Source organism: Camelus bactrianus, chromosome 6 (assembly GCF_048773025.1).
Source record: "Camelus bactrianus isolate YW-2024 breed Bactrian camel chromosome 6, ASM4877302v1, whole genome shotgun sequence".
NCBI classification, from domain to species: domain Eukaryota; kingdom Metazoa; phylum Chordata; class Mammalia; order Artiodactyla; family Camelidae; genus Camelus; species Camelus bactrianus.
The window spans coordinates 76,039,967-76,328,324 of record NC_133544.1 but is presented as its reverse complement, the minus strand read 5'-3'; the positions used below and the strand labels follow the sequence as shown (position 1 = coordinate 76,328,324).

General features: G+C 39.3%; 1 long non-coding RNA gene across 1 annotated transcript; it reads right to left on the bottom strand.

The window, feature by feature from the left end:
* Nucleotides 1–72,504: 72,504 nt before the first annotated feature.
* LOC123619688 (uncharacterized) lies at nucleotides 72,505–201,639 on the bottom strand. Its single transcript, XR_006728351.2, has 3 exons — nucleotides 201,507–201,639; nucleotides 74,195–74,231; nucleotides 72,505–72,641 (listed from the first exon to the last, which is right to left on the bottom strand). It is a non-coding gene; the product is annotated as an uncharacterized LOC123619688 (long non-coding RNA).
* Between the last annotated feature and the right edge of the window lie 86,719 nt (nucleotides 201,640–288,358).

The following is a 288,358-nucleotide window of genomic DNA, read 5'->3' as shown; positions in this document are numbered from 1 at the left end:
AAAGAGTATATATAACAACAAATAATACAAACATTAAGGTCAAGAAAGATCTTACAGTTAATTCAGAAAAAAATAAGAAAACCTACCCAAGTTAGTTCAAGGATTTTCTTCTATAAGACAAATCAGAAATGAGAAAGGAGCAAGGACAATCAGAAGCAGAACTTTTGTGACAGTGGTGACAAGGAGGAGTAGGTGAGGTTTTTATGAATTGGCTGAGGATCCTTAATCCTTAAGACCTGTGAGTCAAGCACAAGGTTGGAAAATACACTGAAAGAATTCGTATCCTCCCTCCAATTACTTGGTAGCAGCCGACATACAGTAGGTGCCCAATAAATGTTTGTTAAATGTCAAAAATGCTTAATGTGCCCACATAAGGCTAAAATGTTCAGTGCCTGGCAGCAAAATGAGCAGTCCAATGGCAGTCCCTCCAGCTGAGTGTTAGTTCTAGGAAAGAATGTGCTATATATTATGCAGATAAAGATGGACCACAGGACCTGGTGAGTTTCTCAGTGTACCAAGAACCTGGCATGTTAGTTCTGCATATTAAGGCCTTGTACTTCCCTCATTTACCTATCACTTCCACCTTCTGTCATGCTGTAAAACTAGAAAAAAAATACACATCTTCCTCCGGTATCTCAGTTCCCACTAGGCTGAGATCAGAGAGTAAAGAGAATAACAGTGTGAGAATGAAGCTTAAGACAGAAGTTGGGTTGGACAGGGAGGAAGAGAAACTAGTTCATCCAGGTTCAAAGATTTCTTTAACATATAATTTCCTTCTTAGCGGCAGGCAGTTTTCTGAAGGAGCACATTGAACTTCTAGGATAAATATGAAACTTAAAACTGCAGCTCTGTACTGAAGCTACTGGCCCTGTGGCATAAATTAAGTAAAGGGAACATGGAGAGTGATTTGTTTTTCTCCTGAAATAAGACCCTAGTACCCCTCCAAGGTTGTGTGAAAGGCTGAGGAATCTGTGGTACAAATACTTTAATTAGCTGACAGCATGTGGGATGAATTACATTTGATCCCTGTTCAAGATGCTTGTATCATAAAGGATTTAACTGTTTCATTTTTGTGCAGTGTAATAGATGGATGGAGGAGGGTGATATCTTGAGAATTTGTTCGTTTAAAGCAGAGCTTGCAATATTGTTCTGGAAAGCAGAATATAACATGGAGAAGGTTGTAGAGTGTAAGTGTAGGCGGCATCAGCCTCTGGGGATTCTTTACACCTGTCTCCTTCTGGCTGGCTGTGACGCTGACATCTCACCATCAACAGCCCTATAACTCTTGGCCCTCATTGTCTTGTGCCAGCAAGCATGTAATAGCCTCTGCACTGGTCTCTCTGCCTTCGGTTTTATCTTCTTCCACTCTTATAGCTGCAGTGTTCCACCCATAATGATGATATGGCTGTTGCAACATACTGCAACAAAAAAGGAACAAGTTCTCCGTAGGCCAGAGTGGATGGTAGGAGACACCATCATTGAACTGGGTTCCCTCGTTTCAGTGGGGATGCTAGAATTGCATAATAGCAGAGTCCAGATGGTGACACACAATAATCAGAGGAACGGTGGAGATAATTACCTAATGGTCAGCATGAATGGAATTGCAACCAGTGGTCCTGATTCGCTGGGATCTTCATTGTGGCTAAGAGACTGTGGTATATTTGCTGGAGGGAAATACATAGGAAAGCAATGAAATTATTTCTAAGGGAATTTGAAAAAAGATTCAGAGATAGAAAGCAGAAGGCTACTGTCAGTTGTTCAATGTAAAAATCACAAACCCTCACCCCACTTCCAGACTTGAGCCAGTTCTCAGACTCAGAGTCCATCAACTGAAGGAGACGTCAGACACTTCTAAGAGAGAAACCTACATTCCTACTACAAAATATCTCTGCCAATCCTTCCTCAAAAAGACCTACATTCATTAACTCAGATGACTATACACTGGGGAAAGGGTATGCTCAGAGCTTTTGTGGGCTATTGAATACAGGGTCTGAGGTGACAGAAATACCAAGGGTCCAAAAATGCCAACCTTCCCCCTATTAAAGTGGGGCAGAATGGAGACCATGTGATAGATGGAGCTCTAGATCAAGTATATCTTAGTTATCTCCCAGAGGGTCCATCGGGTCTATCAGACCACTCTGTGTTCACTTCTCTAGTCCCTGAATGGAACACATATAATTAGCAGCTTAAAAAAAAAAACCCTCATTTTCATTTTCCAACCTGTGGAATAAGAACCTTTCTAATAGAAAAGGCCAAATTGAAGCAATTGAAACTGTATTCCCCTCGCCAAGATAGTAAATTGTAAGTGATATCATAACCCAGCTGGAACTTCAGAGAATTGAAGATTTAACGGCTGAGAGATGATAGTCTCCAACCTATCTCTGTTTAATTCACTAGTATGGCCCTGCAAAAAAACAGATGGATATGGCAGATGGTGATAGACTGCAGTAAACTTAACAAATGGTAGCCCCAATCATAGATGCTGTGCTGAAGATAGTATCTTTGCTAGAGCAGATGAACACAGCCTCTGATTTGTAGCAGCTATTGATTTTTTTAATGTGTTCTTTTCAATACTCATCAGGAAGGAGAATCAAAAAACAATTTGCACTCACCTGGGATAGATGGCAGTATATTTTCACCATCTTGCCAAATACTTGTTAGCCCTCCTCCTATCTGCCGTAATATAATACAAAGACACCTAGATCATCTCAGTACCCCATAGGTCATTACAGTGGTCCATTATATTGATGACATCATGTTAGAATTAGAGCTAGTGATCATGAAAGTGGAAAGTAGATGGTCTAGTAAGACATGTGTATGCCAAAAGGTGGGAAGTAATTCCCAAGAGTTTCAGGGAGATTGTTGAAGACTTTAGGGATGCAGTAGTCATGAACGTACCATTCAGATCTCCTTTAAGAGAACTGGCTGCAAGGAGCAAAACTGCCTAAGAATCTCGGTTGCCCCTGCTGGGAACCACCACTACATCTGTGCCAGTATCATGTTTCCCTCAGGTTTTTCTTAGTCAATAATTGAGCACCATGGAGGTATAAATGCTGGCCCATTCCTATGGGTTGTGGACTGACTGCTCTAATGGGTAGCTTTGATTTGTGACTTCTATAAGCCTGACCAAAATTTTCTTAGAACTGTGCTTCAGTCTAATAGTTTTCCTCCCCAATCCTCCTTCATTTCCCTTCTCTTACCACAGATGTCAGACTTGCATCATAATTTAAAAGCCTGCCCTGCCTAATCCATCTTATTCCCCTTTATCTTCCCCTAGTATTACCCCCCGATAAATCTCTTGCACACCAAACTTAGTGTCTGCTTCTAGAAGGACCTGAGATAATGCAGGGTCCAAAGATCTGGAACATACCAGGGCATTCTCTTCAATATAAAGGACATTTATTGCAACTTGCACCTCTTCCCATAAAAAAGAACCACACATTTTGTAGGATTCTTTGGATTCTAAGAAAGTATTTCCATTTCCACACTTAGGAATGATCTTCCAAGTCATGTCAAATGAAGTGGAAGGCCATCAGTTTTGAGTGGAGCCCCAAGCAAGCATTGAGTGACCATCCACCAGAGTTATTTATTATAAGCTGAGTATTATCAGGTCCACTTAGGATTGAATTGGAGCAAAAGCAATCTACTAGATGATGACAACAGGACATATGGAATCCTAAGGGAACAAATAAGTTACATAAAGATGTAACCCAAACCCCAATGTTACTTAACCACTGTTGCACAGGTGCCTTCCTTCAGCTTATGCTTATGGTATCATTGGAGTTTCCTGTGGCCAGCTCATATACAAAGAAATTAGCCAGACAAGGTTCACAAATGCTGGAGGTGAACTTAAAGTGGAGCACAAGGAGCTCTGAAAGATACACATGATGAAAGGTAAATGTTGTTGGGGGCCTGCTCATAGAGTTTTTCCTACCCCAGAGGTCATATGTAGCTTTGTTGAACAATTTCTAAGCACACCAACAATGGCCTGCCTCAAACACCTGCATCTCTATTCCTGAGATTTTTCTCTGCTATGGGAACATAGACACAGGCAGGACAGAAATTCCAAAGAGGTAGTATCTGTTATAGTTCTAAAGATGGCCACAAATTCTTTGACACTCCTCCCATCGGGAGTTAGGGTCTCATCCTCCTCACTTGTATGTGGGCTGGCTTTGGTGACATGCTTGAAGTGGAAAGGATGCTGCGTGCCTTCTGAGGCTAGGTTAGAATTCACCGTGCAGATTCCACCCTTTTGCTCATTCTTGGGGCCTGAGCCACAATATAAGAAATCCAGCTACGTTTAGACTTCCAGGATATGAGGAAGTTCAAGTCATATAAAGAGACCACAAGAAGGCGTTCTAATTGCTAGCCTCGGCTGATCCCAGCCTTTCATTCATCTCAGAGCAAGTGCCAGATAGGATGGAAGAAACCTGCAAATGATTCTGGTTCCTTCTCTTTGGGTCACTTTCTGTCACTTGAATTGTCATAGGTAAGTCTTCAGGCATTGTGGAGCAGAGACAAGCCATCTCCAAATTTGTCCTGTCCAAATTCTGCCCAAAGAACCCATGAGCATAATAAAGTTTTGGTTTTTTTCTTCCAATGCCCCTAATTCTTACGGTGTTTTTTTTCCCAAGCAACCAACAGCCATAACCTGGCTGTAGGATCAACATTCAACAAATGAGAGATACGAGGTGGTTAGTAAATACCCAGCTTCTTCCTCCTTTAAGTTCCAGGGTGTTCTACAGAGTGTCTCGGGGGTTCCCAGCAGGGTTGAGTCCTCCTTGTTCATAGAGGCAATCGGTTTATAAACATACTCTTTATTTGCTTTCGTCTGTTCCCTGCTTTATTGCCCCAATCTCTGACTCTGCTTCCCGAGATTCATCTCTCAGATAACTTCTTGCACCCAAATCCTTATCTCAGGGTCTTCTCTTGCAAAAATTCAAACCAAGAGTGGTAATTTTGCTGTTTTCTGGGTTTTTTTTTTTCTTTGTTTTTTCAGACCATAACTGTCCCACATGCCATTTACTGAAAACCCATTCTCTCCCCTTTGACCATTGGTTGGTACCACTTCTGTCACACATCAAGCATCTACTTATAATTAAGCATTCTTCTGGGATGACTATACTATTCCATTGATCGATTTATCTATTCCTGCACTAATATTAAACATTCCTATCTGTTAGGGCATTCCTCTCAACTCTCTTCTTATTCAGGAGAATAAGTGAATATTCATATTTATATACAAATTTTATAACAAGTTTGTGGGGTTATACAAAATACATATTGGAGTTTTAATTGGGAAGATATTTAGAGATCAATTTGTTAATAATTGATACCTTTATGATGTTGGATGTATTAGTTATCAATATATTGCTATGTAACAAATTACCCAAAGTATAGTAGCTTAAAACAACAATTAGAATTACATATTATCTCACATCATTTTTATTTGGGAGTAGCTTAGCTGAGTGGTTCTGGCTCAGGGTCTCTCATGAGTTTTTAGTCTAAGATGTCATCTACAACTTCAGTCATCTGAAGACTTGACTGAGGCTGAAGGAAAAGCTTCCAAAGATGGCTCACTCACAGAGATGTTGGCCAGAGGCCTCAATTTCTCACCATCTAGGCTCTTACATTGGGTAGCCTCACTGCCTTCATGATGTGACAGCTGGTTTCCTGCAGAGTGTCAAGACAGAGAGTAAGGAGGAAGCTGTGATGCCTTTTATGACCTAGTCACACACTTTCACTTCTACCATATTCTGTTTCTAAAAAGCAAGTCACTAAGTCCAGCCTATACTCAGGAATTAGAATTAGTTTCTGTCTTTTCAAAGAGAAGTATCTAAAAAATTGTGGATATATTTAAAAACTTTCCCATTGTGGTCTTGCCAATCCATGAACATAATATATCTCCACATATTTAGATTTTTTAAAATTTCAATAAAGATTTATCACTTCTCCATTAAAGTCTTAGAAAAATTTTATTAGGTTTACTCTGAACTATATTAAATGAGTTGATGTTCCTTGCAAATTATTCCTTTTTAAAGATTGTCGTTTTCTATTTCTGACTTTGGTACTGAAATGAACTTATTTTTGCATACCAAACATATGACAACATTCTTTCATTGGTGGATCTTCTAAGTACATAATCATGTCATTTGTGCATTAATCAAGATCCCAGTAGGAAGTAGATGGCACCCTAGAAATGGGTGATTGAGGGGAACTTAACAAAATGGTGACTGTTTACAAAGTGGGAAGGATTTAGGGAAAGCAATATTCATGATGCAGAAACCAGAGCTAGTAATTTAGGGATTGATTACCATCCCCAGGCCTGCAGAAGTAGGGGAGGGGTTACTTGAACCTCGAGAAATAACTATACGCAGAGGCAACCAGGCAAGATTTGTGGCCTTTGTTAGAGGGACAAAGAGAAGGAGCCAGGGAGACACATTCCCCAACCTTTCTTTCCCTTATCCTCCAATATTCTCCCATTGGCTGAACTGAAATAAAGGCCAGAAAATGAATACATAGGTGTAGTTCATTCAGGCCAGTCTTCTGGAGTACAGAACAGGATGAAGTAGGTGGAATAAAGAACCAAACGGGAAAATGGAAGGTTATCTAGCATAATCTGGGAGAAAAAAAATTTATTTCTTCTTTCCTAATCCTTATTCCTTTTAGACTTGAATTGTTGGTTAATATGCCTAAGTTTTGATGGGAGAAAAAGTGCCATACAAAATGAAAAATATACATACATATTTAGTGAAAACTTTCTAAACAATGTATGTAAATCAACAGGATCTGACACCACATACCCTTAGGTTCTTAGAGAACTAGCAAGTAAAGCTACAGATGCCCTAGAAGTAATAGTAGGATTTCTATGGAGGTTAACCTAGGAAGTTAAGAACTGGTTAACTTAATATTAAAACTTGGAAAGAGACTAATACAATTTATCATACAATGCCCAACCCCCTAGGAGACCAAAAGATCATAGATGGCAGTCATTGGGCTCTGTGATAATTAAATCATGCCATTAACAACTGAGTTTCCTTTTTTAGAGATTTGCAGATGACATTAAAAACATAGACATTATAGATGTTTTCTGTTAAATTTCAGCCTCGTGATATCATACGAGAGTTTGAAATTTATAGTCTTCACTGAGTACTATTAGGTGTGGTAAAATAGTCTCTCTCTGGGCTACCTAAACTTAAGATTAAATAAGGGTAGTATCACAAGGTGGTCTACCAGGATCAGGATGGATCAACATCTTTGTCAATGACTTGAAAAGGTCTTTCAAGAATATGTCCATCAGATTTGTGAATATTCTTAAATTAAGAGACACTCAGATTCTGAAAGACTTAAATACACTTGATACTAACTTGGGAAAAAGTATTTTTGAAAAACCTGTAATCCAGTAGTTGCAAATGGCAAACTGTCCACTTGGACCTAAAAATGTATATACAGACACAACACATGTGGAAATGATGAAGTGCAAGAACAGAAGGAAAGTTCCAAGGCTTCAACCTCTGGCTCTCCTTTGCATAATGAGGGTACAGTGTGTTACAGATGTATTCATGTGTTGATTGGCATTCTTTATAAAGCATATGGAGAATCAGGATTTAAAAGAACAGAATATCGTGGATTAGAGAAAGACATATGGAAACATTACCAAAAAAGTTTGTAGAAAACTTTCAAGAGAAGATAAGCAGGATTTCCAGGAAATACTACAGGCAATCAGTACAGAGAATTGGATATACTTGAGGACTCTGGATTCATTGTCTTAATTAATTAATTAATTATTTAACATTTTTTATTGAGTTACAGTCATTTTACAATGTTGTGTCAAATTCCCGTGTAGAGCACAATTTTTCAGTTGTACATGAACATACATATATTCATTGTCACATTTTTTTTCGCTCTGAGCCACCACAAGATCTTGTATATACTTCCCTGTGCTACACAGTATAAGCTTGTTTATCTATTCTGCATTTGCCTGTCAGTATCTACAAATTTTGAAATCCCAGTCTGTCCCTTCCCATCCCCCCATCTGCCTTAATTTAAATCACATTTCCACCACCCACTGCTATTTCACCTCAGAGGGGTTACTTAATTTCTCGAAGCTTCCTTTTCCTTAATTATAAAATGGTGCTAACAATTTCATGCACATCATAGCGCTGTTATAAGAGAATTAAAGGGATAATAACTATAAAGAACTTAGGACCTTACCTGGCATCTGGAAAGTGCTACGCTGGAGGGGCTCCTCCATAAGAGGTCGGCTGAGAGCAGAGGCTGAGGAACAGGCAGGTTGAGGAATCTTAACTCCACGGACATTAAAGACAGAGGTATAAATCCGTGGCTGCAGGGAGCCTTCTAAGTGTGCCCCTTTGATACATGTGATACCTAGCAAGAAGTGGATTAAGAGAGTTCAGCCGGGAAGATATGGCTAATTCATAGGGGACACTAATAATGTCACTAATCTCTACTCATCCTTAGAAGGAATAATTTGAGAAGCTTCTTAGGCTGGTGGGCAGGGGTAAAGACTTCACCCCCCACCCCCACCCACACACACACACAGGAAGGGCATGCCCAAGAAACCACAGATGGTGGATAGCCATTCACCTACCACCAAAAGGACAGGACTAGCAAGTCCACTAACCTATTAAGCCACTATCTCACTGGATGGGCTGTGCCTCTTTAGGGCAAAATTGCTCAAGACGATAGAGAAGAGAAGGACTGAGGTCCACCAGGAGCACCATCCTTTCCTCCTGTTTCCCCACAAGAGCTTGGCCTCTTCCCTCAGTTAATACTGTTCAAAGTTGCAAAGAATATTTGTTTGGAATTTTATAAAATGACATTTTCCAGAATGCTCCTATGTTTTGGTCTGGCCTTGACCATATAGTAAATATTCCTGAGGCTGGCTGTCACCCTGTCATATTACCTAGATCTCCTGCTACTCCTGGCTTGTTTACCCTTCATGAATTAGAGGACATTCTGTAGGGAGAGAATGTAGGAATGAAACCACACAGAAAACAAATAAGAATACTTAAAAATGTACCTACTTGAAAGGAAATTTAGTGAGTGAGGAGAAGGAAATAAATAAGCCAAGTCTTTGGAAATCCTCTGTCTATACCTAGCGCATCCAGGCTTTTATTTTCCTCGAAATGGAATCTCATTATACACTTCCTCCCTGAAGGGTCAAGATTCAGAGGCTGAGTGTCTTGATGGTCAAATTTTTATTTTTCGGCACTCACTCTCAGTCACAGAACAGTAGCTGACTAGAGAAGTAGTGGTCTTCCAGCCACTGTCCAAAATCTAAGACTAAGATGAAATCCTTTGGGAGTATATAGCTGCTTCACCAAGGGGACATGGCAGGAGGGAGGGAAGGCCTCTTGGGTCTGCTTAGAGAACAGAGGTTCAAGAAACTTTCTTTGTATTTAAGTTTTATTTATATTCCCTGATATTAGGCACTCCTCTTATTTGGTACTTTTTGGTTAGTGGGAATAAAATCTATGTGTTTATCATCAATTACTTAATAAAGCAAAGACTCAGTTTATTAAAAATCAAATCTGAAAACAGTGGCTACATTAAGCATCTTTTACACCACATTAGTAAACATTCTAATAGTGTTACCCAAAACTAGTATGTCTATTATTATTAGAAAATTGAAAATTCACATAAAGCTCCTGAACTTCAGCTTCCTTATCCATAACATTGAAATGCTGAAGCACAGACAAGATTTTCAAACTCCATTTTGCAAAGTACTGGAGTTTTTTTTTTTTTTTTTTTAATGTGCCTCAGTTACCACTGCATGGAGAATCTCCCAGAACACTTCACCTGAAGCAGCTCTGCTTGTGTCAATTTTCAGGTTACGATTAAGATTGCATTTCATAATATAATCCCACTGCTTAAAAATAAAGTGTGAAAATATTAGACCAGAAGATCCCTAAGGTTCTTTCCAGTTTTGATACTCTTTAATTCTATCAACTGGGGATTATTTAGCCAGAGAACAGACGGCCAAAGGGTGACTTGATTCATGTCTTCAATACCATGAGCAGTTCTAGGAAAGGAAAGCTTATTGGCCTTTTTTATGTCCACAAGGGGACAACATGAAAGAAACAGGCTTAGATTAAAAGAGAGGTGTTTTATTTAAATTTAAGGCAAAGACTTGTGACCATCACAATGATGACAAAGGAAAATGGAGGAGGTAATCATCAGCCTGGGAGAACTGGAAACCTTTACTTCAGCTGTGGAGTCAATTACCTTGAGAAGTACAACCCGGCCACATGATGAGAAAAGTCAATAACTTTTAAGAAACTGGTAGGGGAGAGAGAGGCATCTCATATTTGATGCAAGGATCAATCTAAAACCTAACTGCTCACTGCAGTGAGCTTTCTGTGCAGTTCATTAAGTTTGTCTGGATGCAGTGAACTTGAGCACAATTATTCCATGTGTAACACAGGGATGGGGAGAGGTTTTCAAGCTTGGCTTCAAATCAGAATCACCTGGGGAGCTTTAGCAGCTATCTATGCCTGGCCCCAACCCAGGTAACTTGTTTGTGGGAGGAAGGTCACGTGGTTGCAAGCCGACGATGAATAGGTTTACATCCAGGGAGGGAGGTTGCAGTTGGGCTGGGTTTAAGTGGGGATTTTTTGTTTGTTTGTTTCTCTGTTTGTTTTTATAAAAAAAGCAAGCACCCGGCTGGGAGACTGGCTGCAGAGAGGACTGCTGAAAGCTTTGTGGGACAGGGCTATCTGTGTGTGAGGAGAAAGGAATATGCAGAAAGTGCAGATTTAGTTGATGATTGGGGAAAGTTAAGGGGGAAACAGGAAGTTATAGGAAAGAACATAAAAAAACAGAGGAGTGCTTTATAAAGGTCTGTCGTGAAGAAGCAACTTTGTTAGGGGGTGGCAAAGAGAGACAGCAAGAGTTTCCAGAGAGGGGAAAATGTGAGGGAAGCGAAGGGCAGCTTCAGCATGGAAGGAGTCAGGCAGGAATGTTAACTAAGAGCACAGGTGAGGGGAAGTGAAATTGAAGTCTAGCCTCACCTGGGCCGGAACCAGTGCAGGGAGTCAACGCTGCTGTAAAACAGGGTGCTGCCCGGACTGTGAGCCGGCCGCAGTGAGGGAGAGTCGTCTGCCTGAGGAGCAAGCCCGAGAGTAGCGGAATTTGCTAAAGAGGAGGAGACAGCGGAAAATGTCTCCTCGGGAATCGAGAACCTGCTGCCGAGGAATAGCACCTGTTGAATCCCCTGTGTCGGGAGATCTTAAGACAAATGGTCTAGAGGTGCCGGCTGGGCTGCTCGGGACTCAGAGAGGAAGGAGGTAGGTGATTTAAAGACTCTTTGGGCCTGCGAGTGACCATCGGGACCGGGCTGTCCTGGGGCTGCCGGTAGCCGGCATTGAGCCAGCGTTCAAGCGGCCGTAGGCCCCGGGCGTGGCTGGACAGCGGGGTCTGGGGAAGCGGCCTGGGGCCTCCTGTGCGCGCGTGCTGGGGGGCAGGCGCGGGGCCGAGCCTCCGGTGTGGTGGGGCCTGGCTTCCTGTGTCGGTGCCCGCGCGCAGGGGCTTTGCGGTGATGGAGGAGCGGGGCCTCCTCTGTGGGAGGCATACGACCGGGCGACTTCTAAAGTTTGTAATTCTGTGGTGGGTAATTTGGGGTCGGGGGGGAGACTCTTTAAAGTAAACGGCTTTATGAGACTTGTCCAAGCCCAAGGAAGGAATAGCATTCTCAAGCTTCTAATCTTTTAGAGATAAAGGTTTTCGCTAGCAGTTCCTCCAGGAGTTCAAGATTTTCCTATAAAGCCTGCGTTTGTGAGTATAGAACACTCCGGAGGGAGCTAATGATTCACTGGCTGCTATTTTCTAGGAAAGACGCTGAAACTCCTTATCAGGAAAGGGCTCTCATTATTCCTCCTGAACGTCTCTTACAAAACTGGAAGTTAGTAGGTAGCTTAATGTGCTACAAAGTTATGCTGAAGTGGGAAGAAATGGCTATTTTAAAGCCATTGTTATCCTTGAAAAAAGAGGGAAAGAGGTGGGGGTGGGGGGCTGGTTCCCCAGTCCTTTCCTTCGAACACTCTGAAGTGGAATCACGAGGTGAGCTGGGACTCAGCTGTTTCCTCTTAGCCTGGGCACGTTTTCATTTGCCATAATACATCCCTCCTGTTACCAATGTGTTAGATACCAATGGTTCCTCATACTAATTATATCTGCCTCTTACCACACTGCTAGGGACTGAGGGCTCCAGGAAGCAGATTCTTATCCTGATCTCAAATAGACAAGCTTCAGAGTATCTTATAAATCACAGAAAATGTACATATGTTAACACAAGCCCATGCACATGCACTTTCTCCTGGGAGGAAGGCGCACAGCTTTCAAGGCTCCCAAATAGCTTTAAAGCCACTATTTCAAAGACTAAGATTGTCTGCATTTGGCCCGAGCACCATTCTAGACACTATATTATGGGAATTAATGAAGTTGAGCTGCGTAAAACAAAGGAAATACAGACTGAAAGAAGTTAAGAAAGGAACAACTTGACTCCTCATATAACCAAGAGAAAAGGACCCTAGTCTCTGATTAACCTGGTACAGCCTCCTTCACGATTTTTACATTTTGCCCCTCCTGTGATTTTTCTTTCAAAGAGAAAATTCCTTGCTGACTGAACACAAGACTTTATCAGTAACGTTGCATTTCTCCCTGAAGCTTGAGCATGAAACTCAGTGTGTCTGTCTTTGTCGAGGAGTTCCCATGCTATAGATAGAGACTGACCGACAAAACCCTTGAGCTATGTCTGGAGCACAGTGTGTGGAGGAGAATAAGTGGAATGACTAACCAAAACCTTGAAAAGCACGGTTTATCACTGTTCAGGTTGCTATTAAATGCCACCGCAGACTGGATGGCTTCAACAACGGTTACCAGATTCAGTGTGTGGTGAGAGCTCGCTTCCTGGTTAGTAGATGGATGTCTTACTGTGTCCTCACATGGTAGAAGGAGCCAGAGAGCTCTGTATGGTCTTTTATATAAGGATGCATATCTCATTCATGAGGGCACCACCATCATGACCTAATCACCTCCCAAAGGCCCCAACTCCAAGTATCATCACCCTGGGGACTAGGTTTCAACATATGAATGCGGGGAAACACAAACATTCAGTCTATAACATACTTTTTTTTTTAAACCAGGACTCAAATTTGGATCAAATTCTCACTCCACAAACTCCTCAGTGGGTAGTGGTTTAATACGTCTCTAGGCCTCAGTCACACAACGGAATTATATTCATAGCTTACTGATCCAAGAAATATATCCACTTTTGCTCTTAGCATAGACCACTAGAAGAGATGATAATAGATAAGGAACTCAACTTTAAGTTTCTGTGGAGTCTGTAGATTATCCCCTCTCTCCACCTGTTGCCTAGCCTAAAACAGCAGTCAATAAGCAACCAGGGTTCTCACACCAGAATCTGAGTCGCACAGAGAGGAGAAAAGGACTACCTTGTCTTCCCTGCCCTTTTAGTCCAAGTGCAACATCCTTAGCATGTTTAACAAAGTTCTGTCACTTTGTTTTCCAGTTGTGGATCCTTTTTTTGAGTAATTAAATAGCAGTGGTACTAGAATTTTATTTTTACCAATAAGGCATATCGTAAAGAAACTGTCCCTTTACCTGAATGAGTTCAGTCTAGAAATTCATGCACCAATCTTTCCTCCCCACCCCAACAAAAAAAAAACCTGAGGCAGTTTGTGAGGTGTGTTGGTCACCGAATGAATTTCCTAAGCCTAGTCAATGAAATGTTCTTTTACCATGGAAATTATCTGAATTCTTAACTGTCTTCTAAGCTGGACAAAGGGGCTGCAGCTTTTGGATAGAGGTGTCAATTTGAATTTGTCACCATCTGCCAGTGTTGTCCAATGACTGCATTCCTTTGTTCTGACATCTGTTCTTGCCCCAGACACCTAAAAGCAGGCGCTAATCTCATGCCTTTAGAATGCTGTGTTTGGTAGAGAATCAACTGCTCTCCCCAGCTTGTGCAGAGCACTGCGGTCCCCAGTACAGAACACTGCTTGTATGTTAATTGTTGGTCTCAGAAGGGCCCTACATCCTCTGGAAAAAAGAGCAGACCCTCCCTCCCTGGATGGTGAATCTCTTCCCTCTGATGGCTTTCTGCAGCTGGGAGTCTCAGTCCTGTCTCCATCTGGATCAGCAGTGACTAACGCAAGCAAGCCTTCATCAATACCTAAGGCTTATCTTTTGCTGTGGAGCTGTGCTCTACCATGGGGTAGCAGAACTCTCATTCATCAGATGGATTAAAAAACATGCTATAGATAAAGAGCTCTGCTCCTCCAGAATCTTGCAAAGAAATATGGGCCAGGTAAATTACACTTCACAAATAATGTGATTCTGCAGAGTCTTATTCCATTAGTCAAGAGAAGGTTCTCTTGATATGCACTGTTCTTGTTGAAGAAAATCTTCTGAACAGATGAGTGCTGTTTTGTCCTTGCCAGTCATCGAGATGATATAACCATTCCTTAATCTTAATATAGAGCCACTGAGTCCTCCCTGAGCACTGTCAGCACCCATTTAGACACTACTGATGGACATGTCACTCTTAACCTGGAAGTTTTGCTGTTTCAACAAGACAGATAGTGGTGATAGAGTTTTGAATCACTCTTTGTCTCATGAAGTTCTGGATTCCCTAATAGTACTTGAATATTCCTTTGAAATATACCAACTGTCAGTTACTTTTCTAAATAAAGTATGAAAATCTTGGTGACAGAGCAACTTTTAACCATAATTCAGTCACTTAAGAAATTCTGATTTTATGAAATTAATATCATGACTTTGACCTTGCAGTAGTAAGCGTGGGCTTTTGCAGACGATGCTGATCACTGAGAAGTCACTTGAGACAAGTGACTTTTTCTAATATTCAATATCATGAATTAATGTTTATCACATCTCTAAAAAAAAAAAAACCACTTTGAGTAGCTTTTTCCTTGAACAGCCTGCAAATTCAGTTCAGACAATCTGGTTCTTACCGTCTTACTTATTGTATGTTGTATTTCAAGGCATACTCCAACTTTGAATTTCATTCAATACCGGATGAAGATCAGGAGGCATTACTGGCTAACAGCTGTCCTCTGTAAACAAAGTAAGGGGGGTTGGCATACGATGCAGACCCCTTGCTCATCAAACAACACTGGCACGCTGAGACCTGGCCAAAGCTTGTTAGGATCCCGACACACCCTGTAAACCCTGTCCCTATTCAAGTCTATATTGTGGCTCACATGGCTCAAACTGTGAAAGAAATAAGTTACAACTCTTTTTACATGTGACTGGCCTTCAGTAGTAAATGGAAGCTGCTAATGATCTCTCCCCCATGAAGCTTGCTGACAGCTAGTTTGTACTCTGACTCTCAATGGTTTCTGTCCCACTAGAATGACATATCTGAAAGTACAAATGTTACTTATTCACCTAATTTACCATGATAATGGACTTTTGCCAGTAACTCATTTTGATTTCTCTCTGAGCATGAATGCTTGCCATTAACTCTCTACTGATCTTACAAGGTTCTCAGCAGCAGGGATCTACATCTGTATTTCCTGTTCAGAGTGTAAGGGCCTGTGGTTTCAGATTTTTATACTTAGGGAATTTGGTGATTTCATGCTAGAAACTGTTACTCTTTTTGCCTGAAAAGAGTTAAGTGGCCTGCCAAAATCTCGTGCCTTAATTGAAATTGGCACAAAATCTTCTAAGACTTTATGCAAACTTCTTGACAAATAAGGAACTGTGGGCAAACTGCCAATCCAGCGGAACTCAATTCATATTTTTATTTCTTGCCCTTTTTTTTGGCTGCTTGAACAAAATAATTACTCATTCTCTCGCCTCAGCACCTAAACTGACATGCCATACTTGCATTAAAGGCCTGTTAAAAAATTTCTTAATGATGCTCTAACTTGCGGGATTTCATTTTCATTCTTATGACAGTGTCATCAAATATCCATTTATTTAATTGGCAATAATAATAACAAGGCTTACTTTAACTGCAGCTGCGTGCCTGCACGTATGTATGGTGACTGTCTCCAAAATGTCTTTACCACCATCCTTTGAGTGGGAGGTCAGCCTCCTGTGTGGATTCCAGGGACCAGTCAGACATTTGGTGAAAGAGGAAACACATCATTTGAGGAAGTCATGGTCTGCCTTCCTCTTCCTTGACACCACCTGAGCCACCGTCAGGTAGCTCAGGGATCTAAGGATGATTTACACACACACTGCTCAGTAGTTGTATTGCCACAGTCCTGCAGGTGGTAGAGGATGAAGTAAGACCAGAACCCGCTTCTGTCATGTTCCTGAATCAAACCTGTGAATTTTATAGAGGCATTTTGAAATTCAAAGGAGCCATTTTAGTCATACCCAACTTCATTCGACCTAGAACATTTCTTTGTAAAATTAAGGCACTCAGGGGAAAGAATCTTACCACTCACCCCTTCCTAAGTGTGGATATTCCTTCTGCATTTTCGGCCGAGCAGGTCTGAGGCCCTGCTAGGAGTTTTAGATTAGTTTTGAACATGGCGGGAAGAGCACCACAAAGGCTAAAGCAAGACGTTTACTGATTTCTCAGCAGTTATACTCTTAACACAGCCAAGAGTTTCTAGAGTTCCTGATGTGTGAGGTCCCTGCCTTCCCTGTGCCCTCAAACTGGAAAAGTGGTAAAATTAGGACATTTATTAGTTGATCACAGGTGTGACAAAGTCATGGCAATGTCTTTCCCAGTCAGGACTGGGAAGCAGTTGCTCACAATCAGCCTTTATGCGAGCCCCCATGTATTCTTGATTTCCTGCCCAGAGAGGTAACAAATATCACCTTCCAGAACCAGACCTCTTGGGATGAGGCCTTTTGTCAAAGGCCTCTGTACTCAACAGTTTTCAGTGGGTTAAAGAAAGATTTATGTCTTATCTATAGTTTGCCCAAATGCCACATTCTTGAAGTATAAATATTCTGTATAGTTAAGTAGGTATCCATTTCCAAAAAACCCAAGCAAATATGGAGGTAAAAATCTATCCTTTTATGACTGGGTTGAATTTCACTTGAGTATTTTATACATATCCAATTATACATATACACATGTATGTGCTCTATTTATATACACACATACACATGCAAAATGATTATGCATACAATCAAATCTTGTATATATATAAAAATCAAATCTTATATCTAAACATAATCAAATCTTTTGCATACTCAGTATATATAAGATCAAATTATATATATATGAAATTATATGTGTATTAAATTATGCATATGAAATCAAATTGTATATGTAACCAAATTATATATAATCAAATTTATGTATTAATACTATATATCTGTATATAATGTTAACATTTCATGTATTTGTAACACTAGTTTAACCATTTCATTTTACATTGTTCTTAACTTGCTTTAATAAGAGAACATCACACATATTCTAGAAAAGCAGTGGGATTGGAGGATGGAGACGGGAGCTTTTAAATGTTACTTTATAAATCGTCTTTCAAACACAGTGCAGAAGGTGGTGTAACAAGCAGCCAGATACTTACCGCTGAGGTTTAACAACTGTTAATGTTTTGTGCTCTTTGTTTTAGATTCTCCATTCTCCACCCCATGCTTTTTTTTTTAAAAAAGAAACAAAACTTTATAGATAAAAAAAATTTTTGATTAAAAAATAAAATTTAAAAAAATGGGAACATCATTTCATAAAACAAATTAGGCTTTGAGACTTTTCCTGCTGTTAACAGCCCTCACCCTACAAGTCAGTAAACCAAAGTGTAGATTCTGTTGAGGCTAAGTACAACAGTTCCTGTAATATACAAAATACTGGGGAGAAAAACAAAATATAGGTCCACTGAATCCACTGCAACATGGACTTGCATCAAAACTCTATTAATCAAATGATAAGTATCAGCCTCCTCTTAGAACAGTGGATCATAGTGACTTTTTTGTGTGTTTCAAGAATTCAATGTTATATCAAAGCCAATAACTAATAACCCCAGATAAGTTTTTTCTTTCTCTAATGCTCTATCAGCCAACCTTATAGTAAATACTTGCTCTTTTTCATAGATGTATCCTCAAAGGAACGCAGACTCTTCTTCAGTCAAGGAACTCTGGATCTCTGAGCAGACTTAGGTAAGAATTTGAATTTTTACCATGATGGCTCAATTCATACTTGTCTACTAGACCTACACCACTTATGCGTAAATGGTTACAAAGTATTTCATCCCTAGGGAGTCTATGATTCCTTAGCTATTGCCGCAGATCCATTCAAGTCAAAGATCTAATTATTATTCCATTCTGCTGACTCAGAGAAACTATATCCATCTTTACTTTGGGCGAGACCCCAAAGTAAAGTATGCCTAACTATGCTAAGCTTTCGTTGTTATTATAAAACCACAGAGTTTTATAATAAAACTTTTTGGTGGTGTCGTTTCTGGCTTACACACAGAATGTTCACACAGATCTCAAGATTGATGAATCCTCCCAGGAAATACGGTAAAGGTATGGCTGAATGCATTGTACATAATAGGTGAACATCATTTCCATCTTCCTCTCTGTGAACAGGCATGGAGTCCATTCTATATTTTAGGGAAATCAGAGCATTAGACCTCTAAATACATGCAAGAGTTAACTGCAGACTATAATTAAGCAGAGAAATGGATAGAGATCTCAGGTGTCTGAGTCAACATATTAAATAACAAAACGTAGGTGAATGTGACCACATTGATGAAATTGGCATGACCAAAGCTTATTTTCTTCTCTGATCAAAATTCTGTATCATCCTTTCTTATACATATACTCAAGGTTTCTTCCATACAGCTTAAAACGATTCCGTAACTCTTCTGATGGATAAGTTATCTCTTCCTGAGCAGATCCTCAAATTTTCCCCAGGACCATATTGGGATGTAGTTCTTGTTCTGTGTCTAGAGAATGAGGGTGTGCTCTTAGAGGCAGCCATCCTAGGTGAAATCCTTTAAAGTGCTTTAAGCAGAGGAAGGCTTAATTCTTTAGATGGGGGAGGGGTTGTTTTCCTAAGCAAATAAGAGTTGAGAGATTTCAGAGAAGCATGGTTCTCAGTCTCTTCTGTCTAATCAAAAGTTCTCATGCCAAGTCTAAAGGTCTCAACCTATTCTAGCCACTGCCCTAATGTTAGCATAAGGTTTGACAAAGTAATTCATCTCCATATCCAGTACAGTCAGGTGTTGGATCTGATGCTTAATCACGTTTTCCCAGTGGCTACAAAAATAAGAAATCCCTTTATGGTTTCTGGAAAAGCTTTCTGAGATTCTCCACCAGTACCTTCAGTTGACTGTTCAGGCCTCTAGGCTATCACTCTTTAATAAGTTCTTCCACACATTTAAAGGCAGCTAGTCTACAGTCTTCATACTCACTGTTGCTCCATTGCCATAAAGTGACTATGATAATTTCCCAGCTAATTTTCCTTTGGTGACATTACATCACAGACACCCATCAATAATGTTTTGAGGAACTGTGGTGTCACTGAGTGCTGAAGATTACCAGTGTCCCGTTGGCCTTATGGAAAAGGATGTCTATGCCTAATCAAACCCCAAATCTCATCTGAAGGCTTATTCTCCGGGGGCTATTTCTGATAATAAATACCTGATAAGTAAGAATTTAGGCTGTAAATATAAGGTACACTCTGAAATATTCTGAATGAGAATTTAGTGAAGGGGCTACCTATAGATGATCCTTAACTGAATCAAAACAGGATATTGAGCTAATCAAGTGAGCAAGGTCAGGGGAAAAAGTTATTCCTAGGACTTCAGGGGTCACAGGAGAGTAACTTGGTGAGAGCTGGGGCGTGAATAAAGGGCTTTTCCCGACACAGACTGTGTTAGAACCTGAACCTGGTTAATGGACTAGAAGCAATGAGGAGAAGCAAGCTATGTTTTGAAGATAAATATTATCTTGGAAAGCATCTGTCTATGAGATACTTGCGTGGACTAGACATTTGTGGCTCCTTTGTCAAGGTTCTCGGGTTTCTCTCTGCTCAAAAGCTCCATCCCACATGCCATGGTCTTGTTTCTATCTTTGGGCCCTGCCTCTAACACAGGAGAGCTGTCTGTCGTGCACTGTCTCTCTTGCAGCTTCCTAGTGAATCATAACCCCGCTTTTGGCAGAGTTGCCGATCACAGATAAAGATAAGGAATTAAGGCTCACCACAGCCTATGTTCACTGTTGGCTGACAAGAATCTGTATCATTTTCAAGGACTTCTAAGTCAGTTAATAAAAACAGCAGTCTTCACAATCTTTGTTAACATTGCCCCTATGCCATTCAAGTGATAAATGCGCTATTGTTTCCCCTTCTCCCTGTACATCGTCCTAATCCACCAAAGGGCTGAGTTTAAGTATTGGAATGCTTGGAAGATTGCCAAGATTTTTTAAATGAAATTATTACCCCAGTCAGCAGGGCTCCTTTTACTCTCTGACCTTCAAGTGATCTAGCGTCTGTATCCATTTTTATGTTTCTGCTTTCTAGTACCACTTTTGTACCAATTGTTTTTAAAAGAGTAACCCTTTAAAGTGTGCACTGAGACGAGTACTTGAGTGCAAGGATTTTATTTGAATGCCACAGTAGAAGTTTGGGGAAGGAGAAAGAAAGTGATGAGGAAAAGCCAGTGTACGATGATGAATATGGCTAATGCGGTGCCCTGTCCCATCAGAACATTCTGAGACTCATACAGGATACATCTCAGTATAGTTTGACTGTGGGAGTCTAGAAACTGGCTCCTATCTCCAACTGGTTAAAAGTTTCCTCTGAGGGTGTTAGCCATATTCTTTTGGGCTGTGCTTGCTTGGGTACACAGCAAGATTACTTGGCATCAGAAGGCCAAGGGAGGGAAGATGCATGCCATATAATTGAGGTAATGGGTAAAAGTGCTTGACAGTAAGTCTGAGTTTCCACAACTGTCTACCACAATTGAAATTAAGTGGCCAGAAAGGATATGACACGATTATCTATATAGATGGATAACTGAGCAGACAGAAATTTCATGGATGTAAATATGATGAAGAAGGGCCTTATGTCTATTAAGGGTCTAAAAGTTTCACACACATTTCCATACCGGGGATTTTTCTGAGGATTTTTCTGCAGCCTCTTAAGTGTAACGGTGTCCTTAAATCTATGGCTAAATCCTTTAAGGGCAATTTAGTCTAAATCTGAGATAAGTCCAATTGTATGCATGATACAGAGGCTCTAACCTTTCAAGATGAACAAGTCAAGGAGATTAATGCCAGTTTTTAATTTGTTAAACATAAACATTGAATTTAAATATTTATTTGGTTCATAAGGTAGTTGCAAGTTTCATAAAAATCAATTCATAATGGTCTATTGACTGAACCAGACATAATAGTCAAGTTTAAAATTGCCTCGTAATTTTGTCTTTCAATATGTCAGTTTCTCTGACTTTGTAACCACAGCTGGCAATAATACCTCAAGGCAACATTTGATGCCCATCATGATTGAGGCACAGGCCAAAAGGTCCCAGGATGATGGTACCTAGTTGAAGTGGAGATGGATTGCTTCAGAAATAAGGTTGCCTTTGATTAGTCAACAGGAAGCTGTTTGCCAATAGCTATGGTTAAGTTCATGTATAAACAAAAACTTTCTCCCATTTTTGTTCCTGGTTTATCTTTCTTTCTCTCCTATATGCAAACCCACAAGCCATGTAGAGGTAATCTTTCAGTATTTTGTCTACTAATATTTCAACTGAAAACACTTAACCTTTTCAATCTGCTTGCCTAAAGAATCTGATAAAAAAAAAAAAGTTAAAAACAAAGTTCCAACAAAGTAGGCTAATCTTGGCTCTCTTACTGATCCAGATTTGGGGCACCTTTGTTAAAATCCTTTAGCCACCTTTATTACAACCCATCTGTCTACACTCTTACCGATCTATGAAGTCATGAAATTTAAAAGTAGTAATATGGGCATATAGTATTTACAACTTCTGAGTTAATAGAAGGCGTAAGTTTGATGTCATTTAGTATTTTGCCAGGCATTTTCAGCTGAACAAGATGTGAGACAATACTTACATCAAGTTGGAGGAGGATAATACTCATTCTGATTCAAGTAGACTTACCACTCTGATTCAAGTAAGAAGCTCTTGACTCTCATGGGCAAAGAGAACAGATCAGCCCCAAAGTTTCTCACCCAAATGTGATATGCCCAGAATTATTCTAGATCCTATACTTGAGAAGATTCTTCTCATGATTGACAGGGAAGCAAGGAAGATCATCCCACCTTATTAATTGTCAGTGAATTTTGAATAACAGGATGTAGTACAAGACACACTGTTTAATCAGTTAAACTCCTTAAAAAGTGAGATTGTCAAAAATCATCAGCAAGGATTTACTATAAATAATCTGGAATAGGAATAAATATTTGTAAACTAAAGGAAAACTTCAAGTGACTTAAAATAGTATTTCACAACAAAAGAACTTTTTAAATTAAATTTTAAAGTAAATTAGAAAATTCTAAGTGAAATAAAAATAAACATTAAATAGTATACCTAAATTTAAAAAAAAACTAAGTGAAATTAAAGACATGAGTCAACTTGATTTAATTCAATGTAACTAACTTTAACACAACTAAATATATAAGTGATATTAAACTCAACTAAATGAAATAAAAGAGAAGGACTTATTATTCCCAGTAGGTACAAGGAGAGGGAGTCTGCCACCTGAAGTTCCCCAAGCTAGGTCCTCGTTCCTGGAGAAGCACGTGTGACGTGCTTTAAGGACCACCTGTGAAAAGCACCCCCACCTCCTTCCACTGCTCCCAGCCGTCCCGTCACCACCACCCAAAACAACCTCAAATATGCAGCCAGCCCTTTAGTCTGGCCTTCCCAAGAGCCTCTGGGGCAGCCTCCCAGGGCCACCAAGGAAGCGGCTGCTCCTGGTTTCCAACAGCACAACAGCGTCTGTGCGGCAGTCCGGAAGCTTTCCCATTCTGCACTGTCTGCAAGGCTTGAGTCAGAAGTTCTTCAATAGTGTTGTTAAAGTTGCTCCTCAGTGAGACAGAGGCTGAGGCAGGGAGGTCACGCACCTAGGCACCGGGCACATGAGAAACACAAGCACGGCAGTGGGAACAGCGGTGGCAAAAGGCCAGAGAAGAAGTGGGCCCAGGCTGGTGCCCCTGTATGGGAGCACAGCCATGCAGGGCCCTTCCTGCATGTGTGCTAATCAAGAAAAGTGTGATAGCGGTTTTATGAGACCGCTGCTGCCGGTTCCAAAGCCAGCCCAGGAGATGCACCGTCGCTTAGCATGGTGGAGACCAATGAACTTGGGGCAAGGTTGGGGTGAAAGTTTCGGAGATGAATGCCTTCAACCAGGCTCCAAGAAAGGGCCTCTCGCAGTCCATGTCTTCAGTCTCATGACCCTAGGCAGCTAGAGTAACTGGTGTCTATAAAAAGTGCCTGTTGAACCAGAAGCTGAGGAAGAAAAAGACACTGGAGGAGGTGAGTCATCACCCCGCCTCTCTAACACATACACACATTGCTGGATGGCACTACCACCTGGACAGAGCAGAGATGGACACTTCAGATGGAGATTTACTCAGTAGAGAAGAGGGCCAGCCTACAGGAGGAGATGGACCAAGAATTCAGTGTCAGCACTCTGATGGAGGACCAGGTTAGGCAGAAGCATCATGACCTGTACAGTGCCTGGGGAAAGGGAAACTGTGATACTCCTTGCTGTTTTTCTTGCTCATAATTGCTTTGACTATTAGGGGTCTTTTATGGTTACATATGAATTTAGGATTTCTTTTCTATTTCTGTGAAAAAAAATGTCATTAGAATTTTAACAGAGATTACACTGAATCCGTAGATCACTTTGGGTAGTATGGACATTTTAATCATTATTCCAATCCATGGACACAAGATATCTATCCATTTATTAGGGATGTCTTCAATTTCCTTCATCAGTGTTTTGTAGTTTGCAATGTACAGATCTTTCACCTCCTTGCTTAAATATAGCACTAAGTATTTTATTCTATTTGATGCTATTGTAAATAGGATTGTTTTCCTAATTGCTTTTCAAATACCTCACTGTTAGTATATAGAAATGCAACATATTTTTGCATGTTGATTTTGTATCCTGCAACTTACTGAATTCACTTATTAGCTCTAACAGGAATTTTGTGGAGTCTTTAGGTTTTCTACGTAGATTATGTCATCTGCAAGCAGAGATAACTTTACTTCTTTCTCTCCAATTTGGATGACTTTTCTTTCTTTTTCTTGCCTAATTTTTCTGGCTAGGACTGCCAGCCCTGTGTTGAGTAGAAGTGGAGACAGTGGTCATCCTCACCTGTGCCAGATCTCAGATGAAGCACAGCTTTTCACCATCGAGTTTGGCGTCAACTGTGGGTTCATCATGCATGGACTTTATTGTGTTGAGGTAAGTCCTTTTTATACCTACCTTGTTGAGACTTGTTATCACGAAAGGATGTTGAATTTTTAAAATGCGCTTTCTACGTCTAGTGAGATGATCATATGATTTTGATCCTTCATTTTGTTAACGTGTTTTATCACATTGGTTGCTTTGCATATGTTAAACCATTCATGCAACCCAGGAACAATCCCACTTGGTCATTATGTACAATCCTTTTCATTTGCTGTTGAATCCAGACTGCTAATATTCGGTTGAGGATTTTTACATCCATGTTTACCAAGGATACTGACCTATAGTTTTCTCTTCCATTGTCTTTGTCTGGTTAGGATATCAAGGTGATGCTGGCCACATAAAATGAGTTTGGAAGTGTTCTTCTATGTTTGGAAGAGTTTAAGTAGGATTGGTATCAATTATCTTTAAATGCTTGGTAGAATTCACGAGTGAAGCCATCTGGTCCTGGGCTTCTCTTTTTGGGAGTTTTTTGATTACCAATCCAATATCCTTATTTGTTGTGGATCTCTTCAGACTTTCTATTATTTTTATCCATTCTTAGTAGGTTATATATTTCCAGGGAGTTAGCCATTTTTATAGGTTGTCAATTTGTTAGTGTATAATTGTTCATAATAGTTTCTTATGAGTTTTTTTATTTCCATGGCATCAGTTGTAATGTCGTCTCCTCCATTTCTAATTTTTGACCCTTTCCTCTTTTTTTCTTAGTCTAGCTAATGTTTGTTTCATTTTATTTTTTCAAAAAAACCAACTTTTAATTAGATCAATGTTTCTATTACTTTTCTACTCTTTATTTGATTTCCTCCTGCTCTAATTTTTTATTATTTCCTTCCTTCTGCTAACACTGGACTTAGTTTGTTCTTCTTTCACTAATTCATTGAGGTATAAATTTAGGTTGTTTATTTGAGATCTTTCTTCTGTTTCAGCACTGGCATTTATGTGTATAAATTTCCATTTGAGTACTGCTTTTACTGCATCCCCTAAGTTTTGGTTTGTTGTGTTTTTGATTTCCCTTTTGATATCTCCTTGGGCCCAATGGTTCCTCAGTATTGTTTCATTTTTGTATATTAATTTTTTTCTATTTTCCTTTTGTTATTGATCTATAGTTTCAATTTGTTTGAATGAGATACTTGGAATGATTTTAGTCTTCTTAAATTTGTTAAGACTTGTTTTGTGACCTAGCATTTAACCTATTCTAAAAATGTTCCATGTTTGAGAAGAATAAATGTATTCTGCTGCCGTTGGGTGGAATGTACTAAGTATGCCTGTTAGGTCTATGTGGTCTATAGTGTGGTCCAAGTCTGATGCTTCCTTGTTGGTATTCTGTCTGGATTGTTGAAAATAAGATATTCACATCTCATACTATCATTTTTTTACTATTTATTTCTTCCTTCAGATCTGCAATGTTTGTTTTCTATGTTTAGGTGCTCCCAAGTTGGGTATATATTTATTTATAGTTGTTAAATGTTCCTGGTAAATTGACACTTTAACCTTTATGTAATTACCTTCTTTGTCTCTTATGATAGTTTCTTATTTAAAATCAATTTTGTCTGATATAAGTATAACAACTACTGCTCTCCTATGCTTAATAACATTTGCATGGAATGTCTTTTTCTATCCCTTCACTTTTCAGCCTAAATGTGTCCTGATATCTTAAGTGATTTTTTTGTGTATGTATATTCCACGTATAGTTAAATCTTTTTTAATGCATTCACCTACTCTATATCTTTTGACTGGTGAATTAAATCTGTTTACATATAAATTATTGATAGGTAAGGATTTGCTATTGCCATTGTATTAGTTGCTTTCTGTGCTTTGGAGTTCTTTTGTTCCTCTCTTCCCCTCATGGTATATTCCTGTATAATTTGATGATGTTTTATAGTGATATACTTTGATTCTTTTGTCTTAATCTTCATATTATCTACTATATTTTTTCTTTGTGCTTATCATGAGACTTGCTTAAAATTTCTTATAGTTATAACAGTCTGTTTTAAGCTGATAATAACTTAACTTCAATTACAAACAAAAACTCTACACTTTTATTCCCCTCATTCCATGCACACTGTTATTAATGTCAAATTTTACTTCATTTCATATTGTATATCTAGTAACAAATTTTGTGGTTATAGTTATTCTTAATACTTTTCTATCTTTTATCCTAGGGTTGAAAGTGATTTATATACCATCATTACAGTATTACATTATTCTGTGTTTACCTATATTTTTATCTTTACTGGTGAGAATTTTCATATGCTTTTGTGTTGTTGTTTAGTATCCTTTTGTTTCAACTTAAACTCCCTTTGGCACATTTGTAAGACAGTCTAGTGATTATAAATTCCTAGTTTTTGTCTGGGAAAGTTTTATTTCTCCTTCATTTCTGAAGGACAGCTTATACAGGTATAGTATTATTTTTATTTTTCTTTCAACACTTGGAATATATAATCCCAATCTTTCAAGGCCTGTAAGGTTTCTGCTGAGAAATCTGCTTAATAGTCTTATGGAGGTTCCCTTGCATGTGATGGGTTATGTTTCCCTTGGTGTTTTAAAATTCTCTCCTTCTCTTTGACTTCTGACAAATTAATTATAATACATCTTGATGAAGATGTCTTTAGGTTCTACCTGGTTGGATTCTTTATGCTTCATGAATCTGTATGCCCATTTACCTCCCCAGATTTGGGAAGCTTTCAGCCATTATTCTTTTAAATAAGATTTGTGTCTCTGCCTCTGTCTCTCTCTGTTCCTTTTAGACACCCATGTGTACACTGTTTCATTTAATTATATCATAAATTCTATAGGCTTTCTTCACTTTTAAAATTCTTTTTTCACATTGGTCCTCTGACGGCACAATCTCAAATGACCTGTCTTCAAGTTTGCTGATTATTCCTTCTGCTTTCTTGAGTCTGTTGTTGAAGCTCTTTTTTTGTGTGTTTTATTTGCTTGATGTTATTTTTTTAAATATATTTTTATTTATGTGTAGTCAGTTTACAATGTTGTGTCAAATTTCTGGTGTACAGCACATTACTTCAATGATATAGGAACATAGATATATTCATTTTCATATTCTTTTTCACCATACAAGATATTGAATATAGTTCCCTGTGCTATACAGTATAAACTTGTTGTGTATTTTATGTATGTTAGTATCTGCAAATCTTGAACTCTCAATTTATCCTTCCCACCCCTTTCTCCACCCCGGTAACCATAAGTTTGTTTTCTATGCCTGTGAGTCTGTTTCTGTTTTGTAAATAAGTTCATTTGTCTTTTTTTTTTTTCTTTTAGATTCCACATATAAGTGATGTCATATGGTATTTTTCTTTCTCTTTCTGGCTTACTTCATTTAGAATGACATTCTCCAGGTCCATCCATGTTGCTGAAAATGGCATTATTTTATTATTTTTTTATGCCTGAGTAGTATCCCATTGTATAAATATACCACAACTTCTTTATTCAGTCATCTGTTGATGGACATTTAGGTTTCCATGTCTTGGCTATTGTAAATAGTGCTGGTATGAATATTGGGGTGCATGTATCTTTTTGAATTAAGGTTCCCTCTGGATATATGCCCAGGATTGGGACTGCTGGATCATATGGTAAATCTGTTTTTAGTTTTTTGAGGAATCTCCATGTTTTCCATAATGGCTGTAACCAAACTACACTCCCACCAACAGAGTAGGAGGGTTCCCTTTTCTCCACACCTTCTCCAGCATTTATCGTTTGTGGATTTTTGAATGATGGCCATTCTGACTGGTGTGAGGTGATACCTCATTGTACTTTTGATTTGCATTTCTCTGATAATTAGTGATACTGAGCATTTTTTCATATTTTTCATTGGCCATTTGTATGTCTTCACTGGAGAATTGCTTGTTTAGGTCTCCTGTCCAGTTTTGGATTGGGTTGTTTTATTAAGCTGAATGAGCTGTTTATATATTCTGGAGATTAAGCCCTTGTCAAGCTCATCTTTTGCAAATATTTTCTCCCATTCCGTAGGTTGTCTTTTTGTTTTGCTTATGGTTTCCTTTGCTGTGCAAAATCTTGTAAGTTTAATTAGGTCCCATTTGTTTATTTTTGCTTTTATTTCTACTGCTTGAGTAGATTGCCCTAGGAGAATGTTGCTGAGATTTATGTCAGATAATGTTTTGCCTATGTTTTTCTTCTAAGAGGTTTATAGTGTCTTGTCTTATGTTTAAGTCTTTAAGCCATTTTGAGTTTATTTGTGTGTCTGGTGTGAGGGGGTATTCTAACTTCATTGATTTACATGCAGCTGTCCAGTTTTCTCAACACCACTTGCTGAAGAGACTGTCTTTACTCCATTGTATGTTCTTGCCTCCTTTGTCAAAGATTAATTAGCCAAAAGTTTGTGGGTTTATTTCTGGCCTCTCTGTTCTGTTCCATTGATCCATATGTCTGTTTTTGTACCAGTAACATGCTGTTTTGATTACTGTAGCTCTGCAGTATTGTCTGAAGTCTGGGAGGGTATTTGCTTGATTTTAGTTTAGTTATTGTATTCTTCAACTCTAGAATCTCTAGGTTTTTTTTTTTTTATAGTTTCTATCTCTTTGTTGAACTTCCTATTTTGTTAATGAGCTGTTTTTTAAATTTAATTTAGTTGTCTACTTGTATTCTTGTAACTAACTAAACTTTTAAAAATAATTGTTTTTAATTCTTTGTCAGACATTTCACAAACCTCTGTAGGATCTCTTATTGGAGATTTATTTTGTTCTTTTGAGATTCATGTTTTCCTGATTCTTCATGATCCTTGTAGCCTTGTGTTGTTATCTGCACATTTGCATAAGCAGTCACTGCTTCTAGTCTCTATAGACTGGCTTTAGCAGGGGAAAGTCCTTCATCAGTCAGCCTGGCCAGAAATTCTGTACAGGCTGGTTGGTAGAGTCCTTATGTGGGCCAACTGGCAGAGTTCACAGGGGACCCAATGCCAGAATCTCTGGTGTGAAGAACAAGTGGTAGGATCCATAAATGGACAGTCCTGGTGCCAAGGTCTGTGGGCAGCTGGGGCTAGTGCCAAGATCCATGGGCAGGCAGATCTTCTAGTCACCAGTCAGCTGTTGAGATCCATGTAATAATTGTGGAAAGCCTTCACATGACTCAAGGGCTTGAGTTGGAAGATAGCAGAGGGGTGGTGTCTCTGCCACCCTCTCTTATTCCCCTACTAGCCTGAAAATAAGTACACGTGCAGCTTATGACTAGGAAAGATAGTCTAGAAGTGTACAAGTGTTAAACTTTCAGTGAGGGCTTCTCAGTGCAGTAATACCTCAGAAGCACTGCAGCTGGTTTTTTGGTGAAGGGTGTTGGACAGCTTAATGAAAGAATATGGGAGGAGTGAGATCATTCTTCCTTAACTTTATTAACAGAGTCTGCTACAAACTTCTGAATTGCTTTAGGACTGTTTTAGTATAACTTCCTAGTATTTGGAGGGCCTTTGGCTCCACAAGATGTGTAAGAGAGGCATCTTCTGCAGAACTAACCTATATAACACAATGCCAAAGAAATAAATGAGAGACTGGAACAAATTGGAGGATGGCCTCCCAATTAGGATCCTCTCTGGGGCTATTCAGAAAACAAAGCAAATAGGCCATTCCACCTGCTGAGAGTAATTCCAGCAAGATCCCATTGTCTCTCTGTTCCAAAGCTAAAATTGCCAGTTTTCATCAAGAGACCTTTATAGAGAAATATATTGTTGACTTCTATGCCTCTGTAAATGATAGTCTTTGCATTTAAATAGTCTACTTCCTGAACCATATGACAAGTGATGTTGATTAACTGGCACATATGAAACTTGGAATCTTTTATATACAGATGTGTGTTGAGGCTTCTGCCCCTTACATCGCTGTAACAAACTGATCAGACTATCCAAAGAGCAAAATGTCCATGGTTGGATTCTACTCAGGACAGCTGGAATGCTTCTGGCTTTGGGTCTCAGCCTTTACGATCTTTACTGCAGTGTGTGCCACTCGCCCTTGTATGAAGTCCTATATAAGCTAATCCAATCTGAGTGAAGAGCGTGACTTCATTGGTTCTTTTTCTCAGTCATAATTTGAATCTCTGTCCAGAGTTTAACCAATCTATGGCCAAATTAATTTTTCTCTTAGTGATTGATTCTGTGCTTAATCCGTGTCCTTGTACAGGGATCTTGACTGAGACCAACCTATTAGGCTCATTCTTAGAGATAATGGACATCGTTGAAGATAAAGATGATTGATTCACTGTGACTTTACATTGCAACCTCCTTAATCTCACTGTTCACAGTCAAGGAGGTGTTAACCAAATAAACTTCAGGAGTGGAGGTCAACCTCTGTCTCCAGGAGAAGGAAGTCTCTGGGAAGGACTTTGAGGGCGTTGAACATGAAGGCATGGACTCTGGAATATCCAGAGGGTACTCATCTGACACCTTGTCAAAGAAAGTAATGCCAGTAAGCCCCTTTTAAAAATGACAGAATTTAGACATGAGAGTTACTACTCCAGTCTAGACACACAGTATATATAGACCATTACAGACACACAGTGTATAGTCTGGAGAACACCTTGTACTCTTCCTAAAGATCTTTTTTGCTTACTGGTTTAGGGTCTATGTGAAGGAGGTAGTGTGTTCTAGAATAGTCACTGTATTTGTAAGCGGAAGCGTGACAGAGAAACCAGAATATCTAGAAGCATCTGACAAAGGTAACAAAAGGCCAGCTACAGGGACATTTTCTGAGCAAAGCTCTACATTGTGAGAGAAGCATGATCTAAGAAATGTACTTGAAGTTCCTCAAAGAGGCATCATCACTATCACAGTCTAAAAGAACTCTGTGTACCTATGTTTATGACAAAGTTGGAAACTACATAGCAATCTGTTTGCAGGCCCTTTGTTTTGAGAGCTCACGTGAGAGAATCCTGCAAGCCAATGCTATTCAGCACAGTGACCACCATTCTCTGATTATTTGTCAGGGAAATTTAGTTAGTGCTACCTACCATGTGAAGTAAAATTTCCTTTCTTTTTTTTTTTAAACCTCCTTACAGGAATAATGGTACTGAAACTTTCCTTGGAGTATTCTTACTATGGTTTTAAAATAAAGGAAGGATAATTCCAAGTTCTGTTACCCTTCTGTATATTTTATATGTATTTTCTATAAGCCATCTTGAATGAATTATTCCAGGTAGACAGCTAACATTTGAGTCACTTGGGGAGAGCAAAGTGTTACAGCATGCAGATGGAAACCCTGCCTTCTTTTACTACATGTTTTGCTTATTGCTGTCAGGGCACCAGGAACTTAGAAAGGTCTGTTCCATGTGCTCTGGGGGTGAATAATAAATCTTTGTGACATGCCACCCAGATGGTAGAAAACATTGGAATGAGGCGAAGGAATGAAGGTGGCTGATCAGGTCTACTTCTGGGACTGCGCTCAGCCGTCTTCCCTTCAGGTCCAGCGGATACTGCTGGGCCCTTCACCTGGAGGTGTTCCCTCAGAATAAATGCCATGGGCTGAGGCCTTGTACTTGTCCTTAGGCTGCTGTGGAACATCTTATTCTCTGTAAAGAGTTCCTCTGCCACTTGTTCAGGGCCATGTGAAGCAGGCAGTGTGCTCTAAGGAGGAGGAGAAGAGGACATTAAGGAATGTAAATTTCCTCATGGGGAAGAAGATGCCCTGTTCTAGAAGCAGGAGCTCTGTCCCTTCAAAGTCATTCAATGTAGAGTTGACTCCCTTCCATCTAGGGGAGTGTCTGGTAGGAAATTATACCAAAACCTGGGGGTTTTGAAAGCCTTTTTATAGTAATAAAACAATCAGTAGCTCTTTTTAAGCTCACATGGCTGTCAGGAGTTTGAAGGGAAATACGTTACCCTAGAAGGTCACGAGAACTAGGATAGGACAATAGGGACGGTACTGTTGCTGGTAGATGTAGCTGGTGTCCAGGTTCTTGTCCCGTCCCAGAAAGAATTCAGAGCTGAGACACAGAGGTTAAGAAAGTAAAGTGAGGATTTATTAAGGCATGGACAGTATACTCTCAAGGGAAGAGCGGGCAGGCCCAGGTGACCAGCTACCGAGTTTTTTTAGCAAGCTGGTTACAAAGAGTGTAAAAATGAATGGGGAGGGAAGGGTCGTATTTCCTGATTTTTATCCCAGCTCCACCTTCCTTAAGGAAGGAGGGGGTTTTGCCCTTATTTAGTCTGGATCAGAAGTGTCATGGCGTCGGTGCATGATGGGTACTTCTGATCTGCGAGGCTAATTTTATTGAAATGAGGGCATAATGAGCAAAAGTTTACACTCAGACCCTGGAAATTCCTGCCTTTTCTCACCTTTCTTTGTTCCTCTCCAGGCCACTCATCACCTCAAGAGGTGTGACCACTTATCAGCCTAGAGGTTCCTGCTTTTCCTTCTCTGCCCAGGGACCCCAGGTGCTTACATAATATATGGTTTCCTGCATTTGGCCTGTCCCCTTCCTTTCTGCCCAATTCCTGCCATTTGGTCTGTGTCCCCCTTTCTCTGCTCATATCTAGCTATCTGCCGGCTCTAATGTCTTCCCCTCAAGGAACCTGGACCCTTAAAATCTTTTAAGGGGATAAGGGATGATGGGCAGTCTTTTGTAACTACTTCAAGCTGAAAGTGGATGTAGTCCCTACCTGTGGGCCCAGATCTCCTTGCTGTCCGTCAGAGATAGGGGTCTCGGGGTTGTTAGTGGCAGGGATGGAGAGTAGGGAGCAGAAGGAGGCAGAGGGCTTGTCCACTGGATGTTGATGGTCTTTATCTTCAGGTGGGGTGTGTTAGAATCCTTGCCATATCATCATTTGAAGTTGGTGTTGTATTCTAAAAGAAATTTTACTAAATAGTTAAAAAAAAAAATACAAGGGCCAAAGAGAAAGATGAGAAGTATGGTGGCTGCTGGGCCTAGAAATGGGGGAAGCCAGGTATATCCTGGAAACCACCCCTTAAGGGTCTCAGTCCATTCCTGTTTTCCTTGGTTGTACCTGTTAATAAATTTCTTTAACATTTACTTCTTCTCCTGAGACATTAATATACGTGCAGCATGTTTTGTTTGTGACTGCACAAACCCCTCCTTCATTAGTAGATAGTCTAGGGCGTGGTGATTGTCAAAGACCACCCCTGCCAGAGAATCTGGGGACTTTTGGAAGAGTCTCAGAGTGTCTCTGGTTTTTTTTAGCACATTATCCAGGGAGGAGTTCAGGTCCCTCAAGGTTGTCTCATGGTAGGTGAATCCTCCCCAAGGGGCAGCTGCAGCTACAGTCCCTATAATTCCCACTAGTACCTGACCAAAGGCTCTTTTTCTGTCTGACATGGGTCACACTGAGGATGGTTATTTGGGCTGGAGCCACAGTTCCCAAGATGCAGCCCCCATAGTGAAGTGTGTTGTCTAGATGTGAGAGAGCAATGGCTTTGGTCCTTGTGAGGCAGTTATCTGGGGCCCCACATAGCCATAATAATCCAGGTGGTGCTGGTAAAACTGTGTGATTGGTTTGGTTATATAGCTGGAGAAAAGTTTTGGGAGGTGGGAGACAGTTGCAGAGGGGTCCCATCTGTATTTTTGTTGGCATTAGTTTGTGAATTGTCATAGCATACATGTGTGTTGTCAGGAGTGCAGGATGGCGTGTAAATAGGCTGGCCCACTGTATCACTCCTATTTATAGGCTTAAAGATACCCAAGTGTAGGCTTAGGTTTCTGTTAGAGCCTCGAGGACTGAAAGGGGTCTGTCTGTGTGTCCCCTGTGGGTATCGTTGTAACAAGGGGTGCATCCTAGAGTTTGATTGCAGATAAGGGAGGTTTTGGTAATATTTATAGCCTTTGAGTAGGGAGGTGTGATGTGGTAACAGAGTGCAGGGGGCCTCTCCCATGTAACAAAGAGAAGTCTTGTCTAGAGTAATTAAAAGAAGATTGGTTAAAAGCCAAGCATACAGTGTGGTTGTTGACTGGATAGGCATTGAGGGGAGGTGCTTATGTCTCCTGGTGTGGTGGGTTGTGGATGGCAAATCCAGCAGAGAGATTTTCTCCTTTAGCAATGACCTGAGAGTTATTGACTGTTATGTTTCCACGTTAATTCTTGAGACCAAAAAGATTGGATAAATAAGACAAGAACAAGTAAGGGTGGAGGTAGGGTTCCTAGCGTTCTTTGGGAGGAGAAAGAAAAAGGAAGGAAAAAAAAAAGAGAGAAGCTATGGGGTGTCTTTTAGTTTTTGAGCGGGTTTTATTAACCCCAGCACGGGCAGAGAAGTTTGCTGTCAGGTGTGGGTTCGGTGTTAGAGCAGCGCTCATAAAAGACTGAGAGCGAGCAGGAGAACGAGGGCGACAGTAAGTACCCATGTCCACCAGAGTGTTTAGTCAGTGTGGGTGGACCAGGGTAACAGCAGGCACAAGGGGAAACGGGCTGTGGGCACTCAGCCTGGGATCTGTGAAGTGCCTCTGTCCTTCTTGAATAAGAGTTTCAGGTCTTGAAGAGGCTCATTCGTCCACCTGGGCTCCTCTGTGTCCAAGGTCCTCTGTGTCCTGTGAAGACTCAGGGGGAGGGGGAGGTTTAATTTCAGAAAGATGCACCCAACTACAGATCCCTGTAACTTTACTGCAGTAGGAGTGCTGAGGAGGACCTGGTAAGGCCCCTTCCACTTGGGCAATAGTTGGTCAGAGGGGAACCCTTCTCTCCATGTTTTAGGAGGATGAAGTCTCCTGGTGGAACCTGAGTGGGACCTGTTTCCTGGCCGGGGCTTGGTAAAACCTGACCTCCATATTCTGTAATCGCCTTTTGGACTTGGCCCAGATTAATTAGGTATTTAATGAGCTCACTAGTTTTGGAGTCTACCAGTATATCAGAGGGTAAAAGGGTCCACCATAAGTCATTTCAAAGGGGCTGGGCCTTAGCCCTGCTTTAGGTGCCACCCTGATTCTCAGGAGGGCTGTGGGTAAGAGCTTTGTCCACAGTTCTGATGTTTCTTGATAAAGCTTAGCCAGGACTTTGTGTAAGGATTGATTTGCCCTTTCTACTTTCCCTGATGACTGAGGCCTCCAGGCAGCATGGAGGGTGACAAATGCCTAGGGCTGTAGAAATTTGTTGTGTAATCCTAGCTGCAAAAGAGGGGTCATTGTCACTTTGCAAGGACTGTGGAGGTCCAAACAGGAATTATTTCTTTTAATAATGTCTTTATGACTTCTTGAGCTTTTTCGGTCCTTGTTGGAAAGGCTTCCACCCATGCGGTGAAAGTGTCAATAAAACCCAAAAGGAATTCATATCCCTGGGAGGATGGCATCTGGGTAAGGTCCATTTGCCAGTCCTCCCCTGGGTAAGTTCCTCTCCTTTGGACAGGCTAGAGGAGGGGTGGGGGCCGAAGTTTTCCCCCTGGGTTGTTACAGCAACATATACTGCAGGCCTTGGTGATTTTCTAAGATAGTCTGAGGAAGGCCCATGCCCGAGAAAACTTTTTCTAGCAGGTTAGTCAAAGCATCCCTCCCCAGACGAGAGGAGGCATGGAGTGACTTTAAAATTCTCTGCTGTAATGCCCTGGGCAGCATTACTGTCTGTTCCTTAATCCACCAACCACCCGGGCCCTTTTGGTATCTTCTATTTTTAGCCCATTTTATTTTCTTGTCCGTATGCTGAGGTGGTGAAGGTGGGCTGGGGGTTGGTATACGGGGGAGCAAAGCAGCTTGGGTTGAAGGGGTTTTAAGAGCTGCCTTCCTTGCTGTTCTGTCTGCCAGGTTACTTCCTCTTACTATATCTGAGTTTCCCTTTTGATGTCCCTTGCAGTGGATCACTGCCACCTCCTCAGGGTCTTGTATTGCTTCTAGGAGCTCTGAGACCTCCTGGTAGTGTTGGATTGGGGAGCCTCGTGCAGTCAGGAATCCCCTGTGTTTCCAAATGTTGGCATGTGCATGTAGCACCAAAAATGGCATATTTAGAATCTGCATACATATTGATCCTCTTGTTTTTTCCTAGCCTTAGAGCCTGAGCTAGGGCTGTAAGCTCCGCTTTCTGTGCTGAGGTCTGGGGTGGCAGGGCACCCGCCTCTATGATCTCATGTAAATCCACTATGGCATACTCTGCCTGTGGCATACCCATCATGTATGTAGCTACTCCCGTCAGTAAACCAGACAGCATCGGGGTCCTCAAGGGGTGGGTCCTTGAGGTCTGATCTGCTAGAACATACCCGTTCAATGGTCTCATCACAAGAATGAGCCAGTTGCTCTGAGATTTCTATTGGCATAAGGGTGGCTGGATTTCAGGTCTGACTTAAAGAGTTTACATTAAGAGTTATTATCAGGAGAGTCAAGAAGGAGGGCCTGATATTTTGTGAGGCATCCCTCGGTCAGCCATTGATGCCCTATTCTCTGTACCTGGTGTGGGGTTAGTACTTCCAGGGGCTGGCCCGTGGTGAGTTTTGTGGGCTTGTCAACTAGCCAAGGCTGTGACTGCTACGGCTTTCAGACAGCCTGGCCATCCTGAGGCCACTGGGTCCAATTCCTTGGAGAGATATGCCACTGGCCTAGGAACTGGCCCTACTTTTTGGCTGAGAACTCTCAGGGCTATTCCATTTTTCTGAGATAAACAGAGTAAAGGGCTTGTTTAGATCTGGAATCCCCAGGGCTGGGGCGCTAGTCAGGGTGGTCTTAATCTGATCAAATACTCTTTGTAAATTTCCTGTCCAATCTAGAGGTTCCATGTCTGGTCCCTTTAAGGCCTCATACAATTGTTCTGCCATGGGACCAAACCCGGGGATCCAAATCCTACAAAACCCAGACATTCCTAAGAAGGTTCTAAGCTGTTTTTTTGTGTGTGGTGGCTGTAAGTGGAGGATTGCCTCCGTGTGCTGGGTCGTAAGGGCATGCTTTCCTGGGCTTAAAACATGTCCCAGGTAGGTAACTCTCTGGGAGGAAATTTGGTGTTTTGTGGGGATACTTTATATCCCCTGTAGCCCAGGAAACTGAGGACCTGTACACTGTTTTGCTCTGACACTTCCTTTGAGGGCCTGCAGGTAAGGAGGTCATTTACATATTACAATAATGCCCCCATCTCCAATTTGAGTTCCCTTAGTTCCTTTGCTAAGGCATTGCCAAACAGGTGTGGGCTATCCTGGAATCCCTGGGGAAAGACAGTCCAAGTATATTGTTGGGTTTCATTAATATTTGGATCAGTCTATTCAAAAGCAAAAAGGTGTTGGGAATCAGGGTGAACAGGTATGCAGAAGAAAGCATCTTTAAGATCAAGGACTATAAACCAGGTTATGTCCTCAGGGATCTGAGTAAGGACTGTGTATGGGTTGGGAACAATTGGATGGAGAGGAATTAGGGCTTCATTTATGATTCAAAGATCTTAGACCATTCTATATTCCCCATTTGGTTTGAGGACAGGTAGGACTGGAGTATTACAGGGGGATTGACATGGGCCCAAAAGCCCATATTTAATGAATTTTGAGATTAGGGTTTGGAGGCTTCGTCGAGCCTCTGGTTTTATGGCATACTGGTGCCTAGAAGGGAAGTTATTCATTTCCTTTAAAGTGATTTTTACAGGAGTGACAAACTTTGCTTTCCCTGGGATCCCCTGATTCCAGACCTGTGGATCTACAGGTTTTTCAATTTCTGGGAGAATACTTTTGGCTGGACTGTTTGTATCTTGTAAAAAATATAGTCCAGCCAGAAATAAGCCCTGGTTTTGGTTTTCAGGGAGAGTAAGAGTTGCCCCCAAGGCTGAGAGAAAATCTCTTCCAAAAATGGTCTGGGGCATTCAGGCATAACAAGAAACTTGTGAGTTGTAAGGGTCTTGGCGGTGAAATGTCTTAGCTTTGGCTTTTGTTCTACCCCAACAATAGAGCAGGTTTTGGGGGAAAGGGGCCCAGCATGAGAAGTTAGGACAGAGTAAGTGGCTCCTGTGTCCACTAGAAACTGGACAAGCTTACCTGCCAAGTCAAAAATCACACATGTTTCCTCCCATGTAACGATGACTGTCCTCTCAGGAGCCTCGGGAGGTCCTGGGTCCTGTCAATCAACCACTGCCGTGACTGGCATGGGGAATTTCCCTGCTCCCTTCACAGCTCAGGACATTCCCACTTCCAGTGGCCCATTTTTTACAGAGTGGGCATGGCGTCCTGGGTGGAGGCTGAGACCGGCTTCCTGGGCATTCCTTGCTCCAGTGTTCAGGGCTCCCACAGCCGAAACAGGCTCCCCTTTCTGATGGGGGTCTTCTGGGAGTACTTTTGGGGTGACCAGCAGGTGGGTCACATCTTGTCATGACAGGTGCCAAAGCTTGGCTTGCCGTCCTTCCCTTCTTAAGTCATGCTCTTCCTTTCTTTCCTCCTCAGCCAGGTCTCTATCATTAGACACTGAATGCCGTATCAATAAGATGGTTAAGAGGGGTTTGGAGCCCCATGGCAAGCTTTTGAAACTTTCTACAGATATCATTGGAGCTAATTGGCTAATAAAGTGGGTTGCAAATACAATATACAATACAAGGGCATCTACCAACCAAGCCTGAAATAGGGCTGGATTTTCATCTTGGCCCTGGGTGATCTCGTTAACCTTATCACAGTGAACAGGTTTAATTATGTACCATTTCATCCCCTCAATAAGGCAAAGGACCATGTGGTCCCTTCTAGTGATGCCAGGCTGGCCTGGCTGATAGTCTCAGTTGGGATCAGTTAGAGGCACTGCTGTCTTGCCTACAGGGTATTGATGATGTTGGGCGACGGGTAATCCGGCAGCATGTGTTTGAGCCTGTGCCCAAATACAGGTCTTTTCCTCAAAAGGTGCAGCAGTGAGAAAAGACAATATTTAGGTCCTTCCATGTAAAATCAAAGGAGAGAGTCAGTGCCTGGAATTCTTCAGTGAACCGACTGGGGTCTTCTGAGAATCGGCCCAAGCAAGTGCGACACTGGTTGAGGTCAGACAAAGAAAATGGGGTGTGGACTCCAGTAATTCCCTGAGGCCCGCCTGCTACTTACCAGAGGGAGCAAAGAAGTCCTGGCTGCACTTTTGCTGTGGAGGGGTAAAGAGTCTTACCGGGTGGAGGAGGGGCTGAAGATGGTGGAAGGGTGTCTGGGCTTGGGTCTTCTGTCTGGGGCTTGCGCTCCTCCAGAGTTGCTGTTACAGGGGGCTTTTGTGCAGCCTGAATGGGTCCCAGCCCACAAGGTTCCCTTACAAAGGACTTGCATAGCTCTGGGTTCTCTCCTAAGACCCTAAAGGCCTGAACATAAGGAACTTCCATCCATTTTCCCTGTATTTTAAACAAAAAAAATCTAACTGTAGGATAGTACTATAGTTGAGGCTTCCATTTTCTGGCCAGGCCTCATCGTCCTTGAGTTATATTGGGGCCAGGCTGTGTTACAAAAGAAAATGAGCTTTTTCTGTTTTAAATATTCTAGAGAAAATTGGCCCCAGTGACTCAGAATGCACCTGAGAGGTGAGTCCTTGGGGATGGAAGAGGTGTTTCCCATGGTCCTTCAGGGAGAGAATGCTCCTGTAACAGAAAAGGCGTATTAATGTTAGGAGGTCCCGTGGGGACTCCGTAAGACAGGACTGGTTCCATGTGTCCCTGTCCACCTAGTCCTGCCAACCCTGGCCAATGTGGGGGTAGCAACCCTCAACATGGCAGCCTGCCATGCTTGTCCTAGCGTCCTGTGAGCTCACTGTGTCTGCAGAACCTGGGACGGTGACCTTCCTGAAGGCCTAGATATGTGTGGGATAATCTTTCTTTTGTGTGTGATGACCCAGATCTCAGTGCTTTATCCCCCGCTTCCCCCTCCCACATGCACTCAGTCCCGTGGGTGCGGGGCTATGCATGGGAGGAGGGGGTATGGCAGTGCGAGGTGGAAGCATCATGCCTGTACTGATGGGGAGTGGAGGGCCCCGTACCCCAGGGAGGATTTTTTTTTCTGTGCGGCCCCCGGGGGGCAAGTGCCAAGCACAGTGTCAGTGGGGTGCAGCCAAGTGTATGGCTCTGGCGCTGCAGTCCCGCCCTGCCTCAAGCACAAGGCGGGGACACGGCAGGCGCAGACCGCAGACCTGGGGTGTACCATGGAAGGGATCCGTCAGACCCTGCGCTGTGGCAGGCAGCAAATGATGGCTCCAACCCCACTGCGTGGTGAGGGACTGTCCCCTACCAACACCGGAGGTACAGTCCATAGAGCGCTTGTGGTGGGAGGGAGGTCCCACAGGGACTGCAGCGGCGGCGGCCTCAGCCACTAGTGTGCACTCCCTTACAGTCTATTTAAGGATGTATTTATTTTTCAAACTTAGAGGGCAAATATCCTATAGCTTGCTTGGGTCCTAGCTGCATGTGAGTTGCTGGGAACTTTCCTTAATAAGCCCTGTGCATATGTGACAATGAGAAATAAAAACCTAGCGGCAAGGTTTGGGAAGTGCTTGGTGAATTCCTCCTCCCACCACCCCTTTCTGCAGAGTAAGACATGAAAGGGAAGTGACATAGAGGCGGGGAGAGGAGACAAGGATAGTTAGGCATAGGTAAGCCAACAACAGCCTACAAGGGAGGGGTCAGTGCTGTGCTTTTAACTGTGCACCTAGACAACGTGGAGGGGAATTGTCTTGCGGTGGGTGGGCAGAACTATCAGCCCTTTAGTCTGTTCCACTATCCCCTCACCCTCACAGGAGAGACTTTAAGTGGCAAGCGCCCTAGGGGCTTTTACGTGCTCAATTCCTGTCCACATTTTGGTGGCAGTAGGTCTGAAGAGGTTACAGATGATAGGAAAGTGAGACAGAGAGAGAGACTTGGTTAGTGCCTCTCAAGCTCAAGGGAGGCGAGAGGCCTTGGTTTACCAAATCTCCTGATCTCCTGGCTGGCTCACCACAGATGCTGCCAGTAGATGTAGCTGGTGTCCAGGTTCTTGTCCCGTCCCAGAAAGAATTCAGAGCCGAGACACAGAGGTTAAGAAAGTAGTGAGGATTTATTAAGGCATGGACAGTACACTCTCAAGGGAAGAGCGGGCAGGCCCAGGTGACCAGCTACCTCGAGTATTTTTAGCAAGCTGGTTACATAGAGTATAAAAATGAATGGGCAGAATATTCATTAGGGAGGGAAGGGTTGGGGGGCGTATTCCCTGATTTTCATCTCAACTCCACCTTCTCGAAGCAAGGAGGGGTTTTTGTCCTGATTTAGTCTGGATCAGAAGTGTCATGGCGTCGGTGCATGATGGTTACTTCTTATCTGCAAGGCTAATTTTATTGAAATGAGGGCATAAAGAGCAAAAGGTTACATTCAGACGCTGGAAATTCCTGCCTTTTCTCACCTTTCTTTGTTCCTCTCCAGGCCACTCATCACCTCAAAAGGTGTGACCCCTTATCAGCCCAGAGGTTCCTGCTTTCTTTCTCTGCCCAGGGGCCCCTGGTGCTTACAAAATGTATGGTTTCCTGCATTTGGCCTGTCCCCTTCCTTTCTGCCCAATTCCTGCCATTTGGTATGTATCCCCCTTTCTCTGCTCATATCTAGCTATCTGCCCGCTCTAACAGTATCAGACAAGGCATTGGCCACACTGGAATAATCACTAATTTCAGAGCAATACCTCTGTATTTCATTCAATTTTGCTGCCTTGTAACACTCCTCAAATATTTTTTTCTTCAGTCATCTAGTAAGTACTTTAGTTAATTTCCTTATAGAAATTGTAGTTCTGAGAAGAAAAAAGACTGACTGTATTAGTCCTAAAGGCAAAGCAAATTCTACCAAACAAGTTTGCCCTTCTGCTTGACATTTTTACACCCCCCCCCAAAAAAAAAATTACTCATCTCTGCTAGGGCTGAGGGTATTTTTCTCTTCTTAGGCACCCTAGTCTGGGGTTATTTAATGTGAACTGTTGGAATACACCTTGGAAGCCATATCTCTAATTCTATGTGGCTCCAACTAGTCTTGGCAGCACTTGAAGACCTAATGTGCTTTGTATGATAGTTAATTACAATATGGGTTGGGAACCTACCAAATAAGAGTCTGATGAAGAGTGTGAATAGCCTTGAAGAAGGAAACAGCAGGGAGGAGGCCATGAAATTCTATTTGGATGAGTTTGTCCTGAATAGTATCTCAAAGCTCTGTGTTAAGAGTAAGTTAAATAGAAAATCTATTATGTTAATAGCCACATTCAGCTCAAGGAGTGCTTCCAAATCTGGTCTTGTGCTTCTGTTTGGCTTGCTGAAGCTCATCTTTGAGCTCTGTCCATATCATATCTTGGCCGCTGATCAGTAGCTATGATGGTAGCAGAGGAAACAGTATATTAAGAAGTTAAGTCTGTTCACAGTGGAAGAAACTGATTTGGCTGGAGAGGGAGGAATTGTATGCTAATTGGGCTGCAAAAAAAATTTTTATGTGAAAATTTTAAATTACCTCTGGTTATCTTGCTGTAAGAGGTTTTTCCTTATATATCTGATTGGCAGGTATCATAAAGTAGTGAACAGATAAGCTAGTTAAAGATGATTTATGAAATTATGTAACACCATATTTGGATTACTTAGATCTCTAGGGCTTAGAGAAGTTTACAATGCAATAAACTCATCCAAATTAGATATATGCAACTTGAATGCTGCCTCAGCATTTGAGCCAGCATCTACACCATCTGTACAGACCTGATTAACCAACAGAAGAATCAGGATTCATACAAACCAACATGTAGATTCTCCTTCTGTCCCTGCACCTGCCTGACAATATCTCATTCTTTGGGGAGTAATATTCTGGTTGAAGTCATTTCTGGGGATTCAGTTCTAACATTAAGTACTTCTCACATGCCATCCAAATGTGGTTATGCCAAAGGCACCTCAGACCACTAGATCTACAAGATTAAATCTAATGGTGACTAAAGACCTGTTTGCCACATACCACACTACATATTCTTTAAAATTGTCTTTTTATCATTTTTTTCTTTTAGCAGTTCACAGTTTTTTTTTAATATTTTTATTGAAGTATGGTCAGTTTACAATGTAGTGTCAATTTCTGGTGTACAGCACATTACTTCAGTCATATAGGGACATACATATATTCATTTTCATATTTTTTCACCAGAAGTTACTATAAGATATTGAATATAGTTTCCTGTGCTATACAGTATAAACTTGTTGTTTATCTATTTTATATATATTAGTTAGTATCTGCAAATCTTGAACTCCCAGTTTATCCCTTCCCATCTCCTTCCCCACCCCAGTAACCATAAGTTTGTTTTCTGTCTCTTTCTGTTTTGTAAATAAGTTCATTTGTCTTTTTTTTAAGATTTCACAAATAAGTAATATATGGTATTTTTCTATTTCTGGCTTACTTCACTTAGAATGACATTCTCTAGGTCCATCCCTGTTGCTGCAAATGTCATTATTTTGTTTTTTATGTCTGGGTAGTATTCCATTTTATAAATACACCACAACTTTTTTATCCAGTCATCTGTCAATGGACATTTGGTTTTTTAAATGTCTTGCTATTGTAAATAGTAGTGCTTCTATGAATACACTGGGGTGCATGTATCTTTTTGAATTAATGTTCCCTCTGGATATATGCTCAGGAGAGGAACTGCTGGATAATATGGGAAGTCTATTTTTAGTCTTCTAAAGAATCTCCGTACTGTTTTCCATAATAGCTGCACCAAACTACACTCCCACCAAGAGTGTAGGAGGGCTCCCGTTTCTCCACAGCCTCTCCACATTTGTGGACTTCTGAATGACGGCCGTTCTGACTGGTGTGAGGTGATACCTCATTGTAGTTTTGATTTGCATTTCTGATAATTAGTGATATTGAGCATTTTTTCATTTGCCTACTGGCCATTTGTATGTCTTCACTGGAGAATTGCTTGTTTAGGTCTTCTGTGCATTTTTGAATTGAAGGGTTTGTTTTTTTCTTAGTAAGTTATATGAGCTGTTTATATATTCTGGAGATTAAGCCCTTGCCAAGCTCATCTTTTGCAAATATTTTCTCCCATTCTGTAGGTTGTCTTTGATTTGCTTATGGTTTCCTTTGCTGTGCAAAACCTTGTAAGTTTAATTAGGTCCCATTTGTTTATTTTTGCTTTTATTTCTATTGCTTGGGTAGATTGCCCTAGGAGAACGTTGCTGAGATTTATGTCAGATAATGTTTTGCCTATGTTTTCTTCTAAGAGGTTTATAGTGTCTTGTCTTATGTTTAAGTCTTTAAGCCATTTTGAGTTTATTTGTGTGTATGGTGTGAGGAAGTATTCTAAATTCATTAATTTACATGCAGCTGTCCAGTTAAGCCAACATCATTTGTTAAAAAGACTGTCTTTACTCCATTGTATGTTCTTGCCTCCTTTGTCAAAGATTAATTGACCAAAAGTTTGTGGGTTTATTTCTGGGCTCTCTATTCTGTTCCATTGATCTATATGTCTGTTTTTGTACCAGTACCATGCTGTTTTGATTACTGTAGCTCTGTAGTATTGTCTGAAGTCTGGGTGGGTCATTCCTCCAGCTTCATTCTTTTTCTTCAGTAATGCTTTGGCAATTCTGGGTCTTTTGTGATTCCATATAAATTTTAGGATTATTTGTTCTAGTTCTGTGAAATATGTCCTGGGTAATTTGATAGGGATCACATTAAATCTGTAGACTGCTTTGGGTAGTATGGCCATTTTAACAATATTAATTCTTCTAATCCAAGAACATGGGATATCTTTCCATTTCTTTAAGTCATCTTTAATTTCCTTAATCAATGTTTTGTAGTTCTCCACATATAAGTCTTTGACTTCCTTGGTCAGATTTATTCCTAAGTATTTAATTTTTTTGGATGCAATTTTAAAAGGGATTGTTTCTTTACTTTCCTTTTCTGATATTTCATTGTTAGTGTAAAGAAATGGAACTGATTTCTGTATGTTAACCTTGTATCTTGCTACCTTATGGAATTCTTTGATAAGCCCTAGTAGTTTTTGTGTTGAGCCTTAGAGTTTTCTATATGTTATCATGTCATCTGCATATAGTGACAGTTTTACCTCTTCATTTCCAATTTGGATCCCTTTTATTTTTTTCTCTTGTTTAATTGCTGTGGCTAGGACTTCCAATACTACATTGAATAGAAGTGGTGAGAGTGGGCATCCTTGTCTTGTTCTGGATTTTAGCAGAAAGGCTTTCAACTATTCACCATTGAGTATTATGCTGGCTGTAGGTTTGTCATAAATAGCTTTTATTATGTTGCGGTATGTTCCCTCTGTACCCATAAATGGGTGTTGGATTTTATCAAATGCTTTTTCTGCATCTATTGAGATGATCATGTGATTTTTATCCTTGTTGATGTGGTGTATCATGTTGGTTCATTTGTGTATGTTGAACTATCCTTGTGTCCCTGGGATGAATCCAACATGATCATGGTGTATGATCTTTTTTATGTGTTGTTGGATTCTGTTTGCTAATATTTTGTTGAGGGTTTTTACATCTATGGTCATCAATGATATTGGCCTATAGCTTTCTTTTTTGGTAGTGTCTTTGTCTAGGTTTGGTATCAGGGTGATGGTGGCTTCATAGAATGAGTTTGGGAGTATTTCCTCCTCTTCAATCTTTTGGAAGAGTTTGAGAAGGACTGGTATGAGTTCTTTGTATGTTTGATAGAATTCCCTGTGAAGCCATCTGGTCCTGGACTTTTGTTTGCAGGGAGGTTTTTTATTGCTGATTTGATTTCACTTACAGTGGCTGGTCTGTTCAAATGATCTATTTCTTCTTGACTCAGTTTTGGTGGACTGTATGTTTCTAGAAACTTGTCCATTTCTTCTGAGTTGTCCAGTTTATCGCCATATAGTTGTTCACAGTATTCCCTTATGATTTTTTTGTATTTCTGTGGTGTTGGTTGTAATCTCTCCATTTTCATTTCTTATTTTATTTGTGTCCTCTCTCTCTTCTTCTTGGTGAGCCTGGCCAGAGGTTTGTCAATTTTGTTTACTCTTTCAAAAAACCAACTCTTGTTTTGATTTTTTCTATTTTTGTTTTAATCTCTACTTATTTCCTCCCTGATCTTTATTATTTCTTTCCTTCTGTTGACTTTAGGTTTTGTTTGTTCTTTTTTTTTTTAATTGTTTTAGGTGGTAGGTTAGGTTGTTATATTTGAGATTGTTCTTTTTTGAGGAAGTCCTGTTATTGTTATGAGCTTCCCTCTTAGGACTGCTTTTGCTGCATCCCATAGATTTCTTCTTTGATTTCATCATTGTATCCTTTTATCATTTTAATAATACATTGGAAGGTGGCATCTCCATTTTATCAAGGAGAAAGTTAACCTTTATCATCAAAAGACATTGTTGTTAATTTGGATCATAATTGGTAAATTCTAGATTGGAGGTTTGCTGATAGGGAACAATATGAAAGGTAAAAGGTGGAGATTTAAAAAAAAAAGAACTACTACTTATTTACCCTGACACTGCCCCTGAGGTCAGTTAGAAGAATATAGAATAAATGATTTCACAAGTTAGACTCTCCAAAAGTAAATGCTAAAATGAAGTTTAGGGTATGTGATATTTATTAAAGGTTGACATCTGTGAAAGAAAGGATTAGAAACAGGATTGGGCAGAGGGAAAACATTTATTGCAAGGCAGGTGCAACAAAGCCTCAACCTACCTGGTGATAGAGATCTCAAGAAAGTATTGCTGATCAGATGTGTTCCTCGGTGGGCCAGAATGGCTGTGCCCTACTCAGTCATCAGCTCTGGGCTTCCCCAAGAAGGGCATGAGCCTGGGGGAGGTGGCTCTCAGCAGCTAAGGTAGAACCTGAAGGAGTTGACTGTTGGAGGCTGTCTGGATCCCCCGCCCTCCCTGTAGCTGGCAGAAAGTTTTATTTTGAAGAGGGATCTGGTTGGTGCATCTCCATGTCTGCTACAAATGGACTGTGGCACAGTGAATGCTGTATCTTCTCTTGTCCCCCCAAAATAGGAGTATACTATCCAGTTGGCTCAGCTAACCACAGCCAACAGAGGCCTGTAGTGCTTGTGCTATTGTATCAGTGTGATGCAACCTAAAAACTTTAATGTAAATAACTGGGTGGAAAGGAGCAATGTGAGGAAGGAACTGACAGAAGAAAAGAATGTAATGTTTTAGAAGAGACCTTAGAATCTTAGATGCATTTTTTTTGCTTTGTAAAATCCCCTGAGCAGGATCAGATCTGTTTGTGGATGAAGCCTTAATGCTTCAAACTGAGAACAGAGCCCCCAGGTGGACAGAGGAGGATATTTGAGGCCCCAAGTACCTATACAACAATAATAGCAGCAAATATCCAAACACTTATCAAAAGAGACTATTGCAAGGATTGATATGTTCAGTATAAAGAGCTTAAGCAAATATAATGCAGTTTACTTGTATAATCCATAGAGCAACTGAAGCATTCACTTTAAAGCATAGTGTCTAAATCTACAGTAAGACCCAAGTTTGTCTACCTACAGGCCAGTGCATATCGATGGCTGCAAGAATAACCTCTTAGGCAAAGTATCTTGGGTTTATCCTTGAAGCATTTACAAATGTGATCTAAAGAGATAAGCGACAACCTACAGGGTATCTAAGGTTCTCCCGATCATGATTGAACTTGGGACTCTAACAGTAACAGCAAAACTTACACTGGCAATATCTGGATTCCCAAGACTTCCTGCTTTCCCCAAAGGCCTAAGTCACCCCAGCTAATAGGAGACTATAAGCTTCATTCAATGTAGCCTACTTAGCATATTCTTTCTCTCTAGAGTGTAATTCAGCGCTACGCTCTTGAGCAAATGCCATACACCAAGTTCTGAGCTGGGCTCTATAGACATTCACTTTCTATAATATAGCAGGTATCTAATTCTGTAACAGTTGCAATAACTAGAGGTAGAGAAGCTCAAACTTGCCAGGTGATTCATTTGACAAATAGCTGATTTGTCTTGCTTCAGAGATCTTTGTAATTATAACATATTCTGTGCAAGTATGGCAACACATGCTAATATCTGATAGTCTGGACATGAGGGAAAGGAGATGACAACTGCATTCTAAACAGGGGTTTTTCAGTACATATTTGAATACTACATAAAACCCTCTGACCTCCAATTTTGATACTTTTTCCCAACATCAAGAGAACAAATGAGGTACCTATTTTCTGAATATGGTATTAGGAATGCCTGCAGCTCCTGAACCAGCCTTAGAAGACAAGAGGGGAGGGGAAGAATGGAGTTATTGCAGACATCAGTGCCGTGAAGCCATACTGACTCCTTGTTCTGGATAGATTTCCTCCAGAGGTGCAGAGAGTGGCCAGTAAATCTCTTGAAATCTCAGCAAAATTTGTATCACCTGCTCTGTTGATTCCTTGGCCTATGCCTGGTGTCCTGGGGTGAATGAACTGTCATAGAACTTATCTGTGAGTGTGCAGAAAGAGGCGTATGTGCGGAGAAGGGCGAGCTCTCCTTCTCAGCCACTTGCTTGGAGAACTCCCTCTAGACCATATATCACATGTGGACCATATGTATTACACGTGTACTCAGATTCTGACACAACAGTGCATGAGACCGCTCACCTCATAAGACTTTGAATGTCAGGGTGGGAGGGAAACTTACTCCTTTTCTCTCAAGCCACTGGACCCAGACAAACAAAATATCAAGTAGGTGATGGCAAAGGTGAGGGGATTTTCCTCAACTTTAAAAGGCTGGTGTTCTTGGTAAAGACAGACTGAACAATAGCTGATTCAACCATATCAGCAATATGGGCTTCCTTCCTAGTTCTTGCTCTGCCTGGCTCAAGTTGAAGCACGACAGGTGGAAGATATAATTCAGAAAGTCATCCTGGTTCTGACGGGGGTCCATTCTCTTCTCATTGCTGCACAGATAGTGAGGTCCTCAATGGTCTATGACATTTTCTAATGGCAAGTACCCAGGTGACATAAACAGGTTCCAAGTTTCCTATCTTGTCTCAGGGCAAGGGGACATTCTAAGTGACCACAAACCGTATGATTCTGAGAGACTCAGGTAGAACTTCAGCCCTTGATGGAGCTAGAGTTTAGGCAGAGGGATGTTCCTTTCAACTCTACCAAGCTGCTTCCCTCAGGCATCCATGCCAGATTACTTTAAGGGTATTCTACCAAGCTCTGGAGTAATAAAATAGTGGGATTTCACACCAAATTGAAGAGAAGATCTGAAGTTTAGCTACAATTCCACAAGACACAGATGGGTTAAAAATGATAGATGGTAAGGACCCCTCCTGGATCAGAGGTATGTTCACCCACACTAGACAGAGTCCAGATGGAGCCCTCATGGTCCTTCATCGAGTTTTTGGAAATGTCACTGTAGAGAAAAGAGCAACTGGTACTGAGCACTTCCTATCATTACTGCTTTTGCCTACTGCTTTAAGAATTCAGATGGGACCTTGCAAGATACCAGTGTCTATCTTCCTGACTCAGTGCCAGTTTATCAGGAAAAGCAAGCAAGTTTCTGCATTTTTCTAGCAGGCAGTGTCCTGCAAGTTTGTTAAGTTGAGCAATGAAATCCTAAGGGTAAAACTCTGGATGCTTCTTCCCTCAGTTCTTAGGTTTCTATCATTGATCTTGGAGACATAAGGTACCTTTTATGCTGATTCACCTCATGAGTGTTGCCAAAATCAAGGAAAATCTATAGTCCCCAGCTTCATCCTGACAAAATGAAACTGAGATCCATAGTCTGCTCACTCCTACTAATTGTACTGAATTTGTTTTTAATTTTGCCAGTAACAGAAGCTAGAAATACGATCACAGTCTCTACAGTAATTCTATAGCTACTGGGGAACAGATTTCCATTTGCTCCAGGCTTTCAGGAGAGGGACAGCTAAACAAGGAACTAGATGTTCAGATGTCTGCACCTTTATAAAAAACAATGATTTGAGGAGAGTCGTTAGTGCCATTTCTAAGGCCATTAACAGTCCAGAGGCTATTAGAGAAGGAAGCTAACAGCCAATGTTCCGCTGCCAGTGATACAGCCCAGGCATTGAGTTCAAGCTATGGATGGCAAAATAAAGTAGTGTCATGTGCCTAAACCAGTGTATTAGAGTTAAACTGAAAAGGCTAGAGCAGGTATCTACCATTAAATCAATCTCCAAATAACAAGCAAAGATTGAGTAAAGTGCAAGTAGATCAAGGGAAACTAGCTCAGATACTTTTAAAAAGATATATTTTAACACCTTTATTGTCATGTGATTTCTGTACAGGAAACTATACGTTTCAGATGGACAACTTGATGAATTTTGATAGATCTATATATACACCAATGAAAACACCACCACAATCAAGATAGCTGACATTTCCATCACTTCCCAAAAGGTGCAAATTTCAAATGCCTAATTTATCGCTTCCCACCCACTTTACCCCCTGGTAACCATAAGTTTGTTCTCCATGTCTGTGAATCTGTTTATGTTTTGTAGATAAGTTAACCTTTTTTTTTCCCCAGATTCCACACATAAGCAATATCATATAGTATTTTTCTTTCTCTTTTTGGCTTGCTGAACTTAGAATGACAATCTCCAGGTCCATCCATGTTGCAGCAAATGGTATTATTTTGTTCTTTTTTATGGCTAAGCAGTATTCCATTGTGTGTGTGTGTGTGTGTGTGTGTGTGTATATATATATATATATATACATATACACACACACACACACACACACACACACATATATATACACACACCACATCTTCTTTATCCAATCAGCAGTTGATGGGCATTTGGGTTGTTTCCATATCTTGGCTACTGTCAGTAGTGCTACTGTGAACAGTGGGGTGCATGTGTCTTTTCAAATTATATTTTCCTCTGGATATATGCTCAGGAGTCAGATTGCTGGATCACAAGTCTATGTTTAGTCTTTTAAGGAACCTCCATACTGTCCCCCATAGTGGCTGCACCAATTTATATTCCCACCAACAATGTAGGAGGGTTTCTTTTTCTCCACATCCTCTCCAGCATTTATCTTTTGTAGACTTTTTTAATGATGGCCATTCTGACTGATGTGAGGTGATATCTCATTGTAGTTTTGATTTTTGAATATGTCTAACAATTAGCGATGTTGAGCATCTTTTCATGTGCTTGTTGGCCATCTGGATGGATGTCTTTGGAGAGATATCTATTTAGGTCTTCTGCCCATGTTTTTGATTGGGTTCCTTTGCTTTATATTAAGTTATATCAGCTACTTGTATATTTTTTAAGTTAGTCCTTTGTCAGTCACATCATTTGCAAATATTTTCTCCCATTCTGTAGGTTGTCTTTTCATTTTGTTGATGGAATCTTTAGCTTTGCAAAAGGTTTTAAGTTTAATTAAATTACATTGTTTATTTTTACGTTTATTTCCATTACACTAGGAGCTGGTTCGAAAAAAATATTGCTGTGATTTATGTCAAAGTGTTCTGTCTATATTTTCCTCTAGGAATTTTATAGTATCTGGTCTTACATTTAGGTCTTTAATCCATTTTGAGTTTATTTTTGTATATGGTGTTAGAGAATGTTCTAATTTCAGTCTTTCACAGGTAGTTAATTGCTCGGTTTTCCCAGCACCACTTGTTGAAGAGACTGTCTTTTCTCCACTGTATATTCTTGCCTCCTTAGTCACAGGTTAATTGACCATAGTGTGTGGGTTTATTTCTGGACTTTATATCTTGTTCCATTGATCTGTGTGTCTGTTTTTGTGCCAGTACCATACTATTTTGATTACTGTAGCTTTGCAGTATAGTCTGAAGTCAGGGGCTGTGATTTCCCCCAGCTCTGTTCTTTTTCAAAACTGGTTTGGCTATTAAGGGTCTTTTTTGTTTCCATACAAATTAAAAAATTTTTTTTGTTCCAGTCTGAAAAATGCTATTGGTAATTTCATAGGGATTTTACTGAATCTGTATATTGCCTTGGGTAGTATGGCCATTTTAACCATATTGATTCTTCTGATCCCAGAACATGATATACCTTTCCATCTGTTTGTGTCATATTCAGTTTCCTTCATCAGTGTTTTATAGTTTTCAGAGTACAGGTCCTTTGCCTCCTTGGGTAGGTTTATTCCTAGGTATTTTATTCCTTTTGGTGTGATGGTAAGTGGGATTGTTTCCTTAATTTCTTTTTCTGTTATTTCATTGTTAATGTATAGAAACGCAACTGATTTCTGTATATTAATTTTGTATCCTGCAACTTTACCAAAAGCATTGATGAGCTCTAGTAGTTTTCTGATTGCTTCTTTAGGATTTTCTATGTATAGTATTATGTCATCTGCAAATAGCACCAACAAAAATGAAAGCCTAGAAGAAATGGGCAATTTCTTAGAAAGGTACAGTTTGCCAAGACTGAATCAGGAAGAAAACAGAAAATATGAATAGACTAATTATCAGTACTGAAATTGAATCAGTAATTTTAAAACTCCCAAAAAAACAAGTCTAGGACCTGATGGCTTCACAGGCAAATTCTACCAAACATTTAGTGAAGGGTTAACATCTATCCTTCAGAAACTGTTCCAAAAAATTGTATAGGAGGGTACACTTCTGAACTCATTTTTTGAGGCCACCCCTGATAACAAAAACTAGACAAAGATATCACAAAGAAAGAAAATTACAGGCCAATATCACTTATGAATATAGACACAAAAATCCTCAACAAAATACTAGCAAATCTATTCCAACAATGCATTCAAAAGATCATACACCATGGCCAAGTGGGATTTATCCCAGAAATGCAAGGATTTTTCAATATCTGCAAATCAGTCAGTGTGATGCACCACATTAACAAACTGAAGAATAAAAACCATATGATCATCTCAATAGACGCAGAAAAAGCTTTTGATAAAATTCAACATCCATTTATGATTAAAAACTCTCCAGAAAGTGGGCATAGAGGGAACATACCTCAACATAATAAAGGCCATATATGACAAACCCACAGCTACCATCATACTTAATGGGGAAAAGATGCAAGCATTTCCTCTTAAGATCAGGAACATGACAAGGATGCCCACTCTTGCCACTTTTATTGAACATAGTTTTGGAAGTCCTAGCCACAGCAAACAGAGGAGAAAAGGAAATAAAGGGAATAAACGTGGAGCTCCAGCAATGGTGTTATGCATGTGTAATTTGGTAAAGCACTGCTAAACTGAGAGGGCAGGAATCCCTGAAGCCAGTCTGTCAGTTGGAAGATAGCCTAGAGCTGTCAAAAGGAAAGTGATAAGCGTTAACGATCTGCACAGACTGGGCAAAAGGATATTATGGCAGACTGCTCACTTGCACTAACTCTTCTCCTGCACAGCTTCTCTGGGATGCGCAGCGGCAATGGAAATGAATATTGAAATAAGTCTGGGTCACACTGTTCTTTCTAGACACGTAAGAAGGTGTCTTTAGACAGCAGAGTTCCAAAGTACCCACCGTGACTAGGGGTTTACTTCTCTGTTCTTGACAGTGTAGGTCTTAATACTCATGAGACCTTGGCCTGCTAAACTGACTGTTCCTTGCTGTCGCCACTTGGGACATGGGTTTATAACCCTTTGGCTCAGACAAGCCTCCTGGGGATAAGCTATGGTGGAACTGAATGTGAGAATCTGTAACATTCTTTGCCAGTTTTTATTTATTTATTCTTTGTGCAAACATGCTTTATTTTAAAGTGCAGTTTTCCCATATTACTTTTGCTGAAAAACTAAAGTAACAAATGCACTTAGTAAAGAGTATAAACAGAACAAAAATGATACATAGTAAAATTTAAATGTCTCTCCAAGTCACCTCCACAAAAGCAACGACTGTTAACAGGTTCTTGTTTATACTTCTGAGAAACTGCTACATTTACAAAGACACTATTCTATGCCCTGGATTTTTCCTTTTCTAATGAACAATTTGTCATTTATAAAATTCCTTCCATATCAGTACATATTGATTCATTTAGTTATTACAAGGTTTTAGATTTTCCTTGGTTTTACTGAGACATAACTGACATAAGCATTGTGTAAGTTTAAGGTATACAGCATAATGATCTGACTTACATATATCATGAAATTATTACAAGTTTAACATCCACCATCTCATACAGATACAAAAAAGAAAAATTTTTTCCTTGTGATGAGAATTCTCAAGCTTTATTTTCTTGACAGCTTTCATGTGTACCTTGCAGTAGTGTTAACTATTGCCATCATGTCCTGCATTACGTCCCTGTACTTATTTATCTTACAACTGGAAGTTTGCAACTTTTGACAACTTCATCTAATCTCTTCTCCCTCTACTGCCACCTCTGGTAACCACAAATCTGATCTTTTTCTATGAGTGAGTTTGTTTGTTTGTTTTAGATTCCACATATAAGTGAGGTCATACAATATTTGTCTTTCTCTGTCTGACTTACTTCATTTAGCATAATGCTCTCAAAGTCCATCTATGTTGTTGCAAATGGCATGATTTCCTCCTTTTATGGCTGAATAATATGAAATTATGTATATGTACCACATCTTCTTGATCCATTCATCTGTTCATGGACACTTAGGTAGTTCTCGTGCCCCAGCTATTGTAAATAAGGTCGGAGTGCACATGCAGGTGCAGATGTCTCTTTGACATAGTAATTTCATTTCCTTCAGATATATACCCAGAAGAGGAACTGCTGGATCACATGGTAGTTCCATTTTCAGTTTTGAGAAACCTCCACAATGTTTTTCATAATAACTATACAACCCCACCAACAGTGGATAAGGGTTCTCTCTTCTCCACCTCCTCACCAGCATTTGTTATCTATTGTCTTTTTGATGGTAGCCATTCTAACAGATGTGAGATGTTATCTCATTGTGGCTCTGATTTGCATTTCCCTAATGATTAGTGAAGAACACTTTTCATGTACCTGCTGGCCATTTGGAAAAATGTCTATTCAGGTTCTTTATCAATTTTAAAATCAGATTCTTTGTGTTTTTAGCTATTGAGTTGTATGAGCTCTTTATGTATTTTGGACATTAGCCTCTTGTCAGATATATGGTTTGCAATTTTTCCCCCTATTCTGTAGGTATTTAAATTTTGTTGCTAATTTTCATCGCTGTGTAGAAAGCTTTTTAGTTTGATGTAATTTGACTTGTTTATTTTTTATTTTGCTTGTGCTTTACATATCATATCCAAGATCCATTAAAGGAGATGTTTTCTTCCAGGAGTTTTGTGATTTCTGGTCTTAAGTCTTTAAACCATTTCGAGTTAATTTTTGTGAGTGGTGTAAGACAGGTATCTAGTTTCATTCTTCTACATGTGAATATCCAGTTTTCCCAGCACCATTTATGGAAGAGACCATCTTTTCTCCATTGAGTATTCTGGACTCCCTTGTCAATATTTAGTTGACTGTATATGCATGGAGTTATTCCTTGGCTCTCAGTTCTGTTTCTTTTGTCTATGTGTCTCTTTTTATACCAGTAACATACTGTTTTGATTACTGTCGCTTTACAATAGAGTTTGAAATCACAAAGTGTGATTCCTCTTGCTTGAGAGAACAATTTTTTTCTCAGAATTGTTTTGGTTATTCAAGATTTTGTGTGGTTTTATATACATTTTAGGATTGTTTTTTCTGCTTCTATAAAAAATGCCATTGGAATCTTGATAGGAATTGCACTGAATCTATAGATGGCTTTAAGTAGTATAGACAATATTAATTCTTCTAAGCCATGAACACAGGGTACCCTTCTATTAATTTGTGTCTTTGATCTTGTTCATCAATGTCTTATAGTTTTCAGTGTAGAGATCTTTCACCTCCTTGGTTAAATTTATTCCTTTGTATTTCAATTGTTTTTGATACTATTGTAAATGGAATCATTTTATTTTTCAGATAATTCATTGTTAGTGTATAGGAATGCTACTGATTTCTGAATGTTAATTTTGTATCCTGCAACTTTACTGAATGTGTTGATTAGGTAAGAGATTTTGGTCAAGGCTTTAGGATCTTTTTATATAGAAATTTAGGTCATCTGCAAATAAACATAATTGTACTTCTTCTTTCTAATTCTAAAGGCTTTCATTTCTGTTTCTTGCCTAATTGTTCTGGCCAGGACTTTCAGTACTATGTTGAATAGGAGTAATAAGCACTCCTGAAGTGGGCAACCCTTTTCTTGTTCCTGATCTTATAGGAAAAGCTTTCAGCCTTTAACCATTAGTGTGATGTTAGCTATGGGCTTGTCATATATGGCCTTTATTATGTTGAGGGTCATTCCTTCTATACCTATTTTATTAAGAGTTTTTATCATGAACAAATGTGGAATTTTGTCAAATGCATTTTCTGTGTTACTGAGGTCATGATATGATTTTTATCTTTCATTCTATTAATGTTGATATATCACATTGTTGATTTGTATATGTTGAACCATCCTCGTATCCCAGGGATAAATCTCATTTGATCATGGTGACTGATCTTTTTAATGTACTACTGAATTCAGTTTGCTAGTATTTTATTGAGAATTTTTTTCATCTATAAACATCAAGGATATTGGTCTGTAGTTTTCTTTTCTGGTAGTGTCCTTCTCTGGCTTTAATATCATGGTAATGCTGGCCTCATAAAATGAATTTGAGAATATTCCCTCCTCTTCAATTTTTTTGGAAGAGTTTGCAAAGGATTGGCACTAATTCTTCTTTAAATATTTAGTAAAATTCACCTGTGAAGCTATCTGGTCCTGGTTTTTATTTGCTGGGAGATTTTTGATTACTGATTCAATCTCCTTACTAGTAATTCATCTGTTCAGACTTCGTATTTCTTCCTGAGTTAGTCTTGGTAGATTATATGTTCTAAGAATTTTTTTTGGTTGTCCAGTTTGTTGATGTATAATTGTTCATACTATCCTCTTATGATACATTATATTTCTATGGTATCAATTGTAAAGTATAATTTTGCTGATTTGGATCCTCTCCATTTTTCTTGGTTAGTCTAGGTAAAAGTTTGTCAATTTTATGTATCTTTTTGACAATCAACAGTGTTGCTAATTTTTTTAAATTGTTTTCCTGTTCTGTTTCATTTATTCTTGCTCTAATATTTATTATACCCTTCCTTCTACTCAGTTGGGCTCAATTTGCTATTTTTCTAGTTCTTGAGACATAATGTTAGGTTGATTATTTCAGAAATTTTGTGTTTCTGGATTTAGGTGTTTATTAGTATGAACTCCCTTCTTAGAATTGCTTTTACTTCATTCCACAAGTTTTAGTATGTTGTATTTACACTTTTGTTTGTCTCAAAATAATTTTTTATTTCCCCTTAATTTTTCTCTGATCCATTGGTTGTTCAGGAAAGTAGTGTTTAAATATTCACATATTTGTGAATTTTCCAGTTTTCTTCTTGTTACTGATTTCTAGTTCTATGTCATTTGGTCAGAGAAGTTACTTGATATTCAGTCTTCTTGAGTTTACTAAGACTTGTTTTTTGACCTAATATATGAGTATCCTAAAAAAGCATTCCATGTGCACTTCAAAACAATGTATTCTGTTGTCAGATAGGATTTTCTCTATATATCTGTTGAGTGCATTTGATGTATAGTGTTGATCAAATCTGTTGTTTACTTATTCTCTGTCTTGGTGATCCCCATTGTTGACAGTGGGGTTTTAAAGTCCCCGACATTTATTGTATTTGCTGGTTTTTTTCCCTCCATTTAGCTCTGTTTTGCCTTTTATATTTGGGGACTCCAATGTTGGGTGCATAAACATTTTAAATTGTTTTATATTCTTGATGGATTGACCCCTTTTTATATAATGACCTTCTTTGCCTCTTATATTAGACAAAATAGATTTTAACTAAAGTAGATAAAGGTAAAGCTATGCCTCCTTTTTTTTTTTTTTTTTTTTTGGATACTATTTTCTTGAAATATCTTTTTCCATCCCTTCACTCTCAGTCTATGTGTGTCTTTCAGGCTAAAGTGAGTTTCTTGTCCTAGGCAGCATATTGTTGGATCTTGTTTTGTTACCCATTCAGCTATTCTATGTCTTTTGATTGGATAAACTAATTAATTTACAGTTAAAATAATTACTGATAGGTAAGGACTTATTACCATTCTGTTCATTGTTTTCTGGCTGTTTCGTAAATCCACTGTTCCTTGTTTCAGACTCTGCTGACTTTTTTGTGGGGTTTTTTTTTTGTTTTTTTTTTTTTTTTTGGAAGTATAATTGACTTACAACACTGTGTTCCAGGTGTACAACATAGTGATTCACTATTTCAATACATTCCAAAATTACCACCACAATAAGTCATTACCACCTATCACCATACGGTTATTACAATGTTATTGACTGTATTCCCCAATCTGTACATTCATCTCCGTGATTCATTTATTTTGTAACTGGGTTTGTACCTCTTAATCTCTTAATCTCCCTCACTTATTTCAGTCATTCTCCACCTGCTCCCATTGGCAAACCCCTGTTTATTCTCTGTATCTATGAGTATGTCTCTGTTTGATTGTGTTTGTTCATTTGTTTTTTAGATTCCACATATAAGTGTAATCATATGGAATTTTCTTCCTCTGATTTATTTCACTTAGTATCATTTCCTCTAGGTCCTTTTATGTAGTCACAAATTGCAAGATTTCATTATTTTTTATGGCTGAGTAATATTCATCAATTCACCTATCACTGATACATACTTAGATTGCTTCCATATCTTGGCTATTGTAAAAAATGTGGCAATAAACATAGGGGGGCATACATATTTTTGGTTTCTTCAGCAAAAAAAAAAAAAGAAGAAGTGGAAATGCTAGATTGTATGGTAGTTCTATTTTACTTTTTGAGGAACCTCCATACTGTTTTCAATACCAGTCTACATTCCAACCAACAGTGTACTAGGGTTCCCTTTTTTCGACATCCTCACCAACACGTTATTTGTTGTCCTTTTGATAGTAGTCATTCTGACAGGTGTGAGGGGATATCTTATTGTGGTCTTTATTTGCATTTCCCTGATAATTAGTGATGTTGAGCATGTCTGTTGGACATTTGTATGTCTTGTTTTGAAAAACGTCTATTCAAGTTCTTTGCCCATTTTAAAATCAGTTTTTTTTTTGGTTTGTTTTGTTTTTGTTACTGAGTCATGGGAAAGAGTTGCTTATATGGCTTAGGTATTTGCCCTTTAGGAAATGTGTCATTTGCAAATATCTTCTCCAATTCAGTAGACTGCATTTTCATTTTGTTGATAGGTTTCTTTATTATGCAAAATCTTTTTAGTTTGATGTAGTCCATTTGTTTATTTTTGCTTTTGCTTTTGCTTTCCTTGCCTGAAGACAAGGATAGATATAGATAGATAGATAGATAGATAGATAGATAGATAGATAGATAGATAGATAGATATTGCTAAGATTGATGTCAAAGAGCATGCTGCTTATGTTTTCTTTTAGTAGTTTTATGGTTTCAGGACTTATATTTAAATGTTTAATCCATTTTTAGTTTTTTTGTATGTAGAATGAGAAAGTAATCCAGGTTTTGTTGTTGTTGTTTTGCATGTAGCTCTTTAGTTTCCCTACACCATTTATTGTATTCTTGCCTCCTTTGTCATACATTAATTGACCAAATAAGCATGACTTTATTTCTGGGCTATTTTGTTCCATGGGTCTATGTGTCTGTTTTTGTGCTGCAATAGTTTTGATTATTGTAGCTTTGTGGGACAATTTGAAATCAGGGGCAAGATACCTCCAGCTTTGTTCTTCTTTCTCAAGATTGTTTGGGCTAATGAAGGTCTTTTGTATTTCTATATACATTTTAGAGTTATTCCATTCTAGTTCGGTGAAAAATGCCATTGATATTTTGATAGTGATTGCACTGACTCTATAGACTGCCTTGGGGAGTCTGGTCATTTTAACAATTGTTGATTCTTCCAACTCATGAGCACATTTCCATTTGTTTGTGGAGTCTTCAACTTCTTTCATCAATGTATTACAGTTTACAGAGTACATGTCTTTTACCTCCTTAGTTAGATATATTCGTAGGTATTTTATTCTTTTTGATGCAATTGTACATGGAACAGTTTCCTTAATTTCTCTTTCTGAGCACTCATTGTTAGTGTATAGAAACACAACAGATTTCTGTATTTAATTTTTGTATACTGTAAATTAATTTTAATAGTTTTGGTGGCATTTTTAGGATTACATACATATACTACATAATATATATGATTATTTGATGTTGGTGATCTCTTAATTTCAAACACATTCTAACAATCCTGCATTTTTACTTCCCCCTCATGTTAATGTTTTTGACTTCATATTTTACATCTTTTTATTTTGTGTACCCTTAACTATGTATTTTGGATATAGATGATTTTACTGCTTTTGTCTTTTAACCTTCCTACTGCCTTTATAAATGGTGGATCTTCTACCTTTACGATATATTTGCCTTTAGCAATGAGGATTTTCCTTTTGTAATTTTCATATTTCTAGTTTTGGTCTTTTCTGATAAGAGAAGTCTTTTTAACATTTTTTTCGAAAACTGGTTTAGTGGTGCTGAACTCTTTTGGCTTTTGCCCTGTCTGTAAAACTCCTTCTCTCTCCTTCATGTATAAATATAGCATTACCAGGTAGAGTATCATTGGTTGTCGGGTTTTTTTTTCCCCTTTCATCACTTTAAATACATTGTGGCGTTCCCTTCTGGCCTGCAAAGTTTCTGCTGGAAAGTCAGCTGGTAGTCTCATCACTGTTTCCTTGTACTTATCTAGTTGGGGTTTTTTGTTTTTTTCTTGCTGCTTTTAAGATTCTCTCTTTATCTTTAATTTCTGCCATTTTAATTACAGAATGTCTTGGTGTGGATCTCTTCCAGTTGATCTTGTTTGGGACTCCCTGTGCTTCCTACACCTTCCAGGAAAGGTTAGGAAAGGTTTTACCTATTATTTCTTCAGATAAATTCTCTGCCCCTTTTTCTCTCTCTCCTTCTTCTGGCGCACTATAAAGTGAATGTTAGTATGCTTGATATTATCCAAAAGGTATCTTAAGCTATTCATATATTTTAAATTCTTTTTCATTTCTCTGTTTAGCTTGGATGATTTCTAATTCTCTGCTTCCAGTTTGCTGACCTGTTCTTCATCATCTAATCTACTATTGATTCCTCTAGCATATTTGTAAATTTCAGTTAATTGTATTCTTCAGCTCTGTTTGGTTCTTTACATTTTCTAACTCTTAAATTTCTGTGTTCATCCATTCTTCTAATTTTGTTGAGCATCTTAATAATCATTACCTTGAACTCTTTATTGGGTAGATAGATTGCTTATCTCCACTTTACTTAGTTCTTCTGGAGTTTTATGTTGTTCCTTTCTTTGAAGCATACTCCTCAGTTGCCTCATTTTGCCTAATTCTGTTTTTATTTCTGTGTTATGTCAGTTATGTTTCTCAATCTTGGAGAAGTGGCCTCATGTAGGAAACATCCTGTAGTGCCCAGCAGCACACTCCCCTATTGTCACCAGAGCTATATGCTCTAGAGGTACCCCATATGTGGGCTGTATGGCCCTTCTGTTGTGGTGGGGACAACTCCAGTGGGTGTGCTGGTAGGCAGGGCTGGCCCCCAGTCCAGTTGGCTGCAAGGCCCCTTCTTCAGGTATCTCTCTAGTGGGTGGGGCCAGGTCCTGGCTGCATGGCCCAGGGAGTCCCAAGTCTGGGTTCAGCCCACTGGTTGGTGGTGCTGGGGGACACCTGGCTGCAGGGCCTACGGGAACTGAGGGCTGTTGTTAGCCCTCTTGAGGTTGGGGCTGTGTCCCAGAGCGACTGGCTACATGGCCTAGGGGTCCTAGGGTTGTTGCTGACTGATTGGTGAGCAGATCCAGGTCCAGTCCTATTGGCTACAAGTCCCCATGCAGCCAGCTGCTCCGCCTGGGGAGTCCCAGGACTGGTGCCAACCAGGTGGTGGGAGGGTAAGCCTCTGGCACTAATAGGCTAGAGGGAGAACTCCAACATGGCACTTTCCAGCACCAGTGTTCTTCTGTTAGAACAAGCTCCCCAGAATGACTGCCACCAGCGTCTATGCCCCCAGGGGAACTCCCAGTTGCCTTCTGCCCCTTTGGCAGGCTCTCCAAGATCAGCAAGGGAGTCAGATCCAGGCTCCTTTCAAACTACTGCCTCTGTACCGGATCTCACAGAGTGAGATGTTGTATGTGCCCTTTTAAAAGCAGAGTCTTTGTTTCCTTCGGCCCCTCTGCTCTCCTGTGTGAAAGCCCTGCTGACCTTCGAAGTCAGACTTTGTGGAGCCTCACCTCCTGGTGCAGGTCCCCGGGAGGGGGAGCCCAGCGTGGGGCTCAGACTCGGTCCCTGAGGAGGGCCTGTGCAATGTGATTATGTTCCCATTTGCGGGTCTTCTACTCGGGGGTGGGGGTCTTGACTATACTGCATCTCTACCCCTCCTCCCATCTTATTGTAGTTCCTTCTTTATATTTTAGGTATTTAAAAATATTTTCTGACAGTCTTCAGAAATTTAATCATTATTTGCCCTGTAAATACTTGTAATTTTGTTTGTACTTAGGAGAAAGTGAGTTCAGGGCCTTCCTATTCCACTGTCTTGGCCACACACCTTTTGTGTTTTGGTGTCTTTGAGTATCAGTATGTTTTGACTTCTTTATCATGTTCTTTTTAATTACTATAGGTTTTTTCCCTTCTGATGACCATGAGGCTTATATAAAATATCAAAATTATAACACTCTATTTTAAACTGATAACTTAACTTCAATAGAATTCCTAAGCTTTATAATTTTACTACTCCCTGTCACATTTTAGGTTATTGATGTACAGTTTATATATATTTTAATATTGTATAACTAATAAGATTATTGTACTTAGTTTTTACCTTTTAAACTTTAGAGTTGTAAGCGAATTACACCCAACCATTACTGTATTACAGACTGTAACTTTGACTATATATTTATCATTACCAGTGAGTTTTATGTTACCATTTTATATTTTGGGGATATTAATTAGCATCTTTTAATTCCACTCAAAAAACTCCCTTTAGCATTTCTTGTAAGGCAGGTCTGGTGTGAATGACTCTGCTTTTGTTTTTTTTCAGGAAGTCTTTATTTCTACTCCATTTCTTCTTTCAGTATTTTGAATATATCATCCCATCTTCTCCTGGCCTGAAAATTTTCCTTTGAGAAATACATCAATAGTCTTAGGCAGGTTCTCTCCTTCTTGTATATAATTTCTCTCTTTTCTCTTACTGCTTGCAAAACTCTTTCTTTTGACTTTTGATAATTTAATTGTAATATGCCTCTGTGTAGTCCTCTTTGCAGTCTTTTGGCTTTTATGGATCTGGATGTCCATTTCTCACCCCTGATTTGGGAAATTTTCAGACATTATTGCTTTAAAGGTACTTTCTGTCCCATCCTTTTTCTCTTTTGCTTCTGGAATTTCCAGAATATGGATATGGTTTCTTTTAATTGTGTCTAATAACTCCTGTAGGCCTGTTTCACTCTTTCTCATTCTTTTTACTTTTTGTTCTTCTGAGTGGATAATTTCAAATGTCTTCTAGGTCAGTGATTCTTCCTTATGCATTTTTGAGTCTGATTTTGAAACTCCCTATTCAATACTTTAGTCATTGTATTTTTCAGCTCCAGCATTTATTTCTTTGGGGTTTTTTTTATGGTTTTTACTTTGTTATACTTTTCATTCTGTTCATATATTATTTTGTTGTGTTCTTATATTTCACTAAACTTTTAAAATAGAACTATTCTGAATTTTTTGTCTGACAGTTGATAGATTTCTATTTTTTAGGGTCAGTTATTATTAGAGTTTTGTTAGTTTCCTTTGGTGGTATCATGTCAGCCATGTTTATTGTGATTCTTGATTCCTTACGTTTGTATCTGCACATTTGAATACGCAGTCTCCTCCAGATTTTACAGGTTTGCTTTGGCAGCAACAGATCTTCAGCAGTCAACTTAGTTCAGGTTTCTGACTGTCTGCTGGTAACTCCCTTGGGGCTTGCTATCACAGTCTCTTGGGGAGCAAGGCCACTGCCTGAGCTCTGAGTTGGGAGAGGATGGGGTTGCTGCTCGCTGAGAACAGTTGCATAGCACTGCTGACTTTGTTCTCTGCCTAATTGAGGCTATGGATGGGCTTTATGGGAAGCCTCAATCAGGCTTACCAGATGGTCAGAACTGAAGAATGGGTACTAAACTCAGGAGTAGGTAAGGCTATGAACTAGTGGCTGTGTCTTGAAGGACAGTAGGATGGGCTCCAGGGCCTGCAGAACTTATTGTCTGGGGCCCCAAATCAGGCAAGACTGCACTGAATTCCTTGGCCTGATAGGTCCACCTGTTCTGCCACATTCTGTGCTTCCTGTTCAAGTGCCACTGTACGTAGGGCTGTTGGATGCACTGCATAGCTTCCCGTTTTCTGTGGTTAGGTTCCCTGGTCAGGAGGGCTGAAAGCTATTTTAATTAAGCCAAAGCTGTGCAATAGGCCTGTCGACCAACTGTGTTCCCCCACCACCAGCAAGTATTGAAGGCACATCTGCTCAAAGCACCTCCGTGACAGCCACATTACTCATTTAATCATTGAAGATGTGACAATTTATCATATGGCAAAGGATGTGTTCAAAGTTTGGATGCTATTTAAATATCAGCATTCCCTCAAGGACTCTGGGATTCTGGAGTTCTAACTAAGGATGATATTTATCCAAAGCTGGAGTAGCACTATTGGCTTATTTATACTGTGAAAGATGCTGAAGAACTGATAATTTTCCACTAACTATGGCAAGACCTTGTCCCCAACTGTTCCTCACCACTCACCTTGTTAAACTCAAATTGATCCACTGTCTGCTAAGCTGAAGCCCCAGTCTTGCATCTGTCTTGTAATTAACTGCAGTTCAATTTACTCAGACCTTCAGAGAATCTAAGCAGTGAAAAATTCTGAGAACAAATTTGAACTTTGAACTGGTTTAATCTGTCCCATAAAACTTTAAGCTCTGTGTTCCCTGAGAGCAGTCATCTTGAGCTCTTCTTACCTTTTAGTCAAGACTAGAGCTAACAGTTTCTGGTGGGGCTGTTCTTCTCCCACCATTCTCTGGCACTACTTTCTAGTCTTCTCAAATAAAAAAGAGATTATATTCATTTTTAAATAATTCTTGTTTTACCAAGATTTAAATGGATAGCAAATAAGAGTCTTCTTTGGTAAATTTCAGAAAGGCTTGAGAAATTTGGAAGTAATTTTGCAATATATAAACCTCCATTCCCTTTCTCCCTCCGCAGCCATGCACTTTAAAGGTTTCATGGGACAAAGGAACTTCCATGTTTGACTGTAAGAAACCATGGTCCCAAGGAAGGTTACAGTCTTCATCTTGCAACAAGAATTGCAAAAGCAGACTAAGTCTTGAATTAAAAAGCTAGCTTAGCGGTCTTAAAGGTTGAGTCACTATCTTTTGCCTAGATAGGGCAACAAAATTCACTTATGTACTTTTTAGACTATTACTGGGTTCATGCTAGACTCCAAATTACTAGTTGTCATCATGAAAAGTTACCAGGTGAAGATCAAATACACAATAATAATGGAAATCCAGAGTGATATAAATTGCAAGATGGCAGCATAAAAACAACCATCTGAAGTAAATTTTCCTTGAACTTGGCCATGCATATTTTGATACTTCCCTCTCCACAATTCTTATCCCGAAAGCCTGGATAACAGAGATACTCAGTGAGGTGAAATCTGAATGTGATGGGAAGATCAAAATATGGGTAGCATAGAAAAATGTATTTATCCCTTTTTATTCTCCGAATAGTTGGTAACTTAGCATGTCAGGTCTCTCTCCAGTGTGAAGTTGACTGCTTTCTGTCATTTAGTTGAAGGAAAGATTCTCTGTATTGACTCTTATCAATTTCTCCTTTATACCTGGACCATCCTGAGCCAAGAGGGAATATGTGGGTAGAGATCCCAGACCCTCTTCCTAATTAGTTTCAACAAACAGGCTCCCCCCCCCCCCCCCGTCAAACTGTAACTATATCCTAAACCCTGCTTAAACAAAATAAGGCCCAATGGCAAATAGGAGCATCTGGAAATAATCTCTGCCTCTTGCTTTCACTCTCTATCCTGATTTAAACTTTGTTTAATTTGACACAGTCTTATTGAAGATGATCATAAGCAGAATTCTACAAACACTACAGATTTTTTTTTCAATCCCCCATGGCAATCAAGACAATTAATGTCTTAAACAAGGGCATCAATGAAGATGGTAAGTAGATGGAGGTCAGATATCACAAACCTGTGTTGTGCAATATGGGACCATCCCGTGTATATAAAAGGAATGAGTAAAACAGAGAGGATGATCACAGAAATTGGCAAGTAAAGGTAGACTCTCTAGCATGGTAGGTAGAAACAATTTAAAAGTCTAAATCATTTCTCTCCTTAGGAAATAGGTATGGTTCTAAGAGGCGGCTGAAGGACTTTTGATGCGGTAGAGGAGGCTGTCTTAAAACTTCAAAGAAATGTAAAAGTGTGTTTTCTCTGGACATAGAGCTCCAGGAAAAGCCACCTAGCCCCTCTCACTGCAAACCAAGTTGCCATCACACATCACCAATGCCGTTGATGCAGTTCTGGAGCATATATAATTCTGAAACAATGATGAAATATCTGTAACCTAAAGAAACATCAGAACTTTAACCTTCCATGTGAACTGTTACCTGAAGTTTCCTCTAGCTTGTCAAATATCCTTCAGGACGTTTCTCTTACTGAACCTCTTAGTAGTCAATAGCTGTGGTGAGTTCAGCAATAGGAATGTATCAGTGAGGTCAATCTAGCACATGGAAAATTGTGCTTTCTATTTGCCTTAAATTAGACTGCTATCCTCCACAGAGAGCAATTTAAATCTAAAAGGATTCCAGTATTTTAAGACAGTACTCTGATTTCTGTGGAAATGGAATATAATGAAGGTTTGTGGAACTTCATTTTGAGGCATCCTTAGCTGTTGATATGGATCTGTTTGTTAAGTCCTATAAATACTTACAGGTAATGGGATCATTTCCAAAGAAATTTACCAACCTATGAAGGGAAAGACAAGTGTCATAGAAGGCAAAATTAAAGACTCAAGTTACATTTTAGAACTAGGAAATACAGGAGCAGAATTAGTCAATTAGTACAGAGGAGATTCATGCATGATGGTTTTGGGAGATTCACTGGACATTAACATGAGTCCTAGGAAATTATAAGTTTTTTTTATTGCAATATCCTTGACATAATATTGTATTAGTTTTAGGTGTACAACATAATGATATGACATATATGTATATTTCAAAATGATTCCCACAATAAGTTAACATCCATCACCACGCATGGTGACAATTTTTTTCTTTTAATGAGCACTTTTAAAGATCTACACCCTTAGCAAATTTCAAATGTACAATAAAATACTCTTAGCCATAGTCACCATGTCATACAGTACATCCTCAGTATTTATCTTATAACTGGAAGGTTGTATACCTTTGGATCCTTTCAATCATTTCACCTAATACTGGCAACATCAATCTGTTTTCTGTATCTATGAGTTTGTTTTCCTTTTAAAGATTCCACATATAAGTGAGGTCATTTAGTGTTTGCCTTATCTCACTAGACAATGCCCTCAGGTTCCATCCATGTTGCTGCAAATGGCAGGATTTCTTCCTTTCCAATGGCTGAATAATATTCCATTGTGTGTATTTACATTTTCTTTATCCATTCATTATCAATGGACATTTAGGTTGTTTCTATGTCTTGGCTATTGAAAATAATACTTCAGTAAACACAGGACTACAGCTATCTTTTTGAGTTACTGTTTTCCTTTCCTTTGGATAAATACCCAGAAGTAGAATTGCTAGCTCATTGGGTAGCTGTATTTTTAACTTTTTGAGGAACCTCCATACAGTTTTCCCTAGTAGTTGTACCAATTTACATTTTCACTAACAGTTTCCTTTTCTCTACATCCTTGCCAACAGTTGTTACTTATAACAATCATTCTAACTTGTGTGAGGTGATACCTAGTTGCAGTTTGGATTTGAATTTTTCTGATGATTAGTGATATTGAGCACCTTCTCATGTACCTGTTGACCATCTGTATGACTTCTTTGGAAAAAATGCATATTGTTTCTCCACCCATTTTTTAATCAGATTGTTTTTGCTATTGAATTATATAGGTTCTTTATATATCTTGATATTAACTTATCAGATAAATAATTTGAAAATATGTTCTATTTGGTAGGTTACCTTTTCAATTTGTTGATGGTTTCTTTGCTGTGCAGAACTTTGATGAAGTTCCACTTGTGTATCTTTGCTTGTGTTGCCTTTGCTTTTTGGGTCAAATCAAAAAAATCATCAAGACCAATGTCAAGGAGCTTACCTACTTCTCTAATGTTTTCTTCTAGGAGTTATAAGGTTTCAGGTCTTACATGGAAGTCTTTAATCCACTGTGAGTTAATTTTTCTGCATGGTATAAGATAGTGGTCCAGCTTCATTCTTTTTACATAGCCAGTTTTCCCAATGCCACTTATCCAAGCAACTATCCTCTCTCCATTGTATATTCTTGGCTCCTTCACCATAAGTTAATTGACAATATATGTGTGAGATTATTTCTGGGCTCTCTATTCTGTTCCATTAATGTATGTGTCTGTTTTAATTACTATAGCTTTGTACTCAGGAAGCATAATGCCTCCAGCTTTGTTCTTTTTAATATTACTTTGGGCCTTTTGTGGTTTAATATAAATTTTAGGATTGTCTGTTCTCTATCTATCTGTCAAAAATTCTGTTGTGATTTTGATAGGGATTGCACTGAATCTATAGCTGGCTTTGGGTATTATGGACATTTTAACAGTACTGATTCTTCTAATCCATAAGCATGGAATATTTTTCCAAATAAATGCCTTCTACCTCCTTGGTCAAATTTAGTTCTATGTATTTTATTCTATTGGATGTAGTTGTGAATAAGTTTTTAATTTCTTTTTCTGATAGTTTGTTATTAGTATATAAAAACACAACTGATTTTTGTATATTGATTTTGTATCCTGCAACTTAATTGTATTCACTTACTTGATTGGTTTCTAGGAGTCTTTAGTGTTTTCTATATATAATATGCCAATTGCAAAGAGAGTTTTACCTCTTCCTTTCCAATTTGGATGTCTAGTATTTCTTTGTATAATTGGTCTGGCCAGGACTGTCAGTGCTGTGTCAAACAGGAGTGATGGGAGTGTGGCATCCTTGTCTTATTTGTGATCTTAGAGAAAAAGCTTCTCACTTTTGAATACGATGTTAACTGTGGACTGGTCGTATTTGGCCTCTGAGGTTGAGTACATCCCTTCTATAACCACTCTGTTGAGAGTTTATATCATGTATGGATGGTGAATTTTGCCAAGTGCTTTTTCTGTATATTGAAATGATATTTGTATCCTTCACTTTTTAAATATGCTGTATCACATTGATTAATTTGAGAATGTTGAACCTTCCTCGTTCTCTGGAATAAATCCCACAGGTGTGTGATCCTTTTAATGTGCTTTTTGAATTCAGTCCGCTGATATTTTATTGAGGATTTTTGTACCCATGTTCATTGGGGATATTGGCCTATACTTTTCCTTTATGGCAGTATCTTTGTCTCACAGGGGTGTCAAGGCAGTGCTGCCTACATAATCATCTTCTGTTTTTTAAGAGTTTGACAAGGATTGGTAATCCATCGTTTTTCAATGATTAGTAGAATTCATCAGTAAAGCCCTCTGGTCCTGGAAGATATGACTTCTTATATTTGCTGGGAGATATTTGACTACTGATTCAATCTCCTAACTAGTAGTCTGTTCAGGTTTTCTAGTTCTTCTTGGTTCAGTCTTGGATAAATTCCTGGAAACATTCTATTTACTATTTTTTAGGGTGTTTAATTTGTTGGCTTGTAATTGTTCATAGTAGTCTCTATGTTCTTTTGTATTTCTGTGGCATCTGCTGTGAACTCTCCTTTTTCATTTCTAATTTTTCTCGGTGAGTCTAGCTAAAGGTTCAAAACACTCTAATCTTGTTTATTTCTTTATTTCTATTAGTGTATTCTTTTTTTCTAGTTTCTTGAGGTATAAAGTTGTGTTGTTAATTTGAGATCTTCTATGTTTCTTATAATAGGGATGGTGATAGCAATAAATACCTATATAACTGCTTTTGCTGCATTGTATATGTATTATCTTATGTCTCAAGAAATATTTTTATTTCTCTTGACCCATTGGTTATTCATTAGCATGTTATTTAATCTCAAAATAGTGAATTTTCCAGTTTCTTCTTATAGTTGGTTCCTAGTTTCATAGCATTGTGTGGAAAAAAATGCTTGCTATTTCAATTTTCTTGAATTTATTAAGACTTATTTTGTGGCCTAATATATATCTTGGAGAGTGTTCCGTTGGTGTGTGAGAAGAATATGTATTCTCTTGCTTTTGGATGGACTGTTCTGTAAGTATCTGATAAGTTCATCCAGTCTAACATGCCGTTTAAGGCCAGTGGTTCCTTAGTGATTTCCTATCTCAATCATCTATCCATTGATGAAAGTGGGGTATTTAACTCTCCCACTATTATTATATTGCTATTTCTGTTTCAATCCATTAAATTTTGCTTTATATATTTATGTGATCCTATGTCAGGTGTATAAATACTTACAAATGTTATGTCTTGTTGGATTGACTCCTTTATCTTGAAGTCTACTCTGTCAGGGTAGATGCCTGAGCTCTCTGGTTTACGTTTTCATGGAGTATCTTTATCCATCCCTTTACTTTCAGTCTTCAAATTTGTGCCCACAAAGCTGAAGTGAGTCCCTTATATAGTTGGTTCTTTTTTTTTAAATCCACCAGCTGCTCTGTCCTTTGGAGAATTTAGTCTATTTATATTTAAAATAATTATTGATAGCTGTGGACTATTGTCATTCTGTTAATTGTTTTCTGGCTGTTTTGTAGTAATCCCTTTGTTTTTTTTTTTCTCTTTGTGATTTTCTGTAATGTAATGCATAGAATTTCTTTATCTTTTTCTTACTTGTGGTTAACATGATATAAATACAAGATATTTTATGTAAATAAGTCAATTATAAGTTGATAATGAATTAATTTAAATACATTCTAAAGCTCTCCAGTTTTACTCTCCCAGTATGTATCATGCTTTTACTGTCATAATTTATATTCTTTTATCTTATGTATCCATTAACAAATTAGTGTAGTTATATTATTTTTACTGCTTTTTCTTTAGCCTTCAATAAACTATGTTGTATTGTGGGAAGTTAATTCTTAATATATATTTACCTTATCCAGTGAGTGAGATGTATACTTAAGAACCCTAATTAGGAAGCGGAAAACATACTTCAGCTGAAAGAAGTAAGGCCAGTCTATTGGTGGTAAACTCCTCCAGCTTTTTCTTGTCTGGAAAGCTCTCTCTCTCCAATTCTGAAGGACTATTTGACAGAGCGTTTTTGAGGGGGTTTTTTTTGTTTGTTTGTTTTGTTTTTCTTTCAGCACTTTGAATATATTGTGCCTCTCTCTTCTGGCCTACAGATTTTCTGCTGACAAACCTGTTACATAAAAAGGAACCCACATGTTATTCTCTTGTTGCTTTTTCTTTAACTTTTGACTAATTACAATGTACCTTGGTATGGGTCTTTTTGGAGAATTCTCCGGCTTTCCTGAATCTTCTCTTCTCCCTTGAGACCTATAATGTAATATATATGTCCTCTTAATGTTGGCCCATAATTCCCTTTATCTTCATTCTTTCTGTTTGCTCCTTTAATTGGATGAATTCCACCGATCTGTCTTAGTCACTAATCCTTTCTTTTGCTTCATCTGGTCTGCTGTTGACCCCCTCTATGGAAGTTTTCAGTTATTTTATTCAGCTCAGAAAATATAAGGAAGTACCAAACAGAAATCACTATCTTGTTGTTGAAATTCTCACTCTGTGTATTGTTCTCTTGAACTCAGTGAGCATCCTTATGACTATAATTTTGAACTCTTTGCTTTGCCAGGTAAATTACTTACCTTTTTTTTCCCTTAGGGATTAATCTTGTTTTTTCACTTTGGAACATATTCCTGTGTTTCTTCATTTTTACTCTTTGTTGGTCTCTCTGCATTAGGCAAAACAGCCACCTCTCCTAGTCTTGAAGGATTATCTTGTGTAGGAAATAAAACTTTGGTCAGCCCTGTCCCAGATCATTATTGCCCCTCAATTCTTTGTGTTTTTAGTGGCTCCCAGTACGTAAGGATACGACTACCTCAGGTGTCCCAAAGGGAAAGGGGAAAGATCTCAGTCAGCAGCTTTTAAAGTATGAAAATGTACCTCTTTCAGGGGAAGACTGGGAGATGAAGATGTCTGAATACTCATTCTGCACTGCATCCTGAAGGGATGTGGCCTCTGGGCAGCAGCTCCAAAAGCTATGGAGCTTTACTGGGCACAAACTCCTCTTCTGAGACACTGGTGACCTGCAGCAGGGCAGAGGGACAGTGAAGAGGGCACTCTTGCTGGCCTCTCTAAAGGAAAGGCTGGGAATTTCTGTCTCCTGGTTTGCTCTGCCCTAGATACATAGCTGATTAAGAACTGTTTATGTGTTCTATAGAATGGTAATGAGCAAAGAAACAGAAGACCTGCTGGCCACCAGAGGCAGATTAAAAAGGTACATTTCCTGGGTGGCAGCTGAAAAACGTGGGCTGCTGACATGTACACAAGTTCCTTTTCAGGAGATAGTAGGGGCCTAGAACAAGACGGAGTGCAAAGATGGTGCCAGCAAACTTCCACCATCTCTGCAATATTGCAGTTGGCCCCTAGTTGTGTGTGAAATTAGAAGGCCTATTTCTCAGGCTGAAGCTTTTAGGATAAGCAAATAGGCGTCTTTCACAGAAAGACTGGGCACATTTTAGTGTATTGTCTTTTAGAGTGATGGCAGCATCATAGTAATGTAAAGCACTGCCTTTGTCTCTCTCCTTCAATCTAAAACCATGAAAACATCCATAACTAACAAAGGTTTCCTTGCCTGAGCCACCAGGATGCCCGAGAGATCCAAACCTCTCTCTAAAAGTAGGTGGATGGGAACACATAAAAGAGGCAGAATCAAGTGACGGTCGTGCCTGCAACCCTGGCTTCCAGGCCATGGACGCTGAGCCCACGGTGCCAGAGAACCCAGTAGCAGCAGGGGAGGCAGTGGGGCCCAAAACCCTGGCCTGCCAGCCACAGAGGTGGTGCTCACAATGCTGGTGCCCCAGGTGATGGAGGGTGGACAATTCTTATTCTCAAAACTTGTGCTTTAGTGCCACATAAGGGGAAAAAACCTAAAGAAAGGTATTTTACTGCTTTAAATGTGCCAGCAGAGGAACAACTCATCAAGCACCATGAAAAACTTTAGTAACATGGTTTCACAAAAGCTAACAATTCTCCATAAATCTTAAAGTCACAGAATATTGTAATGTAACTGACAGAATTCAAAATAGCTGTCATAAAGAAACAAAGAAAAGAACCAAGCAGATTCTCTAGCTGAAAAACTCAGTAAAAAAATATGAAGAATGCATTAGAAAGCATTGGAAATAGAGCAGGCCATATGAAAGAGAAGATTAGACAGCTTGAAGGTAGAAATCTAGAAATGATATAGGTAAAGGTGAGAAAATTAAAAATCTATGAGAACTATCAAGCTCCATTAAGGAGGTGACAATAACAGGGAACGTCTCAAAACTGGTAAAGGTCATAAGGCTGTGAAGACACCTAATTACCTCAATACAAAAAGACCCTCTATAAGATGTATATACAAGTCAGTGACAAAAGAATTTTAAAGGCATCCAGGTAAAAAAAATAAACTCCCATTAGGCTATCAGATTTCTTAGCAGAAATTCTATAGGCCAGGAGAGAGGCCAATAATATTCTCAAAATACTGAAAGATAAATAAAAATTGCTAGATGATAATTTTGGGTGACAAAGTTACCATTCAGATATGAAGGAGAAATAAAGGCTTTCCCAAACATAAGCTGAAGGAATTCACTAGACCTACCTTACAAGAGATGTTGAAAGCAGCTCTTCTAGAAACTCTAGAAACAAAAGGGCAAAAATACACAAAACTTTGAGCAAGATGATAAATAGAACTAGAACATAATAGATTTTTAAATTGTAAAAGTTAAAGGGGGGAAATGCAGTAAAAATAACTATACTTACTTTAATTTGGTAACAAACTCAACAGAAGAAGGGGAAATTTGAGACAAAAAACATAAATAAAAGGGGAAAAGGATGGGATTATATAGGCAAATAAAAATAGGATGCTTTGAGCAGAAAAAGGACTATTTTATCTATGAGATGTTTTATACAAACCTCATGGTAAGCACAAAACATAAATCTAGAGCAGAGACACAATAGTAGTAGTAAGTCCTCATTTACACATAATCACCCTAAAAATAAGTGAACTGAATTTACCAATCAAAAGACAGAGTGGCTGGATAAATTGAAAAATAAGATCCAACTCTATGCTGCCTCCAGGAGACTTGTCTTAGCTCTAAAGACCAACATAAAGTAAAGGGATGAAAGGTGATACCCCAAGCAGTTGGCAGCCAAAAGAAAGTGTGCATAGCAATACTTATATCAGACAAAATAGACTTCAAGCTAAAAAAGGTAACAAGAGACAAAGATAGACATTGTCCTCTAAACACAAAAGGGAAATTGACAACAACACAATAATAGTAGGGGACATCCAGATCCATGAGGCCCAAAGTACCCCAGAGAGGCTGAACCTGCACAGGGCTACACTGACACACATAATATAATTAAAATGTCAAATGTCAAAGACAAAGAAAGATCTTGAAAGCACCAAGAGAAAAGACAGATTACATACAAAGGAACCCTCAATAACACTGTGGGTAGATTTTGCAAGAGATACTTCTTAGGCCAAGAGAGAATGGATTGATATATTTAAAACTTTTTTTTTTTTAAATGGTCACTCAAGAATTCTATACCTGACAAAGTGATTAAAAATTTTCCCTAGCAAACAAAAGCTGAGTGAGTTCCTCAGCACCAGACCTGCCTTACCAGAAATGCTAATGAGGCTTCACTGAGTGGAAGCACAAGTATGCTAATTAACATCATAGAAACAGAAGGTAGTGTAAAACTAATGGTAAATATATAAAGTTAGAGTCCATAATATGGTAATAGAAATGCATAACACCCTTAATACTGTTAAAAGTTTAAAAAGTATAAAAATAACCCTAACTAAAATATTTTTTTCATATTGTTTATCCAATAATATGTTAAACTATGACATCAATGATCAAAAATGTGAAGGGAGAAGTAAAAATTTAAAGTTTAGGAATAGTATTCAAGTTATCAGTTAAAATAGGATGTTAACATTTTAAGATATTTTATGTAAGCCTCATGGTAACCACTAGGGAAAAACCTGTAATAACACAAAAGAACATGATAGAGATATCAAAGCATACTGATACAAAAGACATCAAAACACAAAAAAGACAGGAAGAGAAGAAGTAGAGTGCATCTACAAAACAACCAGAACAATTAACTAAATGCCAATAGTAAGCCCCTACATTTCAATAATTACTTTAAACGTAAATAGATTAAATTCTACAATCAAAAGACAGAGTATCTGAATCGATTAACAAATAAGGTATCAATATGCTGCTTACAAGAGGTTCGCGTTAGCCTTAACACACATAGACTGAGAATGAAAGGATGGAAAAAGATATTGATGATATCATATATACTCCAAGAATATGTAACAACTGTAAATAATTATGCACCCAAATCTATAAAGCAAAACTAACAGAACTAGAAGGAGAAACGAACAGCAATGCAACAGTGAATGGATCATCCAGACAATCACTGAAGAAACAGCAGTCTGAACATTATCAATCAAATAAACCTAATAGACACATAGAGAACATTCTATCTGAAAACAGCAGAATATACATTTTTCTCAGTCACACATGGAGCACTTTCTAGGATACTCTTATGGTAAGACACAAACAAGTCTTACCAAATTCAAGAATACTGAAATTGTGTTAAGTAATTCCTCTGACCACAATGGTATAAACCTAGAAAACATAAGAGGAAAACTGAAAAAGACCCAAATCAAAAAAATTATGAACAAAAGAGGAGACATTATAACTGTTACCAAAGAAATACAAAGAATCATCAGAGGCTACTATAAACAAGTAAACTCCAACTAACTGGACAACCTAGAAGAAATGGAAAAATTATTAGAAACATACAACCTGCCAAATCTGATGCGACCGAATATTGGTGAGGTGACTGGAGACTTGTGATACTAACTCAAAGAAAAGTGCAGGGCCAGCTGGCTTCACTGGCAAATTCTACCAAATACTTAAAGAAGAGTTAACACTAATCCTTCTCAAACTTACAAAAACTCTTATAGAAAATCAAAGAGGGAGGGAATACACCCAAATTCATTTTACGATGCCAACATGACCCTGATACCGAAATCAGACACTACAGAAAAAGAAAAGAAAAAAAATCTACAGGCCAATATCCCTGATGAATATAGATGAAAAAAATTCTTGATAAAATACTGGTAAACCAAATTCAGCACGCTAAAAGGATCATTACTGTGTTTCAGTGGGATCGATCCTGGGATGCAAAAGTGGCTCAACATACGTAAATCACTCCATGTGAATGTGATCCATCACATTAATAGAATGAAGGAAAAATCATGTGATCATCTCAGTACATATAGAAAAGGCATTTTACAAAATTCAACATTGTTCCTAGTAAAAGGCCTTAAATTAGGTACAGAATGAATATGCCTCAATATAATAAGGTTTATTTATAAGCCCACAACTAACATCACCCTCAATGGTAAAAGGTTGAAAGCTTTTCCTCTAAGATCAGAAACAAGAAAACAGTGCCCACTCTAACCACTCCTTTTCAACATAGTACTGAAAGTCCTGGCCAGAACAATCTACAGGAAAAAGAAATCCATGTCATCAAATTGGAAAGGAGAAAGTAAAATTGTCTCTAATTGCTTATGTATTAGAAAATCCTAAAGACTCTACCCCAAAACTGTTAGATCTAATAACTGAATTCAGTAAAGTTGCAGGATACAAAATTAACATACAAAAGTCAGTCAGAGTGACAAAGAGTATCTGATTTCACTTATAGGTGGAACAAACTTTTTAAAATAAGAGGTAAGATCTGTGGTTACCAGAGGTTGGGGGTTGGAGGTGAGGGAACTGGACAAATGTGGTCACAAGGTACAAACTTCAAGTAAGTACTAGGGGTACAATGTACAACATCATGACTATAGTTGACACGGCTGTATGGTCTATTGGAAAGTTGCTAAGAGAGTAGATCCTAAAGTTCTCAACATAAGGGAAAAGTTTTTCTTTTTAGACTACATGAGATAATGGATGTTAAGTAAATTTACTGTGGTAATCATATCAATATATGTAAATCAAGTCATTCTGTAAACCTTAAACATATACAGTGTTACATGTCAATTATATGTCAATAGTACTGAAAAATTAAATTTAACTGTATGCATGTTAATTTCTTGACAGTAAGTACTTAAATTTTATTACATGGGTTATAGAATATATGTTAAAGATGTTTTTAATGAAGGTGTGGTCCATTTTAGAAAAAGTTTAAAGTTATCTTAAGCTCTATATCTTCTCTCTACTTATGAGTATACTGCAATGATGGAAAACCATTTGGAAATAATGTCTAAATTGGGGAGGTCCATGTATGTGGTAGAAATGTGAACCAATACCTACTGTGCATCAAAGATCACCTAGGGAATGAAGATGAATTGGCATCCCAGTTAAGAACTGTAATCTCTTGGGTGGCAACAGACTTCACTGGGGTAATTCCTTAGTTTTCCAGCATACTGAGCCTTATCCAAGAGAATTCTGTTCAACTTAGTTATTTGTTGGGAAAATGAAAAACAGATGTTGGTCCATGCAAGAATTCAACAGCTCTGGCTGTAAAATTCCAGATGGCAAAGAGGTGATGGGCCAAGGTCAAAGATTAGAAAACAGCGTAAAAGTAGAGTAGATAAAAAAATTGGCGATGCTGTGAAGCAACCAGCGACTGAATTGCTAGTCCCTAGTGGCTTGTTAGGGTTCTCCTACTCTATAAAAACAAGTTCACTTAAAAGCAAGATTATCTTCCAATTGACTATTTCTCTTTATTCCTCACAAAACTTCTGTTGAGAAGCTTATCTGTGGCCCAGCAGTAAATTTTGGCTTGAACTTGTAACGTGAAACTGAGTTGCCAAAAATAAAGATTGGCAGAAGAGCCAGAAAGTTGGGAGTAAGAGAAAGAGCAACACAGAACAGTCACAGATTAAACAAGGCCTGGTTTAATTTTAATGCCTCACAGGAAATTTTTCACGGAGCCAGAAAAGGTACAGGCATTATGAATGGAATCGAGATGAGCTAATTTGGATGTCATTGAAAAGTGATCCTGAGACAAGGACTTGGATGCAGGTCAGCATTTTGGAAAATAATCTCAAGATCTGAAGGGGAGGAGCAGGGAATATAAGACAAGGATGAAGAGAGAGACAAAGAAGGGTAGCTATGTGGGCAACCAGAGCTCAGTCTCCCTGGGAGACTTCAGTGTTAAGGGAATTATGACCCACTAACCAATCTTGTTCTGAAGGAGAAAAAGCTTCAAGAGTGCCAGGCAAGCTCATTCCAATTAATCACAGTGTAATGAGTATCCTATCAGCCATAGGTTAATTCACCATAGTTAAAAGTTGCTCAGTGCATCCTCTAACAGCCATTTAAGATAAAGTGCATCTTGGTTTGTTTTTTTTTTTCCCCTCTTGAGAAGAGATGGAGTAGGTCTGTATTTACTTATCTGTTTCCGTTCTCTAACTGCCATCTTAACTTTCCATTTGCATTCAGGAATAACAAGATTCCTCTTGTGTGAAACATCACTGGAAAGGAAATAACCCCATATATCAGCTTAATCTCTACATACAAATGATGCAGTGTTTCGCAAAATGGCAGATCTGTAACCTGTTTAGAGTTGAAAGGTACGTTTTCAGTAGTGTTCAGTTATTTGTCACAGCAAAACCTTAGCTTTCAGGTGGCACAATTAAACATCTGTTATTCAGAATGTAAAGGCAGCTGTGCAAACTCCCTAAAATGAACATAGTTCTCTCAGTGAACTTGCATGATTCTCCCCCAGGTCCACTAGATTCTTTGCCAAGGTTTACTCTCTTTCCTCTGAAAGCATAAATATGTCTTCTAATGTCTGCTTAATGGGTGGAAACTTAGAAAATGAAGTACCATGTAACAGTGTATGGGGCACCACCAGACTGGTTACCTACCCCAACCACTGTGTTCCTGTCCACCTTTCCCCGTCCAAGCCTAAGCATGACTCTCACCGCCTGCCCTCACAGGGGGCCGCACTCACGAGTTCCTGGCCAGCTATCCTCAGTTACTTGTACTCTCTGAGAGGACTCTTTACAGGTTCCACTTTCCAAAGCTCCTTCACCGTGGACCCTCTGGAGAATGGGAGACTGGGGCATTTATGCACTGACTCCTCATCCACTGGTAAGGGTAACCCTTTGTGGATTCATCTTCCATTTCCGTTTGGGCCGAGGGACACTCCAGATCTCCAAGGAAAGAAAAGCTGACAGGTCTGGCAGGCACTTAAATCGGGAAACTATAGTCAAGCATGATCTGTTTGGTTTTTTTTTAACCACAGTTACAAGTGCTGTTATCGACAGGCAAAGGGGATACTGCCTAGAATTCCAGAAGAACTTGCTACAGAAGTAAGTAAATCATCTACTTCGTGCCTTCTTTCATTACTCAGGCTAAAATAATATTGATAATCAGTATTATCAGTTGAGGCACTTACTGTGTCCAGGGTTTTGCAGATTCTTCTGATTACACAGCTCTCATGGTACAGAAGATAGCCACGTGGATCAGCTCCTCTTTGCTGCAGCTACTTGTGGATACATGGGCCTCTCTGTAGCTCACCCAGCCTACTTGCCTTAGGTCCCATGTCCCCACAAGTTGTGCTGGAGCAGAGAACAAAGGGCTACATGAAGACTGACTGCCAGGACGAGGGAGTAAGGACCTTAGTGAACACTGCCACAAAAAGCATGAAAATGACTGGCAAAACAACTAAACCACTTCAGAAATCAGAGTGCACTGCAAATCACCTATCCTAGAGAAACTAGTGAACCTTGGTAAAATGGTGGGATTTTAAATTTTTTTATCTTTAAAAAAAGTTTTAATTTGGTATTTTTGCATTCCCCTCTCTAACCATGTCAGTGGTGCAGTAACTATAAAATCCAGTGGCCTCAAGGTTAATGGAGACGCTGAATCGCTATCGTAGTTGCTTTAAATACAGATGAAGCTCACTAAGAAATCTCTGTGCCCAAGGTATTATGTCTATTTAATTTCATCTCGGGGGTGGAGGGGGGGAATCCTCTAATCCTAGGGCATTACCAAAATCAATATAATCTGCTGGCAATATCACACCTGCCTAAGACGGATCTCAGTTGCTGAAAATAAGAGCCTGGCCCAGAATTCCAGAGGAAGTTCCAGAAAACTAGACAGTCACAAGAGACACAGTAAATGTCAAGATCTGAATGATATATGGTGCCTGGTAAAGGAGAAGTTTCTCACCTCTGGCTGACCTTGAGACCCTGTGCAAGGAGGAAGGAAAAAACTGAAGACATGCTTATCCCATGGATGTCCCTGTTCAGTGTACGGCATTTAAGAAAAGCTTCTTCTTGGTTGTTGGATGATGTCTAAATTATACTGACCAAGAGTGATCATTAGGAAGCCAGATTTAAAATAAAACAAGAACTAAGCTCTGGTTCAAGATGGCAAATACAGCAGATCCTGAACTTACCTACCCCCGTGGGCACACTGAATCTACAGCTGCATGGGAACAATTCCTCCGAAAGAAATCCAGAAACCGAGTGACTCCTGCACATCATTTGAACAAGGAGAACTCACATCGAAACAGGTAGGAGAGGCTGAGAAACAGTCTCACCATAAACCCCACCCCCAGTGCAGTGACCCCTAATTTGGAAGGAGGTCACCACTTCTGGCTTCTCCCTGAGGACAGAAGGGTGTGAACCCCACATCTGGCATTCAAATTTTAAGCTTTGTACCTGAAAGATGGGCCCCTAAGCAACCTAGCTTTGAAAGCCAACCCCCTAAGACTATCGTGAACTGAGAAGCAGTTCTTAAAGGGGTCAGATAATTTACAGGTGGATAACCCCCCAGGGCTCTGGCACAGAGGAGAGCAGACTGAAATGTCCCTAGTCTTTCCATGAAAGAGGCCTATTTGCTTATCTTAAAAGCTTCAGTCTAAGGGGATGATTTCTATTTAAACACACATCCAAGGGTCAACTGAAATACTCATCAAAGACCATAGAGGCCAGTGGGTGCTATCTCTGTGCTGTCCCTCTTCCTCACTCCAGAGGGCTTATCCCCTCAGGGATAAACGCAGAAAAAACAGAGAGAAACACCCATCTCCCAGTCATCCCCTGCAGGAGGTATATTTACATACTTTAAAAGCTGCTGCCTGAGGGTCTGGCTTCCAATCAGCCTTCATCCAGATGCAGACTGAGACCTCCCTTTCAGGAACTGACAGGTTGTGACACACTGAACACTGTGATCCACTAAGAACAAAAAGCTTCTTGGACAATCAAAAAACATGGAGATATCTAGGGCAGGGTTAAACAATAAGGTTTATCTCCTACAGAAGAGTAGTCCTGCAAGACAGAGAGGTGGCTGTTTTGTCTAATGCAGAGAAAAAAAGAGTCAAGGAAAATGAAGAAACAAATGACTATGTTCCATGCTAAAGAGTAGGATTAAACCCCAGAAAAAGACTTTAATGAGATACACAGTTCAAAATTACAGTCATAATGATACCCACCAGGAGAACAATGCATGAACAAAGTGAGAATTTCAACAAAGAGACAGAAAATATAAGAAAGTACCAAATAAAAATCACAGAGGTGAAAAATACAATAATTGATCAGAATAATACAATAAAGGGGTTCAACAGAAGACCAGATGAAGCAGAAGAAAGGATAGCAAACTCAAAGAAAAGGCAATGGAATGCATCCATCAGAGCATCGTAAAAAAGCGTATGGGACTATGGACAACATCAAGATGACCAATATTTGATTTTAGGGTTCCCAGAAGGAAAGAGAGAAAAGGAGAGATGAAACTTATTCGAAGAAATAATGGCTGAAAAGTTCCTTAACCTGGGGAGGAACACAGACATCCAGAGCCAGGGAGCTCAGACTGTTCAGAACAAGTTTAATCCAAAGAGACCCATATCAAGACACATCATAATTAACACATTCTCAAAAGTTAAAGACAAGGAGAGAAACTTAAAAACAAGAAAGAGAAAAACAACCTGTTATGCACAAGGGAACCTACATAAGACAATTAATAGGTTTTTCAGCAGAAAATTTGTAGCCAGAAGGGAGAGGCACAATACACTAAATGCTAAAAGGAAAAAAACTGCCAACCTAGAATACTCTATCCTTCAAAGTTGGTCTTCAGAATTGAAGGAGAGTTTTCCAGACAAGAAAAAGCTGAAGAAATTCATCACCAATAGGCCAGCCTTACAATAAATGGTAGAGAGACTTCTTTCAGCTGAAACAACTCAATATCCATCCATTGAGAAATAAACATGTAGTATATCCATATAGTGAAATACTACACAGCAGTAAAAAGGATAAAGTGCTGATACACGCTACACTACAAAAACCTTGAAAACATTATGCTAAGTGAAAAAATTTAGTCACAAAGGACAGCACATTGTATGACTCCCTCATATGAAATGTCAGAAATAGGAAAATATAGAGACAGAATATAGATCAATAGTTGACTGAGGCTTGTGGGGAACAGGAATGAGGAATACCTACTAATGAGTTCAGGGTTTCTTACTGGGATGAAAACAATGTTTTAAAATTAGCTAGTGTTGAGAAATGAACAACTATGTGATAATACTAAAAACCATTGATCTCTGCACTTTAAAAGGGTGAATTTTATATTACATGAAAATTGACTCAAAAATACTATTATCTTTTTAAAAGTCAGTATAATAAAAATCAGAGTTTACCTTTTTTATTGCTATCATTTCCTAAGGAACTGTTACTACTTTCTCTAATTATCCTCCAGTATGATTTAGACATTATATATACTGCATATTTGGTAATGAACTGTATATAATCTATGCTCTACATATAAAAAGATGAAGGCTTTTTGCTCCCTAAGAACCAATTTTTACCCCCTTGGGGATGACACCACTGTTGAGAATGTATAACCTAGATTTAAGATAGAATGTGCCAAAACATCTTTTCTTCCTCACAACTTGCTACCTGAGGCCTAAACGGTGTTTCTGACAAAAATGCCACTCTGTACCTTTGTAGACTAAAAGCTTGATTGAATTGGTTCATGAGTCTCCAGCAGTCCTCTCGCTGGAAGTGACACACCTCCCACTTTAAATAGCCTCCTGTGCTTGGCATCCTAGGATGGCCTGTATCACTTATTCCTGATTGGGTAGGAGACAGTCTGAAGGGCTGACAGAGGAGGTACTCCTGTAATAGGATATAAATTATGGAATGAAAACTAGAGGCAGAAGTTCACTGGTTTCTTGGCTCGAGGTCTAGAATCTTTATTCTGGTTCCCAGATGGGACCAGTCCTGATGTTGTCCATCACAAATACCTCATGAATGACCAGTTCATTATTAGTTACTGACTATGACCTTGTTCTCTTGACCTTATGGGAAAAGTTTACAGTGACATGGGAAACACAGTAGCCATCAACCCTGAAGGAGAAAGAAAGGATACTGAAACCACTGGTTGCATTCTGGAGTGCTCCCAATGAAGATAATCTAGACATCTTTGAAAATCTTCCTGTAGGCAGGGCAAGAGGGTGAAAAGCTATCTAATGGGGGTAGCAAAACCTCTGAGGTGCTCCCTAGGTGTATGGTTAGCCAGCTATGTAAATACCTTAGGATGGGGAGTGGTACAAGCAGCATGAATACAGGAAGTGCCTTGTGAAAGCTACTCCAGAGAGACTGGCATTAAGATTTTGGCTTAGAGATGAGGTGGTCCTGTTAGTGGGAATGTTCCTCTGTGGTTACGGAGAAAAGGGAATTTAAAACACCAGGAAGTCTTCTGAACCAAGTCCAGGTACCTGGAACATTGGCATTCTGGCCCTGTCTCTACATGTTCTAATACCCATCTCATATTTGCAGGACCTGGGGATTCTTTGCTTATGAGAATTAATGTAGCCTTATTTAAGTCCAGGATTCACTTCAGTGTCTCTATTCTACAGACAAATGGTACCTCTATTTTAGTTTGGTCAAGTCCCTTTAAGATGAGGCATATTCATTAAATGACCAAAAATAAACTGTGAATTCAAACTACATGCAGATCTGACCCCAAATGCTTTCTACTTTACCTTAATGCCAGTATCACCCAGATTTTTCATAGGATAGGACATCAGGTGATAATATGGGCTGAGGACAGAGAGCATGAGCCTCTGATCACATTGTCCAAGCTTGGTCTGGAATGAGGGTGTCACCTCATTTGTGTCTATGAAAGAGACAGAGGTAATGAAAGACAGGGGTCCTCTGATGTTGGTTCAAGAGATAGGATAGATTACACATGAGTTAACCTTCCATTGGAGACCAATATTTGAAAAATATCCCCAAATTCAAGTAATTGTAATGTATTTTATGGTCATACTTTTACCACTTGTGGGGAAAAAAACTGATCCTGAAATAATAAATTCTGAAAATAGTATAGCCAACAGTTTTTAAAATAATATCTTAGCCGCCAAGACAAATGTGTGATAATTATAGGAAAGCCACAGTCAATCTACACATACAATGAGTATCATAGAATTTGACCTTGTGTTACCGTCCCTGTTTTGTCTTATTAGGGTCCCACTGGTTCCTCAGATATCTTACCAGGCTGGCCCTGTCCTCCCCTCCCTCACGCCCTGCTACTTCCTATACGTATCTATAAGCTCGGATTGAAGGTCATTGGCCGTATTCCTCTCTCGATACTGACACCCCTAACTGGCGCTATCCTTCAGGTACTAGAGAACAGTTCTTGTGGTTTCTCATCCATACTTGGGTTTATAGATACTCCTGGCCTGGTAAGCTCCAGCAAGAAAACTTTCATCAGCTTCAGTAGGGGAAATACATACCGATGTACGCTAACATGGGATTAAGGAAGAGTTAGTCACTTTCAAATCCTTCAGTGGAGAATACCCCCCAATAGGGAAAAGGGGCTTCTATTTCAGTCTTTCCACTGACCCTCTCTCTTCTCCTGCCAGGCCTGAGAGAAAGGAGTCTCCATGGTGCTGGAAGCCATCAGGGTTACTTACAAAGCGTGAGGAAAAGCAGACAGCAGTAAAAGGACTAGTGTGCCAAAATTCAGGGAAGCATATAAAATAAGACACTGTTTTTATGGACAAAATCCTAGAACACTTCTAGCATGGAAAGGCTTGGGCATAGCTGCCGACTCAGATGTGCCCCTCTAGTAAGGCCCTCAGACCAAAGAGCCTCACATATGAAGCAATAGCCTTATTTAAGGCCCTAAGAAAAACAGAGATAGCCTTAGACACAATGAAAATTGTAGAAATGCCTGAGGCTCCTGCATGTCTGTAAAATGATGACCACTAATAAGTCAGTGTTCCTTCATGGCCAAGGTGATACGTCTTCACCTAGTTTGGGCTGATACACAAGTGTATTCCTTTATAGCTCTTAGCAGGCACACAGACCTTGATGGGATAGAAGCAGATAGCTCTTTATTTATTGGCAGTTATACCAAACATACCTTTGGAACTAAAGATGGGGTCATGCTAGGAATGACTGCCCTTCTCCCTGTATATATACCCCCACCTGCTAGAACCGGACAAGGTCGTCTAACTTTCCCTGGTACAAACCAAAACCTTGTCTGCTGACATATTTGTAGTGGGCTGTGAAATCCTAGGGGTTTTCTTGGGATCCGTCCTGATTTATAGCAGAATTAAGTCCTGAGAGGCAAGTAGTTTGGTAAATCAGGGTATATAAGTAGAACTGGAGGCCAAAAATTGAATTATGAATGGGTAAGCGTGACCTAGTACAGAGGACCAGGCCTGGCTCCCAACTCCAGGCTGCTCCTCACAGCTCATCTAGATGTACACACAGCTCTCAGGACTAATCCTTCCCCACCAGAAAGAAGCAGGCGGCCACGGTCATCCACAGCTAACCCTTCATTCCCCTGCTCACTGGCTGCAGCTCAGTGCCTCGGCAGGTATCCTGAGTTACGCCGAGTTGTTATACCTTCTTTACTTTCCTACAGCTAAAAACTTACAACGTAACCACAGTGCCTAGAAAGGATAAAACCAAGTTACGTTTTCCAAATTTCCTTCTGCTTAGGAAGATAGATTAGATCCAAACAATTATTACTATAGCACCTTAGCAGTTTAGGGATTACCCATTTTCTCTAGGATTGTGTACAGCCAAATGGGATACTATGAAAAAAGGACCACATTAAAATTAATAAGATGTGATTCCTATTTGTCTCATGAATCTTCAAGTAATTCCATTAAGCAGAGACTTCTGTATCCTAAGGAACAAAGTGGCATTTTGAACCCAAGGTAATTTCCAAGACATGAGTAGTAGAGCCCTAACTCAAAGCCTGTTGTCTTCCGAAGCGCTCTCCTTGGGTTCTAACTCAGGGCTGCCTGACCAAGCAGAGCTTGTTCTTCTGCCACGATCCAACAGCACAGCTCTACTCAAGCAGCATGGGAACCGAAATTTTTCTGCCTCTTTTTTTTGACTACTTGGAATTTCTTTCTCCTGACTTATAGCTGGTAAGTTGGTATTGATGGAATACTACATCATCCAGCCACTCTATAAATGGTATCTCCTTTTTTCTTCACAATTCTCAATGTTAAGTGGCATCTCTGTTTTTTGTCACAATGCCCATGACTCCTCACTTACAAAGTCCACTATTTTGGTTTTATTTATCCCATTGACCATCTGGGTGATCTATCCAGCTCTGGATCTGAGTTTCTTACTATTATTTTTAGTTCATTATCTAGATAAATAAAAACCTCCCCATTTAAAGTCATGTTAGATGTTAGTAACTAGATATTGGGATACGGTGATGGCCCTGTAAATGCCAAGGTGATTGACTGTGTGTATTCAAATATTCCCCAAATGATCCATGACACTCATCAACTTCATATTTCCAGAAGTTGCTAAAAACTCCTTAGAAACTATTTCATTAAGATTTGAACCTCCAAAAGTCACAAAATGTGGAAACTAAACATGTTGCTGAACAACCAATGGGTCAAGAAGAAACCAAGAGAAATAAAAAAGTACCTTCAGAAAAATTAAAATGGAAATACAACATACAAAACCTTTGGTAAGCAGCAAATGCGCCTAAGAGGGAAGTTCACAGTAACAGATGCCTACATCAAGAAATAAGAAGTACCACAAATAACTTAACTACACCTCAGGGAACTAGAAAAAGAACAAACTTAGACTGAAAATAGTAAGAAGAGAAGGAAATAACAAAGATCACAGTGGAAGTAAATAAAATAGAGACTAAAATGACAATAGAACAAAATCATTGACTAAGAGCAGATTTTTTTGAAAAGATAAAATTGATAAACCTTTAGTTAGACTCATTAAGAAAAAAACTCAAATAAAATTAAAAATGAAGCAAGAAGTGTTACAATTGATACCTCAGAAATACAAAGGATCTTCAGAGACTAATGATTAGAACATTATTTAGCCATAAAAAGAAGATAATCATGTCCTCTGCAACAACACAAATGGACCTTGAAGACATGTTGCCAAGTGAAGGAAGTCAGAGAAAGGCAAATACCTTATGATCTCACTTATATGTGGAATCTAAGAAAGAAAAATAATATATTTGAATCTCCTATTATTGTAGTAGGTCAAACTGAGGCAGCAGACACAGCACCTGCTTCTATCTTGCAGTCACTGTTCTCAGATTACTTCAACTATATATTTAAGGCAAAGACTCAAAGAAGGTTGGAGAACTCCCAAGAATGCATGGGCAGATTATCTCCTAACTTTGTATGTGATTAAGAATATGATGGGTTTAATTATGAGAAACAGTCTTCAGATGACACACATTGTAATGTCCTATCCTTGAAATGGTTGCAAAAATCAATTTAGTTGCTATGTCCTTACTATAATCTAGGTGTGTCCAATTATAAGAGATAGAACAAGTCTGCCACTTTAAATATATTTGTATCAAGCTATCTTATTTCTAATAATACTTTTCTTTATATGTATGTTTCATAATACGGGTTTATGACTTCATGAATCATGCTGTCATTAATGTGTGTTATCCTGGCTATTGCTGTTATTAATAATGCCACCACTGCTTTATTTTTATTTGCATGTCAGAAATCTCTTTACTTGTGCCTTTATTTTTAACTTGTATCACCTTGGCTTACTTATGTCTTGTAGAAAGTATATAGCTAGGCTTTTACTTAAGTCAGTCTGACTGTCTATCTTTTAAAAGGATAATTCAGTCCAGTATTTAGTATAATTAATACTTAACTAATTTTTTTATTTTTATATTTTTCCAGTACTTTTCTGATTTTATCAGCTTGCTATCCAATGTATACTTTTCCAATTCATTAATGCTTACCATTCCTTTCTTTATTCTCACAATCAAATCAGTATGAAAATAACAATAACCTAGTAGAGCAAATAGTTGCTACCCTAGTCCCCATAAGGTAAGACCCACCGAATTCTTTGATTTCTCTCTCCCGTTTTGTTTTTGTTTTTGTTTTTGTTTTGCCTGCTTCTCTCCATAGGGATTTTGACTGCTTTCACTTTACCTTTTCATTGCAGGCATCTTCCTCCACCCGCCTCTGACAACTTCCAGGTTTTGCTGAGATAATTAATTGTATTACAGTCTGTAGGAATTGTCCTTCTATGGCACCAATGCTATGTATTCCCAGATAATCTAATATCCATTTAGATTTAATTACATTTCAAGGTTTATTTTTCATCATTGTTTCCTTTCCGCATCTTCCCCCATGTTGATCTCCCTTCTTGCATAGCCATTTGAAGATTTTTTTCAGATGTTTTCCTCAGATGTAGTAAATGTGTGCTATCAGTAGATACGCCTCAATTCTGAGATTGTATCTTCCTTATTTCTCTGATATAAAAGAACTGCAATCTAGGACTCCTATGTGGAGCAAAGATATTCTGCTGTCGGTCGGAAGCTAGGAGAAACTGACATGGCGTCTACAGTGTTGCTGCCTGTTTATTTTTGTAGTTCATTGTTTTGTTTTTCTATTTAGGATCTTTAAAGACTTTCGTTTGATTTTGGAGTTCAGAAAAGTTTAATTAAGATAAGCTCAAGTTGATCTTTTTTAAATTAATTCATCATGCAATTTTCTGAATCCTTTCAATATTCAAATTCAGTTTGGTCTTGGTTTTATGAAAAAATTATTCTATTTAATGATTATCTTCTTCCATGTTAATGGTACAGATCTTCCTATCTGCTATTGGAATTTCTATTACTTATACATTAGTTTCCTAGATCTATGCTCCAAGTCTTTTATTTTCCCCTCATGATATCTGTATCTTTGTACTTTTAGCCTGTGCTTTAAAAAAAGTCTTTTTTTGAGTACCAACTTAGTGTCCTAGAAAATCAGAATCCATTTTATTCACTCACTTACATAAGAGTTTCAATAGAAAATCAGGCCAGACAAAAAAACAACCCACAAAATGTGAGAAAACATTTGCAAATGATGTGACTGACAAGGGATTAATAACCAAAATATATAAACAGCTCATATAACTCAATATTAAAACAAACAAACAACCCAATTGAAAAATGGGCAGAAGACCTGTATAGACATTTCTCCAAAGACACACAGATGGCTGACTAAAAGGCACATGAAAAGATGCTCAACATCACTAGCATCGGGGAAATGCAAATCAAAAACCACAATGAGATATCACTTCACACCTGTCAGAATGGCTATCATCAAAAAGACTAGAGGTAACAAATGTTGGAGAGGATGTGGAGAAAACAGAATCCCTGCACAATGTTGGTGAAAATATAAATTGGTGCAACCACTATGGAAAACAGTATAGAGGTTTATAAAAAAATTGAAAACAGAACTCCCATATGATCCAACAATTCCTCTCCTGGGTATCTATATGGAAAAAGTGAAAGCACTAATTCAAAAAGATACATGCACCCCAATGTTCACAGAAGCAATATTTACAATAGCCAAGATACGGAAGCAACCCCAGTACCCATCAACAAATGAACGAATAAAGAAGACATGGCATACATATAACACAACACTTACATAATGGAATATTACTCAGTCATAAAAAGAATGAAATTATGCCATTTGCATTTGCAGCAGTGTCAATGGACCTAGAGAATATTATGCTTAGTGAAATGTCAGACAGAGCTAGATGAATACTGTATGATATTACTCATATGTGGAATCTAAAAATAATACAAATGAATGTATATGCAAAACAAACTTGCAGTTACCAAAAGGGAAAGGGAAATTAGGGGTATGGGATTAAGAGATACAATCTGGTATGTATAAAATAGATAAGCAACAAGGATATATTGTATAGCACAGGGAATTATATCTGTTATCTTTCAGTAACATTTAATGGATTATAATCTGCAAAACTACTGAATCACTATGCTGTGTACCTGAAATTAATACTGTAAATTAACTATACTTCAATAATAAAATAAAAAATAAAGGAAAAAAAGAAAATCAGATCATTAAGTCCTAGGGAGTGTCTTTGTTGCTCTTGAACTTTGATTAAAAATAACAGCACTTAAGTTGTCATCTGTCTCCCCTGGAAGCATTATGTCACTAGGGTTTGGTTGTGTTTGGTATATCAATCCATATAGATGTTCATTCTAACTTTCCTCCAAGAAAAAATTTACACTGGTTGTAAGGAGTTCCTTTAGGATCCCCTGAAGTATCCAAGCCAGGGCCACACTCTTCTTGAGCAGCCCCCAGCCCAATGACTGAGCATGGCAGTTGTACAAGACACAAGACATTTCTGCCCCACATGAGATGTTTCTATAGCCAATCTTAGTCTTGGCCAGCCCAGCCAAGAGCCCCAGGGCTTTCTCAGAGTTGTATCATAGTTTGAGGCTCTTCCTTTCCCAATCTTTTCCCATTTGCCCTCACCTTTCACAGGTATAAGACCTTATTCATGACCTGAAGTCTTTCCCTGCCTACTTCTGCTCTCTCTTCCCTTTGTCTTTCACAGTAACTCTCTTAGACTTCTAACTTCTTCTTAGCATATGCTTCCCAAAAGACCAGAACCAACACAATTGGTATTAGGAGTGGTCAAAGAAGGCAGGAGATAATATGGGATTCTGAGAATATTCATTACCAGACAGATAAGGAAGACCTCATCTTGAGTGGAATCTGGGACATGGATAATCCATGGCATTAAGTGGCAGCCCCATTACTAAATACTTCACCAGTAGTTACTTAGACAAAAGCCTGAATCACAGCAGCAACCGGGCTGTTCTGCCAACCATGATATTTTCCTATGTGTGCACTGTTCCCCCATAGCTTTGGGACTGGCTGTATCTTTAAAGATGACTTGATACCCTGCAAGCTATAATGATAAAATAAGGGTAATTAACAAACAGTTAAAGGCTGAATGTGAGGGCAGAAGTCCCTCTTACAGTTTCTAAAGAAGCTCTTATCTCCTGCAGTAGAAGATCAGACAAAGCCAAGAACGAGACTAAGGATGTGATTGATACGGTTGTTGTTGAGCTTCAAAAATGGTTGACCTCTCAGCCAAGGGGGTCTATTATGTTAAGGCTAGAGTCTGGTTGGGAAAACCTAGGAAGCCAATATGGATGGATACCTCCTGTAAACTGTGGATTTCTGGACTAAAACCACTCCAGAGACAGTGCAACCCTCCTTTTTGGAGCTAGCCCCACCCCTGCTGTCACTCTGTGAAAGGTAGTATATAATCCTCTTGTATGCAAGGTGGCAGCAGCTCTCGTTAGAAATTTCCCAGAGTTGTGTAATTAGGGTTATCCAATTACAACATGGCTAGGATACCTGGGCGACAAGAAAGAAAGCGATTATAACCATAGGAAGTTGTAGGGATTAGCATGTGCTAGCTTGAGGGTTGGATTTTGAGTGTTCTTTGGCTGAAATATAAGACTGGATAAGCAATAATTCATTGACTTGGGTACACAAGATTTAAAACACTTCCCCAGCCTCCTAGGGACTACGACAAACTAACTGCTAAAGTGATACTTACTTAGAAGCCTAGAGGTAATTAAAAACAAGAATATATAATGGAGAAAAAAGTCTCTTCAACAAGTAGTACTGAAAACTAGACAGCTACATGTAAGACGATCAGATTAGAACATTACCTCATATTATATATAAAAATGAATTTAAAGTGGATTAAAGACCTAAATTTGAGACCTGAAAACATAAAACTCCTAGAAAAGAACACGGGCAGAACACTCTTTGACATAAATCATAGCAATGTTTTTTTAGATCTGTCTCCTAAGGGAAAAGAAATAAAAGCAAAAATTTTAAAATGGATCTAATTAAACTTGAAAGCTTTTCAACAGCAAAGGAAACTGTCAATAAAACCAAAAGACAATCTGTGGAATGGGAGAAAATATTTGCAAATGATAACAAAGGGTTAGTATCTAAAATATATAAACAGCTTGTACCAATCCAAAATTGAACAGAAGACCTGAATAGACATTTCTCCAAAGAAGACACACAGATGGCTGGCTAAAAGCCACATGAAAAGATGCTCAACATCAATAGCAACAGGGAAATGCAAATCAAAAACCACAATGAGATATCACCTCACACCTGTCAGAATGGCCATCATCAAAAAGACTACAAGTAGCAAATGTTGGAGAGGATGTGGAGAAAACAGAACCCTGTACACTGTTGGTGAAAAATATAAATTGGTGCAACCACTATGGGAAACAGTATAGAGGTTTATAAAAAAATTGAAAACAGAACTCCCATATGATCCAGCAGTTCCACTCCTGGGTATATATCTAGACAAAATGAAAGCACTAATTCAAAAAGATACATGCACCCCATTGTTCACAGCAGCACTATTTATAATAGTCAAGATATGGAAGCAACCCAAATGCCCATCAACAGACAAATGGATAAAGAAGATATATATATTCACATCTTCTTGTGTGTGTGTGTGTGTATAGAATATTACTCAGCATAAAAAAGAATGACATTATCCCATTTGCAGCAATGTAGATGGACCTAGAGAATATTATGCTTAGTGAAAGAAGTCAGAGGAAGACAAATACGGTATGATATCACTTATATGTGGAATTTAAAAAAAAATACAAATGAATGCAAATGCAAAACAAAAACAGACTCACAGATACAGAAATCAAACTCATGGTTACTAAAAAGGGAGAGGGGAAGGGGGAGGCATATGAGATTAAGGTATATAAACTAGTATGTATAAAATAGATAATAAGGGTATACTGCACAGCACAGGGAGTTATACCCATTATCTTGTAATAACTTTTAATGGAGTATAATCTATAAAAATACTGAATCACTATGCTCTACACCTGAAATTAATATAATATTGTAAATCAATTATACTTCAATTAAAAAAAAAAGAAAATGATCACCCATTCTGAGCACAGCCGAAATGCCTGAGTTGGCGCAGTAGATTATGGGGTGCCTCATTATACGAGCAAGGATGCATACTGCCGCAGACTCAACCAAATAGAAACTGTAATTGTGGCTGCTGTGCTGGGGGTAGTACCTTTGTGAGAGCAGATGAATGAGTAAAGTGTATACAGCCATTGATTAGGTGAATGTATTTTTTTTTTTTCCTAGCCAATTCAGGAAAGAGTATCAAAAATAGCCCTGGGGAAAACATTCACATGGAATGGACAAGAAGATGCATTTAAAAACCACAGTGACTCCACCTCGCTATTATAACATAGTCAGAAGAGCTCTGGACTATGTGAGTATGGAAAGAACATTACATGGATCCATTATATCTGTAAAAACATGCTGATTGGGCAGGATGCGTAAGAGTTTGCTAAAACACTGAAGGTTTTGATAAGAACCATGCTTCATAGAAAGCAAGAGATGAACCCTTACAAGATTCAGGAATCTAATTTTAATAGTTTCTAGAGATCTAGTGACCAGGAATGTGCCTGGATCTCTCCTAAGTAAAACACAAATTGCTGCTTCTTACATACTTTGCCACAAAGAAGAAAGCATATTGCTTGGTTGGCGTTTTTGCATTCTGGGGACAGCAAATTCCTCATCTGAGACACTGGTCTGGCCTAGAAATTAGGTGATACTAAAGGCTTCCAGTTTTAAGTGGGGCCCCGAGCAGAAATGTGCTCTTTATCAGGTCCAGACTACGACGCAAGCAGCTTTACATCTTCAGTCAGATGATTCAGTGGTCCTGATGTTATCAATGGTGAGGAATGTTTCATTGTAGAGTTTATGGAAAGCCCCTGGGGTTCTGAAGCAAGGCCATGTCATCTACAACAGAGAGTTATAGGCCTTTGAGAAACAGTTCCTGGTGTATTATTAGGGCCTGGTAGAGATGGAATGTTTGACTGTGGGACAGTTTGTGAGCATCTGTCTCATCTGTTACAAGCTGGGTAGTACCTGGCCCATTAAGTCACAGTGGATTGTTGCATGGCGTTTCTAACCTTCTAAGATGGAAATGGTGCATTTGGAATTGAGCCCAAATAGGAGGGGTGCTGGTGCAGCTTACTTCTGCTCGCTAGTCCTGACCCCTACCAAGTGCGAATAAGGACACGGAGCAACCAATACATGGTGACAACGTAAGCCAGTGGGAGGGACTGGTTACAAAGTAGCAACAGAAACTTGTGGCCATGATGGATATTCCTTAATTGGGGTGATAGTTTCACCGGTATATATGTATGTCAGAACTTACCAAATTATCTCCATTAAATAGGTTCAGTTTGTCTGTTGTTTGTCAACTATACTTTAATAAAGCTGTTAACTTTTTTTTTTTAACAAGGCAGAAATTTAGGAAACGGTGGCAACATGCCAGGAAAAGCTTTTTCTGAGCTCTAGTGATGCCAGACTGAGCAAGTCAGAAGGAGATCACCATGCTCCAATATGACACTGAAACCTCAAAGAACATTGCTTAATATTCAGAGGTCCAAATGAGGTAAATTCCCTGAAAATCCAACTTCTTAAAAAAAGCGGACCCCTTGAAACTGACCCTGCAGGCAGGAGGAACCGGGAGTAGGGACAGATCTCAGACTGGTCCCTGCCTTATGACAGCAATAACAGAAACAGCCATGGGTTCTGATTTGTCTGCTCCAGCTGAGTAGGAGAGGCTGCTCTGAACCATGGGGCAGATGGACCATGTTTTAATTCCAACGCTGGCCCAGAAGGGGGAAACAGCTGTTTATCCCAGACTGCTGGCATAAGACCAGCAGTCTAGTTTGACCCTCAGTGTTCTTCCCAACCACTACTCCAAAGTCCACATAACATCAACAACCCACACGTAAAGCAGGAAGCTCTGTGGCCTCCAGGAGAGACCCGCTGGCCACACACAACAGATCACATCAGCGCTGCCCACAAAGTATGTCTGAAAATCACAGGATCCAGGAATTCAGATTTCTGGAGTCCACCGTGGCCAGCAGACCAGAGATGTTTCTGGTGGCAAATTCTGAAGCAAGATAAACTGTCCCCCTGATCCTTTCCCAATGCTATGGGACAAGAGGGCCCAGCCTTTGCTCAGATGTTTGAGTTCATTGTTTGGGATGTAACTGTACACACATGAATTTTCTCTTCAGCTTAGCCAGACTGCCTGCTTGGGCACCCGTACCAGCTTCTCTCAAAGGCCTGATCATTCTCTGCTGGAACTGGATATAAAAGCTGCCGCAGTCCATGCCTAGCTGCAAGCCACGTGCCGGTGCTGCAGAAATCTGGGAGAGCGCACCGTGGGGGCAAGAATATTGAAAGGATTTGTAGATCGACAGAACAGCCTTGCCTGATTCTTAACTACCCACTTCTTAGATACGTGACAGATAAATGATCAGAGAGGAGGTATTATCTGGATGAAACATAGATACGGGGGACAGAACAGATGTTCGCAAAGAGACCGTAACAAGGGAAGAGAAGTAATAAGCAGACAGACACACTTCAATCTATGACAATATAAACATTAACAGCCTGGGAGAAGGACTTCCTCCTGTTTTCCTTTGCCAAACCACCAAGAAGAATCCTGGAAATAAATGCCCTTGACAGAGGAGAAAGGAAAGGGGAAGTTTATAGACAGATTTATTACTTTTTTATTGGGATGAACTGAGCCTTTTCCCCAAAAAGGAAGAATCAAAGACAAAGAAAGGGAGGAGAGAAAAAGCTCTTGGCAGTGAATGGAAGCGTATACCGTGTAAAGGAATGGAAAGGTGCCAGAGATGGGTAGTTTGAGAGCAGCAGACTTCAGTACGTATTGCTGTGGACCATGGCTTTCCGTTTAAGGTCTTTCAAGAGCAGAGTAGTTATAAAGGATGGAATCCCTTCTTAGCTCTCTTGGATCTGGACTTGTGCCTCTGTAACACGTCGCTGTCTAAGATTTGAGCTAAGATTTGAGATTAGTCTCCAGCTTAAGGTGGGCCCCCTTCATCTGCGATCTGAGAGAGCTTAAAAATGGCCTTCAGTGTTCATTCTCTCTTTATTACACCTAATGATTTTTAAAATTTTACAGCTTCATTTCCTTCTCTCATAAATGTAGCCATTTAACACATCATCTTTCCTCTCTTTTCTTACCATTTTATAAAATTCATGCTTTCTCAAAGTCTTAATCTTGAATGTAGAGAATCAGAGGAAATGTTCCAAATACTTCAAATGACACAACGGATATGCCTATCTGTGTTCTAGACCAGAGAGACATTACTTATTCCCTGACTTAATGGTTTTGAGTGCCTGGCAGGAAAAATGAGAAACAATTACTAATTACAAGAATGAGAAATATGAGAGATATTAAAGGATGTTTGGAATGCTCTGGGAGCACAGGAGGGGGTTTGATCTGGTCTAGGGAGTCATTGGTTACATACTTCAGCAGCTTCCCTGGGAAGGCCTTCATTAAGTTGAGGCTTCTTGAGTGAGTGACTTTGGGTATCTTATTATCAAACTAATACATTTTTTTTAAATCATTCAACACTTAATAAATTAGGGGAGAAAAAAACCTTTCTTCATAAAGATATAAAGATAGGTTGTTTTTTCCCCCAGAATAGTCTCTGCTATTAGCAACCTAAATCTCTGAGGGTTTCACAATCAATTTTAATTTGTCACATACACAAAACAGTCAAACTGATTTTGTGTGTCTTTTAGGGAAATGCCTGTTTCCCCATACCCTTATCTTCCATGAACCTCATTTTTAACTTTTACCTGCTAAACCCTGAATCAATGAGAAGTGATAAACTATTCATTAACAATAGTTCTTACAAAAAGAGTTTAAGGGTTAAGGGAGACGTATGAGTGGAACCTTGGAAAAGTCTAATTTTGGGTAATAAATAGCTGACCTGAGTCTTCTTGGATGAAATGAAACTAAACCCTTATACACTCCAGAATTAAAACAACATTCTTTTCAACATTCTTCTGTTAATGTTTCCATAGCATTTCATCCTAAGGGAAATCGATATAGAAACTGGCTTTGACTGTTTGAAGTTGCTGTGCCGGGGTGATTGGCTTTCTTAATCGAATTTTGTTAAACTTTAAGGTGATGTCCACAGTTTGCCTCCTTCCTGGTACCCACCCATATCAGGAAAAAGCATCGCTGGTTTAGACTTAAAAGACTAAGCTCCCTTTTCCCTAGGTAGCCAGTGCTATTAATCCACAATAGGAAGGCAGAAGCCACCCTTGACTTCCGTCTCATTCTACTGGTTACATGCTGTCAATAACCTAAAAAATGCACTGGATGGAACGGCATTCTTCTTTACCTTCTAGTGCTAACAATATGGGCTTTATTTTCATCTCTGGCCATTTAAGTGAGGTTTTGTAAAGGGGAGGCAAAGAGTTTCACCCCTGAGCTCACCTTCCCCAAGAACCTTGGAAGGCTAGTTTGGGATGAATGGACAAGTCAGGTTCAGCTTGACATGTTCCTTTTGCTTCTGTTTTGTACACACCTGCTGGGATCTTTTAAAGAGCTTTGAGCAAATTCAACCATTCATCCATATAAAAGTACAAAAAACGAGTTCTCCTCTTCACCACCCACCACGGTTCAGTTAAGAAAGAAGAGAATGCACTTAACCCCACCTAGACTCACGGCCCCGACTCCGCGGGCACGCTTTCAAACATTGCTACACTGCCCTTACTCTCCAAGCATGCAGCCTACTGGTGCAATCAACTTCTGGGAGCATGATTGACCTATTTTTCTCTGCCATTCAGGCTTCCTCCAAACAGGCATACCTCTAACCCTTCACATATAAATTCTAGAAAAAAAAAAAAAAAAGAGTCCAGATATTTACAAACGGCTAGGTTATATGTAAAATGGGGACAGCTCTTCGTTAAGCATTGTCAAAGGGGGAGGTGGTGAAACATGGGTGTAACTACGGTGACACCAGATGCACAGTGAACACCAAGGTCCCGTTTGTATCTCGCAGGCTCTTTAGTCCAGTGTCTTCCACGTCACACTTCATTCCAAGATTCAGATTTGGCTTATGCCCACCCCCCCTTTTTTTTTTTTTTCATTCCCCCCATGCCCTACTCCATTAGATAAAAGGATTTTTTTTTAAGGGAAGGTTGTAAGCAAAAGGGAGATACCATGGTGTTCACTGTGTTTCTTTCTTTCTCTGCTCTCTGAAAACCTCAATCTGCAATAGGCAGACTCAGTCTGTAACAGGCAGACTCTGAGATGGAGATTAGCAGACAGAAGGCTTTTTTAGAGAGCGCTCTTGGATTCCTCAGCTGTGGAATGGAAAGGAAGCAAACAGAATTGAGCAGAGGGACAAGTCAAACTGCAGTGCTGTCTGGGGGAGAGCTCTAAAGATAAAATTATCCCTCAGGGATGCCCACATTTGGGACAAGAGGTCCAGGCCTTTATACTCGTGCGACAATCATTTATTGGATGCAGCCCATCCAGAAAAGACGTATGACTTGGACAAGGTTGTTCTCTGTTACGGAGAACCCCCCGAAGGCGGCTGATAGCTGAGGGCTGTGTGCCTGCTGCTGGATTTCAGCGGCCTGGGGAGTCAGTTCTTCGTTACTGAACAAGGATCTGGGCGACTTATTGCAGCAGCCATCATGCTGCCTGGTGTAGCTCTGTAGAGAAGCTTCAAGTTTCCAAAAATGTGAGCTTGTATTCTGAGACAAGTGCACAATGTCCATACAAAAGGAATATTTCTGATTATTATTGAGCAAAATTCTCTCTCAATCCTGATTGGACCTGTAATCTTTTTTAGCCGTATATACCCTTAAGCAAAGAATATTCCTTATTATCCTTACCTGTCTGTTCAACAGAGGGAAGGTCTCTAAGGGAAACTTATAACTAGGCATCTGCTAAGGACCTCCCTGGTCTTTAGGCATTACCTCCTGAAGTCTACGCGCAGTTGGGAGGAGAGGTAGTAGAGACAGACGCTGCTTCCCAGTGGATTGATGTGTAATGCAGTTGGATGTTGCCTTTGTAACTAGTGTAGAGTAATGAGGATGAAAGATCAGTACAGAAATGCTTAGCTGTTCGCAATATTTGTAGTGTAGAATGAGTAGTAGAAGCTACTTGTATTTTTAGTTTTAGAATAAAGAGAAATCACTGCAGACCATTTGAGGAAAGGCTTCAGAGGTGAGACTCTTGACAAGCCTGTGGGAGATGGACAGTGTCCACAGGGAGACAGGTGATACTGTAAGCAAAAGCAGACCTCAAAATGCTCAGAGGGCACTGGGAACCGAATATATCTGCCCGGTTATAACTACTTGTGGAACAGAAACAGGAAGAGGCCGGGACCGGATAACCAACTCCTCCATCCCCAGAACAAAATGATACCAGAAGTTTCAGAAGGAGACTCACTTGATAAAAGCAATATCTTATGAAAGCAAATCCAACATATGATGGGATGTTAGATGTTGGAGTGAAACAGACTAGTACGTTCTATAATGTCCAGGTATGAGACAATGGCCACCTTAGCATCAGTGAGAAAAAAAAAAAAAAGGGAAGATACAGTGACCTATGAGGAAACATCAGTCTTCTTTATGCCTGTGTAGTCCCTTAGGATCTGAACTAAAACAATCTATGAATTATATTCTTTAGTGTGATATACTAGCACAGCCAACGTGACTAATCTTTTCAAATGCTATTAGCTGATTCGAGCTCCTTGGCCTATTTCTGCAAAGCTCTAGCTTGATATGCACAGTTTTCTACCATAGACTATCAGGTAGACTTTTTCATTTGTACTCCGTCGCACCCTTGACAAAGGATTGGCAGAAGAGAAAGACCTGGGTGTCTACTTCCTGCATTTTTAAATTCCTCATAGTATGGGAAACTATTTTCTGAAAGTAAAAGGGTCAACTATGTCGCATCTAATACAAATTTATTAAAGGTTATCAATATACATGGATTGAACAAACGACTGGACAGTGTAGTCCAGACATATTCAGAGTAATAACACTTCAAAGATGGTTTCCTCAAGAAACTTCCTGAAGACTAAACAGAATCTTATGCCACCTCAAAACAAATAATTGATGGCTGGAATCCAAAACTGAATGTGCTAGAATATTGGTCCCTTACCACTTCTGGTCAGTTTGAATGCCATTTTAAAGCCAAACCAAGAAAGGAGAGAGAAGATGGTGCAGTAGGAGGACACAGAACTCACTTCCCCACATGAGCACAACAAAAATACACCTACATGTGAAGATTTCTCATGGAAAACTACCTGGAGACTGGCAGAAAGACTGATAAAACCAAGTCTGTAAGAAGATACACATGGAGCTGGGTAGGAAGGGAAGAAAAGCAATCAAAGTTAGGACCTGTGTCCCTGGGAGAGGACTCAGAGCGGAGGGGAATTACACAGGCTGGGGGATCCTCTCTGGGGAGTGAGCAATTCAAGTCCCATATTGGGCAGTCCCGGGCTCTGAATGTGGCTGTGGCTGACACAGCCCATGTCGAGACCTACGCCCAGCACCCACACCACTCTGCCTCCTCTGCAACACAGCTCCACACCAGCGCAGAGGCTGTAATGGCTGAAAGGAGAGCTCAGTTGTGAGGGACAAAGGTGGCTCGGACCAGAGTGGTACCTGAGTGGGGCAGGGGCAACTGTTACTGGCGTTTAAGGAGGCAGCACATCAGAAGCCATCCGGGACCCTAGCTGCAGCTGGGGCTGTCACAGCCCACACTCAGACCCGTGCCAAGCACCCACATCAGTCCCTCTTGCTCCAGCACTGCTCCCCTCGGGGGCAGGAGAGCCAGAGCTGGGAGGGGGCAGCACACACACTTACACAGAGCCAGCTCAGACTCAACCCTCTGGGATTCTTCTGCAGCAACTGGGGCCCCGGTCACACCCCTGGTAGGGTGGTTCTGACCACTGAGCAGAGGAGAAGCCCTAGCTCACACCTGGCCCTGGCCCCTCTACCTCCATCCCCACCTCCTAACAGGATGATAGCTGCCAGCACACCCTAGGGGAGGATGTGACTCATGCTTACGTCAGATCCAGCTCTCCCACCACAGCCGCTGGGCATGCACAGAGGGTATGGGGACCCTCCCACACAATGGCAGCCCTTCAAGACCAGGGTAGGTAACTGTTTCACCTAATTTCACAGAGACAGAGAAAGTTAAGCAAAATGAGAAGGCAGAGGAATTTATTTCAAATGAAAGGACAAGAGAATACCTCTGAAAAAAAAAAACAATAAAACAAATAACTTACCAGATATACTTCAAAGCACTAGTAATAATGCTAATTGAATTAGGGAAAAGAAGAGATGAACACAGGATTTTAACAAGAACCTAGAGAATATAAAGAGAACCAGTGAGAACTGAAGAATACAATAAATGAAATAAAAGCCACACTAGAAGGAATGAACAGCAGTCTACAGTGATACAAAAGAATACAGAAGTAATCTGGAAGATTGAATAATAGCAATTACCCAATTAGAACATCAAAAGAAAAACTAATTTGGAAAAAATGAAAACAGTTCAAGGGACCTCTGGGACAATATCAAGTGTACTAATACTTCATAGGGGTCCCAGGAGAAGAGAGAAAAGGGTTGAAAATGTATTTGATTAAATTATGGTTGGAAACTTCTCAGACCTGAAGAAGGAAACAGATATTCAGGTACAGGAAACACAGAAGGTCCCAAACAATATGGAACCAAACAGATCCATACAAAGATATATTACAATTAAAATGGCAAATGTTAAAGATAAAAATATAATTCTAAAGGCATCAAGAGAAAACAGAGTCATATACAAGGGAACCCTCAAAAGACTACCAGCTGATTTTTCTGCAGAAACTTTGCAAGCCAAAAGGGAGTGGCATGATACATTCAAAGTGCTGAAAGGAAAAAAAGCCCTGCAAACTAGGATACTCTACCTAGCCAGATTACCATTTCGAATTGAAGGAGAGAGAAAGAACTTTCACACAAGCAAAAACTAAGGGTTCATCAATACTAAACCTACCCTAAAAGAAATGTTAAAAGGTCTTCCCTAAGTGGGAAAGAAAGGCTTTAACAAGAAGTGTCTATAAGAAAGGAGAAATCCCACCAAGAGAGGTAAATGTGTAGTAAGGGCTGAGGATCAACCACTTAAACTAGTAAGAAGATTCAAAGACAAAAAATTATAAAATCAATTTAACTACAATAATCACTAAAGGGATAAACATGAAGATATAAAATGTGACATCAAAAACACAAAATGTAGAGGAAAGGAGTAAAAAAGTAAATCTCTTAGAATGCGTTTGAACTTAAATGACCAGAAATTTAAAACAAGTAGATATAGATATGGCTCAACATATATAAACTCCATGATAAACACAAATCAAACAACCACAATAGATGCACAAAAATTAGAAAGAAACCAAGGCACACCACTAAAAAAGATCGTCAGACTACAAGGGAAGAAACTAAAAGAAAAAGAGAGAACTTTTACAAAAACAAAAAACAAGGAAAAAACCCCAAGTAATAAGATGGAATAAGTACATTGCTATCAATAATCACTGTAAATGTCAGTGGACTAAATGCTCCAATCAAAAGACATAGGGCAGTTGATTGAATAAAAAAAAAATAAGACTTATCTCTATGTTGCTTACAAGAGACTCACTTCAGAGCTAAAGATACACTCAGACTGAAGGTGAGGAATAGAAAAAGATATTTCATGCAAATGGAAATGACTAGAAAGCAGGAGCAGCAATACTCATATCAGACAAAATAGACTTTAAAACAAAGTCTATAACAATAGAAAAAAGAAGGGCATTATACAATAACAAAGAGATCAATACAAGAAAAGGATATAACATTCATTAACATATATGGACCTAGTACAGGAGCACCTTAATAATAAATATATAAAGCAACAGACATGAAGAAAGAAATCGACAATAATACAGCGATAGTTGAGGACTTTAACATCCCACTTACAGCAATGGACAGATTAGCCAGAATGAAAATCAATAAGGCAACAGTGATCTTAAATGACAACAGACCACTGGAATTCAATAGATATGCACAGGACTTCTGTCCTAAAACAGCAGAATACATTCTTTTCAAGTGCACATGAAATGTTCTCCAGAATAGATCACATGCTAAACTACAAAACAAGCCTCAACAAATTAAGTGGGTATAAATTACATCAAGCATTCTTCCCAACCACAATGGTAGGATGCTAGAAATTAATTACAGAAGAAAAATGGGGGAAAAAACACAAACAAATGGAGGTTAAACAACATACTACTAAAAACCAATAAGTCTGTGAGGAAATTAAAAAGAAAATCAGAAAATACTTTGAGTCAAATGAAAATGGAAACACAACTTTCCAAAGCCCATGGGGATACAGCAAAGCAATTCTAAGAGGAAAGTGTACAGTGATACAGGCCTATATCAATAACAAGAAAAATCTTAAACAGACAACCTGACCTGCCATCTAAAGAAATTGGAAATAAAAGAATAGAGCCCAAAGTCTGTAGAAAGAAGAAAATACTAAAGGTCTTGGAGGAAATAAAGAAAATAGAAACTCCTCCCCCAGCAAAATAGAAAATATCGATAAAACCAATGTACAAAGATAAACAGAACTGATAAACCTTTAGCCAGGCTCATCAAGAGAAAAAAGAGAGATGTGGTATATAATACACACACTCACACATATTTACACACTTAATGGAATATTACTTAACCATAAAAAAGAATAAAATTCTGCCATTTGCAACAACATGGATAGGACTAGACAGTATTGTGATCACTAAAATAAGTCTGACAGAGGAAGACATATGCTGTCATCACTTAAAAGTGTAATCTAAAAAAATAAAACTCATGTATGTAACAAAACAGAAACAGACCCACCGATAGAGAAGAAATAGTGGTTAACAGTGGAGAGAGGGAAGAGTGGAGAAGTAAGATAGGGGTAGCAGATTAAAAGGCACAAAGTAGTAATATTTATAAAATAAATAAGCTACCAAGCATATGTGGTACAGCACAGGGAAATATAGCCATTATTTTGTAATAACTTTAAATGGAACATAATCTATACAAATACTGAATCATTACTTTGTATACCTGAAACTAATATTGTAAGTGAACTATACTCAATAAAAAGTTTTTAAAAAGTCAAACCAAGATTATAAGAGGGACTTTTTGAGTATCACTGACTAGTAGGAACAATTTCTTTATGTGTTCAGTTTTTGGCTTAACTCCACTCATTGGTATAAATGACAAGACCCTACTCTCCAGGGCAGAACAGTACTTTCCCATCGCCCCCTCTGCCTGTATTAGTTGTGTCTCCAAACAAGCTGACTGAACATTCAGGGCTTTAACTATCTCATCTGTAAGAATGAGGACAATATCAGTAGTAATTTGGACAAGTTTACAAATTATTTTTCACTCAAGGTATAATTTATACTAATAGGCTTTATAGTAAGATCACAAATAGGCACTCACTGTCATAGATTCACTTTTCCTGAAGACAGACACTAATAGGAGAGAAAACAGTAACTTTACAGTAGAGAAGCTGAAAAAACACTATCTCAGCTAGATGATCAAGGTCAACCTCACAATGGTAAGCCATGTTGATAGCATGTACCCTATCCATGATGTGGTGAACATGGCACTTTACCTGTCATCTTCCTCCCCAAAGCCCATAACCTTGGTCTAATCATGAGCTAAGCATTAGACAGATTTCATTTGAGTGTCATTCTACAAAATATCTGACCAGTGTTCCTCAAAACTGTCAAGGTCATCATCAAAAACAAGGAAATTCTGAGAAACTGTCATAGCCAAGAGAAACATAAGGAAGCATGACAGCTAAATATAATATAGGATCCTGATGAGATTCTGAGACAAAAAGGAAAAAAAAAAGGAAAAGACATCAGGTAAAAACTAAGAAAATCTGAATAAAAAATGGACTTTAGGAGGAAAATCTAATTCAAAAAGATACATGTACCCCAAAATTCTATTTACACAATTTACAATAGCCAAGATATGGAAGCAATTTAAATGTCCATCAACAGATGACTGGATAAAGAAGATGGGGTACATATATACAATGGAATATTACTCAGTTATAAAAAAAGAATGAAATAATGCCATTCGCAGCAACAGGAATGGACCTGGAGATTATCATACTAAGTGAAGTAAGTCACACAAAGATAAATATAGCACTTATAAGTGGAATCTTAAAAAATGGCAAAAAGGAAGTTATTTACAAAACAGAAACAGACTCACAGACATAGAAAACAAACTTATGGTTACCAGGTGGAAAAGGGGGCAGGAAGGATAAATTAGAAGTTTGGAATTTGCAGATATTAACTACTATATATAAAATAGATAAACAACAAAGTCCTACTGTCTAGCACAGGGAACTATATTCAATATCTTGTAATAACCTATAATGATAAAGAATATGAAAAAGAATAAATGTATATGTATAACTGAATCAGTATGCTGTACACCAGAAACTAGCACAACACGAAATCAACTGTACTTCAATAAAAAGAATGGACTTTAATTGATAATAATATATCAATATTGGTTCATTACTTGCAACAAATGTACCATACTAATGTAAGATATTAATAATAGGTGAAATTGGGTACAAGACATATGTGAAGACTCTGTAATAGCTGCAATTTTTTAAGTGTAAAACTGTTCTAAAAATAGGTTTTTTTTTTAAAGGAGTTCCTTACTGAAAGCTCAGATTCTGGCTTTAGAGCTCTATGAAATATCCAAGGAAGAAAATCCCCAAGACGTGGATCTGTACATCACTTCAGATCCCTTCCAATCCTGTCAGCCTCACCTCTCATTCCAGCCCCTGACCAGCACCTTGCGGGTTTCCACCGCTTGTGCAAGTCTACTGCATCTCGCGGTGCCCCTCTCCTTTCTTGCCTTAGGCTTCCCTGACATCACACATGAGACAGCCAAGGGAATCCACCCAGAAAGCACACAGGAGGAAGCTTAAAGGAGCCATCCCAAGACTCTCAGCAATGGCTGCAGGCGTCCTTGCCAGTATATTGACTTCTGAGTCACGGATGAGGGACACTGCGTCCATAAATTCTCCCTTACTCAGCCTTTGCTCTCCCCTCCTTTTATCTAACTCCCTCAGGATACTCTTTTACCCGAGCTCTCCTGGTTCCTAGAGTACATGTTGGCCAGGTCCTGCAGTTCCTTTGGCACATGAACTGTTTTCTCTTGAGACAAGGATGGCACTTCCATGCTCAGGCTGTGCTGAGACCCGGCCTTGATTACGGGCTGGAGGCCTGAGTTGGTGCTTGAGAAGAACAAGGATCCTCATTCCGTAAGGCACCTCCCTCAAAAAGGCATTGCATGGTCTTTGGGCAAAAGGAAACTGTTCTCTCTTCTTCAGGCTAAAGGATGCTGCTTTCCTCTGACAAGGACAAGGGAGCTAATTTGCCTTCATGGTGGGTGCAAGGGAATCTGGGTTATCTTTGTTTGGACCCTCCTAAACACAGACCTGAGGCAAAGGCTTGTGTTTAAGATAATTTCCAAAAAAAAAAAAAAAAAAAAAAAAACCTACCTGCACCCAGTAAAAAAAAAGTGGGGAGAGTGAGACAGAGGAGAAAGAAAGTGCAATGAAGAGTACATTACAGAGTTGCTACTGTGAGCAGCCAGGGCTCCATCCTGCTTTGGGGATCCTTGTAGAATATGTAAATGTGTACAAAGAGGTCAGGAAACCTGGAGTGTATCTACCAACTTCCATTCCTCACTGGTTGAAGGTTATCGCAGGGGCTTTTTACCCCAGCATTCCTGGGCTGCTCTGCACATGTGTTTAGCAAGCTCCTGAGGCACCAGAAAGCATCCCCAGGCAGAGAAGCAGGTACTGAAATGATAAGCCATCAGTAAGCTTAGGAACTGTCCACCACTGCTCTAGGTGAATTTAGGGCTTGAGTTTATGAGGCAGGGTTTTAAGAGCATCTGCCATTCCAGGGTTTTAGGATTTTCAGGCTCATCCATCCCGAAGTCCTCATCTCAGTTCTCAGAGTTCTAATTTTTAACTACTGGAGCCCAAGACAGGGAGCTTATATACTAAATATTATTGGGGGTTTTTTTTTTGGAGAAGACAATCCTAGAGAGCAGGAATGAGTGACAGGTGGGATGGAGCAGGAAAGGAGGAGGACCCAGTAGAAACATACGACCGATTGTTCAAGCCCATGTCTTTCCCCAAAAAACCACGAGACAAAATGGGTCTAGGAACCTTCTGTGGATAGACAGAGAAAGCGGAGCCAATGAGGAAACATTTGACCAGTGGAAATGGATGGAGTTTTGCCCTTCAGGGTATTAACTGTTTATGCTTCCAGGATAAATATGTGAGAGCTCCAAGAGGAATAGCAGGGTGGGAGGAAAGAAGTACAAGGCACAAGGGGAGATGCTGTCAGACTGCGCCTGTGTGAAGTCAGTCACGGTCCACACGGAGCTAGTTGCTGCAGTAGCAGCTGAAAAAAGACAAATGAGGATGAGAGGATGGGAAGTGGTGCATGAGAGACGTCTGACCAGGAGGCTAAATAATATAGGACTAAAATATGGATGATAACATGGAAGGTGAAAGGGGAGATGCATTAGAGTCCTCTCCGTCTTTATCTTCCTCCGACCAATACAAAGTCTATGATCCAGCTTCCTCTAAGTCAATATTAATGTTAACACACAAAGGTGAGCACTAAAACACCAGATATGAATCAGTAAGTTCCAAACAAAAAGAGGAAAAAAGGGGAAAGAGGGTTCAATCAAACCAGGAATTCAAGTAAAGAGTTAGGGGAGAAAAAAGGGTAAAAACAATTTTTTTTAAATCAGAAGACAGTGGCATCACCAAATGCAATGATTAAATGTATCCTTAAAAGAGAAATAATCTGACTGGCTCATTAAAAAACTTGGTTATTGGCTGACTAGGTCACAATTTGAAAATAAGTTAATAGAAGAGATATTCCTAGCAAACACTAAACAAACTTTGTTAAAGTCAAAATATTCATGTCAGATTAAGTAGCCATAGATCTATGGTGTTTATCCCTACAATGCATTTTTACTAATCAGAAGTATGCCCGTAACAGAATCTCAATATAAAGCAAAAACTGGCAGAAGCTTTTATTATGATTGTCGATTTTTCAGTTTCACCTTATATTTCTTTGGTAATTCTCCCAAATTAATAAATTAAATAAATTCATAAGTATAGAGAATATTTGGATCATTAACAAACTTACCTCAATGAACATATCTAGGAGGACACTATAGCTAACAAAAACTGAACATTTATAAAGTTTGATTTATCTATGTGTGATATATATTATTCATGTTTATTCATGTTTATTCATATATATATATATATATATATATATATATATATATATATATATGAAAGATACTTTTGGTTTCTAAACAAACCAACCATGGACTCTGACTGCAATGCGATTAAATAAAAAGTCAATAAAATTTTCTACAATAAACTTAAAAGAGCCTTTACTATTTTGCCTACTTTTATGTTTAATGAAGCCCTGGGTACTCGTCATGCAGCCTCATTTATTAACTCAGAGCCAGCTTTGTTTCATCTACACCCCACTTGCTTCCCTACTTCTGTATTATTTGGAAGCAAATTGAATAAATCAGCCCTTAGAAACACACATTGAGATGTTTATGAGTAAAATAGACACTCTAACCTACAGAGTGGTTAAAAATCTCTGTATCTTACAAGTTTGCTTATGTAGTTCTTCTGATTTTTGTGAAGATAAAGAAACAAAGATATAAAGATGCCCGACAAAGAAAAACTGCAGTCTATTGATTTGGGTGTAGAGTGTGTGTGTTGGTGGGGAGAGGACGCAGCAGGCAGTGATAAACAGACCCAAGGCACTGAACGTCAGGCACGGCTAAAGGCCTGAACACATGGTACCTGACAGAGGTGGCGGTACTGACCAGTGAAGAACTGCTCAGTAAGTGTCAGATCCCCACCTCCCAGCATAAAAACAATTTTGGAGATAGACAATATTTTCTTTAAAAACAGTGTCCATGAGGCCAGAATGTGAAAAGTAAAACTTGAAAAACTGAAAGAAAATACAGAAGGATATTTCAAGGAACTCACAAGAGGAAAGGATTTCTTAGACAAAGCAAACAAAGCTAATAAAGGAAGTGGGTTTAAACTGTTTCATGTGACAAATGTAATTACATTAAAATGTAAAAATTAGAAGCCACAGATCAAGGGAACATAATTGCAACAAGAATAGCAAAGGACTGTATTTAGTGTAATTGAAAAATTCCTAGAAGTTGAGAAGAGACAAGCAAAGAAAAATAGGCAGAAAGGATGAGAAAAATTCACAAGATAAAATCAAAATGGCCAATGGCCGCAAAGGATCTTTAACCACATGAATTATCAGAGAAATTCAAAATAAACTTACCACGAGATACAGACAGACACTCATCAGATTGAAAAAACCAAGAGCTGGAATTTTCAGACTTTGTTACCAAACTGCTCACAGAACTGTCAACTGGCAGTTTGTCAGGAAATGTTGCCAAATTGCACCTCAAAAAAATTTTTCCCGATCATACGGAATATGCATTTATGCTTCTAAGAACATTCTCTGGAGAATTCCATGGGGAGCAGACATGAACAATGAGATTTATGCAGCAAAATTTATAATAGTGCAGAATGGGGACCAACCTGATGTCAATAAAAAATAGATAAACTGGGCAATAATAATGCTGTGCTCCTCAGCAGATAAGTGTATGTGTGTTTGTGTGTGTGTATACATACATGTATTCACACCCAAACATGCACACAGATATACATATACTGTAGGTACAAACATGGATAGTTCTTTAAAAATTCAGTGTGGGAAAGGAGGCAGGAGGAAGCAAAGTCCAGAAAACATACCGTATGAGAAAATTTATGTAACTTTTTTTGCAAAAAAATCAGTGTTTAGTACGTATTTTTATAATTTTGGTATACAGGTAATCATAAATATATGCTGCTTCTTTACAGAAAAAAACAAAAAAGCAAGGAAACCATCTGGAACATAAACGTCTGCAGAAAACTCTTTCATAAAATATATAAAGTTTCACGTAGAAATGCCAAGGGTTGCAACACCAAGCTGCAAAGTTCTTATTTTACACCCCAGGAAGTCTTATAACCCTAGAACTGACTGCTGTCAAAGAATCAAGGTCACCACACACATTGAGAGCAAACCACTGTGTACAGCGCTCTGGATGTGAGAGTCTGAGAAAGAAGAAAGAAGGGATGGAAACCAACTTCTTCCCTCCCTTTAAGACCTCAGAGCTGAAAAAGTATTATCAAAGGAGCAATACCTCCAGTTCCCATGTAGACCGGCAGCTCTTCTGCTTCTTATGGAGAACTTTAAGTGAGATGACTTGACAGCATCTGAGCTTGAGTTCTGTGCTGGGTCAGGCTACTATTTTTGCACTTATGCCTTCAACCATAAATGGGGAAGAAGGCATTGTCAGAGAACCAGGATGCAGTCAAACCAGAACTAGACCTAGTTACTTTCAGTAAACCTATTGACCTTATTACCCCATCACATTTCATCTAGGAAGACAATTTCTTCCTCCTCAACCCTGCCCTTTATCACGCAACCCCTGCCACTTGCTTTTCAAAGAAAATACTGGCACACAAAGTGTTGTTTGCTGACTGCAACCTGGGCAAGTCTCTCCTTGAAGGAGGAGGGAGTACTTTTCCGTGTTTACCAACCACAGTAGATAATGCGAACAGCCTTCAGCTGTCAGCTCCTTCAAGGCAGCAAAGAGCTGCCTTGTCCAAGGTTGTTCCCTTCCCCAGAAACCCACACCTGGGGACTGAGGAAAAGAGACGTATAAAAGATGGAATTCCACTCTGAGTTGTGACAACTCAGATGTACAACACTAGCTCCAGAGCTCCCTGCCAAAGGCTCTGTTGGGTCTACATTGCTTTTTTTTTTTTTTTTTTTTTTTTTACTACTTCTGTCCAATCTTTCCTTCACTCTTTATCTTTCACATGTATTGATTTCTAATAAACACAATGAACCATAAGCTTATCTCAATGTTCATTTACAGAGAACCCAACCTTAGAGAGTTGGTATCAGAATGGTCTGAGAAAACAGATAGGGCTTTGGAGCTGACTGCCTGGCTGGCAATGAGGCCCCCATCACTGGTAATAGAAGAAACACCACAGAGAGACTCTGGCACAATATCTAGCTGTTAAAGCTGGCAGCATAGCCCAGCTAAGGATATGGTTGGTTGAAGAGAAAAGATAAGGACTATGCCACAAAAGAGCTGCAAAGCATAGCCAGTGTGTAAGCAGGAATCAGGGGAGTACATGTGGGGCTCGATGATGAATGTGCTTGGTAAAGGGGGCCAGAATACTCCCAAGTCAGTAAACTCTTAACCTATCTCTGGGATGTGAACATTGGATAAGAAAGACATTGACTTGAGAGTACTCTCCTGAGGTACACAATTAAGCATCCTTGCAAGAATTCCAGGAAATGGTATGAATTTGCTACTATGATGACTCCTAGAAATATTAAAAAAAAAAATGCTGGAGAGGTTGAAATGCTCAAATTTCTACAGAAGACACTGAAGGAACAGATTAAAAGGCTTAGGGAAGTAAGCATGCTAGAATGGTTATAGTATATCCAGTTGGAAGACCCACCAGATGATTATGTTCCACAGGACAACCCACTGCAAATACCATTTACCAAGACCGGAAAGAACGTGCTATTGAGAAGGGCACCAGCCTAAGACGTTAAGTAGTGGCTTTACTCTATGGATGAGGGATGATATTTGGAAAGTTAGGATATGTGGACAGAAGCCAAGCCAAAGAATCACAATTACCACAGTGAGTGCCAAGACTGGAGTGGCAGTCAGAGGGACCTAACGCATAGAAACGTATGAAGACAGGTAATGGAACATGGCAACCCCCGGAGAAAAACAGGTGGGCAGACAACAGGGATACTATTCAACTTGTACCAACAAAGGAAGTCAATGGTGGATGACAAAGAGCCTGAGGGAGGGCGCCCTCATTAAAGGGCATGATCCATTGTATAGTTTCTAACGCTGAACCAGTTTTCAGACTTGAACTCATTTATTGAAGTTGTGACCAGGTCTCCAGGATCCTGCAAAGCCACAGCAAGTACCCATGGTAATAATTCCTTACCCAAAGGGATTCTGGGCCATTTACTCAGGGAAACTATATCCTAGGGAAAAGAGAATTCCCAATATTTTGAGGATTATTGAGGAAATGTTATGAATTGATCATGAAACCTGGAAACTCAAAATATAATAATGGCCCCCTGTTAGTGTTGAGGCATATGAGGACCAAATAATAAATGAAGTCTTGACTAAAGTCCAGTTTACAATAAGTCAGCTTAATCTTCAGACCTATATGCTCATCATTTCTCCATTTCCAGAAACTATGACTAGAATTAGCATGTTTAATAAATGGTGCAACTCCCATACTGGGGTCATGGCCTTTCCCACTATGAAACTTTTAATCCCATGGGCTAAATGTAAGCTTCTAAAACTGCTCCACCAATTGCCAAAGCAGTAAATCAAAAACAACCTCACATCTTGGGGAGGAGGGCAGTGGATATTAGTGCTGTCTTTAAAGACTTCAAGGATGCAAGGATGGCAATTCCCATTTATCTCTGTATAATTCACCAAAACCAGGAAGAGTTTGGGGACGACTAGAGACTACCAAAACCTCAACCAAGTAATAGTTCCAATCACCATTTACCCTAACTCAATGACTCACAGAAAACCTTAATTTATGCGTCTTTTTTTTTTTCCTGCAACTCCTGGCAAAGTCACAGCATGGAAAGATCCTGGGGCCCAGAGGGCTGACACTCTGACAGAGGACATGCAAGCATCCCATTGAATTATAAGCTACAGCTGGCTCATGAGCACTTGCGCTTCCTTGTATCCAGGGACTAGTGAGCAAAGAAAAGAGTCACAATCTTGACAGAGAAAATAGACCTTGATCATCATGAGGAAGTAGGACTGCTTTTGCACATGCGACCCTCCTGGGCACTTCTTGGGATTCAGTGGCCCAGCTGTGACTATGAATGGACAGATACTACAACCCTAGCCTGAGAAGAGTATGGTAACCAGGGGCTCAGACAATTCAAGGAAAATCTCTGAACAGTTTCATGTTTCATAATAGCCATGTTAGACTTAAACCAATGCCTGTGATATTGATGATTATTACATATTCTGGAACCTAGAAGATAATATTGTATTGACTTCTTTTTGCTAAATTTTAGATCAAGTATTTTTATTTCTCATGAAGTTAATGGTAAAAGTATAAACATGAATTTATTCAATTGTAAACTTTCTGACTTTTCACATCATAGCACCTCAGTTAAAGGTGGCCTGTACGGTTTTATTGTTCAGAAATAGCATTCTTCTTAAATATGAGGTACCACAAGAATGAGCTTGTGTCCTCACCTATTTTTGTCTCTTCTCTTTGAAGGTCACTATAGATACAGCTGAAAACGCAGACCATGACTTCTGTATAAACACCAACCAGCTGTTTATCTTCTCTCCAAGGTCAGAAGAGGGAGGGCACAGAACAAAAGAGAAGAGCCTTTAGAGACACACCATACATTCAACTGAGGTCCCCTAGTGTCTGAGGAAATGTTAGCCAAGTTCTTTCACACCCCAATTTCTCCCAGTCTTAACAGAAGTTTGGTGGCGATGCAGCTGCCTCCACTCCATATTTCTTTTCACAGAGCCTCTCACCATTTGCTTTAATTCCAGTTCCCAGCCTTGCAGCACGAGTCTTCTGCATGCTCTCAGGGCATCCTGAAACTTCCATTGCAGACCCACTGAGTATGTGCAGTCTAGGGTCATCGCTCCCCCTACCCCCCATACTGTAAATGGACAAATAGTGCTCTCTCTAGGGTTATTTTCCCAGGCCCTTTCTATAGGCTTAATAGCTGAAGATAATAGACACACGTACTGCTACTTCAAAGTCATCTCCTGACCAAACTTTCATATCCTTAAAAATGAGTCTCAACTTCTTTTACTTGGTTTCTATCTAATTGTCATCATTCTGGGTTCAGTACCCTCCGTACATTCACTAGAGCAGTATAAAACAGTCATTGTATCTTTGCTGTCCTGGTTTTGACTTTAATAGCTTTCTAATTCAAACAAGAATTCAACAGGACCCGGGGTTCAAGTTGAATGGAGTTTGATTGAACAACCCTAATGCACAATGCTGCAAAAATATTGATCACTGTATCTTCAAATGGTAACATATTCAAACAAAGAGCACTTCTTGTGCAAAAGGCTTATTTTCAAAATTTCAACTTCTGCTTAGGAGTGAACTTCAAGGGACAAAGTAACTTTCAAGATATTGATCTTTAGGAAGTACTTCCTGTATTTTAATCAAGCCAAGCAAAGATACAGTCTAAAACATCAAAGATGCATGTCCTGAGTACAAGCATGATTAAGGACTTATACAGCGTTACTGATTTCTGTACCTTGCATTAGTAGAGTCATAGAAGGGATATGTGGCAATACAAATGTCTATATTCTCAGATACCTCTGAGACTTCTGGCGAGCAGTAATCAACAGTAAGGACACCCTGATGGTGGTGTTACCATGGCAACCCTGGGAGCAGACAAGACAGAAACGGACGGGACTCTCCACATTGACAAGAGGTCAGCTATAACTCCCACAAGTCCTGCTTGGTCAAGAAACCAGTAACCTCCATCTCTACCAAAATTTCAGCTTAGCGGTTAGTACAGGTGAATATTAGTTATGATCCTTCTAAGTAGCCTTCAACCAGCTAAGAGCAACAGTGCAAGAGTTCAAAGTTAGATATTGCTGAGAATGAAGGAATAAAATTTCAACTTGGTGTTATTTAGTTTGAACAGGCTAAGATGCAAAGGTATGTAGGTTCACTGAAAATTCCCATTTTTCTTACTGTAAAGAACTATCTGGCAAGTTTTTTTATGCCTTTTCCCCACCATTCAAAGCTGGACCCTTATTATTGTATCAGTGTGAGTGGTTAATAGCAGAAAAAAAGGAACTCTTTTTTCTTATTCATAATTTGTTAATGAGTCAGAATCATTTTGAGCACCAACAGATGCTCCTTCCTAAGCTGTGGGTATTTATCCACTCAACATTCAAATGTTGTCAACTCTCAGTACCTCAGACAAGTTCATCGCAAAACTTCCCAACCCACCACAGCCCCTGGGGACTCATGCATCCCTAAACCATCAGTTCAATGCCAGGACAGAGGCCCTGGTACGGCTGAGGCTCCTTATGAGTCCCAGCATCTGGCCAGCAGAGAGCATCAAGTGTTTGAGTGAAACCTGGCATCTGATGATATCTTTCTGCTCACAGAATCATGTTGTGTTGAACTTGAGTGGACCTGAGGTCATCTAATCTACTTAGCCTCTTCACAAAAAAGCTTCATTACACATATAGTGAATGACTTCCCTGATGTCGAAAGACCATTGCACGGCAAATATACACTATAAACACAAACTCAATCCTTTGTCATTTCTGAATCAGATCTTCTGAAATCCTCCAAGTAGTCTTCCGCATTACACGGTGATGATTTTTGTGATGCACGTCTGTATCGTGTAGTACTGACATGCTGCAGACCTGCAAACCAAATGTGCTTAGACTGTATACCCTCTTTGTGGCACAGACACTACTCACCTGCCTCCTCCAGCCCAGCCTGTGGTGCCAGATTTACGGTGCTTTTAAATTCTGTCTGCTAATCCCTTGCTACTCTGCTTTTCCAAATCAAATTCAGTCAGACTTATCTAGCTCTGTCTGAATGTGTCCCTTGATTGAGTGATGTTAGTTCAAGAAAAAAACACTCAAATCAATTTAATGCAAATTCCCATTCACAGCCTGGTTGACCATCAGGATACTGACAATAATAGATTGGAGTACTTAATTCCTAAGGCATGTGACTCATCGAAGGCTTCGTAATCAATTTCCATTGCAGCGACTGCATAATTCATCTTTGAAGCTCTTAAGCTCCGGAATACCAAGTGCTTGTTCATTTTTTTTTTTTAAGGCCTACACGTTCTTTTTCAGATACCCCAGCCCTTTTCCATGACTCTGCAATCATTTCCTTATCTAAATTTCCATATGCTGCCCTGGCAAGGTGTCCCACCTATGAAGGCTTTAGATCAATAAAAATAATTGGCATGTTTCGCTTCCAGTTGCAGATGCTGGAATAGATTACCTGCTACTCTAACAGACAATGGAAAGATGAAATGGAGGCTGGTCACTGCCTCCATCCACATTAGCCATTAACTGTATACAGGACAGCCAGTAGGCATTCTTATAGTCTGAACCCCATTTCCCAAAGGTCCCCAGTCTGTTTGTACTCTAAGCATTGAAGTAAAGGGAAGCATATACAAACAGGCAACTAGCAGATGTCCTTTCCATTTTAAGAAAAGCACGCTATGTTTCACCCACACTGCACTGTTATCTGAATTTGTCACTTTCTGTGTCTCTTTTCCTTTGACAAAAGCAATGTGTTGAGAGCTGATTATGCCATGGGAGTTCTTTCCGGCAACCAGGTAAGTTTTTTTGCCTCAATTCTTGCATATACGAGTAAGAAAAGCCATAAGAAATTAGGTCAAATAAATTTGTTGAAGAGAAGCAATCTTTGTACTAACTTTTTTCTATAGGAGCCAAGTTCTTGCCCATAACTTCGTTTTTGCTGAAGTAGGAAAAAAAATCAGGCTTATTTCCTCTATGCCCTGGTGTTCCCCAAGTGCAGAAAACAGTTCGCACTGCGGAGTCCTCCGTGGGAGCTGCAGTGGACAGCTCCTCAGGATGATCCTTCTGTCCCTTTCTAAGTCAGCCACACAAGTATTAAAGGGGTATTTCATGCTCAGAGGCATTGAACAGCATGCCTCTGAGAACCTGTTTCTCTCACCCCCGTCGGCCCTATCTCTTGTGATGCAAATTGGTACCTTCCCATTTTATCAATGAGGAAACTTATGCCTGCTGAGAAGAATAATTAGAATAAGACAAGGATGTTAGTGAATCTTTAAGGTTCTTCTCCATTCTCAGTCAGTAGGGAAAATATGAGAAGTCTGAAGGAAGTACTTGTGGAAATACAAGGAATAAACATGCTGCTCAAATGTCAGAGGACCTCATTAATAGGAAACATTCTTGTAGTCACTCAGTCTTAAATTTATATCTGTAAATAGGTACATATACACATTCCATATGCTAAATAAGTATATATGAAATGTCTAATGTCCTAAGAATTTAGCTAGGAATAAATCCTTCCTCATAAAACTTACTGTCTTAGTTCAGGCTGCTATAAGAAGTACCATTGGCTAGCTTATAGATAACAGTTATTTCTCACAGTTTTGGAAGCTGGGAAGTCTAAGATCAGGGAAATAGCAGACTTAGTGCCTGGTAAGGACTCACTTCCTGGTTTAAATGGTTGTCTTCTTGCTATGTCCTCATATTCAGAAAGGGTCAGATACTTCTGTGGGGTCTTTTCCTAGGGGCACTAATGCCCTTAATGACCTCATCACCTCCCAAAGGCCCCACCTCCACATACCCTCATACTGGGGGATCAGGTTTCAATATGTGAATTTTTGGAGGGCACATTCAGTCTACAGTACTTACAGTATAGTGGATATAAGCCTACGGAGATTTCTGTGCTATATACGTGGTATTTAGTGATACACAAAGCAATGTCCTACACATTGTAGAAATGTAGCAAACATTGGAATCAAGCCTTCTATGCAATTATAAAACCAAAGCGGATTTACAAACTGATTTTAAAACATACTAAATAACAACATGCTAGTTAACATTATTAATGTAATGTGGTTTTTAGGCTTAAAAATTGTTCTCTTATTAACCACACTGAAGATTTTCCACTTACCAACTTGAATCTTTGGAATTTGAGCATGATAGACTATTATTTATATTGTTAAGGAAAAATAAGAATAAGTTTATTTTAATACTAGATATGAATTACACTGTAGACTCATTGTTTTTTAACATCATAACTTTGTACATGTATAGGGGTTGAGCCAACATGCTTGTTTCAGATATGAGTGTGTGTATATACAGATTCATTCTTTTTTTAAACTGTAGTCAGTTTACAATGTTGTGTCAATTTCTGGCATTGAGCATATTTCAGTCATACATATACATACATATTTTCCTTTTCATATTCTTTTTCATTCATTCTTTGGTTTTTGTACATCAAAATTGATCTGACATCCTAAAGATGCTAGTTCCAATATCAGTAAAAGAAAAAAAAATGAACACAGTCAATTACCCTTTAAAATCACTTAAAAGCTTGTAAAATACGGAAGATCTACACCATGTTACATCACTAAACAAGAGAGACAGTTAGATCCTAAATTTTCCAGAGGAGAGAAATAACTTACAAAAAAGGAATGAGAATCAGAGTGCCTTCAGAGCTCTCAACATCAACACTAGATGCCTGAGGGCACCAGAACAATGCCCTTAAAGTTCTGAGGGAAAAACTTACTGTTCTACACTCACACTTGATGGGTGGTTTGTACTGGCAAAGAAACACAGATGGAAAGGACATTTTCAGACCTAGAAACTAAAATACACCTCTCATGTACCTTTCCTCAGATGCTGCTGGAGGATGGGTTCCATCAAATCAAGGTGATAAACAATGACGGCAACAACAACAAAAACAATAAGATACATGATTCAGGAAATGGAAGCTCAAACCCTGGAGGGCAGAGGAGGAAAGTCCCAGATGAGTAACAAGCCATGCTTAGAGAATCATCCATCCCAACTGGTGCCACAGCACAGAGGCTGCAAAAGGAAATCATCTAGGAAATAAAGGAAACTGACAGATTTGTATTTTGGCATTTAGAAAAATCAGTTGGTACTTGACAGCTCACCGAACTTAAAAAAAAATAGACACATAGAAAATTAACATTGTACAAGAAGAGCATCTTAATTATAGTACACTACCTGGCGCAGCAGAGAGCAGTATTTCTTTAGTTATACTGTAAACGCTGGCTTGATTTGACAGATAATTGTGTGGGAAAAAATCATGGGGTGGGTAGATTAATGCCAGGGGTAGGAAGCTAGACTGAATCGTCAATATCCATAATGAGATGCAATATCTCAACTGATAAACAGAAGGAAACATTATTTTCAATGCATAGGTAAATTCCAGATAAGACAGCTAAGAGTTGAAAGTGGCTCCCCCTAGGGAACACCGGTGGAGGAGGAAGTAGAGAAAGGGATCATTTTTTCCCTAAGTCTTTTAGCACTATCTGACTTTAACTCCATGAATGCGTTACTTTGAATAATGTTTTATAAATTAATTATACTTAAGACATTCTGATTGAAAGGATCCGCCACATACTGAACGGGATGAGCAAATTATGATCAATACCTAAACACACATTGAGAACTTTATCATCCTTAGAATTCCTAAATTATCCCAGCTTTCAGAAATTTGTTTCTAAGTAATTCTACAGATATTTTAGCAGCAACAATGTATTGTTTTCTGTTTTGTTTTGTTGTTGTTTTGCATTCAGTACATCAGAGTTCTGAGTGAAAGGTTTGGATTTTCACCTTTCCACATGAGTAATAGTTTGGCTGTGAATAGACTTACAAGGGTCCTAATAAAAACAAGCTGACACACACAGTCAGATATTCAGTGAACAGTCTCTTTGTTAAAGGTTCCTCAGAGTATGTACAGGGTACAGAGAAACAAACAAAAGGATATGCAATATTCCCTGGATCTAGCAACAGAAGGAGACATTCTAATACTAGATCTGAGGAAGCAAATAGTTATAAGAACCCAAAGAAGTTAGATAAAAGGAAATTAATATGATAGATGAGACCTTAACACATGGAAAAGTCTCCTTCAAACAGCAATGTTTCAATAATCTAGGATTGTCTAATTCTGAAAGAATCCATTCATATTAATTGGTTTTAAAAGAACATTTACATAATATGATAAATGCCATTCATTATCTATGGGGTTGAATCTATAAACCAGACCATGGAAGACTTAGTTATAATTTATTTTTAAATCAAGCTTTGACATTTACAATCTTTTCTGTAACTATAATTAACAGATTTGGTAGAAGAGATAAGAGGTTGGGTAAATTTAGTAAATTCTTCATCTTCCCAAGCAGAGACAATAAATCCTGTCTAAACACTCATTCTTTTATTTTTTGTCAGCTTTAAAGTTATGATGCCAACCATAGAATTAGAGTCATAAGTCATTGCCTCAGTAGTAGGACTAGAGCTTGGAAAGGAGATTTGAAATTCGTATTTTTATGTCCTTCTGTCTTGTTTGAACAGCGAACCAGTGTATGCACATATTACAGAGTCAATGTGTAGAGATCAGTAAGGATGCCACTGCGTTGTCCAGGAAAGAGATGTCGAAGGCAGAAGCGTATTACAGAGCAAGCCAGGGCACAAGCAGCTGCGTCTGCTTGGTGTCTCCAAACACTGCTAGGAAGTTTTTCATTTCTCCCAGTGCCCTTGTCATCCATGTCAGAAGCCCCAGGAAATAAGAGTAGAAGGAAGGTAAAATCCTGGATTTACCCTTGTTTAATTCTGAAGTGCCTAATTTGATGACTTGTTTGTGGTTGAATTGTTTAGAATATTTTATGTCTCATACTTAGTAGGGACTCAATAAGATGAGGTCAGTTATAAAAAAAAAAAAAAAGGTTGCATGTTTTCACATTTGCTCATTTGCTGTGGCCTGTGAAACCCACTTAGGGAAGGTGACTAGCCATGGGGTGGATGAGTGCAAATGAAGAAAGGAACCAAGTGGACAATGCAGGAGGCCAGGAAGAAAAGATGGGCGACTGACCTTCATAAGGAAGCCACACAGCATGATGATGCCCTGGGTGAGAGCAAACCCGATCAGCATGAGCAGGTGCCTTCTTATCATATAAGCCCCAACAAGTCTGTGAAACCAGCACAGAGAATAGCCTTACCATTCAAATGATGTATATGTAACCTTCGTCATATATACCTCATGCATGCAAGGCCCTCTAAGAGCTGAGAAGTAAAAATAGTATAGATGCATTTTGCTGTGGACTGAAGTGCACCCCGCCATCCTCCAATAACACGTATGTTGAAGCCCTAATTTCCAATGTGATGGTATTTGGAGATGGGCCATTTTGGCTTTTATGTTTAGGTGAGATCATGACAGGACAGTGGGGCCCTCATGGTAGGATCAGTGCCCTTTCCCAAAAAAAAAGGAACAGGCACCAGAGTGCTCTCTCAGACATGTGAGGAACAAGAAGGTGGCCATCTGTAAGACAAGAAGAGAGCCTTCATCGGAACCCAAGTGTGCTGACACACTGATCCCAGACTTCCAGCCTCCAGAACCATGAGACAATAAATCTCTGTTCTTTAAGCCACAGTGTCTCTGATATTTCATAATGGCAGCTCAAGCTGACTAACACAATGATTTAGACAAAGTCTGACCGCTGTCTATTGATGCCCTGCCACAGTAGAGAGCACAGGGTTGTAGTCCTAAAAATCCTGTTCCGGCCACGGAGAATAAAGTGTAGCCTGGGAATGCTAATGCCTGTCAGCTACTGTATTAGCTAGGAATGTTTCCTGCTACAGGAAAACCAAACTTACAGGTACGTTTACAATGGAGGTTTATTTTTCTCACGTAGTAAGATTTCTAGAGGTTACCTCAACATTGATGTCATGTTGGGGCCAGGCTCTTCATTCCTCCATCTTTAAAATGTTTGATTTTTGTCCACAAGTTCTTCAATTTGTAATAGCAAGATAATCTCCATGCATCTCATTTGACTTCCAGGCAGAAAGAATGCGGAAGGAGCAAAAGCCTTTCCCGCCTAAAGCTTTGCTGAGGATGGTTTCCCTTTCTGAATAAAAATCAGAGTGTTCCTTTATAGCTCATCTGCCAAAACTGAGTCAGGCTCCCTGCCTGCCCAGCTACATACATCAATCTGACGAGATGGATATCCATGAGTGGTTTAGACAAATCATGATTTATTACCTGGAATAAGAGCCTAACCTCCTTGAGATCAGAGATGGTACCCTAGCTGCTCCCTGAAAATTAGGAGTTCTTTAGGAGGCAAAAAGACATGAGTAGGGAGGCAATATATGTTCCAAACCTGCCTTCTCTGCCTGCTGGACGTAGGATAATTTAAGGGCTGATGAATAAATATCTCATATACTATCAAAGTAGGGTTTCCCCCATTCAGTTGCCTCTTACAAGCAGGACCCCTGACATGAATCTCTAGGGTAATGTATCTTAAGTCTTCTTTTAAAGTGACATTTGAGAAGGGCAGCAGTGGAGCTGACAGCTAACTGGGGGTGATGTGAGCTCCCAGGCGGGGCTGGGAGGGTGGGAAAAAAGCACAGAAAGGGGAGTTAGAGTCAACACAGGTGAATGCTAGTGAAGCTTCTTCACTGCTTCCTGAAAGGGAGTAGGCAGCTATTAAACCCCATCAATACTGACTTATATCCTCTACAGGAAGGAGGGGTAAGAGTTACACTATGCAAAGTACTTGAAACTAGGATTGCTTCAGCAAAATTATACATGATTTTCCAAAAAATGCAAAATATGGCTATTGATGTAACTGCCCAGTGTATCTACTGCTAGACCAACAGCACTTTGCTGACAGTGAATCTCTTGCAAACTCTAATAGCCACCTGCTATAACTTTATATGCAAAGTCAATGAGTTTTAGGATTTGAATTGTGAGCGTTCAGAAACCTCATATGTAATATTTTTCATTAGATTAAGTTGTATGCAGGGAGACATAGAGGTTTTTATAATGTTGGGTAAGTGCAGTCTTGCTTTTTTGATGGAGTTTCAACAATAGAACTAGTTTATTACACCCTCGAGCTACATCCCTATCTGATATGGGACAGTAATGAGATTTTTAATACTTATTAACCTCATGAATTTTGCAAACTGATAAAATTGAAAGAAGGAACATCTATTGCATCACTGAGACTTTATTCAATAACTCTGTGTCTAATATGTTAAGGATATTACTGTTGCCTCATTTTTACAGCTTAAAGAATAATTTTGAGTTATTCTTCTTGATCTCTTTTTTAACACAGATCCTTCTGACCACAAAGTATCATTATTTGCATCCAACTTGGATACAAGTCTTAAAGTCTAATTTAAGTTCAAGCTTGAAATGTATCTCCCTTTTTCTATTACTAATAAACTCTTATCTTGTTTTGAACATCAAAATGATGTTTTAAAAAATATTTTGTATAAAATATTAACTTGATCTCTTCCCCGATAACCCAATAAAAATTTTCTACAACTAAGGATGCAAAATTTGAATTAAATGATACCCAACATGAAGTATTTACCATGTGCCAAGCACAGTGGTAAGTGATTTATTAAACAATGCTTACACAACCCTAAGACAGGTATTTTCAACTCCTAAGCCTGTTTCAGTATCTATAAAAAGGAGATAGGTAATTTTGCCAAAATCTATGACACCCGATAATAAGTCAAAGAGTCGAGGATTTGTACCTTCTCCAAAAGTTCAGCTTTCCCAAACCCACCGGTCCCTTTGCACTCATGCTATAGAGACAAGCTCTTCACTCCATCTCCTTCCTCCTGTAGATTTAGAAATGGAACTCTGCCTCTTAGTTTTCAGATTTACAGCCAGGAAACCAAAAGAAATTATATAAGCAACAGACATGAATTCAGACATGAATGAACTTGGGCTGGGAGAAGCAAGAAAGGATTCACAGAGTGTGCCACACTTGACAAGCCTTGAAAATGAGTAAACGAGTATTAGTTGGTTTGAAGTGTTCTCCATGCCCTCTATGCTATTGAAAGCCTGGCTGTGAGAACTGTCCATACTTTTTGTTCCAGTAAGTCTGACTTACACATAGCACTGCTGCCCAATAGAATTTTCTAATAATAGTGGATAATGGAAATCTTCCATATCTGTGCTGTCAAATGTAGCCACAAGCCACATGTAGATACTGAACATAGGGAATGGGGCTAGTATGACTGGGGGTGTTTTCACTTCAATTTAAATAATTTAAGTATAAATAGCCATTTTTGACTAGTGGTCCCCATGCTGGGCAGAGTTTTTTTAAGTACAGCCTGTTTGCCTGCCTTTGATGGTTAGACTAAAATTGGAGTAGACAGAAGAACAGCTGAGTGGAAAGTAAGGGGCTTGGAGGAAAAGGCCTAAACAAGAAGATGTTGTACACCTGCTAAGAATTCAGAATTTTTACCTGGAAGGTGGCAATAAGCAATAAAGAATACTTAACATTATTTCTTCTGACATTCTTTTAGAAATCTCAGCCATATACATATGTGCATGTGTCTGATGTATATGGGTATATGCATACACAGAGAACTTGGTTTAAGCAAGATGTTGAGCAGATGTTTTATTTACTCAACTGCTTTTATCAGAAGAGGGCATCTCTTTATTCCTGGCAAGCATTAGAGAAAAAAATGATTCTGACACTTCAAACGGCAAGGAAGACTTTATCCAGAACTGTTGTAATAGGTGTCAAGACTGTTGCAATGGGGGAGAGGGATGGGACACCACTCAGAATACTGTAAAGATAACTGAGGATTTATAGTCACAGAATGGAGGGGCAATGGCTATAAAACCACCAAGAGGAGAAATCTAAAGTAGAGGATTCTTGCTAAACTGACTCACAGGATTGCTGCTGAAGGCAGGCCAGGTGGTCAGATATCACCTGGGGGGTGGGAGGGGTACAGGAATTTGATCAGGTATTGCAGGTGATGAGATATCAAGGGTGAGAGGATTCTTTATGAACTGACTTAGCAGGATTCTTGCTACAACTAGGCTGGGTCAGCCAAAGATGGAACCCAGCCAAGACCAAGGCCAAGTCAAAAAGAGGGCTCAGAGGAGGGTGACTAAATTTTGATTAAGGAGAGGGTCCTTGTCACAGGAAATCAAAAAGGAAGATTGATGCTATGACCTTCACTGGAAAAGTAGATGACAGGTGAACGGGGAGTCCTCAGAGACCCTTATTTTCCATAAATAATGTGAATCATGATGTAATCTGACATTCCTTTCCTCTACTCACTCTTCTTAGCTCTCCCCAGAAGAGGCAGTAGGCTTAACATTTACTTAAGAAGAAACAGCCCTGAGAAAAGGGTCATCAGAAAAAAAAAAAAAAAAATCAAGGGCAGGGCGTCTCTGCTGTTGTGAAGGGATGCCCGCCATCACTTAGTCCTGAGTACCAGAATCCTTGTCTGCTGCCAGGGCACGTGCCCTCTCCACCACTTCCTTTACCACAATTCTTTGATTCCTCTATCGCTGCAACAGATTGGCTTGCCTCTGACTTGCAATTTTGGGGAATGACTTCTTCTCAAGAGGAAAAACAGAATGAAGGTTCCTCACAGTGAGCAGGAAAGGAGTTGATATGACCAGAACAAACCTGGGCCACAAGTTGGGTGGAAAGTGTACTTTCATGATTTCTTCTCTAAGAGCTCAGCCAGATGAGCATGACAGCTGTCCTGGCTGCCCTGAAGCTCCAGTCTCACAGTCCTGCTGGTTTTCTTGGGGCTGATCTTGCAGCACCCTCCTCTGCCCTCAAGAACTTCCACCTTGCTCACTGCTGTGTCCTTAGAGTATCTGTCACATAATGCTGCTAATGAAAAGCCATGAGTAGTGGAAAACTTACTTTTATTAAAAACACTTATAAAAAGCTGAAAGAAAGGAGCCATGACTCTCCACCTGATGCAGCTTTGGTGTCCTTGCCTTTCAGGGATGCCCTGTGCATCAGAAGCACTTCAGGATGACTATGGGAGACCCAGCCTCTGAGAAAACCTCTCAAGCCCATTGCTTCCTCCACTACCAGCGCAGCGGCTTTCAGCTGCAAAAGTGACTCCCCTTCCCCACCTGCTTTGTCACCTGAAACATGAAACTCCTAAAACTCCCTGACCACTCGTGCTGGTCCATTTTTAAGAAGGAGAAAGGCTCCTTTTGTTCTACATTCCCTTGCAGGATCAGCCTGACTACACAAGGCTAGCAATGACGGGATGTAACACTCACTTCCTGTAGCAGATACTCACAGACCCTCACAGGATACGTGGGGCTTTCCAGAGGGTGGTTTCCAATACTTTGTGGTAACTAGTTTACAATGAAGCCAGACTGGTGAGGATAGATGAAATAGTTGAGGCTGCAGCGAAACCTAAAATCTTTATAGAGGGTGATACCTAAATTCATAGTGGATTAAAAAGATGAGTTTAGTTTAATTGGGAATAACAGCACTGTAATATGGGGGGTAAGGAAGAAAGAACTTGTAGTTTAGAACCAGACCCCTGGAATGCAATCTATTCGCACCCTCGTTCTGTTCAAACACGAAAACAGGCGGTCAGGAAAAAAACGAAGAAGCCCTGAACGAGATAATGGGATTTCTCTTAATTTGATTTGCCGGGGAGAACGCTGGTCTATTTAATACATCCATGTGGAGTTGCTGTTTATATTTTGGTTTCTAATTAGCATAGTCATTCTGAAGCCTCTAGCTGACTTCCCCTTCCATATAAATCTAATTTGGCCTTGAGGAGGGTTATTAGAGCAGCACAAGGAGCACAAACAAAGGGAAATATCTGCCAGACAGCAGACCGGCTCGGTGCATCTGGGGCCCGCGCCAAGGCCGGCAGCCAGGCTGGTGCCCAGGCCGCTGCAGGAGCAGGAGGGACCGTGCCGGACAATCCATCAATCACCGCCTCCCTCTGACCCTCCCCAAGCCCAACCCACCCCAGCCTGTGCTGCCAAGCCCAGGCAATTTCATCACCAAAAAAAAAAAAAAAAAAAAAAAAAAGATATTGAAGGGATGTGAAAGCTATAAAGAAAAGATTTAAAATTGACTTTGAAAGTTTCTAAACTAGACCGCAGAATGGATGGTCTGTATTGAAGTAAATGCTTAGTCTCCCTCTGAAAACTCCTTGTAAAGAGTGACATTTCAATTTTCCCTGACTTTAGGGAGCTTGATTTTTTTTTTTTTTAACAGCTCTACATCTCAGTCTTTGAGAAGCACCTTCTAGCAGTGATAATAAAGTATACTGAGTGGGGGTATGGACAACATTGATAAAGAGGCACTAATCCTTATTCTGTGTGAAAAATAGTCTGAAGGCAGATTCCATCCCAAAGGGGAAGAAAGAAGAATGCTAAACATGACTAGCAGTGACCTATTTTTCACCCAGCAATTGGAGCTCAAGTACATTTTGACTAAAATGCTGTTCTTGGGGAAGAGCAAGGGACTTGAACTCTTTGTAAAAGGCACTGAAGAACGAACTTAAAATTTTGTGATAACTCTAAAGACGAGTGATAACAAGGTTCTTTTGAGGGGATTTAAGGGGTCTACTAACATTGATCTGATGAGTCCTCTATAGGATCTACATGTGTGGTTAGCAATTTGTCTCAACTGGTTTCCGCATCCTTTATAAAGTTGGTAGAAGCTGCTTTCAAGGGCTCAGTGAGCCTCATTCGCAAGGGTCTGGGAGAGCTCTGAGGAGCCTGACTTATTGCAAAACTTTCCCCTGCTGTGAGGAGCGGAATGCTAATGATCTGAATCTATTCTTTACCCAGAACGGTGAAAATTACAGCTCCCCCTCAAGACACTGAAAAGTCTCTAGAATTAAAGTTTTTATTTTTTTTTATTTTAATTTTTTAGGATTAAACTTTTTAAATTGCACTTTTGTCACATTCTGCATATTCCATTCAAATATTACTATATATAAAATAGATAAACAGCAAGGTCCTACTGTATATCACAAGGAACTATACTTACTATCTTGTAATAAAAATAAAAAAGAATATGAAAAGGAATATATATATGTATAACTGAAGCACTATGCTGTACACCAGAAATTACACAACATTGTAAACCGACTACTTCAATAAAAAAAAATAAAGTGAAAGAAACAAATAGATGTCTATCAACAATCTACTCTATACTGACAGTGTTAAGAGTGACAGACACATGACTATACATCACACAGAAAAGGAGAAATCAGAGAGAGAAAATGAATTTAAAAATTAAAAGAACCTTATAACTCTTAGGAATTTTTTAGTGTCATAAGGCTAGGGAGGGGAGGTTTCTGAAAAAGATAAATGGAATTATCTTTTCTAGATATTTCTAAGCGGGGGATAGATAAAGATTTCCCACAGAAGCAGGTAGGAACATAGTCAAGACCTTTTGTCCAAGAAGATGGACAACAGGTTACATGATCTAAGCACTCCACTGGGAGTTCAAAAATCTCTTATTTTTGACTTATTTACTCTTTCTACCCTACCCCGATCCAGAAAGTTTGCTTAACTCACTGCTCAACTACCCATGAGATCAGGCAAGCTGCCTCACTGCCCTTGGCATCTGTCTCTTCATCTGTCAAAAAGGGATCAGAATGAATCTCCAAGGGAGTGAAGGGCAAACGTCTGGGGATGTTTCTTTTCCACCTGATTTCTGTTACAAGTCAGAATGTCTCAGGGGTCAGTCCCAGGCTCCCTCATCTGTTTACTTCTCACACATACCTCCTTAGAAGCTCTTTTCCGCAAGTTCCAAACACCCCCTACAGGCTACATGCTGAGCTCTGTGCTGCCTATAAATATGTGAGTAGAAACGTGAAGCAGGTGATGAGCGAGATGCGTGTAGCTGCCGGAAGGGGAGAGTTCTGGTGTAAAGACAATACAACTGCAACAGAACTCCTCAGCTGCTCTCTCAGCCCCTCGTGTCAATACCCACAAAACTCCCCCGTCTCAGGATCCCCAGGCTCAGCGAGAACCAGCACCTGCCACCCACACTCCTGTCAGGAAACCCCACCTCTGCTGCCTTAGAGGAAGTCTTGATAGTTTCCCCAAACGTCTCCACCCTTGTCTACAGTCCCTCTGTCTCTGCACCCACCACGCCCACCTTATGATCCAGGACACATCACCTCCCAACCAGATCACTGAAATGGGCTGCTCCAAACTTGTCACCTGACCACCACTCCCTACTCACAGAGTATTCTTTGTAGTGTGTACATGTTATCATCTGTTTCCCTTTTAAAATGTTCAGTGGCTACCTGATTCTCTTAAGCTTTGGCCCCCATCCTCATCTGTCCTCTGTAGCTCACCTGATTCACTCCTGCCTACCCCTCCTTTCCCTCTGCCACTTGCCCTCGGCTCAGTGCCGTCCCTTCACAGTGGCCTTTTCTTTCAACTCTTTCCACAAGCGAAGTTCCTTTCCACGCTGTACCATTGCCTGTACAGGCGCATCCCAATCACCCCCACCCTCTCCCCTTTCATAACACAACAAAGTAAGTGAAAGCTTGGCAGATGGTGCTAAGTTCTACAGAGAAAAACAGGACAAGGTGAGAGGAACAGGGAGTGACTCAGGGAAAGGAGGGTGTTGTCATTTGATGCCGAATGATCAGGAAAGACTTTCTAAAAAGGTCACGACTGACAGAGATGTGAAATGCACAAGCGAGCCCATCAGCTCTCTTGGTAAGAGCATTCCAGGCAGAGGGAACAGCAAAAGTCAAGTTTCTCAGTGGACAAGGAGGCCCTTGTGGCTGGAGCAGAGGGAGGGAGACAGAGGGCAGCAGAGGACAAGGTCAGAAGGGTGGCTTATCGACCATGAACCACAGTAAGAGTTACAGATTTTACTCCAGTTTGGGAAACCATTCGAGTTTTTGGAAAGATGACTGACGTGATCTGAATCATATTTTTAAAGAATGAATCTGGCTGATGCAATAAAGAACAGAATGTAAAGGGATGAGAATGGAAGCAAGAAACCAGTCAGGAACACAAGGAAACAGTCCAGGTGCTGAGGTGGTAGTACTGGAAGCCACCACAGTATTAGCAAAGCAGGTGATGAAATCATTGGACTCAAGATACTGTTTGAAGGAGAGCTCACAGGATTTACTGATCAATTAGATGAGGGCTGTGAGCTTCCTACTCACTCTTTAGAAATAGTTTGTGTTAATTCCTCTGATGCGTTTCTGTCTTTCTCCACCAACCAGGTCAGGTCATACGTAACCCCTCACCCCAACTTGTGCTCATCTTCATAGCATATTTCACCATTGTAATCATGCAGGAATTATTCTAATGACGAATTTATTGCCCATGTTAATTTACTGCCCATGAATTTATTGCCCATGTTCCCTTCTAGGGAAGGCAAGGTCTGTCCTCTTCCCCAGTCTATTCTGAACATAGAAGATGACACACTCGTTAGATATACTGGGTTAAACTGCAGTTGGCTTACTGCATTGAAGTCCACCTGGCCAGTCCTACTTAGGCACGCCTCTTAAGATCATTTTATTACATTGCTATTAAAACAGAAGTGGAGACTTAATGCTGACAAGGGCTGTGGTAATTATAGAAGAGCTACTTCCTGTTGGCAGCTCTCAGAGGGTAGACAGTAAAGAAATACATCATTACTAGGTAATCTGGAGTAATCCGATCTTTCACACATTGAGCCAATATATATACTTAGCAAGCTGTGTCCACATTTTATTTTAAGCCATTAGAATTCACTATATAAGCACTTAAAAGTATGTATTAATGTTATTAAGAGGCTAAAGGTTTCTAACATGAAGGTTTCAGAGTGTAGTTCACTAAAGCATAAGATCTTCACGTTCAAACAATTAAACCCAACACTAATTCTAAATCACCTGCTGCTTGCAGTGTTGAAATCCGGCTACCAGCTACGGCATAACCATGGCACCTTCATACAAGGACACAGAATTAATTTTTACATGTTGTATTAGTTTCAGAAGGCTGCTGTAACAAAGTACCACAAACTTAAAGCAAAAGAAATTAGCTTTCTTGCCCTTTTGGAGACTACAAGTCTGGCATCGAGGCACTGCCAGGCCATGCTCCTTCCAAAACTTCTATGGGAGGATCCTTCCTTGCCTGGCCCAGCTTCTGGGAGCCTCAGGTGTCCCTTGGTTTGTGGCAGCAAAACTCTAATCTCTGCCCCGTCTTCACGTGGCTATCTTCCCTCTATGTTTATGCCCAAATTCCCTTCTTATAAGGACACCAGTCATATTGGATTAAGGGCCCACCCTGTATTAGTATGATCTCTTTGTAACTAATTGCATCTGCAATGACTATTCCCAAATGAGGTCACATTCATAGGTCCAGGGGGTTAGGAAATCAAATATCTTTTAGGGGGACATAATTCAACCCATAACAGATGTGGTTAAAAGTGGAGTACGTAATTTTACTCAGTATTAAGAGGAATGGGCTAGGAATCGGGAAGTCTTGATCTGAGATCTCATTAAAGGTAGAAGTAGGTTTCTTTAACAAGTTAATCTCCTTTCTTCTTTCCCACTCTTTAAAAAGAGGGTGTTGGAAGAGTAGACCTCTGGTCACTCAGGCAATTCAGGTCAGATGAAGATGAGACAAAATTAAGCACTGAGCCTGCTCAAATCACACAGAATTAACCACATGATGAACATGGCTGGTCCTGCCACTGTTTCCTTAAAGTTTTTTTTAATAGAGGTATTGGGGACTGAGCCCAGGACCTCATTCATTCTAAGCATACCCTCTACCATTGAGCTATACTCACCCCCTTTAAAGTTTTACCAATTTTTATTCTTTAAAAGCCACCATAAAAGGGTAAGAATTTATATCTGACACCACTTCTAACTGAATCACATCAGTGTCAGAGGCTCAGACTTGAAACCAGTTACTAGTTTTATTTCCTCCATTCAATAAATCCTACAGCCACAGCACAGAGGGTATTTCAGAATACTTTTTCAGAACTGAAATCACAATCTAAGCATCCCATCCCCTCAAAAACTGCCTTTGTTGATGGACTCTTTACAGACAAAACTTGAGTGCCCTCTTGTATGGCTGGGTAGTTATTCTGTCATTATGTTTTGTCAGATTGATGCTAGTTTCACTTGAGACTGTAAATATCCGTGTCTTAAAGTTGTCCCTGTAATGTTCCACTAGGAAACCAACTAAATTGTCCTATCATAGTTTAAAGAGAAGATGGTTTACCAGACCCCAAGAAAACCATCATCAGACAAGATGTAGCTTTAGAGAATGGTCATGGAGAATATCAATATTGGTCTAGACCAAACTTACATCCATTCTCTTTTCATAATAAGATAAGCTAGGTGAAAGTTAAAAGCAAATAATTTAATGTGATGGAAGGTCTCTAAAGGCAGTGTGATGCAATGGCTAATACTTACAATAAACCTAATATGCCGGTCACTGTTCTATTTGGTATTACTGACACAGGCAACGGTCCTTTTACCTGGGTATTAATTGGATGCAAGGTAATCCTGGAAAATTGCCATTATATAAAATCATAATTTTAACTATCTCTGAATATTCTGATCTTTTATATCTTGAGAGTACATTACAGTCTAAAAATACTTGGATATAAAACGCTCCATTGGTTTTCATTATTAAATGCTTGTGAGTGGACAACTTCAGGATTAGAAGTTAGGAGATTTGCATGAGGTTGCAAAGCCTGGGCAGAAACTTGAGTCTTTCAGCTCCACATTTCGTGCTCTAAATGCAAATAAATTAATTAATATGTGTATATATGTATGTCCATGTCTATGCATAGACACATACCCACACATTCCCATTTAATTCTCAAAACTCTATGTTGTTCTTTAAGAACTATATGAAATTTCACAGAATGGACCTAATATGATTTAACCATTTCCCTGTTAGTGGGCATTCAGGTTGATTTTATTTTTTTCTCATACTTATAATGCTGTAATTAGTTACTTATGTATCTTTACTTACACGTACAAGTTCTTCTATAGAATTAATTCCTAGAGTGGAACTCCTAGTCAAATAGATTGTATGGTTTTAATTTTGAAAGATTAGCAAAGTTTACTAGTATGGTTCTTTTTGGTGTATATATATATATATGTATTTTATTGAAGTATAGTCTACAATGTTGTGTCAATTTCTGGTGTACAGCATAATGCTTCAGTCATACATGTACATATATTTGTTTTCATATTCTTTTTCACCATAAGTTACCACAAGATACTGAATATAGTTCCCTGTGCTATACTAGTATGTTTTAGTTAGAATTTCTCTCTCTCATCAAAAGTGAAGTTGGCCTAGTTTTCTTTTATGTGCTCAACTGTTCTTAACTTAGGTAAAAAGGTTATACTAGGCATTTTAAAGAAATTGAGAAACTTTGCATCTTACTATCTGCTCCAGAACTATTTAAATAATGGTGGGGAGAGGGGAGCAGGGGAGTGGAAATCTGTTGTTTGAAGGTTCTTTAAAAGTAGTCAACTAAACCCATCCAGGCCTCGTGTGTTTTTAGAGGTAGCTCTTTACCAGTAGTTAGTGGTTATTACAGATTCTAATCTGCAATCAGACTCAGGAGACACAACAGCTTTAGGCTAACTCTGTGTTTACGTAGCTTTACAGAAGGATACAGCTAAGGAAATGCAGCACGTTAACCTCATCCAGAGGGCCCACAGCTCCCCAGGTTCATGAATGCTTTGCCCCTTCACACACATGAAGTGAGTACAGCTGCCCTAAATGGGATCCAAGGCATGTGTGGGTCTCCTTGACACGAGAAGTCACAGCTTCTCCTTCCCACAGCATCTGACACCATTCTAGTCAGGTAGGACCAAGGCCTGTATGCAAGCTCCCACCTCCGCGCAGCCAGACGAGTCTCCCAGATCAAGGCTCACAGCACGTGAGGCACCACCAAGTCCACACTGACCTGAACTCAGGTTTCCCAGGTGGACCCCGATGTCAGGCAGGCTTGGATCAGGTGTGACGTTAACCCATTACTCACACCAGCGGTCCTGCCACGGACTTCCAATCTTTTCTTGAGACAATTTTAAATAATTTTATATCAGCCTAGAGAATTATGCATTCCATCTATATTTTCAAATTCACTGGCAAAAAGTTGGTTTTGCCAGAGGAATGTCTCTTTACCAATATTTTAAAAGGAGCATCTTTTGTGGTTTTATTGGTTGTAGATGGGTTTCCCCTATCTCTTCCACCTCAGAAACTTCTGCTTTTATCTTTATTAATTCTTACATGCACTTTCTTTGGGTTAACTTTTCCTCTAGATTCTTGCTTATTTGGCTTATTTTCTGTCAGTCCTGTTTTCTAAAAATGAATACAATTTCACAAAATTTCCTTCTTAGAACTAATTCTGCATCCTTAAAAGCAAATTCTCATTTTGGTAATTCCTGAGTGGATTAAGAAAAAATAAATAAATTAGCCCAGGTTATTTGTAAGAGTATTTAGTTTCCAGGAATGTTTCTTGCTATTTTACTAACTTATTGAAATGGATTTAGAATGTGACACTGTAATTTCTTTTTTTGAGAAATTGTTGACTTTCCTTAATCAAATTTGTAAGTCAAGATTGTTAATTGCTTAAATCATTTACAGCCTTATTTTTGGTCTACTTTGATCTTCTAGTTTCCAAGAAAAATGTTAAAGTTACAGTGTGATGGATTTTGTCAATTTTTCATTTCTGAAAGTTTTTGGCTTCATATATTGTGGCATGCTCTCTACATAAATATTTATTTGATTTATGTTGCTAAGATATGCCTCATCAATATCAAATTTACCTCTGCTTCCTTTAATATTTATGTCCCTGTGATAGTATTAATATTGAACAAAATATTTGCTTAGTTTTCAGTTTTTATCTGATACATTTTTAACATTCTTTTACTTTAATTTTTTCTGTGTCATTGTATTTAAAGGATCTTTTTACATCTCTTCCCTTCTTTACATTTTCATCTACTATTTCAGAAATTCTTTTGTAAAGATTGTATTAACCTTTACAATCATATTGTCCATAGGTGTTTAAACGCTAAATTTCTTTTTTTTTTTTCCTTCTCTGCTGTTTGAGAAACAGAAATAAAAACAAGACATATGCATCCTTCAGAATTTAAAATGCATGGGGTAAACTAAGTCACATCTCTGAAACGATCTACATTGTCTTAATGCAGTTTGCTTAGAATTCTGTTTTTTATTATCTTTTGATTGCCTCCAAGGAAATAATCAATAAATGCCTCAGCCTGCATCCTCTACAAAGCAGAACTGGAGTCAAGAGATTAATCTTTAACTGATGACATCTTATGGACGGTGCAAGACCAGGGCAATAAAAATGAGGGAAAAAAGAGAGGCGAGGTAATAAGCAAAGACTCAGCGCGATGGGCTGCCATACTGGCCATCATCTCCCAGAGTGCTGAGAAATATCAGCTGTCTTAACAGACATGATCCAAACTTCTCTGGAAAGTTTACACTGAGAAAAATGCACATTTGAGTAGTCTTTGCACAAAGTTCTATCTGCCCAGGCCTCTCCCGTTTCCCTGTGGTGTAGGCTTATCCTGTGGGGAGCTGGTCCTCTCACATGTCCAGGTGGCATCATCCTGCCCCTCTGCAGCCACTGAGGAGGCCAGTTCCCATCTTGTGGTGTGGCATCACCTCCAAATCCAGAAATGGGGGAATGACAAAGAAAAAGAAGGTTCCATTGCATCCCAATCCTTCTTAATTTGCATCTAAAAGAAACCATGTCCCTTCTTTTCTGCAATGTCTCCAGATTCACTGTATATTTTTAAAGAACCCCTAGATTCTATGACCTCATAAGGAGTCTAACCAGATTCTACTCAACACAGCCCAGAGTTAGGATTTTAGATCCCAGGGTTAGTATTTTCTTTGATTACAAATTTTGTGTACTCACATTCAGCTTGCAGTAACCTTCAGAGGTATTTATTATGGCTTCCAGGTAAATTATTCTCTATTCTGTATTAGTGGTGGTAGCTTAAGTTTCTAAGTTACCCATTTCCATGTGACCCTATTGCATTTCATAATGTATAGAAAACTTTTAAAATTTCCCAAAAATGTTGTGCTTTAGATCTTAAGAGTACCTAAGACTTTTTCCGAGTTTCCCAGAAGCAGACCCTAAGACAACAATTCATGTGCATGTGACTTCTTCAGAGAACATTCCTCAGAGGAAACAGTAAGGGAGTGGGATCCCAGGTCAGGGAGGGAAGAAGACAAGTCAGGGAACACTGATGGCTGCAGGACTACGAAAGCCCAGGTCTCTTGCTTCAAATCAGAGCAAATACTGAGGAATAACGGACTAAGCACAGCCATTCATGGGGGTGAGGGATTCAACTCCCAGGTATTTCTCAGTGTCTGCACCTGCGCTCTGGGCACCAGCGATGGTAGCACTCCAAATGAGAGCTGCTGGAAGCAAGAGCTCATTACTAATGGGTTGGTCAACATTTCTAACAAGTGCTTTTCAATTGACAGAGATGATAGGAAATAAGCTTTTTTTTTTTTTTAAGAGACATTAACCTTATTTCTAATTCAATTAATTGGTGAGACACACCATGACCTCCAAAATGACCAGCCCTACATTCTCATATCAAAGTTCACTTCATTCCCCCAGCGGAACTGCTTTCCCATTCCCTCTCTTATTTAGACGCCCAGACAAACAAAAAAGCCAATTTACCACCCCCTTCCCCACAAGTCAGTACAACTTGATTGTATCCCAAAGGTCTGGGTCTTCATATAGACAAATCCTGCCACGTCTCAGAGTTGATTCATCCTCCCAAGGGTAGCCAAGATGACCCTGGCCATCGCTCATGATCAAGAGGTGAAACATTCACAGGAGGATTAGGACCTCAAAGACCATAAACTCTGTTTGGCCAAGAGAAAATATCCAAGATTTGGGATTGGGTTTAAACACACAACAGTCACAAAGTCTGGGTCAAAAGGCAAAACACTAATTCAACCATTCATAGCTGATCCTCCCGGGAGTTTCTTCTGTTAGGAGACCGATGCACTGTCTCTGTGTATGTGGCCATCATGCAACTTCCTCCAGTAAAGGCTGGCTTGGGGCTGAAAGGCCCTCAGCTGTGCTCTCATTACAGCTGGTACGAAGCTGGATTTTCTTCCAGCCTTAGTGCTGACTGAATCCTAGGCACTAGCACAGGTAGGGCCATTGAGGTGTAAATTAGCTTTGAAAGTTGAAGGAGAAAAGCATTTCTTATGAGAAGTATTTGAAAGTGAATGAGATTGACTTGAGAAATGTGTCAGTTCCATTCAAAAGAAATGCGGCAGTCGGTTTCCCTTAGCTAGTCAAAGGGAAGCTAGAGCCATAGTGAAAGAAAAAAGTATTCCACACTCCCACCGCCTTCCCTGGGATCAGCAGACTCTGAACAAGTTTGTATCTTGCAAAAGATTGTGATCCTAAAGACATCTGGACTCCCAACCCTCTGAAGTGGACACAGAAGTCAGACGTTGCCTTATAGTTGGCTTCCCAGGGAATCCAACCTGCAACAGAGATCAGCATGCTGCAGGCCTGGTAGAGAGTGCTCCTGGGATCAACGTCTGTGGCAGGAACAGGGATGGCAGAGGTAGAAGTTGACCAGAGATGCCATCACAACAACAACTTGGCTGAAACCGTGAGGATTTCTGAACCTGGGATAATTCAAAGCTTTCCTGAACTGGAGAGAGAAGTCCAAGGCTTTATGTCCCCACACTGGTGAGCCGTTGGACACAGGCCACTCCAGGAAGAGGGGATGGCAGCTCTCTTCAGCTGAGACAGTTTCCATCAGTGCTGACAGTGGAGGACTGACCATCTTCCCACGACACTCCCAGCAGCTGGGATAACAAGTGTTTTGTTCCTCCAGGGGGATCCGGAAGGTATATCATTCTATCCACTACATACATCTTACTAGCTAGTCCCACAACCATAGCCAGTGTACAGAACAGACAGACAGCCTCTGGGAATAACTTAAGTGATGTGGGTGGCGCCCTACATGCTGTCTGGCTCTTTCAGCCTGAGCCCCAGCTTGGCAAATCTTTCCCTTTAAAAAGTGAACGTAAATTGTCTTGATGACTGACAGGAAGGTTGTAGTACTCATCCAGCTGACAACTCCTATGGCCTTCTTCCCTCTGCCTCTGATTATGTTATTTCCCTTTTTTTGGATTCCCTTCCAGGATCTTCTCCTTGTGTAAAGAAACTCAGCAAACCTGGAAAGTTCACAGGGAGTAAATGTAATTCTCAAGGCAGCCTAATTTCTCATTAAGTTAGAATATTTCATGAAGGAGACTCCTATTACCCTGACCTACTCTCTAGCAAAACCTCAACAATCAGAAGATAACAGAATCAGGGTGGACAGGAAGAACACAAAACCCTACTGAACTGTATTAGTCAGGGAAAGATTGATGAGACTTGTAGGATGTAATGAAAGGGATCCTCAGCACCTTCCTCCAACCTCAGTGCCACCATCAAATCCACCCCTAGAGAGCTTGCCCCCATGTCCTCCTGGGTTCATGGTAAACTGTAGTAATAATTAGGATGTTGGCATCCTAAGAGGACGGTTTCCAGAACGTGTCTGAGTAGTCAGATAAAAACCACTCCAGGAGCAGTGTCAGAAAAATAGACTAGGTACTGATCTCCTTTTCAAAGCGTAATCAGGTTTTTAAGAGATCTCAAGAACAGAAACCTTTACAGGCAGATCAGAGGGTCAAAGAATTCAAGACTTCCAGTGCTTTTTATACAAGCTGTAAAAGTGGGCCTTTCCAAGTTTTAAAAGATGTCTCGGTAGACATGCAGTCCCAGATCCCTTTTATTTTTCTCTGTCCAGCATTTTGAAACTTAATTACCAGACTTTAGAGTCTTTTCTCGCCATCAGGGAATGGGAGTTGGTTTAAATTCTCATGAGGTCGAAGGTTTAGTGCAGCAAGAGTGATATGAACAGAGAAGGAAGGAAAACACATAAAAGGGAGGGTATTACCAAACTGACAATTTCATAATGAAGTAGAGCCAGCCATTGAATCTCATGGTAAACCTTCCAGACAGACCATGTGTCTCAGAATGAGGCTATGAATGAGAAACTAGAGACAGGAAAACAGCAACTGATAAATCCCACTCCTTCCCTCCTTCTAATAAAGTTCATCCTTTGGGGTGATGACTGCACCACGCCTACATGTTGATCCCCGGCCACCCTGGGAAGCCACTGGAGAATCTAGATTTCACACCACCCCAACATTGTGCTGCTGTGGGTCCAGAAACGGTGTGAGGATGCAGAGCCTTTAAGGACCGGGTTGAGATGGATCTAGATGCTGACACCACTGTGGCTCTCACTAAGGAGGTATGATGGAGGGTGTGCCTAATCCTGGCCCCAATTCTGGAGGAGGCTAAAACAGCTCAGGGCTTTAGGAAATGAAAGAACAGCAGTGGCTTCTAAGCACAATGGCTCCTAGTCGTCCTCAAGCAAGTGCCGAGGCCTGAGGGATGGGTGTAACCAGGAAAATATTGGAAGGACTAAAAACTGGGTCCAGTACAGCCACAAATGTAGAAATTGGTACATGAAACTTCCACAAAATATAGGACTCACAACTGCCCCCATTAAAGGCAGATAGCAACACGTGGAGCCCCACCAGGCTGCAAAGTCCTTCTTCCTGTACCTCAGGCCTCAAGTGCAGCAGCGGCCACCCCTTACCGGGCCCTGTCTGAGCTGCAGGAGCAGCTACCCTGCTGCCCAGTTCTGCCGTTTCAGCTCTCCAAACTGCAAAGACGACCTTAAATGTCATCAATGAACACCTACAACCAAGACTGTAAAGTCAGTGACAGACCCTGATGATGGAATCGAAAAATCTACCCAGGGAGTGGCGTTTAACAGTAATATTTAAATACACTTAAAGTAAAAATTCTCATGAGATGGTTAAGGCCAGTTTGTAAATTATGTAAAAACTTCATCCAAAATCAAACCCTACATTGATAAGGGGCATAGGTAACTTATACTTCTGAAGAACTTTCAGGCTAGATCTTAACTTTGGAAAAACTTCATCAGATTCTTGTATAGGGACGTCCTGGTAGGGGAACCAGTATTTCTGTGAAAGTACAGCATCGTGTCTTTGAAGTGACATTTCCTGAAGATGAGCCTGCTCTTCTCTGAATACTTAATACTCCTTTGCTTTGTTTTTCACAACCTAATTAAACTGTCCATGTTCTAGAAAAGTGTATTCTACTAGGACACTGGGATGATGCCTAAATCACTGACTTTTGATAAACTACTGCTGCAGATGGGGAAGCCGCAGGATCAAAATTCTGCTGTGTGCTTGTGTGAGTGTATTTTGCTTCGGCCAACTTTCCTATCAACCATGCAGGAGATGAGGGCACCATCTTGGTGCAGCAATGCACTGCCCTGACTGCGTGAAGCAAGGTGGGTTGAAAAAAAAAAATGTAGCCCATATTACTCCTTGACATGACTCTGAAGCAATATCTTGGGTCATCCCCTGGCCCAGATATGTCAGTAACAAATGCCATTGTTGCTATGATACTGCCATGAACTCCTGAGGATCACAGTCAACATCTTAAATGATCCATAGTAGAAATGCACAGCACAACTGGACTCAGATACCTGGTACGTGGGCTACTTACTCATCCATGTTCAATAGGCTTCCACATCTAATCCTCCCAAGATTTAGTCCATTCTGCCTCCTAGGTAGGTAATGCTTTAGCTTCACACACTTTGGGGTTCCTGCACTAAAATACTGAAAACAGCTGTAAATAATGTTCAGTGACTATGAAGCTCTTCTAGTGAAATTTTCTCCAGTACATCGTTGAAAAGTCAGAGTAGCAAAGCAGAGCATTGCCAAGGAGATAACTTTTGTTGGGTTAACCCACAGGGTTCAGAAAATAATCTCAAAGGATTTGGAAAAAAGACAGACCATCCTTTCCTTTGTGCCAGATTTTCAAGGGTTAATGGTTTATTTAAGTCTTGGTGGCCTAAGCCACTGGATTGTTGATTGAGGATTGTTGTAGGCAATCCTCAGAGCCGGGATGGACTCCCCAGTACTACCCAAAATCTGGCTTGCATGTTGAGACCGATGAGACCACACACAAACTAAGACGGTATTAAAAAGTCCATTACTTATATAATGAGGCTTTCTGGAGAGAACCACACAAGACCCCAAGCAGGTCCAAAAATGGCTTGAGACAAGCAGGGAACAGAGACTAGCTTGGGTTACCCTGGGTAAGAGGGTGGAGTTGGTGGGAGGGTTTCCATGCACAGGTTGGGACTTGTGAGGTTAGAATTTCCTACCAGCATCAAAGGAAGGAGTGGGTGAGCTGTCTTATCAGCTTGCCTGGATGTAGGGCAAGGGAGGAAGGCGGCAGCAGGGTGGGGGTGGGGGTGGGGCAATGATGAAAATTTGAAAGCTGTCAGCAGTCAAACATCATAAATGGAATTAGACTCTTGATTACAGCTTACCCTGATGTTTGATGACTGAAATGTGTCATGTTTCATTTAATTGAATTTGAACTTAAATAATCCATTATTGGCATTCTATGAGGACTTGTAGCCTGAGGCCAGTAAAGGAAATGAAATTTCTATCACTACCTTGTGCAAAAGCCCAGCATTGAATATTTTGGAAGTAAAATGTGTTCCTTTTCACATCAGTAATATATAGAACTTCAAAGGAAATAAGTGTCTTGATAAGGCCTTATATTGTAGCTTTAATATAGGTAGACATGTATAAGCTTGAATTATGTTGGGGGTACCTTTGAGACAAAATATTCCCAGTTTTTTACCCAAAGGAGGAAACCTTGGATAAGGAACTGCTGCTGCCATTGGCCAGACAGATGGCCAGACCGTTGGCAACGGCCCAGGAATCTGTAAAAATGTATCCAGTGCAAAGATGACAGCCTGAAGTTCAGCCAGTGTGCTGACACTTGGGTCCTATTTATCAGAGATATCCCAGATCAGGGGTAAAAAGCAGCAGCTCAACAGTGGGTGACATCACCTGTGATGGTGGCACTGTCATCCCTAAAGCATATGAACTCCCTCTGCCACTCACTCAGTTGATCCCACGGAACTCCCCAAGAACCCAAAGGGTCTGGGAGAGGGGTGTCCTCCTCCAACGCTGACATCTGGCTGAGGGCTGAGGACAGGAGACCCTACTGCTCTTGTGGGTACAGGTTTGGCTTTATCCAGTAGAGGCCATTTCTGTTTTAGCAAGGAGTCCTCAGTGTCTACCCAAGCCTAGCAGGGTGCTGCTCCCATGACCCAAGGCATGATGAGCAGCTGAGGACAGAGGGTCAGGACCTGTGAGAGTCTCCACTTTCAGGAGAATCCAGAATAAAATCAGCAGTTGCCACTTTAATGGTGTATAGCAAGAAGCCAAGGAATGCAAAATCCATGGCAACTTATGGCCATTACAGGCGGTCCAGGGACTACAGGAGGCATGAGGGGAGGCTGCTAATACATCTCCTGTGCCAGAGTCTCTTGGGAAGTTATCAGTTGTGTTACAAATTAGACAGATTCCAGAGCCTTTTGTCATAAGAGGCCCTATTCTAGGTGAGCCAAATGGTGAGCAACAGTAAAAACTGGCTTAAGGAAAAACTGTAAATGAGGAATGTGTTGCCTGCAGGACCCAAAATTGCCTAGATGATGTTGGACTTGCTTTACAGTTGTGTGTGCTCAGAGGGTCAACTGTTGTTTCTTGACTGTCTCAGTGATGGAAAGGTCTTCAACTTGACAAATAATTACCAGGAGTCTAACTGAGATGGTGGGACTTTGCACCATGTGTGGGCCAGTGGGCAGTTCCCTTCTGGGAGCTTTTCTGTGATGATCTGTAAGTCTTGAATGAAAGGATAAAATAAATCCTCAGATGAGGATGTCATTAGTGATACACAACGCGTACCTGTGCTCTGGGAGGAAGCTGAACGTGGTTAAGATCTTGCCTACAGAGACACTGTGCAGTGGCAAAGCTGTTCAAGTACTCTGAGGAAGTAGGTAAAGGTATTCCTTGTGTCCCTTCAAAGGTGAATGAGTGCATCTGAGAGTCTGTTGAAACAGACATTAAATAAAGCATATTAACCAGATCTATGACTGCAAAGTATTTACCAAACTGGATGGAGTCAGTAATTGAATAATATTGGATATAGAGACCTCAATGGGTAGGTCCCTGACACTAAGGTTGTGATAATCCACTGTGAGATGCTATTTATTCTTTCTGAGTTTAAGAACAGGCCAGCCAAACTGTTAAATGGAGGAGCTACAGAAAGTGACATCGGCATTATGGTGTCATGAGTCATTCCTCCTTTTTGTCCCCCTTTAAGTCAAGAATTAGACACCCATCCACAAACAAAAGCACCCCTGTAGGAGTTCTGGGATCCAGCACCACCTGGCAAGGGAGCCAGAAGAGTCTCATCTACCTCTGCATCCAGTGATAGACACAGACCTCAGCCCAGGCTGTGGAACCAGTGGAGCACTAAACCTGCCCCAGCTCCTTCTGCCATGGTCAGAGAAACACGGAGAAGAGTGCTGACCTGGGCAGATACCCACAGACAAGAAACTGCAGAAGTCCAGCCTTCCAGAGGGGAGACTGCATCATGTCCCTGCGGGAAACAACAGTTTGGAGGCAGATGAGACAGGAAGAAGAAATTTACCAGGACTGCCCAACCTCCAAGACAACACTGGATGGAGGTGAAGTGTCAGGCAGGAGCAGTCTCTCCTCAGGGGAGAAGGAGAGCAGTGAGTGCGTGCTTCGCCCCCTCGGGGGTGTGGGATACATCCAGGGAAACCTAGTTCTCTCCAGCAGCACCTCAGGTACTGCGGCAGAACCTCCATGACTGGTAGGAGATCAGGAAAGAGACAGATAAGAACATCAAAGGGCATTAAAGGGACTTGGTTCTTGCTAACTGCACTCAGCAGGAAGCCCACCCCTGAGCCTCTAGGAGCAGCACAACCAGTGATCTCCCTACTGGTCTGCAAAACCCACACCTCCGCCACTCTGCTTTGTGTGCAGAGGCAAGGCCTAGTTCTGGTAGATGGAGAACACACTCGGAAAACAGGCCAAGGTCTGCGCGCAAGGGAGAAACCACAAAATTGAGCTATAGTGCCACCTTCTGGAAAACAAATGGGAGGCTTCTAGCAGCTTAGCCTGGTCAGTTATAAAAACCAGGGAGGACATAAAAGCTTAAGAATTCTGCCACAAGATAAAGCAAGAGAAGAACAGGTGTACTTATACAAAGGCAGAGGAAAAAAACAGATAATAACAGCACTAACTAACAGAACAGCCCATCCGAAGGCAAGTAGCCATGATTTAAGGAGGCATCTGCTACTTTAAATGTGAAAGCGGCAATGCAAAACTACAGACAATATGAAAAATCAAGGAAACATATCATCACCAAAAGATAATAGTTTTCTAATACCAAAGCTTAAAGAAATGGAATTTTGTGAGCCAGGTGAAAAAGAATTCAAAATAACTGTTTTGAATAAATTCAATGAGCCATAAGAAACTTCAGACAATTCAAATGTATGAAAAAAAAAAATCAGATTCAAAATGAGATCTTTTCCAAAGAGAAAGAACACATTTAAAAAAGGACCAAGCAGAAATTCTAGAGCTGAGGAAGTCAATGAATGAAACGAAAAATGCAATAGAGAGCGTCTGCAGGAGAGCAGAGCAAATGGAACATAGAATAAGTGAGTTAGAAGACAGTGATTTTGAAATAACCCAGTTAAAGGAGAACAAAGAAAAAAGAACGGAAAAAGAAAAGAAAACCACATGATTAATGGGATTCCATCAAATGAACAAATATTAGAATAATTGGAATTGAGAAGAGAGGGAGAAATGGACAGAAAGTTTAAGAAATAACAGATGAAAACTTCCCAAATCTGGAGAGAGAACTGAACATCCAAGTCTGTTATGCCAATAGATCATCCTATTATCTGAATGCAAAAAACCTTCCCCAAGACACATTATAATAAAGCTGTCAAGAATCAAAGATAAAGAATTATAAAAGCAGCCAGGGAAAAGAATGATTGTACCTACAGAGAACCCCCACTACGCTACCAATGGCTTTCTCAACAGAAACCCTATAGGCCAGGACAGAGTGAAATGACATATTCAAAGTGTTAAAAGAAAAAAACTTCCAGCCAAAAATACTCTATCCAGCAAACTTATCCTTCAGTTTTGAAAGAGAAATGAAGATTTCTCCCAAACAAACAAAAGCTGAGGGAGTTCATCTACACTACACCTACCTTGCAAGAAATGCTGAAAGTTCAAGTTGAAATGAAGAAACACTGACATAAAAATATACAAAAAGTATACAACACACTGGTAAAGGTAAATATACAGTCAGACACAGACAACTCTAAATCTGTAATAGGATGGTGTGTTAACCACTTAACTACAGTATAAATGTCAAAGGAAAAGAGTATTAAAATAATTATAGTTATTACAACTTGTTAACAAATATATAATATAAAAAAGGTCAATAATGACATCACAAATATGAAAGGGCAGGAATAAAGGGTAAAGTTAACAACTGAAGTTAAGTAGCTATCAGCTTAAAATAGACTGTTTTATCTATGAGATGTCTTATATAAGCTTCCTGATAACCACAATGCAAAAACATAGAGGCACAAAAGATAAAGGGGGAAAAGAGCTCACTAAACAGAAAAATCATGATTTTACAAAGGTAGGCAGAAACAGAGGGAAAAAGAAACAGTGAAAATACAAAACAATGAGAAAACAGTTAATACAGTTGCATTAGTAAGTCCTTACATATCAATAATAACTCTACATGTAAATGTCTCGAATTCACCACACAAAAGACACAGTGGCTGGATGGATTAAAAGTAAGACTCAGCTATGATGATTAGAAGTGACTCACTTCAGCTTTAAGGATACACATAGGCTAAAAGTGAAGGAATAGAAAAAGATATTCCTTGCAAGTGGAGACCAAAAGAAAGTGGTGTTAGCTATACATATATCAGACAAAATACACTTTAAACCAAAAACAGTAACAAGAGACAAAGAAGGTCATTGTACAATGATAAAGAGATCAATTCATCAGAAGATACAATAATCATAAATATATACACGCCTAACATCAAAGCACCTAAATATATTAAGCAAATACTAACAGCTCTGAAGGGAGAAGTAGACAACAATAATAAAAGGGGACTCTAATACTTCACTTTCAGCAATAGATAGATCATGCAGACAGAAAATCAACAAGGAAACGTTGGACTTGAACCATATATTAAACCAAATTGACCTAACAGACATTTATAGAACATTCCATCCAACAGAGGCAGGATATACATTCTTCTCAAGTGTACACGAAACATTATCCAGGACAGGAATATGAGACGCAAAACAAGTCTTAGCAAATTTAAGACTGAAATCAGATCAAGTATCATTTCCAACTGCAAGGATATGAAACTAAAAATCAACACAAGAGGAAAGATGGAAAATCTACAAATATGTAGAAACTAAACAACATACTCCTGAACAGCTAGTAGGTCAAAGAATAAAAAAAATCTTGAAACAAATGAAAATGGAAACACAACAGAGGGAAATCTGTGGGATGCTGCAAAAGCAGCTCTGAGAGGCAAGATTACAGCCACAAATGCATAAATTAAGAAAATAAAAGCTCTCAAATAAACAACCTAACCCTTCAAGGCATCAGAAAAAGAACTAAGCCCAAAGTTAGCAAACAGAAGAAAATAACAAAATTAGGGCAGAAATAAAGGAAATAAAGACCAAAAAACAATATAAAAAAACAAAAGTAAAATTTTTTCAAAAAGATAAAATTGACAAAACCTTAGCTAGACTAAGAAAAAAGTAAATTCAAATAAATATATAGGAAATGAGACATTACAACTGATACTACAGAAATATAAAAGATTATGAGACCGCCATAAACAATTATATACTCACAAACTGGATAACCTAGAGGAAATAAATCCCTAAAAATATACAGCCTACCAAGACTGAATTAGGAAGAACTATAAAATCTGAACAGATCAATAATGAGTAGGAAGGTTAAATCACTAATCAAAAACATCCCAACATAGAAAATTCTAGGACTAGATGGCCTCACTGGTGAATTGTGTAAAACACTTAAAGCAGAATTAATGCCCAGTCTCAAACTCTTCGACAAACTCTTCGAAGAAGGATCATTTCCTAATTCATTTTATGAGTCCAGCATTACTTTAACACCAAAGCCAGATAAGAACTACATGAAAACTGTGGACAAATATTCCTGATAAATATAGATGCAAAAATTCTCAACAAAACATTAACACATCAAATTCAAGAACACATTAAAAGGATTATACAATGTGACCAGGTGGAATTTATGCCCAGAATACAAGAATCACATTTATTAATATAAGTTGAACCATACAGCACATTAATAGAGTGAAAGATAAATATACGATCATCTCAAAAGATGCAGAAAAAGCATTTTTCAAAATGCAACACCCACTTATAATAAAAATCAACATATAATAAAAAACAAACTGGGTACAGAAGGAATATACTCCAACATGATAAAGGCCATATATAACAAACCCAAGCTAACATTTATTCAAAGGTAAAAATTTGAAAGTTTCTCATTTTAGATTAGGAACACAGGAACATGACAAAGGTGTGCTCTCTCACCACTCCTATTCAACATAGTACTGGAAGTTTTAGCTAGAGCAACAATGCAAGACAAAGAGATAAAAAGCATCCAAATTGGAATGAAAGAAAGAAAATGTTGTTATTTACAGATGACAATCTTATATATAGAAAATCCTAAAGACTCATTCACAAAACTGTTGGAATTAATTCAGTACAGTTTCAAGATATATAATTAACATATAGAAATAATTTGTGTTTCTATACACTAACAATGAAAAATCTGAAAAAGAAACAAAAAATATCTCATTCATAACAGCATCAAAAATAATAAAATACTTAGAACTATATTTAATTGAGGAATTAAAGATCTATACAATGAAGACAAAATTCCAATGAAAGAAATTGAGGAAGAAAAACAAATGTAAAGATAGCATATATTCACAGATTAGAAGAATTATTATTGTTAAAATGTCTATACAACCCAAAGCCATCTGTAGATTCAAAGCCATCCTCATTAAAATTCCAATGGCATTTTTCACATAAATAGAAAAAGTAGTCCTCAAACTTGGATGGCACCAAGAAAAACCTCTCATAGCCAAAGCAATCATGAGAAAGAAGAACAAATCCAAAGGCATCACACTTCGTGATTTCAAAATATACTACAAAACTATGGTGATTTAAATACTATGGTGGTGGTATAAAAATAAATACAAACACTAATGGAACAGAACAGACAGCCCAGAAATAACCCCCCAAATTTATGGTCAACCAATATTTGACAAGGGAGCCAATAACACTCAATGGGGAAAAGACAGTATCTTCAACAAATGGTGGTGGGAATATTGGATAACCACATATAGCAAAATGAAATTGGACCCCTATTTTACACCACTCTTAAAAATTAACTTGGAATGAATCAAAGCATTAAACATAAGATCTAATACCATAAAACTCCTAGAAGAAAACATAAGAAAGAAGCTCCTTGGCACTAGTCTTGGCAATGATTTTATTTTTAGATATGACACCCCAAAGCGAAGTCAACAAAAGCAAAAACAACCAAATTAGACTACATCAAACTCAAAAGGTAAAACACAGCAAAATAAATAATCCCCCAAAATGAAAAGTAAACCTATAGAATAGAAGGAAATTTTTTCAAATCATGTATCAAGGAGTTAATGTCCAAAAAATATAATGAACTTGTACTAATGACCAAAAAAAAAAAAAATCCAATTTAAAAATGGGAAGAGGGACTGAACAGACATTTTTTTCAAAGAAGACATCAAATGGCCAATGGGTGCATGAAAAAGTGCTCAACATCACTAATTATCAGGGAAACACAAATTTAAACTACAATAATATATCACCTCACACCTGTTGGCTCTCATCAGGAAGATAAGAGATAACAAGTGTTGGAGAGGATGTGGAGAAGAGGGAACCCTTGTACACTGCTGGTAAGAATGTAAATCTGTTCAGCTACTATGAAAAACAGTATGGAATTAAAAATAGAACTACAGTATAAGCCAGCAATTCCATTTCTGGGTATCTATCCCAAGGAAATAAAAACAAGATACCAAAGGGATAGCTAGATACACTCCCATGTGTATTGAAAAATTATTCACAATAGCCAAGATGTTGAAAGAACCTATGTGTCCTCAACAAATAAACCAGATGAATGGATAAAGAAGATTGCACACACACAAAATGGGATATTATTCAGCCATGAGGAAGAAGGAAATCCTACCATCTGAAACAACATGTAGGGTACTTGAGGACATTATGTTAAATAAGGTAAGTCAGACATACCAAGACAAATACTGTATGATATTACTTATATGTGGAATCTAAAAAACTGAAACTCATAAAAGCAGAGAGTGAAATTGTGGTTATCAGGGGCTGGGTGGGTGGGAGACCTGTTTAAGGGTAGAGACTTGCAACCAGTAGATAAGTAAGTCCCAGAGATCTAATGCACAGCATAATGATTACAGAAAACAATCTTGTATCATAAACTTCAAAATTTTCTAAGAGACTAGATCTTAATTGTTTCCACCACAAAAGAGACATAATTGTGTTACGTGATAGCGATGTTAGCTAACAGGACAGTGGCAATCATAATGCAATAAAAAATGTATCAAATCCGTATGTTGTACACCTTAAACTTATAATTGACATAAAACATTAGATATCTCACTACAAGGTTTTAAATATTAAATCGTATTAAACAATTAATACGTAAACTGTATAATCACACCTTCTCTAAGAAGATTTTCTATAATGGGTTTCAATACGTGGAAGCCCTGTTTACACTGGACCACTTTAACTGTTTTTACTGAGGAGGAGGGGGAGAAGGCCCAGGGGTCCCATTTTGTCAAGTAAAGATTCCATTTAATTTTAATGTATTTACTATTTCAGAGTGTCCATGCCTACTGTGGGATATTTTTTTCTCCTTTTTCAGTTTTATTAGGTAGAATTATTACAGTTCAACTCCACAGACACTTTGATTAGATCCTGAACAAAGGTTGAGCCTGGACATCTGACCCGTAGAAACTGTAAAATAATAAATTTATGGTTCTTTAAGCTACTAAACTTGTACTAACTTGTTATGCAGCAATACAAAACTAACACAAATGCCATCATTCATGTGGAACTAACCTGTAAGTTCAGGGTCGTGCTCACCTTCAGTGTTTATACCTGATCTATGGCTGCACATGGCAGAGAGCAAATTAGTCCTTTTAAATAAAGATTCATCCTCCACAGAGCTACCCATGCTACCAGAAATCAGAGAGACAGAGTAATGGTCAATAGTGGTAACTGCACTCAAGGTCACAATTCCTGCCACAAGCCTTTGTTCCGTCTCTGTGGGAGAGAGGGAAATATGATGAGCATCTGCCTTCATTTGGTATCCATGGGCCCCAGACTCAGAAATGGATTATAACCACTTGGCAGACAGGCAAACTGCAAATGAATTTAACAGTTGTTTTTTCAATGAGGTTTGGAAGCTCCTCAACCACTTTGAGAAAATTCTCTCACAGCTGGTTTATTTATCTGAAATTTTTGGCACAAGGATGGCTGGCAGAATGGGTTTCAACAGGAAGACCTTTGCAATGGTTGAAGCATACTTTCAGATTAAAAGGGGAGAGAAGAACCATCTGTTCAGTGGGTCAAGCACTGTATTAATTATTGCTGCATGCTAATTCTCTAAAACTGAGCAGCATAAAACAGTAAAAAATGTATTAGCTCTGAGGTCATGAATTCAGGAGTAGTTTAGCTAGATGGCCCTGGCTCAGATCTCCTATGGGTTTGCAGTCAACCTGGATCAAGGACTTAGTGATCTGAAGGCATGACTGAACCACAATGATTTTCTTTCAAGCTCACTAACTTGGCTGTTAGCAAGAAATCTCAGTGGTGGACTTCTCCATAAGGCATCTCACAAGTGACTTCCCCTAAGCAAGTGAGAGGAGAGGAGAGGAGAAGGGAGGGGAGTAGAGAGGGGAGGGAAGGGGAGAAACCAATACAAAGCCATATATATTCCATAACCTAATCTTGGAAGTGACATCTTGTCACTTTTTCTATACCCAGTCGATCACAAAGACCAACACTGGTACAATGTGGAGGAAGACTAACCACACAAGGGTGTAAATACCAGGAGGGAAGGATCACTGGGAGCCCTTGCGGGGGTTAGCTACTACAAGCAGGGAGTCTGGTCCATATACCTCTTGGGACCTGGCACACCACCAAAAATTAGAACACACAGAATGGGAGAAAATATTTGCAAATGACACAACTGACAAAGGACTCATTTCTAAAATATACAAAACAGCTCATACAGCTTAATTTAAAAAAAAAAAAACACATACACACACACTATCAAAAAATAGGCAGGAGACCTAAATAGGCATTTCTCCAAAGAAGACATCCAGATGGCCAACAGTCATGCTCAATATCACTAATTATTAGAGAAATGGAAATCAAAACTACCATGAGGTATCACCTCATACCAGTCAGAATGGCTGTTATTAAAAAGTCTACAAATAATGAAAGCTTGAGAGGGTGTGGAGAAAAAGGAACCCTCCTACACTGTTGGTGGGAATGTAAATTGGTGCAGCCACTATGAAGGACAGTATGGTGATTCCTTAAAAAACTAAAAGTAGACTTACCATATGATCCAGCAATCCCACCCCTGGGCATATATCTGGAGGAAGCTCTAATTTGAAAAGACACACACACCCCAGTGTTCATAGCAGCACTATTTAAAACAGCCAAGATATGGAAACAACCTAAATGTCCATCAGCAGCTGACTAGATAAAGAAGATGCATATATAGATAGATAGATAGATAGATAGATATAGATATATAGATATATAGATATAGATATATACACACAATGGAATATTCATCAGCCATGAAAAAAGAATGAAATAATGGCACTTGCAGCAACATGCATGGACCTAGAGATTATCATATTGAGTGAAGTCAGACAGAGAAAGGCAAATATTTGATATCACTTAAATGTGGAATCTTAAAAAAATGATACAAAGTCTATTTACAAACTAAAAATAGACTCACCCACATGGAAAACAAACTATGGTTACCAAAGGGGAAAGGACAAGGAGGGATAAATTAGGGATTGGGGATTAACAGAAACACATTACCATATGTAAAACAGATAAACAGCAAGAAATTATTGTATAGCTCAGGGAAATATAACTATATTCAATTTCTTGTAATAACATATAATGGAAAGAATCTGAAAGGAAAATATATATGTGCATGTATATGTATAACTGAATCACTTTGCAGTACACCTGAAACTAACGTTGTAGATCAACTACGCGTCAATAAATTTTTTTTAAAAAATAAAATCTACTTTGTCTGAAAAAAAATTAGAATACAATCATGTATCTGAATCTAAAAGTATTTCCCAGCCTTAAGGAATCTACCACTTTAGAGTAAATGCCTTCCAGCAACAACAGATTTTCAACACCTACCTTCTACTATTCACCACTGTTTTCTCCCTGTTCAACAAGCTTTACATTATTTGCCCAGTAGGCCTTCTCATCTTGGGGATGTGATTAGAGTCTCACAACAGATTATCTGAAATATTCTCATCAATTTCTCTACCCATTTGTATTGTCCTTCTTCCTTATCTGACTAACAAAAGCTACTTTAGCTCAATCTTACTGGCTTATCCTGGATTTTCTAAAAACATGGCCTTGAGAATGTTTACTCCTTCATATCTCCACCTTCTAGCTATCACACTCTTGAGGTGAACCCAACCAAAAAGAGAAAGACTATGTTAAAATGGCCTAACCATTTTGTATCTAATAGATAACCTTTTCTCCGAAACTCTGAAACTCCCTGCTATGCTGGCAGAGACTTTGTCTGAGATGCATCATAGTCTGACACTTTCTCCTACCAAACTGCTTCCTTTTTCCTTTAACAGGTGCTACTTTCCAATAAACCATTTGCACTCCTTAACACCATCCCAGTGTCTACTCCGTGGAGGAGTCCAACTGACACAGTGGTAACAGATGTGCTCTGAGAATGCAGTCTGTAAGATGGGATTTGGGAACTGGGTCATGCACTGGCTAGATGGCAATGAGGACCCCAACCCAGGTGATATATGAGACACAAATAATCCCTGGAACAAGATAACAGCACAGATACTAAAACATTCAATGGGAGAAACTTGAAAACCTTCTGGTGGAGAGAAAAATACAAGCAGTTGCAACGATTTAAGAGAAGGAGAAAGGTCATATAGGCTGAAAGTGAATGGATGGGAAAAGATACTCTATGCAAGTGGTAACGAAAAGAAAAACAAAGGTAGCTAATTTCTACCAGACAAAATAGACTTTAAATCAAAAACTGTAAAAAGAGGCAAAGAAGGTTACTGCATAATTACAAACGGGTCAGTTCACCAAGATGATATAACAATCACAAATAATCATGCACCCAACATTGGAGTACTTAAATGTATAAAGCAAATATTAACAGAACTGACGGGAGAAAGTGACAGCAAAACAGTAATAGTACAGGACTCTAATACCGCATTTTCAACAATGGATAGATCATCCACACAAAAAAAATCAATAGGGTAAGAGTAGATCTGAACAAGACTCTGGACAAAATGGACCTAATAGACAATACAGAATATTCTATCCAACACCAAGAGCACACTTCTCTTCAAGCACATATTCTCCAGTATAGAGCATATGTTAGGCCACAAAACAAGTCTTAACAAATTTAAGACGACTGAAATCATATCAAGCACCTCTTTTGAATAGCCAGTGGACTGAAGAAAAAATCATAAGAGAAATTTTAAAAATCTTAAAACAAATAAAAATGGAACCACAACATATCTAAACTAAGATACAGCAAAAGCAGTTTGGCTATGGAAGTTTGTAGCAATAAATGCCTACATTGAGAAAATGCATTTCAAATTATAACGTAACTTTGCACCTCATAGAAAAACAACTGAGCCCAAAGTTAGTAGAAGGAAGGAAATAACAGATATTAAAGAAACAAACAAAATATACATTAGAAAAACAAGCAAAACTTAGAGTTAGTATTTTGAAAAGAAACAAAATTAACAAATCTTTTGCTAAACTGAAAAAAAGAGAGAGGACTCAAATATTAGAAATAAAAGAGGAGACATTAAAACAGATACTACAGAAATGCAAAGACTCATAAGAGACCACTATAAACTTTTATATGCCAACAGATTGGACAACCTAGAAAAACTGAACAAATTCCTACACATATACAACCTACCAAGAGTGAATTATGATGAAATAGAAAATCTAAACAGACCAATAATGAATATGCAGATTGAATCGGTAATCAAAAATCACTCCCCACCTCAGTAAAGCCTATGACCATTGGTGAATTTTACCAAACATTGAAAAAAAGAATCAATACCAATTATTTTCAAACCCCACCAAAAAAAAATTGAAGAGGAAAGAACACTTCCAAGTATATTTTATGAGGCTACAATTACCCTAATATTGAAGCCAGATAAGAACACTACAAAAGGTGAAAATTAGATACCACTATCCCTGATAAACAGAGATGGAACAATCTGCCTCAAAATATTAGTAAACTGAAGTCAAGAATACATTAAAGGATCATACATCATTTTAAAGAAAAATTTATCCCAGGGGTTCAAAGATGATTCAACACCTGCAAATCAATCAATGTGATACACCATGTTAACAGGATAAATGACAGAAATCACATAATCATCTCAACAAACACAGAAAAAGCTTATGACAAAATTCAATGCCCATGCACGATAAAACTCTCAACAAAGTGGGTATAGAAGGAACAGCAAGAGCACATACTACAAACCTATAGTTAACATCATACTCAACAGTGAAAAACTGGAAACATCTCCTCTAAAATCAGGAACAAGCCAAGAATACCTACTCTTACTAGTTTCATTCAATACAGTATTGAAAGTCCTGGCCAGAACAATTAGGCCAAGAAAAATAAAAGCCATCCAGTTGAATAAAGAAATTCAAATCTCTCTATTTGCAGATTATATGATATCATATATAGAATATCCTAAAGACTCCAACAAAAATTATTAGATCTAATAAAATCAGTAAAGTTGCAGAACACAAAATCAATATTCAAAAATCGATCACATTTCCATACACTAATAATGAACTATCGGAAAAAAATTTAGAAAATAACCCCATTTACAGTTGTACCAAACAAGAGTAAAATATCTGAGAATAAATTTAACCAAGGAGGTAAGAGACCTATACAAAATGTTATAAGACACTGATGAAAGAAACTAAAGAAGATACAAACAAATGGAAAGATATTCATGTACATGAATGGGAAGAATCTTTTAATATTGTTAAAATGTCCGTAATACCCAAAGCAATTTAAAGGTTCAGTGTAATTCCTACTGAAATTCCAACGGCATTTTTCACAGAAATAGAAAAACAATCCTAAAATTTGTATAGAACCACAAAAGACCCCCAATAGACAAAATGACCTTGAGAATAAAAAACAAAGCTGGAGGCATCACACTTCCCAATTTCATCCTATATTACAAAGATATAGCCATCAGAACACTATAGCATGGGCATTAAAAACAGACACACAGATCAATGGAACAGAATCAAGAGCCCAGAAATAAACCCACTCAAGTATGTTTATTTAATTTACAACAAAGGAGCCAAGAACATAAAATGGGGAATGGATAGTCTCTTCAATAAATGATGTTGGGAAAACTGGGCAGCCATATGCAAAAGAATGAAACTGGACCGCTATTTTACATCATACAAAAAGTCAACTCGAAATGAATTAAAAACTTCACTGAAATTGTAACTCCTAAAAGAAAATGTAGGGGGTAAGCTCCTTTACATCAGTCTTGGCAATGACTTTTTTGGATTTGACAACAAAAGCAAAGGCAATATAAGCAAAACTTAACAAGTGAAACTATAAGAAATTAAAACACTTCTGCACAAAAAGGAAACCATCAATAAAATGAAATACAATCTATAAAGTAGGAAAAAATGTATGCAAATCATATTATTTGATAAGAGGTTAATATCTAAAATATATAAAGTACACATACAACTTGATAGCAAGAAAAACAACCTGATTTTAAAATGGGCATAGGATCTGAATAGACATACTGATGGACAACAGGTACATGATATGGTGCTCATCATCAGGAAAGGCAAATTAAAACCACAGTGAGAAATGACCTCACACCTGTTAGAATGCCTATTATCAAAAAGACAAGAAATAACCTGTCTTGGTGTGGATGTGGAGAAAAGAGAACTTTTGTACACTGTTGATAGAAATGTAAATTGGTGCAACCACTATAGAAAATAATATGGAGTTTCCTCAAAATATCAAAAATTGAACTACTATGCCATTCAGCAATTCTGCTTCGGAGTATTTATCTGAAAAACAAACAACTATCAAGAAAATATATTTTCATCCCTATGTTCATTGCATTATTAACAATAGCCAAGACATGAAAACAATTTGAGTTCATCAACAAATGAATGGATAAAGAAAATGTGGTTTGTGTGTGTGTATGCTAAGTGAAATTAGTCTGAGAAAGACAAGTAATTATGACTTTATATGTTAAATCTAAAAAAAAATTGAACTTACATATACAGAGAACAGATTGATGATTGTCAGTGGTAGGGGTAGGGAGGGGTAGATAAAATGGATGAAGGTGATCAAAAGATACAACCTCCCAGTGTAAGATAAATATATCTTGGGGGTGTTACTTACAGCATGGTGACTATAGTTAACAATACTGTATTGTATATTTGAAAGTTGCTAAGAGAGTAAATCTCAAAAGCACTCATCACAAGAAAAAAATCTGTAACCATGTGCAAACTTATTGTAGTAATGATTTCACAATATATACATATATCAAAGCATTAAGTTGTAAACCTGAAACTATTAAATGCTATGTCAATTATATCCCAATGAATAATAAATATAAAATCAACATACAAATATCAGTTATATTTCAATAAACTAATACCCATCCAATAAATAAATTAAGAAAGCAATCCCATTTATAATAGCATCAGAAAGAAAAAACTTAGGAATATACTGAACCAAGTAAGTGAAAGACATATATACTTAAAACTGTATCACACTGATTAAAAAAAAATTGAGGACAAAAACTGTGTAACATTGGTAAAAGAAACTGAAGACACAAATAAATGAAAAGATATCTTAATTTCATGGATTGCAAGAATTAATGGTGTTAAAATGTCCATACTGCCCAAAGTGATCTGCAGATTAAATGCAGTCCTTATCAAAATTCCAATGACTTTTTTTTTAACAGAAGTAGAAAAAACAATCCTAAAATTATTCCATATTAATATGGAACCACAAGAGACTACCAATAGCCCAATCAATCTTAAGCAAATTTTCAAAAGTCAGATGCATCATTCTACCAGCTTTCAAACTCTAAAGCTATAGTTGTCAAAACAACATGGTACTGGCATAAAAACAGACACATAGACCAAAGAAACAGAGTAGAGAATCTAGAAATAAATCCACTCATTTATGGACAATTGATCTTTGACAGAAATGCCAAGAACACACAGTGCAGAAAGGACAGTCTCTTTATTAATGGTTTGGGTAAAACTGGTTTTCCACATACAGAACGCCAAAACAGGACTCCTATCTCACTCTGTATACAAAAATCACCTCAAAATGGATTAAAGGCCAAATGCAAAATCTAAAACCATAAAACTATTAGAAGAAAACATAGAGTAAAAATTTTTTGACATTGGTCTTGACAATGATTTTTTGGATATGGCACCAAAAGCAAAAATAGACAAATGGGACTGAATCAAACTAAAAAGCTTCTGCACAGCACAGGTAACAATCAACCGTACCATGATTTCACCCACATGTAGAATCTAAAAAACAAAACAAATGAACAAGCAAAACAGAAACAGACTCACAGATACCAAGAACAAACTGGTAGCTGCCAGAGGGGAGGTGGGTAACGAGATGGATAAAAAAAAAAAGGTGAAGGAGATTAAGAGGTACAGACTTCCAGCTATAGGATAATTAAGTCACAGGATGTAATATACACAAGGGGAACATAGTCAATAATGCTGTAACAACTGTGTATGGTGATGTACCTAACTGTTCTTAATGTGGTGATCATTTAAACATGTATAAAAATATTAAATCACTAATAAAATCACTATACTTCAATTTTTAAAAATTAAAAATAAAAAATCAAATCACTCTTTTGTACATCTGAAATTTATATAATATTGCATATTAAGTACAACTCAATAAATTAAATAAAACCTGCAGGGCTGGAAGGAAGGAAGGAGGAAAACTATAAGAAAAAAAATTTTAAAGTAGAACTCATAGAAGCAGAGGAAATAACAGTGGTTACCAGGGGCTGTGGTGGGAGATGGGGAGGATGGGGATCGAGGTTGGCCAAAGGGTGTAACTTTGCAGTTCTGTAGGATGAGTAAGTCTAAAGATCTAACGTACAGGCATGTTGACAACTTAATAGTACTGTACTGAACACTGAAAACATGCTGAGGATATTCAGGTGCACTCATCACACACAAAAAATGGTAACTACGTGAGGTGACATGTTAATTAGCTTGACTGTAGTAATCATTTCACTATGTATATCATATCACCATGTTGTACACTGTAAGTATATACAATTTTTATTAATGAATAAATTACATTAGAAAGCTTGCTACTATTCTATACAGTATTTCATGAGCAGAATTAATTAATGTGAAATTAACTTTCATATTTTCAGCATATAATAAAAACTTTCTAAATCTAAGAACAAATGTAAGAGAAAGGAGAGGACAGTTGACCCTTGAACAACAGTTTATTACTGTGTGGGTCCACTTACACACGGATTTCTTTCAGGAGATGGGTACTGTTCTGTACTGCACGATGCACAGGTGGCTGAATCTGTGGATGCGGATACAGAAGGCTGATTGTAAAGTTACGTGCAGATTTTCAGCTCCATAGTAGTTGGTGCCCCTAAAACCAGCAATGTTGAGTCAACTATATTTCGTATTTAGACAATAGAATTAACTCATTTTTAAGCTGCATTAAAGCCCTGCAAAAGGATAGTGACAAGTAGGGGCACTGAAATGTAAAGCTGAAGGCCAGAGGGAACTCTCAGATTTCCAAAAGACCTTAGTTTGTATAGCGGGGGAGCAGAAGGAAAACCAAACTCAGGACTTAACAGTAAGTCACAGAGCTTTAAGACTGAATGTTTGGCCAAGAAGCAAGTCTGCTGGAAAAGCCTGGGACACATGGGAAAAGGACAGTTAGTTGCATGTACCTGAGGGCTTTAGCTCACATACTTCGCTGTCCTCTCAGAACTTGCAGAGGTGGCCTTTCCCCTATTGAGAGCTAGTAATCCCTTCATGTGTAAAGATACTTCAGAGACCTGTTACTGAGAAGGCAACAGATGGCCCTCTCGGTCTACTGTCACCTCCTTCTCTAGCTGCCAGATCAATAACTTAGGGTAAGTTAACACTGCAGGAGATGTGCAGGCCCTGATAAGGAAGGAAAGGACTGGTATCTTCAAAGAGCTGCAAGAATTAACCAAATTCTACTGACAGGAGCCAACGGAGTAAAAGTAGGCCTATATTTTTAAAAAGCTTGATCAAAGGGGCTGGAACACAACCCTGGATAAGAAAGAGTTTATTGATTCAGGGAGTACTCTCCCAGGATGTGAGATTTACACCTTGACAAGAATCCCAAGCGATGGTTTAGATCACTGTTAAGAGTGTCACCTGGAAGTCTGGAGAAAGTGATGATTCATACTGAGCGAAGTTGCAATGGCTGAGTTTCCGTACAGATTGTGGAGAAGAGAAGTAAAAAGGCTCAGATCTGCTATATACTATTGCGCCTACAGTTAATAATACTGTACTATACACTTAAGAGTTGTTAAAAGGGTAGAACTCATGTGAAGTGTCCTTACCGCAATAAAATATAAACACGAAGAAGCAGAAGCCTGAGCAAAGTGAACACTGCTGAAATGAACATATTATACGAGACCAAAAGATCCAACAGAAAATTATGTTGCATGAGAAGATTGCAAGGGCATACTACTCACCAAGACCATCAGGAATGGGCTAGTAAGGGGACATCAGCATCACTTAGAAGTTCAGCCAGTGTTGAAAATAGGAGAGACTGTCACAGAGCTTGGTTTATTGATAGCAATAGGGGAGAAAGGGCTCCAAAGCAATACAGGCTAGTTGGCAGCACACAACTTCCAGAAGCCAGGGGATTTCAGTTATCACAACAATAAGCACCTTCATAGTTACAGCCAAGGGGCCCTGACCCATAGAAGGCTGTGGAAATAGTTAATAGGACATAGTTTCATAGGGGAAAAATTGATGGGCAGCCAGTGAGGGTAAAATGGTTGAAAAATATATAATCAAAAGAAAGAACGGATGATTAGAAAGCTAACAACGATCACTCCAATCCAAATTTCCTAACTTAAGCTATATTTCAGACCTATAACCTAATGACTAATAGTAGTGCCAGGTCACCAGGATACTGAAATGATTCCCCTAAGTCTTTTCCTAAAGAGACCAATGTCATTTATTCAGGTAACTACACACTGTGGGAAAGAGATGCTCTGAAAACTCAGACTCTTGTGACCTAGGGGCGTCAAGAAGCATTTGATACCCAAAGACCTGAATCACTGTCATGGTTCCCAGTTAGAATGGGGGATACAGGAGATAGACACTAAGTGAAGTCCTGGCCAAAGTTCAAATTATGATGAAATTATTGGATCCCTAGACCCACTTGGTAGTCATTTCCCCAGTTACCCATGGTATAACTGAAATTTATATACATGGCAGTTGATATAACCTTTGCATCAGTCTTTGATCTTTCCTATCATTATAGCTGTTTCCCACAAGCCACATGGAAGCTTCTGAAACTCCTCCCAATTTCCTGGCCAATATAGTAAATCAAGAAAAATATCGCATTTCATGGTGGTGGGGAATGGTAAAGATTAGTGTCAGGATTTAAAATGTGAAGCATGCAAGGGTTGTGGCCCCTATCATATCTCCCTTTTATTCCCTTATCTGTCTCCTGCAGATACCAGCAGACACAGACAGGTCCTAGATAATGACTATAGACTCCTGCAAGTTTAACCAAGCCAATTCCAATCATAATTTCCATGCTGGTCATAGAGTCACTGCTAGAACAGTTACATGATATTCAGCTACTGATTTGAAAATGGGTTATTTTCTGTCTCAACTAAGAAGGAAAACCAGACAGTTTGCATTCACATGGAGTGGAATACCACATACATTTGCAGCAGAGGCTCTGAGGTTTCTAGAGCAAGGATAAGCCATCTATAGCAGAGAATTGCTCATGTTTTGGCAAACACCTTTCTGGCAGATTCCTAGGATTTTGTATAGACGAGTGCTTTACCATTGGGTATCAAGTGCCCAGGCATCCAGATGTGACCATCATGAACAGGATCCTATCAGGACCCTCCAAGTCGTAAAACCTGGTAGACTTAGTAGGAATACATAGTAATGTAGAAATGGTACGCTTGGACCAAGCACACGTAGAACCAGAGTCACACACAAGCACCACAAGCATTTAGCCCAGACCTACATGTCATCCACCACTGTTGTACCAGCACTCCTCCAGCAGCTCTCAAATCCATGGCATTAAGCTAAAGAAGGAGGGAAGGTTCTCAACTTGACTTAGGGATGGGTTTGCTCAGTATGTGGATGCAAGCAAAAAAAAAAAAAAAAGACAGGTATCACACTCAGGGATGGCTCAGACAGTGGAAATAGAAAATCCTTCCAATGGGCAAAGCTTTGGAGAGTACACCAGGCATCTATTTTATATGAAAGGTGAAGTGGTCCAGGGTTAGAACATATGTAGGAAAAATTCTGTAAGATCAAAGAAGAGGAAGTCTAGAGTAGAGGCATGTAGATAGACATATAGGAATGGGCACAAAATTTAAAATTTTCATATAACATACTTATGCTCATCATAAAACATTCACCTTAGCAGAAGCACTAAACAATCAGATAAAATAACTCAGTCAGTTGATACCAGCTTTCATTTTTCAGCAGCTACCCAATGCTGGTATGATGGGAATATAAATGAAATGACCATGGTAGCAGAGAAGGAAGTTATACTTGGACCCAACAGCATAGATTTCCACTTATCAAGGGTCCTATCACCACTGCAGCTCTGATGTTCAACCTGCCTGTAAAATAAAGCTGAGCCTCTAATATGACACTATTCCTTCTGTCCAATTGGATACTTGGTAACAGGTTGACCTAGGTGGGCCACTGCCATCATAGAAAAGGTTATTGATTTATTCTCATAGGAATAGATATTTATTTCAGGTGAATTTGCCCTTCCATCCCACAGAGCCCCAGCCAGCAGCAGTCTCCAGGGATATACGGAATACCTGATCCATAGTCATGGAATCGCACACAACAAAACACCTGACCAATAGGCATACTTCACAACAGAAATGTGGGAGTGGGTCCATGTCCATAGGATCCACTGATTTATCACATCCTGTACCACCTCACATCTGCTGACCTGGTAAAATATTGAAACGGTCTCCTGAATGTGAACTGAAGGGCCAGCTCAGAGGCAATGCTCAGAGAGGATGCCATGCCTCTTTTTGGCACTCTATCCCCAAAAAGAAGATTATATAGGATCCAGATCTAAAAGGTGAAAGCAGGAATGGCTCTACCTATAATGAGTCCAATGACTCCCTGGAGGACTTTTTGCTTTTCATTCCCATAATTGTCAGCTTTCCAGGACTAGAGTTTCTGTTCAACAGAGAAGATGCACTTTTGCCAGGGAGCTCAGCAAGAATCCCACTGCACTACAAGATACAGCTGACACCTGAGCACTCTGGATTTTTTATGCCCATGGATGAACAGGCAAGACAAGGTGTCTCCTTGGTAGGAGTGATGGAACCCCCTCAACAGAATGAGGTAGTTTTGCTTTGACTCAATAGCAGCAGGGAGGCATATGTATGGAATTCAGGTGGTCTACTTGGGTGCCTCTTGGAATTCCTTTGCTGTCTTAGTTTGGGTTGCCATAACAAAATACTATCAGCTGGATGGCTTAAACAATAGACATTTATTTTGTACAGTTCAAGAGGCTGAGAAGTCCAAGAGTTCAGCACTGGCCAATCTGGTTCCTGGTGAGATCCCTCTTCCTGGCTTGTAAACAGCCTCCTTCTAGCTGTGTCCTTACATGGTGGAGAGAGAGCAAGCTCTCTGATATCTCTTCTTATAAGGGCACTAATCTCATGACAAGGGCCCAACACGCATGACTTCATTACCTTCCAAAGGCCCTACTTCTAAACACCATCACATTGGGTATTAATGCTTCAACATGAATTTGGGGAGGGGACACATTCAGTTCATAACACTTACCTAATTGTGATAGTGAAGGGTTGAATACAGCAATTCTATCCTCAGAAGAATATGGTTACCAAGGTAACAAGCTCCTCAGGAATCAAAGTTTGATCACACCAGGTGACAAACTAGATAACCTAGCAGAGGCAGGAGCTAAAGGTAAAGAGAATTTGGGATGGTTGTTGGAGGAGGGAGACAGTGAGGACCAGTTGCAGCCCTGAGACCAAATGCAGCAACGGGAATGAACTGTAGTACATAGCACCAATTTCCTTCTAAATTTTCCCTCAGTGTAAGTGGTTCACCGAAATCCAAGATCAGCTGCTCCCCCAAAAAGATGTAGAGGAATAACTCTGGCACAAGGGTAACCTGTGGCTGTGCTGTTCAGATCTCCCTCCAGGAAATGACTGCCCAGATGTGAGGAGTGTGGCTAGCTGATAGTCCCCGTCACATCTGCCTCACATTCTGAGCTGAGATCATGCTCTTAAAGGGGGTTGGTCCCAGCCAATGGCTGCACAAGACTGTGGTAAAAGAGCCTTACCAATTATACCCAACAGAAAACCCAGTAATGGGCAACTTTGCTCAGGAGCTCATGATCTGGCTGGGAGAGACGGTCAGTAATGCATGGTCAAACAGCTCCCTCTGTTCAATCCTGTCACCTCCCTTTTCCTTTCATAGGTATTACTGGCCAATACATCTTTTTCATTCCTAATTTCATCTCTGCCTCTGCTGTCTGAAGGACCCAACTGATGCATTCGTAAAGTGGTTTAAGTTACAGACAATCCTGATTCATTATTCAATTCCATTCATCACCCAGCCCCCTCTGCCCTTGGTTTCTCATCCCTTCCACAGCCCACCTATCTTCATCAAAGTAACCAAGAGATTGTCATGCCTGTTGTGCCCTTGAGAAGGCCAGAGGAAACTGGTATCGCTGGACCCTTAGTCTCTTAACCTTCAAGTGCCTTTTAACCCTCTGAATCCTAGAGAGTTTTCCTTTACTACAGAATTTACATTGTTTTATCTTTCCCACACCATCATCTTTACCTCCCTTTCTCAGGATCCTGCAGTTATGGTTTTCTGCCAGTCCTTCCTGAATTCCTGTGTGCTATTGGGGCTTTCATGTGTTGAGTCAAATTCTCATCTGCCCTGGTCACCAGAGCACTAGTGAGTGTCTTTGAAATTTCAGTTTTCTCAAATGCTTTCTCATTATCTCTGCTCTGAGCAGAAGCATCCCACTTTCTTGTTTTGGTTTGGTTCATTAGGAAATCATTAGGGTGTCTCCTTAATTTGGTAATAGGAACTTCAGCTAAAATCTTACTATCTATAATTCCATCGATCATTTGTTCAAAATGAATCAATTTATAGCTCTTCTCCTGCATATATATATATGTACATATACATATATATGTATCTCATTTATGTTAGAAGTTATTTCATAAAGTGAGATCTTTTCAGCCCTCTAATACGTAAGTGAAAAGCTTCAGACTACATTTAGAGGTTTTTAAATGTTTGTAAGAGTAACTAAATGCTTTAGATTAATTAAGACAAAATTCTGAAACATTGTTCTTCTGTTTCATGAGGTGAATTCACTGAGGTGCTGAATAAGTGCTTATAAACTGCAGTGGAAAAGTAGAGGCTGATGGTTATAAGCCCTAAATATTCATTATTTGAAGTCGGCATTGCCCCCCTTGGCCAGAGGTAAAGGATTATTTCCTTGGTCTTAGTAAAACTCTGAAGACAGTCTGCTTTATCAATACCTCATGATATTTCCAACACATAGAACAGCCCTCCCTACTGACTGACCCAATATTTGGACCCATGTCTCTGAAGATGTGCTCAGGTTTGGAATGGTAGTGGTGTTTTCCTAGCCGAGGCTTATGACTCTCTTCCTGAGATAGATGGGTCACATCTTTCACTCTTCATCCATCTTATTGTAAAAATGTTAAGGTTAAGGGACTGAGAGATCACTACTCAGATTGCCACCCTTTCCTAAATTGATCCTGTATTTGCAGAATAATCAGTTTGCTCTGAAATCACTAGCAAGTCTGCACTGACGTTCTCAGCACATCTTACCAAGAACTCCATGCAGTTTAGCCCATGAACTCAATTTCATCATTTGCACAGTTTATCAGTATGTCTCAGTGTCTTTGACATCCACAACCATTTTTCAGTAGCACAATTATGAACTGCCTCTGGCCCCAGACTTAATTTGTTCTAACTCCAGGGACAGTAATTTTCCCATAATCAAGATGTATACTGTACTGAGAATCAAATAACTCAGAAAATCCCAGGCCTAAATTGTACTGGTTCTCTAGCTCAAATCTACCTAACGTTTGCCGGGCTCCCAAACTTTCCCCTCTTTATTTGTCTCATCCTTCTAGTGATTCTCTAAAAGTCCCAACTGGGGAGAAGAGCATCTCATATTGCTTCCGCAGAAACAGACAAGGAAAGCAGCCTCCTTTTCTTGTGGTTTTATTTCCATTAACAACATTGCTGCCTCAATTTCCCAAACTAGAAACCTTGCAGACAATCACCTTTGAAAACTGCAAATAAGCAGGTGAGACAGAGGACAGCATGGTTTTAGTCCACCTCATCTTTCCAATGCATTCTTCAACCTCTTCTCATTGCACTGGATTGAGTTTAAGCTGTGATCATTTAGACTGTGCCACCAGTCTTCAGACTGGTGTATTGGAATCTACTGTCTAGTCTTTGCAGCCCAGCCTCCACGTGGCTACCAGAGTAATCTTTCTACACTTAATTCATATGTACCATGCTTGATAAAACAACTTTCTATTCTTGTTACAAGTAAGGAAGATCTCCGTGAAGTGTTTGGGAGTTGATTCTGAGAAGTTGACTCAGGTAAGTGATTATACCCGATCTACCAAGTCCTGGAATGTTCTATAAAGTCATGAACGATACTTGAGGTATTTGATAACAGAATGTTACTTAATTCTGAGAGCTAACTATGGATCATTGGCTATCTCTTGCTCACTAAGAACTTTAGAATCCCTGATCTCGTATTCAACAAGCTGCTTATATATCTGTTGTTCTTGCTGACAGTTGTGCATACTGAGGCAATTCAGTCTGTATTTCAGCTATAAACCCAGAGGGCATTGGATATTTGCATAGACACCCAGACTTACCGAATCTTATTTTCTGAGCCCTTCTACAATCACAGGATCAGACAGTTTCTACACTTGCTAAAAAAACATTTGGGTATTTTATCACCCTATAAAAGACAAATTCATTTCTGTATAATTCTGGAGGGGCAACACATTTAAGGAGAAAGAAGACATTTGAGTCATAGAACGTAAGACTTTGGGTTATATGATTACAAGCATAAGTGAAAACTCTAGAACTTTCCAACATGTAAATTGGACCCAAAGACCAGAAGTACTGAATAGCATTTATGAAGCCTTATAGAGTATAAGACACTGTTAACTACGTATAGTACAGACATACTAATAATGTTAAAGATTCAGTCCCTCTTCAAAACATTACCTGATGGTATACATGTCATAAGACAAAAGAGAAATGCAAAGGGCCATTAGGGCTTCAACATCCAGCTATGTGAAGTACAGATGATATGCTATTAAAGATGATATCTCAAATGAGTAGGACAAGAATTTATCAGACAGAGAAAGCAGAAGGCATTCAGCATGGATCAAATGGTATGAATACTGTAGAACAAACAAAACAAACCTGACACTTTCAAGTGAGTTATAAGCAAGTTAGACCAGAACATAAGCTCTAATATAAAAGTACTATGAAAAGATTCTCTTGCCCTACCTTTCCAGTTACACAAGACATGGAACACAAGGATAAGAAATTACCCATCGCTTACAGAAATATAATCACTGGAGACTTTGCAAAGAAAAATGATGATCAGAATTGCACTTTAGAGGGATTAACTTAAGCAATAATGGAAAAGTTCCATAGGCGGAGTGAGAAGAACAAAGAACATGCAGGCTTTTAGAGCAGTAGTAAGGAACTTGTGATTTCTGATAGTCTCTGGAGTTCTTCTCAACTTACCAATGAAAAAAATCTGTAAAGGCACCAAGTCTACTTACAGAGGGACTCCACCAGCATGGAAGTGGATATATGCTTCAACCCTCCCCTATAGTCTAGATTATAGATAAAGGTTTATATAATAAATTATTCAGCAGCCAACTTTGTCTCAAAAATCATTACCTACAAGTCAAGTACTGTGTCCTTCTTGGCCCCCATCAGTACATCTTTCTACAAATATTCAAAAACTCTAGTTCCAACAAAACAATAGAGGAGAAAATGGGAGTGTTGGAACCAATTATAAAACTATAATCCCAGCATTTGCCACCAGCTGGGTTCTTCACCTCTCCTGCCTACAGTGTTCTGACAGAGATGATATTCTTCTAGGTTATATTAAATATAAACTATCCTAGAACCATGCAGCAAGGGTAGAGTAAGACACTTCTTATCACTAATGAACTAAGGTAAAGAAAAACCCGAAAACACTAATAATTGTGCAGGGGCCATGCAAGACTGCATCCTTCCAGCTGTAGCTCTGATAAGAGGATGTGAACAGGGCTGAATGCAATTCATACAACACATTTAAACACATCTTTAGTCAAGAAAGCTCTAATATTCATTTTCTTCTGTCTAACCAGTGAAAAGCATACTAAAAAATAAATTATCATTATAAACTCAAGAGGAGCAAGCTTCCCAAAAATTACTTTCTATAAAACTTAGAAAATTATTGTAAGAAAAATATCTTGTCTTGCATGGAAACAACCTAAATGTCCATCAACAGATGACTGGATAAAAAAGATGGAGTATGTAGACACAACGGAATACTACTCAGCCATAAAAAAGAATGAAATAATGCCATTTGCTGACAAATGCTGGAGAGGCTGTGGAGAAAAGGGAACCCTCCTTCACTGCTGGTGGGAATGCAGTTTGGTGCAGCCACTGTGGAAAACAGTATGGAGATTCCTCAAAAGACTAGGAACAGACTTACCATATGACCCAGGAATCCCACTCCTGGGCATATATCCAGAAGGAACCCTACTTCAGGATGACACCTGCACCCCAATGTTCATAGCAGCATTATTTACAATAGCCAAGACATGGAAACAGCCTAAATGTCCACCAACAGATGACTGGATAAAGAAGAGATGGTATATTTATACAATGAAATACTACTCAGCCATAAAAACCGATAACATAACGCCATTTGCAGCAACATGGATGCTCCTGAAGAATGTCATTCTAAGTGAAGTAAGCCAGAAAGAGAAAGAAAAATACCATATGAGATCGCTCATATGTGGAATCTAAAAACAAACAAAGCATAAATACAAAACAGAAATAGATTCACAGACATAGAATATAAACTTGTGGTTGCCAAGGGGGCAGGGGGTGGGAAGAGATAGACTGGGATTTCAAAATTGTAGAATAGATAAACAAGATTATACTGTATAGCACAGGGAAATATATACAAGATTTTATGGTAGCTAACAGAGAAAAAAAATGTGACAATGAATATATACATGTTCATGTATAACTGAAAAATTGTGCTCTATACTGGAATTTGACACGTTGTAAAATGATTATAAATCAATTAAATAAAATGTTTTAAAAAAAGAAATAATGCCATTTGCAGAAATACTGATGGACCTAGAGATTATCATATTAAATGAAGCAAATCAGACAGAGAAAGACAAATTATCATATGGTATCACTTCTATGTAGAACATTAAAAAAAAGATACAAATTCTATTTACAAACCAAAAACAGACTCACAGACATAGAAAACAAACTATGGTTACCAAAGAGGAAAGAGGGAGGAGGGATACACTAGGAGTTTTGGATTAGAAGATACACATTACTATATATAAAACAGATGAACAATGAGGTCCTACTGTATTAGCACAGGGAACTACATTCAATTTCTTGTAATAACATACAATGAAAAAGAATCTGAAAAAATATATATCTGTATAACTGAATCACTTTGCTGTACACCGGAAACTAATATTGTAAATCAACTACACTTCAACAAAAAATTAAAAAAAAAAAAAAGAAAAATGTCCTGTCATCCTCACTAAAATGCATGAAAATGTGGTCCCTGAGGAATGTAAACCAAAAGTTATAAGAAACTCAATATGTGATATAAGAAAAAGAATTAAAATGAAAAAAAACTAAAAATGTAGTAGAATAATTTGAAGTCCTATTGGAAGGAGAAACAAATAGCATTCAAACTGCAGATAACAGAACCAGTGACATAGAAGACACAGTTGATAAGCTCTCCTTGAGTGCAGAGAAAATGGGCCAAAGGAAATGTCAAGATGAGGTGAAAGAGTAGATACCCATTTCCCCCCATTTCTATAATTACAGATCTTCAGGAATAACTTAACAGGAGCAGCAGCAAAATAACATAAATGAGTAAAACTTTGAGATGAAAAATCTTCATATGGGATTAAAAGTGTTCTCCAAATTCTAAGTAAAATGAAAATATCAAGGCTTAGACATATTTTAGCAAGGTTTTAAAATTACAATTGTAGGGAAATATTATTTAAACACTGATCACATCTCCTTCTTACTGTTATCATTCAACTTAAATTGGGGGATTTTTTTGTGATGAGTAGTAAGTTTATTCATTTGTAGTTCTGTCTGAGAAATGGCCTGGACAGGTTTGTGAGTCTCTTTCAAAGTCACACATATATGAGATAAACTCCTGATGTAAGACAGTTAAAGAATTAATCCTGAGAAATTCACTCAGAGAACAGTCCAGAAATAATGCAAAAAATATGTGGAAGAAGTGGGAACAGAGAAGCCCCAGAGTCTAACAAATTCCAGGAGATGAGAGTTGAAGCAATGGTGAAAAATAATACTATGTACTTTCAGTCTGAATATGTGAGTTTTTCTTCATTTCTAGAAAGGTTTTAACCAAGATCTAAGTAGAATTAATAAAAGTAAATCCAAACCTAGAGAAACTATAGACTTCATGATAGTCTGTAGATTCTCTTAGTCTAGTTGCCATGCTTTTATATATACTGTCTCATCCACCTCACAGACGGACGGCAGAAATCCCATCAACATAAATAAGTTACAGGTGAAAATAGACTGAAATTCTCAAAATTCTGGGGCAATATTAAATGCGTAGACTTTAAACCAGCCAGATTACTACTCAAGAGTAAGGGAACAGTAGGTTATTTTCAGATGCAGAAGGACTACGCTCTTCCTTTCAGTAAGGTTCTGTGGATGGTAAATGCTATTAAATCATTCCCACAGCAAGAAGACAGGAAAGAATGGAATGCAAAAGAAATGGTGAGCAAAAACTAAGCAAAATATTGGTAAATATAGACAGCTGCATGTAAATCAATGAAGTCAGAATACTCCCTCACACCATGCACACAAATAAACTCAAAATGGCTTAAAGACTTAAACACAAGACAAGACACTATAAACCCCCTAGAAGAAAAAAATAGGCAAAACATTATCTGACGTAAATCTCAGCAATGTTCTCCTAGAACAGTCTACCCAGGCAATAGAAATAAAAGCAAAAATAAACTTACAGTTTAGTTAAACTTACAAGCTTTTGCACAGCAAAGGAAACCATAAGCAAAACGAAAAGACAACCTACGGAATGGGAGAAAATATTTGCAAAAGATGAGACTGACAAAGGCTTAATTTCCAGAATACATAAATAGTTCATACAACTTAATTAAAAACAAAAAAACTCAATCCAAAATGGGCAGAAGACCTAAACAAGCAATTCTCCAATGAAGACATACAAATGGTCAATAGACATATGAAAAAAATGCTCAAAATTGAAAATTATCAGAGAAATGCAAATCAAAACTACAATGAAGTATCACCTCACACCAGTCAGAATGGCCATCATTCAAAGGTCCACAAATGATAAATGCTGGAGAGGCTTTGGAGAAAAGCGAACCCTCTTACACTGTTGGTGGGAGTGTAGTTTGGTGCAGCCATTATGGAAAACAGTATGGAGAGTCCTCAAAAAACTAAAATTAGATTTACTATATGATCCAGCAATCCCACTCCTGGGCATATATCCAGAGGGAACTTTAACTCAAAAAGAAACATGCACTTCAATGTTCATAGCAGCACTATTTACAATATCCAAGACATGGAAACAACCTAAATGTCCACTGACAGAAGACTGGATAAAGAAGCTGTGGTACATTTATACAATGGAATACTACTCAGCCATAAAAAATAATAAAATAATGCCATTTGCAGCAACATGGATGGACCTGGAGATTGTCATTCTAAATGAAAGAAAAATACCATATGATATCACTTATATGTGGATTCTAAAAAAAAAAAGACAAATGAACCGATTTACAAAACAAAAATAGGTTCACAGATATAGAAAACAAACTTTGGGGAAAAGGAGGTGGGAACTGGAGTTTGAGATTTGCAGATACTAACTACTATATATAAAATAAGATGAACAAGTTTCTTCTGTATACCACAGGGAACTATATTCAATATCTTATAGTAACCTATAATGAAAAAGAACACGAAAACAAATATATGTATGCATATGTATGCTGAACTATTATGCTGTATACCAGAAATTGACACAACATTGTCAACTGAATATACTTCACTAAAAAAAATTGGTAAACATAACTAATAACTGAAATCTTATTTCAGAGGTAAAACTAAGTCTCTAAACATTAATGGAAAAGATGGAAAGGGTGACTTTGGTATCTTCAAGGAGAAAACACCAGCACATAATGACACACTGTATAATTATAGACTTTATAATAAAATATAAATTTTAAATGTCTGTTTAAAGTTTAAATCAGTGAGGGGGAAGAAATAGAATTTTACCAACCAAGAGAAAGCAAGGAAGGAAAAAAAAAGAAAATAGATAATAAAGACAATACAAAATAAGCTGCTAGAAATATCTAAATTTACCAGTAAACACCACAAAAATGAACAGATTAAACTCAACTATTAGGACTACCAGATGAACAGCAGGCAAGGAAACAAACAAAACAGTTAAGCTTCAAATAAGATATGCCTCAATTGAATCAAAATATTTGATCTTTTAAAGCCCTTTTATTTCCTACCTAAAATAACCCCCCAAAGAAAACTAGTTTAAGGATATTATCTTTTCAAATTGCATTTTTTAGAAGTTCCCAGTATCTACACCTAAAACATGGAAAAATAAGATAAGATGAGGCAGGAGTGTTGAATCTTTAGGATTATTCCTCTAGATAAGAGGAATTTCAGAAAAAGATAAGCAAAGGAGGAAGAAGTTATCAAAAACACTAGAAAAGATTTTTCCACCACTGAAGGATTTGATAGGAAAATTATCCACATTGAAACATCATTGTTTAAGGTTAGATATAAAATTCTCCAAGCTGCTAGAAAAGAAGAAAAACAGGTCATCTACTAGAGCGTGAATTTTAGAGCTAGTTTAAGAGCTTGTTAGCACAACTCCAGGAAATATTAGAACACTGACTCCTATTTTAATTTTACAGCTGAGTTTAGGAATATTTTTGAATCAGGTGCTACTGTCCCAGAGAATGTGACGATGATAAGTAAAGACTGTGGACTCTGGAGGATAAATGAGCCTTAAGGAAACTGTTGTGATTTGCAGTCACATTATATATGTAAATTACTCAGCCTAACCTGGATATATGCTGAGACCACCTCACCTGGGCTTGGAGCCCTTCACTCTAAGTAACATATTGGTATATAAAACTAACTAAACTTCAACTTTATGTGGGGTTGTCTGGATCCAGAGGAGGACAATTGTGCCTCCAAAATTTCTGATATGGCCCTCCCCACCAAAGATGCTAATGCCTAAAATTAAGCCCTTAATGGCGTCAGGGTGAGGAAGAATGTTTCCTTCCTAGAGGTAATTGCAGATATTATCCCTTCTGGGTATTATCTACGTTGAAATAGAGGCGGGAAAGTCAATACAAGGATGCATTATTGACTGGATTTAACTGCTGTGGGTGGTTGGTGTTAGATATCGTGGGAACCTTCTGACAAGTACGCGGGGTACATCTCAAAACAGCCTCCCAAGGGATCAAAGGTATTTGCTGACTTCCATCCCTCACTGGCTGAGCTTTGCTCCTTAAGGCACTAACTCCCCTTACTTTTTAGATGAATATGGGGATACCCAGTGGGTGCTCTCAGGGTCCCCCATGAGTGACAGCAGAAGACCCAGGCAGGAAGCAAGAGACTCAGCGCAAACCTAGGGCAAGTCGATGCTGGTACAAAGCAGATCAGAGTCGGTGTGAAATTCTTGGCCATGACTTTGCTGGAATTGGGTTGGGCAGAGACTTCACCCAACAGGCGTCTAAATACAGGAACCCTAGCACATTCCTTAGCTCTGTGTCATCAATATTTATATGAAGTTGGTGAGACCTACAAAAAGGAGTGAGAACACTGTAATGAGTTGGCTCTCATTAAGCCTTGGGTTGCTGCAGTGGCCCTGCAGTTCTCCAACCACATGGTTGCAAATAGTTCCCTTGTAAACAAACCTTCCTTGAATTGTCCTATTTTGAGCATGCCATCTCATTTTTGTGGGGACCCTAGCTCAGAAAGGTAGAGCATTGTTCCACTGAAGCAAAGGGAGGATATCCTTCCCACATCATACTGACCCACAACTGTTCCCTGCAAGTAAAGTGATGCGTGGATCTGATTCTAGTGCAATTTCATTCAGGTAGCAATCCTCCTCGTTCACAAGTACTGTTCTGACAATACTGATCCCAGGGCACCTTTTTTTCCCACTTAACTACTCTTGAAAAGGTTTCTCCTTGATAACATGGCTCACAAAATGAGTTTTAGTGATAAATGGGACAAAAAGCAGTGCCTGGAAATTTCTTCATGTGCTACACAAAATATGCTGGAATTGGTTTTGTCCAAATATAAAAGCAAATTATCTGCCCGCACATAAGTGACAGTAATTGCTCTTCCATGTTGTATGCCATTGATATAAGGCAATGAACAAAATGTCTTTTTAACAAAGAAATTGTGCCTATAGCTTTTCCTTTCCGTATAAGCTTTATTTGTCAACTTTATGAGTGGTGTTACAAGCTTCTTAGCAGGAGCAGGGATTGTATTTGTGTTTTCTGTAAGTATTGTAACTTTGAACAATGCTGCTAAGGTTTTAGTCTTTTTTCTGTCTTAGTGACAATCAATTTTGTACTCTAAGCATTATTTTAGACTTTTCCTGAAAAAAAATTTTATTTTGCTAGAGAGGTCATTGTGCTTTGCTAGAAAGCCATGAAAAAACATTCAGGGTCTCATGACAGCTTCCTAAGACTGTATTGTGGTTCCATCCAATAAAAATCAATTCAGATTCTTCCTCATCTTTCCTTGGTTGTTTATGGAAAAATCATTACACTAACCAAATCACTTTTTAGTAGATACTCATTTTTTTTCACATTCACTGCAGTACTATACAGTATTTACATTATTTTGAGCTGTAGTAATTAACTCCTATTTTATCACTACTTTATTTGCTTCCTTTTCTTTAAGAACCACTTTTGCACTATTGTGGAATTGCAAACTTCAGAAAATTGTTGATATAACAGTAAGGAGAAATTACTATTTATTTTCACAGATATCTTATGTTCTTCATGATTGTATTCTTAAATGCAGTCCATCCTAGCACCTGTGCAATTTACTAGTTAATATTAGCTACGCCTGTTAACGGGATGCATTTTTATATAATTTATGTAACTATTTACAATTAATAATCTCAATGAAAAATTTGTGAAATAGGTGAGAGAAGTCATTAAAAATACAAATTCCTCTGTGTGCTACCTGATAGACCACCAGGGATCACCAACAATCTATATCCACACCAGGAAACACTGGTGTAGGTATTAGAAATAGGGTTCTGAAGTTTGACTCCTGGCTTTTTGACTTACCAGCAAGATGATCTTGAGCACGTTGTTGCATATCAACCTTAGACACAATTATGACTTTACAGTTGAGAAGCTCATTTCATTCACTTCATTGGCTACTGCATGATTGTTTTTAACAGCTTTTTTTTTTTTTTAAATCCTTAGAGCAACGCTTGGTACATAGAGTGTGTGTGTGTCCACACATGTATGTGTTGTGACAATGCATTATAACCTGGCCCATCCTGACTTGTAAACCATAGCAAACGACTGAAAAGTCTCAGCAGTTTAACATGACAAAGTCTATTTCTTGCTAATACTACATGTTCAATGCAGCAACAGGTAGGATCTGCTGATCACTGTTGCTCTGATATCCAGGTTGATGAAAAAATATACTCTCATCAATATTTTATCGTCCCTATGGCAAGAGGGTAGAAATATAAAAAAACATGTCTTGGCTCATAAAACTTGTGCCTGATCCTTCTCCCTTCCATCCGTCTTTCATTGGTTTGAGCAAATCTTAGGGCCATGCCTCACTTCAAAGATCACAGAGAAGTGTAACCTGCTACCAAGTCCAAGAAAGAAAGCCAGAGGATTTATAAACCTTACAGCAAATCAGTCAGAGAAATACTTATGCAAAGAGGCTCATCCCAATGTTTAAATTGACATTTTTCTAAACATCCAACAGTTTCCATAAAGATTGCACCAATAACAGCACAATCATAGTCATAAGAATTAGGGTTACACCACCATTAAACAAGGCTGTCTTTGCCTCAAGACTTGATCCAAGTTGCCGTGAAAGCAGAGGTTGAGAGCGGGACATTAATTAGGGCATACGATGCCAGGGAGCAGGATTTTAGGATAGAAGAATGAAACATGGAAGTAGGGGAAGGCAATCTGAGGATATGTTTTCTACCACAACAGACAACTGGTTGTCTGCAGACCCTTGCAACTTTCAGAACCAGCCACCCAGTGAAAAGGGGCAGCATTTATCCATCAAGTACCTTCCTCCATTGCTCAAGACAGGACCACAGACATAACCTCTCTTGTACTTCTAGGCTGTGCTTACAGGTGTGCACTTCTCAGAGTGCCAAACAGGTGCCCTTGGGCATCCCATATAATGGCATCAGGAGTCCCATGATAGGAAACAAGAGTTGTACCTATACAAAGCTAGCCTGTGTCAAACTAGTCATTTCAGTAGTGGCTGGAATAAAAGAAGCCAAGAAGTCATTAAATTATGCATAAGAGGCGCTCACTAGAAGCGCTCTCTCTCACATACACATAACACACACACACACACGCACATACATACCCCTAGTAGCATGAAAATAATTACCTACATGCTTATATTTTTTATGTTTGGTTCACATATTAAAATAATCCCAGTTATTTTGTTGTTCTTAAATGTATAACATATATAAAATATTCAAGATTTGAAAAATATTGTAAAAGACTGTATATCTAAAACATTTGAAGCTGACTTTCACGGATTAACAGTATTTCCAAACTTCATATATTTTAACCCAAAGAGCTTGTGGTGCACCTTAGGATCTGATGAAGCCTGGCCAAGGATTTCTCAGAGCTGCAATTTAGTCTGAGGCACTTCCTCCCCAAGTCTCTTTCCTTCCCTCTCTCCTTTCATAGAGGTCAGACCTGGATCATAGTCTGATGACTTTCCCTGCCTACTTCTGCTTCCTCTTCTCTTTATTCTTCACAGGACGTTTCCCCAGTAAATTTCTTCTACATGCAAGGACCCACACTGACACAAGTGCCAACACCTAGAGGCATTCTCTTCGACTTCTTTCCTCCTAATATATGAATTAATTGATGACTATATACTTTCCCAATTGCAATTTAATGCACTGAAATAATAGTTTTTATTTTAAAATTTTGATCTAATAATCAGTGTCAAAAATCTTGACATTGTAGTGATCTCACCAGTCACATACATTATAACCAGAGCCATTTTGAGGTAAAGATTAGGCACATGTTACCCACTGAATTGTCATTTGCCACAGACAACGTATACTCTTTATATTACAGTAAACAATTCATTTTGAGAAATACTGTTGTAAAAATTGAATGCTCATTTGATCTGGGAGTGTTCTAAAAGTTTTTAAGATCATCCTCTGCATATCAAATTAATAGTGCTCACTTAAAGTAGGATTATGGGTGAGGGTGAAATTTTTTATGATTGAAAACTTAGAAAGAAGAAATACAAACAGTTTTAATTTTCACACAAAATGTAAAAATATGCAAATACAAAGAGTTTTCTTACATCTATAAAGGACCCTAAAAATGGAAGTTTCCTGGAGAATAATGGATAATTTATTAGGAGCAGTCCTTCTAAACCCATCAGAACTAGACTTATAAAGACACTGCTAAGTAATCTTACGTTCTTCAGTACTGATATTTTGTCTATGAATGAAGTGTGGCTTAATCTAACAATTAATAGAATCCCATTGTACATTGTCATTTTGTCTTAAGTCACCCCTAGGTCTATATTTTTGGATGTATGGACCCTCTCATTGCTTCCTGCTACCAAAAAAAAAAAAAAAAAAAAAAGGAATACCAGCCTTCCTCAGAGTTCAGGAATGGTTGTAATAAAGTTTCATCAACCTGAAATCACATCACAGATAAGTAGTCATATTTGATTAATGCAAGTTTGATTAGATTTTACTACACATTAAATCCAGTTTTAAGAAAAAAGGAGAATACTGATCTCAGTTTCAGGAAATTCATAACTATCACTTATTGATTATCTACCATGTCAGATACTTTGAATAAATACATACTCTAATTCTCAATGTAGGGTAAAAAAAGTTACATTCCATCTGATCAAATTAAGTGCCATTACGTTTGCCACACTACACACACCACACCTTTAATATTTGTCACTGTGTGTGTGTGTGATATATGTATCTATATATATCTCAATCCCCTCATGCATCAGTAAGAAGCACCAGTTCTAGTTGGTTGTCCTCACCATTAGAACCAGAATTGCACTGTGCCTCCCGGAGGCTGGAGGACTCCACAACCGCTTTTGGATGCTGATTTCTCTAAAATGTCTTAGAAAACTGCTAGTGGTTCCCCAGCAGGGGAAACGTAGTGTCTTTGCTTCCAGCCAGTCTGAAATGCTGTCCCTAATATCTGCTGTCCTCACATTACTAGGTGCCACCACCACAATTCATGCCCAGGACTCCAGTTCTGGTTACTTTCACTTGCTAGTTGGAGCTTGAAAACTGAAGAGAAAATGGAGCAGTTCCTTCTTTTGCTTTGTAAATGCCAATCAATTCACCACCACCCTCAGAAGTGTTCTATGTACAATGGCACCCTTTTTGGTGATTGACCTCTCCTACTTTCTCTCCAATCCGTATCTCTCCTCCACCAAAATGATTGGCAACTGAAAATCTACCCTTTTTTTCCCTGAGGGACCCAACATAACCCTCAAAACAACAACGTCACCATGGAGAAGACCTTGGTAAGCACAACAGCATTCACTTTGGGGTAGGCACTGGATACACAGTACTGAAATTCCAGTGTTGACTTAAGGAAGCTGAAGCTCCAAAGGTGAGAAGTAACACTGCCCAAAGCCATGAAGGTTGTCAGATTCAGGATTTTACCCCTTGACAATAAAAACTTTGCACATTCTACAAAATCATGCTGCCTCCCATATTGCAAATGGCTCTCTCACAAGCATCCTGAAATGTCAGAGAAAGAAAGCCCCATATTTTGTCACCTTGTTCTGCTTTCCAAACATCCAACACATCAGAACTCACCTACCCTCTCCCACCATCTCTCTCCACTTGTATGTGTTAGCAGATCTTCTCCTGGAGGAATCCTACCTTCAAGTAGATTTGGTCTTTGAAGAGTGTGTGTTCCTGCATGACTACTTGCTCCAAGGCAGGCATTTCATCCCATTCCTAAGCCCTTCTTTAAGTGCTGGTTAGACTTCTAAGCCCCAGTGATTTAGGAGAATCTCAATCTAGGAAAAAAAATGGTCTAGGTAGTCACAGATGTAAAAGTGAAATAAGGGAAGTCTAACTTTCCTGAACAAGAGCTGTAACCTATCAACTAACGGCAAGCCTATGAGCCTTCTTCAAATGTAAATTACATCTAGCAACATCTTAACTACAAACTTGAGAGTTATCACATGAAATTTTGACAGCTGTATGGTTGAGCAGAGCCTATGAACAGAAGTCTAGGCCTTTCATGAGTTTATGGGAGAGAGAGGGGCATGCTTAGACTCTGCCAGACTCACAGTGAGGAGGGTAGGAGGGGAACCTCAGAGACTTACAGAGCTTCTTATGGACTGGAGGAATGCCCAGCAGTAAACAATGCTTTGTCCCTCTATCCTGTAAACCAGAAGGAATAGAGTAGGTACTCAAAGAGGAGTATCACAGATCCTCAAAAAGGAGACCCATATACTGAAAACTACAAAACATTGCTGTAAGGTATTAAGGAATAGCTAAATAGATGTAAAGATACCCCATGTTCATGGATTAGAAACTTACTGTTGTGATGGCAGTATTCCTCAGTTCGATCCACAAGTTCAACATACTCCTTATCAAAATCCCAACTTGATTTTTAAAAATAGAAATTGACAAGCTGATCCTAAAATTTATAAGCAAATACGAGGGACCCAGATAAACAAGAGATACTGAAAAAAGAAAAACAAAGTTTGAGGACTCATACTTCTCAATTTCAAAACTTACTACAAATCTACAGTCAAGTCAGTGTGGTAATGGCATAAGAAAAGACATATAGATCAGTGAAACAAATTGAAAGGACAAATAAAAACTCTTAAATTTATGGTCAATTGATTTTCTACCAGGGCGGCAGGACAATTCAATGAGGGAAAGGATAGTCTTTTCAACAAACAGTACTGGAACAAATAGATATCCACATGCCAAAGAAGAGATCTGGACCTCTACCCCATATCATACACAAAAACTAACTCAAATGCATCCACAACCTGACGTCAGAGCGAAAAGTATAAGACTCCTAGGAGAAAAACATAGTGGTCAATCTACGTGACCTGGGATTAGGCAATGTTAGATATGATACCAGGAAGTTAGATATGATACTGTAAGCTCAAATAACAAAATTAAAGACATATAAACTGAACTTTATCAAAATGAAAACCTTTGGTGCTACAAACAATACCATCAAGAAAGTGAAAAGTCAATCCATACAACAGGAGAAAACAACGGAAAATCATACATTTGATAAGAGACTTGTATCTGGAATACATTTTGAAGAACTCTAACACAATATAAATAAATGAATAAACAAACAAACAAATAAGGCAATTTAGGAATGAACAAGGGATTTGAGAAGACATTTCTCCAAAGAAGATAGAGATGGCCAACATGCACATGAAAAGATGCTCAACGTCATTAGTTATCAGGGAAACACAAGTCAAAACCACAATGATATACAACCCAACATGCACTAGGATGGCTAAAATCAGAACAACAGACAATTACAACTGCTAATGAAAAATGTGGAAAAATTGTAACCTTCGTTCATTGCTAGCAGTAATGTAAAATGGTGCGGCGATTTGGAAAATAATTTGGCAGTTTTTCAAATGATAGGTATAGAGTTACCATATGACCCAACAATTTTAGTCCTAGGGAGACGCCCAGGAGAAATGAAAACGTATGTCCACATAAAAACTTGTGCACAGTGCTCATAGCAACCTTCATAACAGCCAAAAAGTGGAAACAACTCAAATATTCATCAAATGAAGAATGGATTTTAAAATCTGGTACAGGGACTCTTAAGGAAAATATTCTAAATTTATATTGTGGCAGTAGTTTCATAACTATGAATATACTTAAAGCCATTAAACTGTACACTTTAATTGGATTAATTTTATGGCACGTAAGTTATATCTAAATATTTTTTTAAGAAGGCCATATACGTAAGCAGTTTTAAATTGCCACAAACTACATGAAGCAAAAAGTTTACTACTAGTCATCTTTGCCCTGAAGTGGTATCTGAGAAATGTCTCCTGAGGGTAATCAGAGCACCCTTTGCTTAAAAAAAATTACCTTCACTAATTACACAATCCATCATTAACATATCTTAGGTCAATGACTTCTCTTAACAGTGCCCCCAAAACCAATGGCACTGGACATAATTGCTTCAATGTCTGGAGGGATTCTAATATTTTAGGCTCCCTAAAATCTACAGTTGGAAAAAAGTCCCCTCGACTCCCATGCATCTCTAATGCTGTGAGCTGAGCTGATATGCAAGATTTGTGGGAATTTTTTTTTTTAAGGAAAATATATTATTTCCCCACAAAAAGCAATTGGATGCGATTGTACTCAAAGATCCAGTAGCCTGGCCCTCAGGAAATCGTACTTCGGTGGGGGGCAATCTGCCCTGGAAAAGCATCTACATAAATGTGTAGGTATACGTACTTTCTCACAGATACAGCACTAGAGTCACAAAAATTACTCTTCTAGCTCTTCTGTAGTGTTGTGTAGTGAAAAGAGCATGAGATTTGGAGTCACACCTGATTTTGAATCCTCGCTTTACCACTTGCTAGTTATGTGGCCTTGGTCAAGTTACACAAATTCTCAGAGTCTCGGTCCATCATGTCTACTATTTATTACAGCAGAACTGCCAGCAGCGGGTGGGGGGCAGCTACGTAATTGCTTGTGAAGATATATGTGAGGCAGGAGGCACAGAGCTGCTCAATATGTATTTAATGTCCTTCAAGTCTCCCCTCCCATTTCAAAAAGACAGTAAACTTCTGAGTAGGAATAAAGTAGTACCCTGTCCTTCCCTGCTCCCTTCCACCCAACATACAACCCAGGTGCACCGGGTACTCAGTAAATACTGTTGATTGAATTTTAATTCATGAGCATTCCATAGAAAGCCAGATCCTAGGGGGCCATATCAAAGAAATGCTGCAGTATTATCACCTCCAGTTGTCAGCATCTCTCAATGAACTTCCCACTTCCAGGACTTACCTCCAAGTAGATGCCTTCTCTGGACGCACAGAAAGCTTTGAGTAGAACCACCACTTAAGCATTTGTCTCTTTCTTGAATTCTAACATGAGTAGGGCAACGCTGTGTACATTTCAACCTCCCATTTGCTTTGCCCCTGAAGCAAAAGATTTGGACATGAGACCAACTCTTAGTCCCTATACTGAGTTTCTCTGTGGCTTATCTTAGAGTCACACAAAGCTGATTTTGCTAGGTACAAAAGAGCAAACAGATCTTTTACATTTGTTTAAATTCTGATTAAAGTAGAATAATATTTCCTTCCTTAACAGTTTTCAAAAGTCTGAGTCTAAAAACATCTTTTGCATTCCTAGTGCAGACTAGCATCCTGATCCCACACACATAAAATCTAAACTTCTAAGTTAGGGAGCTCCAGGCTACTGATGATCCCTCTCTGTGTAGAATGCTGAGACTCCATGATGATTTCTTTATAGTTGTATGAGGACATAGTTAAGTCAGGATTCTGGGCAAATACCTGTTACTTTAACATGAGAATAAGCCCCATGGCCTGGCAGAGAACCGTACAGTATTAATAACTCAGAGGAGGAGTTATGAACCTAAGTGTTGTGTTCCTTAATAGACCATACCTGCCAAGCACATACATCTCAACTTGATATTTTATTTATGAATTAATTTTCATTAGCATAACAATAAAGCTTGAAAGGCTTCTTGAATAAATTTGACTTTTGAATGTTATTACTACCCTCTCTGTTGGCACATTAAAATCTTTTATCCAGGAACGAAAGTAGTTTGTATTAAATGATTTTATACTTGGACTTTTGCATCTTATTTTCATAGCAAGTATACTTTAAAGATAACCTTTAAAAAGTAAGTGGAAATATTATCTTATTAACTTGTTTCTCATTTTGTGTTAGCTTGTTCACTATCTACGGTAATTTTATCATGAAGAATTTGGGACATGTTCTCATTAGACCTTTCTTTGTCAAGGATGGAAATTTTCATTCAATTACAAAAGGTGGTTTCAATGCAATAAATTATTGGACATGCTATCAGTAGGTTACTGTTCTATAAAAACCACTGAGAAACATAGTAGCTCAAAAGTGCAATATTTTCTATTGTTCACATGTCTATAGGTTGGATGGAGATTTTTTTTCTGGTTTCCAGAGGCTCACAGATGTGTACATGGCTTCTGTGACATGAGTAGGCAGATCCGATTATCTCGTCTTGGCTTTCCCACTTGTTTGGGGGTCAACTGGCCATCAGCTTGTCTAGGGAAGACTCAGTTCTCCTCTCCATGGTCTCTATCGCTCCCTCCCCCACCCCTTCTGCTTTCTGTGAAAACAAATTCAGGCTTATCTGATAGACAATGAAAGCAGAAGCATACAAGGCCTCCTGAAGCCTAGATTCAGAATGAATGTACTGTCACTTCTGTTTTGCCTAAGGACTGTGGCAGGCCACAAGTCAGCCCAGTTTCAAGGGGGAGGGAAATTGCAATTCCTCCCATCAATAAGCAGAGTCTGTAATAATATTGCAATGGGTATAAATACAGGGAGGAGGGAGAATCCACTTCAAGCATTGACTGTACACAGGGCATTAGGTCAAAGAAGTACTAAAATAAGTAAGACACTACATTTTGTGGCTTAAAGACTTAAACATAATACAAAACACTATAAACCTCTTAGAAGAAAACATAGGCAAAACATTACCTGACATAAATCTCAGCAATGTTCTCCTAGGACAATCTACCCAAGCAATAGAAATAAAAGCAAAAATAAACAAATGGTACCTAGTTAAACTTTTAAGCTTTTGTACAGCAAAGGAAACCATAAGCAAAACAAAAAAACAACCTACGGAATGGGAGAAAAAATATTTGCAAAAGATGAGACTGACAAGGGCTTAATCTCCAGAATATATAAACAGCTCATACAACTTAGTAAGAGAAAAACAAATGACTCAATCCAAAAATGGGCAGAAGACCCAAACAAGCAATTCTCCGATGAAGAGATACAAACGATCAATAGGCACATGAAAAAATGCTCAGTATCAGTAATTATCAGAGAAATGCAAATCAAAACTACAATGAGGTATCACCTCACACCAGTAAGAACGGCCATCACCCAAAAGTCCACAAATGATAATGCTGGAGAGGCTCTGGAGAAAAGGGAACCCTCTTACACTGTTGGTGGGAGTGTAGCTTGGTACAGCCATTGTGGAAAACAGTACAGAGATTCATCAAAAGGCTAAAATTAGATTTACCATATGATCCAGCAATCCCACTCCTGGGCATATATCCAGAAGGAACCTTAATTCAAAAAGATACATGCACCCCAATGTTCATAGCAGCACTATTTACAAATTCCAAGACAAGGAAACAAACTAAATGTCCACCGACAGATGACTGCATAAAGAAGCTGTGGTGTATTTGCACAATGGAATACTACTCAGCCATAAAAAATAATAAAATAATGCCATTTGCACCAACATGGATGGACCTGGAGAATGTCATTCTAAGTGAAGTAAATCAGAAAGAAAAATACCATATGATATCACTTACATGTGGAATCTAATAAAAAGAGACAAATGAACTTATTTACAAAACAAACAGACTCACAGGTATAGAAAACAAACTTATGGTTACTATGGGGGGAAACGGGTGGGAAGGGATAATTTGGGCATTCGAGATTTGCAGATACTAATATACATAAAATAAGTTTATACTGTATAGCACAGGGAACTATATTCAATATTTTATAGTAACTTATGGTGAAAAAGAACATGAAAACAAATATATTTATGTTCCTATATGACTGAAGTATTGTGCTGTACACCATAAATTGACACACTGTAAACTGACTATAATTCAAAAAAAAATATTTAAAAAAGACATTACATTTTGGAGTCCTTGAGGTCACAGACTGTGAGGAAACTACAATGATATGGATCACATGGCATTAAGTGCTAAGAAAGAAGTATGGTGAAGGGAGGGGAAATCATTAAAGATTTCAAGGCCCAGTTCTGATGGCTCTTCTGTGAAGGATTAGTAATATTTTAATAGGCTGAGGGGAACAAAAATACAAGGTAACAAGTACATGATCTATTTAGGAAATCCCAGGAACCCAACTATGTGGAGGATGAGAAAGACAGAAAATAGCATTTTATCTCCTAACTGATTTTCCAGCCTTTTCTCTTACAGAGAGTCACAGTTTTTGGATTTCCATTTGCCAAAAAGGAGGGAGATTGAATTAACACATCTTATTTTAGAAAAAACCTTTAGGGCATACTGGAGAGAGACATTTGCTGGGGCAGGGATTATTGTCTTAGCCACTACATTGTTTAAATTATCAAATCTCCCTTTAATCCTTATGAAAATCAACTCTAAAATCAAACCTTTTAGTAAAAACTTAAGTTGGCCTATTTCACGGAGTAAGAGCTCTCGTGAGGATATCTCTGGTTGACTACCTCCAGCTACTCTCTAATAGAGGACAAAACCCACAAGAAAAGAAGATGGATGAAGAAGTTAAAAATGCCAGATTTGCATTTTGCCAGCCTCTTGTCCACTAAAACATGGGCATGGGACCCTGTCATGGCCAAATTTCCCTAAAGAGAAATATTTACATGAGGCTTCTCAAAAGGTTTTTCTTCCCAATGAAAAATCAGAGGACTCATAGAAAAGTGACAGCTTTTGTCCAGATGTTGTCCACCTGCCCTGCCTGGAACTGTGGCAGCCATCTTGTAGCCGTGAAGGGAACAGCCTAGAGACCAAGCCACAATGCTAACAGCTGTCATGGGAAATAAAATTTTCTCATGGGCTAAGCCAGGGATAAATAAATGAAAGGTGGGGTGAATAGTTTAACAGAGCAGTCCATAACCTAATTTAGCTTGTGTGTGAAATCCATCACTGAGAAGCCCAGGTCCTGAATTTTCCACGTGGGTGGATTCCTAACTCAGAATCTCTTCAGCCCCCACAGTCCATGAAGCACGAAAAGCATCTTTTAAAAGTGACACAAAGGCCCAGAGGTTTGGTCAGAGTGCCCAGTGGCTGTTTACTCACTTTAACAGTGCCAATAAAGATGCACTTAAGCACCAGTTTTATAAATACATGTTGTACTATGTTTGCCTCTCAACCTGCTAAAAGTATGCATTGTAAAGAACACAAGGATGGAAAGTCAGACCTGAGATCAATTCCTTGATGTGTCACATTTCAGCATTTCTTTTCAATATTAATTGAACCCCCACCATGTGTCAGGCAGGATGTTACTAAGAATATGGTAGCAAACAACACACGTATTTCTCCGCCCTCTGGAACGTGAAGTCCAGTGAAGAAGATGGAACTTAAATGAACAATTATAAATTGTAATAGCTAAAAAGAAAAACTCTAAGCATTCTGGAAAAGAGATTATGGGGTAAGAAAGTCATCCCTGGGGTGTTTAAGTTTGCGGCTGTAGACTAGTTATTCAATATAAGATCACTGCCTTATGTGCAAAGTGGAGACCCTTTCAGTGCACAAAGGATTAAACAACAGTTCAGCAAAAGGCTTTGAGAAAAGACTCGGTTTTTAAGTTGATTTAGCATCTAGTCAAGTATAGTCTCCCTTCTCTTTCAAGTCTTCTTGGCCCCAAAGCCGCCCCTGTATTTCTCACATCACTCTGTATGGTAGGTGTTCAATAAATGTTCACTTAAGTACCATCTTGCCCTGTTTTCAAATATAATAATCTTAGCTTTGGTTTCATGTCCATCTGGACCCTAGTGGTCAAGTTAAAGGCACAAAAAAGAATGAATGTCTGTTTTCCCACCCTAGTTTTCCTTTCAGCTCTAAAATTTCAATCTTCAAAGAAATGCTCAACTGTGGAAAACTAACAAGATTTTAGTCCAAATCCCATTAAAATAGGATGTAGGTGAGAAACCTTATCATTGTGGGCTATTGAGAAGCCCCACATTTTTGTGTGCTTAGAGTAGAGGTCATTTTATTTCTTGGCCCAATGAAGCTATGTTTGAACTAGTCTTAGAACTATTAGGTGCAGCCTATGGTTAGCCTGAACCAGGTAGGCTTGGCAACTTGAGGTCTTATCTTCTAAGTGAGAGGTGAGTGTGGATTATTCAGGAGGGCCATGATTTTGATTTGCTAGCTCCAATCACCAGAGATCCATCAATCACCAAAGATTATGCTAGAAGTCATAAAGGCCTTGGATGGCATGACAGGGACTTTGGGCTTTACCTTTAGCAACCTCAATTTTTAAATGAGACAATAAAATCATCGCATTTGTGTTTTATTTGGATAGTTCTTCCTGCACTTAACCCCTACCTTGGGGTCAGCTTCTGGGGCAACCTAGCCTATGGTGAGATCCTTCTCATAGCCAGTTCCTAGGAGAGGCGGTACCAGGAAACACTGATACAGGAGTGAATAAACAGGACAGGGAAGGGGAAGGGGTTGTTGAAGTTTACATTATTGAGACGGTTACAACTACAGGCAATTAAAGTTTAAATCCATGGTGACCTCTGGAAGATCATATAAAAGCGTGCCTCAGTTTCCCATCAGAATATCCATCCACCAACTTCTATCTGCCAATGGTTAGGGCTGCTCCTGGGAGTGTAATTCCTCAGCACTTCCTGTCTGCCCATGGCACAAACTCAGCAGTCTCCCGAGGCCAGAGAGAGCCCTCAGGCAGAGAGGTGCAGGTGGCTGCTGTAACAAGCCTTTGGCGAGTCTGGGAACAGTGACTGTCAAGGGAAGTAGCAGAGCACTGATAGCATCTGCCAGTTCTGTACATTACAGGGCTGCTGTTCTAGACAGGCAAGAAGTAATAGAGGCTTGAGCCACAGCAGTGGCAACAGGGATGAAGAGAAAAGGGAGTATTTGGAAATGAATTTGAGCAAGAGTCAGCAGGACTAGTAACCAAGGAAACAATAGTGATCAAGAGTCCAGAGCCAACGCCCAGATCTCCAGCTTGGCTGTCAGAGTGGATGATGGTGCCATTAACTGGTTTAGGAAATCCAGAAACGCCCTCATTTTCTTCCCAAATCCATGTTAAGTATGAAGCGTGCCATATTTGAGTGATCTGTCAGTATTGCAAGTTGGGTTTCCTGGGAAGTCGACCCTGCAGTGGAGATTAGCAGTCAGGGGGTTTATTAGAGTGACCTTGGAATCAACTCACAACGAAGTAAAGGGAAGGAAGCAGGACTGGGCAGTGGGAAAAGCTAGGCAGCAATCAGTCTCAATGGAAGCACAGGCAGGCCTACGGGGAGCTTTGAAGATGAATAAACCTCAGAGTTGTCCCCAGCTGAGTGAGAGGGTCGGCGTGTATAAGGGAAGGGAGCTGCCCCAGGAAAGGGACATGAGACTGAGTGAGCTGCCTCTCTAACCAGGACAGTCCCTGATGAAGGCTGACAGCTGTGAACACTCCACAGCTGGAATAAGAGGTATTTTAAACAAAGACCTGGACAATGCATCAGCGTCCACCACAGGGAGTATTACCATCACAAAAGTCCAGTTGGTAATTGATGCAAAGGTCTAGTGCATAGAAGCAAAGTCAGGGATGGCAATATATCTAGAGAGTTATTAGTTCAAAGTTGTGTTAAGTAAATTTGGCAGAGGGTATAGAACAACGATTTCCTTCTGAACACTTCAAATACAATTATGGTAAATAATGGTAACTTCATGGCTCAGGAAATATGCAAATAGAGTCATTATAACACTATTCATCAGGTTATAGATTATCTGTTGACAATAAAATGTAGAAAAATGTAATTTAATTGCTTTGTTCCAAAGGTGGGTAAGTAAAACTGTAGAAATGTTATGAAGAACATAAACATACGTAGGAGAAATAAATGTTTCTCTTGGTGTATGTGAGAATCATAGCAAAGGAATTACCCAATTTTTCTGTAAATTTCATTTGATATTAGATAACATCTATAAATATGTGATTAAAGAAAATATGGTTTTTAATACTTATAACAAGTGTAGCAATTTGAAACAAAAATGTGAAATGTTTCTCTATTAAATGCTATATTCTACATGATGAAAAAAAAAACACAAAAACACTACTAAATGTGAACAGTATTTCTCAAACACCCCAGCCTGGAGTTTTTGGAAAAAAAAAAAAAAAAAGAACTGAGAACTGAGATCACTAAGTAGTACAGTAGTTTTCCTTAGTTCTTGCCCTCCTCCTACCTACCAGGACCATCCACACTTCCCCCTAAGAATCTCTGTAGAGCGAACATAATGTAGTGGTCAACAATGCTCAAGTAGGAGTTAGGTTCCCTCCTCCTCCACTGGCTAGACCTGATCAAGGTATGTGCAAACCTCTCAATGTCTGTTTCCTCATCTGTGAAATGAAGTTAATGAAAAGATCTACCTTGCAATGGATCGCAACGTGTTTACTCACACATAGTAAGCTTTCAAAAACTACTACCAAAGGAGGGTGAGGGGGCAGTGGAGGAATGAATCAGCAGAGGCCAGAGTATTTATAGGGCAGTGAAAATCCTCTGTGTGATACTGTAATGATGAATATACATCATTATACATTTGTCCAAATCCATAGATTGTAAAATACCAAGCATGAACCCTAAGGAAAACTATGGACTTTTGGTAATTATATATGTGTCAGTGTAGGTTCATCAGCTTTAACAAATGTACCACTCTGGTGGGGGATGTTGAGAATGAGGAAAGCTACGCATGTGCGGGAGCAGGAGAAGATGGGAAATCTCTATACCTTCCTCTCAATTTTTCTGTGAACCTAAAACAATTCTAAAAAATATGGTCTTTTTTTTTTTAAGCTATTATAAATCATGACTTTCATGTATCTGTAAACGGCTGTGAAAAGCCACATGGATGCCTCACTTCTGCCCTCAGAGCTTTCCAGAAAACCACCTACCACTGGCAGACCTCCTACCAGGGAGACAAATGAGTGCTGAAGTCCTCAAGATGCCAAACCCACCTCTGCTATTAATGCCTCAGACGGTGACATATTTTGTTGTGCCAAGAAGTATGGATTCCACATCACAGTGTGGCAATGACCAGAGCAAAGACAACATACTAAAGGACCAATTTTCCCTTTCCATCCATCACAGATATCATGAATCTGTGCAAACTCTAACTAGGAGGCTCCCCTTCTAGAATCTAGAATCTTCATCCCTCTGGGGTCACGGTTTCATACAGTCATCCACACCCAATACCAACTGGCTCATAGCTGCAAAGCAGCCGTGTGCATGGGAGACATGTCTTACCAGATCAGAAAGCTTAACAGCAAACAGTGAACAGTGAAGAGCCATGCTCCTGGAAAGCATGTCTGAAATGTGAGTCCTCTGCCACTGTGGATGGAAATTATAATGCCTTGGTTAGGTACCATGGTGTGGATGTGTAAATAACAGCAATAACTATAAAAACAGAATACAAAGTCACAGATTTTTTTTCCCAAGAAGAAATCATATAGATGACTAATGATCTTGATGCTTTCACTTAATGGAGTACTGCCTGACATCAGAGTCAGTTCTCTCACTAAATTCTATGCCAGTAAGTACGTATCTGCATCTGGAGGAGCAGAGAAAAATGGTCCCCTGGTATCCCTAAGCAGCACATCCTGCCTCCTACATTTGGACCACTAGGAAATCCCATTGCCTGTAGAGATGTGTTTTTTCCAACCTGATGAACATTGTTCTACCCTCTTATAATCACAAGGACATTCCCTTTCCCCCCAACTTTGTTTCACACTTTCAGATCTGAGTCACAGACATCCTGCACCTGCCTTGTGACTGAAGCAGTTGTGTAGTCCTTCCTCCAGTGACTTTTCCTTAGGGGCTTCCGCATTCTCTCTGACAAATGTAATCCTAGAAGGCCTGTACTCACAAAGTTGTCCAAATAGTCCAGAGGTGCCTGAATCATAAAGTATATCCAGTGGAGGTACATTATGTTTTCCTGCTTCATTAGAAAAAAGTCAGAAAACTGTTATAAAGGAGGAAAACATGACATTATAAAATAAATGGAGGGTAGGCAAAAGTGAACTTGGCAAGACTTTGTCAATGGTGGGTGAGGATCTCTGCAGATCTTCTGTAAGAGAAACAATCACAACTGGTGAAAGTTATGTATTCGTTAAAAAAAAAAGAACCATTTAAAATTTCTAGAAAATTTTCTAAGGGAATACAGGAATACAGCTAATGTAGAAATATCTATTGCAGAAAAATCTATTAAATCTCTACAAAAGGTGAGAGTCTGTGCATTTGAACTATGAAATGCTCCTTTACCCCTCCCCAGTGCCAGCTCTGTATTATGGAAGCTTTACTGTGGGTATAAGCAGCCAAGGTGAAGGAGGTCCCTCTTTCCCAGCTGCCAGTACAGAGCTATGTTTTCTAAGAGAGACACACTGGCTCGTGTTTCTCATTTCCCAGTAGGTCTGCAGAAGCTCTTTCCCCAAAAAATGCAGCTGAGAGGTCTGTGACTCCTTTCTTCTACTCAGCCCCCATTCATAGGGTAGAAGCTCTACTCCAGGTATGGGAGGACGAGAATACTGGTCCCTGATTCAGGCTTGCACTGGATCACTCACAGGGTGGGCATTCCATGCAGGAAGAGGCAAGCCAAGAAGACCACGGACTGCTACCCTGACTCCTATTAGAGCAGGGTTGACTCTGAGAGGATCAGGCTGCATTCCCTGCCCCCTGGAGTTGTGGCACAGAATTTCTGCCAGGAAAAGAGGCAGGCAGTGATAAAAAGAGACCCAAAGCTTTCCCTAAGATAACTGACTTTGTTTGTAACAAATCATAGACATTCAAGCCAAGGATGATGTCAAAACAATGAAGATTTTGGTAGTGAGCAATTAAACAACTGGTAGTAGACTTCATGATAACAATAAGCAACACGGTAGACCAACTAATAGAGAGAATCAGGGGAAGAGACAGCTAAGAAGAGCCCTCTTGGGGTTGGCATAATCCTCAAAGGTTGCTCCTGCAAAACAGCCTGAGCTTAATTGGATCAGACTACAGAACACTTTATGCCCCGGGTGGAAAACTATAAAAGAAATCAGTGATTACTGGAGGGTAGCAGCTAGATGTGATACTAACAGATAAACCAGGTAAAATCAGGTAACAAGGAGATCAAGGAAAGAGACATTTAAAGAGACTGGATAAAGCCACTGTCCTCTCCAGGATGGAAGATGAGGAGGGCAGAACGACTGTACACATGCCCAAGGTTGTACCTGCTAAAAAGCAACATTGGAGGCTACATATTGAGGGGGAAGTAAACTTTATCGAAATTCAGCCAAGCCACTAAACAAATTAAACAAATGACAAAGCATCAACAATAAGGCCCAGAAGTGGGGTGGTGGGGAACTAAGTATCCATGTTCTCTATATCATCTAAAGCATCCAGTTTTCAACCAGAAATTATGGGACATATAAAGTAGAAAGAAAGTGTGAATCATATACAGGAAAACGGAGCAAGAGAACTGGCCTTTGAGGGGACCCAGATGTCAGATTTAGCAGATAAAAATAAGAAATTTATAATAACTGCTTATTATAAATATGTTCAAAAAACTAAAAGAAGTAACGTCTAAGTATGGAAATACAATATTTCATCACAGATGATGTCAATAAAGACATATATATCTTAAAATAATCAAAAGGAAATTCTTTAGTTAAAACAGACAAAAACTGGAATAAAAATGTTGCTACCAGGATCAGCTGTAGCTTTGAGCTGGCAGAATAAGGTATCAGTGAACTTTAAGATAGACCAATTATTACAGAAATCTGTTGCATTTCTTTACACTAACAATGAAATATCAAAAAGTTAAAAAAAAAAAAAAAAAAAAAGAAAATCTCTTAAAATTACATCAGAAAAAAACAATCCTTAGGAATAAATCTGACCAAGGAGGTGAAAGACTTATATTCTGAGAACTATAACACACTGAAAGGAAATTGAAGATGATTCAAAGAAATGAATATTCTTGGACTGGAAGAATTAATATTAAGATGTCCATACTACCCAAAGCAATCTACAGAGTTAATACAATCCCTATCAAATCACCCATGATATTTTTCACAGAACTAAATAATCCTAAAATTTATATGGAACCATAAAAGATCCAGAATCGCCAAAGCAATCCTGAGGAAAAAAAACAAAGCTGGAGGCATAACCCTTCCAGACTTCAGACAATTTTACTATAGAGCTACAGTAATCAAAACCACATGGTATTTGCATAAAAATAGACATATGGGCAATGAAACAGAATAAGGAGCCCAGAAATAAACCCACATACCTACAGTCAACTAATCTTCTACAAAGGAGGCAAGAATATATAATATACAGTCTCTTCAGCAAGTAGTGTTGGGAAAACTGGACAGATGAATGTAAATCAATAAAGTTAGAGCATTTCCTCACACTGTACATAAAATAAACTCAAAATGGCTTAAAGACCTAAATACAAGACATGACATCATAAAACTCGTAGAAGAGAATATAGGCAAAACATTCTCTGTCATAAATTGTAGCCACGTTTTCTTAGGTCAGTCTCCCAGGGCAATAGAAATGTATCAAAAATAAACAAATGGGACCTAATCAAACTTTTAAGTTTTTGCACAGCAAAGGAAACCATAAACAAAAGGACAACCTACAGAATGGGAGAAAATATTTGCAAATGATGCAACTGACAAAGGCTTAATTACCAAAGTATACAAAGAGCTCATACAACTCAACAAAAAAACAAAACCAAAAAAATGGGCAGAAGACCTAAACAGACATTTCTCCAAAGAAGACATACAGATGGCCAATAGGCACATGAAAATATGTAAGCTCGAAGTCACTAATTATCAGAAAAATGCAAATCAAAATTACAGTGACTTATCACCTCACACTGGTCAGAATGGTCATCATTAAAAAGTCCACAAACAATAAATGCTGGAGAGGCTGTGGAGGAAAAGGAACCCTCCTACACTGTTGCAGCCACTATGGAAAACAGTACGGAGTTTCCTTTAAAAACTAAAAATAGAGTTGCCATATGATCCAGCAATCCTATTTCTGGGCATATATTCAGAGGGAACTCCAATTCAAAAAGATACATGCACCCCAATGTTTGTACCAGCACTATTTATAATAGCCAAAACATGAAAGCAAACTAAATGTCCACCGGCAGATGATTGGATCAAGATGTGGAATATATACAATGGAATACTACTTGGTCATAAAAAATAAAATAATGTCATTTGCAGCAACATGGATGGGCCTAGAGATTATTATACTAAGTGAAGGAAGCCAGAAAGAGAAAAATACCATGTGATATCATATGTAGAATCTAAAAAATGAGACAAATGAACTTATTTACAAAACAGAAACAGACTTACAGACATAGAAAACAAACTTGTGGTTACCAAAGGGGAAAGAGGGTGAGGGAGGGATAAATTAGGAGTTTGGGATTAGCAGATACAAACTACTTTATGTAAAGTAGATAAGGAAAGTCTTACAGTATAGCACAGAGAACTATACTCAATATCTTGTAATAACCTATAATGTAAAAGAATATTAAAAAGTAAATAGCTGAATTACTATGCTGTACACCAGAAGCTAATGCAACATTTTAAATCAATTATACTTCAATTTTAAAAGGTGACACTATTAAGTCCATATATATCAATAATAAATCTAAATGCAAAGGAATTAAGTTTCACTCATCAAAAGGCACAGAGTGGCTACATAAAAAAATGAGAACCAACTATACGCTGCCTTCAAGGACTTACTTCAGTTTTAAGGATATGCACAAAGTGAAAAGATGGAAAAAGACATTCTCTACAAGAGGAAACCAAAAGAAAGCAGCAATGAGTATATTTACATACACACCAATTTCAGACAAAACAGACTTTAAGCAAAACTGGAAACAAGAGATAAAGAAGGTTAATATATAATGATTAAGTGGTCAATTCATCAGAAGATAATAATCATAAATATATACATACCCTACAAGGGAGTTCCTAAATATATTAGGCAAAAATATATTAGACAAAAACAGATCTGAAGAGAAAATAGATGACAATAATACATGAGAATGGGACTTAAATACTTCCACTCTCAGCAATGAATAGTTCAACAAGATAGAAAAATCAACGAGGAAATATTGGTCTTGAATCACACATTAGACCAAATGAACCTAACAGACTTTTATAGAAGGAAAAGGAGAATACACATTCTTCTCAAGTAGACACAGAGCATCCTCCAGGACAGATGAGTTAATGCAACACAAAACATTACCCAGCAGGTTTAAGACGACTGAAATCTTCCTAAGTATCTTTTCCAATCACAAGGGTATGAAAATAGAAATCAACAATAGGAAAGCAGGAAAATCTAAAAATGTCTGGAAACCAAACACCACACTCTGAACAACCAGTGAGTCAAAGAAGAAATCAAAAAATCTCCCAAAACAAACAAAAATGTAAAAAAATACCAAAACCTATGGGATGCTGCAAAATTATTCTGAGAGGAAAGTTATACTGATAAATGTATATATTAAGAAGACAGAGCTCAAAAACAACCAAACTTTACTCCTTAATTATCTAGAAAAAGAAACTAAGCCCAAAGTTAGCAGAAGGAAGGAAATAACAAAGGTCAGAGCAAAAACAAATACAGACCAGGAAAAAAAATGGGAAAAAATAAAAATTAAGAACTAGTTTTTTAAACAGGTAATCAAACTTGACAAAACTTTAGCTAGGATAACAGAAAAAAAAAAAAAAAAAAAGAAAAGACTCAATTGTATCCGAAATAAAAGAGGAGTCATTACAACCGATACTACAGAAATACAAAGAATTGTAAGACTACTGTGAACAATTATATCCAACAAACTGAATAGCCTAGGAGAAACAGACACATTCCCAGAAACAACCTACCAAGACTTAATCAGGGAAAAAAACAGAAAATCTAAACAGACCAATAATGAGTAAGGGGATTAAATCAGAAATCAAAACCCTTTTCTGTGTTAGTGTAAAAAACCCCAGGACCAGATGGCTTCAGTGGTGAATTCTACCAACATTAAGAGAAGAATTAACACCATTCCTTGTCAAATTCTTCCAAAAAATTGGAGAATGAACACTTTTAAAGTCAGTTTACAAGGCCAGCATTACCCTGATCCCAAAAGCCAGATCAGGACATTACAGAAAAGAAAACTACAGACCAATACTCATAATGAATACAGCTGCAAAAATTCTCAACAAAGTATTAGCAAACTGAATTCACCAACACATTAAAAGGGTTAAATATCATGACCAACTGAGATTTACCTCTGATGCAAGGGTGGTTCAACATATGCAAGTCAATAAACAAAATATACCAGGGGGAGGGTATAGCTCTGTGGTAGAGCGTGTGCTTAGCATGCTTGAGTTCCTGGGTTCAATCCCTGGTGCCTCCATCAAAAATAAATAAACCCAATTACCCTCCCCCCAAAATAACGGTAAATCAAATAAAAATAAATTTAAAAAATAAAAAAACTGATATACCACATTAATTGACTAAAAGATAAAACTCAATCATCTCAATACATACATAAGAAACATTTGACAAAATGCAACATTTTTTCATGATAAAAACCCTCAGTATGGGTATAGAAGAAACATACTTCAACATAAAAGGCCATATATGACAAACCTACGGCTAATATTATAGTCTATGGTGAAAACTTGAAAGCTTTTCCTCTTAGATCAGGAACAAGACAAGGATGACCACTTGCACCACTCTTATTCAGTATACTACTCAAAGCTCTAGCTAGAACAATTAGGCAAGAAAAAGAAGTAAAAGGAATCAAAATCAGAAAGAAATAAAATTGCCATTATTTGCAGATATGATCTTATATTGAGAAAATGCTAAAGAATGTTAGAAATAATCAACAAATTCAGTAAAGTTGCAAGATATAATAACAGACATCAATTGCATTTTTATACCCCAAGAACAAAACATCTGAAAATGGGAAAGTATTTCATTCACAATAGCATCAAAAAGAACAAAACACTTCAGAATAAACTTAATGAAGGACATGACAGATCAGTGCAACGAAAACAAGACTTTGATGAAAGAAATTAAAGACAACACACACACACACACGCAAAAAGTGGAAGGATATCCTGTATTGAAGCATCAGAAGAATTAATATTGTGAAAATGTCCATACTACCCAAAGCCACTATTGATTCAACTCAATCTCTATCAAAACGCCAATAGTTTTCAAAAATAGGCTCATGGACATAGAAAACAAACTGTGGTTACCAGAGGGGAAAGGGAGGGGGAGATACAGGAGTTTGGGATTAAACAGATACAGATTACTATGTATAAAATAGATAAACAACAAGAACCTACTGTATAGCACAGGGAACTATGTTCAACTTCCTGTAATAAGCCATGATGGAAAAGAAACTGGAAAAATATACGTGTGTGTGTGTGTATAAAAAACTGAATCACTTTGCTGTACCTGAAACTAATATTGTAAATAAACTGAACTGCAATAAAAATATAAACCTAAAAAAATCCAATTTTTTCCACAGAAATAGAAAACACAATCCTAAAACTTGCATGGCACTACCAAAGAACTTAAACAGCCAAAGAAATCATAAGAAAGAAGAACAGAGGTGGAGGCATCACATTCCTGAATTCTAACTGTGCTCCAAAGTTATAGTAATTATAACAATATACTGCCACAAAAATAGACACAGACAAATGGAAGATGAACTCCTGTATTTATGGCCAACTAATATTTGACAAGGGGAGTCAAGAGCACTCAACTGGGGAAGAACAGTCTCTTCAACAAATGGTGCTGGGAAAACTCGATAACCACATGAAGAATGAAATCGAACCACTGTTATTCACCACTCACAAAAATTAACTCAAAGTGGATCAAAGATTTAAACATAAGATTTAAACATCTTAAATCATAAAACTCCTAGAAGAAAGCAGAAGGAAAAAGCTTCTCTACGTCAGTTTTGGCAATGATTTTTTAGATATGACAAGAAAAGCACATGTTACGAAAGCAAAATCTACAAGCAGGACTACATCAAACTAAAAGCTTCTTCACAGCAAAAGAAGCAATTAAAAAAAGGAAAGAAAAGAAAAGGCAACCAATCTATGGAATGGGAGACAATATTTTCAAACCATATACTCAACAAGGAGTTGATATCCAAAACATGTAAAGAACTTACACAAATCAGTAACAAAAACCAATTCGATTTTAAAAATGGGTAGAAGAACAAAATAGACATTTTCCTAAAGATAACAGACAGATGGTCAACAAACACATGAACAGATCAACATCACTAATGACCAGGGAAATGCAAATCACAACTATAATGATGTGTCACTTCACAACTATTAGAATGGCTGTCCTCAAGAAGAGAAGAGATAACAAGTATTAGTGAAGATGTGGAGAAAAGGAAACCCTTGCACACTATTGGTGGGAGTGCAAATTTGTTCAGCCATTATGGTAAACAGTATGGTGGTTCCTCAATAAATTAAAAATACAACTACCATATGATCCAGAAATTCCACTTCTAGTTATATATCCAAAGGAAATGAAAACAAAATACTGAAGAGATAAAAGCACTCCCATATTTTTATAGCATAGATATAGAAATTAACCAAGTGCCCATAAATGAATGAGAGAGATAAGATTTTATATATATATATATATATATACACACACACACACATATATATACACAAACATACACACACATATATATACACATATACACACAATGGAATATTATTCTGCCATGAGAAACATATCCTGCCATTTGTGTCAACCCAGATGGACCTTAAGGGCATTATGCTGAGATAAGTCAGACAAAGAAAGACAGATAATATATGATATCACATATGTGGGATCTAAAAAACTCAAAACTCATAAAAGCAGGGAATAGAATGGCAGTTACCAGGGCTAAAGGGTGGTAGAATTGGGCAAATGTTCAAGGGTATAAACTTCCAACTAGTACATAAGTAAGTCCTGGAGATCTATGGCACAGCCTAGTCATTAGAGACAACTGTTCTGTATTATAAACTATGAAGCTGCCATGAGGCTAGATCGTAATTGTTCCCACCACAAAAAAAAGAAATATTAGTTACGTGACATGACAGAGGTGTTAGCTAGTGCTATGGTGGTAATGATACTGCAGTATATAAATGCACAAAGTCAACATTTTGTAAACCTTAAAATTATACATTATATGTCCATTGTATCTCAATAAAATAAATTTTAAAAAAGAAAAGTGAAAAAAATAACTCACAGAATGGAAGCATTTGTAAACATATATCTGATAAAGAACTTACACCCAGAATATGTAGAGAACACTTTCAACAACAATAAAATGACCAGCAATTCAGTTTAAATATGAGCAAGGGATATGGATAAACATTTCTCTGAAGAATATATACAAATGGTCAGTAAGCACATGAAAACCTGTTTGACATCCTTAGTCATTAGGAAAATGCAAATTAAAACCACAATGAGGTATCATTTCATACCTACTAGGATGGCTGTAATCAAAACGATCGATAATAACAAGTATTAGCAAGTGTACGAAGAAATTATAATACTCACACATTGCTGGCGGCAATATAAAATGATGCAATTGCTTTGGAAAACATTTTGGCAGTTAATGTTAAGTTCAGCTGTAAAATGTTAAGTATAGAGTTACCATATGACCCAGCAATTTTACTCCTAGGTATATAGCCAAGAGAAATGAAAACATGTGTCCACACAAAAACTTGTACAGAAACATTCATAGCAACATTATTCATAATACCCAAAATGTGAAAACAACCCAAATGCCCATCAATGGGTGAATAGATGGATAAAATGTGCTATATCCATATAATGGAATTCCAGGTAATAAAAAGGTATAAAATACTGATACATGCTGCAATATACATGAACCTTGAAAATATTATGCTAAGTGAAAGCTGCCCGTCAGAGAGGACTATATATTTTATGATTCCATGTCTATGGCACACCCAGAATAGGCAAATCTATACAGACACAAAGTAGATTAGGGTTGCTTTGAGCTTAGAATGGGTAAGGTGGATGGGAATGTGGAGTGACTGCTCGTGTAGAGCGTTTTTTCTAGGGTGATAAAAATGTTCTAAAATTGTTTGTAGTGATGATTGCACAACTATTTTTTAACTGCGTTGTACACTTTAGGTTGGTGAATTGCATGACACATGAATTATATGTTCATAAAACAATTTTAAAAAATAACATGTTAAAAATAAGGAGCCAAAATGGTGAAGGTTTAGGTTTGGTTCTCCCTGTAAGGATCTGTGTGCAAGTACTTTAAGAAGTAGATGAGTCCAAGAAATAGTACTAGAATAGGGAAGTTGGCAAGGAAATAGAAGGAAGCCTGCACAAGGTACAATAATGAATAAGTTACCACTGATAACAACTGGGGCTCCATCCCACTGGGTACCTCTGGGAGGCTGTTTAAGAACCCTGTTTTAATTTTCTATCATTGCATAACAAAGTACTGCAAATACAGCAGCTTAACACAACCTATAGTTATCATCTCAGTTTCTATGGGTCCTAAGCTGGGCACAGCTTACCTAGATCTTCTCTTCAAACAAGATGTCAGCAAGGCTGCATTTCCTTCCGGAGCTTAGAGTCCTCTCCAACTTCGCGCAGTTGATGGCAGAATTCAGCTCCATGTGAAGAATGCAACTCCACCACATCTGCCCTATTTATTGAGTAGAAGCAAGTCTCAGGTTCTGCCCTTCACCCAAGTGAAGGAGATTATCCAAGGGTGTGATTCCTTATGGGTTCCCTTAAAGGCAAAAACATAAATGTCCCACTCATGTGGGACAACTCATTTGTTTTGCCGAGCAAAAAGATGGGGTTATTTTTCTACCAATTCCTAGAGGGCACTGCCTCCGTAGCATTTCTTGCCACCTCCATGTTGGGCTAACAAGTGAGCTCCTGCATCCAGAGGCGCCCTGGAGCAGTGAGTCTCAGCTGCTCGTATAAGGAGCCTTCAGCATGTTTCAGAATTGCAAGGGCCCAGAGGAAGTCAGCTAGGCACCAGATCACCTGCTGCATTGCAATAATGGGAGAAGCCTCAATAAATTTAAAATAAAGGGGGAGAAAGAACAATAAATTATATTGAAAAAACCTATTTTTTAAATTATTAGATACGTAGGATATGCTTAAACTATTAGCTACAACTGAAAAAGTTTAAAACAGTAGAACATGGAGATACTTGTAAAAATGTACGAAAGACATTACATAATGTTAACTGAGATATTTATTAATACTTGAAGTTTTAAATTTTTTTAAACCAAAGACAGTCATAATGAAAATAATTAGAAAACATTAAAATACATTCCCAGGCTTTGGCACAAACCATCTCTCAGAGGTGCTGAACAAAAATCATGGTAAAAATGCCACAGGGTATCAAAGGAGTCATTGTGTTAGGCAGTTAAATAGAAATGAGCACTGGGCAGGTCAAGAGGAAGGGGAAAAAAGCAACCCAGAAAGTAACAATACACCTGCGCTCAGGATAAGGGGCTCCAAAAATTTACTTTCTCTAAATGAGGGCCAGCAAAGAAGCCGGCTAGGATGGAACGCTGCGGCTGCACAGTACAGATAAGGACCTGGCTTAACTTGACCCAATGCGCTTTCTAATGTAATTAAAGTTACAGTTTCAGCCCCCTCACGTGGGTTTCTCTGTGTGAATCATGGGTAGAATCATGGGTAAAAACATGCGTAAAAGAGATGGGCGTGCCTGAGCACAAGGAACGCGAGCTGTCAATCAGCCTGAGCACAAGCAACAGGAGCTGTCAATCTGCCTGAGCACTCAAAGAACCTGAGCAGTGAATCAGTCAATCACAAAAACACCCACTAAGCCAGGATATAAAAACAGGAAAAACAAAGGAGCAGCGCCATTTTTCCTCTCTTGGATTGGCCCACTCACAATTCTCAGGAGTACACTATATTTTACTACTTCTTCACTTTACTAATAAATCTTATTTATATCATGCTTTTTGTCTCTCATTAAGAATTCATTTTTTTCAGGTGACTAAGAACCCAGGTAACTCTTATTCCCCTTCTCCTGGTAACAACTGAAAGCTTCAGACTTCCCTGGCTCATGAAGGAAGGACTGGAGGTTTGATTCTGTATCTGCCACCTCTCAGGCTGTCCCATAGTACAGGGCACCCTGTTGCTCCTTGGTGTTCTTCTTTCACCTCAATTAACATCCAGGTGTCCAAAAGGAGCGTAATGAACACTAGTCTGTGCCCTTTGGAGTTGAATCCTCTTGTAGTCACATGCCTCCTGAGGTTACTGTTCACAGCAGCTCTTCTGGCCAAGGCCATGGTTATTACCATGTCCTCACTGCCCCCTTCCTGCTGCGCATTACCTGGATCCAGCAGTGCAAGTGATGGATAAAGATGCGTCATAGGTTTATGTCCTGGCCCTCCCAATTATAAACCGTATGATCTTAAGCAAGTGCCTTAATGGCTTTGGCAAATAGTTTTTCAACTGGAAATAAAGATACTGAACCACGTGACCTTTTAGTTCTAAGTCTAAATATTCTGAACTCTGTGACAGTATTTGTCAGGTCTCTCTAGAATTGCACTGCCAGACAGAAATTTCTCTGATGGAGATGTTCCATATCTGTGCTATGCAATAAGGTTAACTGCTAGCTACTCATGGCTATAGGGCAGTTAGAATGCGGTAGTGTGATTGAGGAACTGAATTTTTTACTTCAACTTAAATTTAAATAGCCGCATGTGGCTGGTGGCCAATGTACTGGACAGCACAGCTCTGGAGACACAAGCATGGGGAGAAAGGATAATTATTTCCTTACTAAATGTGTAATCAAGCAGTTACTCCATTTTGTTATTCACAGAGTTGTTACAAGGATTAAATAAGAATACATGTAGAGAACTTCAAACATTACCTGGTCCATAGTAAGCACAAAATAAATGTTAGCTTTTCTATTAATATTCTTATTTTATGTAGCTAGTTGTTAAATTTTAATTAGTAACCAGCTTTTTTTGTAGTTTGGTAAAATACAGATTTATGAAAGTAAACAATTATCTCCTGGTTCAATACTTACGTACTTGGGAAAAGGAAAAAAGCAACTTGGGAGTATATTAGAAAAGTTTAACTGATTCCTGGGAATTTAACATATATGGCAGTGTAATGCCAAAAATCAGATTTGAATTCTCTCCCCTTCTACAGAGTAGTTTCCATTTGTGATTTTTTTTTGTCAGTTTCAGCTTCATTTCCCCTGAGCCCTTAAAGGGTCTCAACCATCGTTTCTGTGGCTCAGTAGTTTTACAACCACTGAAAATAGCTCATTTTACCTCTTGTTAGGTGCCCTTTCAAGCAAGATAAGATGGCTAATTACACATGCCATTAACCAAATGCAATTCCAACTAATTGACAAAAAGTATTATACGGCAGCAATTTTTGAAGAACAAAGTTGTATGAAATACAAGGTCGTAATTCAGAAGTTTGTCCCCAGGAACAAAGAATTCTAAACATTTTACTGTCTTGCTGCAAATTCTGCTAAGATCTGTGCCTTTCATGTAGCATGCCAGAACTATGGAGTTTCATCATTTAACCAAAATTCACCGAGTACGTGGTACCCATAAGCTCTGTGAGGCATCACGAAGAAAACAAATGTGTCCAGGATATAGCCCCTGACCCTCAGGAAGCCTGCATCCTTCCTTCTATTTATAGTGCTCTGGCGACTCCCCTTTGTCCCTAGGATAATGTCTGTAGAGTCCATCATACTCTCCTGCTAGCCCCCCAGCTTTCCTACTCAGTCTGGATCTCTCCAGTTCTCTCTGAAATGTCCTGTGCCGCTGCCTCACAAAAGGACAACTGTCCTCTTCCACCAGTTCACCCCTGCAGCACATCCAAGAACTGCCCCCACCACTGCCAAACATCCATTACCCTCCAGCCTCGTTATGCCCTGAAGCATACACACATTCACTCACCACTCATTTTTAAACTCTAACATGAGTTCCTCTGAGAAAACTGGAAAAACCCAAGCCTCTCTTTTCTTTCTGCTCACACTGCAGCTTTAGCCTAACAATATGACTGTGATGGAGATATTGTTTTGTGAATCCTTCTCTCCTGAATTGTAAGCTCTTTGAAGACAACAGTCAAGTCTTCTCCTTTAGGTAACTCTAGTTCCTAGACATAGGTTTTCAACATTTACTGAATAAAATAAGCAAAAGTGAGATTTTTTAAAATACACCTTTAACTAGATTGCAATGCCAAGTATCACAGGATGCATTCAGATTTTCCAATAAAATGCCATGGGAAATTCGATGGGGGATACTTCATGCAACAAGATCTCTCAGGAAAGTTTTATCACTTTTGGCTAAGGTGACAAGTGGACCAGTCCCTGAAGGTAGAAATGACAAGGACGTGATATCAGACATGGCAGGGAAGATCTAAGGGTTAGTCTCTATGACCAATATTTATTTATTCATCCTTGACCATCTTGTTGCTGAGAGCTTTGCAAAATTCAGAGAAGATAATTCATGGTTCCTGTCTTCAGGGATTTTTGGATTTAACAGAGCAGATAAGAGTTTTTACATATTCTTATACTGAAGGGTACACATGAGTTTACAAAAGATGCCGAGCATGCCATTCATAAAAATAATTGTTTCTTTCCTCAGAGATCTCCAAAAGTCCAAAAGAAGGCATAGATAGGAACAGGAGAAAGTGGGCAACAGTCTTTATCAAGCAGACACCCTCAGGACACTGGGTTGTTGATGAGTTTTTTTGAACCAGAGTGAGATATAAGGTGTACACAAATCCACCCAGCAGTCATTGAGGGAACAACACTGAATTGGAGGGACTTCTATCCCACCAGTGGACACAGAAGCTTCCTTCTTTTTCCCTCTTATCAACTTACCCATGCAGAGTTGCCCCTCTACTTCTGGATTTAGATCAAACACCACAACGCAGGACATGGATCTGACACCCTGATGAACTGTTGACGGATTAGTGGTACAGGAGAGTTAGCGCCCCTTGAGGACCAGTAGGGAACAAAAGACAAGAGAAGGCAGACAGATAAAGGTCTCTCCTTTCTCTCCCTTGTGAGATTTTTGAGGTGTGGCTCTTTCCTGGAGAAGCCCTACGTGGGGAGTGAAATACAACTGCTGAGCCACACGCTATGTCCTCCAACAGCTGATTGAGCAGAGGGGTAATGCTTGAACTGCTTCACATCTTTCCTTGACTCACTTCCCTTCCACCCTCACACTCATTGCCCTGTGCTTGCGCCTCTCAAAGTCGTAGCACCTTAATCCTTGTCTTAACGCTCTGACTTTTAGAGGCCCCAGGCTAAGACTTTATCATATTCTTTGCTTCTGAAGCATAGAAATTTGTTAATGAATATTTACTGATTCAGTGAGAATTTTATTTTAGAAATAGAATATAATCCAAGCTAGTTGCAACTGATGAGTTTACCTGAACAATATCACGCAGCCCTGGAGCAAGGTCTATTTCTCAAAAAACAATAGCTTAAACAGGTCTTACTATGTGCAGCATTCTAAACACGTTACACAGATTAACACATTCAAAACAATAATCCATGAGGTAGTGTGGTCATTCTCCTTTTGCCAAGTGAGCACAGATGACAAGTGTCCCTCCAGCTCACTGCACAAAGTTAGCCAGGAGCACGTAACACCATACTGCTTCATGTCTCATGTCATATTTGCCCTTTTCTTCCTCAGCCTTAATTCCCTAGTCTTGGACCCCCAGTACAAGCACGTGGCCTTAATCAGCTTTTCAAATGACCAAGACATACACTAAACTCAGGATTCCATTTTAAAACTGCAGCCATTTAATTTCAGTAAGAAACTTAGCTGGATCGCACTAGAAAATTATCCAATCAATTGCAAATGAACCTTCTGTGCAAGAAGGTTAGGGTGTCCAGCAGAACAGAGTGACAGGGCTTTACCAAACTTGCATGATGGTGCCTGTGGCATAATGGAATCAGCAAGACACCACACAGCAAAGCACGATTTTAAGCACAGCATAACCCCTAGCAGTTAGTCTGTCAGGGAGGACACTACAGTCCTCCCCTACCTACTGCTCTCACCCCAATATAATGAATTAGTTGCCATTAATTGAAAATTTTTAACCAATTTGCCTGTTCACAAACAGCAAACAGGATTTTTTTCTCCTTTTTTATTATGCCTATCTTGGCTCACATAAAATTTAAGGTAATTTATGAGACATCGGAAATACACTTTTTGAAAAACTACCAGTACCATGAATAAATAAAAGGTTTGAAATGGGGCTGCGCAGGCCCTATCCTGAAGAAAGGGAGAAGGATTAGAGTCATGTTCATTCAGTAAACACCTCATGTCCTGATAGTATGTGCTAGTCACTGTGCTAAACCAAACACATACTATATAATGATAGAAGGGTCAAATCAAAGAGAGGATATAACATTTGTAAGTATTTATGCACCCAACACAGAAGCACCTAAAAATATAAAGCAGATATTAATGGACACAGAGGGAGAAACAGAGAGCAACACGGTAATAGAACAGGACTTCAATATCCCACTGTCAGCAATGGTTAGATCATCCAGATGGAAAAAATCAGTAAAGCCACACTGGGTGTAAACTAAACAGACATTTACAGAACATTCCATCCAAAAGCAGAATACACATCCTTCAAGGGCACATGGAACATTCTTCAGGATGTATCATATGTTAGGCCACAGAACAGGTTCTTAATATTAAGTTAAGAAGATTGAAATCATATCAAGCATTTTTTCTGACCACAAAGGTATGAAATTAGAAATCAGTTACAAGAAGAAAACTGAAAATTTAACAAAAATGTGGAGATGAAACAATAGGCAATGGGTCAAAGAAGAAATCAAAAAAACATCTTGAGACAAAATGAAAATACAGGATACAAAACTTAGGGGATGCATCAAAAAAGGGAAGTTCATAGTGATAGTGACTAGATTAAGAAATGAGAAAGATCTCAAATAAAACAACCTAACTTTACACCTCAAGGAACTAGGAAAAGAAACTAAGCCCAAAGTTAGAAGGAATGAAATAACAAAGATTAGAGCAGAAAAAAATGAAAAAAATTACAAGACAATAGAAAATATCAATGAAACTAACAGCCGGTATTTTGAGAAGATAAACAAAACTGACAAACCTTTAGCTACACTCACCAAGAAAAAAAAAAGAGGATTCAAAGTCAGAAGAGATGTTGCACCTAATACCACACAAATACAAAGATCTTAAGACTCTATAATAGTTATACACCCAATCTGACAATGTAGAAGAAACTGATAAATTTCTAGAAACCATCAAGATTGAATCAAAGAATGAGAAATGAGTAATAAAATTGAATCAGAAGTCAAAAACCTTCCAACAAACCTAAGTTCAGGACCAGATGGCTTCACTAGTGAATTCTATCAAACATTTAAAGAAGAATTAAAACCAATCCTTCTCAAACTCTTTCAAAAAAATAGAACACTGCCAAACTCATTTTATGAGGCCAACATTACCCTGATGCCAAAAGCAGACAAGGAATATACAAGAAAAGAAAAACATAGAACAATATCCCTAGCGAACTGAGAAGCAAAAATCTTCAACATATTAGCAAACCAAATTCTAAAATAGATTAAAGGATCATGGGAATCATCATTAAGTGGGATTTATTCCAGGGATGCAGGGATGGTTCAACATACACAAAATTAATGTGATACACCACATTTTTAAAATGAAGGATTAAAATCATGATAACTGCAATAGGTGCAAGAAAAGCATTTGACAAAACTCAACACTCATTCATGATTTTAAAAATCTCAAACTGGGTGTAGGAGAACATACTTCAACATAATAAATGCCATATATGACAAGCCCAAAGCTTGAAGTCCTAGCTATTAGCAAGAAAAAAAAAATAAAAGGCATCCAAAAATTGGAAAGGAAGAAGTACAACTTCTTAAAACTTTTTTGCCTACAAAAAACAAACAAACCCAAAGACTCCATCAGAAAACTGTTAAGCAAATTCAGTAAAGTTGCAGGATACAAAATCAATATGCAAAAGTCAGTTGCATTTCTATACACTAATAATGAACAATCAGAACGAGAAATTAAAACAATCCCATTTACAACTGCATCATAAACAATGAAATTCCCAGGAATAAATTTAACCAAGGAGGTGAAAGATCTATATACTGAAAACTAACACATTGCTTGAAGAAACTGAAGAAGACACAAATAAATGGAAAGCCATTCCATACTCATGGATTGAAAAAAATTAATGTTGTTAAAATATCCATATTACACAAAGCAATCTGTAGATTCAGTATAATTCCTGTCAAAATTCCAATGACATTTTTCACAGAAATAGAACACACAATCCTAAAATTTGTGTAGAACCTCAAAAGAACCCAAATAGCTAAAACATGCTTGAGAAAGAACAAAGCTAGAAGCATCACATTTCCTGATTTCAAAGTGTACTACAAAGTTATGGTAATCAATACGGTATGATATTGGCATAAAAAGACAGATCAATGGAACAAAGTAGGAAGCCCAGAATAAAAAACTGACCACATATTTATGGTCAATTAATTTAATGGCAATAGAGCCAAAAATACACAATGGGGAAAGGACAGTCTCTTCAGCAAACGGTGTTGGGAAAACTGGAGAGCCACATGCAAAAGAATGAAATTGGACTCCCATCTGACACCATACACAAAAATCAACTCAAAATGGATTACTTGAATAAAAGACCTGAAACCATAAACTCCTATAAGAAAGCATGGGGCCTTTATATCAGTCTTGGTGATTTTTTTTTTTTAATGTTAGACAACAAAAGTAAAGGCAACAAAAGCAAAAACAAGTGAGACTACATCAAACTAAAAAGCTTCTGTACAGAAAAGGAAACCATTAATAACCTGAAAAGGCAAACTGCAGAACTGGAGAAAATATTTACAAATCATATAGCTGATAAGAGGTTAATATCCAAAATATATAAAGAATTCATTCAACTCAACAGCAAAAACCCAAATAATCTAGTTCAAATGGGCAGAGGAACTGAATAGACATCTAAGTGAAAGAAGTCAGACAGAGAAAAAAAAAATACTTTATGACCTCACTTACATGTGGAATCAAAACCAACCAAACAGCCAACCAACCAAACTCAGAGATATAGACAACAGATTGGTGGTTGCCAGAGGTTGGGGGTTGGTGAAATGGGTGAAGGTGGTCAAAAGATACAAACTTCCAGTTATAAGATAAATAAGTTCTGGGGATGTAATGTACAGAGCATGGTGACTAAAGTTAATAATATATCATATATTTAAAAGTTACAAGAGCAAATCTTAAAACTTCTCATTACAAAAAAAAAAATAATTTGTAACTAGGTGAGGTGATGGATGTTAATGGAACTTACTGCAGTAATCATTTCACCATATATACATACAAAATCATGTTGTACATTTAAAACCAATATAATGTTATGTGCCAACTGTATCTCAATAAAACTGAAAGAAAAAATGCATTACAAATCCTAGTAGCATATACACAGTAACAAACAGCCCACTTGATTTATAAACGAACTTTTTATCCTGTTTTGAAAAATTGTTTAGGGCTATGTATCCATTATATAAGTATATGTAATTCAAGGAACCTTCATTTTTAAGGGCTAGTTGGTTTTAAGACCCATTTAACTAGTTAAAGCAAAACAAATTTATTGTAAGATCATAGGTTTGTTTCACAGTCAGGGACCAAAAGGAATTAGAACTTCAGGAGCATAGGTCATTCATCAGTCATGATCCCAGCAGGAAATAAAAGACACTCTTAAAAGGCATAATTGGATCAAATACAAAGGGTTTAGGACAGAGTTAAGAGAAAAAAGCAAGGCAAGATGAAGATCCCTCCTCTTTCTCCTTTAGGGCTAGTGCCTGTAATAGAGTCTGCCTGGGGTTCATTTATTGAAATATACTGAGACCTATAGCTGTAGCTGAAAGAGAAAAATCACCCTGTAAGATTTGTGACCCTGCTCCAGAAAGGCAACCACTGCAAATCAGTAGCCTGAGAGGGAGGAAGCAAGGAAATAAATACTCCAACCTCCATTTCTGCTTGTTGATCTCCTAATGACTCTCCACATTGGCCAAACCCACCTGGAAGCCAGAGGGCAAGGGAATCACATAAAATCGATGGTGGAGATCAGTCTCCTGGAAACAAAGCAGGGAGGAAGAAGGTGATGAGTGGATCTGGAGGGTAGGATAATACCTCAGTGGTAGAACACATGCTTAGCACGCACAAGGTCCTGGGTTCAATCCCCGGTGCCTCCATTTAAAAAAAAGCAAGTCCAGAAGGGAAAAAATGAAAAACCATCCCTGCTGTCTTCATACTGCATTTCTATAAAAATGGGAAAGAACGAAGTCACATAAAAAATAAAACCAGATTGGCTTTTACCTTCTTCATCCACATACAGAGGGGAGATGACCACCCTGCAGCTCCCAGGTCTACATGCCTTCTGGTCAGGAGATGAGGCCTATCTCCTTGTTGGTCTCCATCTCAACTCCAAATTCCTGAGAGAGAATGTCTGGCCAAGCTTCAGTCACATAGTCACATCCCATTCAACCACATGTGACTCAGGCATGCTGGGGTATGGACGAGACAGCCAAATAACTCAACCCACACTATCAGTAAAAAATTTCAAAGAACTAGGGCAACGCAGACATTTCCAAGGAATCTGTAACTGAATCCTCAAGAACAAGTATTTAAAAGCAACATACTCAACCTGTAGTCCTGGTCATCAAGTTACCCAGGAGAAATAAGGAAAAAAATAAACCAGAACTCAGAGCTAACCTACTCTCTGGACTCCGTCATTAAGGGAGCAAAGTGTGATGCTCACCCTATCAGGCCCTATTGCACCAACAAGATTAATCAATCTGAAAGGAACAATTTTACTCACCAACAGAACTCAGTGTTAAAGAGGAACTTGGGTACTCTTTCTATTTATTTGCCTCAAACTCTGCCCCAGGCTCATTGAACACTGTACTCAAAGAAAAGAGCATCTAAGAAATAGTTCAAGGCAAAATTCCAACCTTAGGAAATTAACTATTAAAAAAACAAAAACAGAAAAGGGTATGCCTGAAATTCTGTCTTCACTATAGAAAAAGCAAGTGACTCTTTATCATACTATTGTCTCAAGATGTACTAGCAAATGAACATTACAGGAATCTATCACTTATGCAACAGAATTCTTTGTCCCCAAATGTATGTTAAATTGAACCTACTGAAAGAGCCAGAAACTGTTCCTTCTAACAGATAAACTCTATTTTGAATAACAAGACAATCTGAAATCCCTATTACACGTCCTCCTGAGAGGTTATTAGCATAGAAATTGTGTGCTGCGTCTACCATGTACGTATTTTTCACTTTTAAATTTAATTTCCTTACAATGAAATCAGGTAGCCTGAAATTAACTCAAGCTCTACAGTCAGACATGCACTCAATTCTGGTTCTGCCACTTAAATGTTGTGTAACTGACTCAGACCAGGTCTTCAGAAAGCAGAACTGGGGTAAGGATTCAAGTGCTAACATCTTATTTGGGGTGTGTGGATGAAGAGGGAAGAAATCAGAAATGTGTGAGGTGATACACTACCAAGCTGGCTGCAACTCACAGGCTGTGAGAAGACAGAGCAAGTTAAACATCTCCTTGGCATGTAGGGCTTCTTTAGAAGAGTAACAAGGAAAACAAAAATCAGAGTAATCCACTGAGGGTGAGGGGAAAGGGTGAGAATGTATGCTCCTCTTCCTCCCTTCTTTCATTCCCATTGGTCAATCTTTATCCCAGGAGGAATTAATTCCCCTGCACTTCTGAGTTACATCATCTCACACCAGCAGTCAGTCAGGAGGCCAGGTCCCATGCCCTAAGATGTGTGTTTCATCTTATTAGTTTTCTACTGCTATATAATAAATTACAACTTAGCTTCTTAAAACAATACTTATTTTTATCTTACAGTTCTGCAATTCCTCAGCCAAGGGTGTTAGAAGGCTGAAATCAAGGTGTCAGCAGCTGCATCCATATCTCAAAGGTCTACTTCCAGGCTCCAGTGGCTTGTTGACAGAGTTCATTTCTTTATGGCCCTATGACTGAGTTCTCTTTTCTTGTGAGCTATTGTTGGGGGACCAAAAAGCCTCTCTTGGGTCTTTGTCATGTCGCCCTCCTCACAGCTTGGCAGTCTGTCCCCTCAAGGCCAGCAGAAGCAGCCCTGATGCCTTGCCTTCTCTTAAAAATCAAGCCCACACAGAGTAATTTCCCTCCAAATCAGTGGAGTGGTAACCTAATCATGGGAATGGTATCCCATCATACTCATAGGCTCTGCCCACACTCAAGAGGAGGGTATAACACAGGGCATGTGCATAAGGGACAGAATCTTAGAATCCTGTCTGCCACAATCCAATTCCAAAAAGGGAAGGACAGCCAGGTGTTAGCAGGGTACAAAATAAGAGAGAAAGGAGCAAGTCAGGAGACACTGAAAACACAGAAAGTTTTTATCTCAATACACTGACCCTGGTCCATTTTCTCTGGTATCTTCTCCAATTTGAAAAACGGGGAAAATGAAGCTAAAAACTTGTATCATTTGGTGGGAGGAAAGTACTATACTAGAGTGCCTGCTAGTTATCATTTATTCCTATTTCCTCTGTGTCACACACTAAGCTACGCACTCCACATGCATTCTTATTTAACTACTTCCTATTTTGACAAACCAGTGAGTTTGGTCTCCAAAGCCCCATTTTGCAGAAGCTATCCATCTTGTTTGTACTGCCTATACATCATGGAGTGGACTTAGTACAGTGTCTCACATAAAAGCCTATTTTAAATGGTAGCTCTTCTTTTAGGAATTGTATAAATTTTTTTGGTGAATCATACTTTTATATTTGTATAAAATTCAAGCAATATGGTCCAACAGGAATCCTTATGCCCCGCCTCAAAATGGAATAAATTAGGCAAATATATAGAAAAACTCCTTTAAATTAACTAAAACTATGGTTTTGCTGTTTGTGTTACTATTTTAAGTATCAGACATCAATGAAAGAAATAAAACCTTAACTTTACTGAGTGTATGTGTGTTTTCCTGCATGTGTATGCATGTGTGTGTATGTGTGTGTGCGAGAGAGAGAGAAAATCCAGCAAATGTGCACTACATTTGAGTGAAGAGCAAGGTGCAAGACAGACTTTATTTTTCCCCTTGATCCTTCCAGAACTGCACAACAGGCTACTTACAGCATTATTTTCAAAAAGATTAAAAACATATACCTTCCAAAACTGTGAATTCAAAATTAATTTATCTTTTTTTAATTATAAAGCTGCTATTATTTCCACCCATTATCAACCCCTCCTGTCCACCACCACCTCCCTCAGCCAGGATCTTTTTTTAAACAGTTTATCTTCCTTACGTCCCTGTCTGTCTTCCTTTCTTCTCCATGCCTTAGCTGTTGTCAGGAAAATGAAAGGAAAGCAACACACTAAAATGACCAGATTATAGGAATGAAATACAAAGGCAAATTTTACTTTAGCAATATTCCTACCAGAGAGGATTACTAGTCTAGTGCCCTTTAGACATTTTTAAGTACATATATCAAGTCTCCAAATGAAATACATACAAAATGAAACCTATGAAATCCAACTGTATCAATCAGTTTTAGCTAAATTATAGTGCGATCATGAGCAACCCCTTAAAAATTTGAGTTTTCGACAACAGCACAGGTTTATTTCTCACTCACTCTGCATTTTCAACATCAATCAGCTGCGGGTGTGTTCCCTGAATCCTTATGTCAAGGCCCAGACTGACAGAGCAGCCCCTAAATGGAATATTTCTCATCTTGTGGGAGAGGAAAAGGGAGCCAAGTCACAGACAACGCAACGATGCTTAAAGCTTCTATTCAGCAGTGACACGAAATTTTCACTCATTAACCATTTCACTTCATTGCAATGTACACAGCTGAGCTTGGTGTCAAAGGAGCAGGTGGGGATATATAATTCTTCCCGAGGGGGAAAGCAGCAAGCATCTTGAACAGCAGAATCTACCGCAGTAATTTACATTAATGCTATAAAGGTAAATTATTCCACCATAATCAAAGTAGAAGTAAAATCACATATCACCAATGAGATGATCCCCCCAATTAATGATTTCAGACTGTCCACCAATTTGGGAACAGAGGCTCCTTGAGCTAGGCCCACTTCTATTTAGGTAAAATCCAGAATGATAAGAGAAAGCATAGCCCAACAGCATGAGGGGCAACTCCCAGGAGCAACAGCGATCTCACAACCGTGGAATGAGCCTTCTCTGTCTAGCCCTACTGATTCATCCAGGGTCTCACATGCCAGCAGGTCATTGTGTGTCTCGGGGGTCCACTCAAAATCACAATCGTGCTGAGCTTCCCCCTCTTTATGCAAGGTTATACACAGGGGATATTAAGACTCATACGACACTTAATACCTTGCTTACAGGTACACAGGTAGCCAGACACTCATGATTCAGCACCTCTAAGGTGCTGCTGTCAAGCAGGCTTAAGTCTACTAGATCACCTGTAGAACTTGGTAGTGTGATCTTTTTCTAAGTCCGAGGAACCCAATGTCACAGAAAGCGTGGGGATGTTTTTCAACCCTTGTAGCAATATTCCTGTCCCTGGAAAAATACCTCTTAATTTTCCATCAGTCTTGTAGTAAATGCTGTGCTGCACCACCTTCAGGACTAAGGCACTCACACCCCCAGCCACAAGGGGTGTCGGCTACTGAAGGCTCACAGCCGTGTCCCCATCCAGCCATTGCTCTTGACTGAAGGAAGCTGCAAGTATTACTCCTCCTCCCCAAGGACAATCTAGTAACTGGCTGACGTGCTGATACAAGAGACTGGCCCCTTACCTGAACTGGGAAACTGCTGAACGGCCTAGTTTGAGAGTTCCCTACAATACTGGCTGAAGCTGCTGTAGCAACTGCACTGTAGTTCAGCTTCTCCCTCAGCCCAATCCTACATTCACTGTTCCCTCAAAGATACTGATCCAGAGAGCATGCCTGAACACACGCATGAAAATCCCAAAGTCTCAGAGTCTGTTTTCCCAGGGAAACTGATCTGCCACAGTTGGTCTGGAAATGATCCTACAAATCAGATTCTCAAACGGATTTTGGAGCTGAATCACTCAGTGACCAGCTAGCAAAGAGGAGCCCATTATTGGTAGTAGAAGGAGTACAGATAGTCCCTGGCTTGCTGTGGTGATGCAATTGTTGAAAACTCTATGGATGATAAACTGGAATAGACTATCAGTGGAAGTGAATGCACCATCAGGGGAAACATACAAGGCATTTGAGAAGTACAGGGGAAGTTATTACATTCCAGAGAGCATGGAATTGGCTGGCTGCTCCTGGGTGGACCCAATGTGCTGAAAATAGCAATGAAGGGCTAAGGATCATTAATCACCACTTTAAGGTAAAACGAGGAAGCCTGAGACCCTCCTTGGCAAAATATAAAGAGACTCTTACCTCCTGCAGGCAGAGAGCAGAAAAAGCTGCTTGGGCCCAGGTGTTAATTATAGTAAGCATGGAAGAGCCCCAAAGGGGGTTGAATTTTCAACCTCAGCAACTCTTCTATTGCTAAGATAGATCTTAAAAGTTCTCATCACAAGAAAAAATTGTAATCATGTGGGGTAATAGGTATTCATTTATGGGGGTAATCATTTCACAATATACAGGTGTATCAAATCATGTTGTCCACCTAAAACTAATGGAATGTTTACATCAATCATTTCTCAATAAAAAGAAAGAAACAAGTATTCTACTTCAAGATCAGGCTCGGACTGAGAAAGTCAATCCTGCAGCAGCAAGAAACACAACCCATGTTCAATTCCCAAAGAATGGTACTATTTCAGTAATTTTTTTAATCATATTATCTTGCTGTATTATATTTCATTTCAGCACAACAGGGATGAAGAGAAATATATTCACAGAGGTAATTAGGAAAATCCAAAAGAGAAACCTGAGCTTTGAAACGGAAGTAAATATGTCAGCAATAGCCAAAGTCTGTAGGCCAGTTGAGGACTCAAACACCACTGTCAGTAAAATTAAATTGCCCCAACTTTAAACTTAGCTTCTGAGTAACTGACTAGAGTTAGTGGTGTAACCACAGGACAAGAACGAACTTAACCTTAAAAGGCACATGCTGTAGGTTACAAAAGGTAATGAATTAGAGTGTGAACACACAGCTCTAATCAGTAATAAGTGGGAAGAAGGGAGAGCAGGGAAAGGAGGAGGGAGAGGGACATATATAATTTCTTATTTTCTTCTCCATAGATGTAAGACACCCCACATCGCACCTCCTAACAGACGTGCCTCGGTATCTCACTGAGACAGTCCCAACACTTTTCCGTGTTTCTTGCTCTCTCTCTCTGTCCAAATCACTCTCTCTTCAAACCTCAGGAGTAGCTGCCTAGGGAGGTTCTTTTACTCTGATGGAAAAGATTAGCACCTAAATGTTTTCCCATCCTTTTCCTTTCTATTTCCAAACTAGGGAACTCCCTTCAGAATCAACTTGCTTTTCGACCCAAACCTCAATTATTTTGGTCTCTTATATCTTCCTTCTAGAATGTGGAATTTTTTTCCAGGGTGAATGGAAATTATTGTATTTTCCTTATACATTTCACTTACCTTTTGTTGTAAGCTAGGTCCTGCAAGAAGCCGGTTCTGATGGAGTTTAGCATTCAGTATGTTTATTAGGGAGTCACCTTAGGATCAATGCAGGTGTTAGAAGAGGAGAGAAGCTGATGGGGACAGAAGTCCAGCTACAACATAAATCCAGCAGCCTCAGCCAACTCAGAGTTTTTCCATTTTGGGTTAAAGTGGCTGGACTCTTATATTCCCACCTTGACTAGTCCTAGAATGTAGCCCAACAATCTAGTGAGGTTTTTTCAGAGAAAGAGAACCAACAGGATTCTCTGGAGAAATAGAGGGAGAAAGAGAGTAACATTAAAGAGTTGGCTCACGCAGTTGTGGCGGCCTGGGAAGTCCGCAGGGTGGGTAGCAAGAGGGGACGCGGGGAAGAGCTGCAGGTCCCGCCTAAAGGCTGCTGACCGAAGGCCCTCCTCTTCCGGGGAGAGCAGCCTTTTCCTATTAAGGCCTTCATCTGATTGGATTAGACCCACTCACAACGTGCTCTACACAAAGTCTACTGATTTAAACGTTAATTTCATCTAAAAAAAAAAATACCCTCACAGAAACATCTAAAATAAAGATTGACATGTGGTCTAGCCAAGTAGACACATGCATTTAACCACCATGGAAGGGAATGATCTTGAGAAAGATGATTCTCTATAGCTAAGGCAATCTCCGAAGGGGCTGACAGCTGAAAACAGTCAAGCTGATAGCATTCCTAGCAGCTGGGGCAATGAATCCTTCCTTGAAGAAGAATCTGAGCAGCGCCCTTTGGCGTTCATCACATCTATGAGGTTAATTAAATGTATTCAACAATTCAATTTGCAGTCAAGAAGTTTATTCAATACTATGTTTCACAAACTCACAGTCACATAAAACAAACATGTTTACCAGGGGAGGAAGGGTGAGAAGGAATAAATAAGGCGTCTAGAATTTGCAGATACTAACTACTAAAAAGGTCCTACTGTGTAGCACAGGGAACTATATTCAATATCTGGTAGTAATCTATCATGAAAAAGAATATGAAAAGGAATATATATGTACATGTAGGACTGAAACATTATGCTGTACATCCGAAATTGATACAATATTGTAAACCAACTATACGTCAGTAAAAAAAAATTAAAGAAATACAATGTTTCAAAGCAAATTAATAAATATATACATTAAGATAAAGACATGAAGGATACACAAGCCTTTTTTGTTCAAAGGAAATGAGTAAGTAAGGGTGTTTAAAACACCTGAAGTTATTATTTACATATGCAGTAAACCAAGTGCAGGGTCTACGCCATCTAAGCTGCACAAATTAGTTCCCACCAGGCATCTAGTGATGCTCTTGGGGTTCGCTTGTGTCTCATCCCCTTCAGAGCCTGATGTAGTGCTCTATTAAACTGGCTGTGGTGAAGGACAGGGGAACAGACAACTTTGAGAAACCTACCCTGCAACTTAAGCAATTATTTGATAATACTGGAACAACTAGTGAGGGTAGCCTGTCAGGACTCAGAACAGAAACACAAATCCACAAAGAGCTCAGTTTCTATCTCCCTCATTTTCTCTTTCTCTCCAGGTGGGCATTACGCCAGGCATGAGAGGACCAGGAGTTCAGTGGATAAGGACAGGGTGAGGTGGAAGAATGATCACTTGAGTTGTGCCTCCTGTTTCCCCCACCTACTGGAACGGATTCCTTCGGAGGACTCACTTGTCCTACAGTCTCAGCTGATGAAATTCGCATGGAAGTGAGTCCCCTCTCCCCTTGGCCACACTGATTGGCTCAGGCATGGGCATGTGATGCAGAAAGAGCCAATGAAATATATCTAATGAAGTTTCTGGGAAAGAGGGAGGGAAAATCAGTATGGTGAAAGACGAGACTGTCGCAGCTATGAGGAGGGATAACAGAGAAGAGCCTTTTGGCAATGATTGAGCCTCTGGATTAAAAGATACTTAAAAGTAGTCCTACCTCTGAGTTTTCCAGTTATGTGAGTCTATGAATGTTCTTTTTTTGTACTTTCTGTGAGATACATCATATACACCAAAGGGAACCTAAAATTCATGTGAATTTTAAAGAGAATTATTATAAAGCAAACACCAATGAAAACACCAATCAAGGCAAGAAATTAAATATTGCCAGCACCTCAGAAAGCACCTGGATACTTCTCCCACCCCTAGAGGTAAGTACTTGCCTAGATTTTGTGATAATCACTTCTCCTCTGTACCACAGTTTTTGTTTGCCCTCCAGATATACCATCCATCCTTTACCTGCTTTATACCCCAAGAGAAATAAATTCATGTGTTACATTAAGAGACATTCTTATCCTTTGGTTTTCAATTGAATGTAACCAAAAGGAAGTACTGAAGGAAAATTACAACATGGGAGGAGAAACCAGAGAATTTCCTTGCTACTGGCTCTAGGATAGTGTCTGGCAGCTGTTGTGTCTCTTCTTTGAAGATCCTTCCAAGCATAGCCCTTCTCTTCGTGGTCCCCAGGCCATTATGGTTCTAGCTTTTATCAGAGTGCCCCAGTGACCAGGCTCTGGTAATACCCCCACCCTCCCTATATCCCTCCAGCCCAAGGAGCTTCTGTCATTTCTAATCTCTGGTAAAATCCACCAACCTCTCTTTGGTTTCTCAGCTCTCTTTTCACCTGTGTAATCATTTCCCTGTATTTAATTCTATTGAAATACTTAGATTTTTTTTCCTGACTAGACTATGAGATTAAGAACAATAAAAGACTAGCCTCCCATATCAAAGGGACAGCTTTTAACATTTCACCAAGTATGGCTGTCAATGAGGGAAGGAAGTTTCTTCTATTCATAGGTTTTTAACAGTTTTTATCATGAGTAGAAGCTGAAATCTATTACAGTGTTTTTCTGTATCTGCTGAGATTATCACATGATTTTTTTTTCTCAACTTATTGCTATGGCAAGTTACATTAAAATTCTGTTTTCTCAAGTTGATCCTCCCCAGAAGCAGAGTCTGGGACAAAACACTGTGTGCAGGTAACTTGAGAAGTAATTCCAGAAAGCAGGAGTGAGAGACAAGGAAATGAAATAGAAGAGGAAAAGCCTACACAAGGGTGCATTATCAAGTTGGCCACCCCGAACGGTAGCTGATGCTCAGTCACACTGGACATTCTGAGGAGCCTTATGAATCTGCATAGCAGAATTGTCCATCCACGAGATGAAAAGAGGGATGCATTCAGCAATCACTTTCCCATTGGTCCCTCAATGGGGACCTGTCCCTCACTTGTCAAAATGGTACCCAAACTCCCACACATTTTCCTGCTATACATTCATAAGCACAGTAGGCTCCCACATGCACCTCACACTGAGGTGTCATCATCAGGCAGGAAGAGAAAGTGTCTGTGGCCAAGGTGGGGTACTGTCAGGTGACAGTCACACAAAGATGGTTAAAGCTGTGTGGTACTGGTCTCCCTCAACGATGGTTGGAGTAAAACGTAAGTCCAAGAGGATTTGAAGTAATGCAAAAACATATCTGATCAATATGTTAAATCAACAGTAGCTTAAATCCAACTTTCTTATCATGTATCTATCTTTTTTCTACATATTTCTGAATTCTGTTTCCTTATATTTTGTTCATGACTTTGCATTTTTCTTCATGAGTGGAATTTTTTTTTTACATGTTAAAGTTGTAGCAAGGTTTTTCTGACATAAAATTAATTGGTGGCAGTATCGTCTTTTCCAATTATCTGAAAGAGTTTTAAGATTGGAACTATTTCTTCTAGAAGGATAGATAGAACTTACTGGTGAATCTACACAATTTGGCATTTTCTTTGGCTTTAATATGGCTCCATTCCTTTAATCCATAAAATACTGTCCATGTTTTCTGTTTCTTTTGTCTGCTTTGCTAAGTTCCTTTTTTAATAGAAAATTTTCTATTTTTCTAAATTTTCAAAGTTATTGACATAAAATTGCTTATACTTTTTTCTCATTAACCTTTTAAGAACTGGAGGATCTATGGTGATGCCCCTTTTATACTGGGATTTATTTATTTATTTATTTATTTATTTATTTATTTATTTATTTATTTATTTTGCTTTCTCCTTTTGGAAAAAAACTGGTGAGATCGGTCATGAAACAAATTATGGATTTTTATATGTCTTCTCTATTGTGTTTTGTTTCAGTAATTTCTACCCTTAAACTTTTTTCCTTCTTTTCAATTTCTTAGATTGGCTTTGCTATTTTATTTTTTTCTTGGACTTCAGGTGCACAAAATTGTATCAATTATAAACCTTGGGTCATGACACACTCTCAGCATTTTAAATACTCTATTTGTCTTGCCTTTTCTATGTCTCTTTTGTTCCTCTTGCCCTCTTTGAGTTGATTATAGTTTATTTTTTCAGTTTTTCCTCAACTAGCTTATATTCCTTTCAATTTTTATTCTTTTAGTGGTAATGTAAATGTTACAATGTCTTATCATAGTAGAAGGTTTAATCCGTACCTTCTCCCTACACCCTCTGAAGACTTCAGCTCCATTTAATCCCTTCTCCACTTCCATGTCATTGTTGTCATGTACTTTGATTCTATATGTTTAACTTCATTAGATTTCTTTATTGCTTTATACAGTCAATATGCATTTAAATGTACCAATATATTTACCACTTTTTGTTCTTAATTACTTATTGCACATCAAACTTTCAGTTTAGGATCATTTTTCTTCCATTTGACTTTCAAAACTTTCTTTAGTCAGGGCCTGCCTGCTAGTATAAACTATATAGAGTTTTATTTATCTGAAAATATCTTTATTTCATCTTCCTTATTGAAGATGGCAGAGATATTTTTCAACTTACTAAGGGTCATATTCCATTGAATACTGGCACCCATTATTGTCATTGAGAAGACAGCCTCCATCTACTCAATCCCACTTGCTAGAAGAAATCTTTTTTTTATGACTGTTTTCAAAACTTTGTCTTCAGTTCACTGTGGGGTACCTGTGTGTCTAGATCTGAGTTTCCTTTTATTTATCCTGCTTTGGATTCTTTGGGTTGAGTCTCTGGTTTGGAGTCTTTCCTCAGTTCTAGGAAACTGTCAACTGCTATCTCTTTCAATATTGCCTCTTTGCTCTCTCCTCTCCTGTGGGCCTCTAATCAGATGTGGGACATTTTCCCTAGATGTAGTAAGTCTGTATTGCTCTTATCTGCATTTTCCATCTTTTCGTCTCTCTGAGTTGCACTCTGGATAATTTCTTTTCATCTATCTATCCTCCAACTCACTAATGCTCTGTTCACTTGAGTCTCATTTGCTACTAAGCTCATCTAGTAAGGTTTATTTTTATACCAACTTTATTGAGGTATAATTTAACACTCACTGAGTTTTTAATTTAGGTTATAGTAGTTTTTATTTCCTGAAGTTCTACTTTGTTTATTTAAAAACTACTTTGTCACTTCTGATAGTTTCCTGTTCCATTCTTAGGTTTTCAAATGTGTCTTTTTTATTTTATTGCTTCAAAATCAGTGTCTGACAATTCCATTACCTTAAGTCCTTGTGGATATGTTTCTGCCATTTCTCTTGTAGTGGATGCTGTCCCGCCCATGTCCCTGGGACCTCTCAGTGTGCTCTGGCAGACTCCCAACCACCAGAATCTGCACTCTGTACTGTGTACCTGCAGCTCGTTTCCCCAGAACCTCAGCAGCTGTGCTATGCATGAGTGTGGCTGGCTAGAAATGCTAAGGAACTCACAATATCAAACCCTACACTGAAGCAACCATCACCCAACAATCAATCAACCAGAATTGGCATAAGAGGTGAGTTTCCTCACCTCTCAGATGGGATTATTCTGAGATGTGTGTTTTGTATTATTTCCCATTTTCCTCATGAGTTTAAATTCTAATTGTCTACTTCTGGTTTTATTAGCTGCCTTCCCTATATCACATTTCTACTTCCCAGCACTTCCCAAATAAGCTACATGCCCTCAAATCCTTGTCTTGGAGTCTGCTATAATGAGAAGCAACATCAGGACATGGTTCCTAATTTTCTTCTGTGCTGAGTTGCTCTCCCCCTCCTCTTTTTTTCTGTGAGATTGTCATTTAACTTGGAAAATTTTGGTAGAGATTTTTTCAGGACCTAGGATAAAAGGACGTTCATCCAAAGATTTGGACTGACTTCTGCTAATCCTGACCTACTTATTGGATCACCAAAGTGATGCAAATTTAAGCTAAACTTTCACTTGATGTCCAACCTATTGTTCAAATTTCTCAGGGCCTTTTACCTTCCTTCTTTGCTCAACACAAAGATAAATTTGCCTACAGGGCCTGGGGGGTAGAGATCTAGAGCAGATGTAATTCTGGATCACCCTTACTCTGAAAAATGGCCTTTTGAATCCCAGCTCTATGGAGGGAAGGTCTCCCATGAGGTGCCCCGTCTTGGGGAAATGCTATACCTTGTTTTCTGAGGTCATTCCCTGACAAAGTGCCAGAAACAAAAGACACTTTTGGTAAATGTTCTTTGGACAAAACAAGTTTTAACACTCAATTTACCTCTCTGGGCTCCCACCACCTTTGATATTGGCCTTATACTTCCTCACTGTCTCAGCAACTCTTCAATACTTTTAATAGTTTTTATTTAATATAGCATTTTTGTTTTCAGAGGAAAGGTCAGTTCAAATAACTGAGTATCCATATTATTAGAAGTGGAATTCTACTCCCTTATGTTTAAATCCAACTTGAAAAGACAATCTCTTCAGCAAATGTTGTTGGGAAAACTGGACAGCTGCATGTAAATCAATGAAGTTAGAACACTCCCTCACACCATACACACAAATAAACTCAAAATGGCTTAAAGACTTAAACCTAAGACAAGACACTATATACCTCTTAGAAGAAAATATAGGCAAACATTATCCAACATAAATCTCAGCAATGTTCTCCTAGGGCAATATACCAAGCAATAGAAATGAAAGCAAAAATAAACAAATCAGACCTGATTAAACTTACAAGCTCTTGCACAGCAGAAGAAACCATAAGCAAAACAAAAATACAACCTAAGGAATGGGAGAAAACATTAGCCAAAGATGAGACTGACAAGGGCTTAATTTCCAGAATATATAAACAGCTCATACAACTTAAGAAAAAAACAACTGACCTAATCCAAAAATGGGCAGAAGACCTAAACAAGCCATTCTCCAATGAAGACATACAAATAGCCAATGGGCACATGAAAAAAATGCTCAATATCACTAGTTATCAGAGAAATGCAAATCAAAACTACAATGAGATATCACCTCACACCAGTCAGAATGACCATCATTCAAAATTCACAAATGATAAATATGGAGAGGCTGTGGAGAAAAGGGAACTCTCCTACACTGTTGGTGGGAGTGTAGTTTGGTGCAGCCATTGTGGAAAACAGTATGGAGATTCCTCAAAAGACTTAAAATAGACTTACCATATGATCCAACAATCCCACTCCTGGGCATATATCCACAGAGAACCTTAATTCAAAAAGATACATGCACCCCCAATGTTCATATCAGCACTATTTACAATAGCCAAGACATGGAAACAACCTAAATGTCCATCAACAGATGACTGGATAAAGAAGATGTGGTATATTTATACAATGGAATACTACTCAGCCATAAAAAGAATAAAATAATGCCTATTTCAGCAACATGGATGGACCTGGAGAATGTCATTCTAAGTGAAGTAAGCCAGAAAGAGAAAGAAAAATACCATATGATATAACTTATATGTGGAATCTAAAAAAAAAAAAAAAAGACAAATGAACTTATTTACAAAATAGAAATAGACTCACAGGCATAGAAAATAAACTTATAGTTACCAGGGGGAAGGGGACGGGAAAGGATAAATTGGGAGTTCGAGATTTGCAGATACTATATATATAAAATAGATAAACAATAAGTTTATATTGTATAGTGCAGGGAACTATATTCAATATCTTGTAGTAACTTCTGGTGAAAGAGAATATGAAAATGAATATGTATACGTTCCTATATGACTGAAGTATTGTGCTGTACACCAGAAATTGGCACAGCACTATAAACTGACTATAATTCAATAAAAATGTATTTTTTTTAAAAAGCCAACTTGAGTTAGGTTTTCTGTCACTTTCACATGAAAAAGTCCTAATAATTAAGAGGAGGATGTGGCTATCCATGTGTCAAAATGATGTAGTAAATGATTAGCTAAGGGTAGAGGAGATAGCGTCACTGCATTGTCCTTTGTCATCTGATTGCTCCTTAAAATAAACCTTCTCAGAACTTGAGGTACATTGCTTCTCTAGTGTATTCTGTGTACCTGTTTATGTCACCCTGTGGGCTTCACGGGGTGACATTAAATTCATGGTGTCTATGTTTCCATGTAGGCTATAAGGACCCTCAGGACCATGGGCCAGACTCACTCATTTATGATTCACTCAATGTCCACTGAGTGTGTTTTGTACAGACACTAAAAAAACAATGGCAAACAAAGCAGCCAAGATCCCTGTCCTCATGTATCTCACATACAAGTGGGAAAGACAGACATCAATAAAATAATCAAATAAACTCTATGAATAGACATGGTGCTATGAGAGTCTATAGTGAGTCTATAGAGAAAATGTCCTAGCAAGTAAGTCAGGAAAGACTTTGGAGGAAGCAATCGCTGAATTTTTTAGCTTCTGTGGAAAACATTATTATTTGACTTTTTCAAGGCAATAAGAATTATGGGGAGATTTTTCTTTCATTGATTCTAAATTGTTCATTTAAAAATAACTGTGAACATGATGGTCTCTAAGTTGGTTAATCTGAAATTCAGTCAAGTAAATTGTTTTAACCCCTGTCCATTCCAGTGAACTCTGTATGGGAGGCTTCTTAACCACAGGGTCATGCCCTAAATCTAAGCATTCGTCTCACACAAAATGTCAGGTGCATTTCTCTAGGACTAATTCTTTCAGATTCTTTCTAACACCTTTCCCCCAGAACTATCATTATTATAAAGCAGACTAAGGCCATCAACATCAAATACTTAAACTATAAATTAAAGATGTCATCCCATTTATCCATGTTATCCTAGGGTCTGTTATTTCAGACAAAGTACAATTGGCCATGGGTTATTTGCCAGCTAAGCTTAAGAAAATGGCTCAATTGAATAACCCAAGGAATCTCTGCTTCCTCAACATGAAACACTGATATGTGGTAAGCATCCCTTTCTGGACATGTTTTTTCAGTGAAGTGTTTAAGATTTATGGGGTCATTTTTTGTGATTATTTCTGATGTTTCCTGACTACATTCACCATTTCCAGAACTCAAAGCAGCAGCTCCAACTCACTAAATCATGCCTGCACCTCTCATAATTCATTTTAGCAGTACACTAACTGAACCAGAACCGTCCTGTGCTGCCATCTGCAAAGCAAGGTCTGGGAAGTGGAAGACTTTTAGCATTTGAACCAACGTAGGGCAATTCAATTTTTTATAAAAGTCACCTTGAATTTGCAATCCCTCAATACATCTATTTCTCTTAACTTCACCCAACTCTTTGTCATCTGCAGAAATTCATCTTTAAGGAATGCATCTTAAAATAAAGAAATTCTAGAAAGAAATATCACAAGTTTGTATTTTGTTCATATTAAGCCAATAGGCTTAAAAATGTAATTTGCCTACACTGAGATTTAATTCCCAACTGTGAATATTCTATTAAGAAAATCCTCATAGTATGGTTAGACACATAACATGCAGTGCAATTACAAAATAAACAACTCTGCAGTATTGTCAGCTGTCTAAAATTTAAACCAGTAAGTCAAGGAAACAATCTGTTCACACATCATATTGTATTTAATCACATTAATTTAAAATGAATATTGATGATTTTGACAGTTAAGCTGATGGTGATGTTTATTTTTCCCATTTCTTGATTAATGCCATATTTGTACAGTATTAGACAATAATTTGTTAAGGTGCTGGAACACATTTTATTGAAAATAGTGTAAATATCTTTGTCAACTATAAAAACCATTTGTATTAGAAAACTGTTCACATAATTCTGAGAAACTTTTCAAAGCTCTTGGTCAGTAACTTCTTAAGTATAAATTTCATAGAAGTTTTAGTTAATGGTGAAGACAATTGTGTCTAATGACATGGAAGTCATGTTAGTTCTACTTTGCTTCATTTAAAAGAAAAAGTCTATAAACCAATCATGGAAGAACAAAGCTATTTTACAATGACAAATGTAATTAGCAGGCCATTCATTTTGTATTTGCCTTTACATTAGAAGAACAGTATTACTGACCAAAAGAAACCTCCAGTAATCACTTGTAATTGCTAATGTTAAACCAGAATGACATCTTCGTGGGACCAAATAATTTGTGGTATTCTCTGTGTGCTTTCAGGTCACTAGCTTATCTATACAAGACACAGAGATCAATAAATCAGATGTGGGAGTAAAAATGTTAAGTCATCAGGGACCCTTTTGATACTTGATGAATGAGAAGTTGAGGTTACTTTTAGAAATATTTCCTTATTAAAAACAATGTCTATTGAGCACTTACATGCCAGGCTCTGTGATGGCCCTTGATATATGTACATCCTCATTTAATCTTCTAATATCCCACACACAGTTTGATATTGTCTCACTTTACAGATGAGAAAACTGAGGCTCAGAGCACTGTGATCCAGAACACACAGCTAGTAACTGGTAAGTCAGGATCTGTATGCTGGTCTGAGTGATGCCAGTTCTTGAACTCATTATCACTATGCTGTACCACCTCCAAGCTGAGAGGTCACAAGACTGGTGCTTGGTTAAAAGCTGTCAGTTCCTAGGCAAGCCTCCACCAAAAGGAAACAGGGAAACTGTCCTTAGCTGTGATATGAGCAGACCTGCAGGCACTTTGTGGATGAATTCCAGAAAGTGTTGTCTTCAGTCCTGGGTCCTTCCTTTCGAGAGACTGCAAGAATCAAAATCTCCCCTTTGGGGGCCTGAGGAGGCCAATCTCCCCGACCCACTGAGACCAGGTCTGAGACAGAATCTACAGGCTCTACACCCACCCTAGAGAGAGCTTATTCCCAGCCTTGGAGAACCTATGCATACCAATGGGGAAAAAAGGAGGCTGACACACAAAACTAGGAGCAGCCCAGCTGAGCAAAGGAGCCCGCCTGGCAGCACACAACCTACCTAGCTGCCTCCATTTCAATGATCCAGGGCAGCACCCTGGGAACTAGGAATTAGCCAATCCTCCCTCCTTCTTGGGTCTGGCTTTGGTAGCCCCTACAATGCGCTATTCACAGAGGGAGTGAAGAATAGACTCTCACCAATAAAGTACAAGGTACCAGTCAGCCCTGGGTCTCCCAGACCTCTCCTGGCGGTGAGGGAGATGAAGTACCTATCTGGTCGATTCCAGTTGTCAGCTATAAATTCTGAAGACCTACGACCCTCAGGATTAGGCTCGGCTGGACCCTGGGCCAATGAGGACTGAGGTTGACAATACTTTAATAGATACAAATACCTACCCTCAGCAGAAACTGCAAGAATGAAGGCCAAAACTCATTGAACATGATCTCATTAAGCAGCTACAGTAAACTGCCAATCCTAGTAACTATTAACTTTAATGTTTTAAATGTCTTCCATTCCTTCTTAAATTCCACGTGTAGACACAGAATGGTTCACCACTGCCTTCTTTTCAATCCATAGTCCGTGACCCTGAAGTGTTCTAGATAATAAAACAATCGCATGCTTTAATAGTGGAAGCAATGTACTACTGAAAGGTATGTAGAAATGGAGGTTTTCCACTAATACTTCATAACGTGAGATTCATTTCTAAAGGAATAATTCTGGCCCCAAGATGACACTGAAAATCAAACAAAGAACATAAAATGCTATTTAACGAACTAACTCTGATAAAATATTTATAATGCCAGTTGAAAGCTATACTAAAAAGGTGGTGCTCAGACCACCAGAAGCTGAAGTGACTGCCACTGAGTTGTGAGCATGAGGCCTCACTTCACCAGAGGTACACTCAAGAATTTGGGTTACAAAAAAACAATTGCTCAGATAACCAACTATACTGAACAAATGTTCTTCCCATGCTGTTCCCTGAGGTGCCTGAGAAGTCATTTTTAAGTATCCCTGAAATGTTCAGTTTACATACATGATTGCATCCACTTGATACGAATGCAAATCTGTCTTCAATTGCCCAAAAACCTGCTGCCTTTACACTTGATGCTAATTAGACTAAAGCCCTCCCCAAAGTTACTGATTGATTTTTAAATTCCCTTAATCCAGGTGATGAAGTCTTAATAGAATGCAAAATACTTCTTCACAGGTGCCCCCCAAAAGTTCCTTCTAATTTAGGGGTATGGAACCAAGCCAAAATTACCACAGTTCCTACAAGCATGAGAATCTGGGGAAGCTTCAGGAGTATATAGAGATGGATGGATTTCTGACCTAGGTCCTCAGCCCCATGCAGCCTGAGTTTCCTGTAAAGAGGACAATGCAGCAGGAGAGGGATAAATTAGGAGTCCAGGATTAAAAGATACACACTACTATATATTAAATAGATAAACAACAAGGACCTACTGTATAGCACAGGGAACTATATTCAATTTCTTATAATAATATGTAATAAAGAATCTGAAAATATACATGTATGTATATGTATAACTGAATCACTTTGCTGTACACCTGAAACTAACACTGTCAATTAACTACACCTCAATAAAAAAATTTAAAAAGAGGACAATGCATATTTCATAGGTTTGCATAAGAAAAAGAAAAACATTTATCCTAGTGTGTGTGACAGTAGGTACTCAAATGTTGATTGATTAAATCCATTCCTTTATCCTACAGGTCACAAATCCAAAGTCCGGTAGGACCAGGTGTAAGTGGTCAGAGAGGTCTGCTGGGCTGCGGGGCAGGGGACGGCTCACTGCTCTGAAGGAGCAGCACGCTGCTCAGCACTCCTGGGGAAGGTAGATCCAATGTTGGAACTTCTGGTTTTTCCCTCCTTGTGGCTAGTCAGAATTTTCACTTGAAAATCTCTATTTTTAAGTATTACCTTAAATCTTTTTACAGCAAAACACACCTGCAAAAGCAGTTGCAGCTGTGACCCACCAGTTTGTGCCAGCTTTACATATTTTTCTTGTTGTTGACTTAACCAGAAGAAAGCCAGAAATGAAAAGAATAGAGGAAAAGGTGAGATGATACCATAGCAAAACACAGAAAGGAATACATTTATTGACATGACCTACAGACAGGAAGGTTTTAGGCAAAGTGGTTAAAGGGAAATAACTTTATTGAAGCAGGTTTTGCATTACAGACCTCAGAAACTGCATACACTGAATCATTTAGACTAAAGCAGTTGTTTTCAAACCTGGCTATACTCTAGAGTCATTTTAGAGGCTTTTTCAAAACACATTAGTCCTCTACATTTAGAAGTTAGGGCAAACAAAACCTAACCTTCTAGGAAGCCAAGATCCTGGAAAAGACTCTGAATACCCATCATACAATATGAAATACCCCCCGAAATGCCTTGGTCCAGTCCATGAATCTCAAGCCTCAGTCAGACAATAGCTTGAGTAGACTTGGCAGTCCTGGTCCCAACAATACAGCCCATCACCTAGCACGAAGATGCCAGTGAGAAAGGATGCTAGGAATGGGAAGAAAGAGAAAGTTGGAGAGCCAACCTACATTGCTTAGTCCCTGTATTCAGAAATTCATTTCATTGTTGTGTGGCCTACCCCCACGTATCGTATTTTTTAAAAGAACCTCCCCCACCTCCCTACCCCTCACCTCCATGCTGGGACTTTCAACCAAGATGAAGAACAAGATGTAAAGCAGTGACTCTCAAACTGAATAGGTTTTTTAAAAAATAACATCTTAGACCTACAGAATCAAAAACCAATAGCTGAAAGCAGGGCCCAGGAATCTGCTTTGTTAGTTTGCACGCAGATGATTTGATGCAAGTCTTAGAAACATTGCTAACGTATGGGTTGAAACACAGTGCTTTCATCCTACTTGGCACCTTTAGAATGTGCACACTTTTTGAACTGAGTATTATTTCATAAAGTGGGATAGCCAGGAAAGTCCAAAAATGTGCTCACCAGGAAGCATGGTAGGGCTGACAACGGAGACTAAATCTGACTTAAGTGACCTTGGATGAGGACAACAGTGTGGTATGTGTAAGTAAGGGCAGAGCAGGTACAGCAGAGAGTTGGGCAATCGTTGATCCTCGTCAGTGCAGGGAACACAGGGAAACACAATCAACCAACCGTATTTGCTATCAGGAAGGTAGTGGCTGTATTGAGAAAGCCACCGAAGCACAGGACCCATAGGAGTGGGAGGGCGGTGAGGATGGAGTGGGTACCAACAAAGGGCAGGGAGCAGAGAAGGGCTGAGGAAGAGGGCGGTGAAAGGTAGGCAAGTGCATGGAGTTCAGCTACTCACGGGTGCTCATAACAAGGCCTGGGGCAAAGCAGGATTTTCAAGCAGAAACCATATTTGGGAAACAGGCAGCACCCAGTAGAACAAACACGTGCCTTGCTGCTCCCCTAACTTTAACATTTCTCGAGTCCTTTTCTCCTAGTTTCCCAGCACTGGGAGTTGAACACAAGGTCTCTGGTTGGTTGGCTGTATTTGGCTAAGTAACCAGACTCGGCTTGTTTATAATTCACAGGCATGCACCGTTTTTGTTAAGCATCAAATCATTCTTCAAAGATTTGCTTTCATGGGTCTCTCAATCAACATAATTAGTGGAACACCTGTTATGGATACTGAGCTGTGGCTTAGGCGCGATGGTATGAGACAGAGGAAATAAAGATACAAACAAATTTGTCTTATACCCGACTCACACCCTCCTTGTCAACCAGCAACACAACTGAAAATGACAAGAGAATACAGCCAAGGAGATACGGAGGGAAATGCACACTCTTCCCTATACCACACTCTTCTTTATGATGCTGGTGGTCCCAGGCCACTGCCATGGTCAACCAGAGACTAGCACCAGCGCGGCCTGACTCTGACTCCCATGCTGCTGAGAATCAGAAAACACTTAACTATGTTTTCTGCAGTTCGGAATGCCCTAAAACAAAAGCCATTTTGCTCACAGAAGAATGACAATAGATTCTCTCTCCCCCAACTGAGTGGTACTTTTCCTTGCAGGAACCAAAACGGTATTATTTATGCCCCCAGATTTCTGAGTTGCTGATGTGAAGCAACTTTCCATTTTTACCTACAACCCACCTTTCATTCACAGGTCTCCTAGGCAAGAGGCAAATCTGGATGGCTGGCAGGGCAGGACCTCACTGATGACTCAAGCTTGGTTACTGGGTCAACAGTATCCGTCTAATTCTCTCTTCCTTTAAGATGGGGTCCATCCCAGGAGGCTCCCAAGTTACTCATGTCACAAATTCAGGGAGGTGTGCTTCCCCAGTTATACTTAGATGTCAGGACACAACTTATGCACAAGCTGTACCTACCATCTCCCACTCAAGACTACAAGGAGAAAGGTTAGAAGTGGAGGTGTCTATCACTTAGTTTTGCTGTAAAGTTCACTAACAAGATGTACAAACCTTGTTAACTGCAAATAATCCAGGGAAAGTTGAAGGCAGAGAATATGAGAGTGACTAAATGAGTTAAGTTCATTTTTATTTAAAGGCCTAATGGCTATTCACTTTCTGATTCTTTAAGAAGATATATAAGCCGCCTCAATTCCCTAGAATTTTGTCACTTCTTTTCAATGCAGTGGGAGAGCCCTTGGCTTTGTCTCTCTGATTCTTGAAAGCCTTCTTTCTTGCCTTTGACATAGTTACTCTGGTTTCCTAAGCAGGTTCTAAACGGATTTTCCACATCAGCAGTGAGATGCTGTGTCCTTTAAAAAAGACAGGGCCTCTTTTAAATCATCTCTCCAGTACTTCTCAAACTTGCGTACATGGGAGTCACCTGGGGGACTTATGAAAGCAGAGACTGCTGGGCCCCACCCCCCGTTTCTGACTGAGTGGGCCTGGGGTGGGGCCCGAGAATTTGTGTTCTAGTACATTTCCCAGTGATGTTGGGACTGTTGGTCCAGGCACCACCCTGGGAGAAGCGCTGCTCTAAACCAATATCCAGTTCCTTTGGATTTAGGAGCTGAGTGGAATGTCACAATGAGCTTGCAAATGGCATCAAAGAGCCACCATAAGGCAGGTGCCAGAGTTGTATGTATGTGTTCCCCTCAGAAACTGCCTCGCCTTGTGCCTGCACCTCCCAGAGCACGGCTTCCTCTTCTCCTGCCAGATTTTGTACATCACAGCTTTAGGGAGAATTAGAATAGGATATTTCTGTAGACTTTTCAGATACTCACCCTGTTATCATGCCTGCTCATCTGTTGAACCCAGTGGCTTAGGAAATATTTAAAACAAAGCTTTAGTGCTGTTCCCAACTTTACAAAATATAAAATAGGAGACTGTAGGAGCAGCCAGGCTAGCAGCCTTTGGTCCCCCATGCATCTACAACGTCAAAATGCCTAACTGCACCACCATAATTACAGTCACCCTGGAGTTCTCCTCACATGTAAGAGGTTGCACAGAGAGAGTTATTAGAAGATTACTTAAATAAAAACACATTATGGGTTCAAACATGGCCTCCATCAACCCATCCAAGCAGCCATGACTTTTAAAATTTTAAAATCCATTTAGACTCTGGGCAATTATAAATATCACCTGAAAAGCTGAAATAAACATTCAGAAATTACAAAAATGTTTATTTCCCAAGCAGCAGACATTTCTGTTTTGCTCTCGTCCAATTAAACCAAAATGTTAATGACACAAATGTAATCACTCAGCGAGCCAGGGCTAAAACTCAGTGGAGGAACAATTACAGACTGCTCTGTTGTTGAAAGCCCTTGTACTAACTAACCTGGAGAATAAACTTAGTGCTTAAACAACAGGAATCTAGACTTTCCTCACTTCCTCGTCAGGAAGGTGATAACTCAGAGTTGAGAAATGCTGGCATGATATGAAATCAGGTATTTATAAAGCCTCATGTAAGTTGGGGGGAAAAAAAGAGGCCAGGGATGTGAAAGAACATCACGTAATCCTTTTCCCTGCCGCAGCCCTCTCCACTGGGTCAGGATTTACAGGAGCTGTGGATGCTTTTGCAGATGCTAGTTTGGGGTTTTCCAAAAGATCCTTTTTATTTCAGCATCCTCTCTAAGACTGTAGCTGAATCGAAGACTAACAACTTGTTCAGTAGTCAACAATATTTATCTAGCACCTACTATGTATGTCCCAAGCACTTACTAACACACATGTTAACATGTGCTAACCCTTAATTCAAATGTGTCTTTAAAATTTCCTCTCTTCTCCTAGGAGTTTAGCACTAGAAGAGGCATTCTGAGAAAATCTAGAACAAAAGCTCGATTCCAAACAAGCTGTGACCTGGGGAAAAGCAACCAGGTCTCAAGTTTCCTCATCTAAAGAAAGACCAGCTGAACTGTATCAGTGGTTCTCAGACCTTAGCAGGCATCAGAATCACCTGGAGGACTTGCCAAAACACCGATGGCTGAGCTCCACCCCCTAGTTTCTCAGTCTGTAAGTCTGGGCTGGGTCTCACTCAGGAATTTGCTTTTTTAACAAGTTCCCAGATGATGCTGGTGCTACTGGTCCAGGACCCATACTGTGACTAGAGTTTAAAAATTATTTTCTAAAGGTTTTCTGTCTTGCTAAGTTGCCCCTTTCCAGATCCAAAAGCATGCTTTTTCTGGACTCTGGGGATTTTGTCTGGGGTTTGGTGTTTCTGTCTGTGGCTGCTGGTGCCTCTGGGTTGCTGGTGTTTTTGGCTGTTAAGTCTGTATGTGAAGCTAAAAGAAAACTCAGGAACTCATCACTGTGTCATTCCCTGGGGTCTTGTGATCCCTAGCCAGTCTGCCTTCTTTTCTCATTTTTCAGAGTCTTATATTTGCTTTATATAAAAATGTCCAGGGTGTCTTGTTGCCCCTGCCAGGAGGAATAGGGGGAAATAGGATAACTGCATCTTCCCAGAAACAGAAGTCTCTGGACCACATTTTGAGAACCACCAGTGCAGTAGATGATATCTCACAGCCCTCCCAGCTCTACACACTGTAATTAGAATTTTTTAAAGTATCTTCACGAATTCATAAAATACATGGCAGAGCACACACTGAGCAACATAGAGAAGAGACAGGACTGGCTCTCTGGGCCTCTTTGTATCTTTTCTTTTGTCCTAATTAGCAACCAATTAGCACTAGCAGGTGTGAGGTCCGAGGACACCTCAGCTAATGCTCAGCTGCCGAGGTTTACCTAACACATCTGTCCGGACCCCACCTCCAATTCACCTACCACACCCATCCACATCCCACCCCCAAATAAGTATTCTGGGTTCTATAATTTGCCAACCTAGGACCCATTCTCTGGGGCCTTCCTCTGTGCCAGAACTAGTCTGTCAATCCTTTCTGTGTGTGGCACTGGTGAGTAAATGGCATTCTGCCTCCAAGATTGCATTTTTACAGGAACTTTATTTTTCCTTAAATCAGATGAGAGATTGGTGGTGATGTCAGATACTCTGAATCATTTTGGTCCAAGTTGGCATCACTTCCTCCCTGGTTTCCCACAATCACTTTCCAACTGCTCTTCTTCCATACGTTCTTGTCTCCTAACCTCCTTTCAACATGGAAGCCTGCGTGATCTCATCAAAATGAGATTCTCGTGGCTTGATTAGGTTGTGATGACTTCTGCAGATCCTAAAACAAATAGCGAAATACCTGGTGTGTCTGACGTGGCCCCGCGTGGCCCGCGACCTGCCCACCTCCCCTGAGCTTGTTCTCACCCCTCTGCCCTTCTCTGCTCCCTGCACTTGGTCACAGTGACCTGCCTGGTTTCCTCAACAACCTTCTTTGGTTCCATACACCTTCCTACCACTGGGCTTTAGCTCATGCTGCTCAGTCTCCCTGAAGTGCTCTCTCTATTCAGCTACCGACCTCCTCCCCATCCTCCTGCAGCTGTCAACTCTAAGCTTTCCCTGACCACTCAGACCCGGTCACATCCTGCTGCTATTCGTTTATAACACTGTTTCCTTTCTTTCATTGCAAATATGATCAAATAATCACAAAATCTTTTTTTTCCCACCATTGTATCACCAGCACCTGCCACAGTACCTCTTATGCACCTGCCTGGTACATAAGATATGTACAATAAATTTCTTGAATAAAGTATATATGAGCAGGAGAGACTTCCCCCAAAATAACACATCTTAGCCATATGTGCTGCCCCCCCCACCAAAAAAAAAAAAACATTTATTTCACTCCAATCAATACTGCCCAGCACTGAGTAGTTTTTCAAACACGTTGAAGGAGATAGAAGACTTTTGCATTTCGCTTGATGTGTTAAATAGCAAAATGCTCAATCCTCAGTTTTGCCGTTCATAAGGGCTCTGTCTGGAGACTTTGGCTAATCCCTCAATACATGAACAACCCCATAGCATATTACTTACTCCACAAAAGTGTGGGTCAACAATGACAGGTAAGCCTTAAACTCCTAATACTTCAATGAAAGGACTGTTCAGCTTCCTGATTTTAAGTCACATTTGCAAAGAGGCTCAGTCATAGATTTCCTAAGCATATCTTCAAGCACTGAGATAACTGCTCATTCAGCATTTTGAAGTTTTGTCTCTTGTTTTATGAGCCACTTTAGGCCTAACCAAAGCACACACTGAAATTTTATAAATTGCTTTTCTTGTTCCATGGAGTGCATACGGTAAACTTGCTCTGGTCAAGGGCAGAATAGCTAGAAATCATTTGGGATAAATTATATAGAGAGTGTTGAATTCAACTGAGAACCATCACTTTCTTGTACCTTGTTTAGAGCCACAAACACTGTAAGAGGAAGAGGTATCCACCCAGGACCTCAGAGGTACCAGAATCTTGATAAATTGCAAGTCTCAGACTAAGTCATAATAAGTTAAATGTGAACTAGATCCCAGTTCACTTACTTAAGTGTAATTTGAAAAAGCTATACAATATCAGTTAGCATGTATTTACAACTAATTTTTAAAGGGAACACATTTCGAGGCATTGCATTTATAGAATTGAGCTAAAGATTGTCAGATAGTCACAGAACAACAACAACAAAATATATATAATATAAAACACATGAAGCGCGACTCTACTGTGAGAGGGGTCATTCAGTGCTACATCTCAGTGAGCACACCTGGCTTAAACTACAGAAAATTTGACCAGTAAGAATTCTGTAATGCCTAACCACAAAAGGTCACTTACCCAGAGGAGTCCGTATGTGCCAACTATCAGAATTTAGGAACCAAGCCATAGTAGTTGCTGTAGTGTTTTAAAAACAACAAAAGTCAATTGAAGAGTGTGAGCCATCAAAACAGAGCTACCAAAAAGGAAAAGAGCATTGGTAAGGCCAGAAAATCTGAATTGAGTTATGCAAAAAAAGGATAAAAGATGATTTGAGAAAAATCACCGTGGACTAAGCCAAGGATGGGAGACAAGTATTTTAAGTGTCCATTCTGAATATTGGTGGGGACTGCCCAGAGAGGTAAGCTTAAAAGGACTGTGATGCAGAGGATAAACCTAGCAGGAAAGAATGAATGGTCAGTATCTGCCGTGGGCTTGAGAAAACAGGGTGATGGGACAAATTCTATTTTTGCTGACCCTAATTTAGGATCTCTCAAGTTTTAGAGCTACTTCTGATTTCTCCTTGTCTTTACCAGGACACGCAGTTGGCTTTGTTGGGAGTGGTATTTTTTCACAAAGTACAAAAGTATTCTACCCTCGGGCTAATGCATAGAGGACAGCCAAATCCCACGGGGGGGGGGGCGCGCGCACGCGCACACACACACACACACACACACACACACACACACACACACACACACACACACACACACATGCAGTGAGGTTTACCATCTGTCTCGGTGGCTTGCTGCTACCCACTAACCTGACAGTATAAATCCAGTTCTTGTCTAGGCATGTTCCAAATTAATACATGGGCATTTAGGGTCACTCACTATTAGTTAAAAGTGTGGCAGTTAAGTGTGTAAATGAGGTTCAGTATTTGGTTTGTGCATGCGATTATCTGCTTTTAGACATGGTCCATGAAACAAGTTGACAGCTTTAGCTGGGGAAGTATATATAGTAGATGAATACCCATGTAGGTAATGCATGGGTATTACCATGTAGGTAATGCAAACTTGGCAAATATGAAGAAAAGAGCTCTTTAGAATTGAGCCTTGAAGGATTAATAGAATTTTGAAAGCAGGTTATTTGTGTTAAAAAAGAAAGAAAGAAAGAAAGAAAGCATTTCAGGCTAGGCAGCCCTGGAGAAAATGTTTTTAATTTTTAGTTACTGCTGCTTCCTCCAAAGATGTCATGGCCACCTTACCAAAACTATTAAAAGCTTGGTTTATGTGAACCCCCCACTCCCCTGCCTCTCGGTTGTGTATATTAGCGGGTGATATCCTAGGACATCCAAGTGAGAGCAGAAAGAGACTTTGCAGAGCTAGAAAACCACTGCTGTGATCTGTGAGTCCTTTTCTAATTTTCCTGGACTTCCACAAGCAGAAGAAATCCAAGGCATCTCTTTGATTGGGTCAAGTTTCATGTGCTCCAAGCCACAGAAAAAGTTTTGAATGATCTGAATGCCACAGCCAGTTAGAAAGGCTCCCTGCCTAATCACAGACACTTGTCCAGGGCAGTTTATCCATGGGTGACAAAGCCCTCAAACCTGCATGTATGTATCTACTGTACACTCAAGCAAATCCAGTGCTCATGACCAAGAAGACTGTGATGTGTGAAATTGCTTTTGTATGCTTCTCAGACCGTAATTTGCAATTTATTAGTAAAAATCTTAATGATTATATTTTTCTATGGAAAATACAGAATTTGTGTAGCTTTTTGTTCTTTGCATTTATGTCTATTAAAAGCATGCACCTGTTGGCATTAAACAGTACTGCCTAAGTCAGGTTCCTTAGAAGCAGAGGCTGAGAAAGAAATTTTTGTGCAAGTGATTGACTGAGGGAGTACTTTCAGGAGTAGGGGTGCGAGGGGAGCAGGATAAGGCAGGGAAAGGAAAAGAAGCAGAAATGTGCTCTCAGCTGGAAACTAGCTTCAGTCTGAGCTCTGGGGAAGCTCTGGGCTATGGACTGGACCACAAAGTTATTCGCACCTTGCAGGAAGAGGGCCAGGCTTTCTACATGCTTGCTGCAGTCATTAGTCAAGGTCAGTTCTCAGAAGGGACATTGGCGATGGCTATCGACAGCCACAGAAGCTGGAGGATCTGGGCAGGGCACCACCGACACCCACTAACAGTATTTTCATTGGCAATTGGTCACCTATGACTGTTTCATTAACGAATTGATTCCTCCTGCTCCACCCCCCCTTCCCTGTAGTCTGGGGATCAGCAACCCTTTATGTAAAAAATAAATATTTCAGGCTATGCAGGTGACATATCTCTGTCACACTCAACCCTGCTGTGGCATGAAAGCACCCACAGGCAAAATGGAAACGAACAAGCCTGACGGTGCTCCAAGGACACTTTACCAAAAAAACAGGCAGAAGGCCAAATGTGACGTCCAGGGCACTGACTCCTGCTCTGTCTAGGCCATCTCTCTCCTCTACTTCCTGACTTTCTTCCTTACCTACTCACCTTGGCTCTCTCTCTCTCACGTGTAATCTCACATATAATCAGACCTATTCATTCCTCATTGCTCTCCTTCCTACTCTCTCCCTCTTCTGAAATACCTCCCAGTCATCTTCCTTTCCCTACTATTCCTCTACCTTAACTCTTATCTGATCTTTGAAATCCAGCATCATTTGAAGTAACTCACACAGTCACTTACTAAAATTCCCATAGTTCTTTCTTTCAATGATCTCGTCTTTGTTTTACCACATCTCTCTTCTAGTTCTTCACTTATTTCCAATTCATCAGTGTATCCGTGTGTCCTAAAATTCAGTCCTCTCAGGCTGATCTTCTTGAATCCAGCAACAACATCACACCCACCAACTAAGAACAAATTCTGTACCTATTCCAGACTCCCACAAGAGTCCAGGTTTTCTGTTTGTCTTTCTTCAGTTTAGACATTTCTTTGATACTATGAACATTGGTTCAAGTTTCATCTGTTGTATTTGGAACAAGAAAAAAATATTGATTTTCAACCAGCCTGGTAGCCCAGTCTAACCTCACACCCTCCTCAAGGGGCCTGTAAGGACACTATGTGATCAATACTCAGAAAAGCAATCAGAGGTTGAGCTTTCTGTGGGGCAGAGATAAATTTGTTTTCCATGTAGAGAGCTCTTTTATCCTCCCTTTTAAAGACTGTTTCATTCTCTTATAAGCCACTTCTTCATGTGATTTTTCTGAAAACAGTTGTCTAAAATCTCTGTCCACTTAGCAGGAGGCATTCTTCTATGGTGGCGATGTCGGAGGCAAAAAGGAAGACGTGTAGCAGAAACCTCTAGATGAGTAGTCTTCATAGTTAGGAAGTTATGATCAATTCATCAGAGTACAATATCACTTACAAGCGTGGGTCAAAGCTCTGGCTACTAATAACACAGCTGTTTTCATTGGAAAGGACCCAGGGCACATATCCCCGGGGACTAAACGGAGTGGCAGCAGTCACAACAGGCAGCTGAGCAATGACTTGAGAATTCAGGAGCCCAGTTAAATCTTCCAGACTCACACCTGGTGGAGTTGGGTATATGCAGAAAAGCACAGGATACGGGAGACAGACTCACTCAGAAACATCAAACTGCAAGAGCGACTTTACTTCTCATGGGAAAAGTACCCCCCAGGTAGAAAGAAAAGACTCTCTGGCATTTGGAGATGTTTCCCGTCATGGTTTTAGAAGTCATCTCAGTGGGGATACGGGTTTATCTTAAGGGGTAAGGCAGGTTCACTCCTGAAATACAAATTAGAACAACAGTGGTGTATCTGATCCCACTTGGAGCAACAGGACCTGGTCTTATTTGGGGACAGGAATTCATTTCTAGATTGGGGCAGGCCCAGCTCAGATAGAGAAGTATATTTGGGGCCTGACAGTATGAAGAAACAGTAGGGGGCAGAGTACTCCCCATCCTATATTTGTCTTCCTTCTTTCTCCTGCATTCAGTGAGAATTGGGGACTAGCATTGCTGGAAATGCAAAGCTGTGAATTTTACTTCTAGAGTCTCCTGTTATCTGTGGGAATTGCTTGCTTGCCAGAAAGCAGGAGTATCTAAATTTGGATTCTCTCAGAAGCAGACTCTGAGACAAGGAATTGAGTACAAGTAGTTTTATTTGGGAGGTGATCCAGGAGACAGCTGCAGGGGGACATAAGACAGCTACCACTGTGGCAACTGGAGTATCACCCTGCTGGGAAACTTCAGGAATCAATGTAGAACAGGCAGTTTAGGGATATCCCACCCAAGCTGTTGATTATGGGGCATTCTAGCCTACCCTGGGCACAAGCAGCAGGTTCCAGCTACCTTAGCAAGCCCTCTAGCAAAGAGGCACACATGCTGGCAGTTGGAAGTAAGATAGGTGTGTACCTGCACAAAGGTAAGGCCCAAAAGGATACGGCTGCAGGATATGAACTCATTTAAGGAGATGAACTCATTTAACTCATTTAAGGAGATGAACTCATGTGGATTGTGGAGAGCAGAAACAAGAATGCAGAGACTGATGGAAGCAATCTAAAATCATCAATCCATTATCCAGATGACTGGATAAAGAAGTTGTGATATGTATATGTGTGTGTGTATATATACACACATAGTGGAATACTACTCAGTCATAAAAAGAATGAAATAATGCCATTTTCGGCAACATGGATGGACTTAGAGATTCTCATACTAAGTGAAGTAAGTCAGACAGAGAAGGACAAATACCATATGATATCACTTATATGTGGAATCTAAAAAAAAGTGACACAAATGAACTTATTTACAAAACAGAAACAAACTCACAGACAGAAAAATCATAAATATAGATGTAAAATATTGGCAAATTGAATCTAGTAATATAGAAAAAGAATAACACATCATTACCAAGTGGACTCCACCCCAGGAATGTGAGATTGGCTTCAAAAATTAATCTATAATCTGCCATATTAACAAAGTAGAAAAGAAGAGCCATATGTCACCTTAATAGATACAAAAAAGGCAACTGAAAATATTCAGCACCTACTTCTGATAAAAAGCCCCTAGCAAACTAGGAATAGAAAGGAACTTCCCGAGAAAGGGCATCTGTGAAAGCATATAGCTAACATCCTGCTTAATGGTGAAAGACTGCTTTCTCCTAAGATCACGTAGAGGCTGAGATATTTACTGTCACCAGCTTTATTCAACATAGTCCTAAATATCCTAAGCAAAAGAAGGAATTTCTTTTAAATAAAGGAAAGAAAAAGCATACAGATTAGAAAAGAAGAAGTAGAACTCTGTATTTGCAGGTTACATGATCTCTGTAGCACATCTTAAGAAAACTACAAAAAAGCTACTAAAACTACAAAGTGAGTCTAACAAAGTTGTGGGATGCAGGTCCACATGCATCAGCTATATTTCTATATAATAGAAATCAACAATTGGAAATTGGAAAACCATCAAAAAGTGTGAAGTAGGGACAAATTTGACAAAAGATATTGACCTTATACATCAGAAACCACAAAATACTGCTTAAAGAAATTAACACAAATTTTAAAAAAATGGAGTGAAATTTCTAATCCTCATGGATTGGAAGACTCAATAATGTTGAAACATTGATTCTCCTTCAAGTTGATCTGCAGATTCAACACAATCAAGATAAAAACCCCAGCAGGTGTTTTTGTAGTTGTTAAAAAGACACTTCTAAAATTTACGTGGAAATGCAAATGACCTAGAATAGCTGTAATAATTTTGAAAAAGAAAAAATATTCTCTGATTTCAAGGTATATTATAAAGCTGGAGTAATCAAGGAGTATTTATGTGAAGAAACAGACCCACACATATTTAGCCAATTGCCTTTTGACAAAAGTGCCAAAGTTATTCAATGTGAAAAGGATAGTATTTTCAACAAACGGTGCAGAAACAACTGGATATTCATACGCCAAAAAAAGAAGAAAATAACAAAGAACCTTGACTGTTACCTTAAAACATACACAAAAATATCATCTTAAGATATTTCTTTATGTTAATAATACCTTATACTATACACAAAAGTATTAATAACATTAATATGATCAAACGGATCATACACCTAAAGGTTAAACCTCAAGTTGTATAACTTTAGAAGAAACCACAGGAAAAAAACAAAACTAAATCTTTATGGTCTTGGGTTAGCAAAGATTTCTTTAGATAAGACACAAGAAGCATAATCCATGAAAGAAAACACTGGTACATTTGACTTCACAAAAATTTAAACCTTTTATTCTTCAAGAGATACTATTAACAGAATGAAAAGGAAGACTATAGACTAGGAGAAAATATTTACCAAAAATGAATCTAATAAAGGACATGTATCTAGAACAGAGGTTGGCAAATTACAGGCACCTGTTTTTGTAAGTCAAGTTTGATTATCTGTGACTTCTTTCAAGCTAACATGTCAGAGTCAAGTAATTGCAATCCAGAACCCACAAGCCCACAAGCATAAAATATTTACTATCTGACCCTTTAAGAAAAAGTTTGCCAATATCTTATAGGACATACTTAAAAAACTCTTACAGCAAAATAGCAAGAAGATGATTCAATTCCTTAAGTGGGTAAAAGATCTGAATAGACACTCCACCAAAGAACATATATGAATAGCAAATATAGTTTCAGTTATGCTAGACAAATCAATTCTAGAGAGCTGCAGTACAACACAGGGCCTACAGTTAACAATACATTCTGTGCACTTCATAATTGAAGAGGTTAGATCTCCTGTTGTGTTCTTAACACAAAACAAAAACAAAGGAACACAAGGAGACTCTTGAGAAATGATAGATGTGTATATTACCTTGATTGTGGTAATGGCACCCAGATGTTTACATTATCCAAACTCATCCAATGACACATATTAAATATGTGCAATTTTTTGTATATCAGTTTTACATCAATAAAGCTGTTAAAAATACCAAATAAGCATATGAAAATATGCCAAATATCATTACTCACTAGGATAATGCAAATTAAAATCATAATGAGATACCACTACGCACAACCAGAACAGCCAAAATTAAAAGGACTAACAATACCAAGTGCTAGTGAGGATGGTGCACATACGGAGTTCTCATTCTCTGCTGGTCGGAGTGCAAAATGCTATAGCCACTTTGGAAAACATTTTGGCAGTTTCTTATAAAGTTAAACAGACATCATTCCACCTAGCAATCCCACTCCTAGATATTTATATAAGAGAAATAAAGAATGTGTTCATGCAAATATGTTCATAATAGCTAGAAACTAAAAACAGGTGAACAGATAAACAAATTGTGGCATGGACTAGATGATGGAATACAGTAATAAAAAAGAAATTTTCTGTAAAACTGATTTTTAAAAATTAAATAAAGACATCCAAGGAAGACATACAAATGATCAATAGGCACATGAAAAAATGCTCAATATCACTAATTATCAGAGAAATGCAAATCAAAACTACAATGAGGTATCACCTCACACCAGGCAGAATGGCCATCATTCAAAAATCCACAAATGACAAATGCTGGAGAGGCTGTGGAGAAAAGGGAACCCTCCTTCACTGCTGGTGGGAATGCAGTTTGGTGCAGCCACTGTGGAAAACACTATGGAGATTCCTCAAAAGACTAGGAATAGACTTACCATATGACCCAGGAATCCCACTCCTGGGCATATATCCAGAAGGAACCCTACTTCAGGATGACACCTGCACCCCAATGTTCATAGCAGCATTATTTACAATAGCCAAGACATGGAAACAGCCTAAATGTCCACCAACAGATGACTGGATAAAGAAGAGATGGTATATTTATACAATGGAATACTACTCAGCCATAAAAACCGACAACATAACGTCATTTGCAGCAACATGGATGCTCCTGAAGAATGTCATTCTAAGTGAAGTAAGCCAGAAAGAGAAAGAAAAATACCGTATGAAATCGCTCATATGTGGAATCTAAAACAAACAAACAAACAAACAAAGCATAAATACAAAACAGAAATAGACTCACAGACATAGAATATAAACTTGTGGTTGCCAAGGGGCGGGGGGTGGGAAGAGACAGACTGGGACTTCAAAATTGTAGAATAGATAAACAAGATTATACTGTATAGCACAGGGAAATATATACAAGATCTTATGGTAGCTCACAGAGAAAAAATTGTGACAATGAATATATATATGTTCATGTATAACTGAAAAATTGTGCTCTACACTGGAAATTGACACAACATTGCAAAATGATTATAAATCAATAAAAAATGTTTAAAAAATTTAAATAAAGACAGCAACAAACATGCAGTCTTTATATATTGGTGATGCAATTCTGTTTTACTGTATCCATCAGATTCTTGATTCTAAGAAGGTTTTTGACAATATATACGAGCATAACTTGAGGTGAAAAAGTAGAATAAGAGATGATTTCTTGGCCTACTGCAGTAGTTCCGAAACAGATAGGCGTCAGAATTCCTTGGGGATGCAGCTTTCTAGGCCCCAACCCCAGAGGTTCTGACTTAAGGCCAGGATAGGGGAGAGACCTCTGTGGGCTAATGGGCTCTCCAGGTGATTATGAGGCACGGCAAAATTTGAAAACCATCAGCCTAGTGTATAGGTTGACCTTGGAGTAAACTTAATTGATGTCATGTTCTGGTCCCTCTCAGAGACTTCTAAGAATAATATCAGAACATCATAAAAGAACTTGAAGCAATAAATTGCCCACTGCATTGGCTAGTTAGCTCCAAAAGCGGGCTCAAGACTTAAAGTTGCCTCCCAAAGGTACAAGTCTTCTAATAAGCCATTGGTCCCCTTCCCGACCTCAGCCTGGCTGAAAGCATACTGAATCTTTGAGCCTTGGCTTTTTCAGTGGTTATTTGGCAGGATCCATAGTACCTACCCACTTCATAGGGATGTCTTTCAGAATTAAGCAAGATAATCATATAAACTGCCTAACACAATGTCTACTACATAGCATGCACAATGAAACCTGGAAAATTCAGATGGTCTTACCTAGCCATTCATCCCTGACCTCCACAGCAGGCTCAGCCTGATCATTTCATTAACTTTATAATAATGAGCCCTGGATTTCATGCTTGTTAACTGTTTGGACCTCACTTGTACCACTGAGCTCTTCTCAATAAATGCCATCTCTTAGCATTATCATTATGGGTTATATTTCTTATTGTATTTATTATTATCATCATCTTAGTGATTTTGATAACCAAAAAAACCATCCTCTTCTTCCTGCCTGGGTTTTCTACTGACTTAGCATTTTGTAAAATTGAAGACATTCCTCTCTCGATTATAAAGAGAGATACCTACTTGTCTACTAAAACAGAGCCTTTAATAGCTGTTGTGTACTTTTAACAAGACATTTCAGATAATTCTATAAATGAGGGGGAAAGTTGATTTTAAAACTTAGGGAAACATAACCAAGGATCGAATTGGTGAAAAAAGAATGATATTCAATCCCCTTCAAGTCTGTTATTTAATAACCTAAAATCAACCCAGATGGTACCTCCAGCCACATTTTCTCATTTTTCTTCTCCTAGTCTCTGCTCTCCAGGAATGTGGTGGAGGTGGTGATTAGAGCTGGTGGTGTTGATATAGGTGAAAGGAGGTGATTCAGGTGGGTAGTGACAGTGGGTGGCTAGTGTTGAGAGCCGTCAGCGTTTTCCTCTTCTTCTCCCCTGGCCTTCCTGAAGCTGCTCTTCCAGGGTGGCCAAAGTTAAGCACAAGCATTTTCCCAGGTGCACATGTCAAGCAGAGCACTGTGGTCAACCCAGAGGGTTCTTTATGCCCCCCGTCACTGAGGTTTTTGCAATGTAATCACTGATGTTGGAGAAAGTGCTCAGTAGTCCATAAGATGGTAAAATATTCTCATTTTCTAGGTGAGGTAACTGAGGCTCACACGGGTCGGTGCCTTGGCAGAGATGACCCAAATGATGCTGTGACTTAAACCAGGCTTCATCTCAATCCAGGACTCTTCACTCTCCTATGAGACTTTTCCATTGGGGAGGGAGACAGTGCCAGCACTTCTCAACTAAGAGGTGAGCCAAAATCAGGACCTCCCTCAGCCGTCAAGGTGACTGGGTGGGAACTGGGTGTCAAGACACTCTGGTTGGTCCACTCTCAGCAGGGAGCAGCCTCTGGTCTCTAGCGGAGTGTGCTATGCGGACTGTGATACGGAAAATGTCAAGAGGCACTGATACATGTTATCTGATGTCGAGGTATTAATCTCTTTATGTTTCTGCTCTTTTCTTTGAAGGAGAGGCATTCATACCTAGGAACTGTTGAGATTTAGAGAATTCAAATATGATGCTCTCCTCTGTACACAAGTACTGGTGCTGATGGAATCAGACCTTTTATGGGGACCCCCAGCCCAGGGCAGAGGTATTGGTTGTATCAGAGAGGTCACAGGAAGGTAGAATTTGTACATTACTAATCCCTTATATGTTCTTTCCAGTTACTCCCATAGCACACCAGATTTCAGCATATTGGCACAAGCTATCACACTGAATTACAACGTTTCCTCATTGATTTCTCACTAGACAATCATCTTTTTAAGAACAGAGGATCATTCACTGTTACACCCTGATTGTCCAGCACAGTGTCTATACCACTGTAAGTAGCTTTCTAATGAGCCTCTCTGTGACTGACTACTCCTGCCTTCCTGTAATCTTTCTTCAAGTGTGAGTAAAGTTTGAAAAATGGAAACAAGGTCATGCAACCCCCTTGTTTAAAACTATCAAAGGGTTGGCAGTGTTCTGCATTCTGATTGCAGCGGGGATCATATGACCATAGGCCTTTATCAAAATTCATAAAACTACACACCTAAAAGGAGTGAATTTTATTGCCTATACATTATACAGCAATAAACTTGGCTTAAAATTAAAATCTCAAATAGGTTTCCATTGTATTTAAGATGAAATCCACACTCTTTGCCACCGCTGACTTAGCTATCTGAGTCAGAGTCCCACAGGAAACAGAAGACATTTTTCACATTAGGAAAAAGTTGTAAATATTTCCTCCTCAAGAGTGTGGGCAGGCTGTCGTGAAGCTATAGGTAGAGTGGAATCCCCAGAGCTAGTAACAGCAGGGCACAGTTAGCATACCAGGCCTGAAAGGGTGGCAGTTACCTGAGGACAGAAAGACTGTATGAAGCTGAGACTCGCAGCTAAATATCCAGGCCCCTCCCTTCCCATCTGCTGGAGACTCCTCATTGGCCAGATCCAAGCACAGGGCAGACAGCAGGGAAACGCAGTCCACAGGACACAGAGCAGTGAAGAGTGAGCCATGATGGGAAGGTGGGGGCAATCCACTAAACAATGGTAAATGGTCTGCCTCCTTTTTACCTCTATAACTTCACTTCCAGTTCCCTCCAGAAGGCACCCTTCCCTGCTCACTGTGATCCAATCAGACTGGCCTTTTTGTTTCCACCTTATTGCCTTTACAGTTGCTTACCTCTGTGCCTCAAGTTCTCTGCCTCTAGATCTCTGCAGAGTAGTCTCTTTCTTGACATTCACCCCACCCTCCCAATAAAAAGGAAAGCCCATGCCTCACTTCCCCTTAGCATTCATCATTTCTGAAACCATGCTGGTTATTCATTTGCTTACGTATGACTTCCTATCTCTCCAACACCTAGAACAGTGCCCAGCACACACAGTAAGTACTTAAGGGTTTAGAAGAAGGAACAGCAGTACAAGGTGGCTCTTCTGCAATGTGCCCTGAGTTTCCATTCAGCCCTGGCCAGGTGGTACAGTGGGGTGGGTACTGAGATTGGGGAGAGAGGACACTGTGGGCAGGAAGGTTGGGAGCTGTAAGAGAATGGAGCACTCTACACATGAGAAAGTCACAGCTAAAACAGGTATAGCCAGGATGCCCTGAGATCCATGGGGAAAATGTGCTTTCAGCCTGCTCAAAATCAGCCAAAACCACTCTCTACACATGAGAAAGCAACAGAGGCATGGTCAGAAGTCAGATCTAAACAGTAGGCCAGCATGTGTCAAATCATGAGCCCTCAATAAATATTTGACCAATATTCTGATTCACTGAAACCCAACCAGGAAAGAGACAATCTCCCTTATGAAGGGGGAGAAAAATCAGAGACCATGAAGGAAAAAAAAAATCTCTGACTTCATAGAGTAGTAAATATTCAGTCAGCAAGCTGTACAGCAAGTTAAAGGTCTTTTCATCAAGTTGGTTTAAAATAAATATCCAAACTTTTCAGAAATCTTTGTTCTTAGATTATTATGTCATTTCTAAAAACAATTCAGGTAAGTTTTCTTTTTAATTAAAAAAGAAATGCATTTGCAAAATAATCCCTCCACACCAGTCTGCTTATTTCTTGCTGTCTTTTAGCTATTATTTTATTATTTTGTAGACAAAAAAACACTGAAAAATTTTGCAGCATTTACTCAGTTTTGTCCAAAGCTTCTAAAATTGATATACCTTAGTTTTCCTCTTTTGCTACAGAGCAAATCTCATTAATTGCAAGAATGTGAACATTTTGAATTAGAATAAGGTTTCCTGGAATCTTTTTCTATATATGGAATAGTCTTTCATTCTCAGCATTCCCTCATTTTAAAAAGAACTATCTCAAAAATTGATTGGGATTTTTCTCCATGTGGTTGAGAAGACAGCAACATTGATTACACTGGGCTTTTCTCATTTACCACCTTTTCATTTGTGATGGGCCATCTGGGTATTCAGTGTTTAGTTAGGTGTGTCTAAACTCTTTTGAGGAAGACAGTTTATTTGTCAGGCTGCAAATATCTGGAGAGCTGGTAACAATTTGCTTTCAACAAGCAATTGTCAGGCTTCTTCTGGCTTGGAATACTGCCAGCCCAAATCCTCCTGGGTGGCACACATAGTCAGAACCAAAATGGCACAACAGACTGTGGACCTGACTTGGATCCAGAATTTAACCCCAAACACCAGAGAGTCCACAGATGAATTCTGGGGGCAAGGTGGCTAGAGCTCAGTGCACAAACCGCTATTTTTGCTTTTTTCTCTATTATGCCTCCTTCTCACAAGGCTATCCAAAGAGAAAGATAGGACTGCATAGCCAGAAAATGGCATCTATATATATATATATATAGAGAGAGAGAGAGAGAGAGAGACAGACAGACAGACAGACAGAGACAGACAGACAGACAGAGAGAGACTCGTGATTATGAAGGCCAAAGGGTTTCATGATTTGTAGTCTACTAGCTGGAGGATGGGAGGGGTGGGGATACAATGGTGTAAGTTGTGGTCCAAGTCTCAAGGACCAAGAACCAGAAGTGCTGATGTCCAAGGCAAAAGAAGATGGATGTCCCAGCTGAAGCAGAGAGCAAGTTCACCTTTCCTCTACCTTTGTTCTGTTCAGGCCCTCAGCATATTGGATGATTTCCACTCCCATTGGTGAGGTGGTGAGAGTGATCGTCTGTTCTCAGTCTGCCCATTCAAATGCTAATCTCTTCCAGAAACATCCTCACAGACACACACCTAGAAATAGTTTTACCGACTCTCAGGGCATCAGTGAGCCAGTCAAGCTGACACACAAAATTAACCATCACACACCTGTGCACCTCCACCACCACCACCAAGAAATTCCCATCTCATGTATTCCCTCGGGTTCATTCATTTATTTAAACCACCATTACTGTTTTCGAGCAACTACCCTGCAGCAGGTACTACCAGTTCCGGCAGTGAGCAAGACATTCTCTCCCCCTAGGAATCTACAGGCCAGTGGGGATGGCAAACAGGGCTCACAATAAGGGTAGACACATGGAGGGCCCCCCATGTTTGGAGAATGGTGAGAGGAGTTGACGAAGTGATGCCTAAATGGATTCTGGAAGGGTGAACAGAGGCTAAGTGAGGAGAGAATAGCAGGATATAGTGTCCATTGTGGGGAGTTCTAGAAAACAACAGGAAGAAAGGTCTGGAAGCATAGTAGAGTCCAGTGAATTCAGGCTGGGGAATGGTCACAGCCTGGGTGAGGCTGGGGAGATGAGCTGGGGCCATGTTATATAGGCCTCTACAAACCACAGAAAAGATCTGGGCAGTGTGGTGCAGTGGCTAGGGGAGCAGGATGTCATATCCTGGACTCACACCCGAATCCAGGGCTATAAAATGGAAACAAGAATTTACCAGAGGAAGGGTATAGCTCCGTGGCAGAGTACATGCTTAGCATGCAGAAAGTCCTGGGTTCAATCCCCAATACCTTCATTTTAAATTAAATAAATAAATAAAACCTAATTACCTCCCTCCCACCAAAAAAAAAAAAAAAAAAATTTTACCTGCCTCATTGGGATGGAGTGAGAAACTACTAAGCTAACCCATAAAGAATGCCAAGGATGGTGCCTGGCTTTTACAAAGTACTTAGTAAAAGATAGCTATTATCATCCTTGTTACCTAAAACTGAGGCTCATGAGTGTCGTGGAGACATTTCAAGAAGGCAAAGAATATGATCAATTTGCATTCCAGAAAGCCTGCTCAAGGGACAGTGTAATGAATACACTTAGGAAGGACAAGGCTAAAGGTAGGTGGAATTAATAAGGAAACAGATCCCATCTGCATTCTTCATGGCACATAGTAGGATTTTAGGAATTCTGACCTGTTGTAGCTAGAGTAAACATTTTGTGAAAGAAATACGTTAATACATCGTCCATGGTTCATGCGTACAGGTATTATGTATCAGAGATAAATTTCGATATGGGGGAGTCCAAAGTGAGAGGTCCTGGCACACAGGGAACCAGAGTAAGGTGGGGGCAACCAGGAGGGCAGGACCTTACATGTTTGGGAAAAGAAGACTTGACAGCTGGGGGTGGAGGTGGGGCAAGGGGACAGGGGCAGACAGGGTGATGGGAGAGCGTTCTAAAGATAAATTCTGCCTACTTGACAGTTTTGCCTAGAAATGGTCCTTCTGGGGTTATGTCTTGTCAAAATGTAACCCAGGTGCTCTCCCGTGCTGGACTCCCAGTTTCCCACAGTGACATTTTTGAATGATTTTGTGACTGCCTTAAGCTACCCTTCCTCTCATAGGATGTGTTCTCTGGAAGCAGACAATGGTGAGGAGTTTGGAATCACCTTTGAGAGGAAGGGTGAGGTAGCAGGGCTGGAATGTTGCCCCAGGCTGGACTACACGGCCTCTTAACACTAGCACAGGCCTAGTGGCCAGGAGCAGAGGTGAAGCAGGCCCAGAGGCGGGGCGCATGGCACCTTCCAGGAGAGGCCTCTGCTCCCTCTTCTCGGGGGAAGGGGAGTTCTTACTAAGGAATACTCACGAGAGTCTGGGGAGGCAAAATCTTCAAGGGCAATCACAAAGGAGTCTATATCCAGGGTGTCAGTCTCATATTTTCTTAACCTGGGCCCTGTCCTCAGCATATGATGGCTGCTTTATTGAGTGTTTAACTTGCTTTGAAGTCCAGCCACTCTGATTCCTAAATCCTGGGCTTGGTCCTTGAATCTCTCAGCCCTCCACCTGCAGGAGCTGAGAGCCAAGCTAAGCTTTTACTTGCCCTCAAGTGTTAGTTATCTTTCTGTAGTATCAATGGCAAGTAGCCAAAGCCACTCAACCCTGCTGTCCTTAGAGCTCTTTCCTCCACAGACCCCGAACACCTGACACATCACACGCACCAGTGCCTGCACCACACTTTCACCCGTACAGCATTCCAATGTAACACTGACAGAAGTTTTCTCAACTGAACTTCTCATTATGCTTCACCTTCTGCAAGTAATGGGGTGCTCGGTGCCAGCCAGGATCGGCAAAACATCTCCAAATCCCAGTCTCACTGCTGGCTTTCTCAGAAACAGGCACCAACTGTCACAAGGTGGGTTCTCCAGAAGCAGACATCTGGATGGAGTTTGGGAGGCAGAATATTTAAGAGTCAACATCTTTGCAAGGAAAGCTGCAGAAGCAGCAGTAGGGGAACTGCAAAGCAGACCCAACAACGTCTCCAGGAAACTGGTAGGAAGTTCAGGACTACGTATTGCCCATCTGAGTTGGCTGGTGGACTGACGTGGCCAGGCTTCGTCCCTCCACTTCACTCGACCGCAGGCTGTCCCAGGAAGAGCAGCAGCCCCACTGAGCAGCTCTCTAGAGCTGAGGAAGATCCCAAAGCAGCTGAGAGCCAGAAGCCATTCTTGCTGACCACATGCCCCACAACCCCATAGAGGAGGTGATGTCTTTTTCTAGAGGGTGGAACATTTCTGGGTCTCCCACATTTCCCTTCCTACCTTCTGAGGATATATTTGAAGGTTTGTTTTGCTGCTTTTTGCCCCAGGTTATCTTAATTCTGGGATTTTTTTTTCAAACCATTCCCATCAGACTCAGAGAACCAATACACACATTCACACGCACGCGTGCACATTGTGTTGTAAAACACTGCACAGTATACCAATGGAAATCACATCTTGTAAAAAGATTGCACCTTTTAGTCTATGGAAGTTAACTTTTGTGCAAATGCAAGGAAGGAAGATCTAGAAGAAACAGCTGTCTCTCCTTTGACTATAAAGTTTGATTCAGTTGGTCTGACTGGTTAGAAAGATGTTGCTTCCTGCTCCTCAGGCCTCCTTCTTAATAATGCAAACTTGGGCCAAAAGATGACCTTCCCTGAGAGAGGAACAGCCTCAGTAAAATGTATCAGGGTGACTAAGAGCAAACAGGCTCACATCAGAAATTGGTCTTTGGCCACAACTGAGATTTAAACAACATACAGACAGCAAGGGTGAGAATGGTTAGAGTGTGACCCTGATCTGATCTTCACTTAACTTTGTTCTAGCCTCTGGAGCCAACACCAAGAGGTCTAGCTCCCAGTGGACAGCCTTGTCTAGTACCCTGCCGCACAGTCCCGACGTCCTCACTGTCATCTCTAAACTGCTACATGATCCACCATCCTGCATGTAGGCCTCCTCCAGTATCTACTGCCAACCCTACCCCACTCTCTCTTTAAAACAGTAACGAATTATTCAATTGGACAGAAGAGTATTTCGCCCTGTTCTTAATTATAAAATACGCAAGGAAAGTTTCTTTCTGTTCTTTTAACAAAAATTAAAGTCACCAGCTCTTGACTGATTTCCCCCAACCATCACCCACACCTTCATTTTGCATTCGTAATACTTAAAAAAGAATTCCCCACAGTGAAAAACCTGTCAGCATTGAGGAACTGTATTTAATCCACATAACCTGTTGCCTTCCGCAAAGCTCTCACATAACCCAGTGCATTCTTATGCAAATGAAGTATATGACTGAATGATTCATATACCTCTCATTAGAAAGAAAACACCAGAATAAAAAGAAAAATAAAAAAAAGAAAGAAAAGATCACTGATCACTTGTTTGTTTTAAGAGAACATATCAGGGGCCAGAATAGCTTCATAAAAATCACTGTGAAATCAGGCTTAGAGGGAGAGGCATAGCCCCCCAGCCCACCTGGTGCATGGGAAGGGGGCCTTTCAAGAAGGGGATTGGCAAGAAACACCCTCATTTTCTCTCCTGTTGGTATTCTTCGAGATTTGCTTATTTTACCTATGCATGAAAAAAAAAAAAAAAAGAAGCATTCAGCCACAGGGCTCAAGGAAGAGACAAAGGGAACAGCAACGGCGCCCTGGTCTTGGAAGCCTTCCACCTTCCTGAACACAATGATTACAGGCAGCAAGATCATGTTGGGACAAACCCAAAGGAGCAGAAATTGGGAGGTGAGGCAAAGACAGAGGGAGATTTTCTCCAGTTCCTTGATCTATTTTTGTTTTAAAATATTCAGCAGCAAGACTCACAGCAGAGTGTCCCTAGCCAGCTAAGCCACAACTCTCTATTAGATGATCTTCCAGGAACTGATTCTAATCTGCTGAGTGCTGCTTAGATCCATATAAGGAAAGTAAAGTTAATGTAGACCCCATGGAAACTCCAGGGGACAAGCTCCACACATTTACATACCAACACTGGAGGTGCACAGGGGCACAGCAAGCAGGAAGCGCTGAGACCCCAAGCAGAATTTCAGAAAGCCAATTTTTTTAAACCGTAAAAATAAACAGGCCTCTGCAGCAAAATGGATGGACCTGGAGATTGTCATACTAAGTGAAGGAAGCCAGAAAGAGAAAGAAAAATACCACCATGTGATATCACTTATTTGTGGAATCTAAAAAAAGTGAGACAAATGAACCTATTTATAAAACAGAAACATACTCACAGACATAGGAAACAAACTTATGGTTACTGGGGAAAAGGGGATGGGGGATAAATTGGGAGATTGAGATTTGCATATACTAACTACTATATATAAAATAGATAAATAGCAAGGTCCTACTGCATAGCACAGGGAACTATATTCAGTACCTTATAATGGCCTATAATGAAAAAGAATATGAAGGGTAATATATATATGTGTATATGCGTGTGTGGGGGGGGTGTATGATACGTGCTCAACCCACTCAAGCTGCACCCCTACATCACCTCCATCTGCAAGGCCATCTTGGTATCCGTGGACATGCACACCCTGGATATCGGGGGCCAGGGCACCAAATCAGAAGCCATCCAGGATGGCTAGAGATTACTCCATAAATCAAAACCAAATGGGGTATCACCTCTCACAGTCAGAATGGTTATCATCAAAAAGTCTGCAAACAACAAATGTTGGTAAGGGAACCCTTGTACACTATTGTTTGGAATGTAAGTTGATGTGGACATCATGGAAAGCAGTATGGAGGTTCCTCCAAAAATTAAAAATAGGACTACCATATGATCCAACAATTCCACTCCTGGGTATATACCCAAAGAAAACAAAAACACTAATTCAAAAAGATACATGCACCTCAATGATGAACATTATTTACAATAACAGCATTGTTTACAATAACCAAGATAGAGAGATAATCCTAGTGCCCATCAATAGATGAATGAATAAAGATGTAGCATACATATGCAATAGAATATTATTCAGCCATAAAAAATGAAATTCTGCCATTTGAAGCAACATGGATGGACCTAAAGAGTATGCTTAGTGAAATACGTCAAAGAAAGACAAATATTCTATGTTATCACTTATATATAAATCTAAAAAATAAAGCAAACAAATGTATAAACCAAAACAGGTAAGCAACAAAGGTATACTGTACAGCACAGAGAAATACAACCATTGTTTTGTAATAACGTTAAATGGAGTATAATCTACAAAATTATTGAATCACTATGTTGTGCACTTGCAACTAATACATTGTAAATCAACTATACTTCAATTAAAAAAAAAAAGAAAGAATAGATATTTCTCTGAAATTAAGTGAGAGGAACAGGAAGGAGCTAGCTTTACCTAGAAAGATGGGTATGAGAACATGCCTAGGCCACATGGAGACCACCCTGGGGGCTTGTCAGACACTGAGGAACAGAAGAACAAGAGTTGAAGAAGTATTGTTTCTATCTTCACTTTCTCCAGTTAGGACTCCAATGCAGAGAACAGCTAAAGGTCAGTCCAAGTTGAAGATAGATCAGAGACAGCAACCAGATCCACACTTTCTTACTACACCCAACTAAGCAAGATAAATAAGTACAAAATCACCAAACAAAAGACTTATGAACCATGGAGCTATGCCGTGGTGAATTCGCATGGTGATTTGCTTACCAGGAGATGGGAAGAAGGGGAGATTACCCAAGATCTGAGGGATGATGGCAGGATAGATGCTGTGAAATATCAAAAGGAGAAAAGGAATAAAAGAGGCAAAAGAAAGACAAAGAAAAAAAAAAAGAAAGACAAACAATACATGTATTAGGGAAAGGTAAGGTAGTGAAATCGGAAAGAGAACATAATAAACCACTACAAAAATAAAAAACATTAAAAGCACCAAAAAGAAAAAAAAAGACATATCTGAACTGCAATGGCATAGACTTTTTGAGACAACTAGGCAACAAAAGAGAAAAAAAAAAAGCTAAAATGATCAGAGATGCAGAAGATGGAAGCAAATACCTGATACACACATAATTGATATTTTTCAATGAGGGAATGAAACAAATGAACACAAGACATATTTTTAAAAATATAATAAATGCTGGCAGAGAAAAAAGAAAGCCCTAAATCTGCAGGAGCAAAGATCACACTATGTCCCAAGAAAATGTGCAAAGAAAACAGTATCTACACTAAAAAAAAAAATAAAGTCACTTACAAGAGGACACGGGGAATCAGGTTAACACATATATTGCTAACAAGAATGATATCACTCCCAAGGGGACAAAAATTGGTTCTTGAGAAGAGAGGAGTGAAAAAAATCTTCAATATTATAAGTTTGTGGCCCTCCAGAGCGCTACATGACATAAATAAATATAGAGTGTATCTGTGGTATTAAAAGCTCTTTGGGGGAGGGAGCAATAATAAAAACAGAACATGTGTTATATATGTAATACATATGTTACAAATGTATATGTAAGTACAATAATAATAAAAAAAATTAAAATGTGGGCTAGCATAACATGGCCACAAAATATTCATTGCCAGAGCAATGTTTAGAGACTCCTGGGGAGAAATAACCCCAGTAATTTCAAGCCAGTTATCAATCACGAAATACAACTACTAGTTATGCATTTACAACCACACAGTGAGTCAGAATATAACAACCATAAGCCCTTATGGGAAAAACTGGTGGAGAATGAACCCCAACCAGCCAAAAGATGGACAAAAATAAAGAACCAGAAATGAGGAAGCTGTGGTATTTAAGAGCCAGTGGTGGAGACTGAAGCCATTAGAAGTTTATAACATTTAACATGTACTGTAAACTTTAACACTGTGACAATAAAGAACTAAAAAGCAAGGTAATGATATAGGGGTGGTACAGGGATAGACAAGGGCACGAATTTTCCAGTATTTCATAGCAAGGAGTCAATAGATCTAGCTTTAAAAAAATATTTGTAGTCATAAAGGTAGTCACTAGAGGACCTAAAAAACAGATTATAAATCTCTCAAATTATCAACAGCAGGAGTGCAACAGAACTAAAATAAAGAAGATATAACTATAGAGCAAAAGATTAAAAACAACAGAAGCATCAGAAGGAGAAAAACCTAAGATGACAGGATTGAAACACGTTATACATACAATGTATGTTACATACACATACTAAATACAATAAAGCCTTCAAAGCTTCTCAAAGTGGATTTAGTAAACAAAAACTAACGACATGCCTTATTCAATCATTCAGAAATGTTAAAAGTAAAATGACTGGTATTACAAGCCATTGTGATTTCTTTTTTGCTTTTATTTGTCATGTCTTTGCCAGTCAGACTTCCAGGCAATAAGCATTAAACAAGACAAAAGAGTATTTTACCATCATAGTAACATTCAATGTACAATGAAGAAATAACTACTGTTGTATGTTACATCCCAATTATTGTAACATAAGAACTCATAAAGCTTTAAAAGCAGGAAATTTAAGAAGATTCCTCCAAAAGAAGGAGGTTTTAATTCATTTCTCTCAGCTCCAAACAAGTCAAATCCTCAAAATGAGTGAGGATATAAAGAATCTGGACGCTAATTCATTAGATTAACATTTTTATAACTCCAACCCTGAAAACAGAGAACAGACCTGTCTTCAAACACTTGTTAAAACTTTTACAAAACTTGATCACACATTAGCCACAAAAAAGCATCAAAAAACAAATAGTAATTGTAGTAATGACCACAATCTCTAGTTACAATACAATTAAAGTCGAAATTATTAACTAATAAAACCAACCACCTGAAATCTTATCACTCACTCTTTGGCAATTCTGATCATGATTTCTTTATTGACTCCACAATGTTGCAGACTAACTAGCAATTAATATGAAAACACTGCATGAATAGGTGCAATGTAAAGAGCTACAGCTGTGCACAGGTGAAAATATGAAGGTCTAGACACTGGCATTACTAAACAACACTTCAACTCACTAATTTTAAAAGGATAAAACCTGAGGAAATGATTTCAGATAAAAAGCAGAAATTGGCACATTATAAGCCAGAAGAAAGAAAGGAGAATTAATCAATAAAACCCAAAGGTGATTCTTAGGGGGAAAAGAATTTCAGATAAATCGGCAGTTAGTCTAAACAAAAAATGAAAAGGAGAAAGCACAAACACCAATCAACAATAAGACTGAGAGGGGAAAGAAACCAAAAGACTCACATGCCTAAGATTTTCAAAAGAATTATGAATACTTTGTAAAATTTCTATAAAAATAATATTGAATTCCTAGATGAAATGAATAGTTTCTAAGTTATAAACTATCAAAATTGAGAGCATTCTTAATGTCTTTCATGACTATAGATTTGTTCATCTTCTTCTGAGGCCACAACTCCCCACATCCTACCCAGCCCCCCATCAAGAAAAAGATTCAAGGTTGAAAAAATTTCACAAATGCATTGGTTTTAAATCTTCGAGGAACAAATCATGTGATATCATTTCCATTATTTCAAAGCATAGAAAAGAAATAAGAATACTAAATAAGAGTATCTTGCTAATTAACATCAATGCAAAAATCTCTAATGTAGTATTAGCAAAGAGAATCCAAAGGAATATAATAAAGAGGTATCGTGACCCAACAGGATTTATTGAGATGTGAAAGGATGGTTCAAGAGTCATTAAAAGCCATGGCCTCCCATCTGCTATTGATCACTTCTTCCCTGGACCAGTCCCCTAACTGATTCCCTATCCTCTAAATTCATTCCTTCTCCCTCTCTCCCCATCATCCCACCAGAGTCAGTCCTCCTTATTGCTGACAGAGCGAGCCTCCTAACACATAAATCTCTATTTTCTTGTTTCCTTATTTACACTCCATCAAGGATTGTTCAGACTTCAAAGTTCAACCCCCTGATTATGGCATGTGAGGGAGAGGATCTGCTTACCTCTCTAGGCTGAGTCGGTTTCCTTGTCCATCTTCCCCACTGCACTTTGTTCAGACTTCAGTGGGATTCACCCCAGGGCACTGTAATTGCTGGTTTGTATGCAGTCTCCCATGCTATACCTTAACCTCCTTGAAGAGGAAGAGTTTCATCCCTTGCACTGAGCATATGCGTGGCATGTGGCAGACATTAAATAAACACTGAAGAGATGAGTACTTTCCAGCCTGAGAAAGTTCAAGTAAGTCACTACAAGTGATTAATGAAATCACCCAGAAATGGGATTACTTTGAGGGCATGGCTCAAAACCACTATAAGCTGGCTTCCGACCATAAGAAAGTTTTTTCAAGGTTGTCACCGCTTGAGGAATAGATGACTATCTCAGAAGATGGTGTATTTTCATGAGGTGTCTTCTTATCCTTGGGAGAATTAGAGACCCAGAATCTCAGACTTGAAGGTGACAGAATGCTGAAGACTAAATGACCCTGCTAAAAACTCAGTTTGGAACAAGCACAGGTTGATTTTGCCATTACCTCACAGGTAGCACACCTGTACACCAATCTCCCAAATTTACCCTCTAGAAGAGAAGCTTCACACTCCCACTCATCACATTATTTTGCACCACAGATGGTATCATCAGTGCAAGGAAGAAACCACGGCCCTTCCATCCCTCACTCACTGGAAGCTGCCACAGTGTTTCTCAGCAAGATTGTGTCTGCTTTTCTAAGTCCCTGATTCCTGGACATGCCTGTTTCAACCACAACTCCAGCTGTATATCTTTTATATAATTTATTTTCCCCTGCAATTTTATTTAAAGACCACGTACAAAGTTTTTGGCCGGAAAACACTCTCATTTTATAGATGAAAACCATGAGGCCAGATAGATTAGCTGAGTTTGCCCACAGAGCTGGTTATTAAAATCCAGAGCCATAATACAAATACCAAAATCCCAGACACCATGTTCTTTGGGGAGAATAATACTTGCACTTTTTTCTATTTCACTGCAATGGTCTAATACAACACAAAAGTCTATGTGCTCATTGTCTAAGTCTCTTGATACAGCATCAGCTGCTGTTTTATTCAATTATCTGGCATGGGAAGGTTTCATGTTTTCTAAAGTATTACCCAAGGACAAGATTTGAAAACTTAAAACTAACCAGACAATACGCTCACTCACATGAAGTTACCAGACACGTAGCTCGCAGAATCTGGAAACTACCTAGCAGATTTCTCCTCTAATCAAATCCATTGTCAGTAAGTCCCAAAACATGAAAACGCAACAGAAAATGAGGAAAGTTAACTTCAGAGTCCACCAACCAGTGTGTTCATTCCAGCACCATCTGTGCATCCACTACATGATTAGACTCGGTGTTGGGAAATATTTAAATTACTGGGCAGCCCTACCATAAAGACCATATGCTTACAAGTGAATGAGAGCTGTCAATACAAGAGCCATGAACTGCTCTGCGGAAGCATCTACTCTGAGAAAAAACTTCTGTAAAGAGTTTTTGGTTTTTCCTAGAGTGACAGTAAGATTGTAGATTTTGACTGACTACTTCCTCGGTGGTTTGCAAGATGTCTGTAGAGGGTGTCAGGGAGAGGCAAACTGAGAATGTTAGAAAAGAAATTCTTTCTAAAGATCTTATAAAACAAGAAATACACTGGGGCTAAAGCACAGTTATCATACGTAACCACAAACCAAGTCACCCTTCCACATACCTCGGTAGACTTCATTTATGCTTTCAGACCCTGTAGAACCACCCTGTAGTGTCACAAAGCTATGGACAAAGTGGAAGAAGGCACTAGAGGAAGTATATTACAGTGAATTTCATATACACTATGCCAGTTTTTACCACACACATGCTAGGTATGCCTTTTGTGTGCTAAAAAAAAAAGTATCAATTTTTCCTCTTTAGTTCAAAAACTCATTACAATGTCATCTCTTGTCAAACTGTATCTTGCCAAAGAGGCAGGTTTCCCCCTCCTTTTATATAGAAATTATTGTACTCTTTTTTTTTTTTTTTACTGGAGTATAGCCAGTTTACAATGTTGTGTCAGTTTCTGGTATACAGCATAATGTTTCAGTGATACATATACATATATTTATTTGTTGTCATTTTCTTTTTCATTATAGGTTATTACAAGATATTGAATACAGTTCCCCATGATACACCAAAGAAACTTGTTGTTTATCTACTTTATATATAGCAGTCAGTATCTGCAAATCTCAAACTCAGTATTATACTCTTGTTAATCATTTGTTTTTGTGTTTTCCCATATCAGACAGGGAGCAATTCTGCATATCTACTACCTAGCACAGTGCCTGGCACATTAATAGGTCTTTACTAACTGCTGAAAGAAGGAGAGGAGAGAAGGAAGAGAGCCATGGGGGAAACAGAAAAAGGTAGAGACCAAATGAGTTGTGAGATTACTGCCATCAGCACACGGGCTATGGATCCTCAGTCTTAATGCGAGAAAATTGAAGACGGACATTGAGATGCATGGTACACCTTCAGATTTGTTTGGTGTGTACAGATGGTAAATTTTATACCATTTTCATTTCACAATGTAAACTCAAAAAGATTTGTCGAAAGTGACAAAAGTCTTTATAAAGCCGAAGTTAATAAACCTCTTTGGGTATTGGTATACACATGGATAGACACTGCGAGACTATTAGATTCAAGATTCTAGGGCTCAAAATGAGCAAAACTCCTGGCACTCCACCTGCACCTCCATCGTTCCCTGTTAGATAATTTTTTCTGAACATGTTACCCATTTCATGAGCTTGAGCCCAGAGCCCCATGTGAGCAAATGTAACATGGTCTACCTATATAATGCCATTTCAAGAGGCTATAGCCAGACAGAAGGCTACTGTAGTGGGGGAAAAAACAGTCCAAGACAGATAGTAAAAAGAAAATAGGAACCAAGGACTAGATTGGCCTTTATACCCCCAAACTGACAATCCCAAACTGAAATACTAATGAAGATGTATTAAAATTTCACTTGAGAATAAATAACAATCTACAAAAGGTTGAAACTGCTAGGTTACAAATAAGAGATATAATAGAAAATGTTTTGTAACAAATAAAATTCTTCAGCGTACGCTTAGCTCTTAATAGTGCTGAAAGAATCAGAGATCATTTTCAGATCCCTAACTTCGCAAAAGGAGGAAACTGAAGGTTCAGGGAGATTTCCCTTGGTCTAAGATCTTTGAATTAAGTCAGAATGGGATTCCTAGTTCTAACTAGAAGGCTCTCTTCTTTCTGCCCATCTGAAGTAATTCACTAATTATGCATAATTTAGTAAACTAACTTAAACAAAGATGAACTATATTATCTAACAGGTCCAAAACAGAGCAGGTTCAAGGTCCCCACTGTCAGCAACTCAGTGCCCTCACCAAAGACCCAGGTCCTTTCCATCTCTCCACTCTGCCTTCCTAGGTATAACTTCCTCCTAAATCTGATTCCTTCCAGGGTTTCAAGAGAGCACTGTTACTGGAAGCTGTGTGTTTGCTTGCTAATATTGGTTATGCAAGGTAGGGAAGAAACATAAGCCCTTCCAATTTGGCAAACTTAGATCTTATGCTTTTGGACCTCTTAGATAATACAGTTCTTCATTGCTTAACTTAGTTTGAATAAATTATGCACAATTAAGAGTGTAAGATCTTATGCTCCTGGTCCTTTAAAGTTGGAGATGGGGCAGATACTTGAATAGACCCAAAGCGCTGTTATCCACCCATTATTTAGAGTTAGGTAATGGATCTGGCTTGACTAAGTGCATCGGCCTCAGTAACAAATCAGTGTGCAAGCAGCCAGGAATGCAAGCTGCTCTAGGTCACCTTAAATGCTCCTAACTCTACTTGACTATTCTTCAACATTTCCTCCATCAAACGTCAACTTCCAAAATGATATAGCAGTAGAGGAGAGAGAGAAATTGGCATAAGTTATTGTACCTATTTGCAGGCAATTTCTGTTCCTGGCCGGCAGGGCTCCTGCTTAAGTTTTGTTTTGTTTTGTTTTTTTCCAGTGGCACACATAGCAGACCCTCCTTTTTTTAACTGAAATATAATCAATTTACAATGTTGTGTTAATTTCTGGTGTGCAGCATAGTGATTCAGTTATATATGTGTATATTATATATACTTATATCCCTTTTCATATTCTTTTTCTTTATAGGCTATTACAAGGTATGTTTCCTTCCTTTTAACATTTGAAATATAAAAGGGTTGTGAGGAAATTTTATTTTATATATACTCCTTTTCTTATTCTTTTTCATTATAGGTTACTACAAGATACTGAATATAGTTCCCTGTGCTATACAGTATAAACTTGTTGTTTACCTATTTTACATGTAGTAGTTAGAATCTGCAAATCCCAAACTCCCAATTTATCTCTTTCTACCCCTTCTTTCTCCCCAGTAACCATAAGTTTGTTTTCTATATCTGTGAGTCTGTTTCTGCTTTGTAAATAAGTTTGTTTGTGTTATTTTTTTAGATTCCACATATAAGTCATATCATATATTTTCCTTTCTCTTTCTAACTTATTTCACTTAATATGATGATCTTCAGCTCCATCCATGTTGCCATAGCAGACCCCACTGAATCAAGCTTTGGGGGGTTATGTCAATCAGTGTTGCCCATTAGAATACGGATGCCCTCACATCACCAGCAAACAAATTAAATTAGACTTTCTGGGGGTAGAACCCAGGCATAAGTACTTTTTAAAGCTTTCCAGGGGATTCTGATATACATCCAGGGTCGAGAATTACTAGTGTATTAATAAACACGTTGATTGCCTGCATTTCTCGGTTGACATCCTTGAGTTGTCTAGTGATGGCCCAAGACTTTGAATTCAGTTTCTTTGCAGTCTTCCCAGGCGACTTAAAGCATAATCCATTTAATAAAACATCATCGGTGGTATGATAACAACTATAATGTGAGGCAAGGATGCTGTGTCAGCTTCCTTTTAGAGAATGCTGCTCCATCAATGGATGAATGTCTGAACCAAAATATTATACAGGCATGAGGGAACTTGTATTGCTTTCTATTTCTGGGTGTAGTGTATAGCATACATTGGCAACATTTCATTTTTATATTGTAATGGGATCTCCATAGGCTTATATTGAAATTGGTTTTCTGCTGTAATCTCGCATTTTAACAGCCTCTACGGACCTGCTCAGAAACTGACTCAAATTGTTGCGAAGAATATCTGGCATCATAATTCATTTTTTAAATTGTAAAAATGCTCTTCCCCCGCTCCCCAATCTCACCACAGGAGATACTGAAGTACCATTATAACTGCAATGGGAAGTAAATACTTGACATGTTCCATAGTTATTTCACAAAAACTAGAAACTGTTTTTCCTCCCATTTGCAGTCTTCAGTCATCCTCAGATTTTTTAAATAGGATTTTGACACCCATTTCAAATGATGGGGCAGGTGATTTTATCACTTGTTTTCTTTGACTAAATATTAGATTGAAATTAATATCATAAGCACTACTTGAAAATATATGTGCATTAAAAAAAAAAGAAAAGAAATGAGCTATCAAGCCATGAGAGACATGGAAGAAACTTAAAAGACATATTACTAAATGAAAGAAGCCAGTCTGAAAAGGCTACAGACTGTACGATTCCAACCAAATGACATTCTGGAAAAGGCACAGCTACAGAAACAATAAAAAGATCGTGGTTTCCAGGGGGTTGGGGAGAGAGAAGGAGGGAGGAATGAAAAGGTGGATCACAAGGGATTTTTAGGGCAATGAAATTATTCTGTATGATACTATAGTGGTGGCTACATGTCATTATGCTTTTGTCAAAACCCATAGGATATACAACATCAAGAGTGAACCCTAATGTAAACTATGGACTTTGGTTGATAATGTGTCCATGTTGGTTCATCGACTGCACCAAATATGCCACACTGATGAGGGATGTTGAGGGTAGGGGAGTATACATGTGTGGGTGGGGAGGGCTATGTGCGAACTCTGTATTTTCTGCTCAATTCTGCTGTGAACCTGAAACTGCTCTAAAAAATAAAGTCTATTAATTCAAACAAACAAACAAAAAACAAAATAAGCCTGAGTAACTGAAAAGCAAAAAAGCAAAAAAAAAAAAAAAGCACTGGACCTATTCAAGAGCCCCTAGAGCACCAGGCTAGGGGCCCTCCTTAGGCAGACCTGTCACATTCAGGCTGCCTCCAAAATCAGCCAGGCCACTCTTTTTCCCAAATCTCCCTCCACTAACCACCTCCAAAGTAACAGGAGGATTAAATCCACCTCCTTTGTGGTGGAATTAGAATTATCATCTGCATTATTAGCCCATAATATTTATAAGGCAGGCGGCCACCTGCTCCTTCTGGACATCACCTCTGTGCAACCTCTCTGGGCAGCTGGACTTACCCTCCTTGAGCATTCCTCTCTGGGGCTCTGCAGAGGTTCAAAGTGAGATGCACCACTTACTAGCCCTAGGTTATTTAAACAACTTCGCCTCTATCAATCTCCATTTCTTAATCAGTAAAATGCAAACGTTACCTCTAAGTGTCCTTAGGGGGATTAGGTGAGATATTCCACAGCTTGTGTTCACTCATCACAGTGCGTAGCTCATGGTGAGGTCTCAGATTTTAGCTGCTGTTAACATACTGTTGCTGCTGCTGACTGTTGAGGCCACAGAGGTAGGCATCCCATGGGCAGGTCTTCCGTAGTTCTATGATTTTCTTACATCTAATTTCTCTTTTCTATTCCCATCACTACCACCCTGCTTCAGGCTCTGACCATGTCATACCTATACCAACTATTGCTACGGTGTCCAAGAACAGTCTCCCTTATCTGCCTCTGGTTCCTTGCCTCTCCTCTCTGCACAGGGTAAAAAACGAAATTCACCTTCTAGTACACTTTATCCTGTCACTCAAATCTCCACAATATAACCCTCTCACCCTCTCTAAATTCTACTCACCTTTTCAAAAACTTTTTTTTCCTGACTCTGACACAATCCTTCAAAACCCTAATCATGCCCCTGTGGCATGATAACAACTATAATTTGAGCGTTGAGTTGGTGGCCCTCCTTAGTCAGACTTGTCACATTCAGGCTGCCTCCCAGGTCTGCGGGTTCCAGAGAACTTCACTAAGATGCTGAAGTTAAAGTGAGAGAACACAGATGCAGACTACCGTGAAACTGCTGCTTCCCAAATCTGCCCCCTTTTTCTTAGTACCGCTTGTGTCACCCCCTCAGTACTGGAGCTCTGCAGAACACGTTTTGGGAAGTGCTGTTCAAGGGAAATGATATGAACAAATCACAGGAACCCCATGCCCTAAAGAACAAAAGGCCGGCAGCTTAACAAAGGGAGCATGACCAAGCCTAATTTAAGACCTCCTTCATGAGCCAGGTTTCCAGGAGTCTGCACTTCTGCCAGTGATCTCTGAGGAGAAGGCTTTGGGAGAGGTGATGATTTCCCATGTGAGGTCATCAAGTCATGCATGGCAAGGACATTGGCATCTGCTGCTGCTGCTCAGCCCCTTCGATAACACAGGAAGGGCACGGGCTTTCCCCAGAGTCACTCTCCAAAATCCCCTCTCCCACTGCCTTCTCAGCCTTAGCCTTGCTTGTTGCTTAGGTTTGAGATGATTCACTTAGTTGCTCCAGGATGCAACCCAACATTATTTTCTTCCAATTAAGCAAATGTAATAGCCCAGGGCTCTGAAAAGGCTTCGCTACTTGGGGCAGAGATTGGTCCAAAAGCTGATAAAAGCCTGCTCCTCTGCCACTTCTCCTTCCATCAAAAACACATGGGCCTGTAAAGAGAAGTAGGGGGCTTGTGCTCACAAAGGTGACCTTTACCTCCCCGAATTAGCAGTCTGAGCCCTGTATCCATGGCATCAAAGGCTCTATTGAATGTTAAGCATCTGTTCTCCCATCTCAGTTCTCAGTCTAAGGACACAGTGGTCAGTGTAACTGCACCCACTGCTTCATGGTGCAGTATGACTAGGAGGACCGTGTAATGCATCATCCAGGCCAGAACACTTTTGAGAGTGAAAGAGGGAACTATAAGCAATTATCCTAGAAGAGGTATAAAACAAAATGGTCCTGGGCAAACTAGGAATTATATCACCATACTTATAAGTGCTGTGGTTCTTAGAATGTGCTACAGGGGCACAATCTCCTGTCCTGTGTCCCCAGAGATGAAGGGGACATGAGTCCTTTGCTACCACCAAAGGGCAGAGGAGAATGAGCCCCTATTCCTCTTACCCTCCATGATGCGGGCCTTTTCTGCTCATCCAGTATCAGAGATGCGAGCGACCACCACTCCCACCCTCCAGTGCTGTTCATCAGAAGGAAGGGGAGCTGAGTTCTCTAATTTGGTTCCATCTTTGTCCATCTTATTTACTCAAATAAAGAAAGTAGTTTCCTTCGAAACTAGATCACGAAACCAATAGTCTATTGAAATTAATAATTCTGAAAATATAGCTTGATTTGTGATAAACACACAAAAAGAAAAATATAACTTCAGTGTACTCTAAAAAAAAAAAGGAAAATACCAATAATAATAATAGCCAAACAAAATTAAAGAAAAACAACTTTCTGTGTAAGACATACAAAAATATGCTAAGATACAAAAATGACTTAAATGGTAAAATCTGGCATGATTATTAATAGGATGGTTAACTATTACAAATATAAAAAGTCTTTCCAAATTAATTTATAGATTTAATAAAAAGCCCACCAAAATTGGAAAAAAATTTAGGAGATTGCCAAAGTGGTTCTAAAGGTTTTCTGTAAATACATTCTTTTTTTCCAATTTGTTTCTGCTGTTTTCACAAATGAGAGACATGTAATCCTCATAAATATTAGGATATATAAAACTACAATACCTAAAATATTTTTAAAGTAATATTTTTAAAGTAAATTTTGATATACATTTAAGAGCTAAATATATGGAGGTGGTTTCATTAATCAAATTGGGAAAGGATTTTTTTCAATACTAGTTGGAAAAATCATTTTTGGAAAAAAAAAAAAACCTCTAGCTCCTTGGATCATACCATATAACCAAATGACCCAAATATATGTAAAAATTAGATGTAAAACTGAAACCACAAAATGGAAGAAAATATATGTATATATTTATTTAAATTTTCAGTGAAGAAGGATTTTCTGCAAGTTAAAACTATGGAAGAAATCACAGAGGAGAAAAACAGGCTTGGTTTTATAAACCTCTTAAACTACTACAAGTCAAAACATTATAAACAAAACTAAAAACCAAAATCTAGGACATATTTGTAAGTTAATGGACGAAAGAGGATAATAGCATCTTTATCATAGTAACACGGCCTAACAAGCAACCGAAGCCTGGGAGGAGTGCAATAAGCATTCATTGCTCACAGTCTGGGGTTAACTCGGCATCTGCCAGGTGGCTCTGCTGATCTTGACTGTGTTCACTCTCACGTCTAGGAGTCAGCTAACGTCAGCAGATTTACATGGTCTCTGCATCTTTCTCCATGTCTCTCATCCTCCAGCAAGCCAGACCTGACATGTACTCACAATGACGGCAGAGGTACAGGAAGGAAAGTGCAGATATGCACAGCTATTGCGGCTTAGGCTCAGAGGTGGCACACAGTCACTTCTGCCTCATTCTATTGATCAAAGAAGTTCCAGGGGGTGGGAAATAGATTCTGCTGTTATGGGAGGAATTCCAAAGTCACAGGACAAAGCATAATGTTTACAGGGAAAAGTGAAAATTTGAGACCATTAATGCAACCCACAATATAATTAATCAATCAAGAAAATAATCTCATCCCATCGATAAATGGAAAAAAGGCTCAGGTAATCACAAAAAGATTTACAAAGGGAAAATAAAAATATAAAAGATCAATCAATTAGAATAAATGAAATGTAATTATTAAAAAATATTATGTAAAAATAAGATGTTTTAGAGTCCCTTCTAGTTTTGTTAGGTCCCAAAAGCATAATTTTTAAAACAAGAAAATATGCTATTATTTCTTAAATCTGTTTTCTACCTTGATATTATCTAAGTAATAGAAATCGGATATTCACATGGAGCTGGTTCAAACACACATTAGTAAAACTTTTCTAGAGGAACATAGGGCGGTACGTATCAGAAGTGTATTCTCCATTACTTCAAATTTAGAGGAGATAAACCTATCTGAAGAGGTTTGTGCAATATGGAACACACAAAACCAGATTATTATCAAGTCATCGTAGCAATACCAGTGTATACTGCAGGCATTTACTAAAGTCTGAGAGCAAGAAAAGAGGAATAGAGACAGGAAGGCAGACCACTATGATAAGAATCTGGATGAAGGTACCCCAGATACAGGCTTTCCCTAAGTAACAAAGAGCAGTCCTCTTCTCTGGTAGAAGACACTTCGGTTTTTCACACAGATGTATCTCTCCTCTTTATCCTTTCTAACAGAACCCCACTGTTGTCCAAGCATCCACTCATTTCCTGAAATCCTGATAGATGTAACCCAATCTGTATATAACACTTTCCTGATGATTATTCGTCCTGATATGAGCCCATGACCCATGACCGAGGATGAGCCAATTGTACCAAAGGAAAGAATGTATATTCCATGCTTAAGGAAGACTTTTCTCATTCTCTCTCCTGCTGTTTGTGAATAAGGAAGCATGTACCCTGATTGCCATTGGTGATCATTCTGCAGCCATAGGGGAAACAGCCCTAGAAAGCATCACAGTAGAAAAATGGAGAGAACCAGGGTCCTTGATGCCATCATTGAACCTCCGATCACCACGCCTAGTGCCCACTTTGCCTCTGGGCTCCCAGACGTACGTGAGACATGTCTCCTTATTGTTTAAGTCTGCAAGAGTCTAGGCTCTCTGTTCCTGTGGCCAGAGGCATCCTAACCAATACACCTACACACACACACACACACACACACCCCTTCTCCTAGAGTATCTCCTTCCAAAACATGTGCAGCCTTTGGAACTGAATTTTTTTTAACAGAGTTCAGAACATACTACAGAAAAATATGAATCAGTACTGTTAGGTAGTTAGATAAGTGAAGGCACCAGGCAGATCGGTGGAAGAGAGAGAGGATGATCAGGAAGATGGCAGTATGTCCACCTCCAGCGTAAAGGGACTTAACTTGCTCTAAATGAGTGCCAGCAAGAAACCGGTTAGAGTCTAACAGCCACAACAGCGAGGTAGTGAGAAGGACCTAACTGGATATGACCCAATGTTCATTATAATGTAATTAGCATTGCAGTTTAGGCCCCCCATGGGTTTTTCTGTGTGCATCATGGGTAAGGACATGCACAAAGGGGGCAAACATGACTAAGCATTCCAGGGGGCAAGATCCATCCATCAATCAAAAGACCACCTCTAAGCAAGGGTATAAGAGAAGGGGCAAACAAAGACCACTGCTTTTCCCCCTTTAGATCGGCCTGCCTCCTACCCTTAGAGGTATACTTTCCCTTTGCTAAATAAATCCTTTAAAATCTTTCACTACACAACGTCTGCCTCCTGTCTGAATTCTTATCTTTCAGTTACAACAAGAACTGGGGTCTTTTCCCTTCCCGTTTCGGGGTAACAGTACCACTGGCCATTTCTACCTCCTGAGAGAAGCACAAAAGAGTCAGACACAGATGCCCTCCAGCCAGGTGCTACAATAGCATTCCACACACCCTTCAGAGTGTGAGATAAATGGAGTGGCTGCGCTCTGTAGATCTATTTGTGGCTGCACGCGTAAGTCAGAATCTCAGACAAAGCCTGTTGCCTGGCTCTATGCAATATCTCCAAACATATTCCTGATTTAAGACAAGTCTGCTTTGTGCTTGGTTTTTCTAATCTGTGGGACTACTACTTAGCTCTCTACTAAAGATCATTACAGTCCCAATATTTTCTTATCTGAGAACTAAAATGCTGAAGATGTGCTATAGTAAATGTCTTTCATAAAGATATGAATTGCAACTTTGTTCTCCAAATCACAATTTTTTAAGCTCTATTACAATGATTATGACCTTTCATTTGAAATGTTCTTGAGACTTTTTTAAAACCACATCCATATGATTAGATATAAAAAGAGTATTTTCAACACACTTTTAATAGGACATAAGGGTCCAATAAAACAAATGTTCTGTGGATATGAGAAAGTTCAAATTATTAGTGCTTTTTCAAAAATTTTATTAAGACTATATTGAGTTTTAGCATTGAGTTGGAAGCTATTCCTTTAGTACAAATGCAAAGCCTCATCAATTTTGACTGCATGAGAATGCAAATTCTATCCTTCTAAGTACCTTAATGAATAATTAATATCACGTTCATTGATCGGGTTTCAAGCACCAATCAGCTGACCAAAATAAATTGGATTTGTATTGAAGAAATAGTTCCCCATGCTCACCACAAAGATTACTGTTTCTTTTAGGAAAAGCCTATAATAGTAAGAAATGAAGCCCTATTGGAATACCTTGCTGCTATCTGCATGAACAATCATTCCTTTTTTAAACCACTCAGTCAAAACACTAGCTGGTCTTAAAAATAAAAGGCCTGTTTGTAAAAAAGAACTGCTCAGTAACAAAAGAAATTAAACTGATTTTTATGGAACAGGTACACATTTCCTTTTCCTTCTCTTTTGAACTCATATTTCCAATGCTTTGGATCCAAGGGAAGCCCTCTCCATAGCAAGGTGGTGGTCAAAACCCCCGCCCAGTCCACTTCCCAGTCACACTATAACTTCTATTGGTGGAAAGAAAACTGTGGAATGCTCAACTATGTGAGGTAGTCTACGCATTAAGAGGAGTGAATAACCACCAGGTTTCACTGCAGAAGAAAGTCGGCAAAGCATAAAATATCAAAATCAGAAGAAAGCACAAGGGTCATTTCATTGAATCATCCATCTGGCTTTTGAATCCTCACTGCACACACACACACAAAAAAATCATCAAGTAGACATTTTTTCTCAGGACCATACTTGGGAGATGCAAAAAAGACCCCAGGATTCCTTCTTCTTTTGGGAATGGAGTGGTACTTGGTGCTAATAATAACAAAATCACTGAAAAAGCGAAGCAATTTGGAAGTGGGTGGGGGTGGGGGTTGGGTTTAGATACTTAGAGACAGAAATGTGTCAATAGAGGTAAGGATAACTCATATTTGAGCTAATTACATGGTTTTAAAATTTATTTAATGGAAAATTATAGGTGCAAAATGCTCTGAAGCAAATATATCCTACTGTAGTATTAATGTAACAATGTACACAAATAACTAGATAATAACAATAAAGTAATAATTTTAATTCAAAAAAACTTTGTCATAAATGCATGATAAATATTATGCTTATAATAGTTCAAAAAGAAAGGCAGTAATTAATCATGAAACCATGTGTCTGGGACTTTCCTGAGAGCTCCTAATCTCAGTCTGAAAGTATGCACAATGGTGGTGCCACGCTGTCAGTTACTGAAAACCATTTGTTCAATTACTACCCCTCAGGAAGCTGGTAAGAGCACATATTTTGGTTTATGAGTACCAAATATAGTAAACCTTAATTCAGACACCTTCTGTGGCAAATAAAAATAAAATCCAATGGAATTGTGTCCTCTGGGTGGATGCTGTGTTAAGAAAGGACTTGAATTCTGGATCTGTTTCTGACCCGGCAGGATGATGGACTGAACAACACTACCATGAACCTCTTCCACATGGTAGATTTTATTTGGTTTCTTTTTTTTTTTTTTTTAATCTTTTCAAATGGAAGTACTGGAAATTGAACCAAGTACCTCATGCACGCTCAGCATGCACTCTACCAAATGAGCTATACCCCTAACCCCAGACTTTTAATTAAAAGTGGTTGGTTTGGTCCAACTCAGTCGTTTCTCCTCCAGGCTTAACATTCCCATGTTTTGAGGCATGGCTTAAAATCCTATCACATCCTGGTCACTCCCTGCTGAATGCAAGTCTTGTGCTGAGTTTAAATAGGTGAAAAGAGTGAGGATGGATGGATCTAGAGATTATCATATTAAGTGAAGTTAAGTCAGACAGAGAAAGACAAATATCATACATCACTTAAATGTGGAATCTAAAAAAAAAAAGCACAAATGAATTTATTTACAAAACAGGAACAGATTCACAGACACAGAAAACAAACTTATGGTTACCAGGGAGGAAAGGAGGTGAGGAGGGATAAATTAGAAGTTTGGGATTTGCAGATACGAACTACTATATATAAAACAGATAAACAACAAGGTTCTACTGCATAGCACAGGGAACTATATTCAATATCTTGTAGTAACCTATAATGAATATGAAAAAGAATATATATGTATAAGTGAATCACTATGCTGTACACCAGAAACTAACACAACATTGTAAATCAACTACATTTCGATTAAAAAAAAAAAAAGTGGGGAGAAATACTTGGCAGAGGAAAAGGCATAACCAAAGACTCAAAACGAGGAAAAATACCAGGTGAGTTCAGAGCAGAGTAGACTGGGGGTTAAAGAGGCAGTGAGCAGGCTGGCCCTCCAAGAGGGGAAGTTCAGTGGGAGCAGTAAAGAAGGTGGTGCTGGCAAGCTAGGCTGCAGCCAGACCGGATACTGCCTGGCTGGAGAGTTTAGACTTTACTCCGTGTTTGGGAAGAAGCCAAGAAGGCTTTTGAGCACGGAAATAAAATGTTCAAAGTAGTATTTTAAGAACATTAACTCTAACAGCATCATGAGGCTAGCCAAGAAGCCAGACATTCAGTTAGAAGACAACAAAGCATTAGAGATTACAGACTTAGGGCCCGGAGTCCCACTGCCTGATGTGGCATTCCTGCTCTGGCACTAACTGTGTGAACGTGGGCAAGTTCCTCAGTCTCCCCCACCCCGCGTACACACCCATTTCCACATTTGCACACCTGTAAAGTTGGCACAGAAATATTACCTACTTCAGAAACTGGTTGTGAGGGTTACATGAGTTAATATGTGTGAAGCACTTCATATGGGGCACAGAGCAAACGCTTAATAAATGTTAGCTTGCATTATTATCATCTACGTTATCATTATTAGGCAACACTGCATATAAGACCTGACCTAGAGTTGTGGTAAAGGGAACAGAAAGGAAGGGTGTATTTCAGATTTGTTGCAAATGAGGTTTCTTATCCTCATTTCTTGTCAAAGACTTGGGTTTGGTCCAATACCCGTGAGAGTATAAAACCGTGACAGTAAAAAAAAACAAAACCTTGTTTGGAGGACAGGAAACGAATTCAATTTCTGTCAATGAGTCTAAATAGTCTCATTCATTTTAGACACTTTAGAGAGAAGGTTATGTCTATACAGTCAATATCCCTAAACTCTTGACTCATGTAGACACTCCAGGATTAACCCAAGTTCTCTGTTCACCTCTGCCGCCTGCTCTCAAATTCTGAAGTCTTTCCTGAACCAGGGGGAAAAGACTGAATTTACAGACCCAAATATTGGTACACCTCCTGGTGCTCTTTTCTTTAAAATGTAAGAGTTCCAGGTTCTAAACTCACTTGGTTTGGGGTTTTAAAACTTCACCACCATTCTCCATCAAGTATATAATTTAATTTTCAATGTACCCTGTAGGAAATAGGGTTTAAATTATTTAAACTAATTTATTTACATACTACCTATATTTACTCATCAACAAAATACTACCTATAAAAACTTCCGCAACTGGGTTGTTTCTCCTTATCATCCACATACCTGCTTCTTTTACTGTTAGAAAGAATTGTTAAGCTATGTGACCTAAAAATCATAAGAAGAGTTCCTGAGGAATTAATTAGACCCAACTCCTGTAACACTGAACCTTCTCTATGATATACATCCAAGAACCAAAATGGCATTAGGGAAAACAGAGTTAGTATTTATTAGTTTACAATATTCTATGGCTGGAGAAATTCCAGGAGAAAAGAAACATTGAACTTACCATTTAGAAATGTCACTTAGAAACAGTTCCAGGGGAAAAGGGAAGGAAACTGTGTGTTGACTTAGGAAAACCATCTCGTAAGAATACCAGTCCTCTTAATATGTAGGCAGATTAAAAATGTTTATGTAAACACATTTGTTACAATTGAGTATTATGTGTTATCAGTGTACAGCAGATGTTTTATTACATTACTGACTGACATCTGTTTTTTAAAAAATAAACATTCTGAACTATTCTGACTTGAAAATGCTGAGGAAGAGGTGTTCTCACCAAATTAGTTCTATGCACTCTTCCATTTCCCTACATTTAAATTCTATTTTAGATTTGTACGTTAACTAGGTCTCCATACACCACTCCTCCCACCCTACACCCTGTTCAGACACGTTTTATGTTCACATATGTGCCAGTCCATCTGCCTGCTCACAATACACCATGGACTTCATAGTGAGTCAGCACAAGGTGGGCACAATGTTAACATCAAATGTTTATCACTGAAAAAAGCCTATGCAAGACTTGCAACTACTCCATCTTCTCTCTCTCTCACTGTGCTGCAGGTCCTCCCTGTTATCAATGACTAACAGCATTAGGGTTTCTAACAAATGAGGATCTGAAAGCTAGCAAGAGCTCACTGGTCTCAAAACTTGCCTTAAAAACGGGGCTAGATAAGTGATCTCTAGAGGTGATTTCAATTGCTAAGACCTAGATTCTCTGACTCTATTCCTGATTTTTTCAGGCCACTTCTGAGGCCTATAACACTTGATAGTATTAAGAAAGGCCATATTGTCTAGGTTAAGTCATCTGGAAGCCCTACTCAGTACTTGGCCAAATCCACCCTGCTATGATGGACAGGGAGCCTGGAGCCGAACCCAAGCTCATCAGTAAAATAAGAAAAGTAATAGAATATAATTCATAAGAACACTTTCACTAAATGAGATCATCCATATAAAGTGCTTAGCACAGTGCCTGGGGGCTATAGGAAGTGCTCAGTAAGTGTTGACCATTATTATATTAACAAGAGATGGTTGAGTTTCTCCCCAACTTGATCTCAGTGACTACTCACTGCAACAAAGCAGGTGCCACATCAGATTATTCCCACAGAGCCACAGCAGCCCTTCCTTTTAGATGGCAGGGATGAGAAATGCACCTTAGTAACCCACTGCAAGTCCCACCTGAGTGAGGTTAACTGAGCCTTCTCAATTAAAGAACGTAAGGATTTTTACTGTCCTGTACATGTGCCTAGAAGGTGTGAAAGCAGATAGTGATATTAAGGGTTAAATTAAAGACTTTCTCTCATAGATTCCAAATCACCAAAAAGAGAGGCTCCTCTTATATGCCAGGTCCTTCCAGGACGAGAGTTGATGATAGTGGCAGATGCAAATCAATGGGTGGACATCACTGTCAAGCTGCTGTTTAGTATTTTTTAATAAATTCCATTACAGAGGTCCCCACATTTTGGAAAAGAGCAAATGTCAGAACCAACTTAGAAAGGAGAAAAGAATGACCCTGCAAATGATAGACAAGTCACCTTAATGTCACAGACCCTGGGTGATAATGCAACAGATCATCAAATGATCGATGTATAATCACTCGGAAAACGAAGAACCAACAAGTGCAATCAAATAGCTTTGGGAGCTACTGATCACAGCGCGTTAATTTAACAGAAGGGCAGGTTATCTAAACAAGGGCAGGCGGGATGGGAGAGGCAGAGAGAAGTCTCTCCTGACCTCAGTGCAACTTTAGAGACTCAACCTCAGAAGGTTTTTCACAGGCAAGTTAGGAGGAGTTGGTCTGGAGCATAGAACTCTCACAGGGTTTTCTTGTCCTTAACCCAGAGTGACTGCTTCCAGAAAAAGACCCAGAGCCTACTTCCATCCTTTACAGACATAGTTGAACACAAGAATAAGTCACAGAGTAGCTACTAATTACACACACATTACCTGTCATCTTCCTCCTTCCCTACTTCCTCAGCAACATTGCAAAGTAGTTATTTTCTTCACTTGCAAATTGGAAAACACAAATCTGAGTTGTCCAAGGCCAGAGCTGGTAAGTGGCAGAGCTAAGGCTCACACTCAAGCCTGTGTCTCTAGAATCTAGGCCAACAGGAATCATCAAAACCCCACTTTGTAACAAGTAATCACAAGCTTCTTCCCTGGAAAGATAAACCAAAATAACCCATTTATTTTTTCTCATAATTCAGTCTGCAGAAATTTGGTTTAGATGATAGTCAAGGACAACCTTAAAAAAGAGACATTTACAGAAGAAGTGTGCAGTCTATGTGAAAGGGAGGATATTATCTAGCACTCAGCCCAAACTTTTAGATGATGGTCAGAGGAAGAAAGGGTAAAATGAAGGAAAGTTTACCACCTAATTTGTAGGTAGATGTATGTCAACTGTAGTATCACTTCCTGGTCCTCCGCTGACTGTCTGATTGGCTTTCTCACCTCCCGCAATAGCAGGACACACACACACAGACAGACACACACACAGAGTTTAAAATCTCAGACAGCTATCCTTACTTGCCATACCCTATGGATGACACTGGTACAGCAGCATCAATTAATTTAAAGAAAGACAAGCATAAAACGTAACAGAATAGACTCCTAGAATACTGACATGAGAAGGTGCTTTATAGATCTAGTCCTACCCTCCCATTTTACAGCTGGGGATTCTAAGATCTAAAGAGGTTGTCACTACTTCCCTAAGATCACACAGCAAGTTGATTTTAGCCCGGTCAAGAGCCTGGTCCTCCTGAACTCACACCTGAGAGCACTTCTACCACAGCTAAGGGACAAGAAAGTGACTCCAGTGTGAATGAATGAATGAATGAATGAATGAATGGTTCAGAACCTCTCTTTCTCTATCTTTCTCATACATACATTCCACAAATAAAAATGAATAGTTACCACTAATGAGCAATCACTAAAAAGACTAGTATATATCAACCAGCTACAGCAAGAGATTTTTAACATCTGTCAGCAACACAACAGCACTGTGAACAAAAAGATAAGGGAACCAATTCCAGGGATTCCAGAATATAACAAAAGTAGTGTGAAGACCAAGAGCCCAGATACCATTCTTCCTTTATACAATAAAATCCCTCTTAAAGATCATGCAGTTTGTTCCCCAAACTTTAAAAAAGAGGTGGTTGTGCTGGAGAGAATTCAGTATAGAGGAAAAAAGATGATTCACCTTTTCATGTAGGACCTACTTTCCTTCCTATTAAATGGACCATGGCTAGAAAAGGGAGGGTTTGAGTACCAGATGGAATTTGGTGCCAAAAGGTAACTAAGTGAGAGGGACAAAACTTGAGATGTCAGAAAGATTCAGGTTATTCATAAAAGAGAAGTGTCCTGACCATCCAGGTAACAATGCTCTGGAACAGATGAACAACAAGTTTATACTGTATAGCACAGGGAACTATATTCAACATCTCACAGTAACCTATAGTGAAAAAGAGTAGGAAAACGAACATATGTACGTGTATGACTAAAATATTATGCTCCACACCACAAATTGATACAACATTGTAAACTGACTATACTTCAATTGAAAAAAAAAAAAGAACAATGCTCTAGAAAGGCTGACAGAGGAGTCCTGGATGTCTTTACCTGGAAGGGCTTGTACTGCTTAGAACAGACACAAGAAGGCTGTGCTGGTGAGGAGAGGACCAGAGGGTGCCAGGCCGTGCCGGGCCCTGGGCCCCTGACGAGTAACACTGAAGAGTGAGAGGAACTCCTTGGCAGGAGGACAGTGACCCTTGGGAGGCCTGTGGGTAGTTGGCACTGACGATGGCCAGTGACAGCTTCGAAGAAATGGGCTGGATGACTTGGTCTTGAGAAGGGAGAGATGGGAAAGGAAGAGCAAGAAAAAAATGTTTAACCTACAGACCGAGAATTCTGGAGCTGGACTAAGGTGCAAGACGCTGTCTGACCCCTCAGCCCCCATTCCTTCTCCTCAACAGAAAGGCCACAGGGCTTACGGACCCTCTAGGTAACATCCACAGCACACCCAGAGCAGGCACCCTCTGGGTCCTGCTAAACACATGCAAGAAGGAGGGGGACTAATGTCAGTGTTCCTGTGACACGCCCTAAGCTTAGCGCTCTGGTCCCTGTTCTTTCATTTAACCTCCCTGCAATCTGGGCCATACGGTCTCTATCTTTACTTTTTTATATATGAAACTCAAACAATTTTCCCTTCAAAGTCAAAAAGCTAGGAAATGACAGAGCTGAAATTTGAACCCATATCTGTCTGACTCTGGATTTTTACGTACTGAGATAATAAACCAAGTATATTTTTAAGGCTCTCAGTCACCAAGCTACTGTTTACTATCAAAATACGTATTTCTGTGGGGGTTTTGTTGTTCTTTTCCATTTGAGATCCAAAAATCAGGGAGCAAAGAAGACTATCTGGGAAGGTGAGATACAAGGCTTTTTGATACAGATGGAACTTCTTGAAAGTACTCAAAAATTTTAAAGTTAGCTCTCTCGGGTGTTCTTTTTAATATGCATGTCACAGTTGAGAAGGTGTCAGCAGGAAGGAATCATATAATGCTCACGGCAGACATCTGAAGAACATAATTGCCCCAGCTGACACGTGTGACTGCTCTTCCATTATCGTGTCAAGAGGACAGCTCTGCGTGTAACTTGTTTGCAGTGAGAATAAAATAGGAAGCACTTGCTTAAAGTTTATTATAGCCTTTTAGAGTAATATAATTATGATTATAAAGTATTCTTACTGGGGGCGAACGTTTCATTTGTTCTATATTTGTTCTTCAGAGGATTTCTTTAAGATCAAAAGAGAAAACGTTATTTTGGCAGAAGATGTTAAGCATAAAAGTTCCATTCATGGAAACTTTCCTTGAATATTCAATCTTACTCTCCAGAGGACTTAAGTATACGGGGCCTGCTGTGCACTCTTACCCAGATTAAGAACATCCCAGTATGTTGCTTTGCTGCAGTTCCCCTGCAATATCGAGGTCCCAAACTAATCTTCAGGACCAGCATCAAATCTGCAGTAGAATTTAAAGTGAAAAAGGAATGGGGTTTATTAGACTTAGGATCGAGACTGCTCTAACTCCCTAGCAGAACAAGCCAAGCCAGGGAGGGGCTTTCACGAAACCCGTTAAAATGAAAGACCCTGGAAATGGGTAATCCCCAAAATCAGTCTCTGGCTCCTCACCGTGAATCGACTTCAGACGGTATTCTACATGTACACAATTTTAGGGACTAGAAGAGGCTAGCAGACTCCCTTACCCAATGCTTCCTCTTAACAGATGAAGAAACTAGACAGTCAAGAACACATGCTTTGCCTGAGCTGACAGAAGATGATGGAGCCAGGAAGCAGACCCAGGTCTCCTAACTCCAGCTCCAATCATCTTCCATCTAAAGAGCATGAATTACTGGAGACCTGAGAGAAGACAAAGGGAAACCCAGAAATCAGGCAAAATGTGTCTTTGGTGCCCCCTCATCCTTCCGTTCTGCTCCCTGTGATGAGTGAAATGAGAAGATGGAAAATTATGTGAGAGATTTCTATGGAAGAAGCATTCCACATAAGTCATGTATATCACCTTGCCTGTGTTCTGTTGGTCAGAACTCAGTCACGTGGCCTCAAGCAACTGCCAGAGAAACGTCATTTAGCTACCTGCCCAGGAAGTGAAGGACACTGACTTAGGTAAATATAGAGCAGTCTCCTGGAAATTTTCTAGTTCCTTGGCTTCCATGACCTTTTTATTTTCTTGTTCTTCTTGTGTTCTCAGATTCCGAAAGCACTGACTGAAGAGGAAGCCAGACCCTCTTGAGAAGAACCGTGGCTCCCACCACAATGAACACTTCCCCAGTTCTTCCCCCTAAAGATCTGGAGCCATTTCCCAGCGTAACTGTACACCAGGAAAAGGAATGTCCAGCATATCCAAAATTTTTTGAGGATATTGAGATACAGGATCTGAGCTGCCACCACTAGAAAGAAACTCCAAATGCCGTAATAATTCTGTGGTTAAAGTGTATGCCCGTGGAGGCCAGGTGGTAAATGGAGTGTTACACCAAGACCATATTAGAGAGGGTCCAGTAGGACTGCAGACCTGCCCTGCAGTTATTCCTCAGTTCCCAAGTGTATAATTGGATACACATATTTATCTCCTAAAAGAATCCTCACATTTGTTGTCTCACTTGCAGAATAAGAGCCATTATCATGGGAAAGGCCAAGTGGGAGCCTCTGAAACAGCCTCAGCCTTGGCTGAAACAGTAAGTCACAAATAATATTGAATCCCAAGAGGAATTTCAGAGATTAGCACTACCCTCCAAGGCTGAAAGAAAACAAGGGTGGTACTGTCCACCACATCCCCCTTTGGCATTTGACACCTGAGAAAAGCACATGAAACGTGGCAGAGGACAGTAGACCATCATAAGCTTAGACGCATGGGAGCCTCACATGCCGATACTGTTTCCAGATGTGGCATCTCTTCTGGAGCAAAACAAAATGGTCTCAGGTGCTTGCTCTCAGCTGTGACCTAGTGAATGTATTCTTCTCTATCTCCATCATGACAGAGGATAAAAAGATCAAAAGGGAGGCAAGGACAGAATTACGCTTTAACTTTCCTGCCCAAGGACCGAGCTAATTCTCCTATTCTCTGTCAAAATATAACCCACAGGGACCGTGATCATCTACGATATCAAACCAACTGCACTAATGTGGCAAATATGATGGATGCCCTGGAAAGACACACGATGCTGGAAGATACAAGAAAAACCCTAGGAAGATACAGGAGTCTGGCACATCAGTGAGGTGTAGGGGAATGCAGTGGTCTGGGGAATGTCATTACATGCCCTGTAAAGATATTACTGTTCAATACTTATCTCCTATACTAAGTGTTTGATTTATCTCCCTGTATTTTGGAGATAGCATATGTCACACTTTAAAATATTAGTAGTATATGTCACACCTGACGCATGTAGCAGGTGACTTCGTAAACTGACAATTCTGCGTGGGACACAGGGTATGGCGCAAGTTTCCTTACCACTCAGGCTGTATGAACCAGTTGCTAAAGGTATCCATTGCAGGATATCAAGGATGTGTAAAATCCTCAGCAAGCCCAAACAGAAGAAGCCTACCTAGTACCTGTCTCTGGTGATCTAGAGCACAGCCAAGCCTTCTACAGCAGAGAACTATTCACCATTTGAAAAGCAGCTTCTGGTATGCAACTGGGCCTTAGTAGAGATAGAACAAGTCCAGACGGCATGATTAAGTTACAGAGCCTAGATCCCACGCCCTTGACCTCTACTGTGATGATGCTTCTCCTTCAGCTCATGACAAACTCCCTCGCTCGGGCAAACTAAGGGAGAAAAAATAATCAGGCTTGGTTCACAGACAGACTGGGAAAATATGCTGGTGCTATCAAAAAGTGCCCTACTGTCATAATACAGTCCCCCTCAAGAGTGGCCCTAAAGGAGAAAGGAAAAGGCAGGCAAACCATCCTACTGGGCAGATCTGTAACTGGTTTACTTGATGCTCCAATTTGTGCGGAGAGAAAAGTGGCTAGAAAACAGCCAGCCACAGACTCCCAGGTAGTAGCAAATGGCTTGGACAGTTAAGGTCCTGGAAGTAAACAGGTGTGGAAGATGGCAAACAAGGAATTCTGAGGAAGAGGTATGCGGGTGGGCTTATGGCAGTGCACATTCTATTCCTCCTGTTAATGCTCAACAGTGAGCATTCATCACAGAGAAGACTCTCAACAACCAGGGAGAATAACTTACCTGTGGATATTAGCCAGGCTCCCTCCTTGGCCATCCCAGTGTCTGCACAATGGTCCCACAAATAGACTGGTCATGACAACAAGAGTGGAGACTATGCAAGGGCTCAAAATTATAGCCTTTCTGTCACCAAGGCTGACCTACCCTCTGCCAGTACTGCAGATCCAAATGTCAAGCCTCTGATGGAACCACTCCTTCAGAAGAATAACCAACCACTCTGTGGAAGGCTGATCACATCAGATCCCTTACACCCTGGAAGAAGTAACAGATCATCCTTATTGTAATAGGCACATTTCTCCAGATATGAGTTGACCTTCCTTATTCTCAGTGTCCCCTTCTGCCCCATCATCTAAGGGCTTACAGAATGTCTGACGTGGGACCCCAAACAACTGTGCCTCAAACTGAGGGAATGCAGCCTACAGCAAAGGAGGTATAATAATAGGCCTATGACAGTGATCTTACCATCTACCCTATCCTTAGAGGGGGCCAATCTAATAGACTAGTGACATGTCCTTTAAAGGGCTCAGGAAGGTGGATGTCATGATACACTACCCAAGCTCCTCTTCAGCAATGAAGGACATATTCCTCCAGGTGCTAGGACTGCTGACAACAGATAGGCCTCAGCAACCAGCCCTTTTTAGGAATTATCTCCACGAAAGGGGTCACTCTCCCAAGGGCATGATTCCTTCCCAGGGTAGCTATGACTGATTGGCATGGGGGTATAAAGACTTAGCCTCCTCACCCCAACTCAGAACTGCATCACAGCCCAACTTCTCTCTCTGCCCAATCCTAATTCTTTGACATTCCTTCCCTTCAACAGAGGGTGAGCCCAAAGAACTGCCTAATACACCTCCTACACTCTAATCTCTGTCCCAGAGTCAGCCACCCAGGCAAGCCAACACACAACATTCAGATAAGATGCCAGTTTGGGAATAACACCTTGTGAAGTTGTGAAGTGGTATACAACTTCACATTTTCTAGGTATTAAGGATACGTGAGAATATACAGGCACACACATGAGAATATGCCAATGTGTTTATGGTGTTCTGTCCCTAGTAGCTAGAATACATGAGTCTGAGAATCCAGGACTAGAAGTCAGAGTGGCTCCTCTGATTATTCCTTCCAGAAGCCCACTGGAGAATTCTGCCTCCTATCCTCATGATCCTAGCCACAACTGGATTAGAAATCTCAGTTCAGGGGAGAGGGTAGGAAGCGCTTCTGAGAAAGCATGCAGTAAGGGTTCTGCTGAACTTGAAGCTGTGACTAACACCTGATCAACTTGCTCTTCGTGTTAGTAGACCAGCAAACACAGAAGGAGTTACTGAAATGGCAAGAGAATTACGTGAAGAGCCAGTGGAAGGCAAGGGTCAGTGTATAGATTCTTCCCCTAGCCCTTCCTTCCCACCCTGGGACAGTTCTGAGAATTTATACAGCTTCTCAGAGATGTGGTCCCACAGTTTGAGCAATTAGTTACACTGGTGGCCAGATGGGCAGCATCTTCATATGGGCTCTCCCTCCTCTCCTGCATTATTCACCTTGGTCCCTCACTCTCGGTACCTGAGACTGCACTGCCTCATAAAATAATAGTGTAAACTCTTCTACCTAAGCTTCTGCTTTCTTGGGACCTAAGAAAGGCTAAGACAGTTATTATTGTTGTTGTTGTTATCACCTCATAGATTTGTTGAAAAGATTATAATCATTAACATCTTTAAAGTGCTTAGATGCAAGGTCTGAACATTAGCTATCATCATCAACATTACCGTTATTGTTACCTTCACAGCCACACTTCCCGCCCCAGCCTCTGTCCCCCTCAAACTTTATATTCTATGAAGCTGACCTTGTCCATAAATGAGAGGCTATGTTCCTAGGTGCTCCTTCTTGCACTGAGTGGGGGTTGAGGGTAGGGGTAGAGAGAGAGCTAGAAGAGGCAAGAGGAGGTAGCTGGGGATCACGCTGAGGTGCTCCCCCAAATCTTCAGACTATTCTAACCTTTGCTAATATCCTTCTCTTCAGAACCCATGCATCTCTAATTGTCTAAACCAAGCAAGGTTACTTTTGATCTTATGGTGTTCTATATTTATACACACATATGTATACACATATGTACAGGTGCACATGCACAGGTATATCTTGTCTTCCTATCTAGACTGAAGGACCTACTTGAATGCCCCGCCTAGGGCCTTAATTCAAGTTGAGCAGACTCCGGTGTTTGATGAACGTTTGAGCTTGACAGCTGGGAAAGTGGAACTAGATTTCTTCTCGCTGTACCTTCAGGGCTCCTTTTCTTGGCACACTCAGTTCATCTCGCCTGCCTAGACTCACAGCAAAGCAAGAGCTACTTGTTTCTAGTATTTCTTTTCCACAATTCCATGGCTGCTTCTCCACTAATTAAATAAGACTTTTCTTAGGCAAAGAAATCTACTGTTCGGTGGAAAAAGTACAAAAGAGTCCCAAGGGCTCCTAAGTCTTCATGGAATATTTTGCTCTACCCTACAGCCATTCTGGCCACTTTAGCTAGCCTGGGCACCCTGCTTTCACCATTAGAGCCCTGCCCCGCACACCTTGCGAGGAATGTATGTGGTAGTGTGGGCTCAGGGGACAGAATCTTTCAAAGTAGAGAAAGATGGCAAATATCCCCCCATGCATGTTAATCCCAGACTTTCTATGGTCCACAACTAGTGCTTGGGCTGACTACAGAAATTTGACAAATAAATGATGTAAGGTAGTAGGAAAGTTTCCTTCTACATCACCCCCACATTTTCCTGTAATCTTTTTTCCTTGTCTATTTCATCAGTGCTCGTGTCACAAACTGTCTGCCTCCGGGACTGGCTCTTGCTCTTGCTATTTTAATTTTCTCTCATCCTTTTCAAAATTAAAGGGGTGCTATTTTTATTCCAGACCTGCCTTCCTCCCCCTCTCACCAGATTGCTTGGAATATAATTTGTCAGGAGAGAACAAAACCTGCTTCCTCCACCCTCCATATCGCTAAGCTTTTCATCTTCGTCAACCAGCAGGGATAGCAGTTGTTAATGGGGCTTCCTTTGTATGTATCAAATGTAGGCAAAATGAGACCCACAGGGCTCAGCAGTGCTGCAGAGTTTCTTGCTAACTTTGTTAACTTTGTGGCTCACTTACACTTAGATGAAGTATTCCCCACCTAAGGAAGGTTTTAGCCTCAGGGATCTATAAAAAATAATCACTCATGGATTTCTTTGCATATCAGTTATTTTAATCCTTAGGAAAGAAATTTTAAGACCTTCAACTTACTTGTTTAAAATGGAAATTTTCATACTGTTTTGATACTTTAATAATAGGTACAATTAGAGCAATACTATTAAGAGTTAAAGGTATAACATATCCGGAAAAGATAAAAACTCTAATCCAAAAAGATACATGCACTCCAGTGTTCACAGCAGCACTATTTACAACAGCAAAGACAAGGAAGCAACCTAAATGTCCATCAACAGATGAATGAACAAAGATGTGGTATACATATACATATATATATACATACATACACGTATACAATGGAATACCGCTCAGCCAAAAAAAAAGAATGAAATAATGCCATTTGCAACAACATACATGAACCTAGAGATTTATCATATTAACTGAACTAAGTCAGACAGACAAAGACAAATATCATATGATACCACTTATATGTGTAATTTTTTTAAATGATACAAATGAACTTATTTACAAAACAGAAATAGACTCACAGACATAGGAAAACAAACTTATGGTTACCAAAGAGGAAGAGGGGAGGGTTAAATTAGAATTTGGGGATTAACACATATACAGTAGTGTATGTAAAATACATAAACAACAAGGACCTACTGTATAGCACAGAAGACTATATTCAATATCTTGTAATAACGTAATGGAAAAGAATCTGAAAAAGTAGATAGATAAATAACTGAATCACTTTGCTGTATACCTGAAACATTGTAAATCAACTATACTTCAATAAAACAATTAATTTTTCAAAAAGGGAAAAAACAGAGTTAAAGGTACAATGTACAAAAACATTCCATACCTAGTGGAAGAAAGTTCTGACTTCAAGCTTAAACCTAACAAGCCTAGCTTTTTGTGCATGAGAACAATCAGTGCATCGTCATTTGTGAATGAATGGCAGTAAACTCTAGATTCATTGGAACTCTGAATGCACCAGCATTTCTGGAGCCCATCAGAAGAAA